This window comes from Magnolia sinica, chromosome 18, assembly GCF_029962835.1.
Source record: "Magnolia sinica isolate HGM2019 chromosome 18, MsV1, whole genome shotgun sequence".
In the NCBI taxonomy this organism is placed as follows: Eukaryota; Viridiplantae; Streptophyta; class Magnoliopsida; order Magnoliales; family Magnoliaceae; genus Magnolia; species Magnolia sinica.
In genome coordinates, this window is record NC_080590.1 from 6865729 (window position 1) to 7154086 (window position 288358).

Sequence of the window (288358 nt, forward strand, 5' to 3'; positions counted from 1 at the left end):
TGTGGATAAAACATATACATTACGGTGGGCCCACAGATCCCCTGACAGGACCGTACGTCTCTAGCTAGGTCCCGGAGGGGATAGTACCCAATCCACGCCTTTTTCTTTTTTTTTTCCATGGCCTAGAATAGAGTACAGGATATACAACATGGTGGCACCACATAGCTTGGGTACGCCTAAAACACGTTGTGGAGGATTCAGCTCCGTTTCTGGTAGAAATTTGCAACTAATACTGAGAAACGTTCCAGGTTTCCCAAAAAGACGAGAGAGTGTGATAGAGAATTTCGAAAAATCCAAAGGTAAAAAGATAAGTTCGGAGGAGCGACTGACCTTTGATTCGGAGATGCAGCTGTTGAAGCTCGGCCATGGTCAGAAGATGGGAGAAAGAGAGGAAGAAGGAAGGCCTTTCCGCAGTTGAGTGAAGGAGTGGGAGACGCAGGTGGGATCTTTTCAAAAATAGGCAGCGGCCTCTGAAATCAATCATGGACCGGTGCAGGCGCCGTAGATAAGAGATAATATCTTCTCTCCTTGACTTTACTTGTTTTATGTACGCGGATTGCAGACTAACGATACCAGTTGGTGATCTGTGGGCCCCACCTTGGCCGTCCATCCATTTTGCCAGCTCATGTTAGGGCACGAGCCTAAAAAACGAACGCGTATTAGTTACTACCTCCACCTGTCCAGGGCCACCGTGATGCATGGTTTATCAATACCGTCCATCCATTTTCCCAAATCATTTTAGGGCGTGTTTGATTTCCGTTTCTTTGAGGTAAGTACATGTAAATGTACTTAATGATTACTTACATTTCCGTGTCGGCTGAAATTGTACTTGGGTGATCGTGTTTTGTTGCCTTCCATGAGCACGGTAAAAACGGTCATTAAGGGCCTGTTTGGCCGGACCGATCCCACGGTATTAGGTGGGATGGGATTCAAAAAACATCACTATTACCCATGGCAGGGACTGTTCCCTGTTAGCATGGGATAAGCTTAATACCCTTTTTTGTTTGTAATACGGTGGTACGTTGAAAGGATATACCCACCATCATTTGAAACTATTAACAATAACACACGTGTTATATCTAAACCGTTCGTTTGTTTTGTAACCTCATTTTATGGCATGGGCCTAAAAATGAGGCAGATCCAAAACTTATGTGGCCCCAAAGAAGTTTTCAATGGTAAGTATTCAATCCCCATTGCTTTCTATGGTGGGGTCCACTTGAGCTTTAGATCTACCTATTTTTTGGCCCATGCTCTAAAATGATCTCGAAAAATGGGTGGACGGTGTGGATATATCCCACACATCATGGTGGGACCTACAAAACTTGCTAACATTGAGTGATATTAGCACCAGACCCGATACGATTCCATCTAGCCTACTTCCAAGCTTTTCCACTCTTCCCAAACATCCAGTGGAATTGTCCAACTTGTTGATAAGGTCACCAAGAACTAGCTAAAGGACCACATAAATTTCAGTTTGACCAAAAACTTTTGTGGTCCACAAGAAGTTTTGAATGGTCAATCACCATTATTTCTTGTGTTGTGGTTCACTTGAGATTTGGATCTATTTCATTTTTGGAAACATGCCCTAAAATGAGCTATCAAAATAGATAGACAGCATGGATGTAAGGCACTACAATCAGGGATCCACCCACAAAAATGGATGCAAGGATCCAACAAAGTTGCGCCAGTAGCTACCCTGGGTGTGGATTGAGCACTTCCCTAGGACTTAGCTAGAGATGTCATGTCAGGGGCTTTGTATGCCTCACCTTGATATATATGCTTTACCATGACATCGAGAGAGCATGAAGCCATAAAGAAGGTAGATATAAGACTCAAGCCAACCACACCATAGTAATTGGTGATAACTCCTATTGTTGAAAAACTTTTAGGGCCCACTATGATGTTTATCTGTCATCAATCTGTTTATAAGGTCACATGGATGGTATAAAGGGAAAACACAAATATAGCTTGATAAAAAACTTCTATAACCCCCATGAAGTTTTCAATGGTAGGAGTTTCCCCTACTAATTATTGAGCAATCAACTTGAGCATTCAATCTATCTTCTTTTTGGGCTCATGCCCTAGAATGATTTGTCAAAATGGATGGACAATGTGGATAAAACATATACATCTCAGTGGGCCCCACAAATCCCCTGACAGGACGGTCCATCTCTGTCTAGGTCCTAGTAGGGGTAGTACCAAATCCGCAGCCAGCTACCCTACCAACATCACATGAGTTGGACCAATCAAATCTTCCCACCTCATGGCCTCACCAAACTCCATCTTTCATGGGTGAGGTTGTGACTGTAACAGTGGGGCCCACCTTGATGCATGTGTTGTATATTCATGACCCATTTGTCAACTCATTTTAAGACGAGCCGAAAATTGGAGCATATCCAAATCTTAGGTGAACCACACCATAAGAAACAATGGTGACCGAATGACCACTATTAAAAACTTTCTAGGCTCACCATAATGTTTATTTGCCATACAACCGGCTGGTAAGGCCGTACATTCCTGGATGAAGGGAAAACAAAAGTATCATGTTGATCCAATTTTTTTGTAGCCCACAAGCATTCAATCACCATTATTTCATGTGGTGTGGTCAACTTGAGATTTGGATTGCCCTCATTTTTAGGCACGTCCTAAAATGAGCTGAGAAAAAAAAAAAAAAAAAAAGAGTTTGGAAACACAATGCACAGATCAAGGTAGGCTCCATGGCCGTGGCTTGACCAAACTCGATGGGACCTTGACCTGACCGAATCTGCTCACCATCGTAACTATCCTAAACATCCTAATGGAAGGACTTCATTGGGTATTGTCAATTCCTGTACTGCTGAGGGCCCGTTTGGCCGGGTGGATTGGAAGGGATTGAATGGTATTAGGGTGGATGGCATGGATTTCTAGGTAATTATGGTGTTGTCAGTGGATTGTCTGGAGATCCATGGGATTGATATATCCCTGGATTGCTATATCCAGTCTGTTTGGCGCGCCCGGCCAATCCCGGTATTAAACCTTCTCATCCCTTCTAATCTCTCGAACCAAACACGTTCCAGGCCAAATTTGAAAGAGTAGGGTGGATTGGATAGGATTTAAATGTAATGATGGTGTTGTCAGCGGATTGTCTTGAGATACATGGGATTGGGATCAGATCACCGACTCTGTTTGGCACGCCAGGCCAATCCCGGGATTTGACTTCCAATCCCTTCCAATACCATCCAATCCCTTCCAATCCGACCGGCCAAACGGGGCCTGAATGTGCATGGCAAGATTTGAATGGAACTATTGTTAGATATAGAACCACCAAAAGCATGTCCGAATTTGTTCCGTGGATCTGGGACTTGAGGATTGAAATCAGCTTACCATCTAATCAAATTCTATCAATATTGTGTATGTGAATCCACTCCTATTTGAGAATTGTGCATGCATGATATCAGCCCTTCATAAAACTTCCGCGGGCCACCCCAATGGAAACAATATAAAATTACCCCCAAAACCGCTAATTTCGTGGTATGGACGGCCTCACTTTTCGGATTTCTTTTTTTTTTTTTTAATCTTCACTTCACCCGTTAGTTTGATGAAATAAACATGCCGTGGTGGTCCAAACACAAACTTATGCTTGCCATCCATCAATTCTGCTCTCTTTAGTGTGGCCCACTTGAGATTAATGTATCTGGCTTCTTTTTTTTCCAGTGTCGTTGAAAACTTCTTGCAAGGCACAGAAGGAAGTTTTGGATCAAGCTGATATTAATGTTTTTCCTTCGTAGAGTTCTCTGTGACCTAATGAACAGGTTGGATGGCAAATAAATATCACGGTGGAGCCGTAGGAAGTTTTCAACGGTGGGAATTTAATCCATACTGCTTCCTGTGATGTGGTCCACTTGAGCCTTCAATCTGCCTCTTTTTTTGGGTTCATGCAATGAAATGATTTGTCAAAATGGATGTACAGTGTGGATAAAACATATACATTACGGTGGGCCCACAGATCCCCTGACAGGACCGTACGTCTCTAGCTAGGTCCCGGAGGGGATAATACCCAATCCACGCCTTTTTCTTTTTTTTTTCCATGGCCTAGAATAGAGTACAGGATATACAACATGGTGGCACCACAAAGCTTGGGTACGCCTAAAACACGTTGTGGAGGATTCAGCTCCGTTTCTGGTAGAAATTTGCAACTAGTACTGAGAAACGTTCCAGGTTTCCCAAAAAGACGAGAGAGTGTGATAGAGAATTTCGAAAAATCCAAAGGTAAAAAGATAAGTTCGGAGGAGCGACTGACCTTTGATTCGGAGATGCAGCTGTTGAAGCTCGGCCATGGTCAGAAGATGGGAGAAAGAGAGGAAGAAGGAAGGCCTTTCCGCAGTTGAGTGAAGGAGTGGGAGACGCAGGTGGGATCTTTTCAAAAATAGGCAGCGGCCTCTGAAATCAATCATGGACCGGTGCAGGCGCCGTAGATAAGAGATAATATCTTCTCTCCTTGACTTTCCTTGTTTTATGTACGCGGATTGCAGACTAACGATACCAGTTGGTGATCTGTGGGCCCCACCTTGGCCGTCCATCCATTTTGCCAGCTCATGTTAGGGCACGAGCCTAAAAAACGAACGCGTATTAGTTACTACCTCCACCTGTCCAGAGCTCGGAAGAGGCTTGGGGCTCTAAGGGGCCACCGTGATGCATGGTTTATCAATACCGTCCATCCATTTTCCTAAATCATTTTAGGGCGTGTTTGATTTCCGTTTCTTCTAGGTAATTACATGTAAATGTACTTAATGATTACTTACATTTCCGTGTCGGCGGAAATTGTACTTGGGTGATCGTGTTTTGTTGCCTTCCATGAGCACGGTAAAAACGGTCATTACAGCCATTACATCAGCGTTACTGAAGTAACGTCAGGGCTACCATGACGTATGTGTTGCATCCAAAAAATTCAGCTACTCCACCATTTCTTTTCTTCCCCTAAAACCATGGATGGGTATACAAAGATCATAGGATTCAATCCCACCGGATCAAGATCCGTTGATTTTTCAGAGATGAGTCTCCCTCTCTCCTCCTGCAAAAACTCCTGTGAACCGTTAGCCGCCGATGATGAAGCGAAGATAGAAGATGATGGGCAGAGGTTTCGGCTGATTTTGAGAAGGAACTACACCGTTTCTTCCTCCTCTTCTACTTCTTCCCGGAAGGTTGAAAGGCCTTCTGTGAGGAGAGCTTTCTCATTGAGGAAATCCACCACCGTCTCAGAAGGGTATTGCAGGATCCATGATCAGTGGGGCACACTCTCTCCTCAACGTGGATTAGATATGACAGGTCGAGTAGCGAGTATTTAAGTAACGTCACTAAGTTCTGTAGGCTCCACTAAGATTTATGTGTTATATCCACACCGTCCATCCATTTTGAGATATCATTTTAAGTCATAAGCCAAAGAATGAGGCAGATAAAACTCTTTAGTGGACCCCACCACAGAAAACAACAGGGAGAGTGATTCCTGCCGTTGAAAATATCCTAAGGCCCATCATGATGTTTATTTGAAATCCAACCTGTTCAAAAGTTTAAAAAGACATGAAATAAGAGAAAATACAAATATCAGCTTGGTCTAAAACTTTTGTGGCCTTTAGAAGTTTTTAACGGTGGGCGTCACTGTTCCCACTGTTTTCTGTGCTGGGGTCCACTTGATCTTTGGATTTAACTCATTCTTTGGATATTGCCCTAAAATGATCTCTCCAAATGGATGGAAGGTGTGGATAAAAAACATACATCATGGTGGGGCCCACGGAACTTGGTGACGTCGTTTCGGTAGCGAGTCTCGCTACTCAACCTTTCATTAGCTAATCGGCGCGCTCAGTTTTCTCGATTTTCTCCAATGGTGGTGAGAAGATGATACGGCAGAGCGCAGATAACCGTAATACATTTCAGCCATATATATAGCTATATTACGCATGGCAGGGTTATCTTTCAATCAGGATTGTCCATCCAGTGGGACCCAAGATTGAAATTGATTAGAGAAAAGCATAGATTGGATAATCCTAGGCATCCAAACAGTGGCTTTAAAATATACGGTAAGAAACAAAAACGATTAATGGTCAAGATTGAGTGCTAGAAAGTAAACATAAGTGACTGTTTTGGTCTTCTGATAGATGCGATTTTCAAAACATAGTCCATCCATGACGATTCCTAGTAGTTGAACGGTTCAAATTGATTTGTAACCGAGTTGGAAGAAACGCAGAGAGCTGCTTTGTCCTATTCTGGTTCTTGCGGCTACACCATATCATCTCCCAATGTGGTATTCATTTATTTTATATTATGGTGTTGGTTGCGCCTGATTTTTCAATAATTTCACATGGACGGTTATAATTATTGTTGGATCCTTAATCGCGACAGAGGCAAAATTATTGTTTCTGTTTCTGTATGAATAGTCAGCTGGAGTTGCATGTTGTACATTCCTATGTGTTTGCAATGTTCATGCTTCCTGGGATAAATCAACACGTGTTTGCAATATTTCTGTTGCATCTCATTTTGGATGGACCACTCTGCAAAAAATTCTAGTATTGGAAGCTTCAATCGGCCAATCCTGGGACACTACTCAGTTGAACGTGTGCCCATGTTGTTCGGAGTGAGGTCCCTCCAAAGGAAGATTCAGCAGACGAACGGTCTAGATTCAAGATTCATCAGCCCCAACGGTTGTAATTGGAAACTAGCGTATACTGTACAAAGATGCAGACCATATATGATAATATTCTTCAACAGTCAAAGTGGCTCTCAATATTTACAGGTTTCTTTATCAAAACCTGATATATCAATTTACTAATTAAGATATTACAAAGCAAAAAAGCCAAGACATAGCAAGAATGTCAAAACATGATTTACATCAACATGATACAAATCATGCATGTTGAACATCCACCACTATAACTTTAATGGTTCAGAGAGATTAGGTGAACCGCCATAATGACAAGTAATACGCCTAATAAAAACAGCAGTGTAATACTGTCGTCTTCGTTTAACTGATCTCCGCCTTCAGAGGTGGGTGGTTTAAAGTTGAGGCCCCATAATCTAAGGTATTTTGACAGCTAATATGATTAATTTGAAATTCATGACCATGCAACGCTTGATGTATAACCCCACTGTTATCATCACCACTCAGAGGAGGGGATTCACCATTTGGCATCTCTGGATGTTGTGGTTTTGTACAAAAAACCTTCCATGCATAGATCGTCGTTTCTTATGACTTGTATGATTTGAATAGCGCCCTGTGGAACCCATTTACTTCGGCATTACATTCCTCCCATGTAAAGTAAATACCAGGTCATCTTCCGCTGAATACAATATAGACTTTTCCCATCTAATATATATATATATATATATATATATATATATATATTAAACTTTCATTAGATAACAGATATATATTTGAATATTACCGTAAATAGAGACATTAGAGGGATTGAAACAGGACATTAGATGAACTTTAAAAACATATTTAAAATACTATTTGGAAGTAAATGTAACATAAAAACTTTCAATAACTATCACAAACAGATAAGAGTACTATCTCTATTAAAAATTTAACAAGCATAGCAAAGTGTCTAAAATCTCAAAGATAACATCATAACATAATGTCGAATCGTCCAAAAAGAAAAAAGAAACCATGCATCAAATGTTTGTGATAGGTGCATCCAGTAAAAACTCTTCATTTTCTCATACGGCAGCCCAAGGGCTTCACTGATTGGACTTCATTAACATCTGGAGAAATTTCAACCTCCTATGATTAGGCAAGTTAGGGAAAGCAGCACCGTATTCTTCCTTCTTGGAAAATAGTTTTGTTACGCAAAGTACTTCTTGCCCGTTCAGCCCATCCAACCACTCCAGGAATGATAACAGTCATTCTTGCAAAATTATTTCCCTTTAACATATTTGCCACAATCAATTGCAGAGCTTCAGTCATGTCGATCAAACCGTGACCAATCACATATTTTGGACGAGTAGCCCTCGACCTCTTCCTAGAGTTTGCACTGCGTGCTGTTTGTAGTGTTGGAGTTGTTTCCCTTTGCTGGTGGAGTCGAATATGGTATATTGGCGCCTTCACGACTGTCCCACGACCATTGTATATTTGGGCTACTGTCCCCAAAATCATCAAATATAACACCAACTGATATGTAATTGAGGTTTCTGTGTCATCAGATCATCTGGATCCCTTAAGCCATCAAAAGAAACCACGTTAAAACTATAATTTTCGGTTGCACATCTTTTACCAGTAGCACGATCGTCCCCAAAAATGTACTACGGCTTACCACGAACATGTTGTACGTACGAGTGTGACTATTAAGAAAAAAAGAATAATAAATGTCAAGATAAGGGAAATATAGTCGGCCTAAATTATAATTTAAATCGATTTACACTTTTGAAAAAGAATATTTCTACAAACCTTTATGTAGTCTACCCAAACATCATCCGTTGCGATCACCACCTTTAAACCATCATCCCACCCGAAACCACTAGCATTGCGTAAATCCCGAATTGTAAAGTAAATTTTTTTTACAATGCGTAAGCGGTTAATGACGTTCTTCGATGTGAGAATGATCCCCCAATTTATCTCTGATATTGTTAACAACAGGTTTGTACGTCTCCTTCTTAAAACCATGTCCATACTTCTTCCCATTTGCAACCTGCTCCATCAGATTATCGATAAGGCGGTTGTCCATGTCATCTGTCCAACGAAGTATACCGCCAGAGGAATGTGCCTCATCTACTGATTTTCCCGTATTCATCTTTGGTGTCCTTTTTAGTGTTGTTGCATGACATCCTCCAGTCCGCTTTGTGGGTGTCGACGGTTGAGATCTCACGTGCATTGAAGCTGCTGAGGACGAATCTTCAACTATCTAAAAAAAAAGTAAATATTTGCACAATCCACATGAGAGGAATGGATCAAAAATCTAAAGTGGTCAAAACACTCATTGTAATATTGACTGTGAATGCGATGATAAAAATGTACAATGAGTAATATACTATCAACCTAAATCCAGTACCATATTCGCGACATTGTATACGGCAAAAGAAAACAACAATCCTTAGGTTGCGATTGTGTTACATTCTGCAAAATTGATAAATAACTTATACCCTTTGACTCACTGTACTAAAATCATTTTACATCCTTTGTGCAATGCTGTCACGAAATGTCAGCCATGCATCTCTCTCCGTCTGAGTGGCATTAAGCACATTACGATCGTCATTAATAGCATAATTCTCCAACGTTAATGGAGACACTCATACATCACCATCTCTTGATGTATCATCCTCATCCACAATTTCGTCATCTCTTGACGAACGAATAAAATTGTGAAGAACACAACAAGCGAGCACAATCTTGACCTATGTGACTACAGGGTAATGTGGAACTGTCTTTATAATGGGAAATCTAACCTTTAATACCCTAAAGCAACGCTCAATAACGTTTTTGAGTTGTGCATGGCGATAATTGAAAAGCTCTTTCGCATTTGCATGGTTATGTCCGATACGATATTCATTGAGATAGTAAAGCACACCTCGATATGGAGCCATAAATCCAGGAGAATGCCCATACACAGCATCAACTACATAATATTTCCTTACAACGTATAGTCGAGTAAGTTTCAATCAGAGTTGAGTTTCTGTAATTTATCAGATAAGAGACGTTAGTCTATATGTAACATTACCTTGACATACGGTAAAACGATCATGTTCATTAGTCAAAGCACTTTGTAGGACGTGTGCATCTGAAACAAATCCCTCTCAACCCGCAAGCATGTAGATGAATTTCATATCGAAATCACAAGCCACTATTACATTCTGAGAAATTACCCATTTTCTATTACGGTAGACGCCATTCTCATTACTAGGAACAAATGCAAGTATATGTGTCTCATATATTGCACTAATACAATCCTAAAGTGCATATTATGTAATATATATATATATATATATATTATAAAGTAAAAAAACACAATAGCTTCAACTGCAAAATTGCAAATCAAGTGAAAAAGTACTCACCTAAAAGTAGTTATTCCAATTCGGATTACTGATAATCTCAGGTGGAGTTTCTGGACCGAGTAGTTGTACATAGACTGGGTATAAAGACACTATTGCATCTAGAACCTGATTAAAATAACAACTAAACGTTTCACCGAACCGCATGAATCGATGTCCAATCAATCTGTTACACACATTATGTCCTAAAGTATAGAGGAACATCACAAGTTGTTCTTCCATTCTTACATGCTTCGCATCAGTCAATTTATTCTTATCCTGTAGTATGGAGCTTAGGTGGAAAGAAGTTGTCTTCCACATTCTCAACTGGGATATGCATTTGTTGTCTGAAGCCCTAATTATTCCGTTGATGATTCAAGCTCGTTCATTATCCGCACGCCTAGGTGAATTCTGAAATAGATAGTTGCGACAATATTCTCCAGCTGCGCGCCATGGCTGCTAACGCAGATGCAAATATAATAGCAAACATATTTATCTCCTCTTCTGTCCATTCACTAGGATCCATTGTTCGAAGATTATAGTTTCTACACAACCTAATCCCCCAAAATCAAGGACTTGGGTTCCTTCTTGTACATGTTAATTACATATTTCTATTTTGTAAACTAAGATAATACTGACAAATGTTAAGCCAATACCGTAAATTACAATAAATCCTTACGCTTCAACGTTTTAATAAATTTGATGGACTAAAAGATTAGAAACTGGTGGATTGCTGTTATTGTTTTTATGCTTAATCCAAATATCAAGTGGACGTGAGATTTATACCTACTCATTTTTGGGATCAAGCCCTAAAATTATCTTTCAAAATGGATGGATGTCTTAGATTAAAAAAAATGTATATGATGGGGTCCACATAGCACCGACCACTAGCTACCTGGCTCGTGGCAGCGTCACTAGCCAAACCGCATCCACCTCATGTACCTCACACCAGCTATATAGTTGTTGTATTGACATCAGTAAGTTCTGTAGGTCTGATCATGAGGTATGTGTTATATCCACACCATCCATCCATTTGGCGAGCTCGTCTTAAGGCTTGAGACGAAAAATAAGAAAGATCTAACTATCAAGTGGACCACACTGCAAAAAGCAGTGGGGGATTGAACGTCTACCATTATGACCCTTTTTGGGGTCACAGGAGTTTTGGATCAATATGAAATTTGTTTTTCCTCTTCATTCAGGTCTTTGTGACCTTATGAACAGATTGGATGGAAAATGAAAGTCATGGTGGGCCCTACGAATTGTTTAACGGTGAAAATCATTATCTCCGCTGTTATTTGTGGTGTGGTCGAGATGATCTTTGGATATGATACATTTTTTGGATGATGCTCTAAAAATAGATGAATGGTGTAGATATAATCAATACATCACTGTGGGGGCCATGTAACTTTGATCTCCTTTGAACCGTTTGTACAACTCGGAGCTCGAGGAGGGTCAGTGCTCGTCTTCGCACGACGGGTACTTACAGCAGCTATATAGCTGGTGTGTGGTACACCAGCCAATCCGCTTCCATCCACACCTCGGGTCCATCTGATGGAAGGCTCAGATCACGTGCATTCCATCGTACTGAGGACGACAACTTGTGTCCTTGGGAAACGGATTCCCAATCCCCCTGCCACGGAAGCGGATTGCGTACTGAGTAACTCAGCACGGTTAGCGCACTGAGTATAGTCTGTGGAGCCCACCATTATTCATGCATTGTATCAACTCCGTCCATCCCTTTTATCATTTAATTTAATGGTACTAAAACAAAAATTAATCATATCCAAAGATTAAGTGGACCACCCCACCTGAAACAATGTGAATTGAATTCTATCCGTTGAAAAGTTCTTGGGGCCCACAGAAGTTTTAGATTAAGATGATATTTGTGTTTTGCCTTCGTTCAATCTGATCTTACGGACAATTTGGATGAAAAATAAACATCATTGGACACTCAGAAACATTTCAACCGTGGAAATCAATACTTCCACTGTTTCCTTTGGTATGGTCTACTTGAGCTTTTAACGTACAACAGTTTTGGGCTCAACCGTAAAATGATCTGAAAAAACGGATGGACGGCGCGGATAAACCACATGAATCCACAGTGGGCCCATCAGAGTTTACTCAGTACGATAAGAGCGTACTGAGTTACTCAGTACGCAATCCGATTTCCCCTGCGAATACCACGGTGGCTTGTATTCGGTGCTCTGTGGGACCCACCATGATGTATCTGTTTCATCCATTCCGTTCATCAATTTTTAAATATCATTTTAGGATTTTAACTCAAAATTGAGAGGGATATAAATCTCATGTGAACCACACCACAAGAAAACAATAGTGATTGGATTTCCACCATTAAAATCCTACTAAGGCCCACTGTACCGTTTATTTGACATCCTTTTACTTCATTAAGTCATACAAGCCCAGATGAACTGAAAACACAAAGATCATCTTGATCCAAAACTTTTATAGCCCCCTAAAGGTTGTTAATGGTTGAGGCTCATTCAACACTGTTTCCTGTAATGTGGTTCATTTAAGATTGGGATATATCTAATTTTTGATTTTTGGTTTCATGCCATAAATTGATCTGTAAAAATATATGGACGGCATGGATGAAACATCCACATCATCGTGTGGGCCCATAGAGCATCGAACACCAGCCATGGGCTAGAGGCAGGGAGAGTAGCCATTCGGTTTCGGTGTTTTTGACTTGATGATACTTTCCCGTGAAAGAAAAACAAAACAAGACTACCGTAATAATTCACCACCATTTGTTCATTTCCATTGTCACACCCGCTGTACAGATGGCCACCATTTGAATTCGATGCACGATTCAACATGTAGCATATCTCCACTATAATCAATCCATCTTGTCCGTCTGAGTTTCATCTCGGCATTTGGAACGTAACCAAATTCATTTTTAAGTTTTAACCATCGATTCGACAACAATAGATTGTGTGGTTAAGATCATTCGATCGTTTTGATTGTCAAGATATGTCCCATCATCAGTATTTACTTGTTTCTGGTATGTTCATATTAACGTCCACACGTACCACGTGTACTATCCATGAGGCACCACAACCTTCTTTTTCATAAAAAAAAATACAGGATATGCAAGGCAACCGGAGTAATTTTTTGAGAAATTTGCGACTGTACGACCCATTTATGGCCCATTTAGGAAACTACGCCCACCTCATTTTCCTTTGCGAGAGTACGCCCCAGCTGTACGGAAGGCTTGCCAAAGGTCGAAAATGCCCTCCTCCAAGCCGATATGTGGTGCTCGAAGACGAGCGCTGACACTCCTCGAACTCCGAGTTGTACGAACGGTTCAAAAGATATCAGAGTTACATAGGCCCTACAGTTACGTATTTATTATATCCACAACGTTCATCCATAGTCCGAGATCATTTCGGAGCATTATCAAAAAAAAAAAATCCTATCCAAATATCAACTGGACCACACCACAAAGAGCAACGGAAAAATTGATTTTAACCGTTAAAAATATTGTAGGGCCCACCATAACATTTATTTTCCATCCAATATATTCATAATGTCACAAAGACATGGATGAAGAGGAAAAACAAATTTTGTAATGATCCAAAACTTCTGGGACCCCTAAAAGGGTTTCAATGGTAGACGTTCAATCTTCCACTGCCTTTTACAGTGTGGTCCACTTGATAGCTAAATCTATCTTATTTTCTTCCCAACCGTTAGTATGAGTTCGCCAAATAGATGGACGGTTTGGATATAACACATACCTCATAAAAGGACCCACAAAGGCGGAGGGGATTACAACAGGGAAAGAAAAAGAGCTGGTATCTATGGCTACGGATTATAACCGTAGCGATAACCGCAGCCAATGCTTTTTCAATATGTCCTCTACTATACATAGAAGGTCTTTCGATATGTACTTCGATATATCGAATGTCTTTCGATTAATCGGAAAAGGTCCAAAACTGTCCAGCAACTTTGCATAAAAAATCCTGCAATTTTCGATTAATCGAAGTGTATTAGATATGTATCGAAGATATAGCTACAGATTATAGCTGTAGCCATAACTGTAGCCCGTAAAAGTCTATGCAAATTTTTTTATCTTTTTATTTTTTATTTTTTAGTTTTTATTTTTTACATGGAGAACTTTATTCTACCTACAATTTTCTCTAATACATATTTATATAAATATGTATATATAAGCATATAAAAAAAAATTTCTCTCTTTTTTTCATTTATTTCTCTATTCATTCAACAAGAATATCTTATAAACCAAAATTAGTTACTTGATGTACCCTATATGATTTTGGGGTAGGAGAAGATACTTTAGCCAACTAACCTAGTTATTTTCCAAGATTCCATCAGGTCGATGGTCGAAAATCCATTTCATTCACTTTGCGGTCAATTTCAATCAGTTCGTGGTCATTTCCATGCATTTCACCGTCAATTCCCTCCACTTCACGGACAATTCCATGCATTTCACGGTCGTCCTAAACTATTTCGTGTTGATTCACGGTCGTTTCGAGGCATATGGTCAATTCTTCACTTCACGGTCATTTGCATGCATTTCGCCATCCTTAAACCATGATCATTCTCATGCACTTCACGGTCATCCTAAACAATTCCGTGTTGATTCACGGTCGTTTCGAGGCATTTCGCGGTCAATTCCCTTCACTTCACGGTCAGTTGCGTGAAGTGCATGGGAATGATCATGGAATTGAAGCGAATTGACCGCGAAATGCATGCAAATGACCGTGAAGTGAAGCGAACATTTACGTGACGCGCAAATGTTCGTCAAACGCCGTGAATCAACACAATTTTGAGACAACCGTGAAGTGCATGGGAATGATCATGGTTTGAAGCGAATTGACCGCGAAATGCATGCAAATGACCGTGAAGTGAAGGGAATTGACCGCAAAATGCCTCGAAACGACCGTGAATCAACACGAAATTGTTTGGGACGACCGTGAAATGCATGGGAATGATCATGGTTTGAAGCGATTTGAGCGTGAAATGCATGCAAATGACCGTGAAGTGAAGGGAATTGACCGCGAAATGCCTCGAAATGACCGTGAATCAACACGGAATTGTTTGGGACGACCGTGAAATGCATGGGAATGATCATGGTTTGAAGTGATTTGACCGTAAAATGCATGCAAATGATCGTCAAGTGAAGGGAATTAACCGCGAAATGCCTCGAAACGACCGTGAATCAACACGGAATTGTTTGGGATGACCGTGAAATGCATGGGAATGATCATGGTTTGAAGCGAATTGACCACGAAATGCATGCAAATGACCGTGAAGTGAAACGAATTGACCGCGAAATGCCTCGAAACGATCGTGAATCAACACGGAATTGTTTGAGACGACCGTGAAGTGCATGGGAATGATCATGGTTTGAAGCGATTTGACCGCGAAATGCATGCAACTGACCGTGCAGTGAAGGGAATTAACCGTGAAATGCCTCAAAACGACCGTGAATCAACACGGAATTGTTTGGGATGACCGCGAAATGCATGGGAATGATCATGGTTTGAAGCGATTTGACTGCGAAATGCATGCAACTGACCGTGAAGTGAAGGGAATTGACCGCGAAATGCCTCGAAACGACCGTGAATCAACACGGAATTGTTTGGAATGACCGTGAAATGCATGGGAATGATCATGGTTTGAAGCGAATTGACCGCGAAATGCATGCAAATGACCGTGAAGTGAAGCGAATTGACCGCGAAATGCCTCGAAACGACCGTGAATCAACACGGAATTGTTTGGGACGACCGTGAAGTGCATGGGAATGATCATGGTTTGAAGCGAATTGACCGCGAAATGCATGCAACTGACCGTGAAGTGAAGCGAATTGACCGCGAAATGCCTCGAAACGACCGTGAATCAACACGGAATTGTTTGGAATGACCGCGAAATGCATGGGAATGATCATGGTTTGAAGCGAATTGACCGCGAAATGCATGCAAATGACCGTGGAGTGAAGCGAATTGACCGCGAAATGCCTCGAAACGACCGTGAATCAACACGAAATTGTTTGGGACGACCATGAAGTGCATGAGAATGATCATGGTTTGAAGCGAATTGACCGCGAAATGCATGCAACTGACCGTGGAGTGAAGCGAATTGACCGCGAAATGCCTCGAAACGACCGTGAATCAACACGGAATTGTTTGGAATGACCGTGAAGTGCATGAGAATGATCATGGTTTGAAGCGAATTGACCGCGAAATGCATGCAAATGACCGTGAAGTGAAGGGAATTGACCGCGAAATGCCTCGAAACGACCGTGAATCAACACGGAATTGTTTGGGACGACCGTGAAGTGCATGGGAATGATCATGGTTTGAAGCGAATTGACCGCGAAATGCATGCAAATGACCGTGAAGTGAAGGGAATTGACCGCGAAATGCCTCGAAACGACCGTGAATCAACACGAAATAGTTTGGGACAACCGTGAAATGCATGGGAATGATCATGGTTTGAAGCGATTTGAGCGCGAAATGCATGCAACTGACCGTGAAGTAAAGGGAATTGACCGCGAAATGCCTCGAAATGATCGTGAATCAACACGGAATTGTTTGGGACAACCGTGAAATGCATGGGAATGATCATGGTTTGAAGTGATTTGGCCGTAAAATGCATGCAAATGATCGTCAAGTGAAGGGAATTGACCGTGAAATGCATCGAAACGACCGTGAATCAACATGGAATTGTTTGGGATGACCGCGAAATGCATGGGAATGATCATGGTTTGAAGCGATTTGACTGCGAAATGCATGCAAATGACCGTGAAGTGAAGGGAATTGACCGCGAAATGCCTCGAAACGACCGTGAATCAACACGGAATTGTTTGGAATGACCGTGAAATGCATGGGAATGATCATGGTTTGAAGCGAATTGACCGCGAAATGCATGCAAATGACCGTGAAGTGAAGCGAATTGACCGCGAAATGCCTCGAAACGACCGTGAATCAACACGGAATTGTTTGGGACGACCGTGAAGTGCACGGGAATGATCATGGTTTGAAGCGAATTGACCGCGAAATGCATGCAAATGACCGTGGAGTGAAGCGAATTGACCGCGAAATGCCTCGAAACGACCGTGAATCAACACGGAATTGTTTGGGACGACCGTGAAGTGCATGGGAATGATCATGGTTTGAAGCGAATTGACCGCGAAATGCATGCAACTGACCGTATAGTGAAGGGAATTGACTGCGAAATGCCTCGAAACGACCGTGAATTAACACGGAATTGTTTGGGATGACCACGAAATGCATGAAAATGATCATGGTTTGAAGCGAATTGACCGCGAAATGCATGCAAATGACCGTGAAGTGAAGGGTATTGACCGCGAAATTCCTCGAAACAACCGTGAATCAACACGAAATTGTTTGGGATGACTGTGAAATGCATGAGAATGATCATGGTTTAAAGCGATTTGACCGCAAAATGCATGCAAATGACCGGGCAACTTAAGAGACTAGAAGAAGCACACTATGAACACAACTTGGAAAACATGGAGTGTGTACCGACATGGGTGTGTACTAACAAGCTAACCTAAAAAAGTAAAACAAAAAAATATATATATAAAATAAAAAAACACATTAGAATAAAAACAGAAAAATTACACTTTGATATATCGAATAGAACACGATATATCGAAACTCTTCGATATAATCGAAACCTAATCGATTAATGGTAGAGTAAGTTGTCGATTATATCGAAATCTAGTCGATATAATATTAGTAAGTCATCCTTACAACCGACCGATATATCGACTATTATTCGATTGATCGAAAATAGTCACACATTGTCTAGCAACAAAATACTTTTTAAATTGTATTATCGATATAATCGAGTAGATGTTGATATATCGATACCTCGATATATCGACTAGATTTCGATATATCGAAAATTGTCAGAAAATGTCCAGCGTCGAACTACTTTTTTAGTGCAATTATCGATTATATCTCCGATATTTCGATATATCGAAGTAAGTATATATAGAGTAAATATCGATATATCGAAAATGTACCTCAATGGTCCAGCAACCAGAATCTTATTGATTGGGGAAGGGTTTCAAGTGGAGGAGATGGGCCACCATTCGCTGATCGAGAAGCTCGATTTAAAAGAAGAAGGGGGAGGAGATGGTGATGGAATCGAGGGTATGTTGTTGTATAGGTCAATTGAGAATGATTGTCCATCATCATCTGATAAAGAATCTCTATTGATCGAAGTGCTCAAAGAAGGATATGATAATGGACTGGAGGATGTGATATTGCATCTGGTAAACAATTTCGTGTTGATTCACGGTCGTTTCGAGGCATTTCGCGGTCAATTCCCCTCACTTCACGGTCATTTGCATGCATTTCGCGGTCAAATCGCTTCAAACCATGATCATTCACATGCATTTCACAGTCATCCCAAACAATTCCGTGTTGATTCACGGTCGTTTCGAGGCATTTCGCGGTCAATTTCCTTCACTCCACGGTCATTTGCATGCATTTTGCGGTCAAATCGCTTCAAACCATGATCATTCCCATGCATTTCACGGTCATCCCAAACTATTTCGTGTTGATTCACGGTCGTTTCGAGGCATTTCGCGGTCAATTCCCTTCACTCCACGGTCATTTGCATGCATTTCGCGCTCAAATCCCTTCAAACCATGATCATTCCCATGCATTTCGTGGTCATCCCAAACAATTTTGTGTTGATTCACGGTCGTTTCGAGGCATTTCGCGGTCAATTCCCTTCACTTCACGGTCATTTGCATGCATTTCGCGGTCAATTCGCTTCAAACCATGATCATTCCCATGCATTTCACGGTCATTCCAAACAATTCCGTGTTGATTCACGGTCGTTTCGAGGCATTTCGCGGTCAATTCCCTTCACTCTACGGTCAGTTGCATGCATTTCGCAGTCAAATCGCTTCAAACCATGATCATTCTCATGCATTTCGCAGTCATCCCAAACAATTCCGTGTTGATTCACGGTCGTTTCGAGGCATTTCGTGGTCAATTCCCTTCACTCCATGGTCAGTTGCATGCACTTCGCGGTCAATTCGCTTCAAACCATGATCATTCCCATGCATTTCATAGTCATCCCAAACAATTCCGTGTTGATTCACGGTCGTTTTGAGGCATTTCGCGGTCAATTCCCTTCACTCCACGGTCAGTTGCATGCATTTCGCGGTCAATTCGCTTCAAACCATGATCATTCCCATGCATTTCACTGTCATCCCAAACAATTTCGTGTTGATTCACGGTCGTTTCGAGGCATTTCGCGGTCAATTCCCTTCACTCCATGGTCATTTGCATGCATTTCGCGGTCAATTCGCTTCAAACCATGATCATTCCCATGCATTTCATTGTCATCCCAAACAATTCCGTGTTGATTCACTGCTTTCGAGGCATTTCGCGGTCAATTCGCTTCACTCCACGGTCATTGCATGCATTTCAGCAATTCGCTTCAAACCATGATCATTCCCATGCATTTCATGTCATCCCAAACAATTCCGTGTTGATTCACGTCGTTTGAGGCATTTCGCGGTCAATTCCCTTCACTTCACGGTCATTTGCATGCATTTCGCCATCTATCCGCTTCAAACCATGATCATTCCCATGCACTTCACGGTTGTCCCAAAAAATTCCGTGTTGTCACTGTCGTTTTGAGGCATTTCGCGATCAATTCGCTTCACTTCACGGTCATTTGCATGCATTTCGCGGTCATTCGCTTAAACCATGATCATTCCCATGCATTTCACGGTCATTCCAAACAATTCGTGTTGATTCACGATCGTTTGAGGTTTGAAGCGAATTGACCACAAAATGCATGCAAATGACCGTGAAGTGAAGCGAATTGACCATGAAATGCCTCAAACGACCGTGAATCAACACGGAATTGTTTGGGATGACCGTGAAGTGCATGGGAATGATCATGGTTTGAAGCGATTTGAGCGCGAAATGCATACAAATGATCGTGAAGTGAAGGGAATTGACTGCGAAATGCCTCGTAACGACCGTGAATCAACACGAAATAGTTTGGAATGACCGTGAAATTCATGGAATTGTCCGTGAAGTGGAGGGAATTGACGGTGAAATGCATGGAAATGACCACGAACTGATTGAAATTGACCGCAAAGTGAGTGAAATGGATTTTCGACCATCGACCTGATGGATTCTTGGAAAATAACTAGGTTAGTTGGCTAAAGTATCTTCTCCTACCCCAAAATCATATAGGGTACATCAAGTAACTAATTTTGGTTTACAAGATATTCTTGTTGAATGAATAGAGAAATAAACGAAAAAAAGAGAGAATTTATATATACATATTTATATAAATATGTATAAGAGAAAATTGTAAGTAGAATAAAGTTCTTCATGTAAAAAATAAAAACTAAAAAATAAAAAATAATAAAATAATAAAATTTGCATAGACTTTTACGGACTACAGTTATGGCTACAGCTATAATCTGTAGCTATATCTTCGATACATATCGAATATACTTCAATTAATCGAAAATTGCAGGATTTTTTATGCAAAGTTGCTGGACAGTTTTGGACCTTTTTCGATTAATCGAAAGACATTCGATATATCGAAGTACATATCGAAAGACCTTCGATGTATAGTAGAGGACATATTGAAAAAGCATTGGCTGCGATTATCACTACGGTTATAATCCGTAGCCATAGATACCAGCTCTTTTTCTTCCCTGTTGTAATCTCCACCGCCTTTGTGGGTCCTTTTATGATGTATGTGTTATATCCAAACCATCCATCTATTTAGCGAACTTGTACTAACGCTTGGGAAGAAAAATAAGATAGATTTAGCCATCAAGTGGACCACACTGTTAAAGGCAGTGGAAGATTGAACGTCTACCGTTGAAACCCTTTTAGGGGTCATAGAAGTTTTGGATCATTACAAAATTTGTTTTTCCTCTTCATCCGGGTCTTTGTGACATTATGAATATATTGGATGGAAAATAAATGTTATGGTGGGCCCTACAAAATTTTTAACGGTTAAAATCAATTTTCCCGTTACTCTTTGTGGTGTGGCCCAGTTGATCTTTGGATAGGATTTTTTTTTTTTGATAATGCTCGGAAATGATCTCGAACTATGGATGAACGTTGTGGATATAATAAATACGTAACTGTGGGGCCCATGTAACTCTGATATCTTTTGAACCGTTCGTACAACTCGGAGTTCGAGGAGTGTCAGCGCTCGTCTTCGAGCACCAAATATCCGCTTGAAGGAACAAGTAGGGGCATTTTCGACCTTTGGCAAGCCTTCCGTACAGGTCGGGCGTATTCTCGCAAAGGAAAATGAGGTGGGCATAGTTTCCGAAATGGGCCATAAATGGGTCGTACAGTCGCAAATTTCTCTAATTTTTTTTCTCCACCGTGATGTATGTGTTTTATTAGGTACTGGAAATGGTGTTACCCCCACCACAATCTCTGCGAGTCCACCGTGATGTATGTGTTTTATCCATGACGTCCATACATTTTGAATCAATCTAATATTTATGATTTCTATTCATCCAGGACAATGCGATGTTATGAAAAAGTTGGATGGTAAATAAACTCAACGGTGGGCCCTAGGAAAGTTTCAATGGTGGGCATACATGTCGCCACTGTTTCCTTTGGTGTGGTGTACTTCAACCTTCGCCCAAATTACGTTTTGGGATAATTCACAAAATTTATATTTTCAAATGAATGGATGGCGTGGATAATACACAGACATCACGGCGGGACTGCCAGGATCGTCCATCATTGGCTAGGTCTTGAGATTCAACAATGGAGTATCTCAACAGTCTAACGCTAACATCGCCGCTAGACTCCACTGTTTCACACTGTGACGAGCCATCGAATCGAATTAGGTAATAGCGGATCATTAACTAAGGGATTTCTGTGTGTATTCACAAACGAGTTAAAAAATATTTGACCTGCTAAGAAGATCAAGAATTGTAGCGAGCTGCAACTCGCTCCACTTGTTCGAACGGAAAAAAAAAAAAAAGAGAGAAATAAGATGCATTCGAAATTCAAAAAGAAGAAGATGATATCACAAGTCGTAGTCATCTAATATCTTTTTTTTAAAAAAGAAAAAAGACTTGTTACCTACCAGAAACTCAATGAGGGAAATGCTTGTTGCAGCAGATTGTTCAAACGGGGCTACAGAAGTTATATAAACATTGAGTTGTTGAATGTATACTGATTTGGCAGTCCTATGGAACACTGTAACGTCCTGTCCAACCGAAACAGTGTCCTGAGGCGTCTACGTAGGATTTACAGCAGGACCGTTCGCTTAAACCACTCATAGGTGGGGTACCATGAATAAATTAACCCAGGATTAGCCCATTAAGGTGGAACAGTCTGGTTATAATCAGATGGTGTGCGGACCGTCAAGCCAGATAAGTTATTTATGCTCGGCAACAGCCTGCATGGGTCGTACAACAGCTGAGGAAGGTCAGAAAAATCTAAAATTTGGGGAAACCTCGGATCTCGCTGGGCTTGTGGTCCATCGCGGACCACAGGCTCAGTGGATGCCTAGAAATTAATTATTCACGTCGTCCCTGCAGCACTTGCCAAACACAACTCACCCCAGCCTTGACCCAAAGGCTAGAATTGAAATCTGATACTCTTAAATGAAACTGAGATATAAGGCTTTACAGTCATCGAATCTCTTCTACATTTACGGCGAATGCCTAAAATATTTTCCTACGCCTGGCCACAAAATCTAGAACCCGATCGTGAAACGGTGACCGTTGATCGCAAATCGGACCCCTACGGTAAAACTCCGTGTCCGTTGGCTTTCAAATTTTACACGGCCCTTCATTGGGTAGTGAAGCACCTATCCTATAAATTTTATAGCCATGGGGGCCATTAGAACCGCCCCAACGGCCAGAATGGACCCCACAGGGCCATTTATAGATCGGAACCATTCGATTAAACCCCACATCCAATCTCTCCCAAATTTTGCACAACACCTCATCAAGCTATGAGACACCTACTTACCAAAATTGGTGGCCAAAAGGGTCACAAGGCTGCCCAAAGCAAAAAGGGGGCCCCGTAGGGCTATTGAGGGTAATTGTTAAAAATTAAGGCCAATGGGCCCAAACCTAGGAAATAAATCCCTAAGACTCTTTCTCTCATACTCCAACCGTTCCTCCAACAACCAAAGAGGAAGGAGAGAGTAAAGAGAGTAGAGAGAGCAAGGTGTGAGAGAAGAGAGGAGAGAAGGTGGACTGTAGTTCAAGGTGGGGCCCAAGAGAGTTCAAATCTTGCAACTCCTTTCTTCTTCCTCAAGAGATCTCACACCCACCACTCTAAATTCGAATTCCAACCGATTGGAGAGGTAAGCACCCATCTTCTTGAGATCCTTTGCATTGAGCTAGATGTTGCATATAATCTTAACATACAAAGTTCCTTTGACTCGGGGTCTCTACGAATTCACCCGCAAGTTGGCAATCCTAGGTCGTTTCCCAAGATCCCAACGATCCATAGGTGCAGACTATTATTCTTAAGTGTCCTAGCACCAATTTTAATATGAGTCTAATGATTTTACTTGTTGGGTGATGTATTTGGGTAATCTAGAGAAACCTAGACAAGACTTTATACTTTTGGTCCTCCCCAAATCAATATGAAATAATTATGGAATGTTTGAAGTTTCTTAACATGATTGGGTATGCATTTGATGATTGCTTGTACATTCCTCGCTCGATTCTTGTATGATATTTTCTCATAACATGTTGGATGCACTAACTCTTGTATATGTTTTTTTTTGTACTATGAGATATATGAAACGCTTGGCTTCCTCACTAACCTACACAATTCACATGCACCTTTATTTCATAATATTGTCAACATTTGCATTGTAGAAAAATTTGAATTTTTATGTTTGGAAATATGAATTCATGATATCGCTTGTGTTAGTAGATAAACCCTGATTGTTGGAGTGTTATTGAATATCATCAAACCCCTAGGTTGGTCAGGAAACTGAGGTGAGAGAAGGTGTCCCCATTGGTAGGATTGCCTTGAGGCTAGACCAGCAGATTTGGGCGAGTACGAATTAGCAACAGTAGTTGGACTACATGGGTCGTTTGTACCCGATGTTGTCCGTCTTGTACACGCCTAGACTCGCAAGGTCTAGTTTACGTACTGACCAATCATATTTGTTAACCATGGTTGCCCACACCTGTATGGAACTTGGAACACCCTTCAACCATTGGAGCCCAGTGACAACCATTTGAAACTGATCCACTGACTCGAGAGCTAGGCATGATGGAATGGGACACTATGTCCGATATATCGGCCTACGCTGGGGTGATGAGCCTCCCCGTTGTGACGGTGAGCAATCCCACATCTCAGCACTCCCCATGTGCTTGAAGTCGGGGATGGAAAAACCTGACGGGATCAAGGATCGTGGGGTCTTGGCTTCACAACCAGTTTAGGGCATTGACATCGCAAGGTGTACTAGTTTCCCCAATCTGCTATTTGAATGGACTTAATTAAAAACCCGGCTAACACGATAATGACCGCATCACATTAGTTAGGTTGGTGACTCGGCAGTTGAGGTCGTAATGAGGGTGGTTGGTCATACGTGATCGTTAGATGGAGTCGCTCGAGGGAATGTTGTTGCGAGGGCATGCATCATATCATCTATCACGCACCTGCATTAACAAGATTAGTTAAATATTTATGAATGTTTGCCTTTCATTAAATTCATAATATAATTGATGTTTGTTACAACTTAAGACTAATAACACCCACTGAGTTGATCACTCTCACTCCCACTTTGGGACGGTGTTTTAAGACACCAACCAGACTCTCCAATAGTTGTAGGTGACACAGAGTACGAGGAGCCTGTTGTAACACCCCGTACCTCTGGCACTCGGGTGTTACCCTCGTAAACCCACATTAACTTAAGTCAGGTTAGATTAATCAACTGACTTGAACTCGGCACATGTAGGAAGGAGGTTCCGATCGAAATTAAAGTCATCCGTCCAGGTCCTCCAGGAGTCGGAATGCGCCCTATAACATGCAGAGGGTGAGATTACCTAAACACTTTAAATTAGAGCACTTATGTTAAGGGAAGACTGCTACAACCTACTTATCACCAGTGTCTGAGGATTTGTTAGTGGCAAATAAAACCTTCATCACGACTAGTATGTAGTATTAACCGTTGAAAATAAATATCAGACCCACTGGATCAACGGGTCGCGTATTTGGGCCAATAATAGCCTAAAGAGGAGTGTAGCGGCCCACCTGGGCCTCACCATCAGCCCAAAGTAGGTTGGGACCCCTGTTAAGGGTCCCCTAGTGCGAATGGACGGTGTGGATGGGAGCACTAACGTCCCATTGGGTCCCCACACGGTGCGTGTACATTGAGAGTGCATGTACACAACGTGCGCTGGATCCATGGGGTCGGTCAAACGGCCTTTGACCGACCCTCTCTCGAAAAATCACAAAATAGCATTTTTCCCGCCATTTTCATTTTTGAACGTTGAATCTTTGGGCCTCTAAGTGGCCCACCCTAGCCACTTTCCGAGCCATCTGAACTGTTCATTTTCTCCAAGGGGCCCGGCTTAACAAAACCGTATAGCCTTTTGAGCCGCTGTAAACGGACGAGAAAGATGGGTCACCACCGTCCATTGTACTACATGTGGCGAAAATCCGCTGTATGGAACCCATCTGGGATTACTTGGACGGTTCATGATCGGCCCGATGGCGCCATCTCAGCCATCCAACTTCCAAAGAGAGGCGTGCTCTCTCTATTCCAGAAATGGCCAGGCAAGGGCCGTGTAAGAAAAAGCAAGGAGCGGCATTCCACTCCGGGAAAGAGATACTGAATCTCTCCTAGCCGTTCCTGGGGACACGTGGCTCCATCCCTGTTGATGGTGCGAGGCGAGACAAAATGGAGACGAAAACTCGAGCTCTCTCTCACGAGAATTGGAGATTCTCGTGAGATATGTGGAGATGGGCATTTGGGACACGAGAATAGGCCCCACGCTAATCCTGGGTCCCATCTGGACCGACCAGATGAATCAAATTATGCCCATGCACGTTAAGCGACGATCCGCCATTAAAGATCAGATCATCTTCCCCACTGAAAAACTCACACGAAACGATAAGATGGGCCTCACCAGATCTGAAAGAGTGCTTTTCTGGTGGGCCTCAAGGTCAGTCTTTCATCCAAACGGATGGATGGGCCCCATACAAGGGTGATACCCGATCTCAGCCGTGCACAGGGAGGGCGATTCCTGGTCGTTGGTATCCTCCCTTTCCCTCTATAAATAGAGCCCTGTAACCTCGGGTATTGGACCAACAAGAGAGAGAGAGAGAGATAGTAGAGGAAGAAAAGAGAGTGGGCCGACTATGTGGTCTCGGTTTCCACTGCTCCAACTCTGTCCGTGTGAGGTTTGGACCGAGTCGGATCAGTTGGGATTGTAGCTTCACAAGCTGGTGAGAAGGAGAGATAGGAGAGAAAAAGGGTGTGGCCGTGAGCAGAGGACCAACTAGGTGGACTCAATGCACCCTGCACCGCCTCAGCCATATGAAACTAGGCTGAGACAGGTCAGTGTGGACCCTTAGTAGCACCACAAGCAAGAGAGAGTGAGTGAGGAAAGAAAGGAAAGGAGAAACAGGGAGACCGACCCTCTGTTTCAACGTAAGTAATGCAATTGCCTTGTCAAAACACTCCTCCCTTGTCCCATTATCTTTCTCTTTTCTTAAAACATGCCAATCCATGGCTATCTTCCCATATGAGAAACCGGCTAAGCAATGGCCAAAACCAGGTAGAAATGGAGCTCTGTTTTGAGTCTTCATCGAGCTCTATTTAGAGCTGAACATGGGCCAGACAATGGCCATGATTCTAAGCTAACGCCGGGCCTAAGAACAGCTTCTTTCAATGGCTGAGATTAGAGCCGAAAATCAGGTTTCCGACAGGCTCTGTCCTGGGTTAAAACAGTGGCCGAACGACGGCCCTACAAGAAGGTGACCTGGTTCTAGAGCAATGACGGAAGTTTGGGTCAAAACCACGCCAATTCATGGCCGGGAGGATGACCCAGAACCTGGCCGTAGATGATTGGAAACGTGCTTCAATTGGACCGTTTCTTCCTTTACCCTACATATGCAACAGATGGGCTACGCAGGTTATGGGCCTCACCAAAAACTCAGGTGGGCCGTTCGGTCTGGCATTGGACCCTGCACAAAATGCAGGTGGGCTGCCTAACGTTGGACTCCACCCAGTTGCTAGTGGGCTGCACCTTGCATCAGCAAGTGGGCCGCACGTTGGGAGCTCCCCTAACTGTCCATCAGGGACGTTGCAACAGGCCCAGAACTGGACGTTCCCTCAGTAACGTCCAGTGCTGGACGTCTTCTTTCCCTTTTTATTTTTATTTTTATTAATATTTTATTTATTATTTATATATATATGTGTATACATATATACATGTATACATATGTATAAATAGATGTAATGTATACGCAAGACAGTGTACAGAGATACGTGGTGGGCCCCACATGGGTACCCACTATGATTTAAGCTTCTATCTCCAGGCCATCCATCAAAGGATGTCAAGCCCTGGACATCCATCCTATCTAAATAAAATAATGTTTACCATACATAGGGTATATGCATACACCTGTGAAGGTATCCACCAGGTAAACTGCACTGTCGGTGGGGCCACACTAGGCTGCAGGGGACCATCCATCAAGGGACGTTATGTCCAGACCGTCCAGTGTTGGACGTTCTCCTTTTCATTTTATTTTACTATTATCTATTTTGTTTATATAACAAATAAATATATATAAATATATCATACCTGTAGGATAGAATACATATAGATATGTGGTGGGCCCCACCTATTGTAGTGGGCTGGGAAACCCTTCTGTGCATGTAATATATAATAAAGCAAGTAGGATCCATCAGATGCGTGTATGTGACACATACATATATTTTATGTAGGCCCATTGCAGTGGGCAACTTTGTGGACCCCACCTTGATATATGAAATTTATCCACGCCATCTGTCCAGTGGACGAACTGGCTCTAAGGGTCTGAGAAGGGAATGGGCAGATCTAGTGATCAAGTGGGCCCTGACTAGAGCCAATTTGATCAAGGATAGGGACTCATGCTTGGTGAGCTTGTTTTCCCTCGAGTACAGCCGAGACAACCTTGGTTTAAGGCTTCCCGGCCCTCCACCTATCCTTATATATTAAACATTGGGACTCATGTCTAAATACGAATGAAAATTATGCAGGAAGTTACGTGAGTGGTAGAAATTCACCGTCTTCTCAAGGGAACTTGCCTCTAGGAGCATTCTACAACTCGGCTGGTGATGATTTCCTCCCCTTAAGCTTTCCATCCCTAACTAGACTAATGATGAATTGTGTATGGAACTTGATTTATCTGTTTAACATGATAATCCTCATACTTACCATTATTTAGAATATTTATATCTTTGAACTGCCTAAGTGAATAATCCAGTCATTTATGTCATGTATCTTATGCGATTTCAGTTGTTGTTCCTTATTTCCCTTCAAAATTGTGATACATATTGCTATGACACACATATTGCTAAAATCTCTCCATGGGAATTCCTATCAAAGGGGAGTCCGTGCTTGGGGTGTAGCTAGACTAGTTGTGGCCTAAGTAGGCCCCTGACATGAAGGTTTTGGTTGTGGTGTTGACCATGGGGTTTACCATCCATGTGGGGTTTCACCTAATTGACTTGGGATGAACTTTACAACATTTCTAAATACCACTGTTTACTCGTCTTTGTATCATTTATGCCGTCATGTTTTAAACGCCACATTTGATAATTTCAACGTTTCATACCTAGTCGGCATTGGTGGTGGCCCTTTTATGTTGAATTGATTGACCACATGTTAATGGGCACTGCACACACCCTAAGACGGTAGTCTCATGGGCCGGGGATGGTGGTAATGGGACACTATGCCTGAGCCGTCGGCCTACGTTGGGCCTTGCGCTCCCTGTAGTGACCGTGAGCTTATTCAAACGGCTGATTGAAATTGGACTAATAATGGACTGGCGAATCATGCATGCATAGCATACAACGACGGCTTGGATCATTATGCCCATACGATTACGCTGCGTGTTGCACTAATGACCAGCCGATCGATTTATGATGATGACTTGGATCTTCATGCCCATGCGATTACGCTGAGTGTTGCGCTGACGACCAGTCACATCCATGGGTGACGACCCCATTGCCTGTCTGGATACTTTTCCTAGGGCACCGACCGTCCGAATGATTTACCCGAGTCGATGGTTGCATTCATGCATTCTTGCATTTAATAAGACTACATATACTGTGTTTTGGATTATTTGTGTGCTTTTATGCTATTCCTTGTTTAGGGCGGCGGTGTGTAATCTTGAGGGGAGATCACACTGAGCTGACCACTCATTCATCAATATTCAACCGTATAGAGGACGCAGGTACGGGAGACGTCGAGGACGTGGCAGGTCTGGAGGCGGTGGCCGCCGAGGAGCTATATGATGAGTTGCAGCAGGAGGTAGCAGCCTACTACGGGCTAAATCAGTAGTTTAATCATCTATTCTATTTCAGTACATTCAGGTTTTAGGGAAACTTGAGGTTTTGTAAGTGGCCCCCAGCTGGGTGGGCCCGAATATTGTTCCTATTTTGAGGCCATATCTATGACATGATTTTCATTTCCTCTATATCGCACTTTGATTTATTGGTTGATCATCGTTATCAATAGCTAATTCTTGGGTTCTTGAAATCCGAGTTGTGTACTCGGGTTCTGAAAATCAGGGCGTTATAAGTTGGTATCAAGGCGGAATATGAGACAACCTGGCTGTGGGGACAACATATGAACCTTAAGAGATTAACCTAGGCAAAACTTAGAAACTCTCCCCTTACGAGAATAACTAGGATGAATGAGCATAGAAACAAGAACACTCAGGTCCCTTAGCATTAGTAATGATGAATATTTGAGATCCTTACTAGTTAGGAAAAACTTAGCATATAAATTACCTAGCATCCGCTGGGAAATAACAAAACCTAGAAACAAAAACCTTAGCTCCCTTGGAAAATCCAAACCAAAGGTACTAACTGAAGGATGAACTCCCCCGTCATGCAACTGCAAAATTCTCCCCTTGTAATGCCTCATATTAGTTAGGAACCGTCCTTTTCACTTCTATTCCTGAACTACGAAAATCTAAATTCGCAGGGAGCCATGCCACCTATGACACGGTCACGTCAGACCCACACGGTCGACATCCACCCTATACCATCGACAGAACGCCAGAGAGAACGTAGCCCGGTCTACACGCCAGGTCTTCCCCCTGGGATGGCAAACAATGATATAGGGTCAGAAGCAGTGGGGGATTCTCCTTCCCCCCAATTCATTCCATCAGAACTGCCCTCACCATACTTTGAGCGGAGGACGCCTTCGGTAGATGCACAAGCGGAGACAGCGACAGAGGCGGCAGCTTTCGCAGCCTTTGTACAAATGGTCGCCACCATGCAACAGCAGCAAGACACATTTGTCAGGCAGCAGCAGGATACGCACGCACTGGTGATGGAGGCCCTTCGGGCGGCATCTAGGGATAGGGATATCAGGAGTTCTGATGTGTTCGAACGATTCATGCGACTCCGTCCGTCGACTTTTGGGGGAGCACCCGATCCGGTCTAAGCTGAACACTGGCTGGCAAAATTTGTCAAGATGATGGGGCTTTTAGAGTGTACTGACTCTCAGAGGGTCACCTTAGCCGTGTACCTACTCGAGGGAGAAGCCGAGAACTGGTGGAGCAGCGTACAGAGAGGGGTGCCAGCTGGTTATGCATGGACTTGGGCAGGCTTCAGGACAAAGTTCTTGGAAAAGTATTTCCCACGTTCATGCTGGAGCGCCAAGATTGCACAGTTCCTGAAGTTGGAACAGGGAAATATGATAGTCGCCCAGTATGAGGCGAAGTTCGATGAACTATCACAATACATACTAAAGGCCCTAGAGGATGAGGAGTACAAACTGGAGAAGTTTAAGGAAGGACTGAAGCCCAGGATACAATTCCATCTATGCACCTGGGATTTTGGGGACTTCTCGGAATTGGTAGATAAAGCAATGCGGGTGGAAAAAGACTTTGAATGCACCGTCCGCTCCCGCCCACCTACTCGGGATGCCCCGTTCCTACTGAGACAGCCCCCTCCTGCCCCGCCTCTCCTTGCAGGGAGACCCAAGCCACTGTCCACGTGAGCACCGCCTTTGCCCCCTGGTGGAGGCTGCAGTTATGTGGGAAGAACAACCACAGCACCTCGAATTATTTTCGGAGGTTGAGGGATCAGGGCATTACACCTCGGGGGAATCAACCACCATAGAACCAGGGAGCAGCAAGAGCAGCACCAAGGCCTCAGTAGCCCAGGCAGGGCCCCCTGGTTCAGCAGAGGGCTCCCCCAGCACGAGTATATGCTGTTGCTACCACCGAGGTCGAGCAGGACCCTCTTCAGACTATCTATGGCACAACACACATTAACGGTACCCCTGTACTCACTCTTTTCGATTCTGGTGCAACTCTATCCTTTATTGATTCTGTTATTGCATCTAAACTAGCACTGAACACTACTAGGATGCATGTTCCCTTAGTTTTAGCATCCCCTATGGGCAAGTTTGTGGAAACTGATAAAGTGTGTAGAGCATGTCCCATCACGCTCGTAAATCGCGAGGTCGCTGTAGACCTAATTGTCATGTCTGTTAGACATTTCGATGTCATTCTTGGGATAGACTGGCTTACGTTGGTGCACGTGGTCATGGATTGCCGCGACAAATCAGTGACTATATCCATCCCGGGGCAAGCCTCGTTCACCCTGAAAGGTAGGGGCAAATGCTGAGAATTTGAGAGCCTGTAAGCTCTAGAGGAAGTTGAGTCAGTAAGAGATACCATCAGGTGAATATCGGTAGTCTGAGATTTCCCTGAAGTATTTCAAGAAATACCAGGGCTACCACCTAGAAGGGTGATAGATTTCTGTATTGACCTCAAGCCAGGGACTGCTCCTATATTACTCCCTCCGTTACGCATGCTTCCTTGCGAGATGGAGGAGTTGAGGAGTCAGATTGATGAGCTGCTAGCTCAGGGCTTTATCCGTCCCAGTGTTTCTCCTTGGGGAGCACCGGTCCTCTTTGTCAAGAAGAAGGATGGGTCGATGCGTTTCTGTATAGACTACAGAAGACTGAACAATGTAACAATCAAGAACATATATCTGCTACTGCGTATCGATGATTTATTTGATCAATTGAAGGATGCCAAGTACTTTTCTAAGATAGACCTGCGTTCGGGATATCACTAGTTGAGGATCAGAGATGAGGACATCCCAAAGACGGCCTTTAGGACTCGTTATGGGCATTACGAGTTCCTAGTGATGTCTTTTGGTCTCACAAATGCTCCGACAGTTTTTATAGACCTGATGAATCGAGTTTTCATGCCTTAATTGGACCGATTCATAATCGTATTCATCGACGATATCTTGGTCTACTCCAAAAGCCAAGAAGAGCATGAAGAGCATCTACGTACGGTCCTAAGTACGCTAAAAGACAACCAACTGTACGCTAAGTTGTCCAAATGCGAGTTTTGGGAGCAGGAAGTGAAATTCTTGGGACATGTAGTAAAAGCAGAAGGAATAGCGATCGATCTAGCTAAGGTAGAAGCAGTATCCAAGTGGGAGCAGCCCACTATGGTGACCGAAGTTTGGAGTTTCCTAGGAATGGCTAGGTACTACCGACGTTTCATTAAGGAATTCTCCAGAATCGCACGGCCGCTCACTCAACTAACAAGGAAGAACGCTCGGTTCATATGGGACGAGAACACCGAGGCAGCATTCCAGGAGTTGAAGATGAGGTTAACATCTGCACCAGTGCTCACTCTTCCACAAGAAGGGGAGAGGTTCGTAGTATATAGCGATGCCTCAAAATTGGGCCTTGGTTGCGTTCTGATGCAGAACGACAAAGTGATCGCCTATGCCTCTCGCCAATTGAAGAAGCACGAAGAGAACTACCCGACTCATGATCTGGAGTTGGCAGCAGTGGTATTTGCCTTAAAGATATGGAGGCATTACCTATATGGAGAAGATTTCCAGTTGTTCTGCGACCACAGAAGCCTGAAGTACATATTCACGCAGAAAGATCTGAATATGCGCCAGCGACAGTGAATGGAAACACTTAAGGATTTCCACTTCGACATCTCATACCACCCTGGCAAGGCAAACTCCGTGGCTGATGCTCTGAGTCGGAAGAAGAAGCACGAGTTGGTAGCCACCCTGATGATCAAGGAGTGGGAGATGATGGAATTCATACAAGACTTCGATATCCAGCTCACCCTCGACGAACCTGATGCATATGTGGCTCTATTAACTGCGGAGCCAACCCTGGTCCGACACATGATTTCCGCTCAGGACCAGGACGAATGGCTGGTCAAGATGAAAGAAAGATGCAAGAATGAAGAGATGCCTGGCTGGAAGGTTGGTAATGACGGCGGTCTTCGATACCAGGGACGAGTGTGCGTTCCAAACAACGCCGAACTAAGAAGAGAAGCAATGGTAGAAGCCCACCATTCCAAGTTAGCTATCCACCCAGGAAGTACTAAGATGTATAACGATGTTAAAAGACAGTACTGGTGGAGCAATATGAAGAGGGACATCGCCGACTTTGTGGCGAAATGCATGGTATGCCAGAAAATCAAGGCCGAGCATCACAAACCTGCTGGTCTTCTTCGGCCATTACCCCTAGCCAAGTGGAAATGGGACAGCATTTCTATGGACTTCATATCAGGTCTCCCTAGGACGCAGAGGAAACACGACTCAATCTGGGTCATTGTTGATCGATTGACGAAGGCCGCCAGATTCCTCCCAATCCGTACGATAGATTCCGTCGATAGTTTGGCAAGATTATATATCCGGGAGGTCGTACGATCTTATGGAGTGCCGCGAGAGATTATATCGGACCGAGACTCCAGATTCACTTCTGCCTTCTGGAAGAGGCTGCAGGAAGAATTGGGCACAGAACTCAAGTTTAGTACGACGTTCCATCCCCAGACAGACGGGCAGACTGAGAGGGTGAATCAGATCTTAGAAGATATGCTGAGAGCGTGTGTCCTAGACTTTCAGGGCAACTGGGACGACCACTTGGCACTAGCAGAATTCGTGTACAATAACAGTTTCCAAACCAGCATCGGTATGGCACCTTATGAGGCTCTCTATGGTCGCCCTTGCCGAGCCCCACAGTGTTGGGCAGAAATCGGAGAAAGAAGCTTGTTGGGTCCAGAGCTGGTTCAGGCTACTACTCAAGTCATTGACGTGGTCAGGAAGCGTCTGCGTACCGCCCAGAGCAGACAGAAGAGCTACACAGACAATCAACGTTGTAACCTAGAGTTTGCAGCTGGCGATCATGTATTCCTGAAGGTGTCACCCATGAAGGGTCTGATGAGATTCGGACAGAAGGGGAAGCTAGCACCGCATTTCATCGGTCCGTTCGAGATTTTGGATCATGTGGGAGCCGTGGCATACCGCCTTGCACTACCTACTGCATTGGCCGGTATTCACAATGTCTTTCACATATCTATGCTGAAAAAGTATACACCTGATGAGTCGCACATCGTTAGCTGGGAGCAGATCGAGCTGACAGATGACGCCTCCTACATCGAGGAACCTATCCGTATCTTGGACCACAAGGAGCAGGTCTTGCGGACAAAGACTATACCTCTAGTCAAGGTTCTTTGGTCACACCATGGGGAAGAAGAAGCAACGTGGGAACGAGAAGCAGAAGTTAAGGAAAAATACCCTCACCTGTTTGATAGCACACCTCAGGTAATTTCGAGGATGAAATTTTTTTTTTAGGGGGGTAGACTGTAAGACCCCGTACCTCTGGCACTCGGGTGTTACCCTCGTAAACCCACATTAACTTAAGTAAGGTTAGATTAATCAACTGACTTGAACTCGGCACATGTAGGAAGGAGGTTCCGATCGAAATTAAAGTCATCCGTCCAGGTCCTCCAGGAGCCGGAATGCGCCCTATAACATGCAGAGGGTGAGATTACCTAAACACTTTAAATTAGAGCACTTATGTTAAGGGAAGACTGCTACAACCTACTTATCACCAATGTCTGAGGATTTGTTAATGGCAAATCAAACCTTCATCATGACCAGCATGTAATATTAACCGTTGAAAATAAATATCAGACCCACTGGATCAACGGGTTGCGTATTTGGGCCAATAATAGCCTAAAGAGGAGTGTAGCGGCCCACTTGGGCCTCACCATCAGCCCAAAGTAGGTTGGGACCCCTGTTAAGGGTCCCCTAGTGCGAATGGACGGTGTGGATGGGAGCACTAACATCCCATTGGGTCCCCACATGGTGCGTGTACATTGAGAGTGCATGTACACGACGTGCGCTGGATCCATGGGGTCGGTCAAACGGCCTTTGACCGACCCTCTCTCGAAAAATCGCAAAATGGCATTTTTTTCGCCATTTTCATTTTTGAACGTTGAATCTTTGGGCCTCTAAGTGGCCCACCCTAGCCACTTTCCGAGCCATCTGGACCGTTCATTTTCTCCGAGGGGCCCGGCCTAACAAAACCGTATAGCCTTTTGAGCCGCTGTAAACGGACGAGAAAGATGGGTCACCACCGTCCATTGTACTACATGTGGCGAAAATCCGCTGTATGGAACCCATCTGGGATTACTTGGATAGTTCATGATCGGCCCGATGGCGCCATCTCAGCCATCTAACTTCCAAAGAGAAGCGTGCTCTCTCTATTCTAGAAATGGCCGGGCAAGGGCCGTGTAAGAAAAAGCAAGGAGCGACATTCCACTCTGGGAAAGAGATACTGAATCTCTCCTAGCAGTTCCTGGGGACACGTGGCTCCATCCCTATCGATGGTGCGAGGCGAGACAAAATGGAGACGAAAACTAGAGCGCTCTCTCACGAGAATTGGAGATTCTCGTGAGATATGTGGAGATGGGCAATTGGGACACGAGAAGTAAGCCCCACGCTAATCCTGGGTCCCATCTGGATCGACCAGATGAATCAGATCGTGCCCATGCACGTTAAGCGACGTTCGGCCATTAAAGATCGGATCATCTTCCTCGTTGAAAAACCCACACGAAACGACAAGATGGGCCCCACCAGATCTGAAAGAGTGCTTTTTTGGTGGGCCTCAAGGTCAGCCTTTCATCCAAACGGATGGATTGGCCCCATGCAAGAGTGATACCCGATCTCGACTGTACACAGGGAGGGCGATTCCTGGCCGTTGGTATCCTCCCTTTCCCTCTATAAATAGAGCCCTGTAGCCTCGGGTATCGGACCAACAAGAGAGAGAGAGAGAGAGAGAGAGAGAGAGAGATAGTAGAGGAAGAAAAGAGAGTGGGCCGACTGTGTGGTCTCGGTTTCCACTGCTCCAACTCAGTCCGTGTGAGGTTTGGACCGAGTCGGATCAGTTGGGATTGTAGCTTCACAGGCTGGTGAGAAAGAGAGATAGGAGAGAAAAAGGGTGCGGCCGTGAGCAGAGGACCAACTAGGTGGACTCAGTGCACCCTGCACCGCCTCAGCCATAGGAAACTAGGCTGAGACGGGTCAGTGTGGACCCGTAGTAGCACCACAAGCAAGAGAGAGTGAGTGAGGAAAGAAAGGAAAGGAGAAACAGGGAGACCGACCCTCTGTTTCAACGTAAGTAATGCAACTGCCCTGTCAAAACACTCCTCCCTTGTCCCATTATCTTTCTCCTTTCTTGAAACGTGCCAATCCATGGCTATCTTCCCATATGAGAAATCGGCTAAGCAATGGCCAAAACCAGGTAGAAATGGAGCTCTGTTTTGAGTCTTCATCGAGCTCTGTTTAAAGCTGAACATGGGCCAAACAATGGCCATGATTCTAAGCTAACGCCGGGCCTAAGAACAGCTTCTTTCAATGGCTGAGATTAGAGCCGAAAATCAAGTTTTCGACAGGCTCTGTCTTGGGTTAAAACAGTGGCCGAACGATGGCCCTACAAGAAGGTGACTTGGTTCGGGAGCAATGGCGGAAGTTTGGGTCAAAACCACACCAATTCATGGCCGAGAAGATGACCCGGAACTTGGCCGTAGACGATTGGAAACATGCTTCAGTTGGGCCGTTTCTTCCTTTAACCTACATATGCAACAGATGGGCTACGCAGGTTATGGGCCTCACCAAAAACTCAGGTGGGCCGTTCGGTCTGGCATTGGACCCTGCACAAAATGCAGGTGGGCTGCCTAACGTTGGACTCCACCCAGTTGCTGGTGGGCTGCACCTTGCATCAGCAAGTGGGCTGCACCCTGCCTCAGCAGCAGATCCTACATCAGGACCCACCTTGACGTTGGGAGCTCCCCTAACTGTCCATCAGGGACGTTGCAACAGGCCCAGAACTGGACGTTCCCTCAGTAACGTCCAGTGCTGGACGTCTTCTTTCCCTTTTTATTTTTATTTTTATTAATATTTTATTTATTATTTATATATATATGTGTGTATACATATATACATGTATACAGATGTATAAATAGATGTAATGTATACGCAAGACAGTGTACATAGATACGTGGTGGGCCCCACGTGGGTACCCACTATGATTTAAGCTTCTATCTCCAGGCCATCCATCAAAGGATGTCAAGCCCTGGACATCCATCCTATCTAAATAAAATAATATTTTACCATACATAGGGTATATGCATACACCTGTGAAGGTATCCACCAGGTAAACTGCACTGTCGGTGGGGCCACACTAGGCTGCAGGGGACCATCCATCAAGGGACGTTATGTCCAGACCGTCCAGTGTTGGACGTTCTCCTTTTCATTTTATTTTACTGCTATCTATTTTGTTTATATAACAAATAAATATATATAAATATATCATACCTGTAGGATAGAATACATATAGATATGTGGTGGGCCCCACCTATTGTAGTGGGCTAGGAAACCCTTCTGTGCATGTAATATGTAATAAAGCAAGTAGGATCCATCAGATGCGTGTATGTGACACATACATATATTTTATGTAGGCCCATTGCAGCGGGCAACTTTGTGGACCCCACCTTGATATATGAAATTTATCCACGCCATCCGTCCAGTGGACAAACTGGCTCTAAGGGTCTGAGAAGGGAATGGGCAAATCTAGTGATCAAGTGGGCCCTAACTAGACCCAGTTTGATCAAGGATAGGGACTCATGCTTGGTGAGCTTGTTTTCCCTCGAGTACAGCCAAGACAACCTTGGTTTAAGGCTTCCCGGCCCTCCACCTATCCTTATATATTAAACATTGGGACTCATGTCTAAATACGAATGAAAATTATGCAGGAAGTTGCGTGAGTGGTAGAAATTCACCGTCTTCTCAAGGAAACTTGCCTCTAGGAGCATTCTACAACTCGGCTGGTGATGATTTCCTCCCCTTAAGCTTTCCATCCCTAACTAGACTAATGATGAATTGTGTATGGAACTTGATTTATCTGTTTAACATGATAATCCTCATGCTTACCATTATTTAGAAAATTTATTTCTTTGAACTGCCTAAGTGAATAATCCAGTCATTTATGTCATGTATCTTATGCGATTTCAATTGTTGTTCCTTATCTTCCTTCAAAATTGTGATACATGTTGCTATGACACACATATTGCTAAAATCTCTCCATGAAAATTCCTATCAAAGGAGAGTCCGTGCTTGGGGTGTGGCTAGACTAGTTGTGGCCTAAGTAGGCCCCTGACATGGAGGTTTTGGTTGTGGTGTTGACCATGGGGTTTACCATCCATGTGGGGTTTCACCTAATTGACTTGGGATGAACTTTACAACATTTCTAAATACCGTTGTTTGCTTGTCTTTCTATCATTCATGCCGTCATGTTTTAAACGTCACATTTGATAATTTCAACATTTCATACCTAGTCTCATGGGCCGAGGATGGTGGTAATGGGACACTATACCCGAGCCGTCGGCCTACGCTGGGCCTTGCGCTCCCCGTAGTGACCGTGAGCTTATTCAAATGGCTGATTGAAATTGGACTAATAATGGGCTGGCGAATCATGCATGCATAGCATACTACGACAGCTTGGATCATTATGCCCATACGATTACGCTGCGTGTTGCGCTAATGACCAGCTGATCGATTTATGATGATGACTTGGATCCTCATGCCCATGCGATTACGCTGAGTGTTGCGCTGACGACCAGTCACATCCATGGGTGACGACCCCATTGCCTGTCTGGATGGTTTTCTTGGGGCACCAACCGTCCGGATGATTTACCTGGGTCGATGATTGCATTCATGCATTTAATAAGACTACATATACTTTGTTTTGGATTACTTTTGTGCTTTTATGTTATTCCTTGTTTAGGGCGGCGGTGTGTAATCTTGAGGGGAGATCACACTGAGCTGGCCACTCATTCATCAATATTCAACCGTACAGAGGACGCAGGTACGGGAGACGTCGAGGACGTGGCAGGTCTGGAGGCGGTGGCCGCCGAGGAGGAGCCATATGATGAGTTGCAGCAGGAGGCGGCAGCCTACTACGGGCTAAATCAGTAGTTTAGTCATCTATTCTATTTCAGTACATTCGGGTTTTAAGGAAACTTAAGGTTTTGTAAGTGGCCCCCAGCTGGGTGGGCCCGAATATTGTTCCTATTTTGAGGCCATATCTATGACATGATTTTCATTTCCGCTATATCGCACTTTGATTTATTGGTTGATCATCGTTATCAATAGCTAACTCCTGGGTTCTTGGAATCCGAGTCGTGTACTCGGGTTCTGAAAAACAGGGGCGTTACACCTGGCGGTGCTATCCTACTTCCAGCTGATAGGAGGTTCTCCATCAGCCTAGTAGACGGATTTGGATCGCTGAGTAGAGGACTCAGCACATTATTCTTTTTGGACGTGCTATTTTTTGAAATTTTGTTGGGCAATGCCTTATGCGACCCATAGTTATATTTTTGGACTTGTATATCTTTAGTCATTCCTATTTCAGTAGAATAGTTGTGAATTGTGATTCATGTTTCAAGTAATTCCCTATTGCGCATTTCCCTTATTAAACATAAATTAGTAAAGTTGAATATAAGTGATACCCGGGAACTTGGGAGTCGAGCGTGTGCACCACCCTCAAATTTCAAGGCGTTACAAACACTCAGTAATTTCAAGTCATCCATCTCCTATCATTGGTGATATGATGGCTTTGAAAGATATAGTTGGCGATATCGCCAGGCGCGGATGGATAGGTAATGTAACATAGAACAGCTACCATGTGATCTTAGTTTGGCCCACCTCCTATGTGTTTAGCATAATCCACGCCGACCAGTTGTTTCATAATAAAGATTAAAGCATTCAACCCAAAAATGAAGCTTCCGAGAGGACTAAGTGGATCACAACATGGAGAAGACCACTACACTCCACTGCCACCATTAATATTATGATAGACCCAACTGTGGACAACCAAAACTTCTGGGGTCAACCCATAAAATCATCTGGTAAAATGGATGGATGGAACGGATCTCCTGGATTGATCACGGTGGACCTCACGCCGTTCTTCAGAATACCCCACGCAGTGGTTCAGAAAGCGTGCGGCTTCCGCTTGCATATGTGATTTCCGTCGATTGCAGGATCGAAAGACATGACTTCATACTATGTATTGTAAGATATGCCTGCAGTAAATCCATCCCAAAATTCAAACAACGGTAAGCGACTGACAGGGGTAATTATGTCTATTTCACTACTATATTGTAAAAATCAAATAGGCCCTTAAGATACCAAGGCTAAAGTGAACCACACCAGCCATCCAACCAGTTCATAAGGCATGAAGGCAAAACACAAATATCTGCTTGATCCAAAACTTCTGCTGGTCCTAGTAAGTTATTGTTGGTTGGAGTTTAATTTTGATGTAGAGCGGGTCGTGGACAATTTCATGGCCAAGATGGATCAGAGAAGGCCTGGTCGACGACAGAAGTGATCTAGACCGTCGAACCCTAAATCGGGCGTATCTCACAATCTGGAATGAGTTACCGAGTATAAAATATATGATTTTGGGGTAGAACAAGCTACTTTTGCCAACTAACCCCGCTATGCCAGGTTACTCAAGCCGGATTTGCGAAATAGCCCTGGATCAATGGCCGTTTCCCCATTTTACTATAAATAGTAAGTTTTAGTTTGATTATAACTCTTCATCCATTGGGCTTTAAGAGTTGCGCCCAACGTGAAAAGAGCTTAGAATAATTAGGAGAACGGTTTAGTGAAGCCAAATAGGACACTTACTATTTTTGGCCGAAAACCTCGCGCACTAGTAGACATCACGATCGTCTATAAATAGTAAGTTTACTATTTATAGTAAGTTGCGAATTCTAGGAGTTTTAGTTGTAGTTTGCTTCTTATTTCTCTCCCATTGCTTGGTACCCCTATTTAAAGGGTTGTGAACTCATTTATTTGATTCATTAATCAACTTCGAATTTTATAGAATTTATTTTCTATTTTGCTTACTTTCTTTCTTGTGGATTCGGAACAGTTATCCTCTTGAGGAAGACGGTGCTCGACCTCATCACGTTCATCCCTGCGTCAATTGGTATCAGAGCGAGGAATCCCCCCAGGACGATGGCAAACAATAAAGGTATGAGCCAAAATCCTATGAACTGTGATCCAGGGATTTGTGATCTTGCGGAAAGAATGGAAGTTTTCTATTGGGAGAGTCAGTTGACCATGTAAGGACTGCAGGCAACCCTTGACCGTCTTGCAGATGCGCTACTTCTACCCTGAGCCCTAAGCGGTGCTCTACCGCCTATAGTTGCTCCACCGCCCGTGGTTGCTGTATGACACAATCTCGATTTCCGTAGAACACTATCAGTGACAAACCGCAGGGTTATGCCAGATGATTCAAGTTCTAGAAACGAGGACATTAATGAAGGTTTTGGCCGACGACCAATCCATGGAGGCGATCATCTAGATCATGTTGAAAGAGACTATCGAGGTAAGGCTGATCTTCCTAGTTTTAATTGTTTATTACGCATAGAAGATTTTATCGATTGGCTAGCCGAAGTAGAGAGATATTTTGATTATATGGACGTGTCAGATCATAAAAAGGTAAAATTGGTAGCATTTAAAATAAAATCTAATGCTTCTGCATGGTGGGAGCAATTACAACTCTCACGAGCTCGCCAAAACAAGGAGCCCATCTCATCATGACTACGGATGAAACGTCTTCTTCGATGATGATTTCTCCTCAGTGATTATGAGCAGATATTATTCCAACAATACCAGAATTGCCAATAAGGAAATCGAACCGTCACAAATTGCACTGAAGAATTTCAACGGTTGACAACACGAAACGATCTGTTAGAATCTGAGTCACAAAAGGCGGCACGATTTATAGGAGGGTTACGATCAATAATTCAAGATCGAGTTCAGATGCACCCAGTCGGGACCGTGGATGAAGCGGTTCAGTTGGCAGGTAGGGTAAAAACGCAGCTTGCAAGAGTTTCAAATCAGCCTTATCCTTCAACTCGACCCCCCATAACGGGTCCCTCACAGGATCCAGTGCTGGTACGAGAAAAAGAATCAGTAGGAGAATGTCCTCAACCTCCTGCAACCACAAACCGTGATAAGGGGAGCGGTTCATTTAGGACTCAACATGTATCACCCACAATAGCGGGCCTGAGTAGAATTTCAAATCCTTATATTCGGCCAAGGTCGAACAATTGTTACCGCTGTGGCCAACCGGGCCACTTATCAAACATTTGTTCTCAACGTCCCGCAACACACTTAACCATAAACGAATGGAGCATTAAATGTGGAGTCGTAGAAGAAGACCCTGACTTTGATGAACATGAACAAGCCACTAAGGAAATAACAAATAGCGATGAATTGACGGGCGATGATCGTGGCGAATCTCTAGTCGTGAGGCAATTACTATATACCCCATGGAAGGAATTACATCCACAATGACACAATATATTCCGTACGCAATGCACTATCAACAGAAAGGTCTGTGATGTGATCATAGACAGTGATAGTAGTGAGAACATCGTCTCAAGAGTGATGGTAGACAAGTTGCAGCTATCAACAACAAAATATCATTCCCTGTACTCAATTTGCTAGATAAAAAAGGTGAAGGAGACTACGGTAACTGAACAATGCATTATTTCATTTTCAACTGGCAAAAATTATAAGGATCAAATACTTTGTGACGTGGTTGACATGGAGGCATGTCATATGTTACTCGGTCGACCCTGACAGTCGGATCGTGATGCGACTCATCGAGGATGAGACAATGTCTGCATATTCGTTAAGGATAGTTGAAAAATAATCATTGCCTCTATAGCACTAGAGAACCACCATGAAGCCTCTAAAGTGGAGGGGAGTTTCTTCTTAACCATTCGAAATTTCATGAAGGAATCCAAGGAAAGCGGTGAAGTATACGCTGTATTGGTGAAGAGCGAGGAATCAGAACCTTTAAACTTTTCTCCAAATTTAAGACTATTATTAAACGAATTCAAAGAAGTCTGGACTTAAGAAATTACCTGATGGATTGTCCCCCATGAGGGACATCCAACATCACATAGACATCGTCCCTGGTGTTAGCCTACCCAACCGCCCTCATTATTGGATGACTCCGAAGGAGTGTGAGATACTTCAGGAACAAGTGGAAGAATTGATTCGTAAGAGTCTCTTGAGAGAAAGTATGAGCCCATGTGTCGTACCAGATTATTAACATAAAAAAAAAGAAACTAACGCATGTGTGTCGACATCAATAAAATTACCGTCAAATATCGGTTCCCAATATCACGGTTAAACGACATGTTCGATATGCTAGAAGGTGCCAATGTGTTCTCTAAACTAGACCTAAGGAGCGGGTGCTATCAGATTCGTATCCGACCGGTGATGAGTGAAAAATAGCATTCAAGACCAAAGAAGGATTGTATGAGTGGCTGGTCATGCCCTTTGGCCTATCGAACGCACCAAGTACTTTTATGTGTTTAATAAATCAAGTTTTAAAACCATTCACTGGCCGATTTGTGGTAGTATATTTTGATGACATATTGATATATAGTCAAGATGAGACGAAGCACAAGAAACATCTCATGCAGGTGCTGCAGGTCCTATGAATTAACAAGTTGTACCTCAACTTAAAGAAGTGTAGTTTTTTAACGGACAACATGTTATTCCTAGGATTTGTTATAACGTCCACGAGCATCCTTGTGGACGATGAAAAGGTGTGAACCATTAGGGAATGGCCGATCCCGACAAACAGTCATGAGGTGAGGAGTTTCTCGGGTTGGCGACCTTCTATCGTTGATTCGAGCAAAATTTTAGTACAATAGTAGCGCCTATTACAGATTATATAAAAAAAGGACCGTTTCAGTGGACCGACGAAGCCAATTAGAGCTTTCATGAGATCAAACATCATTTGTCCACAACACCGGTCTTGATGCTTCCTAATTTTGACAAGTTGTTTGAAGTTGAATGTGACACTTTATATGTCGAAATTGGAGGAGTATTATCACTGAGAGGCAGTCTGGTACCCTTCTACAACGAGAAGCTCAGCAAGGCCCGAAAGAAGTGGTCGACTTATGAGCTTAAGTTGTACGCAGTTGTTTAGGCACTACGACATTGGCGGCATTATCTGATGAGAGTTTGTTCGGTACACTAACCATCAAACATTAAAGTTTATTAATAGTCAAACTGACGTGAATCGTGTACATGCTAGATGGGTTACGTTTTTAAAGGAATTCATGTTTGTTCTGAAGCACAAGTCAGGGCAGCAGAACAAGGTGGCTGATGCACTTAGCCATCGTGCATCACTATTTGTTACGATGAGCAACGGGGTAGTCGGCTTTGACTATCTCAAGGAGTTGTATGCCGAGGACGAGGACTTCAAAGATTCTTCGATGAAGTGCCAAGAAGGTTACCCCAGTGACCTTCATATACAGGACGGTTTCCTCTTCAAAGGGAATCGATTGTGCATCTCCCAAAGTTCTCTGAGAAAACAGATTATTCAGGAGCTGCATGGAGGTGGCCTCGGTGGGCACCTTGGCCGAGAGAAGATGCGAGCTCTTGTGGAAGAGCGGTACTACTGGCCACAATTGGTACGTGATGTGGGGAAAGCCGTACAACGTTTCATGTTTGCCAGACCTTCAAGGGGCAATCTCAGAATACGAACTTCTACACCCCGTTACCTGTGCTTGGCGGTCCTTGAGAGGATTTTTCAATGGACTTCATGCTTGGTCTCCCATGAACGCAACGCGGCATGGATTCAGTGTTCGTAGTGGCAAATCGTTTCTCCAAGATGACGCACTTTATCCCATGCAAGAAGACCCTCAATACAACGCATGTGGTGAATCTATTCTTCAGGGAGGTCCTACAGCTACACAGGGTCCCCAAGACCATTACTTCTGATCGTGACACGAAGTTCATTAACCACTTTTGGCGGACTTTGTGGACTCAATTCGATACACGACTTCAATTCAGTAATGCCTACTACCCACAGACTGATGGGCAGACCGATGTTGTGAATCGCACGTTGGGAAACCTCCTTCACTATATTTTAGAAGAAAAATCGAAGCAATAGGATTTAGCCTTATCTCAAGTAGAGTTTGCATTCAACAATATGGTGAACCGCTCGACAGGAAAATCACCATTCCATATTATCTGCGGACGAGTGCCTCACCACATACTTGACTTTGTCCCTCTGCCCAAGCTCCTAGGCACGAGCATTGCACCAGAATATATGGTTGACAAGATCATGAGCATTCATGCATAAGTGCAGACCAAGCTACATGTCTCAAACGAAAAGTATAAAGAACAAGCGGACAAGCATCGGCAACAAAAAGTGTTCGAGGTGGGCGACAGCGTTATGGTCTGTCTGCGTAAAGAGAGATTTACGACCGGAACGTACAACAAGTTGTAGAATAAGAAGATTGGATACATTCTAATCATCCGAAAGATCAATGACAAAGCTTATGTTGTTGATCTTCCAGATGACATGGCGATCTCATAAACTTTCAATGTCGCGGACCTGACCGAGTATCATGCACCAGAGTAGGACGAGTTCCTTTGAAGTGGAGGGGACTGATGCAGAGCGGGTCGTGGACAGTTTCATGGCCAAGATGGATCAGAAAAGGCCTGGTCCACGACAGAAGTGATTCGGACCGTCAGACCTTAAATCGGGCGTATCTCTCAATCCGGAATGAGTTACCAAGCGTCAAATATATGATTTTGGGGTAGAACGAGCTACTTTAGTCAACCAACCCCGCTACGCCGGGTTACCCAAGCCGGATTTGCGAAATACCCCTAGATCGATGGTCATTTTCCTAATTTAATTCCGTTTTTACTATAAATAGTAAGTTTTAGTTTGATTTTAACTCTTCATCCATTGGGCTTTATGAGTTGTGCCCAGCGTGAAAAGAGCTTAGAATAATTAGGAGAACGGAAATAGGACACTTACTATTTTTGGCCGAAAACCTTGCACACTAGTAGACATCACCATCGTCTATAAATAGTAAGTTTATTATTTATAATATACTTCTGATTTCTCTCGCATTGCTTGGTACCCCTATTTAAAGTTTTGTGAACTGGTTTATTTAATTCATTAATCAACTTCGAATTTTATAGAATTTATTTTATATTTTGTTTGCTTTCTTTCTCATAGATTCGAGAAGCCTCTGTGAGGAGTCCAGAGAAGTTCCGTGGATTTGGAATGGTTATCCTCTTGAGGAAGACAGTGCTCAACCTCATCATGTTCATCCCTGCGTCAAATTCCCACTGTGCGGTCCACTTGATCCTTGGATCTACTTCAAATTTGGAATTATGTACTAAAAGGATATGGAAAAATAGATAAACGGTGTTGATAAATCCATGCATAAAGATGGACCCTCACAGACTCAGCCTGTTCCATGAGCGGAGTTGGAAAAATGCAGCAGATCCAAATCTCAGGTTGCCAGTGGCAGCGAATGGGATCCCTGACCATCGGGCCCACAGTGATGTGTGTGGCTTATATCTATCAATGTTGTCCATCCAATTTGAAAACTCATTTTTTTGGGCATGATCTTCTCCAAAGCAATGCACTTTCAGTTGAGTGTTAAAAAATTCTTCTCTATCTGCGCATTTACCATCAGTCATTTATTTTTAAGAGCTCTACTAATCCATGCACGTGTGCAATAGAGCTCTTATACATACTACACACATGGCACCATATACCCGAGATTTGATCCTCCATCAGAAGGACACCACTACATTAATTCCGTAGCCTAGGAGTTAGATTTATCCACTGGTCAAGTGGGCCACTCGCGATAGGCCTTCCTATGTTGACTTGTGTTTGAAACCGGCACGTGTGAGGCATCTTAGTCGTGCATAAGATGTGTCCTACCTCATAATTAGCAAAATGACATACGGCAAAAAAAAAATAAATGGTATGGGAAATGCTGGTGTCTTTGGTCTTGATCATTAAAAAATTCAGCACAAAAATAAAAATGCCAATAATTCAAGAATGAGAAGTTCGAGGCTAATGCTGTTTGGGCTAAAAATTAATGTAGTGAAAAAAAAAAGAGAAAGCTATATACATCCATATATTTATCTAATATATAAATAAGTTTAAAATTAAAAAATTAATTAAAATCATTAGAATTTCTATATGGACTAAGTTATAACTTATATATTGTTCTCTACTTCTCCCCAATCTTTTATTTTCAAGTAATCCAATCTAACTCTACTAAAATTTTAAACTTCTACTTAAGTTTATCAATTGACAAATTTTAACTACCGAAAGTATTTTTTTAATAAAACTAATTTTATTGAAAACATAAGTTTTTATTTTTACTTTGTATTTTTTGTTTTTTGTTTTCTGTAATATATAGCGTTTTTAACGGACAAAAAGAATCAGGCCAACTCCATCAGCGCGTGGGCCATCCCTTTCCAAAAACAATGAACAAATTAAATATTCTGCGGACGACTCACAGTCAAAGTAGGCCTGTGGGCTCGCCTGATGAGTGGTCCAGAGCTAACTTCCCACCAGATCGAGGCCATTCAAGTGGGCCCAATGGACATGCAAAGCCAAGCATTTTGACCTATCCCGTCATCAGGCAGACCAGATGTGTATGTTTGAATCTGGACCATTGGCCACCTTTCCTCTAACTATCCGCGCTTTTATGTTCGTGTGTCCCATCAATGCTAAGCCATTTTGATTTCTGGGCCGAGGGTAAACTCACGGTGGTAGCTCACACACACGTGTGCAAGAGCCGCCGCTTCACGCCTCCAGCCGCCCGCCCCCTCGCGTGGACCGCCTGTTCTCACGCTCGCTCCCTTCGACAGGGAAGCGGATTGGCTGGTGTACACACACCAGCTATATAGCTGGTGTATTGACGTCAGCAAGTTCTGTGGGTTTAATCCTGAGGTATGTGTTATATCCAAACCGTCCATCCATTTGGAGAGCTCTTATTAAGGCTTGAGACCAAAACTAAGACAGATCTAACTATCAAGTGGACTACACTGCAAAAGGCAGTGGGGGATTGAACGTCTACCATTGAAACCCTTTTAGGGGTCAAAGAAGTTTTAGATCAATATAGAATTTTTTTTTTCCTCTTCATCCGGTCTTTTTGACCTTATGAACAGATTAGATGGAAAATAAACGTTATGGTGGGCCCAGCGAATTTTTTAACAGTGAAAATCATTATCCCGCTGCTATATGTTGTGTGGTCCAGTTTATCTTTGGATATGATTCATTTTTTGGATAACGGTCTAAAATGATCTCGAAAAATGGATGAAAGGTGTGGATATAAAAAATACATTACTGGGGGCCCATGTAACTTTGATCTCCTTTGAACCGTTCGTACAACTCGGAGCTCGAGGAGCGTTAACGCTCGTCTTCGCACGACACGTACCTACATCAGCTATATAGCTGGTGGGTGGTACACCAGCCAATCGCTTCCCTTCGACGGCAAGGAAAAGAGTGTTGGAGGGCGATCCGCGCGAAGAGAAAGAATAGACGAGTCGCTTTGCACGTGGGAACGCAGTATGCGTGTGATGGATCATGTCCATCCTTTACTTAGGGCCGAAGATTAAAATCCCATCTGCCAAATTAATCAGACAATTAACTCATAACGTGAAACCAGTCGTGGGACGAAACAGACGGTAAAAAATAATACTAATAATAATAAAAGATAAAAGATAAAAGCAAGAGCCATTAGTCAACGTACACGTGTATCCATCTTATTGGTGAACCAGCGTGTCATTAGCAACGGTGGCGTTGGATTCATCTCCTTGGTGGGCTACATCATATGAAATTGCGGCTCATGCAACCATTCTGTAGGCCACGTCATAGAAAAAATATAAGATTTAGTTTCAAATACGAAATTATTGGGCCCACTTACTAAAATCTTAGAATTCCTCCATTTTCGGACCAAGGCGGTCTTAAAATGAGCTTTTATAATGTAATAGTAGTTATCGTTTGACACGTATATCATATTTGAAATATTTTAGAGTATTTAATTCATCGCTTTTATAATCACGTGAACATACTAGATAATAGTTTCACATATTCAGTATTCTGAGAAATTCATTGCTGCCAGACATAACTGAAAATCCAAGATTGCTTGTTGAGATCGGATCTCTTTCCTCTTCTTCTCATCTTACGAAGGTAATTTCGTTATTCTTCTGAATCTTTTTTCTTTTTTTTTTTGTCGTTTCACAATCGACGAAATCGAGAATTGCCTGAAATCTCCGATTGCAAACCCTAAACCCCAAATGTCTGGGTTTTGAATCAAGAATCTGATTATTTTTACGATCTTGAATCTTGGAACCCTAGTGATTTTGTTGCTGTTTTTGCTTTGATATCGTTCTGATTTTTTTGGGGGTGATTTCTTGAGATATGGTCGGGGACAAGCATTCTCCAGCCAACGTGTCGTGTGTGCGGGACATCTGAGCCGTGCAAAAGATCGGGCCCACCGTGATGATTACTCGCTCTGGAAATCAGACCAGTCTGCTCGTTATGCGGGCAACGCCTGTATGTCGAGGCAGACAATGGGCTGTCCGTTTACATTGATGGTGTGGCCCATCCGTTGAATGCTCAGCGCTCCCTCTTAGTAATATCACAAGGCACTCTAGTGTAGGCATCTCTGATCTCACCATGATTGGAACCATTAATCTCGCGGGCAGTGTGGATGGGCTCTATCACAACCAGTAATTGGATTGTTCTTTTTTGGAAGTTCTTCCGGTGAACAGTGAATTTTGATCGTTGCTTTGTTTGGAGCTCCACCACCACCTCCAAATAAACAGTCCCAACCATTGTACACATGATCCGCATTTCTGGTCGGTTCAGATGTTTTGTTGGGCATTATAGCAGTGTACTCTTGCCATAGGTCTAATATGTAAGGGACGCAACATTTTCTATTTACTTATGACATGATTGTCTACTTGAAATGACCAGCGTTCTTAACACGTGTGCATGCATACATATATTTATGTATGGATATGTACACACACATGCCTTTGCTGTATTGGATGCTTGATTGAGTTGAATTGCAATAATCAAAATTCATGTAGAAGTGGCTATTACACACACACACACACCAGGTGCATTTTGAAGCTCGATTGAATTGAATTGGAACAACCAAAATTAGTATAGAAGAAATCCCATACATTATGGTAACCAAACCAATACAGATATCCCATATATTATTTTTATTTCACACACACACACACACACACACACACACACAGCAGGTGCATTTTGAAACTCGATTGAACTGAATTGGATCAACCAAAATTGGTATAGAAGAAATCCCATACATTATGGTAACCAAACCCATACAGAAATCCCATGGGTTTCAAGTTGGACCCGACATGATCGCAATTTTGATCTGAGGGCTTGCCCCGTCTGGTTATTTTGATTTTCTAAATTGAATTATTGCAATTCAATTTAATTGAGAATCCAAATGCAGCCATGACAATCTTACTAATTTTGAGTATCGATATCGAAAACTCGAAATACGATTCTTGAACTGATTTAATTACATTGTTGACTAGTATCTTAAGGACTTTAGTCATTTTATGACGTTGATGCAAAAGATTGAATACCTTGGGAGTATATGTTTTTATAGCTTTTTCTCTACACGGCTTGGTAGATCATTCATTGACATTACTTTCTTCTACAGCACCATATTTCTCAATCTGCAGACCTTTCCATCTCAGTTTAGTTCTTTTATTTCATTTGTAATGCTAATCTTTTATGATATGCTTGGTCACTTTTCAGCTTTGCCTTTCTGATATATATCTTCTTTCCTTTCCTTTTTTAACAATCATAGATTATTCGCTACATATTTTGTGGTATTTCCTCCTGCATAAATTTTGATTTGATTTGCATTGCATGTTCCTCTGCAGTTAGTAACATTCACATACACTGTTTCCAGCGCCGTCTAAAAACTGCAACATGGTGTCTTTTGAGATGAATGACAGGAAAAGTATGTGCTCTTGCCTGTTAGTATGTTACAGGGATCTACAATTGATATGAGTTTTCCATATTCGAATTCATTCATGAAAATTTGGTTGCATTTATTTTCTTTGTTTTCTTATGATTAGAGGCTATGAGATGATTAAATCTGTTTTTAGAATTTGTTTCATGAATGATGGCTGTAATTTTAAGCAAGACTCTTCATTATATATAATCAAGCATTTGCTTAGGTAATAAGTTGCATGTGTAAGGCCCACTGTTTTGGTGAACCAAACCATTTATATGCTGGTCTACATGATTGATGGTAGATAACCTTAAAAGCCTCCCCTTCAGATGATCCTAACTGGCTGGTCTGGCCGCTGTTAAATTAGTACATTTGTTGTATTGCCATTTTCACCGTATGAATAATATAATTTGATATGGGGGCACAAACTGATCAGTGATGGATGCCGCCAGATTAACAGCTTCATATTATTGACAGATGAGCACCCTTTTGGGATCAAGAGAAAACAAATGCTGTTTCTTCCAGTCAAGCATCATGTAATACCTCATCATTTTTCTCAAAGGGTTTTGTATTTAGTTATAGCATCTTATATTTGGCACATTCATGGAGATCTAAATTATCCTATTCTGTTGATAATTGCTTCTCTCATGTTCTTTGAGGCATCACCAAGATAGGATTCCTTTGAACTGCAAACATCTTTTCACATTTCTGCTCTTTCTCATGTGTAATATAAATTTTATGAAAACTCCATAATACTTGGGACATTTTCTTGTGGAAGTCTTATTCATTTATTTTTGTTGATCTACAGCCAATCAATTGTTCTCCTATGGAAGGCATTTGTGTTTGACTTGTTAGGCTTCATAGATAAAGAGTCTGGGGACATAGTGCATAATTATATAAATAATAACCATTTGGAAGTGAATATTATTTACATAGGTAATAGGGTTTATTCTTTTCTGCATTTTGTGGGTGACTCTTGGCTTTTTGGAGAACCTTATTGGTGGTTGGAATACTGCCATTTCCCCCCTGCTGCTTCTACTCTGGAAACTCTCACTCAAGCTACTTTGTGGTGCATCTGGCTTGAAAATGATCGTCTTTTTCATGGGAAAGGTTGTATTGCTGCTACCATTTTTTTAGTGAGCTTATGATGTCATAATGGACAGGAACAAGGCTAACAGGAAGATGCTATGAATATTCAAAGAGATTCCCAGATTAATGGACAGAACTAGATGTGGTTTGGCAGAAAAAGCCTAAAGAAAGATGGCGGGGACTGGGACCTGGCTTGCGTGATTCAAGCTGAACTCTGGTGGGGTGGCTCTTTTGGGAATCTGGACCTGGCAGGATGTGGTGGGCTTTTTTGGAATCACCTGCACACATGCTTCCCTGAATTCTTAGGAGCTTCTGCTCATTTTGATTCTAACTACATAGAGGCTTTTCTATGCTTAATGGACCTAGAACTACCATTAATGTCAGCTTAGCCCGCCCGTTAACATCTCCTCCCCTCAACCATTGGGCTTCCCGTAGCATTGTTGATTGTATTCTGGGGTGATGAGAGCTTTCTGGTAAGCTGTTTTGTGGGGGCTCTTTCATAAAAATTAAATTAAATTAAATTAAAATAAAAAAATACTCTACAACAGCTAAAAAATCTAAAGTGAGAAAGCAAAATTAGTTTTCATATCCAGAAATTTAATTTTCATGTAAGCCTACTTGAGCAGCTGGAACAACTCTACTTAAATGGAAGCCTTAGAAGCTCCCTAACTTGCTCACTCTCTTACTCTAAGGTTTTAACGAACACCAACATGCTTTTAGAAATTCATAGCTACAGTCCTTAACATTGGAAGTTCTTTTTATTCTCAATGCTAAGAATAGCATACAATATTGCTAAAGTGAGAATCAATCCAAGTTCTCTAGCTTCTGCACACCGATATTGATCTCTTCAGAAGTGGGATTAACCTTCAGCACATGGATTTGGGCTACTAGACTGAATCTAATGGAGGGGAATTCTCATACCTTCATGCCATGATGGGTGAGTCTTGTTTAATTTATAGTGGTTGTGGAAGTGAATAGGTTCTCATATCAGGCCCCATTGACATGCCTTTATCCACCATCTAGTACTTTCTGGATGTATCTCTCCCTCCATTCCTTGACATTGGAAGTTCCTTTCTGCTCAATGAAAAGAATGATGTTTGACTGCTTCATAAGAAGAAAGGATATTCAACTAATGATAGTGCAAGTTAGAAGAGTTGGGAATCAAATCCAAGTTCTCTCACTTCTCCATCCCGATGTTGCTCTTGTTAGAAGGTGGGATTAACCTTAACCAGATGGATTTGCATCACTAAATTGAATCTCATGGAGGGGGAATTCTCGAACATTCATGCCATGATGAGTGAGTCTTGTTCAAATTTATGGTGGTCTTGGAAGTGAATAGGTTCTCATATTGGGCTGCCGATTGACATGCGAGTTGCTACCATCCAGTACTTTGTGGATAGCAAAAAGCCTAGGGCTTTTACTGCACAACAGATAGGCAAGGTCCACTGCTGCAGCGAATGGCCGCTGAACTGCTGAAATCCCCACAGTTTTAGTTTTAACCAGTGTTCGTAATATCGATACTATTGGCTAATATTATTGGTATCGCACTCCAGATGTACAAAACCGAGTTGGAGAGTCTTAAAAAAAATAATAATAATAATTAGGGGAATGCTCAATATCGTTGAGATATTGATGAATATCGGTCGATATCTCACGACATCACAAAATATCGTGTGATATCGATGATATTAGAACTTTTAGCAGGCTTTTTTGCTAAACATGTTGTAGCCACCTTCCCATTCACGATAGCCACCTACCAATTTCGCCGATAAAAGTGGTGGGATATCGGTAGATTCGACACAGCGAAATCATTCGAAACAATCGGAAGAAAATGGAGAAAAAAAGCTTTAAACGATGGATTTCGTACTTGGAAAGAGGTTGGTTGTGATAGGAAAGAGGTGGGCTGTGATCGGAAAGAGGTGGGTTGTGATAAAAAAGAAGTTGTTGTGATCGGAAGTTCCCCCAAATATCAGATTGTTGCAGCTTGCAGTTGAGTGAATCTTGTCTAACCCAGAAAAATATCCCCAAAAATCGAAAAAATTTCGAGATTTGGGCGTGATTTTGGGCGATTTGGGCGTGATTTGGGGGTTTAGGGTTTTGGAATCCCGAAACCCTCTGCCTCCCAAAATCGGCTTAAGCCCTTTTAAAAGCCATTCGAGCACCGTTGGGATGCTAGGTGGGGTCCACCTTGATGTTTGTCAGAAATCCACTCCATCCATCCGTTTGCGAGGTCATTTTAGGACATGTGACTGAAAATGAGTCGAATTTATCGCACTTTTTTGGGGACCCCACCTAGCATCCCAACGGCGTGGATTTCTGACAAACATTAAGGTGGACGGAGTGGATTTCTCACAAACAACTGGGGTGCCTCACCGGCAGATCTAACACCTTGCTAGATCTGACCGGAAATAAAAAGAGGGCTATTGTATTTCGGTAACAACTGGAAGTGTTTGCAAATCATCATCTAGCCACTTGAAGTGTTGCCGAAACATCATCCAGCCACTAGAAGTATTGTCAGATCGTCATCCAGCCATCAAAATGGCTGTCAAAATGTCATCTAACCACCGGAAGTGATGCCAAAATGTCCTCTAGCCATCGGAAGTGTTGCCTCATAATACAAAAATGCAATTAGCCTCTTACGCAGTCTCACTTGGCATGTATGATATACATGCTCTAGCTTGATGGAGAGTGTTAGGGTACACAATCTTCTTTGTATGTACATTATAGTGTATTTTAGTGTGAGAGCACACATTCAGTTAGCCTGTGGTGCACCATATCCTTGGAGATAATGGTGTATTTTTTAGATTTCATTTGCATTTATTTTGAGCTCATCGGTTGTAACAAATGGTCTATAAATACGAGCTAGTAGAGGGAGAGAGATCTGAAGAAAACGTTCTCCCATCCTCTCTCTTATAGTTTTATTTGTCCCCAAGTCTTTCACAACAGTCTCTTGAGTTTAACAAGTTTCAATGAATCAAGTTCCCATTAAAAAAAAAAAAAAGGAAATCAAAATATCAAACCTGATGATGGATTTCAAATAGTTTGCTCAGGACCTCAAAAAATTATTTTGATCAAATGAACCTTATCATCAATCAATGGTAAACAAATTAGATGGTCTGATCCTTTGAAAAAAGGTCCAATCGGGGATCTAGACCACCCGCCGTATAGGTACCACTTTACTTTTCTTTTTTCTTTTTTCTTTTTAATTTTTGTACGATGATGAGTTTTATTAAGAAACCATTGAATAGAGAACCGGAAACTACTGCAAAGTAGGCAATGACCCTCATCTAACATCTCGGGTCAGCCATCACTACATACACTTCAAAAATAAACAAAAAGATAAAGCAAGGCCCAAGAGCCAAAATGAAACTAGCTAACTTGGTCCACTAAAATCCGGACTCCAATCCCCAGATAGATTTGCAATGAAGCAACCACGGAATTCTAGCATCAAAAGCACCCAATTAATAATTTGTGACATAATTCTTCTTTTTAAGGATTCTCTAAAAGCAACTTTTTAATTTCACGTTATTCCTTCAAGAATCTGAAAGAACAAAGTTCTAAATAATGTTCTTGCACCCTCTAAACGGCCCATGGCATCATTGTAGTAATAACTCTCTAACGGAGACATTAAAATCCAAGACATCCCAAGCCGAGCCAGGAAGGAGACCCAATTTCTTTTGCCCTTTACATGTATGAATCTTCCACACCATTGAACCCCCAACATCTCAAACTATCCTGAACCTTTTCATCCTTAACCACGACAAGGGAAAATAAAGCCTTAGGGCCTGTTTGGGAGCATGGATTTGGAACCCCCTGGATTCGGAACCCCCAGGATTTGCAATCCTCCCAGTGTGTTTGGCACCCTGGAGTGTGAATCAACTTTAATCCAAAAGTACCTATGCATGGTATATTTACAGGGGTTTGCATTTAATTACTAAATCAACTTTAATATCTCTAATTAGTGAGATATGTAATTTTTGACACAATGGTTGTGATAAGCCCGCTGAAATATATGATTTGCCTGAAAATGATGAAATTCCAAGTCTCGGATGGGCCGCAAGCACATGATCATGTCCGAGTGACTAACCAACGATTTTTAATTATTGATTAACATGGACAATGTTTGGATGGTATTGATCATCATTAGTGGGCCATGTGCCCGATAGAATGATAGTATAGTGACACACATGTTAGACCTAAAACTATTGAAATGATTTTAGGTGTAATCTAAGCTCTCACCGTGGATTGCAAACCCCCTCAAAGAGGGGATTTGAAACCCCCAGTTACTTTATTTAGCCAAACAACCAGGGGGTTTGAAACCCCCTCATATCCCCTCCAATCCACGGTGCGAAACGACCCCTTATATGAGGATGCCAAGGGAACATCATCTAGCCATGCATCCAACTAGAAGCAAACTTTAGCACACTTACCAACTAGGTATTGAATGCCTTTACCAAATTGCATTTCTAATTTGCTTGATAAAGGTATTATGTGAAGTTGGATTTTTTTATTTTTATTTTTGAAAGATAACGCAAAATATTATATTAAAAGGAAGAAAATAAAGAGAGCAGTAGCACAAATCTGCTGTGTTAGTAGAACTGCTAAGCGATTAAAAAGTCAAAATTACAAACGTTAGACTTAGACGAGTAGGAAGCCCAATCCACCAGAAGAAGGATGGCCCTGAACGCAACGCATTCTGCGGGATTGGCTTTGTCGTTATAGCACCGATCGTTCCTTTCGGTCCAAACCGCCCACCAAACCGCTAAGAGGGCCATACGCCAGAGAGGAGTCCGGTGTTTTCCACACTTGATCCCATGCCAGAGAGAGAGGAGGCTATTAGTCGAACCTAGAAAGCAACAAAAGACGTTGAACCGAAGAAGGAAGATCGACCAAATCTTGTGAATAAAGGGGCAGTAGATGAAGAGATGATTAACTGTTTCTTCATCGGCCATGCAGCAGACGCATACATTAGTGATGGGCATGCCCCGTTTTCGCAAATTATCAACAGTGAGGACTTTTTGGTTACCAACTAACCAACCGAAAACCGCAATTTTGGGAGGGACCGAGTAGGACCAACCATCATACCGCTGAAGACCCGGAGGGTGAGGGAGATTAGCAAACAGGAGGTCATAAAAAGACTTAACTGAAAAACTACCCTGTTTATCCAAATGCCAGGACAATCTGTCAGGTGTGTTGCGGTTTGGGATGACGTTGTAAATGTAATTGAGAAGGGCAGCATATTCGTCGATCTCCCTTTCCATAAGGTTCTTTCTGCATTCGATGTTCCAAGTGGGGTTCCCGCCTTCAGAAGATAAACAATCGGCGACCCTGCACAGGGGTACTTTGCAATGTTGAAACTGTTAGGGTAAGAGGAGCTAAGTGTAGTTAATCCTGCCCAAGAATCCAGCCAAAAACGAGTCCGGTTGCCACTGCCAGTTATGATGGAAATGTCTTTGAGAAATTCCGGCTTGGTGGAAAGGACGTCCCTCCATATGGCCGACATCTTACGGTTGCATGTGTTATTAGTCCACCATCCCCCATCTGATCTGCCATATTTTCCTTTTATCAAATCGTTCCATAAGGCCCTATCTTCATTTTCGAGTCTCCACAGCCATTTCCCCAGAAGAGCGTCGTTCAAAAGCTTAAGGTCCTTGATGCCAGCACCTCCGTCTTGCTTCGGGCGACAAACTATTTTCCAGTTGATCAGATTGAATGTCCTTATCTGATTTTCCATGCCAGAGAAAGTCTCTTCTAAGTTTGTCCAGTATCTTCACAATATAGGACGGACATTTAAACAACGACATCTGATAGATCGGGAGATTGGGCAACGCCGAGTTTATAAGGGTTAGCCGGCCTCCTAAGGATAGATATCTACTCTTCCAATTGGCTAAATAGGACCGCATCCTGACAATGATCTTGTCCCAGGACTTCTTTGGGGGTTTCCCGATGCATAAAGGAAGGCCAACGAAAGTGATGGGGAGGGAGTCAGAAACACAACAAAAGAAATCAGCATAATCCTTTAGTTCAATCTCCTCCATGTTCACCCCTAGCATTGTAGACTTGGGCAGATTGACACGCAGACCTGAAACTGCTTCAAAACAGCGGATGATCGTGCGTTAGTTGCTAACTTTTGTTTGGTTGGCGTCACTAAAGAGGAGAATATCATCGGCGAATTGGATGTGGGAGATTGGAACGAACATGCCCTGCACGCTAAACCCGCTAGTGAGGCCAGCTTCCTGGCCTTTGATAAGCATGCGAGACAAAGCCTTGCCCACAACCAAGAAGAGGAAAGGGGAGAGAGGATCGCCCTGCCGCAGGCCCCTAGAGCTTTGGAAAAAGCCTTTGGGGGAGCCATTGGCGAGGACAGAGAAGGAGGGTGATCCGACGCACTCTCTAATCCAATTACACCACCTCTTGTCGAAACCCATCCTTTGAAGCAGATACAGAAGGAACTCCCAATCGACATGGTCATAAGCCTTTTGAATGTCGAGTTTGTAGAGAAGTCCCTTGCGTTTGGATATGGATCTGGAATGGAGAGCTTCATTAGCGATAAGGGCACAGTCCGTTATCTGGCGAACTGGGATAAAGGCACTCTGATGATGGGATATAACCGATCCGATGACTCCGATCAAGCGAGAAGCAAGAACTTTTGCTAAGAGTTTATAAGGGCCCCCAGTCAGGCTAATTGGCCTATAATCAGATAACGTATGGGCTCCCCGACGTTTTGGGATGAGAGCAATGAACGAGGCCCCGATTCCTCTAGATAGAATTCCTCTCGAATGAAATTCAGAAAAGAAGCCCATTATATCATCTTTGAGTAACTCCCAGAAAAATTGAAAGAAAACGATCAGAAACCCATCCGGGCCAGGAGCCCTATCCCCTTCCATATCGTTGATGGCCTGCAAAACTTCTTTGGGGGAGAAAGGAGCTTCCAGAGAGACTGCTTGGTCCTCTGAGATCTTTGCGAAAGGAAGATCATCAAGGGAAGGTCTGGTCCATTCATCTTTCTTCAGAAGATCCTTGTAAAATTGGACAATTTCTTCCGATATAAGGTCCTGATCATCAGTGTAAGTGTCATCGATTGTTAGACTAGTTATAGCGTTCGTCTGACCTCTTTCGCTAGCCATGTGATGGAAAAACTTGGTATTTTTATCACACTCACGAATCCACTTACATCTGGATTTTTTGTGCCAGGAGATTTCTTCCTCTTTGAGCTTTGCTGCGAGGTCCTTTGTCAATTGGATCCTCCTGAGAAATAACAACGGATTCTGAGCTTCCTCTATCTCTTGATCAATCTTCGTTAGCTCGGATAAAATACCCACTAACTCGGCCTCGCGCTTTTTCACCTCTATCTCCTTCCATTCCTTCAGCTTTTGCTTAAGCATACGCAACTTGTCGCTGAGCTTGAAGCCGGCGAAACCTGAGCATGAGAATCCGGCCCACCATTCTTCAATCATCTGTTTAAAACCTTCTATCTGGAGCCAAGCTATGTCGAATTTGAAAGGTTTGGGGCCCCAGTTTCGTTCGTCAACTGCCAGCAGAATCGGGGTGTGGTCGAACGTAGTGCTAGGGAGAGCAGATTGCGTTATTTGGGGGTATTGATCTAGCCAATCAGACGAAATGAGAAACCGATCGATCCTAGTTATAATGGGGGTCACCCTATCATTAGACCAGGTGAATTTTGCTCCCAGCAAGGGAAGGTCGTATTGATCTAGCCAATCAGACGAAATGCGAAACCGATCGATCCTGGTTATAATGGGGGTCACCCTATCATTAGACCAGGTGAATTTCACTCCCAGCAAGGGAAGGTCAACTAGAGCTTCGTCTTCTATCCACTGGGAGAACCAGCACATGGCCATCGTGGTTCTGCCGCCTGTGGATTTTTCACCAGCCGTGCAGGTGATGTTGAAGTCGCCTCCTATACAGCAAGGACCATCAAACTTATTTCTGGCAGAGCTCAGCTCCTTCCAACACTCCTCCCTGAGAGAATCCTGATTCGGGCCATAAACAGTGCATATAAGGCATGAAAAATTAGAAACGGTATTTTTTAAAATTACCGATAGAGAGTAAGATCCGCTCCAGTTGTCGATAAGATTCCAGGAAGAAGTCTTCCACGCCACGAGGATCCCGCCTGAAGGATCCCTTAGCATCCCGACTGACCCACTGAGTCATAGAGCGATTCCAAATCGAACCCAGCAATTTGTCACTGAACTATTGGACTTTGGTTTCTTGTAAACATATCACGTCAGCTTTGCTCCTGGCACAGGTGTCCCTGATGAATCTCCTCTTACGTCTGGAGCCGACTCCTCTAATATTCCAGGATAGAATGTTCATTTGGATACTGAGTTGCCCCAAGGTGAAGTAGCCCGAGAGGGAGTGGAAGAGGTAGTATGATTGGGGGATCGAAGGATCAGACTGTGGGTCACCCTGATGCTTTGTAATCTGTCTGAAACTTTTTTCGGAGACCTGCTCTGAAGAATCGGGCAGCTGCACTCCTGGATACAGTGGAAGAGAGATATGAAATCTTCCGGGTTGTCCCCAAAAGATACACTAATGGCACATCCGACGTGTCCCACCGCGTCTCGGATCCATTTCTTCCTCTAGATGATCTTGATCAGCTTGGCTCTCTCCTCGTCCGGGCCTTTTAAAAGAAGGATGTCTTGGGGACACACCACCCTGCAGCTCTCTTCCCGGGATTGAAGGGGTTCTGCCTCCAGAATGATCTTGTCGCTGTTTTCCATGAACATCTCAATGAGCACTTGCCCTGGAAGAGAGTGGAGATCAAATTGAGAATGAGGGGAGGCAGGAGAAGATAGCTGTTCTACTGCTTTCGACCCCGAAGGAGAATCTTCGCAGCGAGGGGAGGAGATTACCCCAAGGGACGCGGGTCGGTGGATAGACAGGGCAAGGTTTGTAGATCGTCGCGAGTCGATGTTGAAAGGAGATAAGATTCGAGATTGCAGCCGATTAAGGACACATGGAGATGACGAATCGACCGCAGCAGTAACATTAGAATTCGAGGGAGGTTCCGATACTGAGGCGAGTAGCGGAGGCTCGGAGATGCGACGGAGGAAGCTTCCGAGGCTGTCGTCTGTATGTTCTACAGAAGGTTCGGGATACGCGTCTGGAGCAATGATCACAAGTCGACGATCGAGACATACATCCGGCGTGGAATTCGCGCGTGTGGGTGAAGCTTCGAGGGAAAAGTGAGACGTGTCGATATCTTCGTGGGGCCCGGCACGCGTTTCAGAAAAGGAAGGGGGTTGCGTGACGTGAGAGAGAAGCGGGGTCGGACGCGTGTCTGCAGGCGCCGCTTCACAGTAAGGTGGCGTACACGCCATCTCACGTCTGTTGAGAAGCCTGATCGAGCCACCCGATTGAGAACGCGTGTCAGTGGACGTGACTGGTGCTCCGCGGGATATCGGCCTGAGTACTCCTTCACTAGGAATCGGTGTTCCGCTGGGAGCCTGAACGGAGACACCTCCCTCAAACTGGGATCCGGTGAGAATCTGAACCTGCTCCGGGGCTGCAGATAGAGGCGATGACTGTCTGAGCCTCCAAATTTCTCCCCATCGGTGAATAGGACTTGACGGCACCTCCCTCAAAATTGGGAGGAAAAGATCTCGCCCCGCTGCCCTGACCAGGATGTGATGAGGAAGAGGGTGGCCCTTCTTTCTCTGAATTCTGGCCCTGATGACGTCCATTTCATCACCCCTGAGAGTTTTGGTGTCGATTTCTATGAGAGTGCCTAAGGTCGAAGCAGCTGTGTTGAAAAATTCCGCATACCAGAGCTCCAAAGGGACGTACCATATCAATACCCAGAACTCCTCCATCCCAAAACATGAAAATTCCTCCCACTTCATCATCCTCTCGATAGGACTGTTTTTGTGAATGGTTCTGGCCATGATAAGCATGTCCGGGTTGACTTTAGGGCCAACATTGATCCACAGTTCATTGAATCCAATGGGTTTAATGTTGAAGAGAGATAAAGGGTACCGACAGCACTTGTCGAGCCATTTAGTCACTGCGTCATTGGTAGCACTGGTTTTCATGATCGCCACTAATGATCTCTGAAGAGAACCATTTGGATACCGAGCCATTTATGTGGAGTTGGATTGTCCATAATGTAGGCCCCACTTGAAGTTCCCCTTTTCCTCTCAAGAATCACTTTGATCTAAAGATTGTGCCATATGATTAATTGAGAACAAAATGAACAGTCTAAGATCATTAATGACAAGATAATGTCTGATTGTGCCACCTTTGTAGGGAATTTTCAAAAGATGGAATGTAAAAACTTTTAAAAAATTATTTCTATTAATTAATTATATATAAAAAATTTGAAAATTTTATTTTTGTTAATTAATGATTGATTCTCATCTAGATATAATCAAATTTCAAAACCTACTTTGGGTGGTTCAAATCTTACCTTATGATCATGTGTTCTTGATATGAAGAATCATTGTCGTTCCTTCTCAAATTGAGGTCTCTCATGATCTGTCTCCAATAAGGGAGTACAATCAAAGCCAACCTTCTCTCTACATTATAGGGTCGTAGAGAAGGGCTGGAAGAATGAGAGTTGTCAATCTAACGGACCACAATAGAGATGGGAGAAGATGAGAGAAGATTCTCTCTCTCCCCCCCTCTCCCTCTTTTTCTTCTTTCTTCTTTCTTCTTTCTTCTTTCTTCATGTCTCTCTCTAGGCGTGTGTCTAACCCTTAGAGAGAAGGGGTTCTTTTTAGCTTGGTCCTATTCCCCTTGGGAATAAGATTTATATATAGTAGGAGGTTTAGGATTTCATGAAAGCACCTGTTTTGGTACTTTGTTGCCTTATGGACTTCAGTATGTGCTGCAACTAGGTTATCAAGTCAATGAGATATCAATGCCCAAATTGCAAACACTTAAAAAGGTATATCCACAAGAATAACAGAGTAGAGAGGGGGAGAGAATTTTATTGATAACAACCTTCTCTCACAAAAACTATAAGAAAACTCACACATAGAAAAATATTCAAATGCTTAACTCCTACACCACTACTCCCTTTTATAGATCCAAAATGAATCTTTAATTAAAATCCCTCCAACTAAGAGATTGATTTTAGATCAATTGCAATTTATTTCAAACCAATGTAATCTTCCTTAATATGGTAAAACCTAATAATAAAAAGAAAACATGGAAAGTAATTATATCTCTAAAATCAGCCCATATCCTCAATCATATCAACTGCATCTTCAAATCAGCCCTATATCTTCCAAAAACAGTAAATTACAATCCTTGATTTACGCCCTTAAATCTATAAATAATCATCCCGAAACCGGCACATGTTGGGCTCTACAGTGGAGTGTCTATGTCTTACTGGGCCCTATAGTGGGCTTAAATGGGCTTAAGTGGGTTGGACCCTACAGTGGGCCTGGATGAGCCTAAGTGGGTCATGGGCTTGCATCAGTATCTACTAAATCAAATGTTTGTCTTCCTACCTAAACCATATAGCCAAATAGACTAATGCCCTTCCTCTAGCTACGGCATCCAATTGAGGCGTTTAAAACCCAATGCAAAGCTCTATAATGGACATTAAAAGATCTGACTGTTGATTTCTATCAAATTTAATAAAAACAAATCTATGATGAAAACAAAAGATTCAATTGTTGAAAATCATCATAAAACCTTTTGGAAAACATCTGATGATACTACCCAACTATTTTGAGCTTGATGGAGCATCTAAAGGGTTAGATCTAGCTACAAGTGGATCCTTTACGAAAGTACATCGGGTCTTAACTGAATCTTAACATGTGGACCCAATAACACCTATGTCAGCACCACTGATGTAGTATTAAAAGGTGCATTAAAGCCAACGCATCATCCCTAAAGTCCCTTTGCAATCTCAAGTTAGATGATAAGTCTAAGCTAGTTCTTGATCAAGTTGATCCAATCAAAGCATGATGGATACTCTTGGTTAGGAGACTTGACAAGATCCATCCAATACAGGATATCCAATTGAGCCCAGAACTAGGTCTTGATCAGCAAAAAGATGTCCATACTCACATGTCTGAAGGGCGTTGGCAACTCTATGCCGAATGGCGGAGGTTAATCGATCTCATTTCATCATTGGTTTAAATCACATAGGATGATGCAAACTAATGCTGAGTTGCTCAAACCCACTGGGATGGTCATGGAACATTTTGCTTAATCAAGAATCATGGAACATCAGCTCTTCAATAACCCAACTGGGCCTTTATGTCCACTGCATTCTTTCCCCATGGACCTTAAGAGATTCCATAAGGAAGCCCTATAACCCATTAATACATCCAAGTTTCAAATCACAATTAACAACAAAAGCATATAGAAAATGGGTCACTTATAGCCCTATTTCATTCATCAATAAAGGTCGCTAATAACCAATTTCCAATCAATAAAACAATCAGTCTAGTCCGATTGGTTTTCTAGGGCACACATAAAACCACCACCCTTTGCTTTCCCATTCCTATCAAGAATTGCTTTAGTATGATTATCCTAGCTATCTAATCAACGGGCAACAAAACGAATGGTCCAAATCATTTATGAAAAAATTTGTTTGAACATGGATCTAGGCCATTCATCTTGTGTGCCCCATGTATGATATTCCCATTACTCTCAAGTCTCAAGAATCAATTTGATTTTATCATCTTAGCCATCCAATCAGCACTTAACAAAATGGATAATCTAGATCATTTATGATAAAAAGCTTATCGAGATTGTTAACCTTGTTGTCCCCACCTTTTATTCCCTCGTTCGCTCGTTTCTCTCGAGAATCACTTCAATATGATGATCTTTATATACCCGATTAATGGCTTACAAAATGTACCACCGGATAGTTTATCACAAAAAATCAGTGTCCAGAGTATCGGTATTGTTACATGCATTGATGACTTGGGATATGAAACATGCATCAATATCTTGTCAATACTATCTTAGGTACCAAGTAAAATATTGCTGTCTGAAGGAAAAAATAAAATAAAATTGAGGAAACATTAGGAAGATGGTGGAATTTTTCAGTGGAACTTCAGAGGATGATAAAAGACATGATTATACACTGAGAACTCAAAATCTTGTTAATACCATCGTAGGTATCAATATCTTGTCAATACTATCTTAGGTACCAAGTAAAATATTGCCGTCTGAAGGAAAAAAATAAATAAATTGGGGAAACATTAGGAAGATGGTGGAAATTTTCAGTTTAACTTCAGATGATGATAAAAGACATGATTATACACTGAGAACTCAAAATCTTGTCAATACTATCTTTGGTACCAAGTAAAATATTGCCATCTAAAGGGAAAAGAAAATTGGGGAAACATTAGGAAGATGGTGGAATTTTTCAGTGGAACTTCAGAAGATGATACAAGACATTTATACACTGAGAACTCAAAATATGACATAAATGATAAAAACAACCGCACATAATATGTTTCCATTGTATAAGAACCCAATTATTCACTGTTGGACAAGAATATTTGATTAATAGATATGATGCTAATGCATTAATTTTTAGGAAATAATGCAATAACTTGGCACATATGATGCACTAATTAAAACACCCCTAGGAAAGATCCTTAAAAAAATTTTAAAATTTATGTTTTTTTTTTTTGTTGACATTTTGCGGGTATTAATGTTGGTACGATCAATACTATCGATAATGCCGCATGATATCAACAACACGGTGCTCTTTTTTTTTTCCCAAACGGATGTTGCCCATATCTTATGATATCGTTGATACATAAGAGCGTATTGGCAATATTATCAATGATATCTTGTGTATTTTATTTTATCCCAGTATTTGTGTCGCTGACCCAACGACACTGATAATATTTTTTATATTATCAATAATATTGGGCATTCCAGGAACATTGAAAAACCAAAAACATCTAGTTCATTGATCTAGACCACTATCTTGTGGTCCCTATCTCTTCTTCTCTATTCCTCCCAGGAATCACTTTGATCTGACAATCCCAACCATCCAATCACTGGCCAACAAAATAGACAGTCCGAATTCATTATGACGAAAAGGTTTTATTCTTGAATCTTGACCATCCATCTTATGGGTTCACATATGATTATGGATCAAAAGGTCAAGCCATGGACTTGTAGTAACCAGCCTATGGGCTCCAGAGATGGAGGGAAGGAGAGAGGTTTTGAATTTCACTAAATATTTTTATAAGAAATTGCTTGCCAAACAACTAGTTAACCATGTTTTGGGGGGAGGGAGGGAGAGGTTGTGCTTTGATGGCTAGCGCTGAGTAAAAAAGTTTCCAGAAGTTGCGTTGTGATTCTGGTATTTTTGTTGGCACCCAGGGAAATTGTATAGTGGTAGTGGGAATGGGAATATGGGCCATTCGCACAAAGTGGCTTCTATGCTAGCAGGATCACAAACAGCTTGATACCCATGGTGTCTTGCTAAAATCATTTTAGAAGCTTTGGAGCTGCAATTATCCCACATTAATCAGTTGGCCAATCAAGGGCAGGGTCTGTGGCCAGGGCTCATGTTCTCAAGGAGTCTTTAGCAAATGAGGATCTGTGTTCAAGACCCATAGTTATTTTCTTTCTTTTTATTTTTTTTTCCATTATTATTTTTACATTGGTGCCTGTTTGCTTGTGCTAGTAAAAGGATCTTTTTTGGCTGCCTGTTCAGGCCTCCTTTTTTTCTTTTTTTTGAAAGATAATGAAATTCTATTAGAAGCCTGTTCAGGCCTTTTTTTCTATTTTCTTTTCTTAATAAAATTTTCACTATTCATCAAAGAAGAAGAAGAAAGACTTTGTTTCTCTTTGAACGGAAAGGAAACAACAAAAATGCATGGTGCAGTCTTGTTGTTTTGTTTTGGACAAGTGCCCATAGGAAGTCCTTAAAAATTGCAAGCTTTGAGAATTGTCTAAAATCTCTTTACATGTGTTACTGCTTCAGCGTTTCTTTGCATGTTTTCAACCTCTCAAAATAACCCTTCTTTTTTTGCTGTCCTTCTTCTTCTTCTTCTTCTTCTTTTATTTTTATTTTTTATTTTTTTGTGAAATGCAAATGGTTTTTGTATAAACCAGCTGCTTGCTTGTTTTCCAATCTTTTCATGGTTGCCTCCTGTTACTCATTTTCCTGTGTTTTAGAAGATCTCTAACCTTGTCACCTAAAATGTAACAGAAATTGGACTGGGATTGACTGGTTTTGGCGTCCTTTTCTCATTTCTGGGAATAATATTCTTCTTTGACAAGGGGCTTCTTGCCATGGGAAATGTAAGTTAAGCATTCATCTCAGGCTTATTTGCTCTTTCACCTCTTTTTTTTTTTTTTTTTTCCCAATCGACTGGTTCCACACTATACCTGCATTAACCGATGGTTCATTTTTGTGATACTTGTCAGATCCTCTTCCTGTCAGGGGTGATGTTAACCATTGGATTGAAATCCACCATGCAGTTCTTCATGAAACGCCAGAACTACAAGGTTTTTTCCTCTTTTTGAGAACCTACTTTTGTCTTCCTTCCTTTCTCCTTTTCTCACTGGTGCTCTTTTGATTGGTTGGACAGGGAACATTTTCCTTCGGCTCCGGCTTCTTTATGGTCCTTGTGGGGTGGCCCATCATGGGCATGATCTTGGAGGCTTATGGATTCATTGTACTCTTCAGGTCTGAAAATTTTCTGCTGTTTGGATCTGCCTGCATACCTTAGTAAATATCCTTGTTGATTTTCTTCTTCTTCTTCTTTTGGGTATTTTCTTTTGGTTGGACAGCGGCTTTTGGCCTACTCTGGCAGTGTTTCTGCAAAGAATACCTGTTCTTGGATGGTTGTTCCAGCAACCTTTTGTGACATCTGTAAGAAAACTCACAAACCCGTTTCATTATATTCGCAACTCTACTTTGGCAGGCCCTGTAAGGTTGTATATTTTGTTTTTGCAGTTCTTTGATCGCTACAGACCTAGACGAGTACCTGTGTAAATGATTCCAGCTCTAGGACCCACACGTTACAAACCTGATGTAAGATGGCATCCAATCGAGAGATTCGAACTCCTGATTTTTCTTACTCATTGTAGTTGAAAATGTTCACTTGATTGATTCATCATTTTTGGGCATTCCAACCCTCTCGTGTATGTGGGATTACCTCGGCCGCCTCTGTTGAAATGATTTCGGTTCTTCAAATTTTTTTTGCCCTGTGAATCTGTAAAAACAAAGATGGTTATGATTTGCATACAGCCAAATGATACGGTGAATTTTCTGCCGGTTCGAGGTGTAATTCTCTCTTATTTGCCTCTTTAATGTGCATTGGCTGTGCCAACTACTAGTGTATAGTTAAGAGGAGTTTACGTTTGGCAGGATGAATGGCCCCTCTTGCTTTACAAGTAGATGTTTCGTTGGTGAATTTGGACCACTCGGACAAACCATGTATGGTATACGGTACTAAAAACAGTGAAATTTGATGGATGTGGATTGCATCTGGCCCCTGCTTGGACCGACTCCGTCCAGGCAGGGGCTCTACGGAGCCCACCGTGATGTATGTGTTTTATACACGCCGCCCATCCATTTTGACAGATCATTATTGGTTTCGAGCCCAAAAATGAGGCAAGTCCAAGTCTCAAGTGGACCACACAATATCAGTTTTGATCAAGCTGATATTGTGTTTTCCCCTCATCCAGCTCTCTGTGACCTTATGAACTGGTCGGTTGGCAAATAAACATCACAGTAGGCCCTAGTAAGGTTTCAATGGTGGGCCTCATTATCACCACTGCTTCCTTAGGTGTGGTCTACTTGAGCTTGGATCTGCCTCCTTTTTGAGCTCATGCCCTGACATGATCTGTCAAAATGGATAGCCGGAAGGATAAAACACATGAATCAAAGTAGGCCCCACAGAGACCCTGCCTGGACAGAACGTGAACCGCCACCAAATTTAATGATCCTAATCACCTGGTTAGTGGGTGTCTAAGCTGAGAACTGCAGTGAGCCATATGCAATAGGGCCCACCAGATGTACGATCTTGATCAACTGGTAGTGCAGGTAGATGTACAGTGTGGAGCCATGGTGAGAGTTGTGGCTGGTAACTTTCAAGTCCAAACAAGACAGCCAGTTAGCCAGAGAAGATAAAGACAACCAGCGGTGACAGATGCATGTGAGGAGATACCAAAGAACGTGAACGAGCAAATAGATAGAAGAAGAGACGCCCAAGTCAGATTCATGCATGAGCTTTTGTTCTTACATAAGAAACTAACATCCAGAAAACATGAAAAGGAAATGTCATAACAGAAGCGAGAGAGAGAGTCAAGCAAGATGTGTAATGGCCAAAGCCATGGCGCACAGCTGGAAGAGATTGGTGTTCTCTTTTGTCAATGGAGACACAAGACCTTTCTTCTCCTTGAACCCATCTTCACATGTCTCTGCATCGCTCATGGTGGCGCTCACGAACGTATCCACATCCTCGAAGTTGTTGTACTTGAAGGCCTTGATTGAATCCTTAAGTGCAGTAATTGCATCTGAATACACTTCCAAGCATGTCTTTAGGCATTCTTTAGTGAATCGGTCCCGTGTTTGGTGGTTCAGCTTACGGACACGGTACTTTGTGTGCGTCGCGTTGGTTGTGGCCAACTTCAATGAGATGAATCCTAGGCCCCGAAGGTCCGCGGTGTGGCTCTCTGGTACTGCCCAAAGAGATGTCAGGCAGAAATCATAGCTCAAAACGGGGTCGATTTGGGTGGATTTGTTACATGTTTCTTGGATGAATTGAATGCCAGGAAAACCTACGCAAAGTTGGCCTTGATGGGAGAAGAAGAGGAAGAGGAGATAGACAAAGAAAAGGATAAAAGGCCTCATCATCATCATCTTCTTCTTGTTTTTCCTTCTCTTCTGGGATGCTGATTCTTCCCATTGTTCATTTATTTATATATTGTTAGAGTGATGGGTAGTTATGGGAAGCTTAAAAAAGGACTACTCAAGTAAAAGAAATGAGATAACGAAATGGGTATGACAAACAGTATTCTGTGATTTTCTGTGTTTCTATAGGGCAATTATTCTCAATTTCTTAGAAAGTAATTTTCGTTATCACCCAAAAGCTATCTTTAGTTCTAGCAGTTAACTGGACGGTTACACACGCACGGGTGCACATGTGGACGATATTCAGCGTCTGTCCACATCGCAAGTTTTGTTTTGATGTTTCAGCCAACCACATACATTGGCCCCGCCACCTTGTATGTGTTGTGACCCAAGATCACGGGAAGTATATTTCATCCATTCCTTTTGATTAACAGTTCAGTAGAGTAATATTTCATCCATTCCTTTTGATTAACAGTTGAGTGGGTCATACAACAGGGATCGTTGTTGGGATGGAATGTGCAATACTAAAACCTTTCACACAGTTTGTGAGAACCATCCTGTCAACTGACATTTATCAAATTTGAAAAAGAGTCAGAAGAAATGGTTCGATTCTCTTATTTCTCAAACTTGAGAGATTTATGAACTCAGATCCTGATGTATATAAATACTGATAGTCCAATGGAAGCACGAATTTCCAAAAATATTTAAAATATTTCTGTTCTCAACAAAAGCACGGTTTTTTTTAGTGGTGTTCAATCAGTTGTGTATTAATCAATATTCGGTTGATTGGTCTGAAGTTATTGACAAACAAGATTTGTCCACCTCTAATTAGGCCTCCTCTCATTTCTTGAATTGAGAGATCCATGAATTCAGATCCGGATGCATATAAATACTGATGGTTCAACAGAGGCAAGAACTTTCAAAAATATTTGAAATATTTTGTTTCTAAATAAAAGCACTGTTTTTTAATGGGTTCGGTAAGTCATGCATTAATCAATATTCGACTGATTGGTCCGAAGTTATCAATAAACAATTAGATTTGTCCTGCCATATATGTGTCCTCTTATTTCTCAAACTAAGAAATCCATGAATTCATATCTATGTTTTTTTAGATCCCTACTCATGCCTCAATGCTAGTTGTAGACTTACAAGGGTTTCAACACAAAATTATGGGTTCGACTACCCATTGTAGTGAAAAACAACGATGGTGTGAGTGAGTGTATGTGGGGTGTGAGTGCATGTGTGATAATAATAATAATGATAATAATAAAGAATTAATTTTTTTCAAAACCCCAATGCAACAAGATTTGTCCACTGCCAAACAGGCTTGATTCTTGGATTCCGGGAAAATGTCACATCATAATAAACCCAATAGGTCGACACCATGGGAACCTTTCCTATCTCATGGGATGTGGACTCTTACAAGAAAATATCAACATAAGCATTTTTTACACACTCGCATAGCCACTCAATACGGTAATCTCAATGTTGAAATAGAGTTTATTTACCACTAAGCTATATATGAAGCTAGACCCTTGACATAAGCATTTCACAATTAATTTACTTAAAAACAAGTTTGAAATCTACTAGGCATTTACAAACAAAGTCTCTTTCAAAGGGTAATGCTATTAGGTACACATCCACATGGTCCTTTTATGTTTGTGTTTGAATTACGTCTCCTTATCTATAATAATAGATGATGCAAATTGCTTATAATTGCATCCTCCTTACATGGATTCTCTAAAAGGCGTTATGTGTGCTTATCAAATATAAAGTCTACATCGAAAATAGTAAAAGTGTCATTTCATCTTGTGGAATTTCCAGAGCAAATCATGTAAGCAGGACTCGATTACTTAAGATAAGGCTTAGGTGATAATCACGACAACAACGATGATAATGATATCTAACAAGCACACATGATACTTTTCTACTGTAATTTTTTCTCCTTTAATCTTCTTATAGGCAATCCAAGCAATCTGCATCCAACTATAGATGTGATATGTTGAAGAGATTCAGCCCATCCATTAGGTGGGCCCCACCTAGAGGGTTCAAATGGTAAATTTGTGGATGCCAGAGTAGGTGCAAAATCGTCAAAAATAGAACAATGGGTGACGTAAGTTTGGTGAGTATTGTTTACTCACATGCATTGATAAGGCTCAACCTTGTGGGAAGTGGGCCACCCTTGAGGGCATCCTGGTAAATTGCCAAAAACATTGACTCTTTTTTAATTTTCGATGAAACTGTCATGGTTGGCTGTTTTAGTAATTTTCGATGAAACTGTCATGGTTCCCATCCGCTCTACCTGACGTTGGTGATTCAGCTGGACCATCCCTTTGGTGGCCCTAATGTGGTTGACCCATGAAGAAGAACCATCCTGGAGATGCAATCCTAGCTGTCTATTTATGGCCTTCAGACGTAAGGTGTTAGTGCTTTATATTCAAGGGGGTGGGAAGAGTCTATAGATAGTATGCTTTTCTTTATTCAATCAAACGGATATCACACCATGTGCCATCCATGGAAGGGTCAGTTGGACGGTCTAGATTCACCCAGTGTATTGCCAAGTTTACTTTAGATTGGCATCGAACCATCGCTGGTTAATCCTGCGATGACCTGAAAGATTGTCGGTAGGCAAAAAAATTTAGGGACAATTACGGTCAAACCCTTATATTTATATTATAATTATAATTACTCTCCTGATAATTATCTAATTATAGTTATACCCCCATTACTTTCTTTTCTACACAGTAGGGCTGAAAGTTAGGCGGGTTCAACCCGGCGGACCCGTGACCAACCAGACATGGGTTCGGATCGGGCAAGATCCTATATTTTAGCTTATTTATTCGGAAAAGAAAATGAAATTCTTTATAATAAATAATTACATTTATAATTAATAAAATTATAGGTAAAAAAATAAGACATGTATTGAAATATAATAGACTGATGTAATAACAAAAATAGTTATCATATATCGATTCAACCAACCGTACCGAGCCTCCTTGGTTTGGGCTTGGATGGAGAATTCCCAACCCAACATTGAGGTATAGGAAACTTGGGTTGGACCATGGTGCCAACCCACCCGACTTTCAGCCCTAATACACAGGGTAAAAGTGAATATGGAAATTCACGCAAATGACCAAAATGCCACTTTTAATAAACCATTGTTTTAACCTCATTTAAATTCACGTGATGTGGCTTGTATGAGTTTTAAATTAAGTTGATTTTTTATTTTGTTATTTATCATGATGGGTCACACCTGATGGATGGGTTTGATGAAATATAAACACCAAGGTTGCCCCACACACATGCCTTAGTTGGTGTTCCTTATCATTGTTCTTTGCAGTGTGGCCCACCTAAGTTATATACCTGGTTGGTTCTTGTCCAAATTGCCAAGCATTGAGGGGCACACGTTATGGACGGAGTGGATATCACACAAACACATGGTAGGCTCATAGATTTGGGTGTTATATGACTGCGTAAATTAATGCTATAGACTGCGTATAGTCATCAGGAGGGTGTGACTCTTGCTGAATGAGTGATATGTAGAAGTAACGTGCATCAGATCCACCCCGTCCATCACATGTGACACCAAATTTCACCGTGGATCCTGAAAATCAATCTGATATAGAACTTAGGTGGGCCACATCATATGGAACAGTGTAAATTATGCCTAAACATCTAAATTCCTGTGGTGGCCCACGTGAGTGTTAGATTGTTGGATGTTCGTATTTTCGGAGCGTCCCTTCATCCGTGTTGGCCGTTTCAAATGAACAGGTTAGATAGCATATATACACTGCAGTGGACCCCACACACAATAGGGTTTAGAGTTTAGGGTTTAGGGTTTAGGATTTAGGGTGTAGGGTCTATATAAGTAAACAAATCACTAAGCTATGTTATATTAGATAGGTTGTTTTGAGGACATAAACTAATGAATTTAATAATAATAATAATAATAATAAACTGATAAATTACAACCTAAGTACAGTAACTGTTCATCCAACCAGGTCTTTCCCACCAACATGCATCCCAAGGAGTAAATCCGTTCCATGAAAACCTTAGGCCCCATTATGAAGATTATCATACACAAATATGAGGCTGTTCATCCCACCAAGTGGGCCACACCATTTGATCAATGGATAACCAACGGTGTGACTCAACATATACACGTAGACCCACCTGCTGAGCAGATCAACGAGATTCTTGAGTGCAATGGTCTTCATGGTGACGCCTACTATTTGTACGGCGGAGATGTAATTCACACGCGGGATTTGGCCCGAAAAGACATGGTTAGATGACGAAGTAGAGTGTTTCTGACTGTACCTGAGCGGTTCTCTTTGACTTTTTGCATGGCCTTAGATTACATTGTTGGAGATTACGTGAAGAATGAAAGAATGTATTTTATTCCAGAATGGCAGAATGGCTCTAACCGTTTTTATTATTATTTTATGGATGCGGAGTAGAGGTTTGCTTGAATACATCGGGATGTATTACAATACAATGCATCGGTGCTATAGCCTTTGAATCTATGTCATCTTCCAATGATCCAAACCGCTTATATGAAAAGTATCACTCTGTATGGTAGAAAGATTAGAAATTAATGCCTTCGGTTGGATTATTTCAATCCGTTATAATTTGACTCTTTTGCATTGAACGTGAACGGTCACCATAACTCTGTATAATCAATGTACCAAAACAATTAATTAGCAGAGGCGTTTAAGGAATCTCACATCAAAGGGGAGTCTTATTAAGTAGATGGTTTATATCACTGAGAAAGGTCAAAATCCAACGGCTAGAATTCTAATATATCTTATTTTAATACGTCCAGATGATTCGATCGCATGTCTAAGGAGAAATGATCCGGTTCACGTTTCTTGGACACGGATTGTGTAGTGAAGAGCTCACCACACAATACCGTGACGTGGATACTATGTGTGGCCCACCGTTATATGTGTATTTTATCCGTGCTGTCCATCCGTTTTTCCAGCTCATTTTAGCCAGTGATCCTAAAATTGAAGTATATCAAAAGCTTAAGTGGACCACACAACAGAAAACAGTGGGATAATGATATCGATCATTGAAACCTTCCTAGGGTCCACAGTAATGTTTATTTGTCATCCAAGCCGTTGATAAGTTCACAAAGCTTTATCAAAGGAAAAAGAAAAATATCTGCTTGATCTAAAACTTTTGTGGCCCCCACGGTAAGCATTCAATTCTCACCGTTTCCTTGTGGTGTGGCTTGCTTTGGATATACTTCAATTTTGAGCTGAGCACATTTTCTAAAATGAGAAGAAAAGCGAATGGACGGTGTTGATCAAACACATACATTACAGTGGACCCCACAGAGTATCCACATCATGGTGTAGCGTTGGTGATCAGCTCCGCACTACACAATCAGCGTCTACGTTTCTCCTTTCACGTAACCGTTTTCCCCTCTCCATACTCCTATCTTTTGCCCATTCCCCTCTTTATAGGAGTGGGCCCACCTCATGCATATCTGTTTTACAGCGGCTCTCTCACTGCCAAACGCCATACGTGTGATCAAGTCGCCATCTGTTGGGGCCCACAATCGGGCCAATCCCACGAGGAGCGGATTGGGTGACACCCCGGATCCACCGTGGCGGGTGGGGACGCGGATTTCCTGCGAAAGCCTTTCGCAGGAAGTTCCTACGCAAGTATGCTGGGTGGGGCCCACTGCAATGTATGATAGAAATTCATTCCGTCCATCGGTTTTGAGAGCTCATTTTAAGACGTGGGACCAAAAATTAGGTGGATACAAAACTCAACTGGGTCACACCAGAGGGAAAATTGGGGAAAGAAATTCCCACCGTTGAAACCTTCCTGGACTCCATCTTAATGTTTATACGCTATCCAAACCGTTTATAATGTCATTCCGAATGTGATGAAGTAAAAACACGAAAAATATAGCTTGATATAGAACTTTTACGGCCAAAATAATAATGATTCAACGGTTCTCACTGAATACCCAATGTTTCCTCTCGTGTGGCCCATATAAGTGCTATATAAATCTATTTTTTGGTCTCACATACTAAAATGATCTCTCAAAACGAATGGACGGGGTGGATTTTACACAAACATCTCGGTGGGTCCCACGCAGCATCCTTGCGCAGGAACTTCCTGCTAAAGGCTTTCGCAGGAAACCCGCGTCCGGCGGGTGGGACCCTAACTATGGGGCTCACAGTGATGTACGTGCTTTAAATCCACACCGTCCAACCTATTTGACACCTCATTTTAGGGCATGACCCCAAAAATGAAGCTGACTCAAATTTTAAGTGAGCCATACCACGGGAAACAGCTGTGATTGAATGCCTACCATTAAAAACTTCATAGATTCCACCGGACACCTAGACGAACAGGCCACACAAATATCATCTTAATCTAAAGCTTTTGTGGCCCACCGGAAGTTTTTAATGGTCAATCATTACTGTTTCCTTATTATAGTTCATCTGGGATTTGGATCTGCTTCATCCTTTGAATCATGCCCTACAATGAGTTTTCAATACCGATGGAAGGCGTGAATGTAGTCACATACATTATACATTAGGGTCCACCAACCTTGGTGGATCCGAGGATCCACCGAAGCCGCGCCCATCCTGCGTTGCGCAAGTGCACACGCAGAAACCACGCGACAATCGATAAAGCGCGAGTTCCTGCCATCCAAGTCGTTCCGCAGGTGGGCCGTTTGCACCATCTCGTTGGAAGTGTAGGGCCCATCCAATGAGGTCCAGACTAATCGTGTGGTGGGCCACACTTACTATCATAAGAGGCAATTGTGATGTAGTACGTATCATTGAGTCAAGAAGCAAATCACGGCTCTAGACATTTCTAGCTTTATTTTGGTACGTTTGTATAGGGCAGTCTCCATGTCAATCTTGACCGTTCAGATCTTAGCCCCACTACAAAAGGATCACATCACGCAAATAACATTGGTTGGATGATCTTAACTATCTGATATTTTCCTGTACAAAAAGAGGCCCTCCTATCTTTCTATAACCTTTGTATGTATGTAGCTTGCACCCTTTTCTCTCTTTATAAATAAACAGTGAAGGGTTTGGATTTAAATTATCTGTTAATCGAAGGGCAGGATGCTAAAACTGATAAGAGATGGACCCAAGCTGCAGCAACCTTTAGTCCAACTCCTTTCCAAAACAGGCCAACAATTTTTGCCCAAACCAGAACTGCAACCCGTTACCCTGTCACCCAACCGATCCACTTAAAATTCATTGAGCCCAAGTCCAACCCACCCATTTAATTGTTTTCAGGTTGGGCTCAACCTGAAACAACAACACTAGGGTTTTAACATGCATCTATATACACTACTTGCCATCATATGCATGCTTCTTTTCTGATTGTATATGAATTTGTTTCGGGTTTAAGAACAAGTAAAGGCATTTTATTGTAATTAGGTTGGGTTTGACCCGAAACAATCATGCCTGACTTTAAGAACAACTAAAGACATGCACAGCCCTCCCCAGTTAGTGAATACATACACTAACATACGATATGTATAGTAAGACCTTACTAGTACCCATGTATATATTCAATGGGCCAGGCCGATCCATGGGCTTTTGAGCCAAGTAGGTATTTCTTGGGTTTGGGCATAGCTTTTAAGTCTACGGGACGAGTTAGGCTACTCATGATGATTATATATGTTTACATTACAAATTATATATATTACATAGAGTAAGGCATTGAGTCAGATTTTGAAATAGAACTAACCAAACTCAACCTATCTCAGTACCAAGTCTACCATGCCTGACCTTATCCGAGTTGGGTGCGGCGTGTGTATAGCCGAATGCTCATATGCGCACTAGTTTGTACAGAACTCATGCAAACAGTTTTGAGAACTCATCATACTTGATGTTGAACGGTCCATGTGATGCAATGCCCTATGAAACCCCCAAGTCTTAACTTATACTTTGATCCAAAACTTGGAGGGCCATGGAAAAATAAAATAGTTTTTTTTTATTTCAATTCTCTTTTCTATGGCCCACCACAGGGTGAAATTTGACCCCTTGAGGTTTCATGGGATGCCGCATCATATGTACCTTTCTGATTAGACAGCCATGACACGTGTGCACACGTGCGTACGTGAGCATGCCTCATTATACACACACACGCATGCACGTACACTACCCAAGGGTCAAGTCGAGTTATTGGATGAGCTGACTCAAGTTCTCCCCTGCCCAGCTCTAATATCACACATATGAATGGTGGAGCATGTATGCGAGCCCCTGTGAACCCTTCGACTAGGATGAATGTATGAGGTACAAGCATAGAGCACATTGGAACGGCTCACACGCATTCCGGAAATGAGATTTTGGACCTTGGCTAATGCATATGCTAATGTACATGAGTGATATAAGAGGTACATGACTGATATAAGATGCATGATTGACTTAAATTGAAATAGAAATTTTTCTCATTGAACCTGTACTGAAATAACTTGAGATATCCATTTTAAGTTTTAATGTATGTATTTATTTTTATAAATTTGGATGTACAAGTGGTCATGAACCAAGTCGGGCTAGACAGCAATTCTTTTGATTTTTTTTTATAAAATCTTATGGTATGAGCCAAACGTGGGCTTGCCTATAGGATTTTGGGCTGGGATTGGGCAACATGAAGCCCATCCTAGCCTGGCTCATTGACAGCCCTATGGGCCACAGGACATGTTCAAGTAGATAACTTTCAGCCTACTAAGTGAATGTAACATCCAACCCTTGCAATATGTCATCCCCGCCATGAAGATTGCCTAATGCAAAAATTAAGCCTGCATGATAGACAATCCACATCAAAGGTTAGCCTAACGATGAGTAGCCCATATCCAAGGTGAGTCCCGCATGATGGTTGGCCTATATTGGAGGTGGGGCATATTATGGACGGTCCACATCAAAGGTGGGCTCCACATGATGGGAGTGGATATGAATATGGGCCCCACATGATAGATAACTAACATCAAATGTGGGCCCTACCTAATGAATTGTTCACATTAAAAGGTGGGTGCCTAATGATGCGGGGCCCACAACCAAAGTGGGTCCTACATGATGGATGGCCCACCTCAAAGGTGAGGCCCATGCAATGAGGGAGCCACATCAAAGGTTGACCCCACGGGGTAGACGTGGATATGAAAGGGGCTAAACAGACTTTTAGAATAATTAAGGATGATGTTGAAAACCAAATATACTTTTCTACTTTCATGTGATGAGTATAACTAGCTAGCTTATTGGAAATAACTTACGTCCAAAAGCATTCAAAAAATGCTGATATTTCATAATAATAGTAAAATATTCCCAAAAGTATCTATTGTACAGTATCACCAAAATATCAATATCATCTCTCCCAGTCCCAACATAAAGATTTTGTTGTATGTATGATATCATTGCTGGTTAAGTTGAAAAAAGAGGTAAATGTGTGAAAATAATGCGAAAAATGAAAAAATAAAAATTGGAAATTATTTATTTGTGATTTTTTTTTATTTTTTATTTTTTTTTTAAATTTTATCAATGACCGAGTATCATCTACCCACAGTAAAAAGTATCTAAGTTTTCCTCATTTCCCTCCTGCGATCTGACTCCTTTTGTCATCACCTAGTGGTACAGCTCGAAAATGCTTGCGTGACTCGGGCAGGTAGACGGGACGTTACTTTCACATATATGGACGAAAAGACTTCGTGTGAATGAGATCCACGCCGTCCATCAGGTGTGCCATCATGTCTTTGGATGGAGGCTCAAATATAAGGACGATTCAATGCTCAGGTGGGTAGCCCGATGGGAAACAGCTAAGATGGGAACAACCACCGTTGAAACCGCCCAAATTGTGCGTGGGTCAGCTGTGGTGTGTATATACCATCAAATCTACTCATCTGACGTGATACACCAGGATAAATGGTTTATCCGGAAACCAGGATATTCGAAGGCTCATGTGCCCCACTACATGTGAATTTAGAGGTTTCAGGCGTGATTTTACACCGTTGCATAAATATGTCGCCCACCTAGGTCTTTTATTGGACTGATATTTAGTATATACGGTGAGAAACTATCATTTCACCTGATGGACGGTGTGGATCTGGTTCATGTTTGTTCCACGTAGCTCGTAGTTAGTGCAAGTCAGGGCCATCCGCGTGCCTCGCGGGTCAGGCTAGCTCAGTCCAGACCTACACTGCTACTTGGTTCTTTCTTCGCACTCTCTCCCTCTGTAACCTCTCGCTCTCCCTCCCTCTCTCTCTCTCTCTCCGGACTCGTTTCTCATATTTCTGCTTGTTTGGCAGGTATGCAGAAATCCATGTCTTCTGCCAAATGAGTTTTTCGTTTTCTATCTTTTACAGGGTTTGGATTTTATGTTTATAGGGCCTTTTTGCTCTTCGATCCAACAGAAAATACACTACCTAGGGTTTGAAAGAACAGGGAAATGATAGGTTGCTGGGGGCCTCCCTTGCTCCACACGGGGCACGTGCCGCAAATCAAAACCCCCGATTAGTGGGACCCACTCCACATAGGTCATATCACCAATATCATAATTTGTTGAATACTAGATGTCCACCAATCGGGCAGTTTGGATCAAACTCTTAATGCAATCTTTGGATGTGGGTCCCACTATTTGGGCAATTTGGATATGAGGCTTGTGCCACGTGTACGGTAGGGGAAGCGCACCATAGTTGTGGGATAATGGCCAGCACCCCATCATTTCCATTGCAACCACTATTTATTTTAAGTATAAATCATTTAAGAAAATGTGAGTTATTTGATGTTCTCCTGATGCTTTCTTTATGCATGCGTGCATAAAGGGGATTAAGGGTGGACATGAGTTATTACAATATTTTTCAAATTATTAATGGCATGTTTGGATTAAGGGTAAAATTAGGGGAATGGAGGGGAAAGCAAAATTTTCAAACTAACATTAACACTAGGGGAAGCAAACCCTTTGCACTTGTTTGTTTTGCACTAAAGAAAAGATCTGGAAAATGCTTTTCCTTTCTATTTGAAAGTGTTTGTATTAAAATCCCACAAAAGGAAATCACTTTTTTTCTCTAATTTTGCATTTAAAATTTCACATCACCAACAAACTCTTTTCCCTCAATCTGACCTTCTAGTTATACTCTCTCGTTAAGATGGGAAAAGCAAAGGCAAACAGTTTGTTGTGGCATTCTCTGCTTCCCCAGCAAGTGCAAACGTCTTTTTTATTATATAAGTTTAACGGTTATCCTATTACCCTCAAGCCAAACAAGACTTTAGACTATCGATGTGTTTGGGTTGCACTAAATATTATAATATGTCATTATTATTTTATGATTAATCAATCTAATTTTAGTGCAAAATATCATGAAATTTCATGATATCTGGTGCAACCCAAACGCAACCTAAATTTCTAAATTTTCATAAGGAAAGTATCCGATGCTTTTGTGGGATTGGCTATTTCTTCCTTTGACAATGCCAAATGAATACCAAAATGGAGACACCATCAATACCTACAACCATTTCCCATTTTAGTAATTGGAAGACTACAAGAATACTATAAACCTATAGTATTTTCATAACTCCAATCCTAATAATGGAAATGGGTGTGTGCAAATGAAAATGGGTGAGTGTAGATGTCCATTCCTTAAACAAATCGAAGGAATTGTGGAATCTCAGAAGTTCCACCTATTGAGGGAGTAGGTTTGCCTGCCTTACAAGGAAGGTGGAGTTGGCATTAGGAGATTGGAATTGGCGAATCTTGCCCCGTTGGAGAAATGGCTTTGGAGGTTTGAGATGGAAGAAGCGAGCTTGCGGAAGACGGTGGTTGTTGGAAAGTACAGAGTCAAGGAGGGGGATTGGTGGGTTGGGTTCTCTTCACAAGTCTTGTGGTCTTTGAAAGGCGGTTGAAAGCAGTGTTTTAAATAGCTACATTATGTAGCATGTAGCTTACACTATGTAGTGTAGCTTAGACTTAACCCTACATAGCTCATGAACATAGCTTAAGTTGCATATAGTGTAGGGTACATGCTAATTTACATACGTTACACGCTACGTAGCTTATACTACAAGCTAGTTTTCACTAAAACAAAAATCAATTTAAGTTTTCAATGATTAGTTACATTTTTTCCATTAAAAAAAAATAATAATTAGTTTATTTTTTCCATCATCTTAGTAAAATCAATAAAAGTAACAATATTAAACCAATTATGTTGCTCTTTCTTTATCTTTAATCTTTATAGTTAATCTTTGCTGCATTTTTTCTATTATTTTATATTGTGTTTGGTTGCACTAGATATCAAGAAATTTCATTATTAGTCAGTCTGATGGTGCAAAATATCATTATATTTGATGCAATCAAGCACAATCTCAATTAAAAACCTAGAAGTAGTTGTAAACACCATGTAGCTTACGCCTCACACTACAAAGGGTTAAACGCTATGCTACATGCTATTCGCTATTTAAAACACTGGTTGAAAGTGTGGCTCACAAGTTCAAGGAGGGCGTGTCCTTCTCAAATGGGGATGGGGAGAGATTTTTGCTATTGGGAGGATATGTGGCTAGGTGAGGAGTTGTTACAAGTCGAATTTCCAAGGTTGGCAAGGAAGGATAGCTTCGAATATCAAAATCCCAATCACTTGGTGTTTCTCTATTTCGGGTGGGGAGATGGTTTGCCTATAGGAGGAACTTTTGCGGATGAGGTGTTGGATGAGTTCATTCAAACCTTAGAGTGCCTCCATGGATTTTTGCCCTTTGCCTAGTGTGAAGGATGCCTTGGTATGGAAGCATGAAAAGTTTACCCGACTTTCTATCCAATGGGTTGCTCTCCCAATCAATGTCAAATTCGCATCCAAGTGTTATGGCTTTTGTATGGCACTATAGTGCTCCTCCGAAGGTCATGGCCTTCACGTGGTTTTGGGAAGAAACAAAGTGCTCACTATTGACAACCTCCAAATTGATCGATGGTCATTCTTACTATGGTCTCTGTGTCATGAGATGTAGGGCCGATAAACCAATTTTTTATCCATTATCTGTCTATAGAGTTGTACGTGAATCGAGTTAGCTCGGTTAACTCGCTCAACTCGACTTGAAAAAGCTTGACTCGAAACTGGATTCGAGTTGAGTCGAGCTGATTTTTTGAGCTCGAAAAAATTTCAAGCCGAGTCCGAGCTAAACTGAACTCGACTCGGTTCGAATTGATTCGACTCTGATCGAGTTCACTTAGTATAAATATTTTGTATATATTTATAGAGTAATGGTCTCCTACGCATCGTACCGCATGATACCTTTTGCGCACCTTTTCTCCACCGGTCATGCAACTTATATAAGTGTGTTTGAGATGGGCTTCACCGTAATGTGTCTATGAAATCCACTCTGTCTATTAAATCCATGATAGTAATCAAGCCGTAGGGCATAACAATACGATGGTTTGTGATTTAGGTGTGCCCCACCAAGTGAAACAGTTTGGATAGTAGGAGTCCTCTGCACTATTTTTGCTCATGTGGCCTACTAGAATTATTGATGCAGGTGATGTTTAATTCATATGCCTAAATTAGCATCATTCCCCTTAAGGTTGGAGTGGATTTTACAAACACACATCAAGGTGGGCCCACCTCCAGCCGTCCCTGTATTGATGGGTCCCTAACGGATTGCATGTTGAAACGGTCGGTAGCCACCTTGCTTCTGGTTAGGTGCTGGTAGACCCAATAATTAAGTATGTATTTAATCTAAGCTGTTCATCCATTTTTCTAACTGAATTTATGGCATGAGCTAACAAATGAGCCAAATCCAGATCTCAGGTGGACCACACCATAAGAAAACAGTGGATTGAACTCCCACCATTAAAAACGTCCTAAGGCCCACTGTAATGTTTATTTGCCATCCTACCTATTGGTTAGGTCATACAGGCCTGGATTAAGGGAAACCAACAATATCAACTTCTTCCAAAACTTTGGTGGCCCCAAAGAAAGTTTTAATGGTGGGGCGTCCCTATACTGTTTTGTGTGCCATGGTCCACCTGAGATTTGAATCTAGCTCATCCTTGGGATCATGCTATACAATGAGCTTGTAAAATGGAACGAACGGCTTAAATTAAATAAATACATCATTGTTGGGCCACTAGCACTGACCAACAACTAGGTAGCTACCGGCTGTCACAACTTGCAACAACAACATCCCAACCAATACATGGTAGGCCCACCTTGACGTGCATGTAAAATCTACTCCGATCGTAAAGGTCATGAAGATAATTTAGACATGAATTCAACATTAGCCACATCCATAATTCTGGTGGGCCACATGAGCAGAAAGAGTGTTGGGATGCCCACCATCCAAACTTTTTCACTTGGTGTAGCCAACTTACATGACAAATGGGTCTAATGATTGGTCTCCATAAATTAATTTCCACAAGGCTACCAATGGTTGGAGTTGATTTTACATAAACATCATGGCGGGCTTGTAAAAATTCAAAGGTAGGCGCCCTCCTCTCCTACTATTTCCCTTTTGTGGCCCACCCAACTCACAAATTTGCCAAAATTTTGTGACTTATGGCTTAATTTCTATCATAAACTTAATGAACGATGTAGATTTTAAGGACATGTCACAGTAAGACCCACCTCAAACACACTTAGACAAATTGTATGATCTATTGGAAAATGTGCATAAAAGGTCTCCTGCGGTACAGTGTGTAGGAGACCATTACTCTATATTTATATATTTAAATAAATTGTATTATATATATATATATATATATATATATATATATATATATATATATATATATATAATATTAAAAACCATAAAACCTAAACTCGAACTCAGCTCGTAGGCTCGAACTTGAACTCGGCTCGAAAGATTGAGCTTAAGCTCGGCTCGAGTTGCCTAGTCAGGCTCAAGGACTGAGCCGAGCCAAGTTCAAGCTGGGGTAGCTTGCTGACCGAGTCAAGCTGAGCGGGGCTAAGCTCGACTCAGTTCGACTCATGTACAGCTCCATTCATCTACGAGATTGACTTGAGAGAGGTTTTTTGGTATGTTTAAAGTCCCTTAGGTGATGTTGAGGACCACTGACAGCTTGCTTTTGGCTTAGGGTGGAGGTAGCTATGGTAAAAACGGTAAGGTCTTGTGGAGGCTAGCTTTACTAGTAGGGTTATAGGTTATTTGGAGGGAAAGAAATAACTGGCAGTTCTAAGATAAGTGTGGCTTAGTTTCAGAGGTTTTTTGGAGAGCGAAATCGAAAGTATTAGATTGGGCATCAACCTTAAAGGTTTCTATTAAATGTTTTTCTACTTCCTAAGCTAGGTTGCTATAGTAGCTCTTTTGTCAACTTTTGGCGCCTTTTTTTTTTAATTATATAAAATTTAATTTCTTTTATATATATAAAAAAAGGTACTCTTAGGTCTGTTTGGCTTGCGGGTGAACTAGGAGAAGCATTCAGTTTACACCATCGACAAGGCGTTTGCACTTGCTTGGGAAACGGAGGATGCCACGGCAAACTGTCCGCTTTTGCCTTTTCTACCATAACAAGAGACTAGAACCCTTCTTTTTTTAAAAGACAAATGGAGGGAACAAAGCTTATTGTGATGTGGCATTTGCATTTTTAATAACAAAATTAGATGAAAACGCAATTTCCTTTTGTTGTATTATAAGTCAAACACTTTCAAATGGTAAAGAAAAGCATTTTTTTATAATTTTTCTTTAGTGCAAAACAAACTCGTGACTCGTGTAAATGGTTTGCTTTCCCTAGCATTGATGTCAGTTTAACAATTTTGTTTTCCCTTGCATTCTCCTAAATTTACCTCAATCCAAATAGGCCTTTAATGATTTAAAAAATATTGTAATAACTCACATCTACCTTGTTGCAAAATAAATAAATAAATTCACTATAATGTCATGTATCAAAATTATTTCAACTGTTTGTTTCTTGGAACCACTTCAGGTAAAGTTCAAATGGTTTATTTCCATTTGGCATGGGTTCTTTATGGAAAACTTTGACATCCATTGCAAAAGACAATGACGGGGTCATTTCTCTTCAAACATGGACACACATGCAGCATTTAACAGTTTCATCTCAATGTCTACCTTTTCTTGTTGATAGTTTATTTTCCCATCCTTGTTAAAATGCCTTTCGCTTTTCATGCGCTTTATTTTCAGAGAAGGCCTTTTAGATCATCCATCAGAATATCTCCATCGTTTGGGATTATAAAGGCACCGTGCATCATATCCTTTATAAACATCCGCCTTGTAGAATCTTCAATGGCATACTGTCTACATTTAATCTCTCCAAGTCTCGTCAACCTCGGCGTAACTCCTATGAGAAAGGCCTTGCCAGGGGGATTCCGAGTTGCTTCTCTGAGATCCACAACTAGGTTTCCCAGTATACGAGCAGTGCAAGAGAGTGAGGGTCCTCGGAGGTTGATTGACATCATCCGCTTCATCCCCGAGCTTTCAAGCAACTATTTCAGAAGCCCTTCTCGGAGGGCACTGTTTGGTGGGATTTCATTACTAGGTGGATTCTACGTTGCACAAACCATATCTTTATCATTTGGTGCTTTAGGAGTGAATGATGTAATTGCTGCGGTAATATGTGTTCTCCTCACCGAGTACGTAACCAGATTTTATTACAGTCGGCCCAAAGTAACATTTTCTCTTGCTCTCCTCAATAATTTTAAGATGGGATTTACCTACGGCCTTTTCATTGATGCTTTCAAGCTTGCTAGTTGAGAAAGGGGGAAAGAGAGCTGAAATTAAGAGCTTTTCCTCTTTCTATATTTCAGCCTTGTATGTAAATACTTGTTATTGAATTCAACATATATCAGCACCTTACAAGGATTCAAATCTCTTAGAATACGTGTCAGTTCTTATTGTTTCAGCCTTTTGTCATCCATTTATATCGTCTCACCCTTTTGCATTTATCTCTAGGCAATCTTTCATTCTTGTCTAATGCTTCGTGATTGCCAGAACTTTGCTGATGTATGAAGTTTGCAGCAGCCGAATGATAAGATCTGTATCATGAATGGTCTCAAATCTCAAATATCCTTCCATAAAATCCTCTCCATTCTCATATAAGCCTTTCATTTCTTGGTTCTGTTGCGGCATGACAATCAAATTCAGTTTGTGAGGTTATCTTGAAGTGTTGACAGTATGTTTTACTTTCTTGTGCCAATATCTTCTTTCCTATGCCTGGCAAGTGTCGTGTCGCAATCCACTTCAGGAGATGAAAGCCATGTCTTCGTGAGGCCATGGATAGGCAGGGACAAGGTGGAGTTTTTCAAGTTCTCCAACTCCTCTGTTCTACTTTATTTCAGATGGGTGGCTGTGATTGATTCAGTGGGTTTTGTTGCTTCTATTGTTTCTGATGGGAATCCGGTGTCATCAGAGTTATCAGATGTTTGGAGTTTCTGAATACTGTGGAAGCAAGATAGGTGAGGGAGCATTGAGTGTAGTGCAAGCCCAAGTGAGAAAATAGAAATTCTTTAACTGATAGATAGGTTCCTATATATATGATTGACATGTTATGACTTCAAGCTCATTTGTGCTTATTTGACTATTTGGAAGTTGGAAATATTTGGGGAGGACAGTTCCTCTACAGCTGTTGTAGATGACAATTTTGTGCAACTAGCTTTGTGTGGGGCCCACAGTAGCATGTGTACAGAATCCAACCTGTCCAGCAGGGTCTCCCTACCATGAAAATGGGTGGCCCCAAAATCAGGCCAATCTAATAATCAGGTGAGACAGACCGTAGAAAACAACGGACAACCACCCAAAAACCTCTAAATTCATGTGGCGACCAAACCGATTATTTGATTGTCCTGATTTGAAGGGTCCCATTTTGTTGTAGAGGAACTGGCCGCATATTTTAGGTGTTATTTGAAGATTCTGTGTATTGAATTATTATTGTTACTATTATTATTATTATTATGCTTTTAGAATTGACGATTTTCAAATAGACGTTCAAGACAATGATTTGAACTGTTCATTTCTCTGCTTGATCATGAATGATCATTTTTCATGCTATTGATTGGATGGTTAGGATCATCTGGTCAATCATCATGGACTACCCCTGGTGTTATGAAATAAATGGATTATCCAGATTGACGATGGATTTCTCAACTTGACCAAATCTGGCCAAGCTTATTTCTTGCCAGCACTACTATCATTGAACTAAGCTTCCTGCATGCATTAGAAGGCTTTCGCTAATAGAATCTCTCCTTAGCAAGGTATTCCGTATCGGTAACGGTGGCCGTAACGGTTACCACCATTACCGATACGGGTATCAGCCATAACGGCCAATACAGGGGCGTAACAACCGTTGTGACCCCCATAACTGTTGAAAATTTTCTTTTGCTCGAAAAAGTCTGAAAAAAAAATTCCAGAAAATCAAGAATAATGTAAATATTTCAAATATGTATCCATTTTTATTTTTATTTTTTGTTTTGAACATGTTTATGATAGTATAACGGTCTACTCTTTGGTGAGAGTGTTTTATCGGGTTTTCTAGTGAATTATTTAATATGATTATGTCTATAATTTTTGCACATCACAATCAAGCATTAGAACTAGAAATCAGAAAAAGGCAACACTATTTTTTCAATTTTTTGAAAAAAAAGGCCCTCGGAGATTCTATTCGCTCAAATCACTTCAATCCACAATTTTAATCTTAAAAGTTATAGTAAGAGTGGTCCAAATCTGTTGTAAAATGATATAGGAAAGTTTTTGGAATGAGAAAAGAGAAAAAGAGGAGAAAAGTGAATTTAAATAGAAAAAAAAAAGTGATCGTTTTTCAACCATTACGGGAGTAACAGTCGTTATGTCATGTAACGGCCTTTACGGCCACCATAACGGCTGATACGGTCTCAAAAAACTAACCGCCCCTTTTCACCCACGTATCGCGTAACGGTCATGCCCGTTACCTATATCTATCGGCCTTTATAAGCATATCATAACTTATACGGAACACCTTGCTCCTTAGAAAGTGTTACATTCTTCCTAGTAGGATTTAGGTAACATCTATTGAATACTTGGACCATATTAAATTTCCACTAGGACGAATGTGGAAGTTGAAAGTGTATCCAAGGCACTGTGATGAGCCAAACCCAATGTCAATCCTTTGGGAACATCACAAACTGAGTTAAAATCATCCCCTTGGATGAATATTACAAGTAACAGGATTCAATAGTTTTTCTTTTCACGCACTTATAAACAACGACAAAGATTGATCATTGATGTGGGAATGGGGGCCTCATACGAAATCCGGTGAGTCCGCTTCCCTGGCCTATGTTATTAAACTGCTTGTCATTGTGAGGTTTCTTGAAAGACTGCACATTTAGTAACTAGTAAGCATGCAGAATTTGCTTGGTTCCCAGGTGGCACTTGAGTATTTTTGTAGTTTATATAGATCGTTGCTCCTTTTATTTTCTTCTTTGTTATTCTTATACTAATTATGTTGATGCATGTTGCCAATATTTCTTTTTTCTTTTTTCTTTTTTCTCACTTTTCTACTGTAGAATATCATGTTTTGAAAATATGGCATACTTCTTTTCTAGATTTATGGACAAATATACTAAATCAAAGAAACGATGATTTCACCTTTTCTTTTTTCCAGTTCACGTCCTTGTATAGTCATCGTCTACTTAATAGTTTTGCATCCATGTCAGCTCTTTATACCAACTTTTCTAGCTTACGGCAATGGGAAACATTTACCCCATGTTTGGATAGAACGAGTTCAGGGTGTGGAAATAGAAAAGTCAGTGATTATCTAATAATTATTTCTATTGTCACTGTGCAAAAATAGATTCCATTTTCGTTGGTCATGTTTGTTTCGCAAGTAGAAATCCCATTCTTCCTGCAATAATGGCTACATTCATTTCTTGAAAAATGTATATTCGGATAAGGATGGAAATGTTACCTTGGAATCCATAGTTTTCATCAAATTCCAAACAGGAACACATGAAAATCAAGGGAAAACCTTTTCTTATCCCTGGGATTCCGTCAATCCAAACATGTCCAAGGATGAGTTCATTGTGTTTACTACACACCAACTTTATTTTTCCTGTAACACTTGACAGTTATAAAATATTTGACGGCAATCCAGTGATTTTTCTTTTGGCCCTTAAGTATCCTGTATTCCCTGATAGGGAGACGAATGGTTACTGCCCCCTCTGGTTTCTTTTGAGCATTTTAAATTCAATGTATTTGTTTTACTGGGATGTGACTTGTGGGGTTAGTAGTTGAAGTAGAAGCATTCTTCTTTTCTTGGAAAAACCATAAATACCTGTTTGTGGTCTTCACACATCTATGGTAGCAGTGTTTCTTCCAAATTTCAACTTTGGCAATGGGTAAGATTGCACAAATCGCATGATTCATATCATTTGATGGTGTGGTGTGAGGCTATGTTCTCTTTCAAATAGCTGTGTGGAAGCACAAGTTTATTATTGAGCAATAGGAAGCAACCTGATAATTATCTGACTGTTATCATGACCACAGCATTAGAGATTATTCGGCTCATCTGAGTAAATAATGAGCAGCAAAAGATTACACTCAAGCCAAGTTTGCAGGCATCTATGAGGGAGATTCCAAAGGAGGAAGACAAGCTAGTTAGCCCCACCAACCATGATGTATAGAAAAACCAGCGTCATGTGGAGATTCTTTTAATTTAAGTTTCTCCTTATTTCCCCCCTAAAAGGATCTGCCTGCTTGTTACTTGGGTTCCAGTATTTTCAAAAGGGACCCGTTCTCACCTACCTCACGTAGGTGCACCAAGTGTGTGACCTTTACTAAGGGAGCAGCGCGGGGTGACGACTTTTCAGAGAAGCGCTAGACTGCTATGTTAGTTTTGCACCACTTCAAAAATGGCAGTGACTCATCCTGCTGCATGTGTCACTGATGTGTAGATGTTCAGGCCATGCAAATTGTGTCCCAGGTGGATGAAATGTATGTCACTAGTCACTTTGATCAACCAATCCTAATCATCCATTTATGGCTTCCAAATGGATGGTTAAAAGCAAAATAGTGAATGCTCTAAATTTGAAGATAAAACTAACAGCTAAATATTTTTCTCAGCTCATTTTTATTTATTTTTTCAATTATGGTCCATTCACGGTTGGATTAGAGATTTGGGTGGTCTTGATTGCTGAACAACTATGCCACACAGTCCATTCACAGTTGGGTTAGAGACTTGGGTGGTCTTATTTACTATTCTATGTGGAAATCTAGCACAGGAGTCTGTTCTAAAACTTCGTGGGTTTACTCGAAACTCGGCTGAGTCAACTCGAGAAGCAACCTCATCTATAAAAGAGATGAAGTGCTACTTCTACACTACCAAATGTAATTGTGTATTGTCTGGGTATTTTAAATATTTTATAGGTTTTCAACAGTTTTAAATGCATTTAACAATAAAAATTGAATTATTAAAATGTCGAGTTTTGTTGATTAAAAACCCAATTGACTGTTCAAGTTGACCTGACCCAGCTAGACATTTAAGTTCTCAAGCTTTTTTACTATGGTGAGCGATCTCCCTTTTGAGAAATCAAAGGGAAATGGTATTTCAAATGGTTGTAGTATTGTATTGTTTGTATCAATGTATAAATAGGCCCGTTTTAAAGAAAATTTCATCAGAGGAAAGTTCACCAAGAAGCTTCTGGTGGCCTTGTTAAGATGATTGCTTTCTTCTAGAGGATCATGGGTTCGAATCGCTTAGATTTTCATTTGTTGGATTTCGAGTGTTTTGAGTGAATGAACTTTGCAAAATGCCACATGATGTTGGGATATTGCGCAAGGGCTTTGAGTGACTAGCAATGAAATGATTGCAGGGTTTCCCCTCCTGATGGCTTTTTTTTTTCTTTATTCTTTTTGTTTGTTGATTTTGATCCGGTTGATCATAACCATTCAGCAAATGGATTTTTTGTCCTTGTTTGATGGATTTATTTTTTTTCGAACACCTTGGCAATTCTTGAATGTTGTTTGGCAGTGAGGTTCATCTCATCAAAAGATAAGCATGGATGGATAATCCTAGCCATCTAAACAGTGACCTTCAAATTGACATTGAGAAGGAAAAATTAATGGTCAACATACGTGTTGCAGAGTAAAAAATAAATGATGGTTTTGGTCTTCTAATAAGTATGATTTTGGAAACTTCGTTGATCCATAATGAAACCTACTACTTGGACAGTCATATTAATGCATAACCCAGCTATGTGTAACGTTGAGAGATTGCTCTACCATATTCCCGTTCTTTTGGGTCTACCATATCATCTCCCCATGGGAAGATCATTCACCAATATTTCCTTTTATTAGATGATCCTAATATTTCTTGTTCTTCTTTTTTTTTTTAAAGATGATCGTAATCATCGAGTTGCAAGGGGATCAAAATTCATTCCTTTTTTTTAATGCTTAAATGAGTTGTTTTAACCAAAAAAAAAAAACAAAGATGTCACTTCCACAGAATTCTCATTTATAGAACTCGTCCATGTTTAAGTTCCACACATCCAGCCGGACCATAAGAAATGAACTCGATTTTAATACAGTATGATACTATTTCAATGTTGAAAAAAAATTACATGGTAGGACTCTCCTTTCTATCATCAGCTTAAAAGCCAACCCTGTTTTACAAGTGAATTTCCATTGATAAAGGAGAACCCATCTATCCTTTGGCAATTCTCCATTGTTCAGGTGATCACTAATGCGATGATCTAGACCATCCATCCAGTTGGAAGTCACCAAAGTTTGGTCACCCAAATGTTACACCCATTCAACAATCTTATCAATTGATGTGTTTTTAACGGCCTAGTTTTAGGCTGCTAATTGGAAGTTTAGGATCTTTGTTAGATGAACCTTTCGAGTTGGGCCCCGTTTATTGGATTATGAACAGCTTGTGAACATTTTATCAGCATCTCTATTACAGTCTGGGTCCGGAAAGGAAGTATAATACTCTCATTGCCAACAGAGATCTCCAAAATCTGAACATGGCTGACCTTTCCTTGTATTTCCGGCCTCTCTCTAAACCAACCCATAAAATTTTTAAAAAAAACAAAATAAAAAATAACTGTAATTCTTCTCATAAATAGCAACTGTGGTCTTCATTTAAGGAAGCAGAGCATTTGTACTGAATTTAAGAGATAGGAAGGCCACCTTTTAGAGGGGCGCATTGGACGGCATCAGGAAGATTTCACTCAACACGAAAAAATCAAAGGGATAAGCCCCTGAGGTTCTAAATGAACAAAAGCTGCATCCAAGCTCACAAAAAATACATGGAGGATGAGATGGCACTTCCATGAAAGATGCGGTTATTTCTCTCCTTCCAAACATGAAAAATTATATCAGCAAAATAAAATATAGCTGTTTTAATCTTCATAGAATTGGCTGCGAGGACGAAGTAATGCCATTAGATACTCCATATTCTTTTAGAGATATCACAAGAAAGAATAGATACATACACTATTCATGATCCCTTTGACAAAGAGTACAAGTTTCACTGCTTGAACATCAAAGAAGTAAAGCATGTTTTAAGTTCTAAATTTCTTTAACACCCAGATCCATAGCTCAATTGGCAGACTAAGTGGAGACACTCGTTTCAACACTTGAGATCTTGGTATCGATCCCTAGTGGGGGTGGCTAACATGGAGTGTGTGTACTGACATGGGTGTGTACTAACAAGCTAACCCAAAAAAAAAAAAAAGTTCTAAATTTCTTTAGAAATTAGAAGACAAAATGAAGTAGGCAACAATGAAAGAAATAGATATTCTCCAAACTATTTCATCTTCCATGAAAAAAGAAAGTACGACGTGGCTCAGGGGAGAGCAGTTTTCCCATCTTGGATGAAAGCGCTAACAAAAAATTTCTACCTCTCCACTAAGCCATGACTAGACCGCTGATCCAACGATCTAAGTACTCAAAAGTTGCTTTATTTTACTCTTATCTAGATAAATATTTTGCAATTTGGTAGTCCATTTTTGTAGCGAAAAAATTCCCTAAGGTATTTAGCTTTGATCCACTTTGTGAAATAAAATCATAACTGAATCCGCTTATCATCCCATTACCCCTTAGGAATTTAGGCATATATTTCACCACCAATGTTTTGAATAGTGTTCGTAGCATAGCAATAGCATACACTGTAGTGTACCGTAGCTATGGCACCATGTAATGCAACCAAAAAGCGCAAGTCTCATGTTGTGCATGCTCTTCGTAGTGTTGAGTGCTCTATGCCACATGTAGCTAACATCGATGTAGCATGCTCAGCAGTTAAAGCTCCAAAATTTTAAGATTTAGGCTTCATACAGTTGTGTTAGTTGAGAATAAATTAGAAAATGACGGTGACTCACCGAAATACAACCATCTAGTCCATTCAAACTATGAGTCATTTTGTTGATAGAGTATAGTAGAATTATGCCTATTAGTCAGCTATAACTATCTCTACCAATGTGACAAGTATACAATTGAAGAGAAGCAAGCATATTAAAATAATGTAAAACAAACACAGCCTGGTTTTTATAAAAGAAAGGGAATTTCAAAAAGCCTAATTAATATAAAATTTACATTTTGGTTCCTTTTTTGGAAGAGGTTTTTGAAAAACTATGTCATTAATCATATTATTATCATTTTGTTGCCTTCCTTCACATTTCTTTTACTTTGGCTGATCAACTGCTTGGGTGGGTTCTATAATGTCAAATCTATCCTGACCACTAGGTGCAGAATCATATATTTGGCTGAAGGCATAAAAACACTCTCATATGTGATTCAAGTACATCGCATGATTGGAAACAATGTTTAGAGCAACAATCGCCCTCCAAACTATGCTTTCTTAGTGTGGCTTATCTGAATCACGTATAGACCTAATGTTTAAGCCAGAAGCCTAAATTTTTAGGTGTCATCTAATGGTTGAATTAGTTTTCATCTAATCATCATGGTGAACCTTGTAAAATCAAGAATACAAATCTATCTACCAACCGTTTTTTTGGTGTGGCCCACCTGAATCACAAGTTGACTTAATTCTTAGAATCTAGGCCTAAAGTTGGACAACACATCTAATGGTCAGACTGGATTTCACATAGCCCACCAATAATAAGTGGGGAGCCCCCTTCATAACTAGGGTAGAAGATATTATTCAGAAAAAATAAAATTAAAATGGTGCTCCTAATTTTGACAGGCCGACTGTAATGTTTATGTAAGATACATTCTGACCATTAAATATTTAATATCATATTATGCTTAAGATAATAAAAAAACAAAAAAAAAAGAAGAAAATAATTGGTTTATAATCATGTTGGGCAAGAAACATTTATGAGAGAGACATCACCCTTTGTTTTTATAAAGCCAACTGTGATAAATTATAGGAAATACCTTTGATCATTAGATTTCACATAAAAATTTAGTCTCATGGATCAAAAAGCATGCCCATCCGTAGTTCACGTGGACTGCACTCATAGAAGCATTTTAGAAAGTGAGCATTGTCCGTACACTATTTCTAATTATTAGATCGGTTGAATCTCGAATGGAGCTGATTTTTGTGCCCTTGTTTTAACGCGGGGTAATGCACCTGTTGGTCATGGTAGATTTTATGTGGACATCACGGAGATGATTTTTGTGCCATTGTTTTAATGCACGTGTTGGTCAGCAAGATTTTTCGTAGACATCACGGTCGTATCACCCAAACGGAAGCGGATTGGCTGGTGTACCACACACTAGCTATATAACTGGTGTGGATACGTCTTGCTCGAAGCAGAGCGCTGACCCTGGAAGCGGATTGGTTGGTGTACCTCACACCAGCTATATAGCTGCTGTAGGTACGATGTCGTGCGAAGACGAGCACTGACGCTCTTCGAGTTCCGAGTTGTCCGAACGGTTAGGAGATCAAAGCAATGTGGGCTCCACAACGATTTATTTATCATATCTACACCGTTCATTTATTTTTAGAGATCATTTTAGAGCATTATCCAAAAAATAAATTATATCAAAAGATCATCTGGACCACACTATAAATAACAGCGGAGATAATGATTTTCACCTTTAGACAATTTTTAGGGCCCACCATAATGTTTATTTTAAATCCAATTTGTTTATAAGGTCAAAAATACCTGAATGAATAGGGAAAAAATTTTCGTATTGATCCAAAACTTATGTGACCCCAAAAAGGGTTTCAATGGTAGACGTTCAATCCCCCAATGGTTTTGTAGTGTGGTCCACTTGATAGTTATTTCTGTCTTATTTTTCACCTCAAGCCCTAAGACAAGCTTGCACAATGGATGGGGTACACCAGCCAATCTGCTTCCGCTGACGCTCCTATCCATTTTACTATATCATTTCAGAGTATTGGACAAAAATGAATCATGTCCAAAGCTCAAATGGACCACACTAAAAATAGTAGTGAGGATAATGGTTGTCACCGTTAAAAAATTCGTAGGGCCCACTATCATGTTTAATTTCCATCCAATCTGTTAATAAAGTCAAAAATACATAGATGAAGAGAAAAAAAAAATTCATATTGATCTAAAACTTCTGTGGCCCGCAAAAGGGTTTCACTGGTAGACGCAATCCCTAATGGGTTTTTGCAGTGTGGTCCACTTGATATTTAGATCTGTCTTATTTTCGGCTCAAGCCATAAGACACCTTGCTAAAAGGATGGACGGTTTTGGATATAACAAATACCTCGTGATGGGACCCACAAAACTTACAAAACGTCGATACACTGGTTGTATAGCTGGTGCGTGGTAATACCGACAGGTTTAGTGGCCAGACTAACTACTGAAATGACGTCAGTGAGTTCTGTGGCAGCCACCATGATGCATGTGTTGTATCACACCATCCATCCATTCTGAGAGATCATTTTAGGGTATTAGAAAGAATGAGTCAGATCGAAATCTGGAGTGGACCCCACCACATAAAACATTGGGAAGAGTGATGCATACTGTTGAAACCTTCTTGAGGTCCACTATGATGTTTATCTTAGATCCAACGTGTTTATAAGTTAATACAGACATGAAAGATGGGAAAACACAAATTTCAGCTTGATCCATAACTTTTGTAGCCCTTATAAATTTTTTGTAGTGAGTGTCAATTTCTTTACTTTTTTTTTTATAGTGGGGTCCCCTCTAGCTTTAGATCTGACTTATTCTTTGGCTCATGCCCTAAATTGATATCTCCAAATATATGGACGGTGTGGATACAACACATACATCATAGTAGGTCCCACAAAACTTGGTGACGTCACTTCCGTAGCTAGTCTCGCTGCTCCATTACCTAATCCGCGTCCCAGACTGATGAGGAATGACAGTTATGAAACTTTTTGAAAACGTTTTTGAAACAGGTATCGGAATGTAAATTCTATAAGTAGTTTTTTGTAAAGTTGCCCAAGAGAAAATACTTCGATTGAAAAGCACTATACCTCCGACTTCAAGCCCTAGACTCTCTACCGCACTTCACCTACGGCCCCGAAAATCACATTTCGATTCTAGAAATTCATAAAGCCGTTGAATTGGATATTTTAGCCGATCGATCGGCACTACAAGAAGGTCGATTTGCTGTATTTTCAAGAACATTGGTGCCCAAACGAAGAAGAAAAATCCCTCTTTCACGTCCGTACGGCTACGAAACTCAAAATTTCTGATTTTTTATTGATTGAATCTCTTCTCCTCAAGCTTGATAGAGGTATGTTCTTGCCCCTTAATATTTTATAGTGAGTTCGTATTTTCATGTCCGATGAAGATTATGGTTTCTTTTGGGATTTTTTCTTTTCTCTTCTTTTTAGGAGGGCTGGTTTCTATGCAATGTTATAGGATAGGATTGTTCTGCAACATTTTCTGTGTGGGGCCTGGTGTGTTGTATGGCATGGCATTCAAACCATCCAACCATCACGTGGGCCACCATGCTTCAGTGGAGCTGTTTGGGTGGTTGTGCATTTTTTTTTCCTATGGTGTGGCCCACGTGATGATTGGATAGGCTTGATTTTCTTAGGTGGCTCACAGTTTTCCATTATTTTCTATGGCGTGGGCGTGGCCCACCGCCCCAGTCCAGCCTGGTGGATCCAACCATCATGTGGGCCAACCACGCGATGGTGAAGGCTTTTTGGGTGGCTGTGCATTGATTTCTGTGGTGTGGCCCACATAATGATTGGATAGGCCTGATTTGTGGGGCATCCCATCGTCACTGTGAATGCTTTTTGCTGTTTTCTGAACTTATTTTTACTACTAATTATATTTCGTCTTATTATTTTAATTAAAAATAAGAGTATCGTGTAGCTTATGCAAAACGTTGTAGATGGCTGAAGGTAAGCGCTCCACTTGACACGGCGAGCACTCATCTTCTGCTAAGAGTTAAGATACTTAAGTGCTTCATGATGAGAGTATAAGGAAAATTCATCACCAACCAAGTAGTGGCGCCAATGCTGTTGAGTCTGAACAATGGCATAAAACTCCAACACATAAATGGAGTACCACTGCTTCGCATTGGAGAGCTTTTTGTCGAAGAAGGCTATTGGATGGCCCTCCTAACTGAGAACTCCACTAATGCTGATGTTGGAAGCGTTGCAGCTTACTTCAAATACCTTCTCAACATCCAAAAGGCATAAAACTAGAGCCTTGGTCATCTCATGTTTGATCCTATCAAACGCTTTTGTTATTGCACTTTTCCATCGAAACTCTCTTTCTTTCATGCAATTGGTAATTGGAGCCATGATGTTGTTGAAGTTCCACAAAACGTGTATAAAATTTGGCGATGACATGGAAACTACAAACTTTAGAGACAGTGGTGGGTGTCAGCCAATCAACAATGGCTTTCACTTTTAATATGTTCGAGCTCATAACTCAATGGTTGAAAGCCTACATTTTAACATTGAGGTCCTGGGTTAGATTGCCTGAGTTTCAGCATTGAGGTCTTGGTTTTGAAGATTACTTATTAAAGAAATTGTGTATTTAATCTTACATACAATACATGCACTGCATTCTTTTCGTGCTTTTTTATTAGTCAAAACCATATTTAAATTGAATCTTTCCATTCACTAATTTTTTGTGTTTCCATTTCTTTGATTGAAATTTTGACCCATTTTTAAGGATCGAAACTGAAGTATATGCAAACATTTCTAATTTTTTTTTCACCATATGGCATTGTGGTAATTATGGTCATGGTCACATGTTCAATGGATGGTTTTTGGATGGATTTTGGGTTATGACCCATACAACTAGAATGCTGCACAAGCCGATCAATCAAAGATATAAGCCGTCCAACCATTCTAATTGTCTCGATTGATGATCTAGACCAAATTTATAATTTAATGGTAAATCCTATGAGGTCAACGATTAGCTTGCACTATGGGGCCCATGGGATCAATCAAATGATCATTAAATTGATAGGATTTGTTTATTTATTTTTTAGGATTGAATTGAGTATTTAATAAGTCCGCTTTTGTATTTTCATCACTTTTTTTGGAGGCCACTTTTGGGGCATCAAACGATGTCAAAATGACATGAAATTGTTTATGTTTCATAGCATAGTGGTTTTTCTTTCGAAGGATGTCAAGATCATACAATTCCGATGCCCCACGAGTTATGGCCAATTTACACGAGGCAAATATGTTGGCGATGGGATTTAAGAGTGTTATGGTCATTTCATATATATTTAGGCTTTCCTTAGTTGTCAAAGTCTAATGACCCCTTGTAACAGGTGACGATGATATTATGGAGTATAAAAATTTAAAAAGAAAAAATCAGATTGGGGTTTTTCTATTGGTTCCATTCAATAGAAGAGAGTGGGGTTTATGATCTCTAGCACTTGGCTAGTGGATTGTTGGGTTCTTCCCACAATCTTGTTTTTCTTTTCTTTGATTTGTTTACATCCTTTGGGTTTGCATTGTCTCTCTAGTTAAAATCCATGTTACATTATCATTCTTTTGTTGACACAACAGAAAGGAATTGGGGTCCAATGAAGCATATTCTAAAGATAATGGCGTTAGTCGCTGCAGTCTCTGCATTTTGGATTGGACTATTGGAAACATCAGTCATATCACGAACCTATACTTGGCTGGTCAGTTTCTTCTTCTCATTCTCTTGATTTATGTTGGGCTCAATCATGGTACAATGCTTTGTTTATGAGGCATTGAATGAGAGGAATTATCGGATCTTCGACTCGAGGATATGCACAGGATTCTTGAATTTTCAGTTGGTACAAGTGGGCCCGTCGTTGAGTGACTGAGATTGTTGGTCGTATGGGACCTGCCGTAGATGGATCATGGCCCAAATATCTCCTAGATTTCCAGATCCTGGCCACCAGTGTTGTGGTTCTATCAATTGAACATGGATGATTGTTATATTTCTCTTCTTAACTGTGCATTTGCTGGCCAGAAACTGAAAGGCTATGGCCTAGATTTCCAATTGACATTCGAGGGGTTTTTTTAGGCATGGTCCACCCACATTGGAGCTCAATAGACTATTCGTCTATATCAAATTACCACGGCCCCCTTTTTCCAAACTAAAAGTCAGAGCATGCTTCATATCCTTGGATCAAGGATCCTACAATGCCTCGATATATAATGTTCAACTAGACCTTATTTACGTCTGACCCAACAGTTGGTATAGTTGCAGCCCGCCCATTGGTAACCCAATGCATTGATGTGGTGATCTCCATTATGTGATGGGCCATTTCCCAAATCCCAAAGTTTTCTACAGAGTTATATGATACTCAGGCAGCGTATGATTGATACGCAATCGCTCATAAATTGTACACGTGGCGTACATTAGCTCGAATTAATGCAAATAAATAGTGGAGCTCATTATCACTAAGTCACGGTTCCAAAATAATACTGTTTGAACAATCTTAACCTCTGGTTCCTGGACACCTCTATGTTGAGATAAAACCATTGGATAGTTTTCATTTTTAATCGTCCAATATATGTCCATCAATCTGATAGTCAGATAATTAAATAGTGTAATTTTTGGTTAATAATACATCCAAGCTAGCACACATAATTTGGACATTTTAATCTTACTTGCACTTGCATAACACATGCAATTTCTAAGTGCCTGCATATCATCCAGCACTCTACCAGAGCACCAAAGTTTCTCTTTTCTATAAGGGATCATAGCCATCAAATTGAAATCAGCAGTTACAACCAATGGCCATCATCTAATGAGGCCCTATTGGTAGAGTTGTCAATGGGTTGAGCCTATTCAAAACTTTACATTTGATTGGCCCACCGACAGCCCTACCTACTGGGTGATTAGGATCAACCAATGGGGATATTTTTGGGGTATCCCTAGCCCACCATGGGACTCACCATATGAACTATTTGTCTCACCAAAACTTGGGCTCAACGTTTACAGATTGCTGTACGGGGCTAATGCCCAATTGAATGTTGTATGGTTCCTCTTTATCAGCACTTCTAAATCTGACAGAATGTTACCCATTGTGTTTTTCTTCCCCAGCTGCCAGTCTACTTTGTTGTTTCGCTGGGCTGCTATGGTCTATTAATGGTTGGAATTGGATTGATGTTGTTTCCAACATGCCCTCAAGAAGCTGCCCTACTACAAAAGGTACAATCATACCAATGGTGGAAGTATGCTCTGTACAGTGCATTTCAAATCCAATAGTTGGTCTTGTTTAGTTTCATCTTCATTGATGTTAGAAAATCCTAGCATGTTCTTAGTGCTGATGACTTCTTAGTATATTCTTGCACCATATGCTAATAATCTTCTTGATGCATATTCGTATTGATTGAGGAGCTTTTGGACAGGCAAAGAATGCTCCTTAGTCTATCCTATAACATATTGTACCAACAAGAATTGCTCATCTAGCTCTTAGGATAATTTCATGCATTCTACACCTTAATGTGTAGTTGTTCCTGTTTTGATATCGATGATTAGACCAATGCTAGAAGCAATGATTTTGAATGCGCATCTCCCGCAAGATCAATTTAAACTCTACAATGCTGAACCGGATTGGCAGGACTGGCAATGTCACCAGCAAATGAGTCCAATGGGATACACACTAACTGCCTGGATTGGCCTAAAATAAGGGTGTCAACCCTCTCTCTCTCTCTCTCTCTCTCTCTCTCTCTCTCTCTCTCTCTCTTTCCATTGGTGTTCTTTATATAGGAAGATAAGTAGTTACGTCTCTCCCTTCCCTTTCATGACCTATTCCCACAACTCAACAAGCTAAGGGCCTGTTTGATTTTCCATGATACATGTGAATCATGGTAAATAAGTAATTATTACTTTTTTCACCTTGTTTGGAAATATGAGAGTAATTCCACCTCGAAAATCGAAACAAAACTGTTGGCTTAAATATGTGGACCCCACCGTAATGTATATGATATATCCGCACCGTCCATTTATTTCATTAGAACATTTTGGAGCGTGAACCGAAAAATGAGGTAGATCCAACACTCAAATGGCCCACACGAAAGGAAACAGTGGCCTTAATTCATCCACCATTGAATGTTATTTTCTTCACTAGGCCCACATTAAGGTCTTTTCCTGTTCATAGGGTCACACAGACATGGATAAGGGGAAAACACAAATATCAGCTTTATCCAAAACTTTTAAGGGCCCCAAGAAGCTTTTAATGGTAGGTGTTCGATTTCCGTTGTTTCCTGTGATGTGGTCCACTTGAGCTTTGGATCTACCTCATTTTTTTGCTCATGCTATAAATTCGGCTGGCATAATAAATGAGCGGCGTGGATAAGTAACATACATCACAATGGGCCCCACATTGATGTTGTAAATTTCTCGATTTAAGTGTTAAAAAAGTAAGTTGTCACATCTGCATTGGGAAAGATGTGGTAATTACCTAGGTAAATAATTATTACCCATTTACATGGTAATTACACTTGAGCCGAAAAATCAAACAGGCCCTAAACATCAACCAATCATGTGAAAGTTTCTAAAATTTCGAAACTCCTAGCAAGTTAGAATATATGAGACTCGAAAGAAGTCAAACTCGAGAGGGGAAATCGTATTTTATGTTGGCTCATGTCAATATTTTCGATTTTGCAAGCTCAAACAACTTAGCACTGCATTTTTTTATTTTTCCCAAACTTTGGATGACTAGAGTTCCTTATGGGGTCCCCAAGATCTTCCAAACCAACTAGCTTTCAACATGTGGCCATGTAGATTGGCTGGACAATTGGTGTAAATAAAAGCACCTTGAGTGATACGCAAGGTGAAAGCTGAATTTTTGGAATCTTTAGAGAATCTCCACCATCTTGCATGCTCGCTGATCACTAAAAACATTTATGTTTCAAAGCCTAGCAAGGGAACGAAAATGTGATAAATATTTTGAACAATATAGAAATGTCGTAGGGACTGCTAGGAAAGTAGTGAGGTTAAACGTAAGGTTTAAGATGATCTTTACACTAGATTGGGGACGAGAAGGCAAGAAAGATGTCTTCAAATTTGCAAAAATGAGAGAGATGAAGGGTAGGGACCTAGACGATATTAGATGCATTAAGAGCAATAACCAAAGGCACTAGTAAAAGACAATGAGATCAATGAAAAGCAGAGAAGCTGTTTTTAGAACTTGTTAAGCAATAACCACTCTGAGAGCATAGTGATAGGAGTCATTGACTCAAATGACATCGGACAGCATAGATACTCGAGTTCATTTGCTGGAGTTTCAACCCATTTTGCGAGAAGAGCGACAAAATGTGGAACATCGCCCCATTTGCAATATGCTGGGAGCCGTGGAAAGAGAGGAGTCCTATATTGCAAATGGGGCGACGTTCCACATATTCTCACTCGCGAAATGGGGGTTGAAACTCCCAGCAAATGAACTCCTTATCCAAGGATGCACTTCAGGCACAAACCATATTAAATGCATCGAGGACAAAATTCCACGCTGCAGCTGCAACTGGGCAGTGAAGGAGATGGGAGCTGTTTTCTCCACTTTCTTTACACATCACACATCTATTTGGGAGTGCCATGCCATGCCGTTGCAATTTATTTGCCATTAATATTTTCTCTTCAATTGCTATCTACATGAAGGCTACTACCCTCAAGGGAACTGACTATTTCCAAAGGAGGGTAGCAATTGAGAGCTGGCTTCATTCAACATACGATGCAGAAAAGACTTGACTAAGAACTTTCCTGAAGGTTCCCATTTCCAGATTATTTCATCGCTCACAATGTCAAGAGGTGCATGGCATTCTGCATATTCATGAGGGCGTGGAACTCGAAGACAAACTATCCCCAAGGATTTCTCCTTGAGGTTTCTCCTCACACTAATATTCCAAGACAGGCCAACAAGGCCATCCCCAAGGATTTGTGTACAATTCTTCACTGAGATGTATTTTTCTGGCACCAGCCTATAAACGAGGGAACTTGGCTGTAAGAGGGCATTTGCTACGTCTTTCCAAAAAAGCACTGCTTCACCGCTATTGACAAAGAATCTGAACCTTCGATAATGTTTTACTCCACTTTGATCTATCACTCATCCCCACTATTGTCCTTCCAGATTTTTGACACTGGAGATCTACATGATGCCAGGGTCCCATTCTCTATTTGCCAATCCATATTCGTCTTCGATGACTTTTCTCCATAGCATCTCTTTCCTTCCAGAATCACTGCCACCACTTGCTGAGCAAGCTTCTATTCTTTTCCCTAAATTTTCCCAAACCTAAGCCTCCTGCTGTCTTGGCTTTTTGAACCTCTTCCCGTTTGGCTAAATGAAACTTCTTTTTATCGGAGGAGGAATCCCCCTATATGAACTGCGTCTGACTTTTTTTCGATTTTGCATGCCACTGAAACTGGGATTTTGAAGAGCGATAAGAAGTACACTGGGAGATTAGCTAATGCTAATTTATGAGGGTGATTTTGTGTCCCTCTGAAAGAGAGGTATCCGTGCTTCCAGGAGGCTAATCTTTTTTCAGTTCTCTCAATAACTGCAAGCCATATGGATGTGAAGACCTACTAGTCCCCAGAGGCAAGCTGAAGTACAACATTGGGAAACCCTTGCACGCTGCATGCCACCGGCCCTGCTAAGTGATTTAGACGGAAGTTGCTCACATCAATGCTTGTCACCGAACTTTTGCTCGGATTGACCTTAGGCCTTAAAACCACCTCAAAGCTTTTGAGAATAAACTTGATATTTGCCACCTCTCTCCTCAAGGCTCAAGGTGCATCATAGACAAACTACCCCATGGAAACCTATCAGGCCGCTTTCCTCCCCTTTGACAAACAGCCAACTTAGGCCTTCTGCCACAATAAGGTAAAGGAAAGGGAATGATCTCAAACCATTAGGAAAAGGGAAGGGGACAATCTCAAATCCACATGGAAAACTTGTGCTTGATAGGAGCATAAGTCCACTCTCAAAACAGTACAGAATATCTTGGTAGCTCTGGTCTTCTTGAATGGAGCCATGGCCAAAGATGAGGATGTCATCCACATTGTGCATTTTTGTGGTCTTCGGCCTATCATTTCCAATTTCCATTCCCCCATTCTGGTTAGCCTCAGCACCTTTTTCAACATCCTGCACAGCACTCCCGCCAATGATAGTGAAAAGAAATGGAGACAAAGGTCTCCCTGGATCAGCCCACATGGCTACTCCTGAAAAAGCCTCATTTTTGGGGACGGGAATGCTTGTTTGCATATCATCATCCTCATTTTGTGCGATGGGACAAAAGAGAAAACTTTGATACTCCGGAAAAGTGTGATGGATGATACGCAGGCACTTAGAAATTGCACACATGGCATGCAAAATTTTTTTTATATATATAAAGATAACGAAGGAAATATATTAAAAAGAAAGAGAGCAAACAAAGAGGACTGCTGAGATAGCAGATGGAAGGGAAACTAGAAACCTAAGAAAACAAGATTATAGTCTTTTAAACTCGATACATTCGACACCCATTCAAAAATCAACTTTTTGGCGAAGGATCCCACAGCTTTAGCCGTAGACTGAGAATCGTTGAAGCACCTATCATTCCTTTCCTTCCAGACAGCCCACCAGATAGCAATTATCGCCATTCTCCAAATTCTGGTTTTCACTTTACCTAGTTTATGGCCCTGCCAAGTTGCTAAGAAGGACGCAGCAGAATTCGGGATGCAGCCAACGATGTTGAATCTAGACCAAAAGTCCCACCAAATCTGGGTGATGAAGGGACAACGGACCAAGAGATGGTCAACAGTCTCCTCACTACGCATACAGCAGAGGCAGATATTAACAATCTGCATCCCACGCTTCCTGAGGTTATCGATCGTGAGGATCTGGTTCATAGCTGCAAGCCAACCAAAGCAGATGAAGGGGGCTGTGTATTTCCAAATAAACGGAAAAACCTGCCGAGAGGAGGAAGAAATGGGGGCAAGAACCGAGTATAATGATTTCACCGAAAAGTTGCCGGACTTGTGGCGCATCCAGATCAAATTATCGAGAGAAGAGAGATCCAAAGAGACAGTAGAGAGACAGTCACATGGCATGCAATTTGTCAAATCAAACTATCAAAATTATGATACCTAGTTTAAATGTACCATGAACTAAAAATTAAGCTTATTTGATTATCAGACTATCGGATTGGTGGACATTTAATGGATGGTTAAAAATGAAAAATATCCAATGGTCCTATTTCCACAAACAAGTGTCCACATATCAAAGGTTGGGAGCATTCAACGAATCTGATCTTGGGTATGTGACTTGACAACATTGGAATGAACAATCTAGTCAATTTTATTTGAATTAATATATGTTAGGAGTAGAATTTCTGAGTGCATCCATATCAAGCGTCATACTCAGCCTGAGTATGATATTACTCAGGGCAAAATCCCGCTTCCCCAAAATGTGGATGTATGTATCCTGTGATCCGCCTTTCTTTTTCAGCTACATCCAAAATGGCCATTAATGCGGAGATATGCTATTTTTAGTGCTCAGAAAACATTGTGAGTTATAGCTTTGTCTATGGAGTAATATCATGAGGATATAATCTCTATTAAGTTGAGTATTTTCTTTGTTGGGTCTTTAGCTGTGATTCTCTGCCAATCAGATCTACAGAAACTAAAGATTATGTGATGCAGGATATTGCAGAGGCTAAGGAATTCTTGAAGGAGAAAGGAGTTGATGTTGGCTCTGATTAACACATTTGAATTCGTTTCAAGAAAGAATCCATAAATTTTCTCAGCCAGAGACGCCCATTTTACAAATTATCTAACCATAAGGCAACAAACCACGAAAGTTAGCTCCATGGCAGAGAACAGTGATTAGCAGTCAGCTTTAGGCTTGTGAGTTGTTCATCTTTTTTTCTTTTTTCTTTTTTTGTCATGATTGTTTATTCTCTGTTAATTGCAACAACAGTCGAAATGGGACCCACAAAAAATCAATATACCACAAGAGGAGGTAGATTGTGTGATGGGTTGTTCCTTTTGAATTGCTGACTCTTTCTAATCCCAACTACATGGGTGAAGTGTCGAATGACGACACATAACTTGTGAGACCTGATGAAATTCTTTTGAAGTGCACACTGCACGGTTTCTTTTGTACATGTTCATTTATTTACGGCAACGAGGACAATTGATATTTTGTGCGACCTTGTTGATGTCCATATCTTGTGGGTATCTTGTAGCCATCTAATCAAGTGCTCTGAAGAATGGCCAGTTAAAAGACAAGTTGATGGCCGATATCTTGTGGGCAAAGCTCATAACAATCAGCTGGAGTTGTCTAACGAGTCCATTTTTCTACCTATGACCTATGACCCATCCAAGCATTGGCCCACCACTTTGTTGGTCCTTATCCTCATGTAAGACACATCATAATCTTTATCTTAACCATTAAAATATGTTCATAGCTTCGATGCACATGAATTTCACTCACAAAACGTGGCTCGGATGGTTGCATAATTGGTGTACAATGAATCCAAGCTCTTATGGTGTTCGACGCTTCAGTTTGAAATCGTGGATGCTCCCATTCCTCTCTCTTCCGATGCCCACATTTACACAGATAATACTTTGAGAGTTGCTATTCCAGCTGCGCCCTTCTCCATGCACCACCGTTAATGCTGGCCACGTACCAACCTGGCTAGTGTGGAAGACATTGAAGCTGTGCACAAGGAGATGACCATATGAAAGAAACCTGTGCACTGTCCTCATTTGTCTGGCCTCACATGCATGGTGAATGTTGTCTGTTGTTAAGTTTGTAGAAGACATCCATTCATTTTGTTTGGGGTGGTCATCTGATGAATGGAGCAGGCTTTCTCATGAAATATGACATGTTGGAACTTTGATACTCCGGCAAAGTGTTATGGAATTGAAAATTTGTTCAGGTGGCATACGAGAAACTAAAATGGAACTGTTCAAATTAGGATCCAACTTAGATGTATCCTTTTTGTATTTACTTGATTATGTAACCAGTGGATTGATGGATATGCACTCAACAGTTTGAATGAAAAAAATACCCAATGGTTCTTTTTCTTTTCTTTTCTTTTTTCACACACACACCAACAATGGATACTCGAACCCATGACTTGTGTGTTGAAACTCAATGGTTCTATTTCAGCAAACAAATGTCCATGAGTAAATAGTTTAGAATCGTACATGCAATCTGATTTTGGAATGGTGACTTACTTAAAAGTGAGCTCTACATATAGGCAGTTTGATCCAAGTTACATTCGAAACAAATTCACAGAGCTCATCATGTAATGCTAGAGTATCAATTCACCCCAAATTAGTACAAATAAGGGTGCAAAATCTGAACAACTAATCACCGTGACAACTGTTAAAGGCAGCCATTAAAGAAAATGGTCTCGTAATGATCATTTCTATTACCCACCTTTTAAAGGGCATAACGACCAGCTGATGTGGTTTTTGAAGTTTTTTTTTTCAAAAAAATTTATTAAAAAAAAAAAGAAAAAGAAAATTAACAACTGTTACAACCCGAATGCAATGCATGCGGCATGTGCAGATTCTGGACCATTCATCTGCAGGGCCAGAATGGTCCTGCATATGAATGGCCGGGAACAATGTAAAATTGTGCCTAAACCTCGAGTTATTGGAGTTGGGCAGTGGATGTTTGGATCAAGAGTCCAACCCGATGAATGTGTTTGATGAAAGATACACACGATGGTAACCCCACACACAAATCTATGGTTGGCATTTCATCTCAATTGTTCAACGTGAAGTGACCCACTGGAGTTGCAGATTAGCTTCTTTTTTTTCTTTTTTTTTTTTTGCCGAATGCCTGATAGCTACAGCCGAATTGATGGACCATAGATCCAAAGTTACAATCTTCCAACAGCCCTCACCGGTTGTATGTCGTATTAGATCAGTTTCCATCATAAAACCATGGCCCACATTTATGATACTCTGCACTCAGAAAACTGTACACATTGTGCTGCCACAAGAAGGATTGGGGTCTGGTTTGTTGTTGGGGTTGGCCCATATTTCAAGGGCCAAGATGCCTGCAACATACTATTATTAGACTGGACCACCTAACTTGTCCTCTTATCAGAAAGAGAGAACCCTGTCTTCTATTGGCACGTGAATATGAGATCCGGGTCGTTAATCAGATTGGCCTGGTTTTATCTGTCCTGGCCAAAGTTCAGGTCAATCGATCCATCAGGTAGGTCACACATGTACCCATAGAGATAAATGGACAGTTCAAAATCTTGGCAACAGTCACATCCAGTGCAGCAGTATGGCCTGCCTATTGAGCAACTGATGTATTTTGGTCCCAAATCTGTTAAGCTCACATTTTAACCATTGATATGCACATGTGGCTGGGTGTCTTTGCATTCGGGACCTCACATTTAGTTGGAATATGATGGTTCGTAATGTTTGCTTGGTGTGATTTTTGCATCATAGACCATCCGTGATAGTTTCTACTAGATGGACGGTCCCGATTGACACGCAACATCTGCCATGTGTGTTGTGGAGAGATGGCTGTACCGTATTCTGATTCCTCAATCAGCTCTGTTGTACCATATTCTGCAGGCCAATTTCTCTTAGCCGTTCGTTTCTTTTGCATACATGTGTTCCCCTCGGCAAGTCGACGGACGGACTTTTTTTCTCCGGCGGATCTAGACAATGAGGCGTACCTGATGAGCGGCTTGTATCTCACACACGAGCCAAGAACATTGGTATTTCACCCGAGAGAAAACAAAAGAGCTAAGATAGCATGACAACCCATTACCTCATCATTGAACGGGCGCGGATTAGTTGAGGCATGGGTAACAGACTTTGGGTAAGGCCCTGACCGTGGGGCCCACCTCGATGTACGTGTTGTATATCCACGCCGTCCATCCGTCGTTCCCTCATTTCAGGATATGGTCCCAAAAATGAGGCAGATCCAAATCTAATGCACGCCACATCACAGGAAAACAGTGGTGATTGAACGACCACCATTAAAAACTTCCTAAGGCCCACTATAAGGTTTATTTATTTGCCATCCAACCTTTTGATAAGGTTACATATACCTGGATGAATAGAAAATACGAATAGTATCTTTATCCAAAACTTTTGTGTCACCCAGGAAGTTTTTAATGGTGGGTATTCAACCCCTACCGTATGGTCCACCTGAGATTTGGATATGCTTCATTTTTGGGTCCATAGCCTTAAATGATCTTTCAGAACGGACGGACGGAGTGGATATACAACCCATACATTTAGGTGAGCACCGCGATCAGGGCCTCACCCACTCAGCTGTTACGCCTGCCTCACCTAATTCGCGCTCGTTCAATTGGAACTGGAATCGGCGGCAACAATTGTTTCATGCAGCGCGTAAAACACAGCTCCGTTGTGCCCATCATGTTGTATATGTAAATCCTCTCCGTCCATCAGGTGAGAACCTTTATTCGAACGGTGTAATCAAAATATCAGCCCGAGACATAACTCCCATTGGCTATACAAATGGAAACAATGTAAAAGTGCTCTTAAAACCTTTAAGTTCACGTTGTATGGCCCAACTGAGTGGATCGAGCTGATTTTTGTATTTTAAGTTTATCCTGGTCAGTTAAATTTGATTAACAGATTAGATTAAACAAAATCACTATTATGACCCCCATACAAACCTATGGTTGGCATCACATGCCCATCATTCCCTACGGTGTGGCCCACATGGATCTATCTGATTTGTTTTTCCAGGCCCTAGCATTGAGGATGGAACCTGATAGATGGACTGGATTCCAAATATACAACATGATGCGCTCCACAGGGCTCGGGTATTTTACGTGGTGCACCAAACAGATGTTGTGGCTGATTTCCCACCCCTCTCTATCCGGACGCACTTCGGTGTATCCCTTACTGAGGGGCCACACCATGATATGTGTGTCTTATATCCACTCCGTCCATCCATTTTGCAAGGACATGATATGAAAAATGCAGCAGATCCAAATCTCCAGTGGACAACACCACGGGAATAAGTGGTGATTGACCATTAAAAACCTCTTGCAGGCTACGAAAGTTTTGGATCAAGATGTGGTCCCTTCATCCAGGTCCGAGTGAACTTATCAACAGGTTAGATGGCAAATAAACATTCCGGTGGCCATTAAGAAATTTTTAATGCGTGCGTTCAATCACCATTGTTTCATGTGGTGTGGTCCACCTAAGATTTGGATCGGCTGAACTTTCAGGCCAATACCCTAAAATGAGCTGTAGAAATGGATGGCCGTAATGTGTCAACGAGTGAAAGATAACTCGTTTCAACATTGAGGTCTTGGCATCGATCCTTAGTGGGAGTGGTTAACAGTGAAGTGTGAACTTACAGTGGGCGTACTACTAACAAGCTAACAGAGAAAAAAAAAAAAAAAAAAAGAATAAAAAAAAAAGACACATACATCAGGTTAGGCCCCACAGTAATGAACCAAGAGCGGATTATGTGAGACCCCGGATCCACCGAGGTGGGTGGGACCCTCGACTGTGGGGACCACTGTGATGTATGTGACTACATCACCCCATCCATCCGATATTGAAAGCTTATTTTGTGCATGATCCAAAAAAAAATAAAGCAGTTACAAATCTCAAATTGATCCTAGTATAGGAACACAGCGGTGATTGATCATTAAAAACTTTTTCACGAGCCACCATAGCTTCGGATCAAGATTATATATGTGTCTATTCATCTAGGTGTTTGTAACAAGAGCTTGGATGGCAAATGAAGTGGGGTTCATTCACGACTGTTTCTCGTGGTTTGGTCTACCTAAGATTTTATTCAGATTCATTTTTGGGATAATGCCCTAAAATGATCTTTCAAAATGGTTGAATGGTGTGGATTTAAGGCACATGCATCACTGTGAGCCCCACAGTAATGGGTCCCACCCACCTCGGTGGCTCCGGGTCTCACCTAATCCGCTCACCCTAAAACCCCCAAACAGCACAACGGCAAGGAAGAAATGAAGAACCCTCCCTTCCCTTTTTCCATTTAAACAAGAGACAGAGATAAGGTAAAACAGGGGAGGAGAATGTCGAATCTGAGATTGGCCATGGACGCTGCGTTTTGGGACCTGAACGTATCCAGCCCTCAGACGCTGGACGGTTCGGCCCGGTCCGTACCGGGCGAGCCGTACCCGATCTTCACTGCCCCTGCCTGCCGTACGCTCCGCCCCCAGCAGCTCTCTCTGCTGGGAAATGGATTCCCGCTCCGTCTTATCCCTTCTATCTCTCCCACCACGCCCAAGGACCTCGGCTCCTTCTCCCTCCAGTCCCTTTTGCTAAAATACGCTTCTATGAACTGGTAAGTCGAAATACCCATCTCTCTCTAATGGGTTGGAGATGGGTTTTGGTTTCGGATGGAGAACGGGTAGAAATCTTCATTGCATTTTCCTGCATTTGGTACGGGCTACAAGAAGAATAATTCGCGATACCCCATTTTGCTTCTTCTTCTTCTTCTTTTTTTTTTTTTTTATATAAAGTTTTGCTAAAGAAGAAAAATTCCAAAATCATAGTGTTCTTCTCTGCTTGTGAATGCGCATGAGCCAAACGCAGCATTATCGTTCTCGTGACTTTGAATTTGACAAAATGTATGATGCTGAAAGCAGCTTGTTTTGGCTTTCCAATTCGGATGTATTCGAAATTCTTTTGGTCAGGTTTTCTGTCTTTGTCTGGTCATTGTATGCATTGGATGTACTCCCTCCCTCCTCTTCATGGGTTTGGGTTTCTCGTGATGGGTTAGAGATGAATGTGGATTTCGGGTAGAGAATGGCCAGAGGAATGCTGATGTGTAGCTTGGTTTTCTTCTCTTTTAGCATGTGATTCCTCTAAATTTAGTTATTTTTCTCTCCTTGTAATATGTTCGGAGATGAAAAAGTTAGAGAGCTTTGTTCCACTTTCTGTATCATTTAATTGCAATTTCTCTTTCTTTATTTTCTTCTCTTCCTCCTTTTTGGTCGAGAGTGCACGTATTGTTGTTTGATGCAACCAAATGGCCACACAAGTTGATTGATCAAGATTTGAAGAAAAGGCCCACATCTCACGTATGCACGCTCTGCACGTTTGCACAAGAAAATGCCCACTTTCCCTTTGTAGCTCATCTTTACTTTCCTTTTTCCTTCAAATATCTACACTATGAAATATATTTAATTTCTATTTCTTTTAAATCTCTACATTAGGAAATTTCCTTTGATATCGTTTTATTAGGCAAAAAGTAATCTTAGATTGTTCTTATCTAAGTACTTTCTTATTTAGGTAGTTTCCTATTTTTCATATCTTTGCTAGCTAGGAATTCTATTTTTAAATTGCATAGTTTTTATTGGAGATTGTGAGGATTGAATTATAAATAGAATAAGATAGTTGAATGATATTATATTTTTTATGAAAATTCTTTTATTTTCTCTATGGTAGTTGTTGAAGGGGGGAAGTGATCTCTAGTTTAAGTCTAGAGGACTGTTGAGCTTGCTCACTGTCTTGCATTCGCAATCTCTAGAAGCAAATAGAGCAAACAAAAGAAGAAAGAGATTGTGGGAAAGGATGCAACGATCCTCTAGCCAAATGCTAGAGACCACGAATGCAAGACTGTGAGCAAGCTCAACGGTCCTCTAGTCTTGAACTAGAGATCACTTCCCTCATTCAACAACTATCGTAGAGAAAATAAGAGAATTTTCATTAAAAAAATAATATCATTCAACTATCTTATTCTATGGCCTATAAGCCTAGGCTTTATTCATAATTAGTCCTTACAATTTGCAATAAAAACTATGAAATCTAAAAATAGAATTTCTAGCTAGCAAAGATCTAAAAAATAGGAAAGTACCTAAATAAAAAATCACTTAAATAAGAAGAATCTAAGATTACTTCTTGCCTAATAAAAAGATATCAAAGGAAATTATCTAATGTAGAGATTTAGAAGAAATGGAAAGTAAAGATATTTCCTCATCTAGAAATTTGAAAGTAAAAGGAAAGTAAAGATGAGCTAAAAAGCAAAAGTGAGCATTTTCTTGTGCACACGTGAGAACGTGGGCCTTTTCTTCAAATCTTGATCAATCAGCTTGTGTGGCCATTTGGTTGCATCATTGTTGGTTTTGTATTCTTGCAATAATACCAAGGATACAACTAAACTCCTACGCTTTTGGGGTCATTTGGACATTGGGGTATTTGGAATTGGAATCCAATTCTCTGTGCAAAATTCCTTCGGTTGGAAGCGTAAAAATGTGAGCATTGAATTCCAGGCAAAAGTCTCATTTTTGAGTTATTTGGCAGAGGGTGGTTTGCTATTCCAGACTTACCAGTTCCAGTCCAACAGCCATTTTTTTTTATTGTTTACTAATTCCAGGCCCATTTCCCATAATCAAATTCCATGCTGCCAAGCATACTGAAAGAATCCAATTCTCAGGAATTTAGTTCCTGAAATTGATTTCTTAATTATCAAATCCCAGGTTGCCAAGCAACCCCTCAAGGTATAGGATGCATTTGGTCGCAGAAGTGATTAAATTGTGATAAATTCAGTTAACAAAGAGCAAATGAAGAGATAGATATCAATGATGTCCAACTCGAAGGTAATGTGATTGTAATTTGAAGCCAAGATAATACCAAGGTTAAGGAAATCATAATTTTGTTAGTTCTACATTATTGGACTAATTGTAGCAATTCAATTTGATAGGCATATGTGTGCCTGCTGTTGCCTTAATCACAGTACAAATCTTATTTTGTTCCATGGGAATGCTTTGTAGGTGGGTTGGATTAGTTGGGCAGTTCCGTCCGAAGAAACTAATAACTTCGATTAAAGAAGAAGTGGCAGGTGGTGATGAGTTTGAACTGCCTGCATTTAAGGATGTTGCCAGGCATTTCTTGGACAAATCACTCTATGCGCTTGGTTTTTGCTCACAAATTTCTCTCACACCTGCTTCATCATTATATTTTACCACCGAAGTGCATGGCGAGAAGAAGGGGCGCCGCTCTAAAGCAATGTACTTCCATAAGGCAAGAAGCTCTTCGAATATCTCTCTTATAATATGTAGAATCTGGATCGTGTGCTTATAACTGTCATGTCATCCATTTTGCTTAAGCTTTCTTGTATGTGCAGCTTCCTCAACATGATGTTACACTAGAAGCGGCATGGCCTGAGCTATTCATCGACGAGAATGGAGCATATTGGGATGTGCCTGCATCGATATCATTAGATTTGACATCAATTGTTTCTGAATCTGGATTGAGATATCGTTTTGGCATACACAAAAATAGTGGTGATCCTCAACCCCTTAGTGAATCATGTGGAGATGTTCCTTTAGCTCTGATGCCAGGAGTATGTGCAAAGGCCGCATTTTCTTATGAGAAGAGCAGGGACATTTGGAGGCAGAAGGAGAAGAAGAAGGATCTGTTAGTGAAAACTGACAAGGGTCGGGCTTGGTGGTTCAACTATGACACACGTTTGAGAGAACCACATGCTGCAATCTCAGGAATTATTGGTAACTTTGATGGCTTGATCATTCTTCTTGCTACACTTTAATATTAACTAGATGCTGTCTGGTCAATGAAAGCTTGATTATGCGTTAAAAAAAAAAAAAAAAACTGACGTATCAGTATTGTCATATAACTGTCACACATTAAAGTCAGCCCACATTTACTGCAACCGAACCCAATTCAGTTCACTTGGATGCTTCTCATCTAAAAATCAGCACTTCGCCTACATAGTTTTTCTGCATTGGAATGGACACGTTCACCATTTACTGTGTACAGCCCACCTTGTTTATATGCCAACAATCCATTAATCTGACGTTATTCCTGGTGGTCACGGAAGTTTTAAATTGGGTTGAAATTGTGTTTTCCATTCGTCCTTGTGGTAATAGCTTTGTTAATGGTTTAGTGGCATACAAACATCACAACAGTCCCGGTAAGGTTTCATTGATGGAGTTCAGTTCCCACTGTCTTGTGATGTGGCCCACTTGAGTCTGGTGTCTAGTTCATTTTTGGGCTCTCATCATGACATAAGCTGCCGAAACTAAGGGACAGACATCGCGATGGGCCCCACGTGGCTTTTTGTCATAGGAACTCCGTATAACAGGCATTGTAGGACTCTCTCTCTCTCTCTCTCTCTCTCTCTCTCTCTCTCTCTCTCTCTAACAACCTTAACGAGAGGAACTGACACATATTGTGGGGCCTACCGTTATGCAGGAGTGACATCTAATCTTTTCATTAGTTTTGTGAGCTCATGTTAAACTGGAGTGGGCCACACTGCAAGAAACATTGAGGATTGAAACATCGTTCATTCAAAACCTTCCTGGGGCCCACCCTGGTGTTTATATGCAACACAAACCCACTAATAAGGTCATTACCACCAGGATGAAGGGAAGACACATATATCAGCCTGATCCAAAACTTCCATGGGTGACAAGAAAGTTTCATGGTGGGCATTCAATCACACTATTTTTTTTGTGGTATGGCCCACTTGAGTTGTTAATCTGCCTGATTTTTTACCTCATGTCCTGACATGAGCTTGTGCAATGGATGATGGGGTGGGCCCCACAGATCAATTGGTTAGGGCTCTCACCATTTATAGGGACTCGTCTGGACTCTCCTGCATCTGCCTGACTCTCAGGACAAACTAGTTGATCTGACAAACCAAGTCTTTTGACCATGAATATGTCAATAGGTTTTTGCATGTAAGAGGGAAGGGCAGTTTTATCAGTTACGAAAAAAATATCTCATTTATTCTAACTACGTTAGTAAAATCTAGGGGAAGGTAGCTTAATGAAACTTAATGAGTAGCTAAGTGAAAACATTTTTAAAAGAAAGTACTGGAATATAAATTCCATAAAAATTAGGTTGTATTTTATAAAACTCCCTTTATTTTATTTCATCGAGGATATTTTATCAATAACATCATCAGCTTTGCTAGATATAGTTGTCTTGTATGCTTTATCATATAGTTTGTCATGTATACTTTATCCCATTATCATTCGAAAAAACAAAGGTGCTTTATCTCATCTTTCATATCAGGTTAGCTGCATACTTCTAGTTTCTAGGTTTCAGTCATGTGAGTGCTTTGAGCTCTTGGACACTTTTGGTTTCCAGGGTTCTGTTGTGTGAGTTCTTTGGTCCAATAGACACTTCACCATGGATTAAATGTCCTGATGATGTCACAAAACGCTTCACAGTTACCTCGTGAGGTAGCTATACATGTATTGTTTATAATGCTACTTTCTTTATTCTACATAGTTTCTTCTCTTCTTTTTTTCCCTTTTTTTTTTCCTTCTTTTTGGCTAAGCCAAAGATTTTTTATTCCTTTTTTCCACCTTCATTCTTTTAATTGGGTTAGTTACATAGCAAAGAACTCAATAGTCTAGTCCTTGTTGTTATTCATGCTTTTTGTTTTTAGCTTCATAAAATTCCAGTGCGTTAATTGATGAGCCATAATATCCATGGCAACTTCTATTTAGTAAAACAGTTATAGCGTGATTGGAATTATATTAATAGTTTTAAATTTTCATTTAATCTTAAATATCTTGTGTTTCAGTAGTTTATTTATTAGTTTATGATAGTCTTTCATTTTGGAGGTGTGATGCAAACACTCGAGATCAGTTTGATATTGGGCGCCTGTTCCACGATCTAGTCAATGTTTCTTATTTGCATTTGATATGTTCTTGCATCTATATGTGTTGAATTTTTAATATTGTCAACATTTTAAGCATGTTAGGCTAGTAAACATGCGATAACCTTTCTGGTATTGCAACCGGTTGGAATGCTTGTATCCTGTTATTTTTCCAAATGCCAGTCTTATGGTTTGTTATTTGGAAGCAGATCATCAAAACATGAGTGAACTCGGCGCGGTGTAGTGTCTGCTCTTATACTTACTATGCTTCATCTCCATGTCCATTTAAAATTGCTTCGGACTTGCACTTGATGAGTTCTTTCCCTTAGGTGGTACCTGTTCTGCCTGGTTTGGTGGCGGCAAAAACTCAAACGCTGATTCGAGAGCTCATTCAGGAGATGGAGAGGTTGCCAACAGGAGACAGCTACTCGGTGCTGACTTGTTTGGCTCGGTGCGGTATACATTTCAACACGGGAAGTTCAGGAAACCTTTTGGAGACCTGACCAGGGTAGATGCCCGCCTGGACATCTGTTCAGCTTCAGCATTTATCAAGGGTGCTGCACACTTGGTCTCAGATGTCTTCGGAAGTCCAACCAAAAGAGAAGTAAATCTGCTCGCTTCCCCACAGCTTAATGTGATCTTTCAGCAGCAGGTATAGCCATTCATGTGCTTTCTGTTTCATGTTATCATCTTCTAACTATTGTTTCACCATACATGAAACGAAGTAGTGCAAATCTAAAAGTGGGACTATAAATCATTAATCTAAAAGAAAAGGAGGCAGAATTTAATTAGTATAGAATACATTTAAAAACATGGGAAAACCAAATCAATAATCATCCAGCATTTTGTTCCAAGTCATTTGACTTGGGGTCATCATCATCATCTTTTGAGCCTTATCCCAACACTTTTTTCTTTTTTCTATTTTCTTTTTCGGCTGAAAGATAGCCTTATCCCAACTAATTGGAGCAGGCTACACAAATCCTGTTCCGCCATTCCACTCTCAAGGATCATATCCTCAATTAAACCATAGGTGATGGATCTTTTTTTCTACCTCCACCCATGTCCTTGTAGGGGCTTCCCCTTGCCCATGTGAGCCCTCAATTGGAAACAATGTCGATGCAGTTCTTGGTCTCTGTTGCACATGGCCAAAACCATCCAAATCTAGTTCCCCTCATCTCATTACCTATTGGTGCTATTTTAAGTTCCCTTGAATGCATTCATTTCTAATCCTATCCTTCCTCGTCTTGCCACTCATCCACCTTAGCATCCCCTTTTCATATACACTCATCCTGTAAGAATGTTGTTCCTTGACTGCCCAACATTCCATCCCATAAAAACCATGGCTGGTGTTGTAGCTATCTTATAAACTCATCCTTTAGTTTGAATGTTAACGTGGCGATAACATAAAACTGCAGTGGCACATCACCACGAGCCACTTCCTTACCTTCAAAACTGCAGTCTTGCACAACTTTCTAGCAAAATGGTATTCTGCCCATCTCCACTACACCAGTTGAAACAGGCAGAGTTTGATAGTTTAGTGTGAAAGAGCAGAAAAATTGATAACTTTCATCCACCTAGCTCTAATTCTACGTACAACTTCTTTATCAATCTTATGGTGACGTTTGGAAATACCTTGGAAATCGGTCTAGCACAAAACATTTTGGCAAAAATTCTATTCAAACCATTTCCACTGCCGGTCAAAACAAGTGGAGTTAGATATTTTATTGTGGAAAAGCAGAAAACAAAAATGATAAATCTCTGCTTAATCCGGTTTTGTTCCAAAAAAAAAAAAAGTGTTCAAATTAGAGTGACCCGACCTGACAAGTATTGCTAGCACATCCTAATTAGAAGTTCAGTATTCTATTGAATCATATGATTAGTGTGCTTTTTTGTCAAATAGGATTCAAGTTGCTTGAATTATATCCTTGATTATTCTGGGAGAATGGAATTGAATCCTATGATTCTAATTTCTTAACCAAAACCTAATCAGCATTGTCACTGAAAATAAAATAAAGAAATCAAACCTAAGCTTGCAGCATGAGCAGCTTCTCTACTGGTGGTGCTATTGTAATCAAAAGAATACAGGAGCTCCCTGCATTTTGTTTGGTTGATAAACTGGGGTAGAATCTGTTAACTTCAACGCCATAATCCCTATGAAGCCGAAAAGAGTGAGACTTGATGGCATTTCACTACTTGTCCTCGCTTTGTTTTACAGGTTGCCGGGCCAATCGTCTTTCGGGTGGATTCAAGATTTTCACCATCAGGAAGGTACATCCTTCGTGTTGAGGATGTCGTATACAGCATGAGTTACTCTCTAAGAGCCTTAGTGTCAGGTAAAGTTTTAGCATGGTATTCGCCAAAGCGGAAAGAGGGAATGATAGAACTTCGTGTGTTTGAGTTCTAAACTACCTGGAACTTTTTTTGCTTAGAGGTGAGCAGAGATTGAAATTGAGCGGGAACATTTTGTAGCTTTTGTTTGCACTGATTGTCAATGGAAAAAAAAATAAAAAAAATCAACTTGCATACATCCGTCCATGCATACCTATATTCATACTTTTGCAATGCTGAATGTTAAAGAGTACCTAATTCAACGGCTCCTACTGCACCACCCCCTCGAGGGGATAGACTACCGGAGCTCCCTGATCTTATTAGGTGGGCCCCAACTGAAAATTTCAGCTCACGTGTATGTACTGCTAGTCTACCAAAAGATTGAAATGTCATTTTGCATGGCTGATGTCTGAGTGATCCTAACCATCTGATCAATGGACTTTTTTCTCTGAGCTGTGTTTTTAGGCAAATGATAGCATGCATCTGAGACTTTTAAAGGAATTTTCTAGTGGTGGGATTGCCTCAGGTGGTGCTCTGGCAGAGTGCCATGGTTGATATCCGGCACCGAATATCTGTCTACGTGACATGTTGGATCAAATTAAACCATGCAAATGTCTGGTCCCACTGTAGATAGGTACTCATCCAGAGGTTAGATTGATTGAAAGATCCTAACCTTTGATCAATGGGCATTTGTTTGTTGAATTTGGGACAGTGACAATTTTTTGTTTTGACCATTAACTAGGGCGTGTTTGGACGGGCAAATCCCATGGGATTGGATTGTATTAGGGTGGATTGCACCCATTTCAAGAAATTAATGGCTGCGTCAGTGAATTGCTTGCAATCCCATGGGATTGTTATATCCAGCGAGTCACTTGCTGGGATGTTTGCACGGGCAGGCTGGATTTGCCCTATCCAGCCCCTGTCGTGTTTGGACGGGCATGGGATGGCAACATATCCCATATGATATACTAGAATCGTTCCCATTGGTGTGACCAATAGGAATCTTTGTTCAGATTTATATTTAGTATTTATGGTTTAAATACGGGTTTGCACCTGATAGACAGAGTGGATTTACATACATATACACAGTGGGCTCCACATGAGTTTTATATCATCAGCCAGGAAACAAGTGCGCATATCCGCGGGATTTCGCATGTAGCAGCAGAAATCTGCTCCTTCTTCACTCCTGCGTCGCCAGAACATACCTCAATATGGACGCCGCTGGATTCAAGAAATCTATCCAGCCTAATACCACCTACTCCAGCACATGATGCCTGTCCAAACACGCCCTAAATGTCTAGGGCGTGTTTGGCCGGACCAATCCCATGGGATTTGGTGGGATGGGATCAATTTTAAGGTAATGATGGTGGTGTCAGTGGATTGTCTTGAGATCCATGGGATTGCTTATATCCCGGACAAGTTCACTGGGTCTGTTTGGCACGCCCTGCATATCCCGGGATTGTACCTTCCAATCCATCCAACCAAGGGATAGGATCAATTTTAAGGTAATGATGGTGATGTCAGTGGATTGTCTTGAGATCCATGCGATTGCTCGTATACCGGAACAAAGTTCACCGGATCTGTTTGGCTCGTCATGCCGATCCCAGGATATAGCCGATCCCATCCCTCCTAATCCCACCTAATCCCACATCCAGCGCCCGGCCAAACACGCCCTAGGAATCTACCAGTTACGAAATCCAATCGGTGTAATTTTTGGTTTAAAAGGCATCCTAAATTGTGACACATATGGACAGTTTAATTTAGTTACTTGAGTGCCACTTGTGAAATTTGATATTGCCTGCATATCAACCGTCACACTCTGCCAGAGTATCAAAGTTTCTCTTGTATCTAAAAAAGCAAAAAGCCCATGTTTTCCTTTACCCTTTTTCTCTGGCTTTTCTTTGTCGTTTCTTTCCTTTGTATATTGGAATCAGTTAAAGCATGACAGGTCGACGCGGATTGCTTGCGAAGGAACTTCCTGCGACGGGAAGAAGCTATACGGGGCTCAGCGTGATGTTTGTGAGAAGTCCAACCCATCGTTCCCTTTGCCAGATCATGTCATGGGCTCAAAATGAGGTAGATCTAAAACTCAAGTGGGCTGCACTATAGGAAACAGTGAAGATTGAACGTCCACCATTGAAACCTTCATGTGGCTACAGAAGTTTTGGATCAAGCTATATTTTTGTGTTTTGAGTTCATCTCAGTCGGAATGACCTTATAAACGGTATGGATGGCTTAGTGAACCCAGGGAGGTTTCAACAGTAAGCAATTCCCCACACTTTTTCCTATCGCGCAGCCCACTTCAGATCTGTATGTGTCTCATTTTTGGGACCGTGGCCTTAGCATGATCTGGCAAAATGGATGGACAGGGTGGATTTCTCTAATTTCCCGTCGCAGGAAGTTCCTGGTCGGAGCACGGCAGAGCCATAAGCCATGTGGCTTATTGACAGGGCCTGTTAATCTAGTGGGCCCTATCATGGATGGCACACTGATCAGGTAAAGCTCATGGCTAGAACTTGTTGACCAACCACGTCTGTCCTACCGACCGACATTCTAGCGGTGTAGGACATTCAAACCATGCAAACGTAAGGCCCCACTGTGAAGATTGCCTGGCACAAAAATCAGGCCGGTCTGCTGATCTGGTGGGCCATGCCAAGTTGATGAACAACCAACGGTCTGATTCAACATACACGTATGTCCCACCCAATTAGTGGACCAGCCTGATTTTTTTTTTGCCAGCTGATCTTCGTAGCGAAGCCTGCCATTTACATGGTACGGATCTACTGCACAGCTGGCATTTTGCCTGGAATGACGGATGTGGATTGCATAGTAAACTGTGGGGCCCATTGTGATGTATGTATTTTATCCATGCCGTCGGACAACACAACACGAAACATTGGAAATTGAATGCATACTGTTGAAAATTTCTCGGGACAACATGAGTTTTGGATCGAGCTTATATTTGGATTTTCCCTTCATCCATGCCCACCTGACCTTATGAACAGGTTGGATGATAAATAAAAATCACTATAGACCCCAGTAAGGTAGATTTCAACAGATTACGCTACACAGCTTTGAATATGCTTCGATTTTGGGCTCACGTGCCTTAAACAAAACGGAGAAACGGATGAGCAGCATGGATAAAATACATATATCACGGTGGGCCCACAACCACGCAATCAGCGTCCGGGAACCTCCTGGCTGGATGACAAGTCAGCTTCCTTCCCGCTGTACCTAATCATTCTCTTTTGTTTTCTGCCGTGCTTTGAAGACCACTGTTTTGATGGTTAGGATGGTCTGATCTACGTGTATTTTGAGCCACAGGACATCCAACCATAGGGTCCAATAAACGGACGGTCCTGATTGATAAGCCACTGTGCAATGAGTACCGCCGAGACATGGCTCTAGCATGTTCTCGTTCTACCGACATTGCCGTATCTTTGATGAAAACAATGGCACACGGGAAAGGTGTTGTGGGTTACTTTGAAATGGAGGTTTGCTGGCCTCACACGCCCCTGTATGCGGCTCATGTGCCAATGTGCAATGTACACGTATGAGACCCTGCAGTACTTGTAATGTAGCATGTCGACATCAGACCCGTGCATAAGGTGGGCTCCACACTGCACATGACCAGCATTAAAAATTGGGGCTGGCCCACCCTTTTCTGAAAGCCATGCTGAGTTTGAAAAAAGTATTTGCCAACAGTCCACATATAATGTAGATGTGTGGCGCTTCTAGATGAGTGGACAGGCTGGTTTATGCATTGATTCATCTGTACCGTGGGGCCTGCCTCATGCATTACTCGAGGGTCCAAAACTGTAGATCCAGGTGATGAGGGCTGCTTCGGAGTCTTGGATAATGGATGATCCTAACCGTTTGATCTATGGCCTACAGAGAGGCCATAATCTGAATTCCTAGAAGGAAAGTTGTTCAGTGAATAAAAGACGAAAGTTTTCAACCTGGGAGGATGAGTCCCTCTTATAATGTGTATGGAGAGAATATCTCAAGTCCAACCACTTGGACTGCAGCTACGGTCCACCCGATGGATAACTTGCAGCCCTTCATGTGTGTGTAACATCCAACCATCCAATAGGTTGGTCCCACCATGAGGATCTCCTTATGCAAAACCCAACCATATTGACATATCAAGTTGAGCACACTTATATTTCGCTACTTATCGGTGGACAAACATTGTTTTCTATGGTGTGGCCCACCTAATATATATATATATATATATATATGGATGATTTTGTATTAGGCGATCCTAGTGTGGGAGAAATATATTGGAAGGGTTGGATTTCACATTCACTTAAAAGATTGGAAATTATCAGCCAGATGGACGGTGAGTTGTGATCCAACCGGTTGGACTTACGACCACTAAAGATTATTGGGCATCTATTTTTCGTCTCCCAACTTAATAACGAAGTAACCCAAACACACATCTCAAAGTTTTGCATGCAAGGAACTTAAAGGTCCAACATCTTCCCACCTTCCAAGTAAATTTTGAAATTTTAAAAATTCATTTATGAATAGTGGTTTTCCAATTCCAGTGCATGTAGAACCGTACGGGTCCACATCGTGGGTGCACATGCAAGTAGGCAACATGTGTGAGATCTTAGCTTAAGGTTGGAAATAAATATTAGACCTTGTTTACACCCGACTCACAACGGTTTAAGTTTAGAAGGCCGTCAGCCGTCCAATTATTTGTTAATGGTATTGCATTCACATTTAGATTATGAGGTTGTCCTTTTAATAGAGTCTAAATTAAGTGGCTATGATGTGAGGAAAATCACAAAAATGAGAGTCACATCATCTTCAAGTAGTTGTCTCATGGCTTCTAGGAGGATTAACACTTTGGAATAGGGATTGGGCCAAATCGAAGGCTTGGCCAAAACTCTACAATGGTTTAATTTTAATCAACACCCTATACAGATAATTGAGACCAATTATCACAATCCTTTACTACGTGGGGTGTCTACAATCTTCCGTCAAAAATATCAAACAAGTTCATTCTTCAGATGGGCTACAATGTACAAGGTAAATTGGCTTTTCCCACTGTTCATATGTTAGGTTTTTTAAACATTTTGGAAAATAGATATTTTCGAAAACTTAGATCGTGTGGTTAACCCATATGAATCTCTGTTTAAATAATTCAAGGTTAAGATTTACATTTTCAAAGTCCGAACTACAGCTTTTGTTGATGTTGACATTCCACTTACGAAGTTTGTTCTAGATTTTTTTCAGATGAAGCTAAACACGTCAATTCTCTGAGTGGGGGTAAAAGAACGTAAAAGTTGCCCACACAGGTGAGACATGCACCTTCGAAACATTTGATGAAAGGAGAGAAAGAGAGGTGGGTCTCTTCCTCCGGCTTCTTCTTTTTCTCTCTCCTCTCTTTGGGTGACACCCAATGGGATGCATCCAAGCCTATCTCTCTCTCTTTCTTTGCTGGGATTCATTTTATTCTAAAATAGAATCTATTTATGAAGAAAAGTTAAAGTTTCAGTAGGGTTGTTAGTGGGTCGGGCTGGCCCGGCGCGCTTTTGGGCTTGGCCCACCTTAGGCCCGAGGGCTTGGTTCAGGCTTAAAGCTTGAGCTTGTTTCCCAATTGGGTCGAACTTGCACTTAAGAGTCTAAAAGCTCATCAACCTAGCATCGCCCGACCCTTTTTATAAAAAAAAACAAATTTTAAATAAAAATTTCCCCTCTCAGCCCTCTTAAATTCCTTTTAAAACATCTCTCCTCTTTTCTGATGCTTGAAATTATGTCTTTTTTCAAATTCCTTCAGCCCATGTGGATAGAAGGAGCATCATTCCTCCATTGATGGAATTCGACAACGATAGCAACGGTGCAAAATCTCTTCCACCAATCACTCAACATATTCCTCTTTTGAATTCGAGTTGGAAACCGATGTTGTTTCTTCTCTCTTCCACCGATTTACCTGTGCTGCATTTGTTTTAATCATGTACTAATATTGTTGCATTCTCTTGTAGGGAATTAACATGAATTTGGCATTGTTTCACCCCAACCGACAAACCCAAAATTCATACTTGAATTGGCATTGTGTCTCATCTCCTCTTTCCCATCTATCATGCTTGGAGGGTGTTATAAACCCAGACCATAGGCTTGTTCCTTTCCTCTTCTCATAAAAGCCACGTTCCAAACGCCCAACAAAAGTCAGATGAGCAGACCCAACTACAAATCACATGCTACTTGATAAGAATGAGCTATAATCAGTAAATAGAAAAGCCCAAGCTCTCTACACTTATTTTCACCTCATACGTCATAGATAGCTTTCGAGCTTTGCTAGCTCCGCATACATCTCTCAACACGGATGCACGCATCAGGTTGACATGTATATGAAGTAGCGAATCGTGTATTGGATGGAGAACCACCTATAGACCACCTGATGAAAATTGTTGGCGAGTTCATATCATTGCTATTCAATCCGGGTGCATGGCCACATGTATAATGAACAACCCAATTTCGATTAAATCGTGTGCAGTTATATTAGATGTAATGTATGCTAACTCAAATCAAGTTGAACTCTTGTAACCTCAAATGTCAAATTAGCCATATTATGATGAAATTTGTAAAGATTGGTCTAACTATTAAACCGCCAATTGTTATAGACGATCGGGTAGTCCTTTTAAATGAGATCATTTTTGCCTTGAAGATGATGACTTCTTTTTTATTTCAATGATGTTAGTTTAGATTGTGCTTTTTAAGATAGCAATAAAGAAAGATAAACTATAGATAAATGTTGCATTGTTGATTTTATTAATTAAAATATCAAGGCAGCACAATTGACAAAAAGAAACAATAAGTATAAGATCTTACCTACAGCGTTTAGTGTAATAAATGGTTGTGGCCTTGATAGTGTTATTAACCTAAGCAATCATTAGATAAATCATGAAAATACCAGACAATCGTGGCATGAGGTTAGTAGGACGTTGTCAGATATATACCAAGTGAGAATTTAATCATCTAAGAACCCGACGACTTGGTCGCGAATAAACTAACTTACGCGTGTACTTCATTAATGTGTTAGATGGAAACGAGGCTAAATTAGGAATGAATGGCTCTTGACTTATTGCAACATGGTTAGATAGAAGTGGAGGGAACTAAACTAAAAAGTTAAACTAATGTGTGTCTATATAGGATTAAAGGGATAAGCAACATAAAGCTAAAATTAATATTAATTGATTTTGTATTGGCAAGGGCCTCAAAGTCCTATTTGAGTGCTGCTTTTTATAGGTTTATGAGATGTGGTGATCATGCATAATACTCCTTTACTTATGCACGAGTCTTCTTATTACATGACGGCCGCAACTTACTCAATTTTGGAGTCCTTGCTTTGTTGTATTGTTGTAGATGATTTGCTTATATTTTTTTATGGCTTTCAGTTGTTCACTCTAACTTTCTTGTAGTATCTAAGGGCCTATTTGGCCGGGAAGATTGGATGGAATTGGAAGGGATTGGAAGATAGATCCCAAGATTGGCCAAGCGTGCCAAACAGACACGGGATCCAGATTCCGGGATATAGCAATCCCATGGATCTTAAGACAATCCATTGACATCACCATCATTACCTTTAAATCCCATCCAATCCACCCTAATCCCTTCAAAATTGCCTGGGACGTGTTTGGTTTGAGGAATTGAAAAGGATTGGAAGGTTTAATCCCCGGATTGGCCAGGCGTGCCAAACAGACCGGATATAGCAATCCCGGGATATGGCAATCCCATGGATCTTGCACCAATCTACTGACTCAGTTATCATTACCTTGAAATCCGTGCAATCCACTCTAATACCATCCAATCCCATCCAATCTGCCCGGCCAAACAGGCCCTAAAAGTTCTCAGATGGTCTCTATGGAGTTCACTTCCTAATTATAATCTTATGATAGCCATGTCTTATGTATGTTGGCTATGAAGAACTCGGCCACGGCAGGTCTTTCAAAAGACTTCGTTTATCTGTTATGACCTGTGCATGCCTTGGGTCTATTGGTCACGCGTCATGCCATAAATGATTGTCTTTTCGAGATGTGGTCATGCGTGTACGACTCTAAATGGCTCATCTTTTGTTAAGATGCATGTCTACTATAGATATATGCTCATGGTCTCTCCATTTGTAAGTTTTTATTTCATCTTTTTCTACGAATGTGTTACATATGACAGCTTCTCATTCATTAATTTGGACTACATCAAGTTAGGTGTAAATGCAAATCAGGTGCAAACATTAATTATTAAGTAATGACAAATGAATGAAGAAAATGAATGACCCTAAATATCTTGCACATTTTTCCTCGTCCACCATTTTTGTTTGCACGCGAGGTAAATAACAGTTGACAGTATTGGGCTTTTGGCCAAATGATATACACGACGAGACTTAGCTGACATGTGTATTTGATATCACATGAATTTGCTAGGTTGGCATGTCCGTCTGTGGGGTGCATATGTAGTGACCAAACGTGCACACATTATATGAGGTCGGGGTAGCAACAGGCTGGATGAGAAGCATGACAGTGGGGCCTACCTTGATGCATGTATTGTATATCCACGACCATGGCATCCATCATTTTTTCCAACTCATTATATGGCATAGACCCGAATAAGAAGTTGATCCAAGTATCATGTGGACCACGCAACAGAAACACTGGTGATTGAACAATCCAATTGAAAACTTCGTAGGGCCATTGTGTATTGCTCATTTGCCATCCAACCTGTTAACAGAGTTACACATATCTAGGGGAAAACAGAGATATCGGCTTGCAAAACTTTTGTGACTTCTAAAAGGTTTTTAATGATCAATAACCACTTCTTTTGTTGTGGTCCACCTGATATTTGAACCTGCTTCGATTTTGAGATCGTGCATTAAAATGAATGGACAGCGTGGATATACAATACATACATCGAGTAGGTCCCGCTGTCAAGGGCCTCATCAAACAACCTGTTATCCGACCTCACCTAATCCATGCCTTGAGCAAACCTAGGAGCATTTTAGGTAGGGCCAGCCTCACCCAAGACACCCTGACCCTTACCGTGGGGCATGCATGTATTCTATATCCATGCTATCCGCCGGTTTTGCTCAATCCTTTAAGGGCATGGTATGAAAAATAGAGTATATCTAAATTTCAAGTGGACCAAGCTATAGAAAATTATTGTGATTGAACGTCTCACCATTAAAAATTCCTAGGCCTACTTTGCCATCTAACACATTGATACCATTGTATAAACCTAGATGTAGATAAAATAATAATAATAATAATAATATCAGCTTCATCCAAACCTTCCGTGGCTCCTAAAAAGTTTATAATATTCAAAAACCTTTATTTTCTTTGATATGATACACTTGAGATTTGGATTTACTTCATTTTTGAGCTCACATATGGAATTAATATGCTAAAATGGATGAAAGAAGTGGATATAAAATGCATACATACAGGTAGGCCCCATAGGAAAGGCTGCACTATCCGATGTGAGGTGGTGGCCACACCTAATCCACTCCTCTTGTGAGGAAAGGATTAGGTGAGACCCAACCTCACGCAAGACAGTGCATCCCTTACCATAGGGTTATTGTAGAGCCCATCTTGATGTATGTATTACGTATTCATGTCGTTCATCCATCTTTTCTACATCATTTTATGATATTGATTGAAAAATTGAAAGAGATCCGATTATCAGGTGGACCGTGCCGATGGAAACAATGTTGATTGATCATTAATGGAAAGCAAATGTTTCAGGTTGAAAATTTTTTTACTCCTTCATTAAGGCTTATGTGAGCTTATTGATGGATTGAATGGTAAACACTACAAAAATATTAAAGTGCGCCTTAAGAAGTTTTTAACGGGAGGCCAGTTAATCATCACTTTTTCATATAGCGTGGTCTACTTGATAATTGCATCTACTCCTTTTTTGGGGATAATGCCCTGAAATGATATGAAAAAAAAAAAAATGGTTGAATGACACGGATACATTATATTATTGTTTGAATTATCTTCGATATTATCAAAATATCTTCAATATTATTGTTATCTTCAGCTTGACAATACTTATAACACCGGCAGTTATTAGAAATTCCAAACATTAATAATGCATTGCTAAGTACTACCAATGAATCGATATTGCAAATATTTTCAATTGTGTAAATCTCGAGCATTGCTGTATTACTAATGTATCTATATCACCAATATTTTTGACTATGTAAATTATACGTGACACTTGTATTATAAGAAGATCAGTGATATCTCAATAATATCGCCAACGTAGTAAAAATATATTTATAATTTTTTAACAAATACATTGTTATATACAATTTTCAATTTGTTGTTGCTAATAATGATAATATCTTGTAACATGCCTGACATCAATATTACAATATTTTGTTTACTTTCTTGTTGTTAATGATTTTTATTATAAATGTTTGAATAGAAGGTTGGATGAATGATTGGCTAGTTAAATACAATAGATGGGATATTTAGACAATTTCTCACAATGATATATATTTTTAAGCCTTCATTAAATAGGAACTTGTTGTGCATATATTTGTTTTGTAATTTGTTAATTTCTAAAAATATAAATACATGCATTTTATCATCTACCAGAGTTTTATTCAAAATTTTACCATTTTTTCTATGCTTTTTTCGTATTGTTTATCATCAACAACATTATCAGCAATATTTATAATGTTTCCTCGTCCCGAGCATCGAAAACTGTTGCGGATACTTCCAGCAATGCATAACACATGCATCAATGTGGTCCCACCGAAACCCCACGGGAAAGGTCGTACCGTCTTGCGTGAGGCCGGGTTCTCACCTAATCCCCTCTCCTCCAGCTCCCTTCTCGCTGCACGTCTCATCACCCGCATTGCACGTGAGAATTGGAATACGGAACCTCTCGTGCACCCTTCATCATCCTACGTAGCATCTGTATACCGAATTCAGTGCTCCCATGAAAGAGTAACGAAAGTTGCACTTACGCGAGTATACTATCCACACAAGTCGATCGTGGCACATGTGTAGAACATCCCTCCCATCGTTCCAACCATTTCAACGTCACCTTAAACTAGAAATTCTCCATTAATGGTACCATTGGAATCGAACAGGGTCCACGCCAAGCGTCAGTGGACGCGAGTTGCGTGTAACCCTTATTACATGGAACCGTGCAGCCCAAAACTCTGTGGGGCCTACGGTGATGTCCATTTCACATCAACTCCGTTAATCAGTTCCGAGAAATCATTTTATGACATGCGATTAAAAAGTTAGGCATATCAAAAACTGAAGTGGACCACACAACAGTAAAAAGTTGAGATGAAAACACTATCCATTGAAACCTTCCGGACACTTGACGTGGACTTTACATGCCATCCAACCCGTTTACGGGGTAATTACTATCAGAATGTATGGAAAGCAGAAATGTCATCTTGGTACATAACTTATGTAGGCTCGAACAATGTTTCAATGGTGAGCATTGAATTCTCACTTTTTCCCGTGGTGTGGCCCGGTTGAGTGTTTTTTACCGGATTTCCCTTTAAAATAACTTTCTAAAATGATCTGGAATAACTGATGGACGGAATGGATTTCACACAAACAACGTGATGGGTCTCACAGAGATTTGGGTTACACGGTTTCCGTGTAACAGGGGTTACATGCAAGTCGCGTCCAACGCGATGCCCGTGACAGTCAGTATCGGACCCACATCTTCCACCAATCAGAATAAAGTGAGATCGTACTCCCGCGAACTACTGTACTCTTACTATAAATACCACATCCCCCACGCTTTTCCCCCTTCTTCAAAATTCTTCTCAAAATCCCTCTTCTTCTCCTCCCTTCTCTCTCTGCGTCTAACCCTCGCGCCCTCTTCAAACCCTAACCCTAACCCTAACCTGCACCTTCCGAGCCGAAAAGAAAAACCCTAACCCTAGGGTTTTGATTCCATGGCCTCTCAGACGGTTGTCCCTAATCTCTACGAGACGGCGTCTCAGCCTGACACCGGAGGAGACGCCTACACCTTCCTCGAATTCAATACGCAGGGCGACGACTTTGACTACCCAGAATTCCGGGAGCTCTCCCAGCCGATCAGGTCCTCCGTCTGGCCCACGGCCCCAGATGTCGTCCCCGACCCCGCCGACTGTGCTGCCGATCTGCAGGCCGATGCGGGCCCTATATCCTCTGCTCCGGGCAGTGCATCCAAGGGCCGCAGCGGCGGAGGCAGCGGAAGCAGCAGCAGCAACCAGGCTGCGGTGGATGCCCTAGCAGCCGGGGTGGGCAGTTTGAACTTCGAGGAGACGGGCGAGGACGAGAACTTCGAGTACGGGAAGGGTGATTTCACGGAGCATGCATGCCGGTACTGTGGCGTGCAGAACCCAGCGTGCGTCGTGAGGTGCAACGTGCCATCATGCCGCAAGTGGTTTTGCAACTCGCGGGGGAACACATCAGGCTCGCACATTGTCAACCACCTGGTGCGCGAAAAACCCTATCCCTAATCTATCTCCCACTCTATCTCTCTGTTTTGCTGCTGTTTGTAATCTACATATGGGCTTAAATCGTTTTTCTTAATTGGTCCATTTCCCATCTTTTTTCAAGAGGGCACCTTTTGTTTTGCCCTGTCAAGTTTCTGAATATTCTGAAACATTTTGAGGGAGATATCATGTGTCAGTGAGTGAGGTTTTTTCTCTCCCCAACCGCACTATAAATTTCCCAATTATTTATTGTGTGTGTGGAGGGAGTGGCAGCTTATTGTACTTGGATCCTTCAGAATAGAAAAAGAAAAGCCAGGACCCAGTTTGGATACTCGATTGAGGGTATGGAATCCCATTTACGTTATACTTGAACTCTTAAATCTACCAGAGTTTAGAATTTGAGGAACTATAGGATCTTCGATATACAAATTTTCAGCTGCTACAAAGCGTGCAGCGTGATTCAGTGATCTCGATTGTTGACCTGTTTAGCTCCGTCATTGTGAACCATGCCTCGCAGATCTCCTAGAAATGACACTCAATCTTGCAATTTGTGGCCTGAATGTTGACAGTTGAGATGAGAAATATAGTAATTGTCCACATTAAATTGAAAAGAGACGTATAGGATTTGTGGGTAGCGTCTTCCATTGCGGTAGAATTTGGGGCCCTATTATACAAATAGTTTGGATCACTAAGCGTGCTTCCACTCGTACAAAATGACAACTAGTATATTTGCACATCCTTGGGACGGGGATCATATGAATGCTCATTGCATTTAGAGCCCCCAACCGAGCAACCATATTTACTTACATGATTACGTTGACGTCTCTCTAAAGAGCCCTCTTTTCCACCCCAAAGTGCTACTGCCATTGCCCAAATGGCTTAGTTTGTCAAACCCAGACTATGGATATTGGTACCACCCTCATCGTAGGGTTTATTACACCTCACTCCATTCTGACAAATGGATTTTTTTCTTCTTCTCATCCGTGTCACCCCAAAGAAAGTCACGTCTAGGCTTCTCAAGGAATAATTGTAATCACTTGTTATAATGCAGCTTTTGCTGTCTGGAATAATTCTTTCGCAGAAATGGGAATGTGTGGGTCTTGAATCAGTCAGTGGTGGAAGTTTTCAACAGCTGGAGATGTGACCCGTTTGTGAGTAAAGGAAGAGTTGTGTGGATCCTTGTCCTGTTTGTGATCCGTTGAGAAAGTTGGAAGGAAAGGAATAACTGCATTTTTAAGGAAGAGGAAGCTAGGTTGATGGAGATCATTGAGAAGACCAAAGCTTGTGTGTTAGAGTGGGCTTCAATATCGGTAGAATTCGAAGGTTGCATGCCCAAGGATATAGAGAGGGATTGGGTTCTCTTGTTGAGGATCCCCTCCGAAGAAAACATTTGGGGTGAAGTTTTGCGTCCTCCACTGGCGGGGTTTTTCAAGCTAAATGTTAGCAGGGTGCGGGATGAGTCCTGGAATCTGACTCGTATAGAGGTGTTTTGAGGGATGCTGATGGTGCAGTGCTGCTTTGGTTCTCAGGGCCTGTTAGGCTGTGATTGCAGCAGTCAGGGGTCTTAGCTCTCTAGAGAGCGTTCATGTTATTGCCTCTTTCTTGTCTGAGGAGACAATCATAGAAGGAAACATGGCAGATATCTTTAGATGGGCCTCTTGTGGAGAGCCAAGATGTGGTCATTGAGATATGTTTCAAGGAAACGAGATCCCTCCTTTCTAGTTTAATCATTTCATTTTGACTTGTAAAGGGGAGCAAATGATGTATCTGTTCAGTTAGCAACTGAAGGTATTAAGCCGGTTCGCTCTTTGTATTGGGACTTCTGCACTTTCAAGATTTCTGATTATTTTAAGTTTGTGCAATCAAATTCGAAGGGTCTGTTAAGCATTCTAAGTATGGGTTATTTAGGGGGATCATACTTGTTGTGATTTTAGCTGCAAGATTAAAGTCAAGGTTGGATTGGGTTTTGGTAAGCTCCGTCCTTTCTTCTTTTCGTTCTCCTTTTTTTTTTTTGGAGTGTTTTTTTAGTAAGTTTTTAGGAGCCTCCGTGGTTAAGAATATTTTACTCAAGTCGGTTTCCAATTAAATTAGAATTAGGTTTTTAAGGGTCTGTTTGGGTAAGTAGTTTAGAAGAAGGAAGCGGGGAAGAATCAGAGGGAGGTTTTCTTTGGTTAACCCATGCATGCTTTGGCCTGAAACCGCTGCTTCACTAATGTGAATTCTCTTCTTCGTTCACCCTCAAAATGGATAATGATTCACATAGGTTGTCCTTTGGCGGGCATAATAGCTACTCCACTGTTCTTCCCCAACTCTGCTCATCCTGTTCCATTTTAGGTTTTTAAGGGTCTGCTTGGGTAGGAAGTCTGGATATTTGGGATTAAGCCTCATGCCATCCACGTTAGATTTGCTGAGCTCAAGCTGTGATTTCCACTCGATCATAATTATGGAAGTTTGAGAAAATAAAACCTGACACAATAATTGTGATTTTGCAGAGGGAAGTGTCGCTTCCTACATGGAGTGCATGGGATCTGCTATTAATGTCCCGATTTTGTACAATTCCCACCACAATGGACCTAGGATTCTATATATAGTTGTTGGTCCTATTTATGTAAAACTTTTTGAATTAGGAAATAATGAATTTGGTTATGTTAGTGTTTCTCATGCGGAATCCTTGCCAGTTGTTTGGGTGTTTCCTCGACATAAAACCCTCAAAAAAGCAGATCTAGCAAGAATGTTCCCTAATGAGTTCTGTATTGGTTGAGTGCTAATCAGTAGTGGTAAACCAAGTAAGCAAAAGCATCTCTCAGTACAAAATCTACAAAATTAAATCAGCTTGCCAAGATATAATACATCTATGGTGTCATGCGAATTTGTCAATTTCCTCTCTTACCTCCGTAAGAATGTAAGATGGAAGAGCAATCACTTTCTTCTTCTTCTTCATTATGTGGAAAGTTGATTTATTTTCTGTATTCTTCTTGTTTTATTAATGATTGAAGAGGATGTTCAGTGTTCTTATGTTGTTCTTTGCAGCTATTACCTCTTATTTAATGCCATCCTGATTGTGTATAGTGTTGAACTGATGACTGTTAGCTGTTCTTTATGATTTCTTCCACCGTGGTTTTTGTTCTAGACGTGTCCTTATGCTGCCTTATGATGTTTAGATGACTGCTTAATTTATTTATCGTGGAAAACAAAAATAAAATGTAGTTTGAGATTATCTGCTAATGTACATATTATTCAACTGTTAATTTTATCCATTGGATGTTTTTAGGTTCGAGCAAAACATAAGGAAGTCTGTCTTCATAAAGACAGCCCGTTGGGAGAAACGATTCTTGAATGTTATAACTGTGGCTGCCGAAATGTCTTCCTTCTTGGTTTTATTTCTGCCAAGACAGAGAGTGTCGTTGTTCTTTTGTGTAGGGAGCCCTGTTTGAGTGTCAACGCACTGAAGGATATGAATTGGGACCTGAGTCAATGGTGTCCTCTCATCGATGATAGGTGTTTCTTGCAGTGGCTTGTTAAGGTATGCTTTCTAGTAAATTTGTGTCTTCATACTATTGGAGTTTATATGCATCTTCCATTTTGAGTAATTAGTAGATGTTGCTTTCCAGATCCCGTCTGAACAGGAGCAGTTGAGAGCACGCCAAATCAGTGCACAACAAATAAATAAGGTAGAGGAGCTATGGAAGACGAATCCTGATGCTTCTTTGGAAGATCTTAAGAAGCCCGGAGTAGATGAAGAACCTCAGCCTGTGGCATTGAAGTATGAAGATGCATATCAGGTACTAGATTCCACTTTAGTAAGCCTGATTTTGAAAATTAGGACTAAATTTCATGATGATTTTTGTTTTTTTTTTTCCCTGTCTATTTTTTAGTTTACAGGAAGCTGTCATGGAAATCTCCCTTGCTTAATCTTTAGCCTTCTGTGAGTATGTTTCATGTTGCTGCTTTTGTTTTGCAGTATCAAAATGTATTCGCCCCACTCATTAAGCTTGAAGCCGACTATGATAAGGTGCTTACGATTCTTCTGGTTTTGCTTTTCATTTCATTGACCACTGAGAGATTTCAACCTTAAAAGTGAGAAATATCTTGTACTAAGAAGTGGCTTGTTTATTCCCTTATGTTGGACCTGCTTAATACGTATGTATATATACGCAGAAACACACATGCATGCGTACTTCTGTATTCCAGTCAATTAACTGGTTCCAGTCATACTTATGTTTTTTTTTTTCCCCTTCTTTTACAGATGATGAAAGAGTCTCAAAGTAAGGACAATGTGACAATACGATGGGATATCGGTCTTAACAAGAAGCGCATTGCATACTTTGTCTTTCCTAAGGTGGTGGAATGTACTGTCTCATGTTTGATGTTTGCCAGATATTTGTATTTATTTTTTATTGTTAATATCAGTGTGCTTGTAATTTTCACTTTTGAGGCTGGAGCTTTCCTGTCCCTGAAGTTCATGTTATGATCCCTGTAGGAAGATAATGAGTTACGGCTTGTACCGGGAGATGAGTTGCGGCTTCGGTATTCTGGGGATGCAGCTCATCCTGCATGGCAGTCTGTGGGGCATGTGGTACGCTTTGCTCCTTTGGAATGAACTTACACTTGATTTTCTTATTGAACGTGATGACTGATGGATCTCTCAAATCTTATGGGGTGGACATTCTTGTCATGAAGTGTTATATTGCCTCTGTAACATGCAATTATTTCCCACTGATATCTGTTATGAATTAATTCGTGGTTTCAGATCAAGCTAACTGCGCAAGAGGAGGTTGCACTCGAACTTCGTGCCAGTCAGGTAGGGTTTATTTTGACTTTGGCTCTCACTGGCGCTTGTATGTTTGTTCTATTTCAGCTGTAATGCTTATTGCTTATGATTTGCAGGGTGTTCCTGTTGATGTGAACCATGGCTTTAGTGTTGACTTTGTTTGGAAGAGTACAAGCTTTGATCGAATGCAGGGAGCAATGAAGACATTTGCAGTAGATGAAACAAGTGTTAGTGGGTGGGTAACTTACTGTGATGTTTCATTGCATGCAGTTGTTAGGGTTCTTAACCTGTGTTACTCGGGTATCTTACAAGAATGTTTCATGTGCACGGTGTTATCCTTGCTGTATCTTGTATGTCACAGGGACACACTATTCAGTTGAGAAAATGTTCCTACATAACTAGGAGTGCATTAAAACTTTTATGGGATTGCACACATATACTTCTACAATACAAAGTTAAAATGGCAAACTGTTTTCCTCTGTGAAAAACGGCAAGCTGTTTTCCCCTGTGAACTATGTCAATGGATGTCTCCCACATGTGGAGGTTACAAATTCTTCAAAATGGAGTGTTCCCATCATATGGGTGTGATGAGATCATCGCTTTGTACTAGTATGCCTTTGTCTCTGATGTTTCATTTTTCGTGTATTTTCTGTTTTTAATTTTCAACATTTTTTGCCAATCATAAAAATGACCAATTCATTAACTAAGAAAAACACTAAAGCAGGGCAGAACTTACCCTGTTGCCAAATACTAAGAGCCAGTCAGTACAATTGTTTAACAAAGAGTGCTGGGCATCTCATTAGTTCACACTTAGAGTCTGGCAGTGGTGCCCTTGTTGCTTCCCTTCGTCTTTTGTTTTCCTGCGTAGGTTGCCTGATGCCATGACTGCTAGGATGACTTATTTACTAAAGCAGACCAAAGAGCCAAGTTGTTATTAACATGGTAGAGTTGTGGTTATTTCTTGAATTCTTTTCATTTCCTACCATTGTTGCATGGACTAATGGTAGAAAACATGTTAATGGCATTGGAATAGGAAAACATTCTACCTGGGTCTGGCGCATGGCAATAATGGCTACTTGGTGGGCCGTTTGGATTGAGAGGAACAATAGATGCTTTCAGAACAAAGCGCGGCCTCCCCACCTTCTGTCTTCCCTGATTAAGTGCATGATTGCGGAATGGGTTTCCCATACGGATGGGATCAATGTAGATTTTCTTTCCTTTAAGGATTAAATTTTCTTTCCTTTCAGGATTAATGGTTTCTGCCTCCTCAGCAGATTCCGTTTCTCCTCTGTATTTTTTTGCTCTTTAATACTAGTCATCTTTCAAAAAAAAAAAATCAGAGGGAGGGCAGCTCCAATAATGAGATCCTAATCATCTTCAGTCACATGATTCTTAGAAAATTTGATTAGAAATTTACAATTAGAAAGATGAACACAAGCAAGAATGATTCCCTGCACATCTGTTTTCCCATTCTATGTTTTGCTACAGTCAGTCACTGAGTTTGATTTGAGAATTTGTGGCATTCAAGGCAAGTTACCAAGCCGGAATGCACACCACACCTATATGTGGTGTGGTAACAGTATGCATTTTTGAAATGCTAAAATTTGATGCTGATTTTGAAATCTGTGTTAAGGTTCTTGCCCACCATTATTGGATAGGCGAAGATATTTCACATCAACTCTCACTCTACTGTACCACTTGATATTTTCCTTTTATCATATGTACGCCTACTACAACATATCTAAATAGTACATGTTTTTTTTGGAAGGTAACATCAATTTATTAAAAAGCCGCCAATGCAAAGGAGGGTGCAAAGAATTACAACCTTAAAAAGGGCAAAAAACATTACTAGCATCCACATATTTCAATCGGGATGCCCGTCCATCCACAATACTCCACATCTACCTTGATTCTCCTAACAAGGACCTCATTGATCAAACCCCAATGGTTATGCCAAATGGCCCAAAGCGTAGCCATAAGAACCACAAACGCTACACAACCTTGCCCTCTTTGCCTACTCGACCTCCATGCCAAGCCCAAAGGAAATCTTTTATGGATTTTGACATCACCCAGGAAATATTGAAGATGCCAGAGAAGATAGTCCATGCCTCCTAGGCAAACGCACAATGAATGAAGAGATGATTAATCAATTCGGCCTATTTCATACATAGATGATACATAGGTGAGCGTCATGGACCTATTTAGGAGATTATCAATTGCTGGCACTCTCTTTCTTTCCACTAGCCTCACGAACGTTGCCTCCTTGGGGGAAGTATTGTAGAACCAAGAGAATGATGTTGTGGCGTTTTTCACTTGATAGGCCAGCTTCCAAATCATCTCATAAAAGGATTTAACCAAGAATCGACGCTAGCAATTACTTTTCCGAATAATAGAACTTATGTACTCAAGTGGGGTGATAGAGCCTTGCAAGTGAATCAAGAGCTTTGCAAAGTCATCCGTTTCCTCCTCCGAAAGGTCCCTCCTAGGTGGAGGAGACTGAACTGTAGCACACCCTAGCCTGGATGCACAATGAGCTAATGTAATGTCTTTATACAAATAAAGGTTAGCTAGACTCGAAAAAAGAACTTGAAGCGTTGAATCCCCACACCGCGGATCCTCCCAAAACCATCTGATTACCATCTCCCAATGTGAGAGCCACCCCCCCTCTTCAAATTGCATCGATATCAACGACACCACCCTCGAGAGAGTCGACATCTTGTAGCGCGAAGAATCTCTTGCCCACTATTCCAGAAATCCATATTTGTTAGCAATCAACTCTCTCCAAAGCCTTCATTCTTCCAAAGAAACCTCCACAACCACTTACTAAGAAGGGCCTCATTCATGCCGCTCAACTCTCTTAGGCCTACCCCCGCTTTAGTGAACAGTTTTGCAAACTTCATCTCACCTAATAAGGTGGAATTTGTGGCTTTTTCTCTGCACTGCTTTAAAGGATCACACCTTAGTTTCTCTAATCTATCCAACACCGACTTTGGACACCGGTATAGGGACATGCAGTGTTTTAAATATCGACGATATCAACCGATATATCCCACGATATATCTTGTATCCCAACCGTGCGATACGAAATGCACATGTAGTGCCGATATATCCTACCTATTCGATCCAATGAGCATTTTCATTTTTTGATCAATGTTTTTGTTGTAAATTAGGTTAAACCTGTGTCAAATGGTTACAAATCTATGATTCTTCATGTTTTCCATGAAAAATAATGGATTTGGAACTTTGATTTCCAGATTTGGGGGAGATGGGTCAAGTTACGGAAAATTGAGAAAAATAAAAATTTCTTAATTTCTCACAAACCAATTGCAATCTTTGTATCCAACACAAAATTAAACATGTATGTAACTTGATCTAGTGATTCTTCTTTTGTTTTTGAATGTATTGCTTGTGTTTCCATACATGTCTTCTTACGTTTATAAATTATATGGATAGACTTTGAATATACTTGCATCAGTTCAATTGGAAAGTACATATATTAGGACCCTATACAAAGGAAACCCCTATTATGTGTACTTTTTTTTTTTTTTGGTAATGTTTTAATTTCTTAGTGTGTATTGATGTCTTTTTCAATAATCCCTGAAGTTTCATTGAAAAATTCGACCAATTTCCCAACAACAATGATACATTACGAGATACAACCAATATATCCCATGCGATAACCAGTATTTATCTGTATCCCAATGGTGCGATACTTTAAGCGATAACAATATTTAAAACATTGGGGAAATGAAGTAAACGGGGAAGTTTGATAGGGCAGCCTTGATGAGTGTGATTCTTTCTCCCGAAGATAGGTGATAGGTTTTCCATCTTGATAGCTTCGTTTCCACCCTTTCTACCACTTTATCCCAAAGATGCATGGCCGGATTTTCAATGCATACATGTTTTGCAAGTCCTAGTCAGTTTAAATTACAACATAATGATAAGAGTATAGAATCGTAACTCCACCACCATCATCATCTAAGCCTCACCCCTAGTTGGGGTCAGAAACACAAATCCTATTCTGCCATTCTGTTCCTTTCCATTCCATTCCATTCCATGGACCGTACCTCAGTTAAACCATAGGTCATCTGGTCCTTTCTTACTGCCTCCACCGTTTTCCTTTTGGGCCTTCCCCTTCCCCTTTCCCCTCGCCCTTATAGAACCTTCAACTTGAACCAACTCACTCCTAACCAATGCAATTCTTGGTCTTTTTTGCACTCTAGCATATAGGATCATATCTTCGATTTGCTAAACATAGCAACAGACTGCAAATGACACACAAACTGGATGGCAATCTTGATCTGAAATGTTGGAGCCTAGATAACATTAATCCAGTTCACATTATCCCATTTGACAACATCTAACAAGTCCAATCTATATGTAAAATATTAGCAATGTATGCCAGCACACTCTTCATTAGGCATACATATAATTGCAGTTAATATTATTCTGATGTGAGCCTCTTGCATGGCTAGTTCCAAGAGCCCAGATAAAAGAGGCAGATTGGTGGGCAGCTGATTGTAAAGCTTGCCAATCTTTAAATGCCAACCCCAAACTGTTGAGAGAGTTTGGGCCGATGATTTGCTTGGCAATGGGATTCAATGTTTTGGAGTATTTTATTTAATCGATCAAAGAGTGAAACTTCTGTGGTGATGTAAGTTCTATTTGGAGCTTCTGAGCTCTTGCTTGGGAGACAACTTGTTTCTATTTATAAAAAAATTTATAACATGAACTCATCAAGGCTTCTCTCACCTTGAAAAGCATGCTGATATGGTATGGTTCACTGCACATGAGCATGTGTTGTTGCATAATTTTGCTAATGGTATTTCATGGTCATTTTTTAGTATCTTGCAGCTATGTATTCTGCTTACAATTTGACACTTGCCAGACTATTTGTTGTTGGTAACTGTGTTTTGTTTCTTAGGGGTTATCTGGTTGCTGGTTTCTAATTTCTCATTTTAGCGATTGTCTGGTTTCAACAAAATAAAAATAAAAATAGTAGTTTGGTTGGCACTTGATGGTTGGTTTCTGCTCTCCCCAGCAATTCCATTCCCCAGCTCATCCTCATAAAAATACTTTCTTCTTTCTCAGCTTTTAGATGTGGGGTGGAAAATATGGAGAACTAAAACGGAAGTTTAGACTTTTCTGAGGTTTCCCCAGGTAACCAGGTGTATTGGACAAACAAAATTTAATCATTGCCCAAGAAGTCTTAGGTCAATTCTATCATTCCCCAGGAAACATGAAAAAAAGGGAATGAATTCCCTAACAACCAAACAGGCCCTCAGGGTCAGTCCCCCCTATTTAACCCCAAGTCCCAGGGAGTTCTTTTTTCACTTCTACTGGAGAAGCCGTTGAGGCTACTATAACATTGAATGTGTGGTATGTGAGTTGCAGAGTTGACACACTGCGATTCTGTTCATTTATCTGTGTTAATTCCATTTTAAAAGTTAATCTGATGTTTATTCAGAACATAAGTCGCATGTCTGCATTCTTTTTCCTGTCATGTTGTCTACTGGTTTTTTTGTGTACTTTACCATTTGGAGTCTTAATATTCAATTCTTTTTTTTTTTTTTGGTAATAATCAAGCATTTAATTTAAAGAATTAAATTCTTTGAACAATTTAAATCCTGTATCTTGTTATTTGACATTTCATGCTAGTTTTCTAATATTATTGGTTGGTAGTAGGAATTATATGTTTTTGGGAACTGAACATTTCGCGCTGCTAGTCCAGTAAAAATATTCTATTCCTCATGCAGGTACATATACCATCACTTGTTGGGTCATGAAGTTGAGGTCCAGGTGGTCCGTAATACGCTACCTCGCCGCTTTGGTGCCCCAGGCCTTCCAGAACTAAATGCATCTCAAGTATGTTTTGTAAATTTTGTGTGCAAATTACTTAATTGGGATATTTTTCTTTGGAATGTTAGGACGCAAATCATGTGCATGTAGGTTTCCTTGTATATCTTTTTAGTTCATTGCAATGCAGAACTTGGAAAGTCATGATTGTTTGAAGTTCTGGGTAACATACCTGCAATGGTAGCTGCTTTAGTTTGTTGTATTTGCTCTATAGGTAACATTAAATTGTGCTTCACTTATATGTCATATAATACACATTGTGGATAGCATTCTCTGTTCTTAAACATGTTGCCGGAAATTAATCAATAAAAAAGGTGTCAGGATTTTATGGATTTCCTTTTTTTAATCGAGTTTGTTCCCATTAATTGCAATAAATGACCAGTTTCTTTTTTTTGGGAATCATTGATTTGCCTAGTTGGGTCAAGTGTTTGATCTCTGCTTCTCTGGTGGATTTTTTTAGTGTGCATTTGTGTTATTGGCATGGGTTAGTGCAAAAATTTAACAAACATTGGTTGACGTGCTAGTGCAAGATGCCATGAAAATCTTTCCGAAAAAAGAAAGGAAAAAAAGATGCCATCTTTAAAAGCAGTCTTTGGTTGAGAGTCGTGAACCTTGTACCCTGATGGTTAGGATGCAAAGGTCGCAGCATTTATTTCCTAGGTTGCATCCTTTTTGCAAATTTACTCTTAGTATGGCTTTGATTGTCTATGAGAAGATCATTCCATGATCCATAAGAAAAGAAAATATATATGGAAAGATTTGGCTATCACACTAAAGAAACCAGTGACGAAAAAACCCAAGTTTTATATGAAAAAGAAACTGGGCTGCTACCAATTTAGTTCCTAGGTGCATGAGATGCTGCATCTGGATTCTGAGACGCTTGATCTTCTGCATTCAGTATTCAACCAGTCAGCTGAATATACATATCGCTGAGCTTCAAGGTCTGATGATCTTTTTGTTCAAATGGCAGGTCTTAACTCTTAACATTTCTCAATAATGATCCGTCTATCAGAATGTCAAATATATGCATAGGCTCTAAAAAATAACAGCTGATAATAATACTTGACAAATCCTGTATCTCCCAAATTGAAAAGCCGGTTGGCACAATTTGCAACAAACTAAAACAATCTTTGACTTATAAAATTAATTGGCTGTTCAACAATATGTTGGAGCCAGTCTACCGTAGGATTGAATGATGGGTTATTGATTGGGCTTTGGGTTTGCTCCAATAAAAGGGCTGTGAAAGGGAAGATTTTCCAGAGCATCAGCATCTTTGCATTTGAGTGCTTATATCCGCATGGGATGCCCGTGCATCTTTGCTTTCTTGCGGTCTTTTTTGTTTTTCTATCTTTTGGTTGGTTCTAATACATACATGCATGCATACATATGTGTGTGTGTGTATATATATATGTATGTATCTTTTTTGCTTTTCAATCTTTTGGTTGATTCTTATGTGTGTGTGCATGCCATTTTAAAAAAATCCTGTCACAGACTCACAACCAGTAATGCAGGGGCATTTCACACCGGGCTTGAGTGGGGTAGCCCGTGCATGCGGGGACACACTCGGGGTGGGTGGCCCATGTGATTTGGGGCCCACGAGCCCACGAGGGGGGTTCGGCCGAGGTCCTAACCCATGAGATGTGGGGCCTAGGCTATGAGATAAAGGGATTAATTCGTCATACTCTAACAGTTCGAACTTTTAGAGCGAATGGTTAATTGTCCTGCATCAAATTGGTATCAAAGCGGGAGGTCTCGTGTTCGAGACTCCTCGCCGGGGGTGATTAATGCAGGGGCATTTCACACCGAGCTCGAGTAGGGTAGCCCGTGGGATGCGGGGACACACTCGGGGTGGGTGACCCATGTGATTTGGGGCCCATGGGAGAGGTCTTGTGTTCGAGACTCCTCACCGGGGGTGATTAATGCAGGGGCATTTCACACCGGGCTTGAGTGGGGTAACCTGTGGGATGCGGGGACACACTCGGGGTTGACGGTCCATGTGATTCGGGGCCCACGAGGGGGTTCATCCGAGGTCCTAACCCATGAGATGTGGGGCCTGGGCCATATGAGATAAATGGATTAATTCGCCATACTCTAACAGTTTGAGCTTTTAGAGCAAGTGGTTAATTGTCCTGCATCAACCAGACATGCTCTTTGTAAATTAACCATAACTCAAATGGTTTTAGGATCACATGATCTTGGGCTTGTTTGGAAGCTAATTCAATATCATTTCGAGCGGGACTAGCATCATGTTGTTCCGACATCGTTTGATACCCAAGAAGTGGAATGCAAAAAGTTTTGAAAATAAAAAGGGAAATAAGTGATGAGTCACCTTAAGCCTAACAACCAATTAAAATAAATAAAACCTGTGAAATTGAGGACCATTTGATTGTTCCCATGGGCCCTAAAATGTAATCTGGCTATTGATCTTGTCAAATTTATCATCAAACTTTAATTTTCAAAAAAGTAAAATAAAAAATCATCAAACATTGGATCCAGTTCAGATTATCAATCAATGGCAATATGGATGGTTGAATCGTTTAGATCTTTGATTGGCCAACTTGTGTGGCCTTTTCGTTGCATTGTGACTTGACAAACTATCTACTCATAGCAAATGCATTGTTTGGACTTTTTCTAGCCCTCCAATCAACACATTCTTTTTGGTGGACCAAAACGGGATTTAATCTTAATAATTATTCTTAATGTGTATGCCTTCTAAGGTGCACATCCTTAGAACCATGAAACGATGGGACTATTGTCTTGTGTTTTCTCCTTAACCCCTTGTGTTTTCTAGGATCCCTAGGTTCGGCCTGCATTATCCTCAAGCAAAGCTTCCATGCCCATTGAAATATGACTGACTGAATTTCTTCCACAGTTGGTGCTGCAGTCCACTCATATTGATGTATGTTAGGGTTGGGGAGTTTGAGCAATAACTAGAAGTGGGGCACAAAGCTGCACTAACTATTATGGGATTAAACTCATGAGTCATGCTATGGATCTTGGTAGAGTGACTGCACAAAGATTAAGCCAGGAGATGGATGTATCAAAAATCAGTTTGGATTGATGTCAGGAAGGTTCACCGCTAAAGCTATTTTCCTACTTAGACGCTGATGGAGAAATATAGGCAGAGGAGGAAGAATGTCCACATGGTCTTTATTGACTTAGAGAAAGCATATGATAGGGTCCCTAGTGAATTGGTCCTGTGGGTGTTGGGGAAGAAAGGATTCTCATGAGGATGACATGATTATGGATATGTATGCGAGGGTGGCAACATGTGTGAGACCAATATTGGAGAGAAGTGAGTTTTCAATTATTGTAGGCGTACACCAGGGGTCATCATGGAGCATGTTTCTTGTTGTATTGGTTGTGGATGAGTTGATGAGGCATTTATGGGAAGAGGTCCCATGGTCTATATTGTTTGCAAATGACATGGTTTTGTTGTTTGTATAGCTAGAGTATAGGGGATGCAATTTTAGTGACAGTAGGAGTGGAAGCAAGGAATTAGTTTAGATTGCTGAGCGAAATATCCTAAAATGACCATTTTGGATATTATGGGTCGATCAAGAGAGCAGGGAAATCGAGAAGGATGTTGCTCATACAATTAAAGCTAGGCGGATGAAGTGGAGATGTGCCTTTGGATTTTTATGTGATCATTGTATGCCAATGAAATAGAACGGGAAATTTTATAGGACAGTTATAAGACTGGCCATGCTTTATTGGACAGAATGTCGGACAAGAATATGTTCATAGTATGAGCGTAGCAGAAATGAGGATGTTGAGAGGGATGAGTTGCATGACAAGGATATAATTAGAAATGAATGCATTCATGGGAACTAGCACCAATAGTTAATAAGATAAGGGAAAGTAGAATTAGATAATTTAGCCACATGAAATAAAGACCAAGAACTGCACTGGTTAGGAGTGTGTTGCTTCAAGTTGAAGGCTCTAAAAGGGCAATGAAAGGCTTAAAAGTATGTGTGTTTAGATTGTAAGAAAAGACTAATGACCTATGTTTTAACTAAGGATATGGTCCTTGATAAAGTACAGTGGCGGAATAAGATTCATGTGGCTTTCCCTAATTAGTGGGACAATTTTCGAGGCGTCCTGGCGTCGAAGAAGCAAGATCGACGGGATTTAGACGTGTGGATGCTGGGAACATCGAGGCGGACTTCGACTCCCTACACGTGGCTTCAAGATCATCCAGCCCGAGATTAACGTCCCTAGTCGAGATCGGGCCAAGAGTCTCGTGTCCGCTTTCAACCCGGATTCGCCGCTCCCCAATTACCTCGTTCCCATCAGCTGTATCCGATCTCGAGACCACATACCCTATACTCATCCCCAAATCAACAAGCCTACCCTGCCCACCTCCCATTCCTGATAATATTTTCGTCCAACTTCACAAACCAATCTTCCCATAGCAACCATTACCCTCCCTTGTAGGCAGATCTCAATCCCCTACAGTCGTGGGTGACGATTTGTCCAGAGGTGAAGAATCAGATAGTCGATTCTCCGAGTCCCAAGCTTACTCTTCGCTCCCCACATCTCCAGTCACCTTCGTACCTCAGTCTCGGGATTGGGCCAATTTGGGCCCCGTTACCCTTTTTCAGGAAGCCTTACCGGGTGACGTGATAGTAGCAGAGTCCCTGCAGATGCATATGGACTACCCTCACCATCAACAAGAATCTTATTGATTTGGTTTCCACCACAGATAAAAGCAGAGAGGAATTATTTGAATCGATCCAAAACAAGAAATGGATTAGAGACGCGGTTGGTCATGTTGGAAGGTCCCTCGGATTATCATTTGGAGACAGGGATGAAGATTACATCGCTCTGTTTCAATGTATCGAAAATAGAGGAAGTCTTCTCTTAGCTCCCAGAAATCCCTCCAAACAGGTTCCTAGATCCATTAACAATAGGGAACTTCAAAGCCTGTAACCGAGTCCAGGTCTCCTAGCAGCATCTAGCGCAAGACAAGGTCGAAAGGGGAATCGGGAAAGCTCTGTGCCCCAATGAGAATCCTTTCTTGGAACGTGAGGGGGGTGGGATTGAAGCAAAAAAGGTATTTGATCAAGGATTCTATCGGTAGAAAAGACCCGAACGTTATGTCTTCAGGAAACCAAAGTCCCCATATTCAAAGATGGGCTGCTGGCCACGTTTGGAAAGCTAAGGGCGCTAAGTGGCTGACGCTAGATGCCTTTGGTTCCTCGGGAGGCATTCTAATTGCTTGGAAGTCTTCCAAATGGGAAGTTCAGTCAGCCACAATAGGGGTCTTCTCGGCGTCTATTTTTCTGCAAGATAAGTCCTTTAACTTCTGCGGTCTTATTTCTGCGGTTTATGGTCCTAATGAGGACTCTCTCAGATCAGAATTTTGGGATGAATTGTCTAGTATTAGACGGTCCTTCACCGGTCCGTGTTGTTTTGTAGGAGATTTCAATGTGGTCCGATTTGCTGCGGAGCATTCTCGCAGAAGAAGAGTCTCATCAGCCATGGAGGCTTTCTCAGAATGGATCCAATCCTAGGAGCTGGTTGATCTCCCGCTATCTGGGACAAGATACACTTGGTCTAATGGGCGTAAAATTCAAATTCAATCGAGACTGGATAGATTTCTTCTGTCCACGGACTGGTTGGAGGCCTTCCCAACTGTGTCCCAGATGGCCCTTCCTAGGACCATGTCGGACCATTTGCCCGATCTTGCTGTCGATGGAGGAGGAAATCTGGGGCCCTAAACCCTTCAGATTTAATTCTTCATGGCTCAAGATTAAAAGTTTTCTTCAGAAAATTGAGTGGTGGTTTGCCTGTCAGGTTGATGGTTTTGTAGGTCATAGGCTTCTATGCAAGGTCAGACTTCTCAAGGAGAAGCTTAAAGAATGGAAGGAAGGAGAGTTACGTAAGCGGGAGGCTGATACGGAAGCCTTATTCACTGAACTCCAACGCATCGATTCTGAAGCCGAAGGTGGTTCCATGACCCTAGATGTGTTGAGCAGATGCATCCAAATCATTCAATCCATCTCAGCTAGGGCGTTGGAGGGCGAAATTTCCTGGAAGCTGAAGTCGAGGGCGAGATGGATATTAGAGGGGGATAGAAACACCAGATATTTCCATAGCATAGCCAACATGCATGCCTGAGCCAAAGCCATTCTCAGTATCACAGTGGGATGGAATTCAGATCGACGACAGACAGGAGATTGTGGAGCATGCTGTCCGCCATTTCAAATCCCTTCTTTCTGTTGAAGAGTGGATCAGGCCCAGCCTAGATGGCATTGTTTTCAACTCTCTCGAGGAATCAGAGGCGGATCTTCTGGAAGCTCGGTTTACTGAAGAAGAGGCCAAAGTGGCCATTGATTCGTTGGGGGGAGACAAGTCCCCCCGATCCAGATGGATTTCCCATGGTGTTCTTCCAATCTTTTTGGGAGAACATCCGCCAAGATGTTGTGGATTTTCTGCATGAATTTCATCTCAGGGGAAGATTATCCAAAGGTCTAGGTGCGTCCTTCATTGCGTTAATTCCTAAGGTAGCCGGCGCGAGCTCTTTTTCTGAATTTCGGCCTATTAGCTTGATTGGGGGCCCTTACAAGATCCTGGCTAAAATTCTGTTGACCAGATTATCTAAAGTTATGGGAAAGATAATTTCCAAGTACCAGAATGCATTCATCAGGGGTAGACAGATAGTTGATTGTGTCCTGATTGCTAATGAATCATCAAGACTGGAGTGAAGAGCATCTTTTGCAAGCTGGATATCAAAAAGGCCTATGACCATGTGGAGTGGGGTTTTCTTCAATACATGATGTGCTGAATGAGATTTGGAGAGAGGTGGAGGGGTTGGATCAAAGCGTGTGTAGGATCGGCCCACTTTTCTGTCCTACTCAACGGCACCCCTCAAGGCTTTTTTAAAAGCTCGAGAGGTATTCGTCAAGGTGACCCTTTATCCCCTCTCCTCTTCCTTTTGGTAGGCGAGGCCCTATCGCAGATGCTATTACGGGGACAGGTTGCTGGGATCCTCAAAGGGATAGCAATGCCAGGTGTGCCAACTCCGATTTCCCACATTCAGTTTGCCGATGATACCCTCATCCTCTCTGAAGCGGACCCGGTGCTCATTGACAACTTGCGCACAACTCTTTGTTGTTTTGAGGCCGTCTCGGGTCTGAGAATTAATCTGACTAAATCAAAAATTTATGGCGTTAATTTAACGGAATCAGAGCTTTCCACCTTCGCCGATTCCCTTGGATGTCCGGCCGCATCCTTTCCTTCCACTTTCATGGGGCTCCCCCTTGCTATCGGCCCTCCTCCAAAATTAATGTGGGATAAGATTGTGAATAAATTTCAGAAATACTTAGCCAGGTGGAAGTGTCAATATTTATCGATGGGTCGTCTGACCCTCATCAAATCAGCCCTCTCAAACCTCCCTATATACTACATGTCTCTGTTCCGATGTCCTTCATCGGTGCTGCATCGCATCGACAAGCTTCGTCGAGACTTTCTGTGGTGTGGGAAAGATAACTAGAAGAAACTACATCTTCTGGATTGGCATGAGGTTTGTAAGCATTTCCAGGAAGGGGGTGCCAGTATCAGAAATTTGAAGACTATGAACCAGGCTCTCCTTGGTAAGTGGACATGGAGATTGGGCATTGAAGATAATGCTCTCTGGAACACCCTTATTAAAGGCAAGTATGGCATTTCTCCTGGTGGGTGGTGGACCAATGATTCCGCAGCGTATAGGGCATCTTTAATTTGGAAAGGGATCCTGCGCTCCAAGAAAGCGGTAATTGATAATATCAGCTTTGAACTTGGCAACGGAGCAACCATCAGATTTTGGGAAGATAAGTGGGTGGGTGAGGAGCCTCTCAAAATCAGATTCCCGAACATATACCGCCCGGCACCAGATAAGAACATCCCAGTTGCTAGTTGTTATGAAGTTTCTGCTGTCAGCATCGTTTGGGAAGTGAAGTGTGTCAGAAATCTTCACGACTGGGAGGTTGCTGAATTCGTGGGGCTGCTCGACTGCATTTATGAGATGGCTCCTCATCATGCCTCATCTAATAAGCTGATCTGGTCTCTTGACAAATCCAGTGTATTTTCGGTGAAATCTTTTTACTCTTATCTTGCCTCTTCTTCCAATCCAGCGGGCCCTGCTTCCCCTTTCATCTGGAATATCCCCCCCCCCCCACAAATATATTTGTTTTGGCTGGTTGGTTGGTAAAAATCGGATCCTTACAGTCGATAACCTGAGAAAGAGGGGCATGCATATCGTCAATATCTGCCTCTGCTGCATGCAAAATGAAGAATTGGTGGATCAACTTTTGGTCCATTGCCTGTTCATTTCCCAGATTTGGTCGGAATTCTTCAAGAGGTTCAACATCAGTGGGTGTATCCCGAAGTCCTCATCCAATATGATGGCGTCTTGGCATGGATTCAAGTTGGGCAAAGTTAGATCTCGGATTTGGAGAACGGCGCTCCTTGCCATATGGTGGTCAGTTTGGGAGGAAAGGAATGACAGATGCTTCAATGACAAGCAGTCCTCAGTTCAAGTAGTGTGGGCTAGGGCCAAAAAGCTGATTGTAGAATGGGTGGTCAATGTCAATGGTCTTAAGGATTATGACCTTTTGTTCCTAGGTTTTTAGTTTTTTTCTGCTATCTCAGCAGTTTCCTTTCTTGTATTTGCTTTCTTCCTAATATAATCTCCTTATCTTTAAAAAAACAAAAGGCTTAGATGATGATGATGACGACGATGACTAGAAACAGGGCATAAATAGTCAGCTGGATTAGGGACTACCGTTTAATTGTTGCTGTTTGGTGAGGGAGGAAACCAAACTCCAAAAGCTCTGGTTGAATTAGATTAGGAACCATGGTTTAAAAGATTGTCCCATATGATTTGGTTCATCTAGTTTGTATTTTTTCGGGTCTGAAAGAAAGCAACTTACCAGACCGAAATGGAGACCCAAACAGACCAAAATGCACTGATACACGCCAATATGGTTTTTGGCCCCTGGGAAGTCATACTTCGAAACTGCTAATCCGTTTTGGGAACCATCATTGAACGGTTGGTGTGCAGCGTGCAATATCAAACTCGAGTTCAAGTCTAAGCTGAGCTGAGCGTGTATTCAGAGCAGTGATCATTTAGGGCAATAATCATGCAGCAGGTGATGATTGAATGAGACAAAAGAACAAACTGCTATAATTGTGTAATCAGTCAAATGCTTTTCAGTTTGTGTAAATAGGGTGCCCATGCAGAGGATACTTCAGACAAAACTGTTGACACCAAGAAAATGTGTCAGTCATTATATCATTGTAAGAAATAGAAACGAGACAACTAGCAAATAGTCTTATTAGAAAGCCTGGACACCACAAATTTAGAGAGCCCAGGTGCATGGGATCCTTTTTATTGACTGATTGGGATATTTAAGTATGAAAACATAAACATCCTGATGTAGGTAAGAGTTGGGCAACCTAATTCAAGTAACTGTTATGGGACTAAACCACAACACAATAGCATAATATTAACTAAGACAAACCTAAGAATAAAGCTCAGGAAACCAGAGCTTGTTTTCTCACCAGTTGCTTGGTCAGTTAAGATATTCTATTATATTCATCTGCAACTATTTTGCCGTTCACATGGTCTTATGGGGCTCCTCCTAAGGTCATGGCATTTGCCTGGCTGGCGGGGAGGAACCAGGTGTTGGCGATAGATAACCTTCAGAAGAGTTCAATGGTATTGCCCAACTGTTGCGTGATTTGCTGGCGGAATTCGGAGATGGTGGATCACTTGTTTATTCACTGTTTGCTCGGGTGTTGGAGAAAGTTTAGCCTCCTTCGGCATGGCATGGGTGATGCTAGGGTACATCTCAAGCTTTCTCGTTGCATCACATGGGGGAGAATTTGGGAGAAGAAAATGGCGTGCAGACTAGCCTTATTGGTGGTTATTTGGCCCATTTGGGAGAAAGAAACAACTGGAGTTTCTGTAACAAAAGTGGGTCCAAGCATATAGTATTTAATAGAGCAAAGGCTTGATGTAATTAGTTGGGTTTCCTGTCTTAGGGATTTTGTTCACAATGATTGGCCATTGCTTTCTGGGCTATAGTTGCTGTTATTCTTTGAGCTTTTGCTCCTTTTGAATAAAATTCATTTCCTTTAAAAAAGATGGAATTGTAGAGGAAATGACAAAAAAGGAAATAAAATTTTTATCAAGGGAAAGTTTTATCTAATAAACATGATTAATAAGTTGTCTACTTACATCTATGAAGACTTGAGAGCTCTTTTTCGTGCCATGAATGAACCATGCTACCATAGGTTCACTTCTATGCTTATTTTTCTTAATTCATCAGAAAATAACCTTCAGCCCATGCTAGACAAACAAGTGCTCAAGCAAAACAATAATTATAATGTTTGTGATGACCCTAGATAAATCAACAAACTTCGTTAGATTCACAGCGTATTTCCTTTGAACCACAGTTTACTGGCTTCATGGTTGATTCCAGCAGAAGACAACAAAAATGCTTTGTGTGGCCTAAAAAGTCAGAGATTGCCATTTGCATTTATAGAGAGCTGAAGGGCCATAGTAGGGAGCTACCATCTCTTGGCTTGTTACCGGTAGGGGATGTTGTCTCTTGGGTTCTCTCATCCCTTTGTCCACAGAAATTTATTGGATGGAGAAATTAAGGACTTGGCACGTCTCCAAGAACAGATTTGGAACTTCCCAATTTGGCCTCAAAATGTTCACATGTGGAGATAAAAATTTGAAAGTCCAGGAAGTTTTTTGTAAGATCATTTTAAGCGACATCCAGGCTCCCATGATAGTGTTCAGGTGGTTGACTGCTAATGAAAATAAATCTAACAATTTTTTGTTTTTTTTTTGTTTTGTTTTGCTTTGTATTCTTTTCCACCACTGTCTTGATGTGGCTTCTTGATAAAGTTGTTGCCTCTAAAAAAACAGCGCTGAGATGATGCCCCAATTACAGCCCAAGAAAAGCAAAATTACATCCTTTAAGCATGTCGTCAATACATGAGGCCCAATCAACAACAAGCAACTTATCCCTTTGGGAAATCCCCTCCGCCTCTCATGTCCTTGAAGCATGTCTCAAATCTGTCTTCCCAAATGTCCCCCAAGCTGCAAGCGGGACCATTCTTTTAACCTTTTCTCACCCCACCTCATGCCATGCCATTATGAGACCTCCCTCCAAATCCAGTTAAACCCACAAAACATTAAAACAACTAAGAATATCAGCCCAAATCTTCCCTGCAAAAGAGCAATTCACGAGGAGATGATCAATCGTCTCCTCATTCTTCATACACATAAAGGAGGTTGGATATCACCATTAACTGTTTTTGGAGGTTGTCGAATCGCATGTGCGATCACATATGCCTATGTGCACATGCGATCGCACAATCGCATATGCGACAGCATATAACAAAAAAATTTGAAAAATTAAAAAAAATCGAAAAATATGAAAAAAATAAAAAAATTTATAAAATAATATGAGAAATTAAGGGTAACTTCCCTAAGTTAATAGATAACTAATTTTACATGTAAAATATATTTGAGAGAAATAAAATCAATTAAACATTGAATTAAATATCAAGTGCTTGAATCTGGATCTTCCAACTTCCAAGAGAGGGAATGTAGGAGAGATAGAGAGAAATTAAGACCACTTGGAAGTAGGAAATGTAAGAGAGATATTAAGACCACTTGGAATTAAGAAATGTAAGAGAAGAAGAGAGTAAGAGAAATTTGGAGTCAGAATATTGCAAACAAAGTTGTTATTTTTACAAAAAAAAGTGCCAACTGTTGGCCAATATGCGATCGCATATTTTCGCATATGCCACATGCGATCTCATATATGATCTGCATATGGATATGCACATATGTGATCGCAAATGACAACAATGGCCGTGACCTTTGGGGGACCCACAATGCCACACATGCTTGGTTTGCCTGGTTACTTCATTCCTCCGAACATCACCAATAAGGTTATGGAAAGACCGAACCAAGAACCGCCCCTATTTATGGAAAGACCGAGCCAAATGGTAGATTCTTGGGAAGTCATGTTTCAAAGAGAACCCCCAACCTAAGCATCCTCCCAAAACCGAACCTTCTCCCTGTTCCCCATGGAGAATCCAACACCCTCCCAGAGTTTCGGACTTCAAAGAAATTACCTTTTCCACTGCCAAAGCTGTATAAGTTGAGGAGTCAGTCCGCCATCCCCCTACTGTACACCCATACCAGTTGCTTATGACTTCCTTCCAAAGTGCGCCCTCCTCCCCAAAATCTAACAATTGACCACCTTAAGTCAGGAAACATGATGAGTACATGTGTGCGTCTTACTTCTAATGGATGCTGAATCAACAAATCATCTTTTGCATTGTGAATTCGTAGCAGGGATTTGGTGGAGGGTTTTGGCTCTTTACTAGGGTTGTAGAAGTGCTTATTCATTCTGGAAATTGGGGTTTCCAGAGCAAGAACACCAGAACTTTATGGGGGATTGGCAATGCTAGCAGTCTTTTGGTCAATACAGAAGGGATGTAACAATAGAGTATTCAACAAAAATGCAGCCTCTATGGACTCGGTATTTCAGAAAGCTGAAGGGAGGATCATTTGTTGTGCTCTAGGGAGCCCACACTTCGAGGGCTGTAACATACAATATATTTTGGGGATTTTTCTGCTTCAGCCTCTATGGACTCGGTATTTGAGAAAACTGAAGGGAGGATCATTTGTTGGGCTTTAGGGAGCCCACACTTCGAGGGATGTAACATACGATATATTTTGGGGATTTTTCTGCTTCATGGTGTAGGAGGTCAAGGGATAATCTTTCAGCATACCTTCTCCACCATCTCTTTTTGTAATCTATCTTGTTTTTAATAAGAACTTATTTACCATTCAAAAAAAGAGAGAGGATGAAAACACATGCATGCACCCATTTGATAAAAGCATGGATGCCAATTTGAGGAAGCCATTCTATTGGCTTGAGCAAATGGTAACATCTCTGAAAATTACAGAATCTCCGTCAAAAGTACAAGAAAATATATTATAATGTTGCAACTTCACATGTCAGTAAAGAAACATGCTGGGACATTTTGTACAAAATTTGTGTATGTACATGTGACAGATGGTATGCTAAGATTGTATCTGTTATAGTAGTTTGTTAAATTTGTATTTAAGTGCTCATTTATTTAATGAAGCTTTAGAAGGATCCTTAGTTGCTATATCTATATGGACAGGTTTTTGCTGTAAAGAGTGTCCTTCAGAAGCCAATCAGTTTAATACAGGGCCCTCCTGGAACAGGGAAAACTGTCACTTCAGCAGCCATTGTGTATCATATGGCCAAACAAGGCCAAGGGCAGGTAATTGATTGTGCTAATGTTTCCTCAAATGTTGATGTACTGTTCTCTGTTTTTGGTAGCTTTTGTGTTCATCAGTGTTGAGTCTCCACTTTCTGTTCAGGTTCTGGTTTGTGCCCCAAGTAATGTGGCAGTTGATCAACTTGCTGAGAAGATAAGCTCAACTGGGTTAAAGGTAATGCATTTAAACACTGCCTCATAGTTAAAAGTTTCAGGTGGTGTGATCCCACCATTCCCCCCCCAAAAAAAAACGCCATTTAAACACTGATGTCAGGATCTCAACTGGGTTAAAGGTAAGTGATGCAGGACGTGAATTTAAATATGATATGCAAGATTTCAGGCTTAGATCACACCAATTCAGAAACAATCACACAAATTCCACATCCCACATGAAAATCCAAACATTCAATTAAAGGGGAATCTATGCGGATCCAGGCCTACACACGTTAGGGCTGGATCAATGAAAATTATGAACCAAACGATACTCAAAGGGAAATAGAAATCAACCACACATGCATAAGAATCAGTCCCTAATCCAAGGGATTCCCCAATCTCAATTCAAGGAACCCTAGGATGAGCAAAGGGGCAAATCAATTAGGGATAATGTAATCTAGGGTCAGGATTTATGAAATTATGTATAAAAGAGGAAAATAAGAAGAAACCTGAACCCAAGATAGTCTCTGCGCATGGATGGCGAGCGAGGTGCGGGCGCACGTGCACCTGAGGCTGGCCGCACGTGTGGTGGGGGACGAAATCCAGAAATGGATTCCTAGGCCTTGGTCGGCCAGGCTTGGGCTGCAAAACCCCCAAATCTGACGTTGATCCGAGCTCTGGTCTAAGCATGGTGCTCCGTCGAAGTTTCAGCTCGCCTGCGGGTCGAAATCTGGAAATCTACTGTAATGAAGAAATATGATGCAACAAAAGGGACGAATTCGAAGTGCGGATGGTCGGGGAAGATGGAAAAAAAGGAGGATGGGGGTGAATCGGGATCGATGTGACTTTGTACCACGGTAGTTAGCCCTTCGAAAAGGGAGGGCTTCACACCCACTTTTGAATTCTTCCACAACTCACGAAGAGAGCAGAAAAATAAAGCAGAAATTTTTTTATTAACTTCAATGAATCAAAAGAACTACAAGGGGTGTCTATTTATATGAAAAATCCTATACCCCAAAACTCGCACCATGTGCGCAACCTATTACTTGGTGATGAAGTAAACTAAAATAAAAACCAAACAGAGAAATCTAAAGCATTCACAATGTTCTAAATAATAACAATAAGCAAAACTTAAAATATGAAATCAATCCGACGAGTGGGCCACGATCATGAGATCCCATGATGGGCTTTTCTTGACTATCGAGCCCACTTTTTTTTGAACCAAAACTTGTCTTCTAACTAGGAGGCTCTCCCTCGACGTTGTCATCGAGCCAGATCGATGATGGGGTGTGCGGGCGGGCGTACGTGTGCATGATGTTCTCATCAACTCTCTCCGGCTGCGAAGATTTCGCTACCGGGGAAATAAAACTCCTAAACCGCTCTAGGATGTCGGGATTAAGTCTCTGAAGCTCCTTAGTGAGCCACGCGGTGTCTGAAGCTGGGCGTGACTTTCATTTAACTAGGTATTTGTGAAACCCGCCATTCAACTTAGAAATTATCTCATGGTTTAGGATATCCTCTATTTTCTCTCTGGGTGTGTGAAGGCTAGGTATGAGAGGCAGAGGCTGGGATGAAAGGTCGGGAAGTGGGCGAAGGGCCGGACAAAGTATCAGTGGGTCCCTGAAAAGCAATTAGATCCTCCACATTGAATGTGGAACTAATTCCCATGGAAGGTGGAAGATCTACCTCATACACATTGAGACCGTTTCGCTTTATAATTTTGAAGGGCCCAGCGCTACGTGCGTGTAACTTACGAACGGCCCCTGGAGGGTACCGCTCGGGCCTGATGCGGACCATCATAGAGTTTCCAATATTGAACTCTTTGAAACGTCTATGTAGGTCTGCAGAAAATTTGTAATCTTCATTACTAGTAGTGATCTTTTGCCTGATTTCTTGATGCAATGAATGTATGTGATGCGCAAAAGACTCTGCAGACTGATGGCCTATGGGACAATGACATGGGGATAAGATCAATAGGCTTCCTAGGCTTATAACCAATAACGACTTCAAAAGGACTTAGACTTGTGGACCTATTGACACAACTATTGTATGCAAACTCGGCTATGGGTAGTGCGACGTCCAATGTCCTAGTATGCTCTTCTACTAAACATCGAAGTAAACTCCTTAGGCTCCTATTAACCACCTCAGTCTGGCCATCGGTCTGAGGGTGGTAGGTAGAAGAAAATTGGAGTCTAGTATTCATCATGTGCCATAGTATCTTCCAAAAGTAACTCATGAATCTCACGTCACGGTCAGACACTATGGTTTTTGGTAACCCATGCAGTTTGACGACCTCACTAAAGAACAACTTGGTCACATGAGAGACATCGGAGGTCTTAGAACAAGGAATGAAGTGGGCCATTTTAGAGAAACGGTCCACGACAACAAATATGGAGTCATGCTTTCGAATAGTCTTGGAAAGTCCAAGCACGAAGTCCATACTGATGTCCTGCCAAGGGATGAATGAGACTGACAAAGGTGTATATAATCTTGTATTCTGTTTCCTCTGCTTTGCCAGTTGACAAGTACAACATTGCCCTATAATTTGGCCACGTCCCGCTTGAGGCTTGACCAATGAAATCTATCCTCTACTAGGGCAATGGTCTTGTCACGACCGACATGACCTACGACCCCCCCTGAATGTAACTCCTAGACAAGAAAATCGCGAAGGGAGGTGCGTGGTATGCACAAGCGGTCACTCCTAAACATATATCCGTCCAAAATCAAATACTCATTGTTAGCTCCTGACGGACTCTCTAATAAAAACGTATACACAACCCCAAAATCTAGACACTCAGAATACTTTTCTTTGATGCGCTCAAGGCCTGTAATTTCAACACTTACGGAGTTGAGTAATGCGACTCGACGACTCAACGCGTCGGTAGGCTTATTCTCTACACCGGCCTTGTGTTTAAGTACAAAAGTGTACACTTGAAGGAATTGAACCCACTTAGCGTGCCTGAGGCTTAATTTCTTCTGAGAGTTCAAGTATCTTAAGGCCACGTGATCTGAGAACAAGATGAATTCTTGCGGTAACAGGTAATGTCGCCAATGACGTAGTGATTGCACTACCGCGTAGAATTCCTTGTCATAGGTGAAATATCTTTGCTTCGCCTCATTCAGTTTCTCACTAAAAAAGGCGACAGGGTGCCCTTCCTGGTTAAGTACTCCTTCCATGCCGACTCCTGACGCGTCACATGCGACTTCAAAAGCTTTTGAAAAATCTAGAAGTCGCGTGACTGAAGCTTCGATCATCTTGAGCTTTATCTCCTTGAAGGCCTTCGAGGCGGCCTTTGTCCATTGAAACTCTCTTTTTTATGCAGTCCGTGATGGGAGCCACAATGGAACTAAAGCCTCGAATGAACTGCCTATAAAAAGTGGCTAAGCCATGAAAGCTGCGCATCTCATGAATATTGTGGGGTTCAGGCCAATTAACGATGGCCTTGACCTTCTCGGGATCCGCCGATATGCCCTCAGCTGACACAATAAAACCTAAGAAGATCACACTACTAGACAAGAACGCACACTTCTTTAGGTTGGCGTACAACTTCTTGGCCCTAAGGATCCCACAAACCTGGCCCAAATGGTTAAAGTGTTGCTCCCTAGTCATGCTATAAATCAAGATATCATCAAAGTATACGACCAAGAACTTCCCCATGAAGGGTCCCAACACTTAGGTCATCACACGCATGAAAGTGCTTGGAGCATTAGTTACCCAAAAGGCATAATTAGCCACTTATATAGCCCATCCTTTGTCTTGAAGGCCGTCTTCCACTCATCACCAGGGCCTATACGGATTTGGTGATACCCACTTTTGAGGTCGATTTTTGAGAAGATAATAGCATTGGCCATCATATCTAGCATGTCATCAAGACGTGGTATGAGAAACCGATACTTGATTGTGATTTTGTTGATGGCCCTACTATCAACACACATCCTCCGTGTGCCATCCTTCTTAGGTGTAAGAAGGGCGGGCACGACACACGGACTCATGTTCTCTCGAATGAATCCCTTCTCTAGGAGTTCATCAATCTGCCTCTTCAACTCAGCGTACTCCTTCGGGTTCATTCTGTAATGCGGGAGGTTTGGTAGAGTTGCCCTAGGGATTAAATCAATGGCATGCTGTATATCCCTCATAGGGGGAAGCTCATTTGGTAAATCATCAGCAAAGACATCACAAAACTCATGTACTACCTGAATGGCCTCAGTGGGTAACTCTACGCTAGTCTCTGGTACATCTCCCTAGCCACAAGGGCGTATATCATCGAGTCCGCCTCCGTATCTCGCATAAAGTCTTTGACATTCAAAATATAGAGTGGTTTGGACTTGGACTTCGACTCCTTCACTTCTTTTGGGCCGCTCACACCACTCTGTGTGGTGAACTCTTTTCCAGCTGTATTCTTGGGTGGCAGAGGATTTAGCTTGACCTTCTTGCCCTCAAAACAGAATGTACACACATTTGAACTACCAAATATGGTAACATCCCTGTCATAGAGCCACGGCCTACTCAGAATGATATGACCCACATCCATAGGAACAACATCACACCAAATTGTGTCTTTATAAGATTCGAACTGAATAGGGACGACAACGGTGCGAGACTGGAATGGATATTTCATCAACCCAGGAGACTCTATAGGGCTGAGGATGGGCTTCCAGCTTCAAGACCAAACGACTCACAGTGCTAGTCGATGCCACGTTGGCACAACTACCACTATCCACGATCATCTTACAACTCTTTTCCCCACATTTTGCATAAGTGTAGAAGATCATGTTGTGGCGCCAGTCATCAGTGCTCTTTGCTTGAGCCAGGACGCAACGCGCAATGCGAGGGTCACAGACTCTTGTGCTCCCTTTTCCTCATCACTAGGGGTTACGACTGGCATATATTCCTCCTCATTATTACTCTCTGGGGGCACTACTTCTACTAGCCCATCAATAAGGAGTACTTTGGTGCCCTATCTCGTGCCGCACTGGTGAGCAAAATGACCAAACCCCTGACACCTAAAACACCTAGTGGCCCCACTTCCACGTGAACTAGACCCGACAATCTCTTTATCCTTATTATCCTTAGGTCTGGGCTGAACATTAGGGGAAAGTTTGTTTTGGAATCTCGTGTTAGGTATAGCCCCAAAGGGGTTGGCTTTAGCACCGGATTTGCGAAAGTCAAACCGCCTTCCCACAGATGCTTTAAGGTATTGCTCGACATCTAACACTACTTAGTACAATTGTTCAATAGTGTCTATGTCTTTGGCGAGCAATTCTCTCCTAATGTCAGGATGGAGGGCCGTTTTAAAACGAGTAAGGGTGAATACGGGGTCCTCATCAACCTCATAGCGGGTCAAGTACTCTTCGAATTTCTCAATATAGTCAGCAACACTCATGGAACCCTGTCGAAGAGACTGCCACTCCTCAATCAACCGCAGGCGATAAGAGAAAGGGAGGTACTTCTCTTTCAGCGTTTCTTTCATTTCTCCCCAATGGGCTATTGAGAATTCCCCCGCTCTTTCTTTTTTTCGCTCAATCGTCGCCCAAAACCTCTTTGCTCAAGCTTCATCTTGGCGAATCGGACTCGTCGAGCATCCGACATATCATACCACTCAAAATAGTAGTTCATATCCGCCAACCAATCTAAAAAAGCTTTAGGGTCTAAGTGACCATCAAAAGTAGGGGCATCTACTCTAACTCTCTTGTAGAGTTGCACATCTGGGTCATATTGGTCATGATGTCCCTCACGGGGTGGGTGCACAGGTGCGCACCCATGACCAACTCCTTGGCTGCCTCCATTCCTTGGTCTAATCTCCTGACCACCTGCCTGAGAATGGGCATCTTCCCCAATGGTGGGGTTTGCCATGAGGGAGGCCTCTATTTGAGTAACGCGATCATCAAATTGGTTAAGGCGTTGATCTATGCGTTGTTCCAAGCGCTTAGACATAGACTCAACCTGTTGGGCTAACTTGGCCATTGATTCTTGTAGTTGCTCCATGTTTAGAGTAGCGTGCAAACCAAAATCGCGACCCGTACGTGTGGGCATACACAGGCTAACTCAATCCTAAGGACCTGCTACGACAACTATATGCATCTAAAAAAACTAAATGACCCTACGAGACTCTATATGAAGGAGACTACACACCGTTACTAAAATTCAGCTACATATATCAGGGACTACGGTTTTCTAGCAGCTATATATGATGGATTGGATGCATGAAGGACTCAAATAAACTAAACCCTAAATATGTGGTGAATTCCCCTACAAGAACCCTAGGCTTTGATACCGAATTTGATGCAGGACGTGAATTTAAATATGATATGCAAGATTTCAGGCTTAGATCACACCAATTCAGAAAAAATCACACAAATTCCACATCCCACATGAAAATCCAAACATTCAATTAAAGGGGAATCTATGTGGATCCAGGCCTACACACCTTAGGGCTGGATCAATGAAAATTATGAACCAAACGATACTCAAAGGGAAATAGAAATTAACCACACAACACATGCATAAGAATCAGTCCCTAATCCAAGGGATTCCCCAATCTCAATTTAAGGAACCCTAGGATGAGAAAATGGATAAATCAATTAGGGATAATGTAATCTAGGGTTAGGATTTATGAAATTATGTATAAAAGAGAGAAAAATGGGAAGAAACCTGAACCCGAGACAGTCCCTGCGCATGGACAGCGAGCGAGGTGCGGGCACACGTGCGCCTGAGGCTGGCCGCACGTGTGGTGGGGGGACGAAATTCAGAAACGGATTCCTAGGCCTTGGTCGGCCAGGCTTGGGCTGTAAAACCCCAAAATCTGACATTGATCCGAGCTCTGGTCTGAGTGTGGTGCTTCGCCGAAGTTTCAGCTCGCCTGCGGGCTGAAATCTGGAAACCTGCTGTAATGAAGAAATATGATGCAACAAAAGGGACGAATTCGAAGTACGGATGGTGGGGGAAGATGGAAAAAAAGATGATGGAGGATGGGGGTGAATCGGGATCGATGTGGCTTCGCACCACGGTAGTTAGCCCTTCGAAAAGGGAGGGCTTCGTACCCACTTTTGAATTCTTCTACAACTCACGAAGAGAGCAGAAAAATAAAGCAGGAATTTTTTTATATTAACTTCAATGAATTAAAAGAACTACAAGGGGTGTCTATTTATAGGGAAAATCCTATACCCCAAAACTCGCACCATATGCGCAACCTATTACTTGGCGATGAAGTAAACTAAAATAAAAACCAAATAAAGAAATCTAAAGCATTCACAATGTTCTAAATAATAACAATAAGCAAAACATAAAATATGAAATCAATCCAACGAGTGGGCCACGATCATGAGATCCCATGATGGGCTTTTCTTGACTATCGGGCCCACTTTTTTTGAACTAAAACTTGTCTTTTAACTAGGAGGCCCTCCCTGGATGTCATCATCGAGCCAGATCGATGATGGGGTCCTCCTTCTGCGTATGTACGTGCGTAGGGGTGGTGGTGTGCGGGCGTGCGTGTGCACGATGTCCTCATCAGTAAGGCATTTAAACCTTGAAGTCAAGACCATGTTTGAAGGTTAGCATTAATTGGTGATGGGAATTAGGGGCCTGGTCTTGAAGTTAAACACATTGTTCTCCTTGATTTTTAGCAAAGAGAACTTCATGCTGTCATGCATTGTATATGGTGCTATGCGTGCCTTGAATCTTGATATTATAGGGAACTTTATCCCTGTGCTATAACTTCTTTCTCTGTAAATAAGGAATTGCTTTGCCGTTTTTCTATATTGTATCCTTGGACTTGACATTTGAGTTATCTATTTGGAAGTGGAATGTCAATTAGTTGGGAGATTTTTGGTCAAATCATTCTATTCCTCTCTATCCGAGGTGATTGGAGGAGAGAGTTCGCCTCATAGCTTTGATTTGGTTGTATTGGTACCCAATGGGGTTGTAGCCTTTGGATGTGTAGTGGTAAGGAGTCTAGGGATGAGTCGGTCACTATTGATGACTTGAGTTGGCAGATGATGATCATGAATGTTTGTATTGTCTTGAGGATCCAAAAACAAAGTCATTTTTGTCGTGGTTATTTGTCAGGCTTAAATTTTAGGCCAGGGTGCTGCCCTCGGGCCTAGTATTCCAGCCCAAGCCTGGCCCAAAGCGCACCTAGCTCGAAAGCCTGACGGGCCGGCCTGACCGAAGTGGGACAATGAAAGCCTGAAAAGCTACCCCCCACCTATTGGCAGTCCCAGCCAGGAAGGGAAAACTTAGTGGAGGTCGTCTTTGCTGGCTGAAATCTCGGCAGTTTGGAATGGCCAACCATGGTCAGTCGGTCATATTAAGGGCTCATATTTGATCCTATCAAAGCATGTCCATGGTGGTTGTATCTGGTTGGTTAAAGGGGAAAAGTTATAATTACAATTGCAGGAAGTGTGAAGCAAGGCGACAACAAGTTCGGTTGCAGGAGTGGGGAAGTTTCCTCTTTAAAATGTTTGCAAGTACAAACAACTAGGAAGTGGGAGTCTTTACCTCGATTTGAAATCAGAGCGGGGGACTGTAGCTTGATTTGAAGCGGAGTGGTGCCTGGTTAGAAGGCTCATGCAACTAGTTACAATTGGCCACTTGAGAAGTAGGAAGATAACAGCCATCATTTTGTGCTGTCTCTGACTGGGTGTGAGGGATCTTTGAAGCATCTCTTCATGTATTGTGCTTTCTCGACAGGTGTATAGAAGAGTTTTTCTGTTATATTCAATGTAATATGGGTTATGCAGGGTTCCATGTCTGATTTTGTTCAGGTTTGGTGCAAGTTTCTTAAGAAGTAATATGGGCTGCAAAAGGAATAGTGGAAACCGTCATTGTTTGCTGGATTCTGGTTGATTAGGAAAGAGCAGAATAATAGAACATTTTGTAATAGATCCTTGTCAATGGATAGGTTTTACAATTGGTTCGTGGAGGGTTATTGCATAGGCAGTGGCACTCGAGCCTTTTGGGAGCAATGTTGTCGATTCGCATATGCGATCGCACAATCGCATATGCAACAACTTTTTGCTTTTGAAATTTTTTTTTTAAATGAAAAATATGGGAAAATTGTAAAAAAAAAGAAGAAAGAAATTAAGGGAAACTTTCCTTAGTTAGATAATTAATTTTGCGTATTTAAAATACATTTGAGAGGCAAAATCAATCATACAATGAATTAAACTTCGAGAGAGAGAGAGAGAGAGAGAGAGAGAGAGAGAGAGAGCACCTGGAAGTAGGAAATGTAAGAGAGAGTCAAAGATTAAGACCACTTGAATTACTAAATGTAAGAGAAGAAAAGAGTAAGAGTTTTTAGAATATTGCAAACGGAGGAGGTTTGGAAGCCTTTTTATAGGCAAAACGTTATTTTTTGCAAAATAATAATAATGTGCCAACCGTTGGCCAATATGCAATCTAATATGCTATATGTGATCACATACATTGCATATGCAGTTGCATAATGCACATATGCGATCTGCATATGGTTATGCGGTCGCACGTGACAACAATGTTCAAGAGTGTTGTAGAGATTGTTTGATATTAGTGGGGGTCATTGGGGAATATGTTCTTTTGTGGACGGATGATTCCTCATCATGTTTCCATAGCCATTTTGTATACACTTTTATAGCTTCTTTCATTACTTTTGATTAATAAATGATTTTTTTAATAATATTTTTTTTTTAATTAAACAAAGAAAATAGAGTACAATGATGAGTAACACCAATACATCATGGCTCATTGCAAACAACCAAAAGCAGGAATTACACCACTCGCCTATCAATTATATTCAACACTGATCTAAGTGCACCGGATTTGGCATTATGATATGCAACTTCACTCACTTTTCTTGGGGTGAACATGAAGAAGACCTGACTGCCTCTACTCTAATGCATTGCTTCCTCGATCGTATCTGCTACCTTCCATGGGAATTTTCCAGAGGCGATCCAGGAAATAACATTTTTGGAATCATCATCAACCATAGCTGGGAACTGATTGAAATTAACAAGGATCTTCATGACTTGGAGATGAGCTGCTGCCTCAGCAAAATTCAAGGCCTCCGCCCTGATTGGCTGAGAAATTTTGACTAAATTTTGGCACTATAGTCCTCTGCAAGAAACAAAAGATCTATCTTTCAAGGAACAGATGTTATAAAGAGAAGATCCAGGAATGAAAGATGCTTAAATTTGGAACAATAGCTGGAAGGATGAAGTTCCTGAATAGATTGCTTCAGTTGAGTTTATGGAGGAATTGGGCTCTATGCATGTGTCTGATTGTATTAAAAGATGGGGCTTAAGGAGATGTCTGCTAATTTGCTTGGACTTTTAAGTGATATCATGATGCTAAAAGGCAAGGTGTAGTTAGTTAAATGCATATTGACCTTCCTGTCACCCGTGTCAGCTTGCTTAGAAGAATGCCTCATTTTTCTCATCACATGGCTAATGCTAGTTGAAGAAATTGCAATTGTCCGTTTGAGGGTAAGGCTATCTTTTTAAAGATAAGGGTAAAATCAAAGAGATGTATCTTTTTGAAGAGCTATCTTCTTAATTAGAGAAACTTCCAGAAACTTTAGTGTCAGCCATTAGACCATATATGGATAGGATTTCCTCTGGCAAAATGGCTTTTGCTCCTTGGAAGAGGAAGTAAAGAGTCCAGGTTTCTCTTCTTGGTAGTGATAAGGCTATTCAGGCAGATTCTTCTATGATAGTGTTATTTAAAGCATGTTGGAACATTGCGAAGGATGGCGGTGTGCATTTTTTTCAATGAATTTCACTCCGAGGCTGAGTTAGAATAGGACATAATGCAACTTACATGACATTAATTACATGAATAGATGAGGCTTCTGAAATATCTCATTTCAGGCAGGTGAGTTTGGTTGTTGGCAAGAAAAGACTTGACGACCTATGCTCTAACTGAAGTTATGGCCGGTTTAACACGATTCATGAAGCTGACCCCAATTTATTGGGAATTTGAATGAAAACTTAGATGATGATGATGAGAGTTTGGTTGATGGTGTCAGTGTGCACATTTTTAGCAGTGGTACTGGTCCATGTGTCTTGTTGAAGGGGCTGTTTTTAGTGATTACCAGATTTTGGATGTTCGCTCATAGCTAATGAGTGCGTTGACTCCACCAAGATGCAGTTGGGGACTAAGAAGTCTAAGATTATCGGTGGTTGTGGGATGCCCCCAAATGATCCTAGGAATCGGACAAAACATTCTTGGGTTTCTTTGGAAGGTGGATGTGGAGAAGGCTTATGACCATGTCGGATGTTTATTTATTTATAATTTATAAAATCGTAGAGGATTTAGATTTTGGAAGCACTTGGATCAAGAGATGGAAGTATTTCGCCCACTTATTTCTCTCTTTTAATTTGTAGAATTCAAGGGGTCTTTCTAAGGGAGTTTCCCTTGTCTCCCCTTTTTTTCCCCTCAACTGTTGTGGAAGGCCTAAGAAAACTTATCCTAACGGGGGTTTGGGAAGGCCTTTTAAGGTGTTTTAAGATTGGGCCTTCTGAAGGATTCCTCATCTATAGTTCACTGATGAAACAGTCATTTGTGGATGCTATCATGAATCAGACGGAGCTCTCAAATTTACTTTACGCTGTTTCAAAGCATTTTTTGGTCTTCAATTGAATTTTAGAAAGCAAAAAAGCCACAATTGCAGGTTGGGACCCCTTGATGATTTTGGATGGCAAGGTGGATACAATATCTATTAAATATTTGGCTTACTGCTCAGTATCAATGCAAGGGCAGAGTCTATTTGGGATCAGTGGTGGAAAGGTTGGAGAAATGGTTGCTTGAAGAGATTGTATTTGGGTGGCCTGATCACTCTTATTAACTCAAGGCTAGCCAATCTTTAATCTCACTATCTCTGCTTTGTTCAAAATTCTGGTTTTGGTTGTGAAAGGACTTGAGAAGATCCAAAGTTTTCTTTCTTTCTTCTTCTTCTTGTTCCTCTTTTTTTGAGAAAAGACCCCTAAAGTTTTTTAAAAGCCTATTAGGGTGGAGAAAAGGCTTATGAACATGTTGAAGGTATTTTCTTTTTTGACTTTTGAAAAGGATAGATTTTGGAAGCACTTGGATCAAATGAATGGAAGTATTTTGCCCTCTTATTTCTGTCCCCTTGAGTCGAAGCCTTCTGTACTAGGCTGCAGCTAATAAAATCCTCACTCTCAAGTCTCGACAAAGTGGAGAAAAGGGATTTGTTATTATCAACAATGTGTATCCTTTCTGGAATGGACAAAGAGACAGCATTTTCTTCATTGCAAGATGTCTCTTTCTATTTTGTCATATCTTTAGCATTTCTGAGATATGTTGGTTTATGCTAAGTTCCTTTGAGAACCTCTTTAAACATTGGGGTTCTTTCCGCCCCTTCAAGTTTCAAGGTAAAATCTTGAGGATGCTTCCCCGTGCTATTCTTTGGTGCATATGGAAGGAAAGAAACTGAGATTTTTTCAACAATTAGGCTCCTCCATCATTTAATATTATTATAGATAATTTAAATATTTCTATTTGAGTTGGCCTGGGCGATAAAAGAGTTTGAGGATGCATCTCTTATTAAATTGATAAGAAGCTGGAATGAAGTTATAAATGATTTTAGCAGGAAGCAGAAGAAGAATGCTGCACCCCTCCAACAGGTTGGTGGAAACTCCCTGTGGATGGAAACTCGATGGGGGAATCTGAGGCGATCAGGTGTTGGGGAGTTGTCAGGGACAATCAAGGTAGGACCAAGCTTGTTTCTTTGAGTCCATTTGGGTTTAGTAATTCCAACCATGTAGAATTGGAAGCCATAAAGATTGTCTTGCAAGAGTGGGTGTCTCCAATTGGATCATCATAGAAGACGACTCCAGGGTATCTGCGTCCGGGATGACTCCTTGGAAGCAGAAATTTGTTGTAAATGAATTAGAGGGTGGATATTTGTGTGCTCAGATGATTCTTTTAATTTTGTGCCTAAAGAGGCCAATTTTTTTGCTGACTGGTTGGCCAAGCAAGGAGTGGTTTGTTAATCTGCTACTTAAATTGAAGGGAGGAAATATTAGAAAAAGGCCTTCTAGAGGAATAGCTTTTCTGCTCTTTGGACTGGTTATGTGATTTATCTTTTATTCTCAGGAAGATTTTAATCTCAATTATTTATTTAAACATGAGCTGAGTCAACATTTGGCTGGAGAAGCTATTTGATAAATATGAGTCCTTCCAGTTAAACAACAACTTTTAGTTGAAGCCAATTCTTTGATGCTATAAGCATCTTTTTAGTCCTCTCACTATTGTTTCAACTTGCTTTGCATACTGCATGCACATATGAATTCTTACTTTGTTTTGCTTTGACACATTGCAGGTTGTCAGGCTCTGTGCCAAATCAAGGGAAGCTGTGAGCTCTCCTGTCGAGCATCTGACATTGCATTACCAGGTGTGTCGATCAGTTGATATTTTCCTGTAGCTTTGTCTAATATTTAGGGTTATCAGCACTTCTTGACAATTTTGTTGCTGATGCTAAACCTTGTCAACGATATTTTGCAGGTCCGACATCTTGATACGTCTGAAAAGAGTGAACTTCACAAGCTTCAGCAACTAAAAGATGAACAAGGTGTTCTTCGGCACCTTTGCTGCTTCTAATATTGACATTTGATTCTCTTACCTTACCAGTTTATGGTGAAGGCATTCAGTATTTGCAATATGTGGATGAACTTTTTTACTAACAAATTTTTTCGAGTACCATCCATCTAGGAAATGGATAATTGTTTCCAAAAAGCATGTAATGCTTATGAACATCTTCCTTAGCTAACCTATCAGCTATGGAATTGGCTGCTGTAGACTTATCTTCCTTGGCAAACCCATCAGCTATGGAATTGGCCTCTTTAGATTTATGAACATTTAAATAAAATTTGAAATTGGCATCTATCACTTTAATGTCGTTGTCTTTGAAGGCCAATTTCCATGGACGCATGGTTATCCAAAGCCTGAAGCAATATCATTCTTCAGATCAACATCCACAATTGGAGTGTGCAATTGTCTGTGAAGTCCAGTTTCCATGGGATACGTGCTCATCCAAAGCCTGAAGCAATCTCATTCTTCGAATCAACATCCACAATTAGAGTCTTTGAAGGACCGAGGGAAGAAATTTAGTGGGGAGCCAGTTCCGGGGGAGTGTTGTCCGACGTCGTTCGTTTGGAGGTATCATGCTCCATTGAAGGTGGTGGCATTCACTTGGTTAGTGGGAAAGAAGAAAATGTTTACCGTGGATAATCTTGGAAGGAATATGATTTTGCCGAACGTTTGTCTCTTATGCCTTCAAGCTGAGGAAACTGTGGATCACTTGTTTATTCACTGCTCGTTTGCAAGAGCGTTGTGGGATAGTTTTTTCAACTTGTACGTAGTCAAATGGGTTTCGTCAAGATCTATGGATCCGTTTCTTTTGAGTTGGCACAATGGGGGTATAGGGAATACTAGGAGGAAAATTTGGCATCTCTCTTCTGGTAGGTCTTTGGGCTCTTTGGCTCGAGAGGAACGATCATTGTTTTAGGAATTGGAAGAGGCTGGCTAAGGAAGTGTTTTTTAGAGCAAAGTTTCTTGTGGTGGAATTGGCGCTTTCAGCTGCTATCATAGTCTCTCCTCATGATTCATGGGGGGCTGTTTGTTGTTAGCTTTTCTTTTCTTGTTCTGTTTTTCGTCGCTTTGGCCCCTTTTCAATAAAATTAACAATTCTCCAAAATAAATAAATAAGTAACATAAAATAAAAATCCCAACATTCATCACCTTCAATTCTGCCAAGCTTGGCTCCCCTCTCCCAACTGTCAATGATTTTTCTAATTGCTTGGAAGGATGTGTGAACACCGAAGAAAGAAGTGAGCATTTGGCTGGGAAGAATTAGGGGGAAATTGGACATTTTTCATAAAGTGGTAGTGGAGGTATGGTGAAGGGCCGAGGGCTTTGTGGTTGGGGATTTCATCAAAGTATGACAAGCATAGAGCAGGTTGGTTTCTAGGGTTGGCTATAAGAATAGTGGGGTTGGAGGTGTGGAGAGTGATCAATTTGGTGGAGATAGTAGGAATCTCTCTTATAAGGTAGGCAGGATGTTTGATAATTGAATCTGGTTTCTTATTGATAGAGGTGTAAGGGTTTTGTTTTGGAAAGATATTTGGCTAGGTGATGTTCCATTGGCCTAGTATTTTCATTCCTTGTTTCTGATTTCTTTTCAAGGATGAAAGGTTAAGGATTGTTTGGAGTCCGTTAGGGGATCTATTTGTGGAATGTTAAGGTTTGGATGAATCTCAACAGTGAGAGTTAAACTCTTATGTTAGGCTCTTGGATAAGCTTGCCTAGGTGAAAGGGTTTTGAAGCATACACCCACTCCTTAATAATTGATGTCGCATTATGAAAGATCTCCAAAACATTCCTTTGCTGATTTTTAAACAACAATTGCTCCATTCTAACCGAATACACCAGAGTGCTGCGATAAGGGCATGCACCAAACATAAATCCCAATCTTTCTTATTCCTCCACCAGGCCACGCCATGAAGAAGCTAGCAATTGTGCTCGGGACTTTAGGCCAATGAGCCTCTTAGGAGGTCCATCTAAAATATTGGCCAAGGTCTTAGCTTCAAGATTCAGGATGGTTATTGGTGGAGTCATTTCTATGTAACAAGGGGCCTTTGTCGAAGGTAGCAAAATGTGGATTTGGCATTGGTGGCCAATGTTGTTAAAATCATTATCATATCCTAAATCGTAATAGGGGTTGAATCGTATCGAATCACTAATGGTATCGTAAATCGTAAGATTTTTTCTGATTTACAAAAAAAATATATAAAAAACACATCAAAAGATATACGTATATAAAAAATATATTAAAAACTCATCAATCATCCATTTACCATCAACATGTACCACAAAAGTAATACATAACATGATATTATCAATTGAGATATTATATATGGATGGTATTCATATCATGATAGTAAAGGATTATTGTCTTTTTCCTTTGTTTTCTTTTGTTGTCTTTTGAAAAATTTACCTTAAAAGACAGCGCTATGACCACGCTACGTAGCGTACGCTACCGCTACACTACGGGCTCTATTTGAAACGCTGCCCGATACACATGGTTGTGGGTGATGACGTGTATCCGTAGAGAATAGTCTCGCCTCAAAAGGGGTGGGTACACCCTGTGGCTTCAAACAAAAAAAATTGCATATCTTGCCCACACCAGTTGACCTGATTGACCATTTGGAGTAGATTTAGTTCTGTTGGTTAGCTTGGAATGAATCAATGGTCTGATCGGGCGTTGTTACTGATCCGATTGGACGATCCTGATTGATCTTGCTTTTGACATATTACCCTAGACGTGATCCGATGGACCGTGGGCTCTAGAAGATCCACTGGATGGTTCTTGGATTGTTTTCAAACATCAATCATGGCACTTCACAATTTTCTAGCTGTACATGATCCGTACTGTTTGCAAAAATACCCCATGTATGCCCATATGTATGCACCCCCACAGGTCTATATGGCTTTGTATAAAACCCATAAACAGCGTATGGAAAGTGTTTAAATAGGTTTGCTGTCTTCTTCTTTTTTTTCTTTTTTTTTAAAGATCACTGAAAATTCATTAGAAGGAAAAGAGAACAAAACAGGAAAGGGAAAAAATAAAAACGAAGCAAACACCCAGCAAAAGAGGCGGTCCACCTAGAAGGTGGACCTTACAGCACCGATAAAAAGAGAAAATCAAAATCTCTAAACCTAGCGTCAGACGCTACCCACTCAACAAGCTTACGTTTAGCATATGAGCTAATACTGTTCACTGGATTTGAAATGTTTTCGAAGCATCTGCTGTTTCTCTCTATCGAAACGGCCCACTAAATTGTTAGAATCGACATTCTCCATAGCCGCTTTGACAGCTTGCCCAGGCTGACACCATACCAAGCGTGAAGAAGGAGATCAACTGAACCCGGATTGCACTAGCTTATCTTAAAGCATTGCAGAAAATTTGACCAAACAGACGCTATGAACGGACAGTGGAGGAGGAGATGATCGATAGTTTCCTCTCCCTTCATGCAACACAAGCAGATGATAACTATTGGCATTCCCCTTTTTTTCAGATGATCGATCGTCAGAATTTTTTTCTGCCCCATGAGTTAGCCGAACACCAGAATTTTTGGGGGAGCCCCACATCTCTAGATGAGGGAAGACGAAGGAGAAAGCGTGGCAGGAGAAGCGGATAGCTTCTGATATAGCGACTTTACGGAGAAAGCACCAGATTTTTCCCATCTCCACATGATGCGATCAACAGATGAAGAATCCAACTTGATGTTTTGAAGTCTTTGAAGAAGATCGACATATACGGAGGCCTCCCAGTCCTGTAAGTGTCTTCTGCAAACCACGTTCTAGACCGTCTCTTCACCAGATATTACAACACATCTGTTGATCATGATTTCTTTGCTCGAGGCTAGCTGGAAGATAAAAGGATAAAGATCTTTCAGAGGAGCATCTCCCAGCTAGGTGTCTTCCCAAAATCGAACGCGGTCTCCTTCCCTGGGTCGAAAACAACCCCCTTAAGCACCTGCTTTCGCATAGACAAAACTCCCCTCCAAATAGCTGAGGCCCTGTAGGTAGTAGAGGGCTTTAGACCACCAGCCCCCTATGGAGCTACCATATTTATATTTGATCATCTGATTCCATAGGCTGTCATTTTCAGTCCCAAGTCTCCAAGTCCATTTCCCCAAAAGAGCGCCATTCATCGCCTTGAGGTCCCTTATGCCCACACCCCCTTCTTTAAAACTGCCGCACACCTGCTTCCACCTGACAAGATGATGTTTACTTTTGTCAGTTTTGCCGTTCCAGAATAATTCTCGCCTCAGCTTATCGATCATCTTTAGAATGCTAGCTGGGCATCTGAAGAGGGACATGAGGTGCACAGGCAGATTGGACAAGGCCGCTTTTATGAGAGTGAGCCGACCGCCTCTCGAGAGAAAAGGGCACTTCCATTTGTCTAGATAGGATTCAACACGATTTATCACCTTGTCCCACGCAGATTTTGGGGGTGCCCTAGTACATAGAGGAAGGCCAACAAAGGAAGAAGGGAACAAGGCCGCTGCACAACCCATCTTCTGAGCGTAATCTGAAAGATCCTTGAGCTCCATATTGATGCCGAATAATTTTGATTTGGCTAGATTCACTTTCAAACCCGACACCACCTTGAAACAACGAATAACGAAGTGCAAATTATCCACCAACGCAGGTTCTGCCTTGCAGAAAATAAGACGAATGTGGGAAATAGTCTTTGGCATGCCTTTCACGCTGATATCACTGATGAGACCTTCCTTTTCTCCTTTATTTGTGAAGTTTCATTTTTTAAGTTTGTAGTCCATACATTTAATTTTGATTGGTCTAAGTGATCTCATTGACTTAAATTTAGAGAAGTCTAGAATCTCCTGATTTTTTCTCCCCATACGAGGGTTGTATGGGTGGTTTTATGAAATGTAAACAAAAGACGAGTTTCTAGTACTTGCACAAAGTGGGAACATATTCAGGTGTGGGAGTAGGAGTGTAAGTACGAAGTGCAATTCGAATCAAGAGTGGCGCATAGTTAGAAGGATTATTTGGCTAAGGCATTAGCTCTAGTGGGCGATTGGATTTCACCCACACTTATTTTTGTTTCTATGCATTTGCATCTAGGTTTTTTAAAGAGCAAGGTTTTGAGTAATGGCATTGGCGAGCTTATCAGTTGGGTCTAGAATTGATACAATATGGTGTGTCTTGATTGTATCAGATTCGAATCCCCCCCGCTTTTGCCCAAAAAATCTCGATTTTTTTTGGGGAGTGTTTTTTTTTTTTTTTAATAAAAATGTAAAATAACAGGATGTATCTTTTTTATATTTGAAACACAGTCATTGGCCTATCATGATATTCTTTGATAAGAACGTTGAATGTTGGCTTGACCGGCTGAAAAGTAAACTAATTAGGCCCTAGTTGAACGCAAATCACGCATGCTTTGGTCAATTTGTGGCACATTTCATTGAAAAACAACAAGAAGACCCGTCGAGGTTTGGGATAACGGCCATCACTGTGGGTTTGCTCCCTATAGGCGTGGGTTCAAGTCCTCTCCTCAGAATTACCCGATACATATGGTTGCAGGTGATTGCGTGTATCCTCAGGGAATAGTTTTGCCTCAAAAGGGCCGGGAACACCGTGTCGTTAAAAAAAAAAAAAAACAACAACAAGAAGAAGAAAATGGAAAGAAAGTGATGGTCTACCCATTCCCTGATTTTTCTCAAAATGTTCCATTCCACTTTGATTCATCAAATCCCACTCAAACTTGTGTTAATAGGCCTAGGTCTAGTTTACAAAAAGTTTCTAAGCTTCCTCTAGGGTTGAAATGATGATAAGGTGTCTTATTATTGACTATTAATTTTGATGACCATTGTTTGGATGGTTTTAGTTGTCCAACCCCAAGTGATTTCAAAGTATTCAATCCTCTCCCAGAATATAATTTTGATTTAGCCAATCAACATACCTAGAAATTCTCAAATTTGACATGTACAATCCAAAAATAAAACTTTCGTTAGATTAGCGGGCATTAAAATCGCGCAGTAGCTCGTAACTTGTTTCCATTATTAGTGGAAAGAGATTCCTCCAATGTCATTGGCTGGATGAAGTATGGGAGGGCCCCTGGTGGCGGCTGAATATCCTCGAGGAGGCTATAGATTTGTGTGATGGGCATGAAGTGGTATTCTCTGATGTAGATATATTGCGAACGACTAAAGAGGGTGTCCCCAATGGAGACTTCTCGATTCTAAAGTGGTTTTGTCCCCATCGTGGTAGCGTCTTTGGTTGTGAAGAGTTGCTCCTTTTTCTTTCCTTTTCTTGTGCTTCTCTGTAGATTTTCCTCGTGTTTCTTTTCTGTTTTTCCTTTTGCCATTTGGCTAATAAAATTTCTCCATTCATGAAAAGAAAAAAGAGGGATGCAAGTGTCAAATTTGCTAATTAATGAAACTCCAAATTCATGAAGATGCCAATTAATGAATTACTAAATACATGGATTTGACTAATTTCATACATCCAAACTTGCCCATACTAAGTCATTCGTTTCATGTTTAGTATGACCATATGCTTAAAACAGGTTGTGCGCAATTTTTAATATGCTCGGCCATTAAATCCTTCGAATTCTCGTATGTTACAGCAGTCTAGATGCCACAGTATTCAATTAACTTTGGGCTGGCAAGAATCTTCAGATCTTGCTGCAATGAACTCTACACTTGTAACAATTCTTGTTATACTTCAATTCATTTCCCCTCCTAAAATGTAAGGTTTCATTAGATTATGAATCTTTGTTACAAACTGCCAACCATGCTTTTCGTTAAAACCTGACAGATTGTAGCTGATTTTTGTTTGTGCTATACCTACTTTCATTGTCCTAAATCATAATAAGTATCTAGAAGTCAAGGTTGCCTTCTTAAGTCTTAGCATGTGACAATCAGCACCTCTTGCCTCGTTGGTTTAAAGTTTCTCTTGGTAACAAAGCACATGATATCCAATTTCAATGAAAAAAGGGTAATTTTATGTTAATTGTCTGCAGTTTTATTTTGTTTGTGTCAAATGATTGAATTTTTTCATGATAAAATTTTGTTGTTCACTTTTCACAGGAGAGTTGTCAAGCAGTGACGAAAAGAAGTATAAAGCATTGAAACGGGCAACTGAGAGGGAGATATCTCAGAGTGCTGATGTCATTTGTTGCACATGTGTTGGTGCTGGAGATCCTAGATTGGCAAATTTTAGGTTTCGCCAGGTAATAGACGCATCTAGTTCTCAAAGTTGAACAGCAGTGGATCTTCAAATCGTTCATCTTCCCACCTAGATTCAAGCAAACTCATCCTTGCGTTTTTCCAGGTTCTTATCGATGAGTCTACACAGGCAACGGAACCAGAGTGCCTTATTCCTTTGGTTCTTGGTGTGAAACAGGTAACTGTCATAAATATTTGCATGGTCATTTTATCAGCTTATACGTCTGCTGCTCCTACCCTCTCATCTTGTTTTATCATCAATTAGGTTGTTCTTGTTGGAGACCATTGCCAGCTTGGTCCAGTCATTATGTGCAAGAAAGCGGCCCGAGCTGGTCTTGCCCAATCTCTTTTTGAGCGTCTCGTCCTTCTTGGCGTGAAACCATTTCGGTTGCAGGTGATTGTCATACCGTATTTTTTTTCTATCATATTTATATATTCTAAAATATTAATTTATATGCTTGTAGATGCTGACTGGTTTGGATGGACAGTCAGTCATGTTTTTAGCCAGAGGTGCATGAAGTTTTTATTTATGAAAGCATCAGAACTGCAGAATCTCATATGCCCGTTGTTAGATCAAAGAATACAGAAATAGGGATATGTTGCATGAGTGATTGCAAACTCAGCACACCCTAGGGACATTAGATATTATTTAGTGCACAAGTAATATGCCTGCCAACTGGTTAGCTTTGGCATGGAAATTCAGAGCCTGACTTTGTAACATCTAATAAAGGCTTCAAGATCTTTTCAAGCTTGCCACGACCTCTTCAAAATCCTACATTTCCTTGCTTGATGGATGATCTTGAGAGATCAATTTATGTAGAAGGGATCTTGGGAGTCTAAGACGAAGATAAAGGCCCTTAGTGTCTGCTGCAGTTATATTTGCAACAGTAGACGTGCTTGTGGACACTGACTAGTAACATGCTGACATCATTTTTTGGAAAACACCATTTGACGTGCCTATATCAAATTAGCTTCTCTCTCATCATGGTAAGTGAGGGGCAATAAACATGCATGAATGACTGATATCTTGAGGCCAACAAGGTGGATCCTGGATACATAAGCAAATCAAATGAGCCAGACTTTATATTCCTTGTTTACAGGACCTTAATTTGTGACTATCTTTAGAGTTCAAAGTTGAAACTTCCTTTTCCAAAAGTTTATTGCTATTTTTATTAATTTGTGCAGTGAGTGGGGTTTGAAATTGTATTCTCACTCAATTTGTCATTCTTATGTCTCTCTATGAAGTTGGTTGTGTTGATTGGAGGTTTGCATGTGGTCCTTTTCTGCCCAGAGGCTGACCTTCTGGAGTATTCTTCCTTTTGTCTTGCTTTGGGGTGTTTGGAAGGAAAGGAACAGTATGATTATGGTCCTTTTTGGGCAATAGGATGAATCATTTTGAGTATCCGTTTGTCGTGCATTGGGTGTTTGGAAGGAAAGGAATTGCAGGATTGTTGGCATTTCTGGGCTAGAGGCCGACTCTTTTTGGAGAATCCTGCCTGCTGTTTTGTTTTGGGTGTGGTTTCTAGAACCTTCTGTCCAGCTATTGTTCCCTTGTCAAACTCATGCTTTGTACCCTTGCTCTTGCTTAATTAATCAATACGTGCTACCATTTTGAACTAGATGCCTCCCCCACTTCCGCACTTGAATTTGCTACCGCTTCTCCACATACTTCATTCAGCTAAGGTTATGGGCTTTCGGAAAGAAAGGAATTGTGGGATCCTTGGGGGTAAAATAGTTTATAATGGAACTAATTGCGGATAGAATTGTATAGTTAGTTGTTCATCAGTTATATCTAGAAGAGGATACCAAGGCACTAGACTTCGAGTTTTTCCATTTTGGTTATTGTAAAGTCATAGCAAAAGGTGGCGAGAGTAACAATGAGTGTGCTAGGAGATGATCTCCAGCAGCTAGGGCTGAAAGTCGGGCGGGTTGGTGCTCAACCCTAGCCCAACCCAAGGTTCCTATACCTCAACCCTAACCCAACCCAACCCAACCTCGGGTTGGAACCCTAACCCAACCCAACCCAAGCCCAACCCAAGCGGGCTCGGTCGGTGATGGGGATATTATGCGCACGCGCACGCCCCCCACCCTACACACTTACTCAAGGAGGAGGAAGGCCCCACTATTGATCTGGATCGACAACGACGACATCTATGGAGGACCTCTAAGTTAGGGGGTTGTGCTATGGAGCATTGGAATGGACCCGATCATCATGTGGATTCCACCATTGGATCTCATGATCGTGGCCTACTACCCTAGATGATATAGGATTTTGGGTTTTGGTTATTATCGTTATTAGAAACCTTATGAACGGTTTTGATTGCGTTGATTAGTTGATATTTTTGTTACTTTTGTCTCTAAGTATTAGTGTGCGCACATGGCACAGCTTTTGGGGTCTAGGGTTTTCTTATAAATAGGCAACCCCATGTAGGTTTTTTTTTTCATTGAAGTTTTATGAATAAAATTTTGCATTTTTTTTTTCTTCTCTATCTCTCTGAGTTGAAGAATCTAATTAGGTGCGAAACCCTCCCTTCCCCGAAAGGCTAACTACCGTGGTGCAAAGCCGCAACCATCCCAAATCATCTTCACCCCTACACCCTACATCCATCTTCTATAGCCCTCCCATCTTCAGATTCGCCCCTTTTTGTACCCAGGTTCTCCTCCACAGCAAATTTTCAAATTCTGGCTCACCAGAGGGGCTAAAACTTCGGCGGAGTACCACGCACAAACCGGGCAGCGGATCGACACGAGATTTGGTGTGTGAGTGGCCACCCTTGGCCGATCCCACCCTAGGTGGCATTTTCCGGTTCCGTGGGCCCCACACACCTGCGGACAGGGATTCACGCACGTGTGCCTGGGCCAGGTTGTTGTCCACACGCGTGGATCATCTCAGGTTCCTTCTCTCTTCTATTTCTCTCATCTCTCGCCTTAAATCCCCAACTCTAACCTTAGATAGTCCCAAATTCCAAGGATTTTCAACTTTTGCAAACCCTAAATTTTTCCTTAATTGAAACATGGTGAATCTCTTGAATTGGGGAACAATCCTTTGCAAGAGTGGATGAATCTTACACTCCTTTGGGTATTGTTTGGTTTATAATTTTACTTGATCCAGCCCTAAAATTGTGTAGACTTGGACCCCCGTAGATTTCCCTTAATTGAATGTTTGATCGTATGTGTGATGTGGAATTTTGTGATTGTTTAAAATTGGTATGATCTAAAGCTTGAAATCTTGCATGTCATATTTAATTTCATGTCCTTGTGATTCGAGATGGATTAGTCGCATGGTCACACTCAATCTAAGATTTTCATATAGAACCATGTAGTTTCTATTATGATTTGAATTTGGGTTTAGGTTTATGTTATAATCTCAAGATTTTGATTGAAGAAGGATTAGTCAAAACTGAAAAATATAAGGAAGAAAAATTATTACCTTTAAGAAGTTGGAGGTTGTGCACAAAAGAAATTATTTGAGGAGAGAGAAATCAAGGTGATACTGAAGTAGCTTGAGATGCAAATGGAGTGGACCAGGAGACCCAAGTGGCATTGTTTTCATATGCCTATCAACAAAATATATTTATCAAATAAATATGACTTTCTAAAGCCATGACATATATATAACATAATACATATATATACATATAATTACTAAGATCCCTAAGCTCAACCCGATGCCCAAACAAGTTTTATCGGAAGTTTGGTGTCTTATTCTCCAACTTCCTTACCATTGATACATCCTGCGGAGTCTCTATAGTCACAATGTGGGTTGAACCCCAACTTTCGCCTACCAAGACAGCTAGTCTTGGGCTTAATTGTTGGTACACTTGAATGCGCTATGTGTCCGCATCACTTGGACCCCTGTAGATTTCCCTTAATTGAATGTTTGATCGTATGTGTGATGTGGAATTTTGTGATTGTTTAAAATTGGTATGATCTAAAGCTTGAAATCTTGCATGTCATATTTAATTTCATGTCCTGCATCAGTCGGGATAGTCGGGTAGATACATGCTAATATTTTCATTAATACATTAGTCTATTATATTTCAATACACGTCTTATTTCACAAAAAACTTCATTTTTATAAACAAATAAGTTAAAATATAGGATAACTGTCCTTTAAAAGTAGTGTTGTGTAGCATGTAATCTATTTGGGAGAGAGAAATCCGATATATCTTGGTAGCTTGAGTCATGCAAATGGAGTGGACCAATGAGACCCGATGGCATTGTAATTTCATGTGCCTTCAACACTGACAATCTACACTCAATTATAATTTATAAGTAATTTATATATATATATATATATATATATCGATCGGGTTCGGGTTGCCCCTCAACCCGAGCCCAACCCAAGTTTTATCGGGTTGGTGTTTATATAGCCCAAGCTCTGGACCAAACCCGATACATCCTGCCGGAGCCCAACCCAATGTCGGGTTGAACCCGCCCGACTTTCAGCCCTACCAACAGCTACGGCTTGAACTAAAATTGAGCGGTGGCTTAGGTGGCAGTCGATGTCCTTGGATAGAGAATGTCATTATTAAGAGATGAGTTTAATGCTGTGTTTTGTGCTCAGGTTAATGTTAGTTTTGAGAGATGAAGCTTTCTGGTTTGCATTGGGGTTTTTTTTGTGAGTACTTGTTGGGTTGTCCTAACTGTAAAAGTTTATTCATCTAGTGTAATTGGATCAGTACTGATAGAGGGAGCCAGGCCTTGGGAGACTTTTAACCTTGATAAAATGTGTACTTCCAGGGACTGTGTTTCTTGTGGTCACATCATGAGAGAGGATAGTTTGCTGCCTCATTGTTGCTCTTCTTGTCCCTCTTTTTTTTTTCGAAAGATGAAAATTTTATTGATCAAACAGAAAAGAAGGGAGACAAAAGCAAGAAGAAAGAAAAAGAAAAGACAGGAAAGCAACACGAAACAAAAAATACAACTTGCTACCCCAAGGTACCACCAAAACCCCAACAAAAAACCAAAACTAAGGAGTCTACTCCCTAAATAGAACTAAAACTCTTGAGAAGACCTCCACAGCTGAAACACTAACATTCCGAAAGCATTCGTTATTTCTTTCAGCCATAAAGCCCAGAGGACAGCCATGAGAAAAATTCTCCACTTCTTTTTTCCCACTGCTGATCCGTGTGCCAGCTACAAAACAAATCATCCATAGCTTTCGACATCACCCAGGAGATTCCTGCAAGCCTAGGAACACTCCACCAAATATCAGCAGAGAAGGAACAATGTATGAATAGATGATCAACAGATTCCTCTGCCCGAAGACAAAAAAAGGCATACATTCGGGATCTGCATTCCTCTTTTCCTCAAATTATCAACAGTTAGAACTCTATTCCGATCCACCAGCCGTATGAACGCTGCTACCTTTGGAGGAACTCCGTAGAACCATAAAGATCCGATGTGGCAACATGAGGAAAAAGTTGATGCTTAAAGAGATCTGTAGAAGGATCGAACCGTAAACAGCCCCGATCCTGTCAGCGACCACCACATGATGTAGAGAGATAGAGATACCCCCTGCAAATGAGATAAGAGAAAACTCAATCTCTGAATTTCAAAGATTTCTCTGAAAAGGAGGAATCCAAATACCGTCTCCACCATTGGAGTAGAAACAGTGCATAACTAGAGAGTCAGGATCAGAGGTAATGGCAAACAAAGATGGATAGGATTCAGCCAAGGTTCGGTCGCCATACCCAAGATCCAGCCAAAATCTTATTCTTGAGGCATTCCCAGATCCGGCTATTCCTTTCCACAGGAGCAAAGCACAGTAAAGGAATGAATTTCTGGTTCCCCACCCCTGAGAGGTAGTGCCATATTTCGCTGCTAAGACGTGACGCCACAAGCTCTCAGTTTCATTACCAAACCTCCAAACCCATTTGCCTAAAAGTGCCTCGCTGACAACGAGGAGGTCCTTAACATTCGCTTCCCCTTATAAGGAGTACAAACCTCTTTCCAATTGAGCAGGAGAGACTTCTTACCGTCAGTGCCACCTTGCCCAAGGAAGTTTCTTATGAGATTGTCTGTCTTAGTGTTCTTCTTGTCATTAATCGTAATATTGACAAAGTTTGTTAACTTATCATAATTAGGCATGCTAAGACATGTTTTATGTAAAACTAATGAGAACATAAAGTATGAGGTTACTCCCAGTATGCGGGCACTCACAGGCATGTTTATGGTATACCCCAAAACCCAAAAGGGAAAACAATGTTTTCTACAAAGCAGATGCTTGCAGGATTTCTGTTCTTGTGAAAGGTAAACGGCTATTCTGTTCGCATCTTGTCACCCGAGTTTTGTGCATTTTAAAGACATATTACAAGGTTTCCATTGTTAGCAGTTTTGAATGGAAGCATTGTCGTTCTTTGTTTTAACCTCCTTGGTCACGGGATGGATACTTGTGACTTTTTTCCTTTCTTTCTTTATTTTTTTTTTTCTTGAAAAGATGCAACATTTAAGTGTCTGCGTACTGATTCTTAAAATTGCAGGTTCAATATCGCATGCATCCTTCCTTGTCAGAGTTTCCTTCTAACAGCTTCTACGAAGGTACACTTCAGAATGGAGTGACCATCAATGAAAGGCAATCTTCTGGCATTGACTTTCCTTGGCCTGTACCAAATCGCCCAATGTTCTTTTATGTCCAGGTATTTTCAAAAACTGAGCGTCAGATGTTTTCTCAATTGTGTACCTGTTTGCAATTGTTTGTTGCTAATGTAATGTGTTTTCTTAGATGGGACAAGAAGAGATAAGTGCAAGTGGAACATCCTATCTAAATAGGACTGAAGCTGCTAATGTGGAAAAGATTGTAACTACATTCTTGAGGAGTGGGGTCATACCTAGTCAGGTGTGGTCTTTCTCTTCTTTCTTTTTTTTTTTATTTTTTATTTTTTATTTTTTATTTTATATATGACTAGCTATGGTTCTTCTTGCCTTCATTAAACTCTATGGTTGCATTTGGATTATTTCTGCACCTTTCTATATCTGTCTCTGCCTTTGAAATTGTTCAGATTGGAGTTATAACACCATATGAAGGTCAAAGGGCTTATATTGTAAATTATATGTCAAGAAATGGTGCTCTCAGACAACAACTTTACAAGGAAATTGAGGTTAACATCATTGCTTAACGAAATTACTTGTAGCTGCCAGTTCTTTGCTGAATACTACTGCAACTTGGTAATCTGTTCTTTGTAGGTTGCAAGTGTCGATTCTTTCCAGGGAAGAGAGAAAGATTACATTATTCTTTCTTGTGTTCGGAGCAATGAGCATCAGGTGAGTTTTCCATACCTAAGATGATGGAATTGAGCACTGAGCATCAGCTTTCTTCAGTACATCCTCTTTCATGAGACTCTGAGAATGCAAGTTCTTCAGTAATGTATTTTTTTAACAGAATGGAAAGTTTATTGAAAAGGTTTTTTGAAAATTAACAACATACAAGAGGGAGTATTTCCCAATGTAAAATGAAAGATCTCTTGATACCATGGTGTGCCGTAAAGGCCGTTATGGGGCCGTAAAGGCCATTACGTAAAGGTAACAGTAGCAACTGTTACACGTTATGGGGTCGTAACGGCCGTTACAGATAAAATGACCCGTAAAGGCCGTTACAGCCCCCGTAAAGGCTGTAATGGCCCGTTTCAGGGCCGATACAGGTTTTTCAGGTTTTTATCAATAATATTTTAAAAAAAAGAGACTGTAACAGCCGTTACGGGGGCCGTAAAGGCCGTTATAGCCCGTATCGTAAAGGTAACAATGGTGGCCATTACGGCTGTTACAGCCCGTATCGTAAAGGTAACAATGGTGGCTGTTACGGCCACCATTACCATTACGGAATACCTTGCTTGATACCCTCTTTCTGCTTGAATATCTGCCCACATTAGCCCATCCTACATGCAACTGAAATGTTTGTGTTAGTTAACTCATGAATCTCATCAAATATGAAAATGAATCTCCAATGCTTGTCTCACCCTGATAGTCCCCAAAACTATTTTGATTGAACCATTTTCATGCCTAGATCCCTCTATTGTATTTCTGAGTATTCTTCAGATGCTATGAAATGTTGGTAACTTGGTATCAATATTTCTTGTTTCATGTTCATGATCCCGAAGCTTTACTAAATTGGTTTACGGGAGTTAAGATGATATGTACTAAAAGAACATACTGTTACAACTTTTACAGTCTTATACAATAGATGCTTCACAAGAGGTTACTTTGTCAAATCTAGGCATTTTACACAGTTGAATTGCCATGTATATGTTTCATTCTCTAAAGGGGTTGTTGCAGCTGGTTGTATTCTAAAGCAGAGATGGTTTTGTGGAGTGTGGAGTACTCTCTCCCTTCTATTTTGAAACTGTCACGTTATTAGTTCCGATAATGGCCACGTCATAGCTTATTTGCTTTTATGCTTCAATCAGTGTGCTGCTCATGTGCTTTACTTAGGAAATTGTTTGAAACCACTGCTGTGCATGGGTGCATGCCTGGCAAAGAACCCCACACGTGCTTCTTCTTCTTCTTTTTCAAGAAAATTGCATCCCAGACATGAGCTGTTCATCATTTGGGCACCACCCATGTTCCATGACCAAAAAAATAAAGCTGATGCAACTGATCCAAGTTCATGTCTCCCACCTGATAACAAAACCAACATGTTCTTTGAGCCAGTGGATATAGACAACAAGGCCCACCTAATAACCCTGTGAATCTGCGTTGTGAAATATCAGCGTTGGCCTTGACACAACACTCATGGCAGCTCCATCAAACAGCCTATCTAGTGTGGGTACTATGGAATCTCGTTAGCATTTCCAAGAGTCCAAGCCTTGCATAGTATTTGTGTGGTCTTTCTTTTGTTCATTCATTTATTCATTTTGTTTTTCCTTTTTGCAGGTGTGTATGTGTTTTCCAATGTTTTTAATTGCTTACTCTACGTAGTGCGTTGCTTACGCGACGTAGCGTAGCCTAGCCTTTGCATTACATGGTGCATGAAGATAGCTTAGGTCTCATGTAGCATTTGCTACATGCTATGTAGTGTGACATGTTATCACTAAGCGGAAAAATCAATTTAGTAGTTTCAATGATTTCTTTCATTAGATTTTACTATTTTCCCTAAGAATAAGTTAATGTTTTTGATGATTTCAATGAAATAATATGAGCAGTAGTATTAAATCAGTTCCATTGTTTTATATATATATATATATATATATATATATATATATATATATATATATATATATATATATATATATATATATATATATATATTCACTCATTGCTTTATTTGCCTATTATTTTAATTAAAAGTTTTAGAAGTGGTGTGTAGTGTTTGCCTCACCGCCACGTGCTATTTTTTATTTAAAACACTAGTTTTTACTATTCTTGCTCATGTGGCCTTGACATCGTGTTTGACAATCTTTGCAGGGCATTGGGTTCCTTAATGATCCACGTAGGCTGAATGTTGCACTGACCCGAGCTCGTTATGGCATCGTTATCTTGGGGAATCCCAAGGTCTTAAGCAAACAGCCATTATGGAACAGCTTATTGACACACTACAAGGTATCTACTGTTCTAGTATGCCATTTTATTTAATTTATTTATTTCCTGAAACTTCAAATATGCCATTTTATTCTTACCATCCGATCAGGGATCATCCTTAAGATTTAATAGCATTGAACAAATTATTCTTGTAATGCTCGTACTTCTTATCCAAAGCTTAATATAATAATTGCATGGCCTGCTTGGCCTATTGTTTCTATTGCTTGTAAGTTGTCACTGATGAGCTGCTTGAGCAGCCTGTGGCCAAGCAAAAGCTAGTGCCTAGAAATTTTCGTCTTAGAGAAATTCTTATGAAGCTAGCCTAGCTATATCTGACCTTATTAATTTGAAATTTTCATTAGATAAATCGAAAAACCTCTCATTTCTTGAACAAAGAATCCAGGCTAACCCAAGGGAAGATTATCCAGACAAATGTTGGGTTACTGATTTGAGATGCTTTTAGTATTTGTCAATTGAAGGCTCCTATTATGTTACCACTAAATGTTTTACCTTGATTTTTGAATGACTACTTTTATAATTCATGACTATAACTTTTGCTTTTAATACTAATATTATTGGAAGTTACAGAACCTCCCTGATGCAGGCTGTGAAGTTGTACACCACAATGTTCTGGAGATGCTTGCTTGGGCTACTTTGAAAATCTTGACTCAAACATTTTCGCACATATAACAATATATTTAAATTGCTTGCGTGATTGATCTATTGTTAGTATTTAATCTTTTTTTTCTCCCTCTTTAGGAGCATGAGTGTTTGGTGGAAGGACCTCTGAATAACTTGAAACAGAGCATGGTTCAGTTTCAGAAGCCAAAGAAGGTAAGGCACTTTTCAATGATTGTTTCCCAGTGTTAAATGTTGCCTTTACTGTTCTAGCATAGTCATGGATTGCATGATGAGAAAGAATCTGATGTTGACACTCTGTTTTGTCTGATATTCTGTATAATTATTCCCATGTATGGAATACACATGTGCTTGATGGGAACGCTTACCACTTATTTCTGCGGGCTTGGGACCTACGCTGGGTGGTATGTACCAAAGGCACACTGATTGGATGATCCTAACCACTGTGCAGGACTTCCACTCATTTAATTGTGGGTAATTGGTCTGATATTTTTTAACTGGCCATTGAAAATCCTCTGAAGTTCGCCAATCAGATGGTTAAGATCATCAGATCAATGCGATTTCTGAAGTGGTACCCATCTGGTGTAGGTTTTACCAGTCTGGATTTCTTACACTTGCACCGCTCATACTGTGGTTCTGTCTAACATGGTCCTCTCACTTGTTTGGTTGGAAATAGTGAAGCAATAATTGAGAATACTTTAGATCCTTATTTTGTGGCTGTCACTCTGTGGAACAGATCTACAATGACCGCAGACTTTTCTTTGGTGGTGGGCCCGGGCTTGTGCCTAATGAAAATTTCGGGTCTGTCAGTTCCTCGAGTCCAAATGCTGATAAAAGAAGCAACCGCAGTAAAGGTATACCATTATACGAGAGCGTAGTTGAGCTTTGAATTATCAAATGTCTCTTTAGCCATTTTGACCAGCAGATAAAGCTTCTAAATTGCATTAAGGCACTACAGTTGATGACATAATATAAATTGAGTTACATGAAATTCTAAACATCAGTTTTGCAGAACGAAGGAAAAGAAACACTTTAACATAAATTTCTTAATGTACTCTATAGCTTTAATATTTCTTTTTTGTTTATGCCAACTCCAGGTCAGTCCTACATGCAATTTGGGCCACCCAATGGTACCCACAAGCCTGGTGTTCATCCTGCAGGATTTCCTGTGTCACGGATCCCTCTTCCACCTTTTCCTGGAGGTCCCCATTCTCAACCATATGCAATTCCGACTCGTGGAGCCATTCATGGTCCCATTGGAGCTGTTCCTCAGGTTCCTCAGGCTGGAACTAGGGGTTTTGGAGCTGGCCGTGGCAATGCTGGTGGTCCTATTGGCGGTCACCTATCACATCAACAAGGTTCACAGCAATCTCTAGGGAGCATTGGGTCTGCTTTCAACTTTCCTGCTCTGGACAACCCAAACAGTCAGCCATCTGTGGGGGGGCCGTTATCTCAAACTGGACTAATGACTCAGGTTTGCTTGGTTTCTTTTCTATTTCTTTTACCATTCCACATTGATGCATTAGTATCTTGAAATATCTTTTTTGTAAAAATTGATAGATGCCAGTTCAAGGATTAAGCCAGACATTTCGTGATGGATTTTCCATTGGGGGCATGTCTCAGGTATTTCTTCTGATGCAAACCTTTCTTCAGTTCTCTTTGGTTGCTTTTTACATCTTTTGTTCTATGATTATGTACTTTTCCATGCTTTGTCAGGATTTCTTGGGTGATGACTTCAAAAGCCAGGGATCACATGTTGCATATAACGTTGCAGATTTCTCCACACAGGCATGTTTGCATCACTTGTGGTTATCATGATGGTCTTACTAATGCATTTTTGTAGCAGATCGATGAATCTCTCATTCTCTCTTGCTGAGAGAAATCATTTGTAGTTATGATCTCTGTGATGTTGCCACTGATATTCTGATGCTTGCATGACAAATCGGCCTTTATGCATTTTTGTAGCAGATGATGAATCTCTCATTCTCTCTTGCTGAGAGAAATCATTTGTAGTAAAGATCTCTGTGATGTTGCCACTGATGTTCTGATGCTGGCATGACTAATCAGCCTTTTCTTCACTAAACTAATGCTGAAATTTTCCTACTTTCTTTCATTCTGTTTTTGTGTAGACAGGCATTTCTACAGTTAATATGCTAGCAGTCATTAACACTTGATGGATGATGAGAGCTTTGAATAGTCAGGAGTGGTTATAATTAGTAACTAAAGTGATCAAGATAGTTTGGTTTGATTCCATAGTTTGTTCATCCAAAGCTTTTGTATATGATAATAGCATATCAAGAGCAGTTGTTACACCAATACATTCCGTAGCTTCTCATAAATGGATAGGAGAGAAGAATGAGAACTGATCACAAACAGCAGGATGCATTCTATCTTGTCATCCAGCCACGTCCTTCTCCTCAACAATCTGTTTGTGTAGAACATCTGTACATATGCAAACTGTAGGCCTCACCGTGAACATCAACCAAAACAAAAATCAGGCCAGTCTGATTAGCATATGGGCCACACTGATGGAATCATTGGACAACTGATGGCTAGACGTAGCCACCTAATGACAACTTGTCTGATTTTTGTGCAAGGCAATCTTCATGGTGTAGTATATCATTCCATTTACAGAGGTTCTACACAAGAAGCAATGATGTTGGGAATTATTTGGCTGGAATAAAGTATTCAATAACGGTAATGGTGGCCATAATGGCTACCATCATTACTGTTAAGATAGAGGCCATAACAACCGTTACGGGCCTTTTTCTGTAACAGTTGTAGCCCCATGACACGTGACGGTACCCACCGTTACCATTACGTAACCAATTTTTGATACCATGGGGTTGGAGTCACTGGACAATGAGTTGTGAGCTTCCAGCGGTGTGTTATGAGTAATCTAGAGGAATAAATGGTAACAGTTTCTTTGCAACAGCACTACCATGTTCCTTCGTCCTTTGGGTTTAAGTCAATGGTCTTGTGGATGCTTCAGTATGCAATAGGTGAAGAACATTAGTTTGATTCTCATAGCTTTGTTACACTTATGTGGTATTAAAGTGGTTTATACACTTTGGAGACTGACCTTTCTGGCTATCTGGTGGGCAGTTTGGGAGGGAAGAAATGGGAGATGCTTTCAAGATCCCTCTAGTAGGGTAGAGGTGGTGTCCTTTAGGGCGAAATCCTTTTCTGTTGGAATGGGCTTCGTGTAGGAAGTCGTTGAGGGATTGTAATTTGAGCTTTTTGCAATTCAATCCCTATTGTAATTTGTTGTGCCAGCTCAGCATTTTTTCAATAAAAGTCATGTTACCCTTGAAAAGGTGGTCTCTATGTTAGTTAACTTGGAGAGCTTTACCGTCTTGCAGAAACCATTTGTGTTGAATTCAATACATTAGAAGGATATATATATATATATATATGATCATCTGCATTTTCAGCCAAATTGCCTCAAATTTGTATCTTCTTGAGACGTCCGATAAAATTCAACCTATCCGCCCTTTAAGAAATAAAGAAAACTGCCCCATTTTGCCAGGCGGACAAAGTGTGACACGTAAACATTGCTTTACCTGATCCTTGTGTTATAGTTTGGAACTTCCTTTTGCATAAATACTCGAGGCACTAGGATCATCTGACCTGTAAATTCGGGATAATTGTTTCTACTTCTCCTTTCATAATATTGGTATTATTGGAGGAAGAGAAACATATGAAGTTGGGTAATTCTAGAAAATGTGTATTTGTAACGTGTAGTAGGTAGCCTGGATGTATTATTTGTCATCTTTATGATAAAGCTAATTATATGTGTGACATGTATGTTGTCTTCTGCTGCATTTAGCTATGAGCTGCATGAGGTTGGTTCATTCTATGTGTGAAGCACCCTACCATACTACATGTAGTCTATATCTACATGGACTGACCATATGTATTCTACTGAGGATAGAGGAAACAACATGCATGCCCCCCCTTCTTTCGATAATTCGGTTACAAATAATTATCCATAGATAAGTCAAGAACTCAGGGTAGCTTGGAATCCACTCTCCATGTCCGATCCTGAAGTTCCACAAGATCCTCTTCATCTCTCTAGAGTTTCCCATATGCATCAGGAGGGGAATACATGAGACGAAGAGATCGGCAAATTTTAGTATAGTTATGTGGCCTATGATGCTCAACTTGGGCCTACATAATGCTGGACTGTCTCTGTTACTTATTGGCACCATCTGCATGATCTGTCTCTGTCTCCTCTATTCAGCATATGGACTCACATCTTTATTTCTTGTTTCTTGGTAAAAATGTTTCTTTGCACATGCAGGTGCTTGCAATGCCAGTAGTGGCACTACCTAATTTTCTACCATAGTCATTAGGTTTTATTAGAGTGCTGCTTTGTTGTGCAGGCTTCTCAAAGTGGATATGGTGTTGATTATGTTGCACATGGAACACAACCTGGGTTCCCGGGAAGTTTCCTAAACCAAAATTCCCAGGGAGGATATTCCCATTTGGGTGCTGGAAATGACTTCATTTCTCAGGTCTGTTGAAGCTCTACATCTCAATCTTCTTTCACATCTCACTGCATTGTATAGGTAAATGTCAGTCTGAATGTTGTTCAACTTCCGCACAGGACTACATGGCTCATGGATCCCAGGGTCTCTTTACCCAAGCAGGTTTCAACGATCCATCACATGATGATTCTTCACAGACCCACTTTGGTGTGGCTGGACCCAACCCTCTTCATTCGCAGGTCACTGATTACTGTCACTTGTTGGATTAATATCTATTTCTGAGAAGTGATTTTTGACTATTGAACTTGATTTGTTGTGCTTCTACAGGGCCTCATGAATCCTCTCTACTCGCAGCCCTTTACACAGTATAATACTCAGCCAATGAACCTGCAGGCTCCGCAGCAGCAGCAGCAGCAGCCTGGCCAGAGCTTACAAAACCAAAAACTCCACTACAACGGCTGAGCCGTTTAGGGCCTGACCGTGTGATGGGTTATACTCTTTGGATCCAGCAACTTGGTTGTGCTGACGCGTGTGCCTCTCTGCACTTGTGTGCTTTAGAGATTGCTGTTTTGTGGCTGTTTGCTTCTCTCAACAATTATGAAATGGTGGATATATTAGATGGTTGGAGACGGCAAATGGTAAACGGGTCTCTGTGCTTTCACGGGTCGCAGCAGCCAGAGCTGAGAAAGGATAACCCCGGTTCTGTTCTTGTTGAAGTTTTCAGTTGTTGAGAGAGAGAGAGAGGTAGCCATTCAAAGGAGGGAGCATCGTGTGTATGTTCAAAGGAGTACGGGTCAAGCGCTCGTGCATGTAAAAAGAAATGGGCTCCTGCTGCTGATATAGATAAAATACAAATGCGGAAAATTGTGGGTTGATTCTCTTCACTGAAATGGGAGCTGTTGCATGCCACGGCCACCTTCCAAGATCCCCACACATCGGGAACGAAACAGCCACAACTGTAATTTTTGTACAGCAGCACGACCCTTTTGGCTCTTTCAACATGCTGTGCTGTTTGATTTGACTCCCTCGTGAATGTGTTGGAATTGCATGATTTATTATCAGGGCAGCTACTGTTCCTGCACCTTCTTATTACTATAGACCTTTTAGTGAAAGAAGCTTGTGGTAAGATATGAATGCCTGAGTTCTACAGAAAAAAAAAAAAAAAAAAGTTGCGTCCTTTTTGCCGCCTTTATTCCTTTATTTATTACTTGGAACATTTGAAGTTCCACTGTCCGGCACGCTCACTCCCCGGTATTTGTAGGTCTTTTAGCCTGATCTTGCAACTGCTTGTGGTGTGTTTGGCTGCACTATTTTGTTGAGTTGCAAATCTCAATTTAATGGTGTCCACAGCCCACGTGTAATGCTCTCATCATTCTCAAATTGGAGTGTGTTGATTTGTAGTTGCTCTGTTAAGAATGCGACTGCAATTCCAAGGTTGGTTATTGAAGTCTCACATACAAGTGCCTGAATGTTTGTGTGATGTTTTGTATGTCTATTGGGCCCCACCATGAAGAAGAATGAATGGTGCAAAAATATTCCAATCTATTGACCGGGTTGGCTGCATCTTTACCTGATTTGACGGTTGTCCATTGTTTTATCTGTGGTCCTCATGATGAGTAGGTTGGTTTGATTGCTCATCTTGGTGGGATGGGTTGGAATGCAGTCGAACATGAGTTGGAATAGTTATTATTTCTTGTTGTAAACATGGGTGGATTGAGGTGAGTCTTTGATTTGGAAATTCACTGGTGTAACCAAAATCCATGGTACCTAGGTTGGATATAGTGGTATGCATGATAGGGTGTACAATGGATAATTGGGCATGATGAATCTGCTCTGGGATTCCAAATTGAAATGAGTCTTATAACTCCTTTCAAACCTGCAGTCATTTTCATCTAATTACAGCCTAAAGAAGTATTTATGATCTTCAGTACGTGACAGAGAATGTCTCGTGCACACTGGTTGAAGATGAAGATGTGCGGGCCCCATCAGTGTTTTTACAGCATTTAACCCACTCAGCAGGGTCATCCTACCATCAAAATGGGATGCCCCAAAAAACTCAAGCCGATGCAGGTGACCCTTCGTCAATGAAGCCTCTCCCCATGTGTATCAATTCTAATCCCAGAGCAAAGATGAAAGATGTGTTTCTGTTCCTAAACCTTTAAATCTTATGTGTGGTGTAGGGTCGCTTGGCAAAAATAGGGCTTTTCCTTAAATTTGGAATTGAGGTCTGCTCGACTACACCCGTTTGTTTCAGATGTGTCGGTATTCAAGTCATTGGATATTCCATTTTCCTTTCCTTTGAATACGATCGTCATCTTAGACATTTCTATGTGGGAGATCGAAATTTTAGTATGTTCCCATCTTGAAGATTTTCGAGCCATTTGTCTCATTGGTTTGGATAACCAAACATGACCCACAACGGCTATAATCCCAATGTATCATATATTAATAGTAGGTGGGAGGTGCTGTAGCAAGCCTCTTTGAATTAGCACTTCTATCCTTCTTTTCACTTCTTTCCTCTATTGTTAGTTAAAATGGATTATTGAGAGCTCTTTTGTCAGTTAAAATGGTTATTGAGAGGATGATTGCAAATTCCCAATAACAGGACCTTTCCAATGGAGTCAATAATCTAGAATCTTTTACTTTCTTGCCCATTGATCATTGATCAGATGGTTCAAATTATCCAATCAAGACTGTTCAGATGTGGAATCTATCAAAAGCAACACTCTCATGATGGATGACCTAGATCAATGATCCGACCTTTCCCACTATGGCCAATTAAGATCATCTGATTCCTTGTGCATTGATCGAACAGACAGCACAAGTCATCCTTATGTCACAAGGACGATGGCAAGTCGGATCATCAATGAACAAAATCCACAGTACAGCCAATTCATATTTAACTAGTCATTGATTAGAGGGCTAAGATCATCTGATCAAATGATTATTGAGAAGTATGGGCAATCAAAGTTGGACATCACATGGGCCTTGCAGATCAATGATCACACCATTTCTAACATAACCGATCTATGCCTCACCATTGACCTGATGGCTAGAATCATTCAATGAAAGTGAATAAAAACTATGAACGAGCAATTAAGCGTGCACAATGAAACGGTCCAAATTAATAATTTAAACCTTTCGTGGTTAGCAAACACAGCTGCTTTAAAATGCAAGTCTTAAGCAGGACATCGATGTGATCAAACTGCCTATGATTTGAATATATTATTGTGCCATGATAAATCCTCTATTTTTATCCAAATACGTATTGGCTGGTGATGCCAGACAAATCACATTGTCCTTCAATATCATACACAGATCAGTTGGGAAACAACAAACACGCCCTGTCCCTGAGATCAGGCCAGCCGACTCATCACTTGGGCCACATCCATTACAAAGTATGGTTAAGGAAAACATGAGTGGTGGTGTACATCCTGCAAACCCTTGTGACCCACACAATGCATGGTGACCTTTCAATAGCCAACTGCCTGATGAATGGAACAGACCCCACATGTCAAGGTAACTGCTGCTTGTATCACCCATCTCAAGAGATCAGTGATAACCTTTCAATATAAATTCCAGTAAAAGGTTGGTGCAGCACAAAACCAGACCAATGTCGAACCCAGTGGGGCCCAATCTCCCAGCAGGCTACAAAACCAAGTCCACAGCAAGCTAAACACGCCACTCAGGGTGTCAAATACCATGCAGGCTACAAAATCATGGCAAGCCAAACATGCCACTAGGGCATGAGAAAGCATCTCCATCATAGCGTGACATGATAGGCATGATTTCTCTCTCTTCCTCTTTTTATCCTAAATAACAGGGTATGTAAGACCATTTGGTCACAGTCATGATCCTGAAAAAAATACAAAATGATTAAAAGACTCCCACATAAATCAAATAACAGATCTGCGAGACAAATGACATGTGGGCATTTCCATATCTCCACTGGTGAGGGATACATTTGGTTGGCAAAGTTAATGGACTAACAGCAGCTGCACACAGCTCTAACCCTTCTACTCCCGCACAATTCCCATAACTCGACAGATGGTGAGGTGCTGGGTCGACTTCAGTGGTCCAACATATGATGGCGTTTAAGGAAAGAGACCACTTACTACTGTTCATCCCTGTAGTCTGGATTCTCTTTCAGGATGACGAAACCCTCAAGGACAGGCGAAAGTGGGATATACCTGGACATAGAAAAGAAATTCAATGAACCATGACGCAAGAACCTGCAAAAGCACAATGGAGCAACAGAAAGACTAGAGAGAATGTAAGGTTCGTTTACTTCTCGGTGGCCAGCTCAGCTCGATCGCCTGCTGCAAGCAGAACCGGAGTCGAGTGAGTCTGGAATCCAGTGATGGTCTTCGGCCGACCGGCCTGGCCCACCACATCCACAGCCTGGCCCACCCGAACAGGCACTGTTAAAGGCTTTAGATTCTCATCCACGGTCATCAGCATCCTTGGCTGAAAAAAGGCAAGGAATATCAGCAAAACTCAGGGAAAAAAACTACAAATGATTAAAACCAAAAAGTCACTGTCAGAAATTATTGAGGCCAAACCTGCATTGCTAGAACTAAGAAGTAGAGAACGTAGTGGTATTTCGCCAGGATGATTGATTTCATGTCCAGACAGGCGTGCAGCATGGTTACAATTCCAGCAAGTGCCGTCCTGTTCGATTTAAGCAGTTTTAAGAGAGAATTGTAATGCCAATGGAGGAATAGGAACTTGGATTCTGAAGAAGAGGAATTAAGGGTGCTGAGCCCAGCAAGCATGGCTAAAGTACATGTGGCTTATTGTTCCCTTTCCATTGTAGGCCTGAATCTTGGTGAGACATCACCCATCCATGGCGAGGCCCAGCAGACTAGTGATCAACCGAACCATGAATCCCACATGCACCTTAGCAAATGTATACTTGCTGAGGGTCAACACACTCTAGTTCTGATCTGAAGGAAGCAGAATACTTACGGTGACAGAAGGAATCGGTCAGAGTGGTAAGGACCAAGAGTCAGCAACCCCTTCCCCAGATGTACAAGACCCTGAGCAATCCGCACCTGCACATACCATCAAATTGGGTTAAGCGTGATTGTAAAAGATTGAGGGAACAGTGAGAACTCATAAAACAGGACCCAGGAAGCTTACGCAGAAGAGGAGGTTTGCTTCTTTGTAATAATAACTCGAAAGGTTCCGAAGCATGCCTGCTATCCGGGCATTATTAGTGCCAGCACCTATTAAGCCTAAGGATATGATAGCTGACTGCATAACTCAGAGCAAGTTAGATTGTAACAGGACAAAAGGAAAATTTATTGTGCAAGTTCTCCTTGACAAAACATACCATTGCCACTTCGGAATCAGTGTCGTGACTTAGCCTGCTTAAAGTGTCCATAACATTAACCTGATAAAAGACAGCAGGACATAGGTTACTTGTCAGTGCCTTGAAGTTGTGCCTTGATGTGCATCGATGTTGGTAAAAAGCCAACAAATGCACTGGTTCATAGACTTGACAATTTCACTGGAATCAATTTATTCATTTATCTTGTTGGGGGTTCATTTTTACCAACAGGAACAACAAATTTCTTAGTCAGTCGCTTTGGTATCCCATTCTCAGAAAGGTAAATAACAGAAGTTTTCTCTTCTTCTTTTTTCTCTTTTCTTTTTAAGAAGACTAAGAAGCTCTCTACCATTCAATTAGGAAGGGCGTCTTAACTAAAGTGGCTGTGCAGCCTTCAAGAAGTACCAGCCAAAATAACCAGGTGTTGAGAAAACATAAGACCACTGCAAAAAACTATGACCAGTAAAACAGCCTAGACCAGAAAAGGGACTTGGTAGATTCGAGTACCAGTTCCTAAGCATACAAGAAGTCACTTGCAGCCAAAATAAACCACTACTGTCAAATCAAAGTTGCACAATTTCTTTCTTCTTACTTTTCACATTGGCATGTCAGAGTCCAAAATTTTCAAAACTCACTCATCGACTAACTCAGGAGATGGTAAAACTGGTAGGGACTCGGACAGCCAGGCCAATGCCAAGTTCCACCGAAAGAAATGTGGACAAAAAGGCTGCTCTTTTATCAGTAGAGTATGCATCACCTTCGGATTTGATATGCAGAGAAGACCAAGAGCCAAAGGCACTGCTCGTCGGATATTCTGCTCTCCATACTGTAATAGATGCTCCAATGACCGAATTGACATATCAAGACCAAGTTCTTCAGCCATTGCGACAAGTGCAATTCCAATTACAGCAGGTCCCTGATGGGTCTCACCCTTCTCAAGATGCTGGGCACAGTATCCTAGGAGCTTTTGAACCTGTACAGAGAAAACAACAGTTAACAACTTGAACTAGTTGCATGTGTCCTAAGCAATTTGGTAGAGATAGAAGGGAGACCTTCAGTACATCGCCAGTTCCGGCATATGCAAGAGACAGAAGGGTCATGTCACAGTATTTGCGGATTTTTTCATGGAATGTTTTTGAAACTTCTGCAGTAGCCTCGACGCTTTCCTGTAAGGCACCAAAATTTCATAATATCATCAGAATGATACAAGGATCACAAACATACGATAACACTAGAAAGCTTCCTCACAAAAATGAAGGCATAAAAATAACGAAACTCATGAGATCACATGAAAGAATATTGCAAGAAATGGAGCTTTTAGCTCTAAATTAACTAAAAACTTTGTTACCTGCTTTCCAAGGTACAGAAGACCAAGGCCTAGAGGTAGAAAACGAGTGAGAGGCTCACCCAGTTCAGACTCACTGCGGTCCATTAAGGAAAATATAATCGATTGAGCAACCTCTTCATTGCAAGAGCCCACGAAGACTAGGCCCAGTGAGATTGCAGTGAATGCAATAACATCTAGAGGCGCTTTTGTATCACCCAGAATTGGGGATAAATGCCCACGAATCTAAGGATAAAGTACAGGAGTCAGCATAGAGTGTCAAGAAGGCTGGGCATCAAACAGAAAAGAATTTTCAAGGATTTCACCTGCTCATTTTGAGAACCTGCATATGCAAGGCCAAGGCCCATTATTGCGCCAATTCTGGTGCTGGAATCTTCTTTGTTAATGTAGTCAGCCAAAAGAGCCAATGCCTGGTAAAGAAATTTGGGAAGACCTCAATAAACAATTTAACAGTCAAGTCAGATAGATAACTGCTGTATGGAGAACATTGGAGGGAATCTCACAGGGTCACAATCACTCTTTACACCACAGGTGACAATGCCAACCGCTAAAAGAGCTCCTGCGATGACATTATTGTCATTGCTGTGGAGATACTTGTCGATTTGTGCAAGGCCAGAATCGACATCCCATAGGTGAATCAGGCCCTGCCAACAGTAACCAAACTGTCAATCTCTCATCAAGTCATGGGGCACTAAATACCATGTGAACCTTAAAAATCCAAAAACCATACCAAGCTTGCTGCAGCACTGGCCTTCCCGTGTTCCTTATTTTTGAAAAGCCAGCTTCCAGCAGATCCTCCACTTGATGATTCTGAAGGGACAGTCATCAACTTATCCTGCAGGGAAAGAGACGTAAAGAAACTTCATAACATGCACAAGACAAGATATGAGAATAGACATCCCCTTGCAAGCTACTCATCTACCTGGCCAAATCCCGCATTCACAAATGCATTAACAAAGGTAGCAGCCAAGTTCTGTCTGGCTGAATCAACACTTGCACCAGCACTTGCTCGGCCATCAATCAGGTGTACCTAATTAGATTAAAGTGATTGTGTCATTCAAGAGAGAACATTGTGGGGAGATCCATTTTAATCAGTAAAATCTAACATAGAACAAAACTCAAGTCCGGTGAGGATAGTAAAGTTATTAACAATATTTTACTAGGCATAAAAAGCTAAAAAGTCAACTGACTAAATGATATAGATGTTGATACCTTGTAGATGTCTTCCGGGGATTTGGGTTCCATGACCTCAATGTCCCGTGCAAGGGTAAGATACCCTTCACTTAATTTGGCATTGTTAATAATTTCTTGCAAGGCCTCTCTGTCATCCTCATTTGCAACCATCTCTTCATCAAGTTCCAATGTAACACCCTGAATAATGGATTTTTTCAAGTGATATGTAAACATTAATTAACAAAAGGAAATCAATAAATTGTCAACTAACACATCAAACTATAATGTCTATCAGGAAATGGGGACTTCTACACGGGTTAGCAGAAATCACAACCAGAAAAAGAAACACACTACAAGAACCTGGATGGCATATCATTATGATACATTTAGAGATTTTATCTCAGGCTTGATAAATATTTGAGGGGTTCAGGTCAGGATAAGGGATGAGCCTAGGATAAACGGCGCATTTCAGGCTCCTGCATTGCATCTGGTCTAACATGCATTAACCTTGACTCACCCCAACCAGGATGGCATTGCATATCATTATGATACATTTAGAGATTTTATCTCAGGCTTGACAAATGTTTGAGGGGTTCAGGTCAGGATAAGGGATGAGCTTTAGATAAACGGCGCATTTAAGGCTCCGGCAACGCATCTGATCTAACATGCATTAACCTTGACTCACCCCAACCAACGGCTATTGACGTCAGTAAGGTAAAGCAGGCACATTTCATATGACCATATCAAACCACCTCTTCAGTTAACAGACTTGTGATGCTTGTCCAAAACAACAGTGCAACTTCATATTTCAGTCACCCAGATTACAAATTATATTTTTGCTGGGTCAAACCAGAGTATATGTCCTCAAGAAAAACTTGAATATGTTAATATTTAGCACTCTCAATCCTGTTGACCCATTCTGATAACTGCTGCCTGCTAATTATATTAAAACTTGTAAGAGTAGCTCTAAATTTCCTGGCATTTCAATTTTCTATTTAGCATTTTTTATACATTTCCGTAGGAACACTTTATTAACTTTCCAAACTTTGATAGTTTAGCAGAAACTCTTCCTCCATAAAACCTCAATGTATCAGATAGATCCTAAATGGATCTCACAAACTGGTTGGCTGAAGATAAGTCTGGGTCCCAGCTAAATTTCTGAAAAATCCATCCATCCAAATCACACCGGACCATCTAACTGACCAGGCAGAAGATGCCTGCTGACCACATCAATGGTCCAAATTGCTTCTGGTGGATGTTCTAGTCTTCTAGAGAAGATAACAGTCTGATTGGACTGTAAGGTTCACTGGTCCATAGGGTTTACTATTTAAATTGTTGTTAGAGTTGGCAATGACTTATTCAACAAGTTTTCCTTTATTATTTCCATCACTTTTTATGGGCCACTATTCACCTACAGTGGTATGAAATAGGTCTCATTTTGAAAGCCTATAGAGTAAGCTTTCAAATGAGACCAAAATCATGTAATTAGGATATCATTTACTTGTGGTCAATTTATGCCATACAACAAAGAAAGTTACGAAGTTATGGCTGACTTACAGAAAGCATGTATCATCGTTAGGTTTTCAGTTTTTATTGTTCCCCACAAAGGGTTCAAACTCCAATAAAGAAATTCCTTTAGATGCATCCAACGCCTTTTTTGCGTGGAGCAATTCCACATAGTTATATTATATTTTCTGTTTTTATCGTTATAAGTGATCCATGGTGCTATTAGGAATCAAATTGTGGCACACCGGTGAAGGATTTCAGCTTCAAAAGTGGTACACATCCCCAACAGTGTTTTAAATTGCTTACGCCATGTAGTGTGTAGCTTACACTACGCAGCCTAGCTTAGTCTTGAATAGCTTAAATAGCATGTAACCAACACTACATGATAATTTGCATCCACTCCATGCCACATAGACTACGTAACTCACATTACAACCTACTGTATGTATTCGGATTCGTGTTACCGAGAACCTCTCATAGCAGGTGTTATGGTCTAAATGATACTGATAGGTCCAGGGTAGAGACACCTGAAACATTCTTATCACACAGAATTTCAGTCTTACAGAATTTTCTTTCTGTCTTACCAAACAGAATGTCTGTCTTACCGAACGGAATTTCTGTACGCATACTGTATTATTACCTTGCGGTAAGCAGGGAAATCCAAAGGTTTGACTTCTTTACTGATATAGCAATGGCAATGGATATGGATATTATTTCTTGGCACAATTTTTTAAAGGAGGTAGAAAACCTGCAAATGTTTGCTCCTTCAATATTAAAATCATTTAATGTTTTTAATGATTTGTTACAATTTTCTATTTTCAATAAAAATGTAGTTAATCATTCCAACGCTTTCAATAAAATAATACAAGTAAAAGTATTAAATCAGTTTAGTTGCTCTTTCTTTATGTTTATACTTAATCATTGCCCTTTCCTAATACTTTAGGTTGTATTTGGTTGCACCAAATATCATGCAATTTTCTTAACTTTAATTACTAATCACTCTAATTTGGTGCAAAATATCATGAAATCGGTGCAACAAAGCAACCTTGATTAAAAATTTAGAAGTAGACACAGTATGTAGCTTACACCTCATGCTTCTAAGGGGTGAACGCTATGCCACATGCTATTCACTATTTAAAACACCATTCCCCCTATCAAAACTTCAAATTCTTTTCCAATCTTGATGCATCACATCTAGTAAATAAACAACAATTTCAAAGGCTACCCTAAGGTTTACTCAAGAAGACCAAATGATTCAGATGAAATTGCTCCAATCATTCTTTTGTAAGGTCAAACTAAGGTCTTTCCTCATATCTTAGAAAGCACCTCCAGAAGTATCCTTGATGTGCACTAAGAAATTTGTTAACATGTCATCCTCAAATTAGATAGCCCTCGCCTATTTGCCTATGGTGATCTTGTGGAGAGTCCATTGCGTATAAAGACATTCTCGTTACAGGCTCACGACCCCCCTAGACCCACAACCCACTGCAAGGCCCAACATTTGCTGATTTTGGACTGATTATTTATAGATTTGGGGCCTCAATATCAAGATTTGCAATTTACTATTTGTGAAAAATATGGGGACTGGTTTAAAGATGATATTGAACATATGGGGAGAAGTGACTGAAGATTTTGAAGATTATTTCCTAGATTTGCTTAAGCTTTTACCATCTTAGGTAAATTAGATTGATTTGAAATCAATCATTTAATTGAGGGGATTCTCATTGATGATTCATTTAGAATTTATAGGGGGATCGTTATTTCAAAATTTTCTAAGTGTGAGGTTTTTTTTTTGGGGGGGAGTATTGTAAGAAGTTTGATATCAATAAATTACTTCTTCCTCTCTATTGAACTATTCTTCTAGGTGCACTCGTCCATTTCTTTGCAATTCAAGTATTGAGATCTTATATGACTCGAAAATCCGATTGCTCCATTTTAGTGTCAGAGCAGATGATCGCTAGGGAACTACTGACTATACATCATTTCCTAATGGCTTTGAAGGGGGTGGACACGTGAAGAGTTTGTGCAAGTAATCCAATTGATCTACGCACTCACAGAGCAAGTAAATCAGCTCACTCATGCTACACAATCTCACTAATCAGGTGGGAGAGCTCCACCAAGGAGCAAATCCGAAGCCTAATAAACAATGGACGGCCCTAGCTTATGAAGACACCAATGATCGAATCCTTCGAATATTGGAATGTGCCAGAGAACATGGAATTGAAGTAGATATTCTGAAAACGATGAGGAAATCCACAGAGTCAAAGGAAAAGTTGACATGTGAAGTGATCGATGCATTAACATTGGGCATACACTTGAATTTTATCAATAGATCCATTGATAGTGGCAGTCGCATTGATAGAGATGCAAATACGTCTCAACACCAAGGTATTCCGTAATGGTAGCCATAACGGCCACCATTGTTACCTTTACGATACAGGCTGTAACAGCCGTTACGGTTCTCTCTCTCTCTCTCTCTCTCTCTCTCTCTCTCTCTCTCTCTCTTCTATTGAAAAAAACCTGAAAAACCTGTATCGGCCCCGTAACGGGATGTTACAGGGCCATTATAGTCTTTACGGGGGACGTAACGGGCCTTTACGGGTCATTTTATCCGTAACGGCCGTTACAACCTTTACGACCCCATAACGTGTAGTTGTCACCGTTACCTTTACATAACGGCCTTTATGGCCCCCCACAACGGCCTTTATGGCACACCATGCTCAACACTAAAATAGAAGCACCTTTGCAAAAGATAACTATTGCACGAAAAATGGGGCAAATTTTTCAGGGTCCACGAAAACCTTTTAAACTTGCAACAGGCACGTTGACTCCCATAAAAACGCAAGTGAAAGACAATAGCGGACTCAAACAAAGGATATCTCGAGCTGAAGCTCAGGGTTACACCACTAGTTTCCACCAAAGAAGAAAAAGATTCATCAAAGAAATAATACAAATCCAAAGGTTGATACTAGTTTCCAACTCGTGGATGAGTTCTTTCAAAGCCAAGGAGAATTAATGTAGGCCACTGATCCACCACAGATCCCAACATATGCTGATTTTGGACTGTTTGTTTATAAATTTGGGGCCTAAATATCAACATTTACAATTTACTATTTGTGACGTGAATGAAGATATAAGGGCTAATTTGAAGATGATGCGATTGAAGAATTATTTCCTAGATTTGTTTTTACTATTATTAGGCTTTTAATCTTAGGTAAATTAGATTGGTTTGAAATCAATCTCTTAGTAAGGGTATTCTCATTGAAGCTTCATTTAGGATCTTCTTTGTGTGTGTGTGTGTGTGTGTGTGTGTGTGAATTTCTCTCAAGTATTATAAGAAGAAACTTGATATCAATAAGTTATTTCGACTTCTCTACTCAACTATTCTTGTGGGTGTACTATTATCCATTCCTTTGCAATTTGGGTGTCAAGATCTCATTTTACTCGATAGCCAGGTTGCACCAATTCTGTCAAGTGAAACTAAAGTCTTTCCTCTCAACATACAAGCACCTCCAAAGTATGCTTCATACATAATTCAGTATCTATCTTGTCATTGCTATGCTAGATAGCTCTCACCCAATTTGCAATTTTAATCCAACAAAGAGTATGTTTCCTATAAGACTTTTGTAAAACTCAGTGAGTGTCACCATGACATGTGGAAGAGAACATTCTGATGGCGGTGAAAAATGAAAAGTTGAATAAGGAAAGAATGTGGATGCATTCCAGATAATTACACAATGCCAGAAGAGAAGAGCTGGAATCAGAAGTATATCCAACTCTTTCACAAAAGTGGTCATTATCAAAGTGCCTCTTTCATTAGCTACTTGCACAAATTAATGAATGTTAAAAGATTTTTATTCATAGGGAGCTTAAAGAAAGAATTTGCATGGAACAACATCAATATTACATAGAGGTAATTATAATTATTTTTGCTACTTAAGAAATTAATAGTTAGAAGGAAAGAGCCAGATTTGATAGCTTTATTAAGATGCCAGCTTGAAAAGGGCTTCATTCATAATCAAGTTGACTATTCACTGCCGTAAAAATATATTAGTTTGGGATAAAAATATATTAATTGTACAAATTAATGAATGTTCAAAAAGTTTTATTAGGGGTGGCAATGGGCTGGGCTAGGCAGCCCAGTCTTGTAGGTCCAGAGCTTGGGCCCCTAAACTTGGTCTGAGGGGAGGGGTCAGGATGGAAATCTAGGGCTGATGTCAAGGGCAGGACGAAGGATGAATGGCCTGACCCAGCCCAGCCTGTTGGCTTGGTCCAATAATCAAGTTGGTCACTGTTACACAAAAGGATGGAGAATTTAAAGGCAATTGTGAGGGTCCCATTCAACCTTTGTGTGTGTAGTTTAAAGGCACTTTTTTGGATCTGAGTCCATGTTTCTATCAACAAAATCATTTATATGATGAGACTTGTCATGGATGGAAGGGATAAATCCAAAAAATTCTCAGAGTTAGACTACTTCAAACCTTTGATCATGTCACCCTTTTCCTTACAGGGCCAGCCCTGTAGGACCAAGCTAGGGCTGTGTCCTTTTTAGCCCAATTAGGCCAAAGGCCAGGCTTGGGCCATAGCTTGGGGACTAGGGCCGGACCAGGCCAACCCCTGCCCGACCCTAGCCTCGCCCATTGCCACCCCTAGTTTTTATCCATAGTAAGTTCAAAGAATGCACAGAACAACATCAATAGTACATAGAGATAATTGTTATATACTTTTGCAACTTAAAGAAATAAATGTATGGGTTGCAACATAGGGGACATATCTTGTTTTTTATAGCTTCAATCAGATGCCTGCTTGAAGCAAGCAGGCTTGATTCAAAGTCAAGTTGACTATTCACTTTCATAAAATATATTAATTTGAGATAATAGTTACACTACTAGACGTAAACAATTGTTATCACAATGAGCAGCAGCAAGGGAACAGACAAAACATATACATAGTATGAGTTCATGTAGCACTTAAAAATTGCAATTTATTACTGCCCTGACACCTAAAGCTTAGGACATAATTTTCTCATGTCAAGGATATTGGTTGTTGAGGAATAGCATGAGGGAAACTATTCCAATACAATGAACAGGAACAAACATCAATGCAACAGGCATTAAAAGACATCCAATTCAAATGGAAATGGATTCTAAAGTGCAAGTACATCAAAAGATGTCAAAATGGTAGACTTAAACCTACATGTCGAGCCATTATATAACAGAACTGCTTCTTCTGCGTCAGATCATCACAAGATGTAAAGACCTGCTTCACATTCTGTTTTAAAGCAAATGGAAAATCATGAGAACATTACATGTTGTTTCAGGAAAAAAGGGGGGGGGGGGGGGGGGAGGAGGAGAGAGAGAGAGAGAGAGAGAAGTGCATGAACTGTTTCCTACTCAGAATGGGAGGTACCTGAATGTTATCCTGGAAGAGCGCAATACGAAGTGCACTCGCATATTCTCCAAACTTATGATAAATAAGATATGCTATATCCAGCACTAATGTATCATCTGGTCCAGGGAAGTAGCTGCAAGATGTTTCAATTTTAAATTAGGAACCTTAAATTGGGAGGAGGGTTTGTAAAATTCAGGGTCGACCACAACACTCCAGTGGCTGGGACATAAGATTCACTGCACTGAGCTCAAAGGCCGAACAAAAGCTGACAGACGATTAAAAGAAAGAAATTTACCAAAAAGTGTGAGTTTTAGAAAATAATCCACAAGGCATCCATGAACTGTTTCCTACTCAGAATGGGAGGAGAGAGACATATCTTGTTTTAATTGTCCACAAGGCATCCACACGACAGCGTGTCTAAGGTTAGATCATCCCATCATTGATCGTGTAATGAGGCTAAGCTTGTAACCACACGATCAACAGTGATCTAACATTAACGGTCTAGATTGCACAGCCGAGTGAGCACACACGGAACACCGTAGGCCCCACACATGTAATCATGGGGGATGTGGCGCCAAAACCACAGAGCGTAGGTGGGCCCCACATGTGGACATTCATGCTCATGACCATCAAGCAATCCCCATATACATAAACATGCATATCAATGTTTGTGATCAAGTGGGACACTAAGGGGCATTGATTTAGAAATTTCAAGAATTGGAAATTTTCCAAAATTCCAACTTTTCCAAAAGGTTAGATTTTAAAAATATATAATTTAATTTAATTTAGGATTTGGAAATTTCCCAAAGTGGAAATATTAGGTGTGTTGACCAATCACATGAGATAGAGAGGGGAAAGAGAGGTGAAAAGGGTAAGTGAGAGAGGAGACCCAGAAGGTTGCACGCCTTACTCTCCCTCACGCCACCCCATCAAGTGATCCCCATATACATACACATGCATATTAACGGTTGTGATCAAGTGGGATACGAAGGGGCATTGATTTAGAAATATCCAGAATTGGAAATTTCCCAAAATTCCAACCTCCCCAAAAGGTTAGATTTTAACATTTCTACCACCTCATCAAGTGGTCCCCATATACATACACATGCATATTAATGGTTGTGATCGAGTGGGATGCAAAGGGGCATTGATTTAGAAATATCCATAATTGGAAATTTCCCAAAATTCCAACCTCCCCAAAAGGCCAGATTTTAACATTTCTAATTTAATTTAGGATTTGGAAATTTCCCAAAGTGGAAATATTAGTAATGTTGACTAATCACATAAGAGAGAGGAGGGAAAAAGTGGTGAAAAGGGAAAGTGAGAGAGGGGAGAGAGGAGAGAGAGAGCAGGTGCATGCACACCTTGCTCAGGTATACCCAGTCAACTTCATGCCATGCTTGGTTCCAAGACAATCGGGCCTTTTTTTAATAATTAAATCAAGTGGAACAATTAAACTGGGAATTCTTCCTTTAATTGCAAACAATGATTAACGGTTTTTCATAGTAGTTCTGGTCAAGAAAATTTCATAAATTTAGGTTGTAGTTCATCAAAACTGTAAAGAAGACGAAAAATCATCAAATCGCAGTAACTTTGACCATTTCGTTGGAGTTCAGTCATCTCATGCGAGAAAATTTATTAAGCACCAAAAAATTCAGGATTACTCATTTCAGTTAATTCCATGCCCTTCAACAACAGGGGACAAAGGTTGCTCTTAAATGAAGGTATTGGCAGTTACAGAAGATTTAAAAATATGTTTGCTCTTTCTTTTCTCAAAGGCAAGGTTTGTAGATCATAGTAAAATCTTAAGGTTGTGGTTTTGAATAGATATGAAAAAGCTATTGATGTGTAAAGCTTCTGCTTTTTATGAGTTAGTAGGCATAAACCCATTGCCCCAAAGAAAAAAAAAAAAGTAACGGAAAGAGGGGAAAGAGGGAAGAGAGAGCTGAGATGCCAGAATTTTCATACTTGTCATAAGATTATCAAATGACAGTTACCTGGCAGCACTAGTGAGGTAAAGACATGTGCGCTTGTAATTAGTCAAGTCCACTTGATCGACTAACATATCAAGGTCTTCAACCTGGAGATAGATCAACAACTATCATATACAGTTTCATTTCAGTCATCAAATGAGATAACGAGAGCAATGTCATGAGAGTACCTCAATTAGCAGATCAACTGCTTCTGGTTCGGCATTGTGCTGTAACATAAATATGAAGAACAAATTGATGTTAATTTTACTAACAAGATAGGGTAATGAGCAGATCACTCTAAACTGCCAAAATATCTGGTCAAACGATTGAAAGTTGCATATTGAAGAATGAAACACCATAAGTGGGTAGCATGGCAATAAACCAGTACATAAGTGTACCTTCATGTGAAAAGCAACAATCTGCTGCACCAACTCCATCAAGTCATCAATTGGGGCTTCTTCAACCTGCTGCAGGTATGGAAAAAAAAATGCATAAAATTATTGAAATTCAAAGAATGCAAGATTTAACTGGCAGAAGATGACATTGACGTATCTAAAATTACACTTGACGGCTCAGCTACCAGCCGACCACTTCAAAACCACTCACTTGTCGCCATGAGTTGATGGTCAGCTGAGCCACCCATCACCAATTAGATGATTCACTCAGAACCGGACACACAAGTTACCAACATGCCAAAAACACACGACAAATTGAAAATAGGAATTTACTTGGCTGACTGATGACGAGGGACAGTGTGTCAGATAAACAAACAAGTAAAACTAGAAAAGGTGAAACCACTTTGCGAGGAAACTGGGCTAGCAACTTAACATGTATCTCGATCATAATTCATAACTTGGTAAGACTGTTGGCAGTGAAATTAATTTCCCAGAAATAAGTAAGATGATGCATGCCAATTTTCAGTAGCTAATAATAGGTGGTCATAAATCTCATAGACAGTCTGCAATCTGTGACAGATGTTTAGCTCGATGACTAGCCCAAAAATGACATTGACATTGAACGCTATGGCATCAGGCTTGCACGGAGTGTGAAGCAAAAATGGCAACAGATCAGGTACGGCATTTCAAAATGTTAATTAAGTATAAACAGCAGGAAGCGGGAGCAGTATCACTGGTCTAAAGTGAGGTTTGAAGCAGGAGCAGTACCTGGTTAGAGGATCGTGCAGCTAAGCATCATACAATTCATTTGCAACAATGGTGGGTGGATTCATGACATGTCACAATATGGTCAGTTTTTGAGAAATAGAAGTTTCGAAATTTACTCAAAGGATAACCATGGCAAATGGGGAGTGCATGGTCTACTGATTTGCATACAATTCATTTCAGTTGGTGACAAGTTTTGTTGTTATAGTGCTTACCCAAACAGAAGAATCTGATAACGCTTGATTAGGCGTCCAAGATGACCAATCCCATGAGGATTATATAGGAGTCCAACAATTTCATCATCCATGGAAGCCTAAGTTATGGAGCATAATATAGTAAACAGCTATAAGAATGGTCACAACTTTACCCATCTCAAAGTTGGTCAAGAACATCTGATATTCTGTTATAGATGTTTTTATCTTTTGGATGACTCAGTAATTGATCTGATGTCGTTTTGTCCAGTACTATGCATCTCTTGTGCTACATATTGGTCATGTTCAACAAGTACTAAAGTGAAGTTTAACTCTCATGGCATCAGGTTTGCAAGTGAAGACTTTGGATTAGACTGAAAGGTGACGAAAGTTGAATAGCTGTGATTTTTTACCACGAATAATCAGCAGCACCAAAATAGCCTCTAGACAATGGTTACTGCTGTGGTGCCAAGCACCAATGCGAGGGGTCAGATAATGCAACCATGGATTTCAGAACAAGCCAACACATCCATGCATATAATATCATAATTTTTTAGCATACCGATTAGTATAAGGAAAATAAATCACAAGCATAATTTTAAACATACTACGAGAATATAAATGAACATCAAGTAGCACAAGAAAACAAGAATTCCTTTCCTAATTGGTATGTCTACATGTAAAGTGCCCGCTTTATAAGGCCTATATAACATGAAGGTGTATCAACCTGTCATCGATATGTAGAGAATACTCTTTTTACATTTTGAGGAGATCAATCTGTTCCTTTAATGAAGCCATCTGTCAACACTTTAATGAAAGAAATGCCCAAACCACCCTCACGTTTTTAACGAATTTGGACCATTTTCATAAAATTCAAACTGAATAATTACGTATCCAGGGAAGATCATGGTTATAAATATCAATTACAGAATGTATCTTAACGCAGGATTGAAAGTGCTACGAGTCGTTGCAACTCGGTCAGTTTCACTGCCTGTTTTGGGGGGAGACTCAATTTGTTCTCCACTGCTCCCAATTAGACTTGCCATCATATGACTAAAAACCACAGTGAAGATATATTACAAATTTCTTTTTAGTAACAACAAACCAAAAGAATGAATTCACAGCCACATGGACTAACGAAAACTAAAACACGTCAGGTACAAAGAACCCATGACAACATGAGAAAGTTGCCCAGTTAGTTGCCTCCCAGAGGAACACATAACCAAGCGAAGGTTCAAAGGTCCAAAATGTCATTAGATATAGCACCCATACTGCACAAATCACCTATCCGACATCAAGTGAATCCTCAGAATCACCCTAAGCTGCTTCAAGGGAAGCATGACACATTCAGAACCCATGTAAATCACAGATAGAACTCATGCTGCTCAAAGAGTCTTATTAGTATATTAATTCTTTAGCAGACAAGAATATTTTATACCATTTTGAAAATGAAATATCAAATAGGAGCTCCTAACTCCTCTGTAAAGCTAAAAAGAAAGCAATATAAAAAAGCTCATTTGTGGAAGAACAAACAGAAGGCACGGTATAGGGAAGCTATGTACACAGATCTCATGAATGCAGAAATAGAATACATTTTCATGCAGCTTTTCTTCATATAAATGGCAGGATGGACAGCACTAACAGAGAATGGCCAACAAGGTTCACAAAAAAAAAAAGGTACAATTATCAATCATCATTTTTAAAGAATTTACTGGACCAACCTGTCTCCTCGCAAACTCCTGTGCAATTTCACCAGCAAGGTTCCTGATTACAGAAGAAAGGGATTAGAAAGAACACGCTTGGTTAAATTTCTATGCATGCAAAATTATAGAATTTCACAATCACAATCCAGAAGGGCAGAAATATATATATATATATATATATATATATATATATATATATATATATATATATATATATATTCAAGAAAAAACCAGCACTAGAGAATTGAAGAGCCAAGCCAAATCAAAATTTTGAGCATGACAGGTGTTCTGACCAGTTCACAATCCAGACATATGCCAACTGCAAGCCCAGCCCAGCCCTTTTTTTATAAGCAACCATTTTATGGAAGAAGGACAAAAAAGATACTACCCATTAAGACATTGGACAAGTATCTGAAACATGCATGGAGTCGAGCTCCACTCCTTCGGCGAAAACATCATCACAGGAGTAAGCCTCTTGATAAAAGTAATGTAGGCCCAAGGCCCAAAATAGGGTCCAACATGTGTAGGTTTTGGGCTGTTAGTTGCAAGATTTGGGCTTTAAATGTCAGAGATCACATTTATCTTTTTTGGAAGATAAGGGGGCTAATGTGGAAGATATGATTGAAGATTCTTGGGGTATTTAGTAGATTGTTTTTGCTATTTTAGGCCAAATCTTTGTTGGTGGAATTTTTATTATTTTAAATAAATAATTGATTGATTTCAAATCAACCAAAATTGATTTGAAATTAATCTAATAATTGACCGATCTTCATTAAAGATTCAAGAGGACCGTGTTTAGGGTCTATAAAGCGAGGTGGTGTAGGAAGTAGTGCATTCCACATTTTTTGAGATGTGAATTTTTTCAAGTATTTGTAAGAGAAGAAGTTTCGATATCAATAAAGTTATTTCTCTCTCTCTACTCAAATATTTCTTGTAAGTGCATACACATTCATTTATTTGCTATTAGGGTGTTGAAATCTCATTGACTCGATAAATGGGTTGCACCATTTTGGTATCAAAGTTAGAGTTGGGCATGGAACAACTCAACTCGTCCGACTCATTCAAACCCGAGTCACCCGACTCAATCCGAACCGAGTGGGTGAGTCAATCTGAACCGAGTAGACTTCGTCCAATCCGAACTCAAACCGAGTCGAGTTCGGGTCAACTGGTAACTTGACTATACTCGAAATCTAACTCGGTATTGACTCGACTCGATCCAAAACACGACTAGCACATACCAAAAAAAAATAAACACTAAATCTAATGGTTGAAGCAACAGTTGCTGGAGATGGATTCTGCAAGGGGATATGACAGATCCGGCGATGGACACGTGGGAAGATGCAAATGCAGGAGGAATTGTGGTAAATGGGTTTTACAACGGGGCACAAAGAAGATGAGGCTGATGGTTGCAAAACAGTCGAGCCTATAGAAGATGATTATGCCGAGACCAAAATGGGTTTTCCTTGCGCAAAACACAAGTGAAGTTGATGGGAGACAGGTCCTCCAAATATTAATGCTGAGGCAATAGGCTGCAGCAAGGCATACACCCAAAATTGACGTTTTAGATCTGAGATGCCGTGTAGCTGATGGAGAAGCTACAATTCCAGTAGGTGCATCTAGGTTCTGAGCTGCAATTTTAGCCCTTGAATACCCACCACACCCGACCCAACTCAGTGCTAACTCATCCCAACTCGGTACCTGTGACAGGGTCGAACTTGGTCCGGGTTAGTCCAGGCCAAAACCGGACTCGTATCAAGTCAGGCATGCTAGACGCAGTACCAAGTCAGGTCGAGTCGGGTCAGCCCTAACTCGGCCCGACTCGACTCGATACCCAACTCTAATCAAAGTGGGGTCATATGTGGGAATTTTTTACTTTACGTCATCTCCTAAAGTAGGCAATCTCATAGTAGCTGCAATATACTCAGTGAAGGCGCGGATCCATGTCGATTTCCTGAAGACTATTTGACCCCGTTGAATGGTTTGGACGAATGATCCAAATTTCTTACAACGAATGTCTTTGGGATACAACCACTTCTCGGTTCAGAGTGACCGACTCAATTACCAGGTAGTTGATGCTCGAAATATACATTTACGGATTATAGAAAAATGGAGTTTTCGATCAAGAAGAAAAACTTGCTTTGAAAACCGACTACGGTGCTTTTTTCCTAGGTTTTCTGTATTACTATTTATATGAATTTCAAAAGGTGACGTGGTGGACACCTAGTCCACTGGTGTCGGCCAACATATACTTCCATTGTGCCAAAGACTCGACCAAATGAATATCTGCGGAAGACTTGGTCAAACGAATATATGTGGAAGATTCAGTCAATAGTTGTGGAAGATAGGTTAAAGGTAAAAGGAAAAGGGATCATGTAGACAAGCCCAAGGAGGTTCAAAACCATTTCCTCAAAAAATTTCCTTTATCTATTGTTATTTTAAATATCTTGCTAAAACCAACACTTACAACAAGCTCAAGTTTACCTAAATTGGACCATGACGAGTCAAGATAAAGTCAAGTGGAAACGCTTATGAGATCAAATTGCTAGATAACTTGGATATCTCGCTAACTTTCAATGTGGCAAATTTGTTCGAGTATCATGGTGAGGTGCTTGACATGCAAGACAAAGCTATCATCAATATGGACAAACACCTCCCTAAGAAAAAAGATGAAGAAAAATCAACAAATGTTGCAGATGACAACATGGTATTCAATAACGATAATGGCAGTCATACCATTACGACACAGGTCATAACGGTCTTTACAACCTTCCTTGTTTAAAAAAATGGCCCATAATGTTTTTCTGTTAAGGCCCCATAACGCATGACAATCTCCACCGTTACAACATTACCATTATAGGGCGACCATTATGGTCGTTACACAACTGTTTTTGCACACCTTAGAAGAAGACCAATGACACTTGGCGAGACTAATACAAACAATATTTGGTGAAATGGAACAACAATGCCTATTCTGAATGCATATGAATCATGATGAGAAATTAAAGAGATTGGATCCAGACCTCGACTATAAAGCGCCATTGGAATTGAATTCTTTCCAACCCAGAGGGGAATGATGTAGGTCCACAGCCCAACATGTGCTGATTTGGACTACTTGTTACAAGATTTCAGATTAAATGTCAGGAACTGCAATTTACTGTCTGCGGAAGATAGGGGGACTCATTTTAAGATGTAAATGAAGATTTTGAGGATGATTTCTTAGATTTTCTTTACTATTATCAGGCTTGTTGCCATCTTGGGTAAATTACATTGAGTTGAAATCACTTTAATAGTTGAGGGATGGATGGGGGATTTTATGAGTTTTTGTTTAAGTCATTATGAGGAGAATTTTCAACTTCAAAAAAAGTTGCTCATTCAACTCTACTCAAACATTCTTATAGGTGTACTTTTGTCCCTTCTTGCAATTTGAGTATCCACATCTCATTGAATCGCTAATCAGGTTGTACCACTTTGCCCTGACCTCTATCAAAGATACCACAATCTACATCAAGGGAATAAACCGGAAAATGAATACACCAAGGAATTCCATATATTGACCTTTTTTTAAGGCAACAACTTTATAGATAAGCCGCAAAAGGCCAAAAAGAATACAACGCCAAACACAAAAACTAAAATTACAACCCCAAAAGGGCAATAAGGATGCATTTGTCCAAATCCTTAATGACGGAAGCCTTCTCAGGCACCCAAGATATTGCTTTGTGAGTGATGACACCTTTCGAAACCAACTTGTTTTTTAAGCATTGCCTATTCCTTTTTCCCCAAATGGCCCAAAGGCACGCCATCGCCACGAACCCCCAAACCACTTTCCCTTCCACAAATCGACACTACGAGTAACGTTTTCTTAATGGTGTTAACTCAAATATAAGAAATGAATTGGCTTCCAAAAATGTATTGAGCGCGTCGGATGCATACACACTTGTATTAAAAGTTGAGGAGATAATTAATTGGGGACTTAGGAGACAATTTGGTGCCCCCACGAGGATCGTCATCTTCATTAACAATACGGCAGCATGCTAAGTTCCTAAGTAAGGAGACCACAAGACCTCCCATAAGTCGAGGGACGATAGGCCAACGTCTAGCAATGAAGCCAAACCCCAACCTGAGGGTAGATGGTTATGGATGAGGGGCTAGTGCACCCAAGATGGGGCAAAATAGCACTCCTCAGGCTTTATATATGGACAGCGGAGACATTGTTTTTTTCAATGTCTTAAACATCAATCGTCATTTAAAGTGAATTTGGCTAAGAAATAAGACGTTGAAAATACCCCCGAACATATGAAATTTCAGGATGACATAAAATACGAATAACATGCATACGAGGATAGGGCACATGTTAAGGAAGATGTAGCAGATGTGTATGATGATAGGGGCAAGCCATTAGGCATCCTATGGACACAACCGGCCCCTTAGGTGATTGATGAGGAGCATTGGTTTCAACACTATTTACCACGCTACTTGCACTTCTTGTGGGGAGGAGCAATAAGAACAATGTCTCACAAAAAATGGTAAATAAATTAAAATTCAAAGAACATAAGCATCCACGTCCACACCAAATTCGTTGATTCAAGATAGGGAAGAAATTTCTTGTTAACTTCAAGTGCTTAGTTTACTTCTATATTGGATATAAGTTCAAGAATGAGGTATAAATATAATTTGACATTGGTACCCATGGATGCAAGCCACATTTTATTAGGAAGACCATGGTTGTAAGACTAAGACATAGTGCATTTGACTCGGCATCACATTGTACTCAATGAAATTGCTCAATGTAGAAAGGTTTGAAGAAGAAAACAAGTAGACTAGCATCGTTTGTCTTGGTTGTTAAAGACGACACAAAACAGTCAGAGGTTTTGCCTCTTATACAAAAACTCCTTCATGAAATATTCCTTATAGGAGGAAGTCCAGTCAAACAAGCCAAACTCATGCCAATTGAATGGTCTAACATAAAGAAGTATAAGGAAAACAAGAGAAGAAATAGAAACTGAAGAAGGATACCAAACAGAGCAATGCCAGACATTGAGAAGCTACAAATGAACATCACCGTAAGAAGATATATAAAGAATGTGACTTGATTGTGGTTTAACTCCATAAAGAAAGGTTTCCAATGGAAACTGACAACAAGCACAAGTCTAAGAACATTGAACCATGCCAAGTTAAGAGAAAGTTAGGTGACAGCGCCCATTGGTTCTAGTTGTCAGATGCCTTGGGCATTTCACAGATTTTCAATGTGGCGTATTTGTTCGAGCATAGTGGAGAAGTGTCTAACATGCAAAATGAAGTCATTGTCGATTGAATAAACATCTCCTGAGTAAAAAGAAGATGAACAAGTATTGCGCATGAAGACCACTGATACTCGACAGAGCCAACACAAGCAATTGAAAAGATCTAATCCAAAACTCTACTTGTATGAAGCGTGATAGAGTCAAGTTCTTCCCAATCGAGGGGGGAGGTTGATGTAGGCCCAGGGTCCCACTGTATGGGCCCAACATGAGTTGAGTTTGGATTCTTTGTTGCACGGTTTGGGGCCTAAATGGCAAAGATCACATTTACCATTTTTGGAAGATATGGGGCTGATGTGGAAGATAAGGTTGAAGCTTTGTGGCATAGTTAGTAGATTTGTTTTTGCTATTTTAGGCAAAACCTTTGTTGGTGATTACTTAAATAAATTATAGATTAAATTAAAATCAATCTAATAATTGGGGAATCTTCAATAATATTCAAGAGGATTGTCTTCTGGGTCTTGTTGGTGTTAGGAGGTAGGGCATTCAACATTTTCTGAGTTGTAAATTTTCTCTAGTATTGTAAGAGAAGATGATTGAAAATCAATAAAGTTATTTCTCCCTCTACTCTGAAATATTTCTTGTGAGTGTATACATGTCTATTTCTTTTGCAATTCGAGTGTCCAAATCTCATTGACTCAATAACCAGGTTGCACCAACAAGGCTAAAGGAAACTAGAAACACTGAAATTGGACCTTTAATTTCGTCAATAAGGAATCTCAGTTTCCTAGGAGTTGGCCGAGACACATAAACCCATGAGATTCAATCTTAGAATATCCTTGGATGACAATCCTATCTAGAGAACCAATCAACTCCAATATTAGATATAATTCCTGCTTTTATCACCTCCAATTTCAGGCCAGCTCGTGTACAGACCAAAATACAGCATCTAAAACCCTAATTGTTGGCTTCTAGTCAACAAGGTTTTGGGTATATCACAAGGCATAGAGATCCAAACTACAGGGGACATTCATGAAGTGGTGGCTTATAAACCTACGATGAACACACCTAAAATTTCAAAACAAGACTAGGGTTGAGGCACAATAAAATCCCCCAATGTGAAGTTTAGAAAAAGAAGACTTCAGTTTGCAGCCAAAGATAATTTTATTCTGGTGAAATATTTAGAGAAATCAATAGGGATAGATTGCACCAAAAGATATCTACAAGTTCCACCAATGGGTATGAAGGTGATTGTTAGGAAGAAAATGCCCTTGTTCTAGATTTTAAAGGAGACATAGAATTGAAGAGGATATGCTCCAAGGGATCCCCATCATTTGGAAAGCCCAGAAATTACCCAACCACAAACTGAATTTGAACGTTAACACAGTCATGCAAGTAGGAAACTCAAATTATGTGCCCTTCTACACATCCACCAAAAAAGATGCAGGGGGCAGGGTATGTAACCAATGGCACTCCATTTGTAATGGATCCAAGCATATTCTTATGATCCATAAGGCTAAAGGCTCCAAGTCAGTAGTTAAGTCAATGGCGATAAACAAATGAAAATCTAACAGGCATCAAAATTATTAGGTGATAACCAACTCTCCTCATTCTCTCAGGCAATGAAATGCTCACCGAACATATTCATGGCCCCATGAACCAATATCTCCCTCTGTACCCAAAAGCCTGTACTTCAAGCTTTCCTACAAAAATCAACATAGGAACCAAACCAAGCACATCAACCGATACTCCAAATAACAGGAAAGTATTACAGAACCAAAAATGAAAATAATTCAAATACATCTATCCACCTAGTGAGCAACAAACTTAGTAGGCAAATTTCTAACCATGCATGTGCTTCATAGAAATCAATGCTCTGCTACCAAATGCAAATAGGATGGTACGCAGTAAAATGATACATGAGGATCTCAGCAAAAATCAACAATGATCATACCAAAGGATCATACCAAAGCCCAAACACATAAAGGTGGACAAACTAAATCAAGATTGGTCCCCAAAACACAGTTCCCCATTGCATGATAAAAATAAACAGATAGCCAACTAAAATATCTCTATACCATTACTGAATAAAAATAGAAAAAACAACAAAGAATTGAATAGTCTTACGTACTCTTTCCCCTTCTGCAGACATAGTCAAGGCCAAAACTGAAAGTATGTCTGCTAGGTATTTCTGCAATTGGTCAAAACAATGATGAGCGACTACTGATTTCCAAAAGAAAATGTACGGAATAGCAACACCCAGAGTACCTTCAAATCTGAATCTGCCATCGTTTCATAAAACGCTTTTAGAGTGCCATAATGGGGACGAATGAATTTCAGAGGCTTTGGAACGGATGTCATTGAGCTTGTTGATGTCCGAATCTCCTGCCTACAGAACCAAACAAGAAATAAAAGCAGTCAAATTAGTTAAACAGTATGCACCCACTTGATGTATATCACCAGTAAAGTATGCAGAAAAATCATATAAATTAATGAGCATCAACTATATGTACTCATAAAAAAGCAACTGTTTTGCGTCAACATATCCCGTTGGTTTGAATGGGGGAAAAATCAAAAGCCATCATCAGCAATGATTGGAGATTGATCTTTTAGAAACTATTCGAAATAGTATTCATTCTATGGAAACAGCCATACATCATTTTAAAAAATAAACGGGTAAGAGTTTGAACGACAGAATAACAAGGTCCTCATAATCCATCAAGATGATGTGAAGGCGGATAATAGACATTCTACTCGGTGGTTTCAGATCCACAACCAACCCAGAAGACACCAGAAATCAAATGAGAAAATTTATCATAATTTAAAAACCATCAGAGTCATTAATAAAAAAGGCAGCCCTCACTACACAGCATGGTGGCTAAATAAAAACTCAAGAGAAGAACCTTATAAATAAGGTCTTTCTTAAAGATCTCTTAAATAAATCATTTATCAAAGAAACAAGGCATTTAAGACAGGCTCATGAGACACAATGCTAACTCCACAATAAGAGACCTAAAAGAAAGACAGACAAATTCCAATAATAGACTATGATATTAAATGGTCCACGCTTACTCAATTCCACATTCAAGGAATTTTTGAGCTAGTTCCGTAGGTAGAGTTAACAGCCACAAACCTGGGGCACTCCACTAAAAAACCTACCAGCTATCTTAACACCAGAATTATTGTTCATAACCATCCACTTATAGGCCCTGCAGGCTATTGCTCACTCACCTAATTGAGACTCCTGTTATCGAGTTCACTGGTGAGCCCTTTGCTCAATTCTTCAATGAACTGAGAACTTGTGGGCATTGCAACTAGGCCCCGAGGTATGTATAATTTATGGATGGGCTCACTGTGCATTCCACCATACATATATATATATATAACAAAAAATTAAGCTGTGCATGTATCAGTCTGGTGTGCACCGGATCAAGTAAAATAAAGGAAGTGAAAATCCATCCACAGCCAGAACATTGGAACTCTGATCTTGGGTGTCGCTGTTTGTCACGAACAAGCAATACCAGTCATTTTCATGAATCCCAATTGTTTCAGCATCTTTTTTCTAGGGTTTACTTTAGCATGATTTCAGGGCAAGTCTGGTAATTTCCCTCGACTGCATAAGTAGTTCAAATTAGGATATCAGTAAAAATTTGCAGTGTCTGGCCTATCGGCCACGAATGATACGGATATATCAGCCCACAACAGCCTGAAACAGGGCGATTCGTAACAGCATCGGTGGTGAACGATACATTATGTAATACGCCCATCTCAAACCTTGACATCTTCTGATTTATAAATAAAACCACCCTTTCCACTTCTGGTAAATCAATAGTGCAAAGTTGTTCTATTGTATTATGAAAAGTAGAAATATGAGTCCTTTTGATCAATCGGGGTGGGTGCATATACCAATTTCTAGCTAAATTACTTAACAAAAACAGAATTCCTTGGTGATGTAATCGCATTGCTTTTCAGCATCTTCTTTTTTTAGGGTTTCCTTTCAGTAACATTATTTTAGGGCTAATGTGGTAATTTTCCTAAATTGAGTTATAACTTATAAATAGATCCTACTTCCTCAGATGTAAGTTAAAAGTGTCGTTAAAAATAAATTTTCTGATTGATAGATAAAACCACCTTTTCTGCTTCTGGTAAAACAATAGTACAGAGTTGTACTATTGCATTACAAAAAGTAGAAAATGGGTACTTGCAGTCAATCAGGGCGGGTGCAGATACCAATTTCCAGTTAAATTACTTAAGATTACAAAAGAGAATTCCTCTGCGACGCAAATTTTTATTTTTATTTTTTGTTATTATTTATTCTCCACTCAGCATAAATGGATGGAGTTAAAATTAGCTAAGTTTTACAGACATAAAGTTTAAGGGCTAAACAAAGATGAACCCTAGATGTTCGATGAAATTACGAAGTAACGGATCACCTCATGCTCTCGAGGGCGAGTTTCTGGACGCCAGGGTCTGAATCCTGAACCCTCTCGACGTAGAGTTCCAATTGCTGCTTCAGAGCCAGATCTTCGTCTGACTGTGGTTTTACGACATGACCGGGTTAATCGTAATCGATCAAACGGAGTAAGATAAAAAGAGAGATTCCGACCGTCAAAAAAAAAGGGGGGGGTGAAAACATGAGAGAGCGAGAGAGATGAGATTTCGTTACCAGATCTTCGTCCTTTTTCTTCTTGGGGTCTTTGGAGGGGACTTTAACAGACGCCTGTTCAAGTCCACCATTGTTGCTGCTAGGGCTTGGATCGCCAGACATTCTTTGCAATGGAGGAGTCGATCGTAGAATCGAAGAGAAAGGGAGAAAATAGATGAAACCCGCTTCGCTTTGTTTTCTGAAAAAAAGAAAAGAGACCGCGAGAGAGACACGAACCGGCTAGGTATATGAGAGAGGAGTAACATACGATACTCACGCTACGTAAGACGCTTGATACGCAGGCAATCAGGAATTATACACGTGGCATATCTTAACTCAAATACAACCGACTAGATTGTGATGCCCACTACTGCCTTCAAGTTACAATCCCAAGAGCAGATTGTTTCAACAATCCTAACCTCTGATTCATGGACTCTCGTTTGTGGAAAAAGGAACGTTGTTCTTTCTTAGCCGTCAAATAAATGTCCACCAATCTGATGATCAGATAATCAAATAAGCTTAATTTTTTATTTATGATATATCTAGACTAGTTCCCGTAATGTCAACGGTTTAATTTGACTACTTGTGTGCTAAGTGTGTAATTTTTGAGTAATTTGTAATTGCCTGCGTATCATCTATCTCGCATGCCCTGGCATGGAAGTTTTCTCACATGGAAATCTTGCTTGCCAAGAGTAGAGAGCTACCGAGGTCTCTGAGAAACAACTTAAGGTGGACGAAATCCACCAGTCCATTGGGTAAATCGCCATTCGTTTTGTATTGACCACAAAAATCAGGCTGATTCAATATTCACGTGGGTCACCCCATAAATTATAACTAAAACCTTTAATTTCACATGGTGCGGCTGATCCGAGTTTTTTAAATACTTTATTTTTCCGTAATTGTTTCGTATATCAATGAATTGGATGGCATGTAAACAGCAAGGGAACTCTACGCAAAACTAATGGTGCGCGTCCAATACCAAATGTTTCCTGGCGTCTGGCCTGCCTAAGTTCTGGACGAGCACGAGTTTTGGATTGGAAGTTGAAAATGAGGCAGCATACGATGATGGACGGGGTGGATATCATGAAGTTCCAACCACCAGGACATGGCTATCAATGCTCGAGTTTAGCTTCCGCGGCTTAGGTGTATGCAGGCGAAAATGGCACTGTGACTCGTGTATGTATACGGGGATGGTCTGCAGCTAACTTTAGGGGGGAGGTGGGTGGAAGAATTTGCGTCCATGAGATCTATCACGTTCATCAGGTGAAACACCCTGTTTTTTCCATTGATCCAGAAAATCAATCCAATCCCTAAATTGGGTGAGCCACACCATAGGAGACAATGTAAAATCATGCCCTAAGGCGTAGCCCACCTGAGTTTTGGAGTAGCGGGATTCTTGAGGCGTCCCTTCATCCTAGTGACGATGTTCCAATGGATGGATTGGATGGCATATAAACAAAAAGGTGGGCCCAGGTAGACCTAGTGGTTGGCGCCCCATCTCAACTGTTCGGTGTGGCCTCACTTTTGGGTTCCAGGGTGAACGTGAGGCAGGACACCAGATGGACGGTGTGGATCTCACGCACGTTCCCCCACCGTGGCGATCTGCAAGCAGTAGGCCCGCCCTATGTAGCTACCCGGTTATTAGCTTGAGCCAAATAGCGAGTCCAGGTCATCCACAGGCGAGCACAGCTCCAAACAACGCACACGTATGTGAGATCCGAGCTTTACATCAGATGGGTGAGCTTTGTTAGATTTTCTAGTTCATCAAAACCGGGTTATTAAATGTATTTTGTGGGGCACAAGTTTGTGTAGAATATGGACCGCCAGTAATATTTTCCTGATATCTGCTCTTAAAAGTGTGGCCCACTTGATGATTAGATTGGTCTGATCTTTTGCATAGCATATAAACACGGTGGTCCCAAGCTGATGAATGGCCTTGATCTCGCATACGTGCCTCAAATTGTCACGTGCGTGTCCTGGCTGTTTCCATCTCGCCTGGTGAATCCCTTCAGCAGGGAATATTCTTGGAGTGCAAGAAGGGGAACCGTCCTGTGCGAGCTCGTGCAAGATATCGTGGTGGACTTGGCACGTATAAAGCATGTGGGTGCTTCAATAGATTGATCTGGACCGTGCTTCGCATCCAGCCCGTTCACTTCGGATACCTCAGCGATTTGTTAATTTTATCCGATATTTTCTTTTCGTTTTTTAATCATAACCGACCATTTTGTAGACCTCACTTTAGATGGTTGGGATCACCCAGTCGAGGGACACGTAGCAATCCAAAGTGAAAAAACTGCTCAGTGCAGATCAAGCTCCATGCCGTTTATGTTTTGAAAGATGACTGTCCATTTTTTTAAAGTCTGTCAATTGGACGGATGAGATCATTTGATCGATTTGGTTTGGCACGGTGTACTAATCTAAACCGAATGGATGGTGAAAATCGATTATTTGGTGATCCATCCGACCAACAGATAGCATACACGATTATAACCGTGATTGGCCAACAGTTTTAATCCAGGGGGCCCAGTGGATGAACAATGCCTCACGGATAGCTTTGATGGTAAGATCCCTCCCTTGAAGCCCGGTTCTTTACCCATTCAATGTGGACCGTTACGCTTATCCTTTCAATCCAGCGATTAACGAGGTTTTCTGGAATACATCCCACATGATTTTAACCTTAGATCTGGATTCACTTTCTAATCACCCAAAATCCCAGGACATGCCTGCAGGATTTAATCTTGGACGGGGCAAATCCAAAAACGATCCCTCTTCATTATTTCAACCTTTAATTAGTTTAATCTTTTCCTTTGAACATCGACAGTCTCTGTAAGTTTTGAACAATCAGTGCTAGGGAGTTTTTGGCTCTTACCTTGAAGGGGCAAAGTTCTATGTCTGTTGCCAATAGTTAACTTTTCTGCGTGCAATAAATTTACACGCATGGAGCATATGGTTGGTTTCATTTAGGGGTGTTTGATTTTCCAAATCAAAGGTACATGTCCTGTAAACGAGTAATTATTACTCTCCCACCCGTTTGAAAATTCGCATGTATTTTTGCTTTGGAAAACCATCCAAAATAAATGGTTTAAATTTGTGGGCCCTACTGTGATATATATGATGTGTCATGGCTGTTCATCCGTTTTATCGTAACATTCTGAGACATGAACTAAAAAATGAGGCAGATCCAACACTCAAGTAGCCCACACCAAAGGGAACAGTGACTCCAACAAGTTTTTAAAAGTAGGTGTTTGATTCCTTAAATCCTGTGGTGTGGTCAACTTAACCTTTGGATCTGCCCTGTTTTTTTGGCCATGCACTAGTTTCAGCTAGGATAATGGATGGACAGTGTGGATAAGCCACATGTATTTCGGTGGGCCCCACATGTATTTAACAGTGTCTTTGGTTTTAGTGCAAAACAAGGCAAGCTTCAAATCAAACATTGGTATCACCGCAGTAATTACTCAAGAAAATAATTATTACTCATTTGCAGTGTATCTACAAGAGGTTTAGAAAATCAAACACACACTTAAGCCATTGATCCAATAACCTAATTATTTACATGCATGGAGAGAGAGAGATAGAAAGAAACAAGGGGTTTATACTTGTTATTGCATCAATGGGTTTTTCCTAAACCTGTAATCGTGGCTGTATAACTGTTGAATAGAAAGAGGAGAGCGGGTCACCACCACGATCACTCTGGTTACAAGTCTTGGGAGCAATTACAAGTACCAGAAGCAATTTCAAGTCTTGGAAGTAATTAAAGAGCGATTACAGGTCTTAGTGGCAATTATAAGTCTCTGACTGAAGGATTTTATGTCCGGAGAGTGGTTATAGGTTTCATGAGCGATTAGGGCTCCTGGGAACGATTTCAAGTCTTAAGAGTGATTAGAGAGACTTCAGTATGTTTACCCTATGCATTTGGTTCAATTTGCACTCTGTATCTTACATACCTAAAAAAGTGTCATACTCACATTCTTTCGATGCAAGACTTGAAGCAAGAGGCCGATCTGATTCCTAGCTTGTCCTAGCCTACTGCCATACCTAGCGCCAAAATAGATTTGTAGCATATAACAAATGTAAATGTGAAGACAACTAAGCTAGGTTGAGTTCGAAAATTACTTATGCCCAATCCCCAGTGTAAAATTTGATCATGCCACAATGGTAAACCCAATCGAAAGAATACTTTGAGTTAGTAAGTTTCATTAAGCTATCATTGTAAGATCTTTACTACTAGATTCGATTGTGGAATAAATGGCTGTTATATGCATTAATCATGGTGGCAAATGAATGTAAATTGGTGAATCCTTAATTGACCTTTAGGGCCATTTATCGGTTGTCCATTAATGGGTCTATGTGACAATATCCGGATCCTCTATTCTAAATTATCAATAATCAGACTATTCATTCACGGACATTCACAATTAGGTTTAAATAAGTCTTTCATGATGATCCGTACTCAGATATGGGACATTTGGGTGCACCCTTCATAGGACCAACAAATGATTTGGATCGGATACAACACTAGCAACACTTACATGACAATGGTAGTCGCCCGTAAAACTGAAAATGTGAAATTGAAAAAATAAATAAATAAATAAATTCCAAAATTCAAATAAAATCAGGCATTGCCAGTGGCAAAGGTTGTCATTGGCACCAGCCCTCGTGCCGACATTAAGAAAGACAATGGAGATCGTAATGGCCAATTATGACCAAAGGTTTCATCATCACTGGGAAAAGAGATTACAACCATCAAAACTCTAAAGAACCTTCTAGCCATGGTCACCACTCATGTCAAGGTCAAAGGCATTCATGGTCATGAGGGGTAAGATTGGTGGCAACAACCATGAAAATCGGCAAGCCTTTTTGTTCATATGTGTGTGTGGAAATACTCATATATACATACCCCGCACATGGAGGGTGGAACTTTGCATAGGAAATACTGAGCAAGGGTGGAGGAAGACTTAACTCACACCATGGTGGAGGGACACTCAACTTACGCTAGACTATATTTCAGTGGTATATTTGTTATTTGTATGATTCAAACACTTCACCTTTAGTTATCATACCATCTTCAATTATTACACCATGTCAAATCACATGTTCATCTTCAGTTATTATACCATGTCAAATCACCAGTTATGATATCATGTCATTTTAACACTCCAACCCTCCCACGCATGTGCGGGGTGGAACTCTGCACAGGAACATACTGGCTAATGGGTGGAAGAACACTCAACTCACACCATAAACGACCCCCCGTGAGAGAATATATTCCAGTGACATATTTACTACTTTCGGAATTTGAACACTTGACCTTAAACTCTAATACTATGACAAAGTACCATTGGGTAAGGGTAGTAAGGGTGGAGGGACACTCACAACTCATATCTTAAATGACTCCCATGGGAGAATGTATTAGGGAGGCATATTCGCCGTTCCCGAGATTCGAATACAAGACATTCCGCTCCAACATTACTGCAAACAACTGGTTTCTCTAAAAGCTCGAACCAATGCCATATTAGGGAACGAATATGCCTCCCTAATACATTCTCCTACAAGGGGTCATTTATGGTGTGAGTTGTGAGTATGTCAAATCACCACTTTCTCTGAAAAGCTTGGGCCGTCAGAGGATGTTATATTAGTGTATATCAAGGGATTCTTAACACTCCACATATGCGCGTATAGATGCATGTAGACATACATGAAAGTATTAAAACTCCACCTTAATTATTTGAAACAATTACACTCACAAGACTTATATCATTGGTGCATAAATTCCAATGGCACATAAAGTACAACGTGGTTGGGGCCTCACCCACTAAGATGTTAGCTTTGGCTCACCTAATCCTCGCCCCTTATTCGGCTCATTTTTTTAGTTGGTTGATGGGACCAAAAGAGCGTGCAACCAATCCGAGCTAATGACTTGTAAATCTACAATGACGGGAGATGAGGAAAGCTTTGATACTCGCCTATATTTTATTACTTTCATGACTCTCCTTTTTTACTGGTGATAGTAATGGTATGAGATGATCTGATGAAAAATAAATACAAGAAGATGGCAATAAATCATCAGAAATTGTAATTGTGGTTCTACATCTTACACACCTTAAACAATAATTTCTTATAATTAAGTTTTCCCATTCCCTTTTCAAATTTAAAAAATATATATATCCATTAACCTGTAGCGGAAATATGGCTCTTCATCCTATAGCATTTTTTTACAAATTTGCCTAAAACTTTACTACAAATATAGTGTAACTTAATTGCAAGTTCCCTCTCCCAAACACACTTTTAGAGATTAAATATGACCCAGGTAGAGCGAAAGAGTTATAAAGAAGAGAAAGAGAGGAGTCAGAAGAGGGGAGACATTGTCCAGTCGTCTGGAGAGAGAGAGAGAGAGAGAGAGAGAGAGAGAGAGGGGGGATGTTTTATCTCATCTGTAGGAGAGAGAAAGAGGGAGGCGGGTCCCAATGTGTTGCAACGCATAATCACCACATTCTTGACTATTGACAATATTGTCTTTCAACAAAAAGCTTTTAAAAAAAAAACTTTGAACCATGCATATACATAAACGTAGTTAACAATGGGACTTTAAGCTCTTCATCTTCTAGTGAGGCCACCTTGAGATCCCCAACTCTCTACACATCTTATTCAAAATTGTAAGGCCGACTTTCATATTTTTGACCGCATACATAATCGAGTCGAAAATAAGCCTCATTTTGTGTTTGAAGTGGACCACACGATTTGTAACACCCCGGATTTTCAGGGGCCGTGTAAGAACTCGACTCCCAAATTCCCAGGTGTCATAGGTGCCCTAATGGGCTTCATATTTTAATTACATTTGGATGATCTCATAAACAATGAAGAATTTAGCAAGGCATGAAACAAAAGTACGTCATAAGCAGTATCAATTGCTACTAATTATAAAAATAACCAGACAATGAATCCAAAGTCATCTAAATAGGGAACTAGCCCCACCCATACATGACCCAAAGCGACTAGGGCCCTGGTCCATACCCTGCGGTAGCCCGAGCTCAACTAAACGGATCCGTCGAAAGTCCGGAAGCAGAGAAGCTCCTCTTCCCTATCCTTGCTCACCTCGCTCGGCTCATCGAGCTCCACCTCACCTGCATCTAGAAACGGGTCTGGTTGGTGTTTTAAAACACCGTCCCAGAGTGAGAGTGAGTGATCAACTCAGTGGGTGCTATTACTCTTAAGTTATCACAGGCATCAATTATAATATGATCTTAATGAAAAGGAGTCAATCACAAACATTTAACTAATCTTATTAACGTGCATGTATGCAGGATGATATGATACATGCCCTCGCCATAACTCTCCCTCAAGCGACTCCATCTAACGATCGCATATGATAATACTTCCTCAGTGCGACCTCGACTGCTGATAACTAGTGCGATGCAATGCGATTATTTTAGCCAAGTTATAAATTAGGTCTATTCATCCAGCAGGTTGGGGGATTTGGTACACCCCACATATCAATGCCCTAAACTGGTTGCGAGGCCAAGACCCCCCAGTGCGTGAAGCTGAGACCTCACGGTCCGTGATCCAGTCGGGTTCCTCATCCCCGACTTCAAGCACATGAGGAGTGCCGAGAAAAAGGGATCGCTCGCTATCACTACGGGGAGGTGCGGTACCCCAGCGTAGGTCGACAGCATGGACACAGTATTCCATTCCACCATGCCCAGCTCACAAGGTTGTGGACCAATTTCAAGTGGGTTATTGATGGGTTACAACGGTTGTAGGGTGTTTCAGGTTCCATACATGTATGAGCAAACAAGGCTAGTCCGATAGTAGGCTAGACCGCATGAGTCAGGCGAGTACGTGACGGAACAACATCGGGTGCAAGCAATCTATGTAGTCTAACTACTGCGGCCCACGCGCACTCGCCCAAACCCATGGTGTCACGCCCCAAACCCAGAAATCGAATTTGCAGGAATCCCGATCACCGAATCAGGTGCTGACAGCCTCCGTAGTACCCTATTCTTGGGTCCTAGCGTCCATTCGCCAGATTCCGATCCTAGGATCCTATAAGGAGGATTTTTTTTTTGTACATTTAACTCATAATAAGCATAATCACAAGATTACCCAATTCACAAAGGCAAGATCATCATCACATATCCACTACTATAATCATTTGAGTACAATGCTGAAAGAGAAAATACATATATCGAAATCAAAGCTCCAGAATACAACTGCACGCTCCAAGCTCAACGCTGCTGCAACCTAATAACACCTGCACGCATCTATCGTGCATAAGCTTATAGAAAGCTTAGAGGGTGGTGTAAGTGTGTGCACAAGGTAAGTGCCAAGTATTCAATACAATGTCATTATCATACAAACTGGAAGTACTGGTAATTCATAAAATGTACAATATCGGAATAAGCAAAGATACTAGCAAGATCATGAATTATTTGAGTAAGCAGAAATACTGACAAGAGCAGGAATTATCAGAGTAAACAGAAATACTCACAAGATCATAGATCATACGATAACAGAGTAAGCGGAAATACGAACAAGTCCATGAGCCAATCAATATCAGAATACGTAATATATAACAGCTACGCAAACGAGGAGTCATAAAGAGCCAAATACCAAACGTCGAGAATGCAATGGGGTATATAATTCCTTATGTGTTCACAAATACGTCAGCCATATCTAGACCATGTAAATGCAGAAGCACAGTAACCCAAGATGTCGTATGCCGCGGATGTAATGCAATATGCGGTGCGGATGGAATGACCATGCTGGGGTGTGAAGTCGGGATGGTAGTACGTAGTATCGCAGGCTATGGGGTCCATCACAAGAGACTTCTATCCAAACCAGTCCCATACCTAAATTTGGATAGTCAGACTCAATGTGGTAGACTCCTGATCTCAGGTTAGTCGCGTGCCCCAACCGAAATCTTGGCCATTGCGAAGGCACACGTAACAACTAATTGCGTACCACCAACCCGAGTAGATAGTGAATGAATGAATGCATGAATGAGTATGCAACTCCTGCTCACTAAATCCACATATCAGTACTGTTCATCTCTGGGATCATCACCGGAGTTTAGTACACTCCAAATGGCACTGCCTCTCTCCCAGCCGCATGGTCCAAGTGAGCGTAAGAAACCTCAATATCCGCCTAGCCAATAGTCTGTCAATACCTATTCGGCATGTCGATAGCGGACCCATTCACGAGCTGGTCAAACTCAGCCTAGTAATGCCCCCTACCCTCGGGCGGGTAAGGCCACACCCCCTCTCAACCGACCAAGACACAGTGGGAGACGCGGCCTCCTGGTATTCGGCACTCGGGCACTCATATATCCACTCGGTCTCGTCGTTGGGGCGTCTCCTGACCTCGGAGGTTTAGGGATTTTCACCCAGGGACATCTATGGCGCCCGTATGCTAGAACCAAACATTTTCGGTGTCCCATCTGGCCATCCACGATATGCCTGGGGAGGCTACATCCCTGATGTCGCTAGGGCGTACAGTAATTATAACGTGAGATGCACGAGTCATACAATCCAGTCATGCATCAATCTTGTGCATACTGCGTGCTCAAGCGAGATAACCTCCGCCTATCAGGAGTCTCATAACAACATGCTCAATGACATATGCAATGATTAACCACATCTCATAACAAACATGCAGATGATGCGTATGGGCATGTATCATGATGCAATGCTGTCACATACTCATAATCGGTATCAATAACCGGCAACGACAATTGACCTCGATAATGTGGACATTTAACCGACATTGCCCCCAAGGAATGGCCCACATAGATCCTAACATATAGTGGACCTAAGACCTCACACAAGGGCCAAATATACAACACCATGGGCCTTGCTCAAGAGCTTAATACACATCACGATGGGCCTTTCACATGGGCCTAACACACATCACAACGGGCTCCATCGCCTCAAAATGCATCATAATGAGCCTCATCACCTAGGCCTCAATATACATCACATTGGCCTTAGACACGGGCTAAATAGTCATCACGTCGGGCCTCAAATATGGATCGCATATACATCGCATTGGGCCCCGACAATCGGAATCGGCAATCGGTCATGACAAATCAAAATCGGTAATTGGCCTCGATCGATAGTCGACAATCGGCCATGACAAATCAAAATCAGTAATCGGCCTCGATCGATATTCGACAATCGGCCACCACAAATCAAAATCGGTAATCGGCCTCGATCGATAGTCGACAATCAGCCATGACAAATCAAAATCAGTAATCGGCCTCGATCGATATTCGGCAATCGGCCACGACGAATTAAAATCAATAAACGGCCTCGATCGATAATCGACAGTTGGCCACAACAATCAGAATCGATATTCGGCCTCGATTGATAATCGGCAATCGGCCGATCGAGGCCTAAGGGAAGGTCACAATGTGGACATCTAATTAATATTGCTCCCAACGAGTGGCCCACATATGGCCAAACATATAGTAGGCCCATGACCTCACACAATGGTCTCATAAATCAAGTGGGTCGCATCACATGGGCCTAATGCACATCGCTATGGGTTGCATCATATGAGCGCCTCATTATATGAGCAGAAATATATCACAATGGCCTTACTAAATGGGTTGGAAAAACATCACAATGGGCCACGACGTATGGGCTGAGTATACATCACAATGGGCCATGACGTATGAGCCGAGTATACATCACAATGGGCCACGACGTATGGGCTGAGTATACATCACAATGGGTCATGACGTATGAGCCGTAACCCGTGGGCCTCAAATACAAGTGGGCCACATCAATGGGCCCCATATACATACCTCAGGTGGGCCCTGCTCACAGGCTCCAAATACATAACATGTGGGCCCTACCCATGGGTCTTATACGCATCAAATGGGTCACGCGTCATGGGCCCAATACATGTCACAATAGGCCTTGCATCAATGGGCTGCACTAATGGGCCTCGTACACATCAAGTGGGTCACACCAATTGGCAGCACAATGCACAATAGGTAGGCCCTGTACATGCAACTGATGGGCCCCAATAGATGGTTAGTGTGGATATAGCATGCATACATCTAGTGGGTCACACGTCCCACAGACGGTGTGGATAAAACATACATCGAGGCTAGTCCTCTATGATTTGGACGGTTAGGATGGAATATATGAGGTGGGCTCTGCTCACGGGCTCTTAATACATTTCGATGGGCCTTAACCCAAGGGCCTTGAATACATCTCAATGGGCCCAACCCATGGGCCCTGATATATATCATAATGGGCTGCCTACCCTGGATGACGTGGATAAAAATACATTTTGGTGCATCCCGTCCAAATAGTTGGACAGTACGGATATAAAACTTATATATATCATGAGGGATCCATATGTACAACGGATGCATCAAGGTGGACCTTACACAGAAGGACTGCATGGAATGAAATACATATGTCACACGGGTTCCACATCCCGCGTCCAGAGATTAGGCGGTGCGGATAAATAAATACATCGTGCTGGCTCATACTACATATGGACGGTATGCTTATACAACACATATAATAAACGTATAATAGGGAGGGCCCCACCATCCAGTAGCTACTGGACAGTGTGAATATAGAATGCATGCATCAAGGTGTGCCATACGTCAATCAAAATGAACAGATAATGTGAATACAACACATTCATCAAGGCAGACCTCATACATCAATGTGCCTCCATCTGCTGTGCTGGACGGTGGGAAGATAAAATACATCCAATCAAGTTGGGTCCACACGTCCCATGTACTGACGGCGTGGATCAAAACATATATCAAGGTGGTCCCACTGTCCAAACCTGCTGGATGGTGCAATTGCATCACGTACATCAAGGTGTGACCCGCCAGAACTTGCTGTCGTCAATCACACTAGCTGCCTGCTGGTGTGAGTCTGCTTCTATTCAACAGGTGGGTCCCACGTGGGGGCCCATCAGATATTTGTCTATATATATATTATATGTATATATAACAATATATAATAAAATCATTTATACTTAGTTTATTATTATTATTTGAATGAGATGGTTCACCACCCAGACCCATGTCTGGACGGACGGTGTGGTAAGACAAACATCAGTGGGTCCCACCAGATGAACGGTCTGATCCATCGAATGGACGGCGTGGACATAAGATATATACATCATATGGACCCACATGGGTGCTGACGTCAATACAGCAGCTATATGTAGCTGTGTGCAGTACACTACCCAATCCGTTTCCACGCAAGTGGGTCCCACGTGGGGCCACCATAAAGTTTATCTGCCGTCCAATCTATTCATAAGGTCACACAGTCCTTGACGGAGAGGAAAAACAAATTCAAATTGATCCAAAACTTCCGTGGAACCCAAAGGGTTTCAATGGCAGACATCCAGTCCCCACTGTTTTCGGCGATGTGGGCCACCTGAGTAGTGCATACGGCTGATTTTTGACATGGCCCATGTTCAGATGGGGGCCATCAAATTTCACGGTGTTGATTTTATAAAACATCATGGTGGGGTCCACGGCTGGGACCCGTGGTCCCAGCCCAGTCCGCCCGTCCGTCAGCGAGCAGCAGCGCTGACAGCAGCAGCTGACGCTGCTCCATTGCTTTGGTTTTTTTTTATATTTAAATTTCATGGTTTTTCATGTATAGGGCCCGTATCTGAAAAATCCAACCCGTCCATTGGATTCTACCGCCCCCGATCAACCAAGTGAGACCAATATGTGATGTATTTTTGACGAATAGGAGAGTCAATGTGGGTTTTAATGGTAATACCAATATTTCCTATGGTATGGCCCAGTCAATTATCAGATTGGACTCATTTTTCGGCTCAACGCCTAAAATGAGTTGAACAACGGAATAGACGGCGTGGATTATCTACATACATCAAGGTGGGGCTTGCATGAGCGGCCCACCCCAAACTTTAAAAGAAATTTTTTTTTTTTTTTTTTTGCTGCCAGAAACCGCCCATGTCAGTACACGCACTCTGTGGTAGCCACTCCTGCCGCACGTCCAACGTCCAGGGACGCTGGACGGCATGGATGTTCATGGGCATCATAGTGGGTCCCACGTGTACGACGACCCACATTGCATCAAGGTGGGTCCCACATCAACGTGACCCACTTGATTTGAATCCATCATATATATATATATATATATTGCCACCGTAAGGTAGAGTCCACATGACTTGGGTGGTTTGGATAAGACATACATCAAGGTGGGGTCCATCCGAGTGCGCCATACATTACACAAAAAAAATGAGAAAGAGAGAGAGAGAAGCACCCACCTTAGATCTTGGACTCCGTCTTCCACCAATGTGATCTAGAGCTCCAAAGGAACAAAATTCAATGGTTGAGATTGATTTTAGAGGGTTGGATTTAGGGGTGGAGAGCTTGCAAAAGAGTTGGAAATGGATAGCTCTAATGGACGTTGGGAGCTCTCTCTCTTGCTAGGAAATAAGAAAGAAAGAGGAAGGGAAAAAGATAAGAGAGAGAGAGTAATAAATGCATGTCATAATGAATGTAAGGGAGGGGGGTTAGGGATCTAGACTAGCCCTAGATGGCTAGGGGTCTAGACTAGCCATAGGTGGGTAGAAAATTATGAGGATAATGGTGTCATGCATGCATAGGGTGGTGTGTCATGCCATAGGTGGGTCCCACAAATGCCATCAAGGTTCAAATAAAGCGCGGCCTACATCTTTTGATGTACATCTCGGATTGTCATACAAGACGCGGCGTTGGAACCGCAGCGACGATGCGGTCGCAATGACATACGTCTTAGGTCAAGCCGACTCGAAATGACAGGATGACACTCAAGGTCGCATGCAAATGCTATCTACGCATCGCAGGTCGCCGGAATTCGACTGGGAGGACCGCAGGAGCCTATGGAATGGTACAGGCTAGGATACGAGTCTCACACATGGGTTTAGCCTCGAGGTGGTCTTTCCAACAAAACCATCTTCGCTCTCCTCCTGTTTCTGACCAACCCAAGGGTATAACTAGTGATTCATAGCATGCCAACTACCAATGTATCATCTAGCATAAACAACATCATGTCCTCATACTTCTCACATACAATTCAAATTCTCATGACAAACAAGGCTAACAGTATCATGAAACAAGTGCATGTGAGATGTGGGTGTGTGTGAGGGAGTTAAGCACTTCCTCCATCTTAAGAAATCATATTCACAAGAGTAATGAAATCATACATAATAAGAAACAACAATATATAAAAATCAACACGGCATGAGCATATGATCATCCATTCACCAAATCATGTGAGAAACATGAACGACATCATAAGAGAGAGCCAAACATGTAAATCCATACAATTCCAACCAACATACAATTCCTAGGGTTTCCCTAGACTTTCAAATATAACATCCAAGCAATCAAAATCATTAAGCTCGTACTAAAATTGGTGCTAGGCCACCTAAGAACAATAGTCCGCACCTCCGAATTTTTAAAGGCTTGGAAGACGACCTAGGAAGATGGATTTTTTGGGTTGAACGGCCGGAATCCCTAAAGCAGGCATTTATGTGTTAGAATCCATGTCAATCTCTTCTCAATACATGAATTTCAAGAAAAAGGGGTGAGGGGTTTTACCTAGACGACCAACGGACGATTCTTGTGTTTATGGTGTAGGGATTTCCTTGGAGAAGGGGTAGAGAGTTGCAAGGTTAAGCTTCCTTGGGCCCCACCATCAACAACACCATCCTTCACTCTCTTCTTCCTCTCTCTTTCTCCTCCTCTCTCTTCCAGGGCAAAATCGTATGGGGAGAGGGGGTGCCCAAACGAGGCCATTTTATAATGCCAAATTTTATAGAAATGGCCCCAAGTGTTGGGTTTTTACTATACTAGACTTATGAGAGGGTCTTTCTAAGCTTTATGACCCACTACGGGGTGTACTTATTGATATACACTGTAGGATAGTCAGCCCTAATGATGATCTACGTATGAACATGATCGGCCCGCCATTTGGATGCACCGATCGATAGACATGATTAGAAGTCTGTTCAACGGTCACCGATGGTCGATCGAGGCCACGACTATACAAATATGAGCAAGGAAATATTCTTACTCCACGTGTGAAGTTTGGTCACAAACCAACGGTCCGAAATCCTCAACTTTGAATAAGAGTGGATGACTCAATTCACTTAAGTTCCAACTCCTTTCTTTAGGGTATTTGTGCTTCTTATGCACTCGTCATTCAGCTCAAGTTGAGCGATTTTGGACAGTACCCTAGTCCAACTCCCGCGATGGGCATCAAGCCCAGTATGATGGACATTATTTTATAGTTTTGGAACTAGTGGCCCGCCAACAAGCGGTATAGAGCTTGTTCAGAAAATCAGGGCATTTCTTGAATGAATTAGGCATTAAGATTTCTCAGGGGCAATGATTAGGGTTTGGATTAACTATGTTCATAGTGTGGCCTATTTATAACTAGTGAAAGTGGAGATTTGGTCATGCTTACTCTAAACCGTTGATTTTAGGCTAAAAGAGTAACGGGGTTGCTCTGATGAGTCCCCGGTCATGAAATGTATAGGATAAGTGCTTCATGGCCTGATGAAGGGCAGTGCAAAATTTAAGGGCAAACGGATGCGGGGTTTTACCGCAACGGTCCAATTTGCGATCAACGGTTACCGTGTCACGATCGGGTCCCAAATTTTGTGGACAGGTGTAGGACAACACACTAGACCTTCACCGTAAATCTAGAAGAAATTCGACGGCTGAAAAGCCCGGAGTCTCAATTTCATTCATCGGTGCCAGATTTCAACTCTAGCCTTGGATGGGTTGACAAGTGCTGTTGGAACGACTCAAATAATTAACTTCTAGGTGTCCAATGAGTCCGTGGTCTGTGATGGACCACAAGCCCAGTGAGATCTATGGTTTCCTAAAATTTTATAATTTTCTGACATTCCCACATTGCGGTATAGCCCGTACGGGCTATTATTAAGTGTAAACGGGCTATCGGCTTGACGGCCCGCACTCGGTCCAATCACGACCAGACTGGTCCACCCGTGTATAAGCTAACATCGAGGGCTAATGGTCAGTAAGTGATAATATGAGTTAATTTAAAAAAAAATAAAAAATTTTTAAAATCCTAAATAGTGAAAAATCCAGGATGTTACACGATTATAAGCAGTGTATTGGGAAAAACTCACTTTATAAACTATGGTGTATACATATGTACATGTTTAACAATCCATTCATCCATCAATTAACCCATACATATATACATACACACATACATGATCCATCCCTCTGTATGTACAATTCACCATGCATACATGCACATAGCCATCCAATCCATGTCCATCCATATGCCCATGTATCCATCCATCCACACATCCAACTATCCATGCACACACACATGTACACATCCATCATTCCATCCGTCAATTAATGTCTGCCATTACATGCATTCACGAATACATTAATATATTCATCCATACATGAATTAATAAATCAGATTGTTGAATATGCATGGGCACTTAATATGTACACACACACACACACACACACACACACGAGTAAGGCCATACTCGTGCGTGTGTGTGTGCACAAATACATATGTACACGCATATATACAAAAAGGGGAGACCGTGTCACTGCCACCAACGCAACGATTATAGGTAGAAGGAGCAATTTCAAGAATTGGGAGTAGTTAAGAAGTGATCACAAGTCTTAAAAATAGTTATAAATAACTTACAATTTTTTTGAACGATTATTGATCCTAGGAGTGAGCATAGGTTTCAAGAGTGTTCGAGGAGTGATTTTAGGTATCGGGAGCGATTACAGGTATGAGAAGCAATTTCAATTCAGAGGAGCAATTAAGGGGGTGTTTGTTATTTCATTTACACATGTATTTGCCAGTAAATGAATATTAACTACTTACCTTGGTAATTATGGGGTCGATCTCGATGCTGATGTTGATAATGAGCTTGTTTGAACAGCTTCCCATTCAACATAATTGAATTCGCACAAGTCCCACAAATAAAATTTATGGGGGCCCACCATGATGCTTGTATCTTATCCACACCATTTATTTGTTATGCAGGCTCTTTTTAGGGCATGGGCTAAAAAACGAGGCAAATATGAAGCTCAAGTGGACCACACCATAGGAAATGGTGGGAATTGAACACCTAATATTGAAATTTTACGAGGGACCATAGAAGTTTTGGATCAAGCCATATTTGTGTATACCCTTCATATATGTTAGTGTGATCTTATGAACGGGTTGGATGATATATTCACATTCTTGTGGGCCCTATGAAAGTTTCAATTTTGAATGGTGGACATTATTAACCTCCTAGTTTCACGCGGCATGGTCCACTTGGACTTTTAATCTACCTCATTTTTTGGCTCATGCCCTATAATGAGATGGTAAAATCGATTGATGGCATATATCACATACATACATACATCACCGTGGGACCCATGAATTTTGATGGTTCCGAAGCCCCATTCTTCTTCCTGGTGTTATTTTGAAAGCATAATTGTTGAGGTATTTCTCACTTTAAACAAACACCATTCAAAAGACAATTACTAACTATTTATTCATATTTACATATGTAATTATTAACCATGTATATACCATTCAAGTTCGATAGTGTTTGTAGGTCATGGGAGCGATTATGGAATGATTTTCATATCCCGGGGGCGGCTATAGGTTTAAGACTGATTAGGCTCACAAGTAGGGTTGTCGTTGGGCTAGGCTGGGGAAGGCCTTAGGCCTCGTTTGTTAAATCTGAAATCTGAAGCCTAAATCTGAAATATGAAGTAAAACTTGTTTGATAATTATGGTTGAAGTTTGAAAATTAAATATTGAATTTGAAACAACCTGTTTGTTAACAAACATCTTAAATATTTGAAATATGTTAATTTGACACATTTGCCCCTATTTCTCGTTTGGAAATGTTTTACATTATAAAGAAATTATTTTTTATTAAACGAGAAGAAAATCATTATATTTAATTCAAATAAACTAAAATACTCAATAGAAAACTAAAATATCATCATAAGGCCCTCAATTCCTCTCAATGGGAAGATTGTCACTATGTGTTGTGCAGTGTTCGAGTTGTCGGTGTCGCTACAAGTTTCGCTGGCCGGAGATAAAGATATAATATCGTTATCGCCGATAATATCGCTGATAACCGGAAATGCAGGGAAAAAGGGGGAAACATGGAGAAAATGGTAGAATTTTTCAGTGAAACTTCAGGACATGCCTAAATACATATATTTACATATTCAGGAATAAAAAATTTGCAAAAAGAATATATTAAATTAAAAGTTTTCATTTAATGGGGGCCAAAAAGCATGCGTTGTTGTAAGAAATCACTCAAATAGTAATCAAAATGAGTTTATATAATACAAATGCAAGCTTACAACAATTAAGACATGCAAAAGTAAATAAATTAAAAAAATACACATTTCTGGCCATTTTTCATCCCCACATAGAGTGACGAGGTGGCTCGTAATCATTGTCTGGATCCCGTGGCAGTTGAGAGTAGTACTGTTGCCCAACATATTGGCAGTACTGTTCCCAAGTCATCCTCTGCTCGTACCAATTGAGGAACTCTCTTATGTACCTCTGATAGTCATCCTCCCCAAACTGTACGAGTACGCCTAGACGTGGGAATTGCGTGACATACATCGATGGCATTTCCTGAGCAGGGTACTGAGGGAACAGATCAAGTCTAACCCCCACTCCTTGATAGTATTGCTGCCAGTCGTACGGGTATCCCGAATATCCACCTGTCAAAGGGTCATGACTCGAAGAACTATCTTCTGGCTGCCTGTACTCATGGATAAATGAGCGTGACTGAATGTCAGAGCTGTCACGGCCATACCCATGATATCCCCCATGAGCATAAGGTGGGACAGAGGTGGAGCTCCCCCGATCTGAACTTATGTCCATAGATGACAAGCTGCGTGTGAGGGCATCAGCCGCGGCGCGTCCGGCTTTCTTCTTCGAACGACGTTCGAACATATATGTGGGCTCCGATGCTCTCGCTCTGGATGGTGGACGAGATCCATGGTCCATGTCCTGAGTGGCATGGTCAAAGCTTTGCTCCTCAGTGAACTGGCCAACGGATCGTTGGCTCTGAGCCGTCGTATATCCCCCACCACTGCCACCCCTACCCCCACTAGTACCACCTATACTAGTGTCGGTGCCTCCGTCCCCTCTCTCATCACCGTCGTCATCGCCGTGGTCATCATCATCGCTGTCGTCGTCGTCCCCAGGACCAGTGTCAACTGGGGGTTGAGTCTCATCATCATCATCACTCACTACAACTTGATGATGAGGAGGGGACCGTGAAGATGCTTCCTTACCCTTATTAGAACGTGCCGAACTCCTCACCAAAGGATCAAAGGAGTCTGTATCCACCTTCTGTTCCTCTACTACCTGATCGACATCAATACCCAGAGTCGCTGCTCCCTCGGCTACCTGTGGAGTAGGGCCTCCCTCCGCATCATCTAAATCAGCTGATTTGACCCACTCATAAAGTGGGTCCTCATCATCATCACCTATCTGTGCCATGTTACCTATAGACAACAGGTCCAGTGGGTCCTGATTTTCCTCCATGTCTCGATCTACCCTCAATTGCCTCTCTCTTAACTTCATCTAGTAGTGGCAGTAAACGAGCTTTTGCAGCTTCTCATATGCCAACCTGTTCCTCTTGTTGGTGTGTATGAGTGACCATGTGCTCCAATTCCTCTCACACGGTGAGGAGGATACAATCTGTGCGAGAACACGGACTGCCTAATAACTGCAGTGCGGGCGTGTCGACTTCGTACATCGCCCACCACTCACCTATATATCCATAAGGAGCTTAGTTTAGTATGAAGTTTAAACGAAAAATGCAATTACCTAATTTTGTTACCATACTTACATGGCATCATCGTTTCAGTCGATGCTTTTGCTAATGCAGATGAGAACGTACCCCTCGCATCCCTAAACCGCAATAACTGTAAACACGGATTCACAGGTCATTATTTTTAATCACCCATATTTCTAAAGGCTATAAGGAAGAAAATTTATTGCATTACCTGGTTACCGAAATCTGCATGCGCTGTTGATTCTGGGAACAATCGTTCAAACACCTCGTGGACAGCCATCGTCAAATTTTGATTCTCATGGAGCCGACGTTTGTAATGAAATTTGGGATTCAAATAGTATGCTGAAACCCAAATATTAGTTGCTCAGTTGTATTAACATGCAAACAGAAGTGATGCTTAAGGTACTCAATTGTATTAAGAAACTTACCGGCTTGGTGGAGTGGATGCTGGAGGGTCCTAGTCCATCGATGATCGATGATATTGATCACCCATTGATACGAACTGGGGATTGCAGTCATTATTCCTTCTCTCATAATTCTCATAAGCTCATACATTGACCCCATCGAAGGCCACATCTCATTATCTACGACTCGTAGGACCTTGTACATCGGATGCAGAAAGGAAACGACGTTGTGAACTTTTTCCCAGAAGGAATCGGAAAGCACTATCTTCGAACATGTCTTTGCACCATCGGTCTTCCTCTGATTCCACTCCATGTATTTCTCGGATCTGAACAAATTTCTCAGACCCACGCGGTGCCTATATAAGCTGTCGAGTGCAATGAAGTTCGTGGCGAATCGTGTCGTGCCTGGTCGAACAATGTCCCCTCCACAACACTCACGCATTGCAGCCAACAACCATGAGTGATTGTATATAAAGTTTGTCACTCTTCTCGCATCCTGGATAGTCTTCTTGACAGAATCCCTTTGGCCTATCTCCTCGAGCATTAAATCAATGCAGTGTGCCGCACACGGGGTCCAATAGAGATTGAACTTCTTCATCAATTTCTTCCCCGCCTTAACGAACGCACTGCCATTGTCCGTCACAACTTGGACAACATTATGGGACCCAACCTCTCTAATCACTCTTTTTATGAGAGCATATATGTATTCGTGCTCTTTTATTTTGGCCGATGCATCAATAGATTTGAGAAAAACTGGTTGTCCTCTACAGTACACCATGAAATTGATAATGGACAATTTCGTGGGTCCCGTCCACCCGTCACACATGATTGTCACCCCGTACTGCTTCCAGTTTGGCTTGAGTCCACGTACCCAAGCTTGCATCTCCTCGTGCTCCCGATCGAGGTAGACGCCAAGAATCTCTTGTGGCGTGGGAGGCTTCACGCCGGGCCCGGCACGCTGCACCTCCTCAATCATATTTTTAAAGTGAGGACTGGCTGCTGCATTTGCTGGTATATGGCTCGAGATGAACCACCTAGATATAGCACCACCTACTTTCTCCCTAAGCCCCTTGCTCCACATATTTTTTAATCTTTTTTGATTAACACCTGCGATGGATGCATCTGGGACACGAGCGCTTTGCGTCCGTTGTATAACATGCCCGCTGCCTCCCTCAAAACGTCTGCTGGTCCCACCAGTCTCATGTCGGGACGTCCCAAACGACGGCCTACTCTCATCAATCCGTCTTCTTTGCTCCCTCTCCCACTCTGAAGCCCGAGACTCATGAATCACTTGTCTAAAATCACTCCTTTCTCGAGCCATAACACAATCATTGGGGTATGCGATCACCTCATCGTCGTCGTCATCATGCTCGTCGATAGCACCTACGCCCCGTCTAGTGCCTCGTAGTTCTTCCCTCATATCCCTCTCCCAATCATTTTGTTGCAGCTTACGTGACTTCGCTTCAGTCAACACTCTTCTCATCTCCTCTCTCACTGGCCTTGTTACACTTGGACAGTCTTTCACGTTCTTGTATCCCCCTGCTAAATGTTCTTTTAGCCTAGACACTCCCCCACTCCGTATCACTTGGCCACAATAGTTGCATATGGCTCCATATTTATTCCCCTCCACTGGCCGTCCGTGTTTCCACCCTATGTCCCTTGCTCCTCCTTTTCCCGATCCAGACGACATTGTGCTCCCTAGTAGTATACAAATTTGCAATAATCGACAAAAAAAAGTGCGGATGGATTGAATTTTACTTTATGAATGCATGTGCATGTGCAGCCCCAGCCTCATCCACGACAGTGCGGTCCTGATTATGGCGCCCACCTTGATGTATTTATTCTTCCATCGCAAGTTTGATGCATGGAGCATTCACATTTGGCCCACCATATCAATGGCTTAGATCACTGAATCATGGGCCTTACTTGTACAAGTACCAACTGTAACCTGAACAAGTCAGGTTCCTAAATCAAGCATATTGCTTCATCCTTCAAAGCTATTGATGGAGCATTAGATCTAGAACATTGGTAACTGAATGGATGGATGATCCAGGCCAATTAGAGGGAGCGTCCACAAATTCAATGGCAATAACAAGTTCTCTGATCAAATACTGAGAATATCCGACAAGTATCGAAAATGGGCCATGGACCCTCAATAACAGGTCCCAACACATGAACGGTCCAGATTTTCTAAACGTGCACACGTGTAAAGAGATGAGAGGTGCTTGATGGCAAAGATAAAAGCATTTAATCAGGTCTTATACAGCTAAAGTGCACCATACTACCAATAGATGCTTAACACTTTTTCCCTAATCGGGTCCCACCGTTGAAACATTTATAAGGCCCACCATTATGTATTTTTTAGATCCAACCTATTCATAAGTTAACATAGAAATAGATGAAGTGAAAATAAAAATATCAGCTTGATGGGAAACTTCTTTGGCCCTGGGGAAGTTTTGAACGGTGGATCACTGTCCCCATTGTTTTATATGGTGGGGTCCACTTGAACTTTAAATCTATCTCATTATTTTTCTCATGCCATAAAACTCTCTCTCTCTGAATGGATGGACGGTATGAATTCAACACATGCATCATGGCAGGGTCCACAAAGCTTGGTGACGTCACTGAAGTGACGCCACTCTCCTTGACACCAGCCATTGGCTGGTGGTCGGTGCTCCGTGAGGCCCACCATGATGTATGTGTGTCATCCATGCTGTCCATATATTTTTATATATCATTTTATACATGATAAAAAAAAAATGAAGTATATCTCGATCTCAAGGGGACCACATGATAGGAAACTGTGTTGAATTAATTTTGACCATTAAAAAATTTTTGGGGGCTATAAAAGTTTTGGATGAAGTGATATTTATTGTTTCCCTTCAATTTGGGTCTTTATGACCAAACCAACAGATTGGATGTCAAATAAACGATGCATGGGCCTTAGGAGGATTTTAATTGTGAATATCAATTCATTATTTTTGTCTGTGGTGTGGCCCACCTAAGATTTATATTCCAATCATTTCTTGTACCAAGCCCTAAAATGATCTGTAAGAATGGATGAACGGAATGGATGAAAAACATACATCATGTTGGGGCCCACAAAGCACCGACCACCAGCCACGGTGCTGGTGTCAGGGGGAGTAGCCAATCCGTTCCCAGCGCCCCCTGGCGGATTCGGATTGTGTAGGTGGGATGGAATTGCATCTGGTCCTGTGCCAATTCCGCGCCATGTTTGGGAAGAGTGGAAAAGCTTGGAAGTAGGCCAGATGGCATCGTATTGGGTCCCGTGCTAATATCACTCAATGTTAGCAAGTTGTGTAGGTCCCAGCATGATGTGTGGGCTATATCCACATCGTCCACCCATTTTTCGAGATCATTTTAGAGCATGGGCCAAAAAATCAGGTAGATTTAAAGCTCAAGTGAACCCCACCATAGAAAGCAATGGGGATTGAATACTTACCGTTGAAAACTTCTTTGGGACCACATAAGTTTTGGATCTGCCTCATTTTTAGGCCCATGCTATAAAATGAGGTTAAAAAACAAATAAATGGTTTAGATATAACACGTATGTTACTGCCAATAGTTTCAAATGATGGTGGGTACATCCTTTCAATGTACCACCGTATTACAAACAAAAAAGGGAATTACGCTAATCCCATGGTAACAGGGAAGAGTCCCGGCCATAGGCAATGAAGATGTTTTTTGAATCCCATCCCACCTAATACCGTGGGATCGGTCCGGCCAAACAGGCCCTAAGCGTATTGAGTAAACTCTGTGGGGCCCACCTTCATTCATGCATTTTATCCAACCCGTTCGTCCATTTTACCAGATAATTTTAGGGCTTTAGCCAAAAAAAGAAGCCTATAAAAATATCTTGTGGACCACACCAAAGTAAACAGTGTGAATTGAACTTCTACCGTTGAAAAGTTCTTGAGGGCTACAGAAGTTTTAGATCAAGATGATATTTGTTTGTTTCCCTTCATCCATATCTGTTAGATCCTATGAACAGGTTGGATGAAAAATAAACATTACCAGGTGCCTTAGAAACGTTTCAACGGTGGAAATAAATATTTCCACTGTTTCACGTGGTATGGTCCAGTTGAGGTGTGGACATACTTCAATTTTGGTCTCAACGCCTACAATGATCTTTAAAAACGTATGAACGGCGTGGATGAACCACATGCATTTACGGTGGGTCCAACAGAGTTTTGGGTATGGTTTGCATCTAAACATCACTGTTGAAAGGTTTCAACGGTAGGAATTTTCCAAACCACATTTTCCTTTAGTACGGCTCACTTGAGCTTTGGATATCTTTCATTTTTTACAAGAGGTCCTAAAATGAAATCACAAAATCGATGGACGGAGAGGATTTCTTACAAACATCACAGTGGGCCCCACCTGCCCCACCTGAGCTAGCAGACGGTCTTCTGTAGAAAATCCGCGTCCCTGGTCCGCACGCCGCGGAGAGGGATTTGGCTACTCCCCTGCCGTGTTCTGTGGGCCCCACCATGAGGTATGTGTTTCATCCATGCCGTCCATCTATTTATATAGATAATTTTATGATATTTAGAAAAAAAAAAGGTATATCCCAATCTCAGTTGGACCACATTACAAGAAACAGTGTTGAATGAACTATGACCATTAGAAACTTTTTGGGGGCCATAAAGATTTTGGAACAATCTGATCTTTGTTTTTTCCCTTCATCTGAGTTTTTATGAGCTAATTAACGGATTGGATGTCAAATAAACAGTACAGTGGGCCTTAGGAGGATTTAAATGGTGGATATCCAATCACTACTATTTTCCCATGGTGTGGCCCACCTAAGTTTTAGATCTACCTCATTTTTTGGTTAAAGCTCTAAAATAATATTTAAAAATTAATGGACTGAATGGATACAACAGATGCATCGTGGTGGGGCCCATATAGCAGCATGCACCCAGAGCCCAAGCCGCCCAAGCTCGTGGTGGGGTGGTGTGCAACCAAGTGAGGTTGCACCGTCCAAGCCCACCTGTGGGGTCCATCATGATTTATGTATTTTATCCACTCCGTCCATCCATTGTAACAGATAATTTTAGGTCTTGAACCTAAAAAATAAGTATATACAAACCTCAAGTGGACCACACCATAGGAAACAATATAAATTGAACATTTACCGTTGAAAATATCTTGGGGGCCACAGAAGTTTTGGATCAAACTTCTATTTGTTTTTCCCTTCATCCATGTCTGTGTGATCTTATGAACGGTTGGATGAGAAATAAACATCACTGTGGGCCCTAGAAAAGTTTTAACGGTGGAAGTCATTATTCAAATGTTTCCAATGGTGTGGTCCACTTGATCTTTTGGTGCCATTAAATTTTTGTCTCAACCGTTAAAACAATATGGAAAAACGAATGGACCGCATGGATAGACGAGATGCATTCTCGGTGGGCCCCACAGCGTTAGTCAGTACGATAAGAGCGTACCGCGTAACCGAGTACGCATCTGCCCGCGGCCCTCCCGATCCCCAAATCGCGATAAAAACCCCAAAATCCCTCTCCCCTTCCGAAAATTTTGAAATTTCATTCCTTCCCACCGATTACTCCGAGATTTTCTACCCGAAAGTTTCTCTCCCTCATCCCAAATCAAACAAAACCTCTATTTTGGTACAAGATCTCGGCCTGCAAGCGGTTTCCGCAACTTGCAGAGGGTTTTTCGATGAAAAAAGAAGATATTTTTAGGGTTGAATCTTACCGGAAATGTCGATCTGCACTCAAGAGCAGTTGAACTCGCGTCTTCCTCTAAATCCGGGCGAAAAAACAGGTATTTCTTATTTTTTTGTGATTTTTTCGCTGACAACCCCCTCTTTTATCGATAAAAGTGGGTTGGTGGCTACAGTTCCCACCCGTGGTTGGTGGGAACAGTGATATGTCGTCCTGATCTTGAAAATATCGATAATATCGGCGAGATTTCGGCGAAATCTGGAAACGAAACGAAATATTGGGGTTTCGGTGTCGCCAGTGCAGCGACACCGAAATTATCGGCGATATTTCGATAATATCGCCGACAATTTGAACACTGGCTGCAAAAGCAGCGGGGGATTGAACGTCTACCATTGAAACCCTTTTTGGGGTCAAAGAAGTCTTGGATCAATATGATTTTTTTTCCCTCTTCATATAGGTATTTGTGACCTTATAAATATATTGGATGGAAAATAAACTTAAATAGGCCACAAAAGTTTTGTATCAAACTATATTTTAGGTGTTTTCACTTAATCCAATTGGAAATGACCTTATAAGCAGTTTGGATATCATATAAATATAAGGCAGGCCTTATTTGAAGGTTTTGTTGCTACTGGTGTTCAACCCTACACAACACCAGTGTTCAAATTGTCGGCGATATTATCGAAATATCGCCGATAATTTCGGTGTCGCTGCACTGGCGACACCGAAACCCCAATATTTCGTTTCGTTTCCAGATTTCGCCGAAATCTCGCCGATATTATCGATATTTTCAAGATCAGGACGACATATCACTGTTCCCACCAACCACGGGTGGGAACTGTAGCCACCAACCCACTTTTATCGATAAAAGAGGGGGTTGTCAGCGAAAAAATCACAAAAAACATAAGAAATACCTGTTTTTTCGCCCGGATTTGGAGGAAGACGCGAGTTCAGCTGCTCTTGAGTGCAGATCGACATTTCCGGTAAGATTCAACCCTAAAAATATCTTCTTTTTTCATCGAAAAACCCTCTGCAAGTTGCGGAAACCGCTTGCAGGCCGAGATCTTGTACCAAAATAGAGGTTTTGTTTGATTTGGGATGAGGGAGAGAAACTTTCGGGTAGAAAATCTCGGAGTAATCGGTGGGAAGGAATGAAATTTCAAAATTTTCGGAAGGGGAGAGGGATTTTGGGGTTTTTATCGCGATTTGGGGATCGGGAGGGCCGCGGGCAGATGCGTACTCGGTTACGCGGTACGCTCTTATCGTACTGACTAACGCTGTGGGGCCCACCGAGAATGCATCTCGTCTATCCATGCGGTCCATTCGTTTTTCCATATTGTTTTAACGGTTGAGACAAAAATTTAATGGCACCAAAAGATCAAGTGGACCACACCATTGGAAACAGTTTGAATAATGACTTCCACCGTTAAAACTTTTCTAGGGCCCACAGTGATGTTTATTTCTCCTCCAACCTGTTCATAAGATCACACAGACATGGATGAAGGGAAAAAACAAATAGAAGTTTGATCCAAAACTTCTGTGGCCCCCAAGATATTTTCAACGGTAAATGTTCAATTTATATTGTTTCCTATGGTGTGGTCCACTTGAGGTTTGTATATACTTATTTTTTAGGTTCAAGACCTAAAATTATCTGTTACAATGGATGGACGGAGTGGATAAAATACATAAATCATGATGGACCCCACAGGTGGGCTTGGACGGTGCAACCTCACTTGGTTGCACACCACCCCACCACGAGCTTCGGCGGCATGGGCTCTGGGTGCATGCTGATGCTATATGGGCCCCACCACGATGCATCTGTTGTATCCATTCAGTCCATTAATTTTTAAATATTATTTTAGAGCTTTAACCAAAAAATGAGGTAGATCTAAAACTTAGGTGGGCCACACCATGGGAAAATAGTAGTGATTGGATATCCACCATTTAAATCCTCCTAAGGCCCACTGTACTGTTTATTTGACATCCAATCCGTTAATTAGCTCATAAAAACTCAGATGAAGGGAAAAAACAAAGATCAGATTGTTCCAAAATCTTTATGGCCCCCAAAAAGTTTCTAATGGTCATAGTTCATTCAACACTGTTTCTTGTAATGTGGTCCAACTGAGATTGGGATATACCTTTTTTTTTTCTAAATATCATAAAATTATCTATATAAATAGATGGACGGCATGGATGAAACACATACCTCATGGTGGGGCCCACAGAACACGGCAGGGGAGTAGCCAAATCCCTCTCCGCGGCGTGCGGACCAGGGACGCGGATTTTCTACAGAAGACCGTCTGCTAGCTCAGGTGGGGCAGGTGGGGCCCACTGTGATGTTTGTAAGAAATCCTCTCCGTCCATCGATTTTGTGATTTCATTTTAGGACTTCTTAAAAAATGAAAGATATCCAAAGCTCAAGTGAGCCGTACTAAAGGAAAATGTGGTTTGGAAAATTCCTACCGTTGAAACCTTTCAACAGTGATGTTTAGATGCAAACCATACCGTAAACTCTGTTGGACCCACCGTAAATGCATGTGGTTCATCCACGCCGTTCATACGTTTTTAAAGATCATTGTAGGCGTTGAGACCAAAATTGAAGTATGTCCACACCTCAACTGGACCATACCACGTGAAACAGTGGAAATATTTATTTCCACCGTTGAAACGTTTCTAAGGCACCTGGTAATGTTTATTTTTCATCCAACCTGTTCATAGGATCTAACAGATATGGATGAAGGGAAACAAACAAATATCATCTTGATCTAAAACTTCTGTAGCCCTCAAGAACTTTTCAACGGTAGAAGTTCAATTCACACTGTTTACTTTGGTGTGGTCCACAAGATATTTTTATAGGCTTCTTGTTTTGGCTAAAGCCCTAAAATTATCTGGTAAAATGGACGAACGGATTGGATAAAATGCATGAATGAAGGTGGGCCCCACAGAGTTTACTCATTTAGGGCCTGTTTGGCCGGACCGATCCCACGGTATTAGGTGGGATGGGATTCAAAAAACATCTTCATTGCCTATGGCCGGGACTCTTCCCTGTTACCATGGGATTAGCGTAATTCCCTTTTTTGTTTGTAATACGGTGGTACATTGAAAGGATGTACCCACCATCATTTGAAACTATTGGCAGTAACATACGTGTTATATCTAAACCATTTATTTGTTTTTTAACCTCATTTTATAGCATGGGCCTAAAAATGAGGCAGATCCAAAACTTATGTGGTCCCAAAGAAGTTTTCAACGGTAAGTATTCAATCCCCATTGCTTTCTATGGTGGGGTTCACTTGAGCTTTAAATCTACCTGATTTTTTGGCCCATGCTCTAAAATGATCTCGAAAAATGGGTGGACGATGTGGATATAGCCCACACATCATGCTGGGACCTACACAACTTGCTAACATTGAGTGATATTAGCACGGGACCCAATACGATGCCATCTGGCCTACTTCCAAGCTTTTCCACTCTTCCCAAACATGGCGCGGAATTGGCACAGGACCAGATGCAATTCCATCCCACCTAAGCCCATCTAATCCAGCCGGCCAAACAGGCCCGTGGCTACTGGGAACGGATTGGCTACTCCCCCTGACACCAGCACCGTGGCTGGTGGTCGGTGCTTTGTGGGCCCCAACATGATGTATGTTTTTCATCCATTCCGTTCATCCATTCTTACAGATCATTTTAGGGCTTGGTACAAGAAATGATTGGAATATAAATCTTAGGTGGGCCACACCACAGGACAAAAATAATGAATTGATATTCACAATTAAAATCCTCCTAAGGCCCACTGTACTGTTTATTTGACATCCAATCTGTTGGTTTGGTCATAAAGACCCAGCTGAAGGGAAACAATAAATATCAGCTTCATCCAAAACTTTTATGGCCCCCAAAATGTTTTTAATGGTCAAAATTCATTCAACACTGTTTCCTATAATGTGGTCCCCTTGAGATAGAGATATACTTCATTTTTTTTTTTTTTATCATGTATAAAATGATATATAAAAATATATGGACAGCATGGATGACACACATACATCATGGTGGGCCCCATAGAGCACCGACCACCAGCCAATGGCTGGTTTCAGGGGGAGTAACCAATCTGTGGCGTCACTTCAGTGACGTCACCAAGCTTTGTGGACCCTGCCATGATGCATGTGTTGAATTCATACCGTCCATCCATTCAGAGAGAGAGAATTTTATGGCATGAGAAAAATAATGAGATAGATTTAAAGTTCAAGTGGACCCCACCATATAAAACAATGGGGACAGTGATCCACCGTTCAAAACTTCCCCAGGGCCAAAGAAGTTTCCCATCAAGCTGATATTTTTATTTTCACTTCATCTATTTCTATGTTAACTTATGAATAGGTTGGATCTAAAAAATACATAATGGTGGGCCTTATAAATGTTTCAACGGTGGGACCCGATTAGGGAAAAAGTGTTAAGCATCTATTGGTAGTATGGTGCACTTTAGCTGTATAAGACCTGATTAAATGCTTTTATCTTTGCCATCAAGCACCTCTCATCTCTTTACACGTGTGCACGTTTAGAAAATCTGGACCGTTCATGTGTTGGGACCTGTTATTGAGGGTCCATGGCCCATTTTCGATACTTGTCGGATATTCTCAGTATTTGATCAGAGAACTTGTTATTGCCATTGAATTTGTGGACGCTCCCTCTAATTGGCCTGGATCATCCGTCCATTCAATTACCAATGTTCTAGATCTAATGCTCCATCAATAGCTTTGAAGGATGAAGCAATATGCTTGATTTAGGAACCTGACTTGTTCAGGTTACAGTTGGTACTTGTACAAGTAAGGCCCATGATTCAGTGATCTAAGCCATTGATATGGTGAGCCAAATGTGAATGCTCCATGCATCAAACTTGCGATGGAAGAATAAATACATCAAGGTGGACCCCATAATCAGGACCGCACTGTCGTGGATGAGGCTGGGGCTGCACATGCACATGCATTCATAAAGTAAAATTCAATCCATCCGCACTTTTTTTTTTTTGTCGATTATTGCAAATTTGTATACTACTAGGGAGCACAATGTCGTCTGGATCGGGAAAAGGAGGAGCAAGGGACATAGGGTGGAAACATGGACGGCCAGTGGAGGGGAATAAATATGGAGCCATATGCAACTATTGCGGCCAAGTGATACGGAGTGGGGGAGTGTCTAGGCTAAAAGAACATTTAGCAGGGGATACAAGAACGTGAAAGACTGTCCAAGTGTAACAAGGCCAGTGAGAGAGGAGATGAGAAGAGTGTTGACTGAAGCGAAGTCACGTAAGCTGCAACAAAATGATTGGGAGAGGGATATGAGGGAAGAACTACGAGGCACTAGACGGGGCGTAGGTGCTATCGACGAGCATGATGACGACGACGATGAGGTGATCGCATACCCCAATGATTGTGTTATGGCTCGAGAAAGGAGTGATTTTAGACAAGTGATTCATGAGTCTCGGGCTTGAGTGGGAGAGGGAGCAAAGAAGACGGATTGATGAGAGTAGGCCGTCGTTTGGGACGTCCCGACATGAGACTGGTGGGACCAGCAGACGTTTTGAGGGAGGCAGCGGGCATGTCATACAACGGACGCAAAGCGCTCGTGTCCCAGATGCATCCATCGCAGGTGTTAATCAAAAAAGATTAAAAAATATGTGGAGCAAGGGGCTTAGGGAGAAAGTAGGTGGTGCTATATCTAGGTGGTTCATCTCGAGCCATATACCAGCAAATGCAGCAGTCAGTCCTCACTTTAAAAATATGATTGAGGAGGTGCAGCGTGCCGGGCCCGGCGTGAAGCCTCCCACGCCACAAGAGATTCTTGGCGTCTACCTCGATCGGGAGCATGAGGAGATGCAGGCTTGGGTACGTGGACTCAAGCCAAACTGGAAGCAGTACGGGGTAACAATCATGTGTGATGGGTGGATAGGACCCACGAAATTGTCCATTACCAATTTCATGGTGTACTGTAGAGGACAACCGGTTTTTCTCAAATCCATTGATGCATCGGCCAGAATAAAAGATCACGAATACATATATGCTCTCCTAAAAGGAGTGATTAGAGATGTTGGGTGCCAGAATGTTGTCCAAGTTGTGACGGACAATGGCAGTGCATTCGTTAAGGCAGGGAAGAAATTGATGAAGAAGTTCAATCTCTATTGGACTCCATGTGTGGCACACTGCATTGATTTAATGCTCGAGGAGATAGGGATGAGGGATTCTGTCAAGAAGACTATTCAGGATGCGAGGAGAGTGAAAAACTTTATATACAATCACTCATGGTTGTTAGCTGCAATGCGTGAGTGTTGTGGAGGGGACATCGTTAGACTAGGCGCAACACGGTTCACCACGAACTTCATTGCACTCGACAGCTTATACAAGCACCGCGTGGGTCTGAGAAATTTGTTTAGATCCGAGAAATACATGGAGTGGAATCAGAGGAAGACTGAGGGTGCAAAGACCTGTTCGAAGATAGTGCTTTCCGATTCCTTCTGGGATAAAGTTCACAACGTCGTTTCCTTCCTGCATCCGATGTACAAGGTCCTACGAGCCGTAAATAATGAGATGTGGCCTTTGATGGGGTCAATGTATGAGCTTATGAGAATTATGAGAGGGGATAATGACTACAATCCCCAGTTCGTATCAGTGGGTGATCAATATCATCGATCATCGATGGACCGGGACTCGAGCATCCACTCCACCAAGCTGGTAAGTTTCTTAATACAACTGAGTACCTTAAGCATCACTTCTGTTTGCATGTTAATACAACTGAGCAACTAATATTTGGGTTTCAGCATACTATTTGAATCCCAAATTTCATTACAAACGTCGGCTCCATGAGAATCAAAATTTGACGATGGCTGTCCACGAGGTGTTTGAACGATTGTTCCCAGAATCAACAGCGCATGCAGATTTCGGTAACCAGGTAATGCAATAAATTTTCTTCCTTATAGCCTTTAGAAATATGGGTGATTAAAAATAATGACCTGTGAATCCGTGTTTACAGTTATTGCGGTTTAGGGATGCGAGGGGTACGTTCTCATCCGCATTAGCAAAAGCATCGACTGAAACGATGATGCCATGTAAGTATGGTAACATAATTAGGTAATTGCATTTTTCGTTTAAACTTCAAACTAAACTAAGCTCCTTATGGATATATAGGTGAGTGGTGGGCGATGTACGGAGTCGACACGCCCGCACTGCAGTTATTAGCAGTCCGTGTTCTCGCACAGACTGTATCCTCCTCACCGTGTGAGAGGAATTGGAGCACATGGTCACTCATACACACCAGCAAGAGGAACAGGTTGGCATATGAGAAGCTGCAAAAGCTCGTTTACTGCCACTACAATATGAAGTTAAGAGAGAGGCAGTTGCGGGTAGATCGAGACATGGAGGAAAATCAGGACCCACTGGACCTGTTGTCTATAGGTAACATGGCACAGATAGGTGATGATGATGAGGACCCACTTTATGAGTGGGTCAAATCAGCTGATTTAGATGATGCGGAGGGAGGCCCTGCTCTACAGGTAGCCGAGGGAGCAGCAGCTCTAGGTATCGACGTCGATCAGGTAGTATCCGAACAGAATGCGGATACAGACTCCTTTGATCCTTTGGTGAGGAGTTCGGCACGTTCCAATGAGGGTGAGGAAGCATCTTCACGGCCCCCACCCCATCATCAAGTCGTAGTGAGTGATGATGATGATGAGACTCAACCCCCACTCAACACTGGTCCTGGGGATGACGACGACAGCGATGATGATGACCACGACGATGACGACGGTGATGAGAGAGGGGACGGAGGCACCGACACTAGTATAGGTGGTACTAGTGGGGGTAGGGGTGGCAGTGGTGGGGGATACACGACGGCTCAGAGCCAACGATCCGTTGGCCAGTTCACTGAGGAGCAAAGCTTTGACCATGCCACTCAGGACATGGACCATGGATCTCGTCCACCATCCAGAGCGAGAGCATCGGAGCCCACATATATGTTCGAACGTCGTTCGAAGAAGAAAGCCGGACGCGCCGCGGCTGATGCCCTCACACGCAGCTTGTCATCTATGGACATAAGTTCAGATCGGGGGAGCTCCACCTCTGTCCCACCTTATGCTCATGGGGGATATCATGGGTATGGCCGTGACAGCTCTGACATTCAGTCACGCTCATCTATCCATGAGTACAGGCAGCCAGAAGATAGTTCTTCGAGTCATGACCCTTTGACAGGTGGATATTCGGGATACCCGTACGACTGGCAGCAATACTATCAAGGAGTAGGGGTTAGACTTGATCTGTTCCCTCAGTACCCTGCTCAGGAAATGCCATCGATGTATGTCACGCAATTCCCACGTCTAGGCGTACTCGTACAGTTTGGGGAGGATGACTATCAGAGGTACATAAGAGAGTTCCTCAATTGGTACGAGCAGAGGATGACTTGGGAACAGTACTGCCAATATGTTGGGCAACAGTACTACTCTCAACTGCCACGGGATCCAGACAATGATTACGAGCCACCTCGTCACTCTATGTGGAGATGAAAAATGGCCAGAAATGTGTATTTTTTTAATTTATTTACTTTTGCATGTCTTAATTGTTGTAAGCTTGCATTTGTATTATATAAACTCATTTTGATTACTATTTGAGTGATTTCTTACAACAACGCATGCTTTTTGGCCCCCATTAAATGAAAACTTTTAATTTAATATATTCTTTTTGCAAATTTTTTATTCCTGAATATGTAAATATATGTATTTAGGCATGTCCTGAAGTTTCACTGAAAAATTCTACCATTTTCTCCATGTTTCCCCCTTTTTCCCTGCATTTCCGGTTATCAGCGATATTATCGGCGATAACGATATTATATCTTTATCTCCGGCCAGCGAAACTTGTAGCGACACCGACAACTCGAACACTGTTTGCAGCATGGTCCACTTGATTGTTCGATGTCTTATTTTTCGTCTCAAGCTTTAATACGAGCTCGCCAAATAGATGGACAGTTTGGATATAACACATACCTCATGATGGGACCCACAGAACTTGCTTACGTCAATACAGCAGCTATATAGCTGGTGTGAGGTACACCAACCAATCCGCATCATACTTGGACGCGGATTAGCTACTAACAGGTTGAATAGCCCGATTGGCTACCAAAGTGACATCATCAAGTTCCATGGGCCCACTATTATGTATGTGTTTTATCTACACCGTTCATCTATTTGGAGATTTAATTTTAGAGTATGAGTTAACAAATTAAGCAGATCCAAATGTGTAGTTGACCCCACCACAAAAAACAGTGGGGAGATTGATGCCTACCGTTGGAACCTTCCTAAGGCTCACCTTGATTTTTATTTGAAATCCAACTTGTTCACAAGTTAACACAACCATGAAAGAAGGGAAAAAAGTAAGAACAAATATTAGCTTGATCAAAAACTTTTGTGGCCTATTTAAGTTTTTAATGGTGGTCGTCACTCTCGCCACTTTTTTCTGTGGTGAGGTCCACTGGAGCTTTGGGTTTGACTCATTCTTTGGATCTTTACCTAAAATTATATTTCCAAATAGATGGACGGCGTGGATACAAAACATACATCATGATGGGGTCCACGTAACTTGGTGACGTAACTTCAGTAGCCAATCTCGCTACTCAACCTGTCAGTATCCAATCCACATCTGCGGAAACAGATTGGCTACTCCTTGCCACCAGCCAATGGATGGTGGTCGGTACTATGTGGCCCCCCCATGATGTATGTGTTTCATCCATGTCGTCCATCTATGTTTCTAGATCATTTTATGGTATGAGACCAAAAATGAGGTATATCCTAATCTCAAGTGGACCACATTACAGGAAAACAATGTTGAATGAACGTCGACCATTAAAAACTTTTTGGGGGCCATAAAAGTTTTGGATCAAGCTGATCTTTGTTTTTTCCATTCACCTAGGTCTATATGACCTAATCAACGGATTGGATGTCAAATAAACAGTACATTGGGCCTAAGGAGAATTTTAATGGTGGATATCCAATCATTATTGTTTTCCTATGGTGTGTTCCACTTGAGATTTATATTACTCTCATTTTTGGTATTAAGCCCTAAAATGATCTTTAAAAATGGATGAATGGAATGGATGAAACACATACATCATGGTGGGCTCAAAGAAGTACCCCGTGTTAAAAGTTGGGATGTGTACAAATCTCTCTTGCGAAGGATAATTTTGGATTAAAAAATAGTAATCATAGAGCCTATTCATCATTCTGCATTAAGATAAACTCCCATCACGGAAAAATTTCAACGTAAAGCACTCCTGCAATATTTTAACATAAAATCATGTCGCGCTTGCATTAACAAACACCACTAAACATGGAATATTTCCCAAATTCCGCGTTAAGTACAAAAATTCAGCATTAACAAACGGGCCCTTAGCCTGGATTTTGTTCAAAATTCTGATTTATAAGTCCCAAGCCTGGCTCATCGGCACCCCTACTCCTAGGAATGATTTCAAGTCATAAGATAGACTAGGGCGATCATAGCAGGTTTGTCTTATGCCTATGAGTTGCACTCTACAGCCTTGCAAGCATTGGATGCTAGCCTCTAAGCAAGAGGCCGATCCCATACCTGGCCCTTTCCCAACCTATTGTTATGTCAGACAATAAGCTATATTTATAAGACGTGTAAATATGAAGTCAGCTGAGGTAAGGTTGGTTCTAAAATTACTTAAGCCTAATGTTAAGTCCAAGTGAAAGATTGCTTCAATTTAAATAAGCTTCATTAAGCTACCACTGTAAGACGAAATAAGTGACTGTTTCATGCATCTACCATGACGACAAATCAATGTAGATTGGCTAATCTTCCATGGACCTTTTAGGACTAGATCTGGGCTTTCCATTTATGGGTCCATGTGACATGATCAGGACCCTCTAACTTAGAATATCAATGACCGGACTGTTTATTCGTGGACATTAATCATAGCTATATCTAAACGATTCCTTCGTCTGAATCCAGACTCAGATCCAGGGCATTGGGCCACCGTTCGTAGGACCAAGGATTCCGGAATCCAAAGACAGCCCCGGCAGCGCCTAGCTTACAGCATATCTGTCCGGTAACTTACATGAGTGCGGAGCGCACATGCCATTTGCTCGAGAAATCTCACGGCGCGCTCGGCTGCAGCAACGTGGGTCCCACCTCAATGTATGCATTGTATATCCACGCCATCCATCTATTTTTCTAGCTTAATTTAAGACATGGTCCCCAAAAAAGAAGCAGATACAAATTTCAGATGGACCCTACCACAGGAAGCAGTGGTTATTGACCATTAAAAACCTGTTGTAGGCCACAAAAGTTTTGGATCGAGCTGATATTTGTTTTTTTCCTTTTCACCCAGGCCTGTTCTTATCAACCGGTTCAGTAAACATTAAGGTGGACCCCAGGAAGTTTGTAACGGTGGGCTTTCAATGACCACTGCTTCCTGTGGTGTAGGTTAACTGAAATTTTGTATCTTCTTTATTTTTTTGCAACCACTCCTCAAATAAGCGGGAAAAACAGATGGGTGAAGTATTTTTTTGAAACCACGCCTAAAGTAAGCTGGAAAAACAGATGGGTGGTGTGGATATACAATGCATGCACCGAGGTGGGCCCTACCATGGGGTCCCACCCTCATTGGTGGTTCCGGGGTCGCAGCCAAAGTCGCGCTCGACATCTCATCTTTATTGGACTTGGGTCCACGTAGGTCAGTCACTTGAGACTTTTTCCATGCGAACTAAATGCTCCAGTGCTCCCAGAGCACAATCAATTATAGTGCTCCTAGTTGCATCAGTTCAGTTGGATACTCCATTTTATCGATCTGAACGGTCCATTAGGTCAAAAAAAGATTCCGCATTCTATAATACAAAATTCAAACTGATCAGATAATCGAATCCACATTAGATTTGTATTTATTTTCTTCAGACATCCGATTTCAAAGCACGGTTGGGATGATTACAATTGCCTAACAAAAATAATTCATTGGAATCATAAGCAATCCATGATAGGCCCTAACAAATAGATTTATCAAATTTCTGAATGGACCTATTTTTGTGTAAATTATCTGGAACGTCCATATTAAATATAATCGATCAAATGGTTCAAAGTTGTCAAATAGGCGCGATGCTTCCACTACAATCTATGAAATATACAGTGAACCTAATGAACGGTTTAGATCAATGGATAGAACTGTCTACGTGTCCGAATGCAACTAGGAATACTATAACTTATATGAGAATCTCTTTAACAAAGACAACTGAAATACAATAGACGTGCGCGTAATCACTTAAAAACGATGGTGGGCACCACCACTCACTGAGAAAACGATTTTTCAATTGCTTCTTTCCACCACCACTCACTGAGAAAACGATTTTTCAATTGCTTCTTTCCTTCGTATAAAATGAGAAGGGACATGTCTCCAATCCCACCCTCAATCCTTCCCAGCAAAGAATGAAGGCCATGGCACTTGTGGTTCTTGCACTCGTGCTTGCTCTTGCGGTCTCATATTTCCCTGGCCCGTGCCATGGCGCGCTCCAGGTGGGATTTTACGAGGGAAAATGCGGACGTGCGAATGTGGAAGCCATCATACAACGTGTGGTCGCCAAAAAGATCCGTAGCGACCGCACGATTGTGGCCGCGCTCCTTCACATGCAATTCCATGACTGCTTTGTTAAGGTATGTACACTCTGCTTCATCCATGCACGTATGCTTCATGGCTTGTTTGGATGTTCGATTAAAATGATTTTGTAATAAAACGGTTTATTCATTCATGTATTTCATACATCGGAGCACACATGATGGTTGGTGGGCCTGATTTTTGGGCTAGAATATCTACACAGTGTGGCCCATCTGATAAGGCACATTTTTTTTAAAATCCCGATAATGGCACATAAAGTGGCATCTGTCCTCAAGGGTGCGGATTTGTGGTCTGAACAAACCTCTTCAATTGAATATAAAAAGAAAATAAAGACCGAAAAGAAGATGGGACATCCCAACCGGGACAATGGATTGGGCCGCTAATTGCAATTACTATTGTTTCAAGTTCAACATGAAATGCATGGAATTACAACTATGGGTCGTTTGTCACCTAATTGTGGTGAATAGAGAAGAACTTGGTATATTTAGAGAACATTTGGGTCCTTGGCACCTTGTATATGAGTGTAAATGGATTTGGATTACAATTGAATCCTTTAAATAAAAAAGTTCTGGAATCACAACAGAGCCATTGGATTCAAATCTCCCCAATAGTTGAAAAATCGACCATTAGGAGTCCTTCATTGTTAAGAAGTCATTGTATTCGCACAGCCCTACCCCTTGTCTCTCTCATAAGCTGCCTATCACCATTATCACAACTGAAAACCCATCTTCTCCAACCCATTTAAACTCATCTTCTCTGAGCCATCACCATTTATCATGATTCACTTAATCAAATTCAATTATCTATAAATATACTACAAAATTCCAATGCATTTTAAATTTAGATTGTCAAACACAAATTTTAAATTTCATATATTTTCAGTTAAAAGCTTTCAAACAATTGAGGATTCCAAATCACTTCAATTCTATGATATTTGTAATTTAGATTCCAATGCATTCCAAACACAATGTCTCAAATGAGAGCCTTTAATTGTTATTAAAAATAATAAAATGGCACCACTCCACCATAGCCATTTCCTCTCTAGCGAGTTGAGGCGAATTGTAATTCAATTCAATTGTGCGTCCAAATGCACTCTCAAGCTTAAATTAAAATGCTACAACTTAGTTTTTGAAGATCTACTTCATGTCAGTTAAGAATCATGGCTTATTTGAAATTTAGTGTTTTCCCATATATGCATGGGCTAATGCAAATATGCAATGCTGGTTGTTGTACTTGCAGGGATGCGACGCATCCATTCTCTTGAATGGCAACTCGACAGAGAAAACTGCAATCCCGAACTCGAGTGTTAGAGGTTACGACATTATCGATGCAGCGAAGGCTGAGTTGAGAAAGCATGCCCTGGCGTTGTATCGTGTGCTGATATCATCATAGCCGCCACTAGAGATGCCGTTTCTCTGGTGCATAACTCATTTAATTTCATGACACAAGAAAATTTCTAGGAGATGATCATATCAAATCACATCACATCTAGGAGATGATCCAGATCATCCATTTTGTTCAGTATGCATTCATGACTATTATATAAAAATCACATCACATCTATGAAATGATCACATCGAATCACTGGCCTTCTATTTTATATAGCCATCCATTTACTAGGACTAGGATGGGATGGTTAAGATTATCTAACAAATGTGGTTACTTAGAAGAAACAGGAGCAATCCTTGATGGGCCTCAGTAAATAAATGGCTGAAACTGTTGGTTGTCTAATTTTTCAACAAATGATCTTGACCATCCAATTTATAGGCTACTGAGCAGACGGTTAGAGTAATCAGATTAGTGTAATTTTTTGCATGGTAGACCGTGAAAACGAAAGAAAATGGCAAGTTCACTAAACAGGAGGGCCATGGTATGCAAATAAACTAAATACATGGCTGGAAACTACTGATTAAAAGCTGTCCATCTTTGGCTTTGTACACTATTAGATCCTTCACAAATTGGCCCATATGTGCGTGCGGAGATAGAGAGGGCTATGCACTTCATACACCCTCTCTTCTTTTATTCCTCACATATGGTTTTATCTTGGGAATTAAGAACAAATGAGGCGAATGAATCCAAGGGAGATGATCCGGAAGATGGTAGGGACCATTGCTGCATGTGTAATGATGTATTGATCAGGTCCATACGTCTAATATCATGGAAGGCTAATGTTCAATATCGACACCCGTTTGAAAATCCTGTCCAAAATTTTTTCTCATCTCTTCCACTGACTAATTTGCATGTAAACCATTTCCTCTTTCTCCAGGTGCATTGCATGTGCTAGTTTTACTAAGCTAATAGCAGTTTCCAACTATGTCATTTACATGCAGAGCGGTGGACGAAGATACGACATACAGATGGGAAGGAGGGATGGCCTATCTTCCCAGGCTAACACTGTTGATCTTCCACCCCCTACCATATCTGTGGCCCAATCCATCCAAGCATTTGCGAAAAAGGGTCTCAATCCAACAGACATGGTTCTTCTCTTGGGTAAGTCATTTGATCTCTTACTAAAACCAGGACCACACTTAAAATATCCACTATTTAAATTTAGCTTAAACCCAAACCAGACCTTAATCCATTTTCATAAAGTGAATGCTAAAATCAATTTTGAACCGTGTAGGTGGTCACACTGTTGGGCTGGCCCATTGTTCACTCTTCAAAGACCGTTTGTACAATTTTCAAGGGACTGGCAAACCCGATCCGACCATGGATCTTCTTCTTTTACTTGCTCTAAGGATAAGATGTCCCCAGAACGCATCAACTGATAACACGGCTAACCTTGACCAAAATCTACTAAGCAGTTTCACTGTCGACAACAGTTACTACAGGCAGATAAAGAGAAACAGAGGTGTTCTTCAGATAGATCAACAGCTGGCTCTGGACTCATCGACGAAGGCCATGGTCGAGTATCTCGCTTCTAGCGCTGATTTCGTCACTCAATTTGGCAATGCCATGGTCAAGCTAGGCGCAGTCGAGGTCCTCACAGGAAATCAAGGTGAGATCAGGAAAACATGTGGGGCCCTCAACAATGGTTCTACTTCTCCTTGATGGGCCTTGGAAATCTTTGCAACCGTGTGATGTATGATTGAGTTTGAACATTTGTTCTGTTTCTTAATAAGCTGCATGGAATGGTCGTCCACAACCATGTTACATGTTGATAATTTAATGAGTGAGAAACTGAAAAAAAAATGGTTTTTTTTTTTTCTTTCCCCTACTTGTCTTGCACAATCTTTTCAAGATTTCAATTAATCTACTCTTTCAGTGATTGTGCAGCCCGCTAAAACTGTGGATCAGGACTCTTAAGGCATATTTTGCTCTGATGTGCCTATGATCGAAGACATTTTGCCCTCTTGCTATGTTGAAACTCTTCGAAGAGGTTCTTAAATGCCTATCCTAATGGCATTCAGCTTTGTTTTCAAATCAGAACTCTTGGCACTAATCATTTATAAGTGTATCTTTCTTTTCAGGGCACCTAACATGCCTATCCCATGTATTTAATGCTTGAAATAACTGCACTATCTTCATAACAGATGACTACTTCCTAAATAGATGGAGATCCCAATTCAACCAATGCTTCTGAAATATCAATTCCAGTGTATGCCTGCCAATTTCTACGGGTTTCTGAAATGTAGATTGCCGTTTCGGCACTCCACGCTCTTCTTTTCCATCCGCAAACATTGAATATGATCGATTTTTTGCTTGAGAGAGAGAGAGAGAGAGAGAGAACCTTCATTTTCATTTTCAAATTATGTTTTACAATTAGTCTGCACAGTGAAGGAGATTTCACTCCGTGAATTTCAATGTATCACATTTCTCAACTTCCTCTGAAAAATGTATATTGACAACTTCCTTAAATTTACTGAAACCCCGCTCAAACACCCACAACAAAAATTGACTCCATAATAAAATGAAGACTTCTTGGGACTCGTCAGGGATTCATCACCTTTGTAACGGCACAGATTCATCGTATGTGCAATCTATTAACAGACAATGGGCTTGTACTCTCCTTATCCTGAACCCTTGAAGAGGTGGAATTAGGTGGTCCAAACACCTTCCAGAGGCGAAGGGTCTCATCTGCCCCAGCCGATGCTACAGTCAATCCATCTGGGCTCTGCAGAAGCCAAAAAAAGAAGAAGAAGGAATTATCATTGCTTTGACTCGCCGCAGGGACTGAAACATTAGTCTGTCACAGCCCAGTTTGGTTTCCGCTGGAACAATCATGTTTCGGGAGGTTTTTGCGAGTTTTTATTACCTGGGAAAGATTTAGGATTCTGGATGTATGGCCTGTTAGCTCTCCGATTTTCGACATAGAAGGGTATCTCCACAAGCAGAGCTGGTTTTGGCTGAATCCATGGGCACTCAAAATCTCCTTCTGATGCCTATTCCATTCCAGTGCACAAATCTGCATCAACAAACAAAATGCAGATATGAGTGGATACAACAACCAAGCACCCCAAAACTTGCAAATACAGAAACATCAAATGCGGGATTGTGACTGTATGGCATCAGCTATACATCCCACATATATCATATATACATCACATGATAATGACTTACATTAAGGTGCATGTTGATTGAACTGAACTGAAATCATTTGATTCAATAAAGTTTAAATGACCAAATTCTCAAAATCATGTAACTGACCCACAAATTGCAATTGCCATTACTTAAAGTCCAACTTGAAACATGCAATTGCAACTAAGGATCTGGTTTTCATTATGGATTAAAACGGTGCAAACACCCAATTGAATGAATTGCAATTCATTTCAATTGAGAATCCAAAAGCATCTAAAATTGAAACGGAAGGTTCAAATGGAAATATCAGACGATAAGTTTTAGTACAGTGTTTTTCTATTTGTTGAAATGTAAGCTTAAAATCAGTTAAGTGTTTAGCGGAGGAACTATGTAGTAAAACTCGCCTGTGCTTTGGTATCTATGCTATTGAGACATTGTCCTATCTGAGTATTCCATATCTTTATGCACCGATCCGCTGTGCCACCACCGGAGGCCAGTATATTGGACTGGTGTGGGCACCAAGCAAGGCCCTTGACTGCTGCACAATGGTCTTCGAACCTGAACAGGCATTTGGATGATGCCATGCGTGCAGTTTCCCATACATGAAGGACATTGTCGTTGCCGCCACTCGCCAGTAGATTTCCTCCGCTGGACCATCTTAAACCACACACTTCTTCACTATGCCCCCGCAAACAAGATGCAAATCTGTAACTGTCTCTCACTGGTGAAAGAACATAGACAGAGAATGATCCTTTTTTTCTTCAATTTCAAATAATCAAAAAGATTCTGTGTATGTTGAATTACCATCATGATTGATAATGGTGCTGTCCTGGCTCCCTGACGTTAAGAGATTTACGTTCCATGCAAGGCTTCCCACTCTGGCCTGATGCCCTTCCAAGCTTCTCACCTGTGAAAGAGACTTAAACATTGTAGCATCAAAAGCCTACTTACTACTTGGGGGAAATACTCCAAAACTTGCAAATCTTTCTTGTTTATCTTTTCCTACAGCTGATTGCAGTTGGGCTATGTTCGGATGCACTATGGAATGGAATTGCGATAATTGGTTTGATAGAAAGGGACTAGACAAATTCTGATTACCCTTACAGCTCCAACATGAAATTAACATCATTCTAAAAAATCCACTATTCTTTTAATGGATTATTGTATAAAAAGGGGGGAAAATGCATTAACAATCTAACCGGATTGAATTCAGATGGAATTCTAATTTCTGCATCTTTAATGGATTCGAACTTGAATCGTGTTTTTTGGGATCAGTTGGATATCAGATTGAATATGGCTATTGGTTATTCTTAATCAGATTGGATTCGGACATGCACAGATCCGCTTCGAATTTGATCCGTGTACATCCCTACTGCCTAGGCTGATAAGTGCATAATCAGTGAAAACTTCCATGGAAACAAGAACTTACAAACATGACTTAGTTTCCCCTTCTTCATTATCCATATGACCCAATTAAGGAGATTTGTCATTCCTAAACTGCTCCTAAAGACCCAATCAAAATAGAATGATACTAGTCGGAAGTTACTAAAGATGCATTGATCAGAGTGGCCATTGGCAGAAATGGCCACTGCTCAATTTCACTCGACGCGGAATGGGGTTTCTGCACTTTCCAAGCAATGTGTTTTACTTGCATTACTGTAATAGGTTGGGATCACAAGATAGTTTTGAAAGATAACCTGACGTGATGTTGCAGCATCCCATAGCAGGATTTTGGAGTCGTTAAGCCCAATCGCCACTGTTTTCCCATCTCTCGACCATGCAACACTCGTTGGATACGCTTCATCCTCAACCGTTTCCATGAGTTTCTGAGCCGTGCCGCTTTCAGCATTCCACAGATACACCACAGATCCCAATGCGACAGCGAGGATGTTATTTTGCCCCCAGTCAAGGAGATTCAAATAATAGTCGTCCACTAGGTCAGGGGCGTCGAGTACCTTTTCAGCTGACTGCAGGCATAGCAGAAATAAAATCAGATAGTTTCAAAGAATGCTGCTTGTTGTCTGAATTCCTATGCGAGTATGTCTGTCACGGATTTGCTGCGTTTTTGTTCAAACAGCTTCCTGTAACTGTGGGGCCCATCTTGCAATGATCCGAGCCATGTTCTGGCAGCCCACATCATGAGTGGGTGATGCCGCAAAACACAGTGATTGTTTAACTTGTGATATGCATATGCAACTCAAGGAAATCCACCGATCGGATGGCTGTGATTGCTCAACAGGAGATTTCTGATCTGTTGCACATCCACATTGGGGTCCACCAGATGAATTATCCGTATCACCATCATCACTGCAAGATATCCCCACCAGTACAGACTATTGGCCCCAAATGAAAATTCTGTTAATTCATGTGAATTTGTTATAAAAGCTTAATAATATAAACTGGAGATTTAATCATTCAATTCCCATATGAAACGGGTTGAGAAAAACCATAAAACCATTGAAATACCAAAAATCATCATGGAGTGAATGGCATTGTTATACTCTATTTTTGTCAAAATACACCCAAATAATTCATAAAATTCTCTGCTTCCCTCTAAAAACTCGAATATGTGGAATACCCTTGAAGTAGAAACATAAAAGGAAAGGTGCAAGATATACCTTGGGGAGGTATCGAAACGTCTTGACGGTGTTGGATCTGTCTCTATCCTGCTGCAGCATTTCGTCCACAAGACGCACTTGTGTTCTGCAAGTTCTCGGGCTCCTCTTGAAAACGAGCATCTTGAAGGGCTTTCCTTCTGAATCCAGCATCAGATTCTCTTCCAACTTCCTCCTGTACTCTTCCTGCAGCAAAACAAGAAAACCCAAAAACGAGAAAGATTCATAAACCAAAAAAAAAAAAAAAAGGATTTGAAAAATCAGGTGATCGTATCTTCGAATTCGAAAACACCAAAGATCCAAAGAACCTTCACTGTCAAAATCGGGGGCGATGAGTCGGCTGTCAGATCGACGCTTTCCTGCTTTCTTCTAAGCGAGCATTGAGCAATGTCTAAATTCATCAAACTTCTCGTGGGTATGAACCGATCTCCCTTAAGAACACAAGAAAAGAGATACGAACCATCACCAAAATCATCAAAAAAAAAAAAAAAAACTGAGGAAATATTGGATCCGACGAAAGATCAATACCGGATCACAGAAGGTTGAATTGCTTGGCGATCGAGGCGGGAAATACCAATCCGACATCGAGGGTGTCAGTTTCGATCGGCGGGCGCTGATCTCGAATGAGATGAGAGGGCTTTAGCCCTTCCTTTCCTTCTCTGGGCTTGAAATCTTGGTAAGAGTATGGGAGATTAGGGTTTTAGGGGAGGGAGGGGAGAATAACTGTCGACTTCCAACGGTCGCCTCCGATTAGTCTTTTTCAAAAACGATAGAGACTATACTTTCCTTTCTTCTGTTTTTCCCGCCTTGTTCCCAATCACATGCCCGCGACCAGACACGGATTTTCTGCGGAAGGCTTTCACTTTAACTTAGCCGCGACGGAAGCTAAGTGGGGCCAGCGTGATTTTTGTGAGAAATCCATCCCGTCCATTCGTTTTACCAGATTATGTATGATATGGACCAATAAATAAATAAAATGAGACGTCATGTCCCGAGATTCGGTAACCGAGTTGGCCAGGCCCGAACCTAAATTTCAGGACTGGAAGTTGTATTTAAATAAAATATATATCGCGACCCATATTATTTCATGCATTTTCAAGGCAATCAAAGCAAATAAAAGGATAATAATCATTGTTATTAAATAACGTTCACTAATCAAATCCTAAACCTTTAATTACATAAAAAAATAATAATTACAAAATGTATTGAATTTTAAGAAATCTTCACATAGAACAATAGGAAAAATCATCAATTTTATCCAACTGGTTCTTCATATACAAACCTTGCAAAACAGTCTATATGGGTGTGAGTGCGACGGCTCGTAGGGTCACATCCTTCCCAAAATTGAAAATTTTACGTTAACACAAATAAAACTCAATAAAATAAATAGGAATAATTGCGAGTATTGAATCGGCATTTTACATGGCAACAATAACAATTTATTTTTTTTCAAAACAACAGAATAAGACAATGCAGTCATTTAAAATCTTTTTTTGTTCAATATAGGGTAGAGCACCCGTGTGTGTTGATCCTTTTAAGGAATGACCCTTGGCAGAACACCAGTGTTGATCCTTTTAGAGAATGACCTTCGGCAGAGCAACTGATGAATAAATTTTTAGGTTAAATACCCAGGGCAGAGCACCCGTATCAAAATAACATAATGATCCTTTCAGGGCAAAGCACCCGTATCAAAATAATATAATGATCCTTTCAGGGCAAAGCACCCATAATATAATTAAAAGCATTTAACAATAATCAAATAAATTTATTCCATATATTAGAAATCGAATAAATGCATTTTACATCATGTAAAACCAAAATTAAATGTTTTAAATCAACAATACGAAATAAATAATTAATGAAATAAAAGTATATAATAATGTAGTCTTTTCAATCGGAAAAATCACCTACCTGGTGTGATGATAAAATACTCTGATATAGATATAAATTTTCGTAGGATTATTCTTAAGATAATAAAGTTTGTTATAACTCTAATTCAATGTAATGATCACGAACAAGAATGGATTTGTATGATAGAATTGGTCCGATCGGTTAAGATTTACGATGGACTAAAGAATGATCATGAAGACTTCATGCAGGCTAGCCTCATCTGACCGGTTTTTGGAGGACAGTCAAATTTCGTGGGTGGCCCTCTCACAAACAAGTCTCATCAATCTTTCCCATCTGTGGCCATTGCTGAGGTCGTGGCCTTGGAAGATGATCTAACTCAGTTGGAAGGAAAAAAAAAACATAGAGGATGATGCCATGTCGGCATAAGATATGAAGATGGTCGAACCCAAAGGGATCTTGATGATGAAAAGCCCCAATATTGAACTGAGTATGAGCCCTGACCAATGGGCCACCGATCCCGGTAGCTTGAGTTTGACTAGCGCTAGTAACTGCATTCCCATCTCAGAGAGAGAGAGAGAGAGTGTGGAGAGGAAGTGGATTGGTTTGTGGAGTGTCTTGTTTTTGTTTTTTTGTTTTTTTTTTTTTAGAGAATGGGCTCTACAAGAATGACGTGATAAATCCACACCGTTCATCAGTTTTGCCGGTTAAAGTTGGGGCATGTGCCAAAAAATGAGATAGATCCGGTGCTCTAGTGGGCCACAACATAGAAAATGCTGGGATTTAGGTCCCACCGTTTATTAAAAAACGGGTTGTTACAAGATGGATACAAAACTCAAGCGAGCCGCACGATAGGAAAGGGAGCAGTGAGGATTGAATGTCCACGGTTGAAACATTCGCGTGGAAAGGTCGGTTTCAATGCTAGGAATTTCTCTACCTGCTTTTCCCAGGAAGCGGATTGGCTACTCCCCTTACACCGGCCAATGGCTGGTGGTCGGTGCTCTGTGGGCCCCACTATGATGTGTGTTTTTCATCCATGCTGTCCATCTATCTTTATAGACCATTTTATGGCATGCGAGTAAAAATTACAGATATACCAATCTCAAGTGGACCACATTACAGGAAACGGTGTTGAATGAATGTCGACCATTAAAAACTTTTTGGGGGCCATAAAAGTTTTGGATCAAGCTGATATTTGTTTTTTCCCTTCATCTGGGTCTGTATGACCTAATCAACAGATTGGATGTTAAATAAAAAAATACAGTGGGCCTTAGGAAGATTTAAGTGGTGGATATCCAATCGCTATTGTTTTCCTGTGGTGTGGTCCGCTTCCCTCTCATTTTTGAGAGAAAGTCTTAAAATGATCTGTAAAATTGTATGAACGGAATGGATGAAACACATACATCATGGTCGGGCCCACAGAGCACAGACCATCAGCCACGGGGCTGGTGGCAGGCGGAGTAGCCAATCTGTTTCCCTTTTCCCAGTGGCGCGGTGTGCTTATAGTTTGGTCTTTTACATCTGCCTTATTTTCTGGATCATGTCCTAACATTTCTGGCCAACGGAGGTGTCGGTGGCACACCGAAATTCCTGCCACAGGAAGTTCGTATTAAAGGCTTTCTCGGGCAGTCCACGTCCCTGCGACTTCGCAGCGAAGACATTACCGCCGCACACATGTGCGATATCGAGGCCATTTATTAGTTGAGGATCTCCAAGAGAAGTGCCCTTACCAAAATCTAGGCTTTTGGTCAAATGAACAGATAGTCCAAACATATATGAAGACTATAGGCCGTTGGTGATTTTCTTTTTAACCGTCTATTTAATTCATACTAGTATAGCCTAACTGATGAATGGATTGGGCTGATATATATGACGGTGATGGGAAACAACTCTTTATACCACAACTTCAACATGACATCGTTACGTAGTCGCTGTTTATCTTAGGATTCTTTAGAGTTTTAGATATTTATTTTCTATTCTTGTACTTAATTCCAAACTTTTCTTAATTCTCTTCATTTTGCAGTTGGCTGTTTCGATTCAGTGAAATGATGATGTAGACAGGACTGCGGACGCTTACATGGCCAAGACGTATCAGAAAAGGCCCGGTCAATGATAGAAGTGATCCGGTCCACTAGACCTTAAATCAGGCATATTATGCAATTTGAAATGAGTTATTGGACATAAAATATATAACTTTAGTGTAAAATGAGCTACTTTAGCCAATTATGCAAGCCGGATTTGCAAATTACCGCCGGATAGGAGAACAACTTGGTCATGTACCACTTAATACCTCTTAATACGCTGAACTAAACAAGTCTTAAGGGTATAAATTGCCATATGCCATGTGGCTATGTTTATCATGCTCAATTAATGAGCCAACATACCCAACAAGATTATAAAAAGACCATCAAGAGAATTGATTTAATCACGTATTTGGCTATGATATTTTTGACCAGAATGTTTACCAAAATGGGAGACATTACCAAAGGCATTTGGAGAGCTAAAAATGTTTTAAATATTAAGAGATAATATCATTATTCGACCAGAGAAGGTTATGAATATTAAGAGATCAGATCATTATTCAATTAGAGAATGTTCTTAATATCAAGAAATCATATCATTATCCAACTAGAGAAGGTTATAAATATCAAGAGATTAGATTATTTTCCAAGTTGACTTTGGTTCGAATTTAAGTCGCGAGAGACGGACACATTGGCTAGTCTTAAACTACTTATTGATTGAAACGGCTAGTCTTAAACCACTCATTGATTGAAATAAAAAGAATGAGACAACTAGATGAGAAGGCCGATTTATCCAACAATAAGTTAGTATCAGCCAAATTTGATCCATCCAACACCTTAAAGTGGACAAGGTGAGTTATTCAGGTCAAGCCATTGGAGGAATCTTAACATTCATAGGCTGGATCTTTAGTGAGCCATTAACATCTTCGCAAAGGAAGGGCCGTAAAGCCAACAAGTTTAGATTTGGTTGGAAGCATTTGTTTCCAATGAAAGTCGGTAGTTTCATAACAATTAAGGAGATTCACATATCCAAAATTGTGACGTGAATGCAAAGAATTCAAAAGTAATAAAGAAATCTAGTGAGGGATTTTACTGCCTCGACAATTTAAAAAAAAAAACACTTGAAGAACTGATCGAGACTCTTAGGCCAAACACATTTGTCTACTTTTGATTTATACTTAGTTTAGCCTATTATAGTTTTAACATAAATAACTACTACGTAGTAGCTCCTGGTACTCAATTTGGTTAATCATACCAATTTAGTCACATACTGCTAACCATTTGCCTAGAGCAGCTATTCCATTAGAGGTATTAGGTATTTATATTTATGTTTTCATTTATTTCTCAGGTTGATTGTCACTTTATTAATTGTAATGGTTATACATCGTAAACATATATAATAAAAAATTAGCATTGTTTTGGCTTTACTTTGTTTATTTGTATATTCTTGTTTATTTTTGAGTTATATGGACTTAAAAACTGATGAAAGAAAAAGTTTTCAAGTCTATGAATTCGAGTTCATTCTCACAAGGCAAAAAGAACCCATTCGGAAGGGCAAACTCCAATCCTTTTACAAATGGCATAAATGGAGTGTAAATCGATGGTTGAAAATAACTGGATCTTGGTCCAGTCTCCAATCTATCTAGCTCTATGTGAGGAGACACTAGCGATTCAATCAAAACCTTTTGCGCCGTGTAGACTCTCACATACCTGCGCATCTCACTATCACATAAACAACCAATTCATGCCCATGCTCACACGTGCAGGCTTACTTGATTGAATTAACATCAATAAGTTGTATCTGTTTAGCCGGTGGCCTTGGACTGGACGGTCAATATTAAAATGGAAACACTGATAAAAATGCGGACGGGGCCAACTTTTTGGAAGACTTCTATCTACCCACTGTATCCCTTTTGTTCTGATCCTACTACGGGGGAAGATCACATGCGTCCAAACTCACGGTAATTATCACAAGCTCGAGCCCCGTGGGGCTGCCTTCATGTGTGACTGTGACTTTCATCCAATCCGTTCATTAGATGCAAAACCCAGTGTTATACCTAGATCCGAAAATACAGCTTGATCATGACTCAGGTGGGCCACACCAAAGAGAACAATAGGGGAGGGGACGCCTATCTATAGAAACTATTGGATAAAACGTGGGGTCCACGTGTTGTCCATATGTCATCCAACCTACTCGCTTGGTGCTCCCACTGGGCTAGGATTAAAGGACACGCCTAAAATACATTCCTAATTGGCGTGGGCCACAGAGAGCGAATATTTTGTTTGGCATGATTTTACATTGACCCTGGGCCCTGAGTTTTTATAAGGATGATTCTTGGGATTACGGTGAACGTGAAAAGCCTCACTAGATGCACGGTTTGGATTCAATGAACACATCACGGGGGGGCCCCACACACATCCACCTTATGGCAGTTATGATTCGTTCGGAGGCATGTGATGATTCCACTCCAAGGGCCGGACTCAACTAGGTGTGAACTAGGCTGGGCTGGCCCAGTCCAAGGCCAGGCCCATCCCTCTTTCGTCCCCGGACTAGGCTTGGACACCATTAACGTATTGGATTCAACCCACTTTAAGCAGTGAATAGGGATTGATATTTGATCCAAGGGCTTAAATTGATTGATCCAAGAGCCTGAAATGATTATTACAATGTGATTGATAAATGAGATGTCACCACGTATGAGATCATATTGATGGAACGAGAGAGAGAGAGAGAGGGAAAGAAATGCCGTGAACATTTGCTGGGAGCTTAATAATGAGGATCTAAATAAGGGCCTCTTGGATTTTCCTAATTACATCGTAAATGGCTGCAAATGGGCCATCATTATTTCTCACCCTTGTTTGGTTGAATATGGAATTGTGAATTCCATGTGCTTCTCTATGCTAAAAAATTATAGGGTCCACCGCAATAAATATTTATATTCAAGCCGTTCAACCATTCCACAAGTTCATTTTAGTGCATGAACCAAAAAATGAGGCAAATAAAAATTTAAAATAGACCACACCATGTGAAATAGTGATTCTAATAGATCTAACTATTGAAAGCTAATACCTTCAATTCCGACTGTTTACTTTGGTGTGCTTCACTTGAGATTTAGATCTGTCTCATTTTTTAGCTCGTGCTTTAAAATATGCCAGCCAAACCAATCAATGACATAGATATAATATATGCATCATGGCGTGCCTTATAGTTTTTGTACCCAAAAAGCATTCCAACCTCAGTTTTACGTCAAAACACTGAACTGAGGTTGGAATACATTTTGGGATAAGAGTCTTAATTGTAAGTGTAAGTTACGATGGATCCCTACTCTTGCTCGGGTGGTAGACTCTAACCCTCGTTCATGGGTTCAAGTATCCATAGGTGGTGAAGTCCCACTACGGCGTGAGTTGTCCACAATATTTTTATACGGATCTCGTCGAGAGTATCCATCAACCAACGTCGGTCTTTGGACAACACAGTTCAAGCTCTAACTTTTATAGCTATTAAACACTACTAAGGTCCAGGATGGGTGGTAAAAATAAGAGCCATTCATTACTTTTGTGGGTGAAATCTGGACATATTTGGCTGAGGGCTATTCAAGGGTTTCCATCCATAAAAACCAATTGCAGAGAGCTTGCTTATCTGGCAGGATTAGGCCTGTCCCGGCCCATTTATACCGATAGCCTCCATGTTTGTAACGGTTAAAAATGTGGCCTGCTTATTTTATGGACTCAACATGGATGGCCCATGTCCAAAAAAGCAAAAAGGAATTGAGAATCATAGCCATCCAATTAACATTAGCATCCCTTCTGTAGACCGTTGATGGTGTAGATTAAACAACCGTACGACAATATGCACATTGCCAACCCTAAGACCCTTTTGGAGATGGGAGTTTCCATACTGATTCAAACACACAGTAATTTAAACACGAGTTATCCAACATCCGACTTATCTGATTACAAGAGACCAAGTTAATGAAGACTCTTAACTTCACATGGAGTCTGTACATGGGATCCACAGTCCACATGGAGTCTGTACATGGGACCCGAGCTATAATTTCGGAATCAAATTGCAGCCGTTGGTCTGATTCAATGTATAGTAATGGCTACTTAATGAGCAGATTAGTCCGATTTCACCCCATCTGATCTTTATGGTGCAAATCCACCATTTTAACGGATAGGATACTACCATTCTGGTGGAAAAGAAAGCATTGCATAATGATTGTTCACATCCGACACTGTATGTGAATATTTTTCTTTAAATTTATCTGGAAAGTGATCCAACTAACCCATGCCACCTAACTACCGGACAAAATACGAAAATAAAGAAGAGTATGATACTCAGGCTCCAAATGACGCTTGATGCGCAGTCACTCAGAAATTGTCCACGTGGCAGATATTAATTCAAACAAGCCGAGCAGATTGGGCATCCCACTGTCTTCTTGATGGAAATAGGACCGTGTAGACTTCTTGATGGAAATGGGACCGTTGGATATCTTTCATTTTTAACCGTTCAATAAGTGTCCACGAATACAATAGTAAGAAATCAAATAAGCTTTACTTCTGTTGACGGTTTAAATTGACTACTTGTATGCCAGCTGTTCAATTTTAAGTAATTTCTAATGAGTGCGTATCATCCATCACACTCTACCAGAGTATCAAATTTCTCTTTGAAAATGAGATACATTAAAACGTATAGATGTGGCCACTAATGACCAAACAGAAATAAAAATCCCCTAAATAAATAACGAGAATCAAAAGATGGGCCACGTCAATCAAGGCCGTACAATTGTCTAACGCTGTGGACCCAAAACTCGACACGTGTTAACCGCCTGTGCAACTACAAAGTCTTGTGGTCAAAGCCAAGAATTTGGTCTGTGCGAAGTGGTGTAACTGTTGTGTGGCGGGTTTTGTAGTGCCTTAGCTACTAAGATAAAGAGGTTTCTTGAGATGGATTCTATTGGATGGAAATGCCCCCAAAAATCTCGCAGTTTGAATATTTCATTCATGGGATTACACAAATGTCTTAGTGACCATCCATTTTTTTTAGGTTTTTTTTTTTTTTTTTTTAAAGCTAAAATTTCAAAGACTACCCAGAATGTGGGGCCCGCCTTGGTGTGTATGCATCCAATTCGTCTCCAAGCTGCCCCATCATGGATAATGAGATGCCCAAAAATAAGACCAATCCCATAATGGGGTGGGCCATATCATACAAAACAATGGATAATCACTAAAAAAAACCTCCAAATTCATGTCAGGGGCCACGTGATGGTTAGATCTGCCTGATTTTTGGAACATCATATTTTCGCAATGGGCAGACTCTTATGAACGGTTTGGATTCCATATACACACCACAGTGGACCCCCTCTCACCCACCTTATGATGCTTGATAGTCTGAGTCTCTGACCCTCAAAACTGGAACCATAATTTAGATATTTTTATTTAACTTGGCTGTATGTGCTACTTAGGCAACTTCTAAGTAATTTCTAAGTGCCTGTGTATCATCTATCACCCACTGCTAGAGTACCAGTAACTTTTTTGAGCAAGAAAACATATCTACCCAATTCTACATTCCTTTAAATGCCCGAAAAATACATAAATAACTACCCAAAATTAGAAAAATACTTATCAAAGTTCATAGACCATAGTCTATTTCTAGGTAGCTTTTCTAATAATGTGTTATTGGCTCATTGGCCACTTTACTTGGCAAGGCCCACTTTGGTTCTTGTTTGGAACTATCCCAAATTGGGATTTGGTTGAATTCATGAGTGAAATGACTCAGTTTTTAACTGAGCTGATTAGGTGTTATCCTTACTGTGGGCCAACCTTAATGATGTGTTGTATATCCACGCTGTCCATTCGTTTTTCCAGCTCATTTTATGATGTTTTACAAAAAATTAAGAAGATCCAAATCTCAGGTGGACCACACCAAAGGAAGCAATGGTGACAGAACACTCACCATGAAAAAATTCCCAGGGATCATGTTAATCCACGCCGTTATGTTTCTTTTCCATCCAACCCGTTGATAATGTCAATCAGACCTGGATGAAGGGAAATTATAAATATGATCTTGATCAAAAACTTTTTTCGTCCACAAAAAGATATTAATTGTTATTCGCCATCTTTTCCTATGGTGTGTTCTAACTGAGATTTGTATCTACTTATTTTTTCGGGTTACAAGGTAAAATGATATGGAAAAACGGATGGACAGCTTGGATATAAAAAAATTTATCAACGTAGGGCCCACACGTTAAGGGCAACACCTAATCCGCGTCGTTTTAAACTTACCAGCAACTGTACGGCACCAATGGAATTTCCGTGGACCACGGGTCCTTTTCTTTCCTAAAATTGGATATGTTTCGGTAAATACACCCCTAATGTGAATACCGGAGCCATGTGGGCCCACCATGATGTTTGTGTGACATCCACTCCGTCTATCATGTGGCCCACACCATAGAACCCTAGGAATCTTCTTGGGTTCACCATGTTGTTTACATGACATCGCATCTACATTGCTGTGTTCGACTGAGAAGCGGCTTCAATCTCAACACGTGTTTCATTTTCCCTGCGTACGGAGCACCAGTGAAATTGAATCCCTTAAGCTATAAAGGTTAAGTGAACTATTTTCACGTAAATCGTTATCAACAAGGTCGCGAGGATAATGCAAAAACCATCAACGAGTCATGATCTGTATATCCAGAAAGGGGGGAGTTAGTTGATACTCAGGCAATCCATGACGCTTGATACACAGGCACTTATTAATTGTACATGTGGCATATAATAACTCAAATTAAGGGCTGTCTGTTTTTACATATTCTTGGTAAATGCTTTCTCGTTGATCATTTATTATTTGATCAGGGAAATGCTTTCTAACGTCAGAATGCTTCATTACGAATTTCATCCGTTGGAAATTATCGGCGGGGTTAAAAATGCAGACGCACGGCCGCACCGCGCATTTGGAAATGGGCGCGATATCTTTGGGTGATGAGGGGTATGATGGAAGCGGATTGGTTGGTGTACCACACACGTTCTTGCTGTGTTGATGTCAGCCACTTTTGTGGGTCTGATCACGAAGTATATTTTATATCCAAACCGTCCATCCATTTCGTAGTGCTCGTCGTAAGGCTTGAGACGAGAAATAACACAGAACTATATTGAAAATCAGTGGTTTTAAAAAATAATAAAAAGAAAATTTGAATTTTTTAAAATATCGAAAATTTCCCGCTAAAATGCTTTTTGAAAATTTTGAATTAAAAAGTGTGGTGTGTGCTTTGTCCCACATTGGAAATGCAAAGAAATGTTGTGTGATTTATATGAGATGTTGTGAAGAGTATTTTTACTTGGAGTTTTTGAAAGAGGTGATACTCGGGTTACACACTGGAACACACGCACGCATGCACTTGCACGTTCTGGCATGGGCACGAGCAGCGAGGTAGTGTAGTTGTAGTGTGGTTGTAGTGGGTCTAAAATGGTCTGAGTTTTATAGAAGACTGAGAAAGGTCAGATCATAAATTCGAAACGTTTAACAACTTCTGAAAATGACTCTCTGCCTTGGAAGCCAAATGGTCCGAAAACGGACAGACCATGATAATGTAATGGTTAGATCATTTGATCCGACAACTAGAAATGGCTGGAGTTAATGATCAACTGTCAAAAATGTAATCCAAACATTTTGAGTCATTGATAACAGTGTAACAACGGTCCACTACCTGATGCCTATATAAACTGGATTATTCCAGTCCAATTTAATCATCTCAACACACCATCTCTCCCATCAAATCAAATACAATCCAAATCTCCCTTTTAAAATACCTCTCAAATGTCTATCGTCTAAGTCTGCCATAAGAGATTTGCTATGTTAAAATTGTTCCACAGTAGATCTATCGTGATTGCTGCGTGCTGAATCCAGATAAGGCTTGTCTTATCCTGTAAGCAGTTAATAAGAGGGCGAATCACGCTTTAAGGGCAACATATTTTATACGTGATTCAACCTATTTAAATATTTTATTTTCGATTTATTTTTATATTTTCAGTATATCCTAACATAAATTCCCAACAAACTAACGATCAAGTGGACCACACTACAAAAGCCGGTGGGGGATTGAACATGGGAAGTGTGGACATGGCCAGAGGCTAACGATGAAGTCTTTGAGAGCATTAGAGCAACGAGAAATAATGCGAAATTTTAGCAGTTTTAACAATTTCGCGCGATTCGAGATATCTCTCATGTAGCATTACCACGTGAGAAGTTATATGGTGCGTTGGAATGTTGTAAAGATGCACATGCATGACACCGTTTATGCTCATATGAAAAACACGTGTCTAAATCTAGACCGTCCAAGTAGTGATGAGATTATCGGCCAACAGTAAAATTCCAACTTTATCATTGAAATCATGAATCTAACTTTTGATAGCAGGTTATGGACAGTCAACGTTAAATGTATATTTAATATATACCATACACAAAGTGGGCCACATTCCTTTCACGGTTTGAATTGACAAAATATATGTTTGAAATATGTAAAATCCATCTGCATGTATATGAATATTGATATTCTGCCATGGCCCAGTAGATTGTTTTGTGATAATTCAATGGTCGAGAAATAAAGTCAACGAAGAACAGAGCAGAGAGCTAGACTTCCGTGTTAGCGAGGGATATCAAAAGCTCTCTCCTTCACCGAAAATTTCAGCTGTTGCATACGAGGGTAAGATCAGAACCGTTAATTTAAGTTGCGTATTTCATTTTAAGGTCTACAACGATAAGCATGAGAAATGCTCAAGCATGACTTAGTTGCGCGTCTGTTTGAAGGCCCACCGTGTGTATGTATAATATCCAATCGGTCTGGCAAAATAGTCCCGTTGTGAAAATAAGATGCTCCAAAAATCAGTTGAGTCCAGCTACCAGGTGGGCCACACCATAGAATTTAAGTCCACGTGACCTTTCCAGTAGGCTGAATGGCTAATAAAAATTAAAACAGGCCCTGGGGAGTTTTAAGGTGGGGATTCAATCACCACTGCTTTCTATGGTATGGTTAGAGGTGTAAATGAACCGAGCTAGCGCTTAACTCAACACGAAAAAGCTCGATTGGACTTGGTTCAAAACTAAGTACGAGCCGAGTTGAGTTGATTTTTTTAGCTTGAAAATGAGTTCAATCTAGCCCAGCTCGATTAGACTCGGATTGAACCTAGCTCGAATCGGACTTGGATCAAACCAGTTCGATGACTCTGTTACTTTGATATTGATGTTTCTCACCAAGCATTTGATTAAATGACTTAAAGTAGTGTGGCTGGTGGCAAGGAAGGTACATATATGAAACTAACACTTTTTTTTTTCTTGATTTTTATGTTGATCATGATCTCTAAAACAATTGCTACTGTCTCAAATACAATGAAATTTTGAAGGTGTGGTCTGAGTGTTTGTGAAAATGCTACAATGGTGAACTTAGCTTGATTTTAGCTTGAATTTGACTTAAATTAGCCCAAGTAGCTAATCAAACCAAGCCAAGCCAAGTTCGAGCTTAGGTCAGCTAATGACTAAGTCAAGTCAAGTTCGAGCTAAGGTCAACTAATGACCGAGTCGAGTTCGAGCTAAGGTCAACTAATGACCGAGTTGAGTCGAGCTAATACCAGCTCGACTCAGTTCACCTCAATGTGCACCCTTAGGTGTGACTAGTTTGCCATTCGAATTTTCTCATTCACACCTTTGCCCGAGATTACATCCATTCATTTTTTGGCCCATGTCCTAAAATAAGTTGGCAAAATGGATGGACATAGCATAAAAATGACTTTGCAAAATGAATGGATGATACGTACGCACAGCACATTCATTAAAGTGGGCCCACTCATGGCCTGAACATACTCAATGTTATCTAAACAGCACACCAGGGCCCACACGCGAACCAGTTGTCGGTGATCATTTCACCTTAAACATCAATCTCATTGACAATCCTAGCCATCCAATTAGACAGCTCGCCGTGTCAAACGTGGATCATTTTAGGGTTTTAGTGTACATTTTTGGTTGAAACATATATTCCGGAGCAGGGCAATGTACGAGATTCTGTCCATAGGCGGTCCATCGTTCACGTGGTAGTAAGCCACGTGTATAATAAAGATATGGACGGTCAAAACACGTTGAAAATATGTACCTGCACATGACTCACCATAAGCGAGCGCCAAGTGGCCGTTATACGAGCGCGACTCGGCTGGTACCGGGAACCAGCGATATAGTTCGGTACACCGACGGAGGGCCCACCTCGATGTATGTGTTGTATATCTACACCGTCCATCCGCTTTGCCAACTCATTATATGGCTTGGATCACACCACAGTAAACAGTGGTGAATGACAATTAAAAACTTGTGGGCCACAAAAAGTTTTCGATCAAGCTAATATTTGCTTTTTCCGTCATTCAAGTCTTTGTGGGCCCTAGAAAGTTTTTAATGGTGAGCGTTCAATGACTACTGTTTCCTGTGATATGGTCCACCTGAGATTTATATCTGCTTCATTTTTTGGATCACGCATAAAATTAGTTGGCAAAACGGATGGACGGCCTTGATATATAACGCATACATCAAGGTGGGCCCCACCCCACGGTTGCTGGTTCGGGATCAAAGCCAAGTCGCGCCCCCGTTATAGATGTTCTGGTCAAGGCCATAGTCTATGTTGAATGTGGGCAGTTGCTAAAGCACTTGTAGCCCATCGCATCATCGATGTAGATCTCGCAACAACGCCAGTACGAACTGAGGGAGTGTGATTCACGGGCAATTGTAGGGAGAGGTATGCTGCGATACATCACGAAGTATTGCAAAAGTATCCATCCGCGTATCGCTGTTGGATCTAGGATCATGATCTGTGATCCAAACCGTTTACAAGATGGGCCTCATAGAAGATGGGTGACAGATGATAATGAAACTCTTCAATTGGAATACTTTAGCACTTTGATTATTTAAGTTTTTCTGATGAATATAAACAGTCTCTGACCATTGATTTCTGATTCATTTATTAGAGTTTAGGATTTTCCAATCTGAATATTTTTGAGACAGAAACATTCACATTTGTATTTCATGTATTTCATCAGATCGATGGTTTGGATCACTGAATACGACACAGATCCAACGGATATATTCGGACGTATGAAGTAGTAATACGTCTAGCTGTATTTTAGCAGATCTTTTAATAAGCTTTGGTCGTCGTGTTTCGTTTCTGACAGCAAGAGCTCGTGACTCTGAAATCCAGACCATTGGTCGGTTGCGTCTTGCAATGGGTAGACCTGTCCCAGATTCTAACCATCTGATTATGGGCCGCAAATAGGCGGTTAAGTACAAATGTCCAGAACCGGTCCACATCTACCTGAAAAAGGTTCAAAATTAGATAGGATTCCCCCACTCCCCCGGTCAGGCTGTTTTTCATATACGGTCAGTTCTCACGAGATGGAACAGACCAACGGTTTGGATTATGGGATGCCTGAGACCTGCTTCTCTGATCAGAGGGCCCGTTTGGCCGGGTGGATTTGAAGGGAATGAATGGTATTAGGGTGGATGGCATGGATTTCTAGCTAATGATGGTGTTGTTAGTGGATTGTCTTGAGATCCATGGGATTGCTATATCCCGTCTGTTTGGCATGCCCGGCCAGTCCCTGGATTAAACCTTCTCCTCCGTTCCAATCCCTCGAATCAAACACGTCCCAGGTAAATTTGAACGGATTAGGGTGGATTGGATGGGATTTAAAGGTAATGATGGTGTTGTCAGTGGATTGTCTAAAGATCCATGGTATGATCACCGACTCTGTTTGGCACGCCTGGCCAATCCTGGGATTTAACTTCCAATCCCTTCCAATACCATCCAATCCCTTCCAATCCGACCGGCCAAACGGGCCCTCATGCACCTGGAAATTACTTGAAATTTACATTCGTCACACATAAGTCAAATTCAACTGTTCAATATGATCTACTTCGGTTACGATGAAAATGACACTTAGGGCGTGTTTGGGCGGTGGGATTAGAAGGGATTGGGTGGGATGGGATTCAAAAAACATAATTATTACCCATGGCAGGGACTGTCCCCTGTTGCCATGGGATAAGGTTAATACCATGCTTTGTTGTTAATATGATGGTACATTGAATGAATATACCCACCATCATTTGAAATTACTGAGAATAACACACATGTGTTATATCTAAACTGTTCATTTGTTTGGTAACCTCATTTTATGACATGGGCTGAAAAATGAGGCAGATCCAAAACTTATGTGGCTCCAAAGAAGTTTTCAACGGTAAGTATTCAATCCCCGTTGCTTTCTATGGTGGGGTCCACTTGAGCCTTAGATTTACTTGAATTTTTGGCCCATGCTCTAAAATAATCTCGAAAAATGGGTGGACGGTGTGGATATAGCCCACACATCATGGTCGGACCTACACAACTAGCTAACATTGAGTGAAATTGGCACGAGACCCAATGTAATTTCATATACAGCTTTTCCATTCTTCCCAAACATGGAGCACGGGACCGGGTGCAATTCCATCCCACTTAATCCCTTCTTATCCCACTGCCCAAACTCGCCCTTAATGGGTCATCTTAGTATGTATTTCCCTTCTAGCTTAGGTTAGATGGAACTTAGAAAAACATAATTAAATTGTAAAAATAAAAAATAATAAGAAAGAAATAAATGCAAATAGAAAAGATCTAAAAAAAAAAAACTTATAAAACTTTAATAAAATTAAAAACTCTTTAAAAACTCTAAATCTTGATTTGGAATGTTTTGAATGATGCTTAGGAATGCCCTGGGAAGCCTTGTTTATAAGTGGGGAACTCCAATTTTCGTATAAAGTTGGAAAACTCTAGAAACCGCCTCAAATATAAACAGTTTTCATAAATAGACTTCACGCTGCGCAGTTTGTTTAAAATAGATTTTCCGCTGTGCGGTTTCTCAAAATAGTACTTTTTCATCACGATTTCAGGATTCTTCAATTCAAATCTTCAATTCTCTTCATTCTTTACTTGATTTTCTTGAATCTTTGGCATGTAAATTCTTCAATCTTGGTCTCCTGAGATTCATCCATTGCCTTAGTAATTCTTGAGTATTATATTCATGCTTTTAGAACCATTTTTCAATCCAAGCTTTTAGATTCACCTTACAACATATACATGAGTAAAATAGAATATTAAGCTGATTCATGTTCATAAAATCAAAATATAAATGAGGAAAATTATGCAATATTTGAGTCTCAACATGTATCAAATGTCATACTCGATCTAAGTATCATATAACTACTCCGCGGTTAAAGTTGATATGGCTTTCGTAGAAGACCAATTTGTCCTTTATTAAACCGACTAAATTGTAAAGCCCACCATGGCGAATTCACAATTTGAGAATTAGAATGACTGAGCGATGCTAACCACTGATTCATGGATACTTGTTTGTTGATACAAAACCACTGGATAATATTCAATTTTAACCGTCAGATAATTTTAATTTTTGATTAATGGTTTTTCTCCACGGGGATCCATACTTTAGACAATTAGCTTCAATCGCTTATATAGTATGCAAGCAATTTCTAATGAGCGACGACCGCATAAAACCTTATAACATGTGTCAGTCAGAAAATCCAATCAGTGTAAATTTTCTGACTGTAACACTTTGATAGTCTATTACATTGATGAACATTAACATGACAACGCCAACTTCAATCGCTTGTACTGAGTTAACTCCCCATAACATAATCTATTAAGGTAGGCAGATGGACTACAGTTAGCATGGTCATTCGAACAATTAGTCATCCATAAAAATTGTCGTATCATCATTCTAATCAAATTCACATGTATCTTATATAGAGAGGGGTGAATCACTATGAATGAGAGTGACTAGACGGACGAAGAGTTGAAATTTTTTGTGGTTATATTGGCTGCGGGATCTGCTGCAATAGCTGCTGGGGAGTATTGTCACACGTACCTCTTTCGAAACCCTCTCAGGTCTACTGATTATAATCGTGCCCATGTTATCAATGAGATTATTAGGGCAAGGGAGACTGATTGTGTTTCGCAACTACGAATGAAGAAGACCACGCTCTTTAATCTTTGCTCAATCTTACGAGTTAAGGGCCTGTTGGTGGATGCGAAGCCCGTAAGTATAGAAGAGTAGCTTGTCATGTTTCTCCATACATTAAGTCATAATGTCCGGAACCGAGTGATTGGACATCATTTTATAAGGTTAAGCAAAACAGTAAGCCGATACTTTAATTGAGTATTTGATGTAGTCGTTTCTTTATATGTAGATTTTGTTACACTAACTACACTTAAGACCGCATCAGAGATTTCATCGAACCCACATTGGGCGGAATACTTTCAGGTATGATATAACATATATTCATTGCAGTTGATTAGGATCCTTAGTTATCAAATTACAAATGCCAATATCACCTAACCTTTGACAAGTTTGACCTAGGATTGTATCGGTGCGATTGATGAGACACATCCCTGCATTTGTAGCATCTGTAGATAGTGATGTCTATCGAAATAGGAAATGATTCATATCATAAAATGTCCTGGCAGCTTGCAAGTTTAACATGAAGTTTGTTTATATGTTAGCAGGATGGAAAAGTTCTGCATCAAATGCACGCATTTTGCAAAGTACTTTGACTAAATCAAGTGATCCTTTCATAATACCCCATGGTAAACCCATGGATATTCAAGCACTCTAATTGCTTTATAACAAGAGACGATTAAGGATTGCTATTGATCAGAAATTATTTTCAATATATAAGTAAATACTACGTAGTAGATGCAGGATACGCGCACTCTTCTGGTTTCATAGCCCCGTATCGCGGTGTACGTTACCATCTCAATGAGTATCGTACAAGTTAGAAACTATACAATGCTCGGGAGTTGTTCAATTATTGACATGCATAATTGCGGAATGTAATAGAAATATGTTTTGGAGTTTTGAAAGTTAAGTTTCCAATTCTGAAAACTGCTCCGCAACATCCTGTACAAACTCAAGTGAAGATAATTCTAGCTTGTTGTGTGTTACACAACTTCATAAGGATGTTAGGGGACGATGACATGGATGATTTTGAGGGGCCGTCCAGCTATGCTACCGATGGTGTGACCCCATCACCTACAGAAGTATCCGTCCTTGATGAAGGTCGTGTGCTTTTGAATGTCTCCCCACACAAAAGAGATGAGTGGGCATGAAAATGCGATGAAATCGCGTCTAGAATGTGGAACCAAGTTCATCCAGTGAGTCAAATAAATTAGATACCTATAATAATACGAACATGTGAGATGGTTCTTGAAGTAGCATTCAAGAATCTTCCTACTATATCAACCATGCTGTTATTCCATACTTTGTTTGTTTAATATATTGACTTTTTCTTTTTTTAACCGGGTGCACTTCACAAAATTTATTTAATCATGGGGTAGACCGATTTTTTATACTTACATTCCTAAGTAATCTTTTTAACAGATTGAGGTAGACCAAAGTGGCTCCATGTCGCTGAATAGGCGATCCGTACTATCTACTCTTACAAAAAATCACCTAGGATCACCTAGTAGTACCCCACGGAGATCGCCTAGAAAGCATACTATAAACAGTGAAACTGAGGACAAGTCATATGGAGGTGTTCTTCATTAGACGGATGACATGGACAACATCCTAATCGACGGACTAATGGAACTAGTCATTGCTGGTCAAAAAAGTGGTACTAGATTTAAAATGAAATCATTTACAAGAGTCGTTGAAAACATGAGGATGAAGTTAGGCCTCAAGATCACTAACGGGAACGTAAAAAATTGCATTTGCAAAGTGAAAAAGAACTTCTTCACTGTCAAAGATCTATGGAGTGCGTTTGGATTTGGTTGGGAACCAGACTTAGAAATTGTCGTCGCATCAGATGAAGTGTGGATGGACTACATTAAGGTATGACTCTTTTTACCTGTAAATTATATATCACACAAAGTGCAATGTTAATGACTGGTTGTTTTTGTACTGTGTGTAGTCCCATCCAGATGCTGCTTAGTTTCGTGGCAAACCCACGCCAATGTTCAATGATCTTGAGTTCATCTTCGGAAATGATAGGGCTACTGGTAAAGCATGTGCCACTAGCAACTTTCCTCCCAGCCCTACCTCTCATCGATGGAGAGATACAGAGGTTTTGTCAAACCACACTGTTGATTTGAATGATGATATTAACATCATATCTTCTGAAGATCTTGGCGAGGATGCACTGCATGTCCATTGGTCTTATGACAGCCATAGAGGCAACAATATTCCTCATTTGAGTCCGACATAGCATGGGAATACCTTCGGCAACACAAATTCCACGGTTAATTCAAAAAAGAGACTGAGAGTGGAGCGACCAGTTGATATGATTGGCACTGGGATGGTCGATATTGGTTGTGCCATGAAGTCAATTGTCATTTCAATCGACAAGGGTAAGAACTTTGGTTGAATGACACGAATTATACTGGCTTTAGAACAGTTGGAGGAACTCACGGGTGAAGAAGTTTTATAGGTCACAAAGTTGCTATCGAAAGAAGAATCATATGGGACCGCCTTCCTTAACTTTGCCAAAGAGAAGAGAATATTATTTGTAAGGATGCTGCTG

General features: G+C 41.0%; 13 protein-coding genes and 1 long non-coding RNA gene across 20 annotated transcripts in view; 10 read left to right on the top strand and 4 right to left on the bottom strand.

Annotated features, from left to right (window-relative positions):
- The window catches only part of LOC131233288 (probable purine permease 11), a 12321-nt gene extending 11833 nt beyond the window's left edge, over positions 1 to 488 (bottom strand). For all 4 annotated transcript variants that reach the window (XM_058229936.1, XM_058229935.1, XM_058229938.1 and 1 more), the window contains exon 1: positions 331 to 488. In XM_058229936.1, the coding sequence (XP_058085919.1) occupies positions 331 to 484 (154 nt within the window). In that variant the 5' untranslated portion in view covers positions 485 to 488. The remainder of the gene's footprint in view (positions 1 to 330) is intronic.
- A 30215-nt stretch (positions 489 to 30703) lies between these two features.
- Positions 30704 to 31228, top strand: LOC131233738 (uncharacterized). The gene has a single exon (XM_058230523.1). It carries the CDS (start codon positions 30704 to 30706, stop codon positions 31226 to 31228), a length of 525 nt encoding a protein of 174 aa, XP_058086506.1.
- An 18101-nt stretch (positions 31229 to 49329) lies between these two features.
- On the top strand, positions 49330 to 68770 carry LOC131233059 (vesicle transport protein GOT1-like). The gene is made up of 7 exons (XM_058229633.1): positions 49330 to 49621; positions 51364 to 51443; positions 67687 to 67778; positions 67905 to 67985; positions 68069 to 68166; positions 68271 to 68352; positions 68437 to 68770. Exons 2-7 carry the CDS (start codon positions 51413 to 51415, stop codon positions 68473 to 68475), a joined length of 423 nt encoding a protein of 140 aa, XP_058085616.1. The 5' UTR covers positions 49330 to 49621; positions 51364 to 51412; the 3' UTR covers positions 68476 to 68770.
- A 903-nt stretch (positions 68771 to 69673) lies between these two features.
- LOC131233058 (putative invertase inhibitor) lies at positions 69674 to 70471 on the bottom strand. The gene has a single exon (XM_058229632.1). The coding sequence runs from the start codon at positions 70345 to 70347 to the stop codon at positions 69790 to 69792; it is 558 nt and encodes a 185-aa protein (XP_058085615.1). The 5' UTR covers positions 70348 to 70471; the 3' UTR covers positions 69674 to 69789.
- Positions 70472 to 80395: 9924 nt separating this feature from the next.
- Positions 80396 to 88171, top strand: LOC131232945 (uncharacterized). The gene is made up of 2 exons (XR_009165000.1): positions 80396 to 80623; positions 87611 to 88171. It is a non-coding gene; the product is annotated as an uncharacterized LOC131232945 (long non-coding RNA).
- Positions 80637 to 87174, top strand: LOC131232944 (uncharacterized). Of its 2 annotated transcripts, none has more exons than XM_058229488.1 (2): positions 80637 to 80681; positions 86457 to 87174. In XM_058229488.1, the coding sequence occupies exons 1-2, from the start codon at positions 80652 to 80654 to the stop codon at positions 87024 to 87026; spliced, it is 600 nt and encodes a 199-aa protein (XP_058085471.1). In that variant the 5' UTR covers positions 80637 to 80651; the 3' UTR covers positions 87027 to 87174. The 2 variants fall into 2 exon arrangements, with proteins under 2 accessions (XP_058085471.1, XP_058085470.1); XM_058229487.1 differs by lacking the exon at positions 80637 to 80681 and adding an exon at positions 86258 to 86323.
- A 9457-nt stretch (positions 88172 to 97628) lies between the features above and the next one.
- LOC131233134 (dolichol-phosphate mannose synthase subunit 3) lies at positions 97629 to 107619 on the top strand. The gene is made up of 4 exons (XM_058229738.1): positions 97629 to 97943; positions 100195 to 100313; positions 101711 to 101818; positions 107288 to 107619. The coding sequence occupies exons 2-4, from the start codon at positions 100212 to 100214 to the stop codon at positions 107345 to 107347; spliced, it is 270 nt and encodes an 89-aa protein (XP_058085721.1). The 5' UTR covers positions 97629 to 97943; positions 100195 to 100211; the 3' UTR covers positions 107348 to 107619.
- A 4965-nt stretch (positions 107620 to 112584) lies between these two features.
- LOC131233116 (protein TRIGALACTOSYLDIACYLGLYCEROL 4, chloroplastic) lies at positions 112585 to 120745 on the top strand. Its single transcript, XM_058229719.1, has 5 exons — positions 112585 to 112931; positions 115363 to 115612; positions 115716 to 116097; positions 118550 to 118872; positions 120436 to 120745. The coding sequence occupies exons 1-5, from the start codon at positions 112660 to 112662 to the stop codon at positions 120622 to 120624; spliced, it is 1416 nt and encodes a 471-aa protein (XP_058085702.1). The 5' UTR covers positions 112585 to 112659; the 3' UTR covers positions 120625 to 120745.
- An 11586-nt stretch (positions 120746 to 132331) lies between these two features.
- LOC131232513 (regulator of nonsense transcripts 1 homolog) lies at positions 132332 to 193695 on the top strand. 2 transcript variants are annotated; one of them, XM_058228793.1, is made up of 29 exons: positions 132332 to 133008; positions 136280 to 136531; positions 136620 to 136790; positions 136970 to 137020; positions 137255 to 137347; positions 137489 to 137584; positions 137759 to 137809; positions 137896 to 138014; positions 143536 to 143644; positions 156842 to 156964; positions 157065 to 157136; positions 170431 to 170502; positions 170613 to 170679; positions 177728 to 177870; positions 177972 to 178043; positions 178131 to 178259; positions 184351 to 184506; positions 184593 to 184706; positions 184870 to 184968; positions 185054 to 185131; positions 187268 to 187402; positions 188141 to 188215; positions 188757 to 188874; positions 189118 to 189494; positions 189581 to 189643; positions 189737 to 189808; positions 192376 to 192537; positions 192630 to 192749; positions 192838 to 193695. In XM_058228793.1, the coding sequence occupies exons 1-29, from the start codon at positions 132484 to 132486 to the stop codon at positions 192970 to 192972; spliced, it is 3849 nt and encodes a 1282-aa protein (XP_058084776.1). In that variant the 5' UTR covers positions 132332 to 132483; the 3' UTR covers positions 192973 to 193695. The 2 variants fall into 2 exon arrangements, with proteins under 2 accessions (XP_058084776.1, XP_058084777.1); XM_058228794.1 differs by having other exon boundaries at positions 192406 to 192537.
- Positions 193696 to 196183: 2488 nt separating this feature from the next.
- LOC131232514 (26S proteasome non-ATPase regulatory subunit 2 homolog A-like) lies at positions 196184 to 222398 on the bottom strand. Of its 2 annotated transcripts, none has more exons than XM_058228796.1 (25): positions 222188 to 222398; positions 221955 to 222055; positions 219790 to 219910; positions 219653 to 219712; positions 219157 to 219224; positions 212303 to 212345; positions 209629 to 209694; positions 209419 to 209457; positions 209255 to 209337; positions 207276 to 207390; positions 207063 to 207137; positions 200400 to 200558; positions 200110 to 200217; positions 199918 to 200022; positions 199691 to 199831; positions 199493 to 199597; positions 199191 to 199412; positions 198895 to 199008; positions 198600 to 198815; positions 197846 to 197905; positions 197653 to 197766; positions 197479 to 197564; positions 197073 to 197181; positions 196799 to 196977; positions 196184 to 196700 (listed from the first exon to the last, which is right to left on the bottom strand). In XM_058228796.1, exons 1-25 carry the CDS (start codon positions 222287 to 222289, stop codon positions 196625 to 196627), a joined length of 2667 nt encoding a protein of 888 aa, XP_058084779.1. In that variant the 5' UTR covers positions 222290 to 222398; the 3' UTR covers positions 196184 to 196624. The 2 variants fall into 2 exon arrangements, with proteins under 2 accessions (XP_058084779.1, XP_058084778.1); XM_058228795.1 differs by having other exon boundaries at positions 209629 to 209697.
- A 31373-nt stretch (positions 222399 to 253771) lies between these two features.
- On the top strand, positions 253772 to 254828 carry LOC131233742 (uncharacterized). The gene is made up of 2 exons (XM_058230525.1): positions 253772 to 254656; positions 254763 to 254828. The coding sequence occupies exons 1-2, from the start codon at positions 253772 to 253774 to the stop codon at positions 254826 to 254828; spliced, it is 951 nt and encodes a 316-aa protein (XP_058086508.1).
- LOC131233864 (uncharacterized) lies at positions 254437 to 257026 on the top strand. The gene is made up of 2 exons (XM_058230689.1): positions 254437 to 255198; positions 255278 to 257026. The coding sequence occupies exons 1-2, from the start codon at positions 255189 to 255191 to the stop codon at positions 256645 to 256647; spliced, it is 1380 nt and encodes a 459-aa protein (XP_058086672.1). The 5' UTR covers positions 254437 to 255188; the 3' UTR covers positions 256648 to 257026.
- Positions 257027 to 260532: 3506 nt separating this feature from the next.
- LOC131233437 (peroxidase 60-like) lies at positions 260533 to 263988 on the top strand. The gene is given in 5 exon segments (XM_058230144.1): positions 260533 to 260797; positions 261999 to 262098; positions 262101 to 262177; positions 263090 to 263249; positions 263383 to 263988. Coding segments are annotated over 5 exon segments (990 nt in total). The 5' UTR covers positions 260533 to 260572; the 3' UTR covers positions 263811 to 263988.
- Positions 263989 to 264491: 503 nt separating this feature from the next.
- On the bottom strand, positions 264492 to 268690 carry LOC131232956 (cell division cycle 20.1, cofactor of APC complex-like). Its single transcript, XM_058229497.1, has 8 exons — positions 268421 to 268690; positions 268201 to 268323; positions 267896 to 268078; positions 266975 to 267244; positions 266082 to 266184; positions 265682 to 265998; positions 265015 to 265164; positions 264492 to 264873 (listed from the first exon to the last, which is right to left on the bottom strand). Exons 1-8 carry the CDS (start codon positions 268475 to 268477, stop codon positions 264724 to 264726), a joined length of 1353 nt encoding a protein of 450 aa, XP_058085480.1. The 5' UTR covers positions 268478 to 268690; the 3' UTR covers positions 264492 to 264723.
- Positions 268691 to 288358: the final 19668 nt, after the last annotated feature.

Excerpts from the sequence above, each read along its gene's own strand:
- LOC131233738 (XM_058230523.1), top strand. The coding sequence starts at position 30,704 with ATGGGGCTTTTAGAGTGTACTGACTCTCAGAGGGTCACCTTAGCCGTG.
- LOC131233059 (XM_058229633.1), top strand. The coding sequence starts at position 51,413 with ATGGTGTCTTTTGAGATGAATGACAGGAAAA. Across the intron at positions 68,167-68,270 it reads GGATTCATTGTACTCTTCAG|CGGCTTTTGGCCTACTCTGG; the intron begins GTCTGAAAATTT and ends TTGGTTGGACAG. Across the intron at positions 68,353-68,436 it reads AGCAACCTTTTGTGACATCT|TTCTTTGATCGCTACAGACC; the intron begins GTAAGAAAACTC and ends TTGTTTTTGCAG.
- LOC131233058 (XM_058229632.1), bottom strand. The coding sequence starts at position 70,347 with ATGATGATGATGAGGCCTTTTATCCTTTTCTTTGTCTATCTCCTCTTC.
- LOC131232944 (XM_058229487.1), top strand. The coding sequence starts at position 86,273 with ATGGGTTCTTTATGGAAAACTTTGACATCCATTGCAAAAGACAATGAC. Across the intron at positions 86,324-86,456 it reads TTGCAAAAGACAATGACGGG|AGAAGGCCTTTTAGATCATC; the intron begins GTCATTTCTCTT and ends CTTTATTTTCAG.
- LOC131233134 (XM_058229738.1), top strand. The coding sequence starts at position 100,212 with ATGAAGCATATTCTAAAGATAATGGCGTTAGTCGCTGCAGTCTCTGCA. Across the intron at positions 100,314-101,710 it reads CACGAACCTATACTTGGCTG|CTGCCAGTCTACTTTGTTGT; the intron begins GTCAGTTTCTTC and ends TTTCTTCCCCAG. Across the intron at positions 101,819-107,287 it reads AAGCTGCCCTACTACAAAAG|GATATTGCAGAGGCTAAGGA; the intron begins GTACAATCATAC and ends TATGTGATGCAG.
- LOC131233116 (XM_058229719.1), top strand. The coding sequence starts at position 112,660 with ATGTCGAATCTGAGATTGGCCATGGACGCTGCGTTTTGGGACCTGAAC. Across the intron at positions 116,098-118,549 it reads TGCAATCTCAGGAATTATTG|GTGGTACCTGTTCTGCCTGG; the intron begins GTAACTTTGATG and ends TCTTTCCCTTAG. Across the intron at positions 118,873-120,435 it reads ATGTGATCTTTCAGCAGCAG|GTTGCCGGGCCAATCGTCTT; the intron begins GTATAGCCATTC and ends TTTGTTTTACAG.
- LOC131232513 (XM_058228793.1), top strand. The coding sequence starts at position 132,484 with ATGGCCTCTCAGACGGTTGTCCCTAATCTCTACGAGACGGCGTCTCAG. Across the intron at positions 137,585-137,758 it reads GGCAGTCTGTGGGGCATGTG|ATCAAGCTAACTGCGCAAGA; the intron begins GTACGCTTTGCT and ends TCGTGGTTTCAG. Across the intron at positions 189,644-189,736 it reads CCATTGGGGGCATGTCTCAG|GATTTCTTGGGTGATGACTT; the intron begins GTATTTCTTCTG and ends ATGCTTTGTCAG.
- LOC131232514 (XM_058228795.1), bottom strand. The coding sequence starts at position 222,289 with ATGTCTGGCGATCCAAGCCCTAGCAGCAACAATGGTGGACTTGAACAG. Across the intron at positions 209,458-209,628 it reads TTGTTGCTTTTCACATGAAG|CACAATGCCGAACCAGAAGC; the intron begins GTACACTTATGT and ends TTTATGTTACAG. Across the intron at positions 199,413-199,492 it reads CAGGTTCTCAAAATGAGCAG|ATTCGTGGGCATTTATCCCC; the intron begins GTGAAATCCTTG and ends CTTTATCCTTAG.
- LOC131233742 (XM_058230525.1), top strand. The coding sequence starts at position 253,772 with ATGTGGAGCAAGGGGCTTAGGGAGAAAGTAGGTGGTGCTATATCTAGG. Across the intron at positions 254,657-254,762 it reads TCCTGCATCCGATGTACAAG|TGGGTGATCAATATCATCGA; the intron begins GTCCTACGAGCC and ends AGTTCGTATCAG.
- LOC131232956 (XM_058229497.1), bottom strand. The coding sequence starts at position 268,477 with ATGTCGGATTGGTATTTCCCGCCTCGATCGCCAAGCAATTCAACCTTC. Across the intron at positions 268,079-268,200 it reads CCCCGATTTTGACAGTGAAG|GAAGAGTACAGGAGGAAGTT; the intron begins GTTCTTTGGATC and ends GTTTTGCTGCAG. Across the intron at positions 264,874-265,014 it reads GAATCCTAAATCTTTCCCAG|AGCCCAGATGGATTGACTGT; the intron begins GTAATAAAAACT and ends TGGCTTCTGCAG.